Source organism: Macrobrachium rosenbergii, chromosome 5, assembly GCF_040412425.1.
Source record: "Macrobrachium rosenbergii isolate ZJJX-2024 chromosome 5, ASM4041242v1, whole genome shotgun sequence".
Classification (NCBI taxonomy): Eukaryota; Metazoa; Arthropoda; class Malacostraca; order Decapoda; family Palaemonidae; genus Macrobrachium; species Macrobrachium rosenbergii.
This window is the reverse complement of record NC_089745.1, coordinates 41,925,490-42,152,989: the sequence shown is the minus strand read 5'-3', so window position 1 is coordinate 42,152,989 and position 227,500 is coordinate 41,925,490. Positions and strand designations below refer to the sequence as shown.

At 38.0% G+C, this 227,500-nt stretch overlaps 7 protein-coding genes across 13 annotated transcripts in view; 3 read left to right on the top strand and 4 right to left on the bottom strand.

Moving 5' to 3' along the window:
- LOC136838718 (reticulophagy regulator 3) overlaps nt 1–33,076 on the top strand; it is a 119,626-nt gene extending 86,550 nt beyond the window's left edge. For 2 of the 3 annotated variants that reach the window (XM_067104143.1, XM_067104146.1), the window contains 3 exons: nt 26,434–26,629; nt 27,461–27,649; nt 28,059–30,974. In XM_067104143.1, the coding sequence (XP_066960244.1) occupies nt 26,434–26,629; nt 27,461–27,649; nt 28,059–28,600 (927 nt within the window). In that variant the 3' untranslated portion in view covers nt 28,601–30,974. Of the gene's footprint in view, nt 1–26,433; nt 26,630–27,460; nt 27,650–28,058 lie in introns of all 3 variants that reach the window. The other variant, XM_067104145.1, reaches the window with a different exon arrangement.
- Nucleotides 33,077–37,628: 4,552 nt separating this feature from the next.
- On the bottom strand, nt 37,629–74,119 carry LOC136838719 (probable E3 ubiquitin-protein ligase makorin-1). Of its 2 annotated transcripts, XM_067104147.1 has the most exons (9): nt 74,047–74,119; nt 65,499–65,627; nt 63,228–63,431; nt 61,503–61,678; nt 50,815–51,038; nt 47,566–47,780; nt 46,380–46,496; nt 43,433–43,595; nt 37,629–43,245 (listed from the first exon to the last, which is right to left on the bottom strand). In XM_067104147.1, the coding sequence occupies exons 1-9, from the start codon at nt 74,079–74,081 to the stop codon at nt 43,090–43,092; spliced, it is 1,419 nt and encodes a 472-aa protein (XP_066960248.1). In that variant the 5' UTR covers nt 74,082–74,119; the 3' UTR covers nt 37,629–43,089. The 2 variants fall into 2 exon arrangements, with proteins under 2 accessions (XP_066960248.1, XP_066960249.1); XM_067104148.1 differs by lacking the exon at nt 65,499–65,627.
- Nucleotides 74,120–83,517: 9,398 nt separating this feature from the next.
- On the top strand, nt 83,518–94,818 carry LOC136838715 (uncharacterized). 2 transcript variants are annotated; one of them, XM_067104140.1, is made up of 3 exons: nt 83,789–83,959; nt 88,795–88,913; nt 90,147–94,818. In XM_067104140.1, exon 3 carries the CDS (start codon nt 90,154–90,156, stop codon nt 92,113–92,115), a length of 1,962 nt encoding a protein of 653 aa, XP_066960241.1. In that variant the 5' UTR covers nt 83,789–83,959; nt 88,795–88,913; nt 90,147–90,153; the 3' UTR covers nt 92,116–94,818. The 2 variants fall into 2 exon arrangements, with proteins under 2 accessions (XP_066960240.1, XP_066960241.1); XM_067104139.1 differs by lacking the exon at nt 88,795–88,913 and having other exon boundaries at nt 83,518–83,959.
- Nucleotides 94,819–104,388: 9,570 nt separating this feature from the next.
- LOC136838716 (RNA-binding protein 41-like) lies at nt 104,389–105,737 on the bottom strand. The gene has a single exon (XM_067104141.1). The coding sequence runs from the start codon at nt 105,735–105,737 to the stop codon at nt 104,472–104,474; it is 1,266 nt and encodes a 421-aa protein (XP_066960242.1). The 3' UTR covers nt 104,389–104,471.
- On the bottom strand, nt 104,389–120,891 carry amrt (amaretto). The gene is made up of 4 exons (XM_067104142.1): nt 120,700–120,891; nt 117,551–117,638; nt 109,768–109,883; nt 104,389–106,089 (listed from the first exon to the last, which is right to left on the bottom strand). Exons 1-4 carry the CDS (start codon nt 120,849–120,851, stop codon nt 105,876–105,878), a joined length of 570 nt encoding a protein of 189 aa, XP_066960243.1. The 5' UTR covers nt 120,852–120,891; the 3' UTR covers nt 104,389–105,875.
- Nucleotides 120,892–121,075: 184 nt separating this feature from the next.
- Nucleotides 121,076–192,570, top strand: LOC136838714 (uncharacterized). The gene is made up of 15 exons (XM_067104138.1): nt 121,076–122,853; nt 136,436–136,597; nt 141,769–141,908; nt 161,649–161,836; nt 162,090–162,312; nt 162,502–162,674; nt 171,574–171,774; nt 172,147–172,268; nt 173,211–173,584; nt 176,295–176,375; nt 178,681–178,817; nt 180,319–180,615; nt 181,918–182,103; nt 188,297–188,768; nt 189,068–192,570. The coding sequence occupies exons 1-15, from the start codon at nt 121,241–121,243 to the stop codon at nt 191,263–191,265; spliced, it is 6,567 nt and encodes a 2,188-aa protein (XP_066960239.1). The 5' UTR covers nt 121,076–121,240; the 3' UTR covers nt 191,266–192,570.
- A 25,056-nt stretch (nt 192,571–217,626) lies between these two features.
- LOC136838713 (uncharacterized) overlaps nt 217,627–227,500 on the bottom strand; it is a 90,841-nt gene continuing 80,967 nt past the window's right edge. For all 3 annotated transcript variants that reach the window (XM_067104134.1, XM_067104136.1, XM_067104137.1), the window contains exons 4-5: nt 220,683–220,835; nt 217,627–219,284 (exon numbers count right to left, since the gene is read on the bottom strand). In XM_067104134.1, coding sequence (XP_066960235.1) covers nt 219,160–219,284; nt 220,683–220,835 — 278 coding nt within the window. In that variant the 3' untranslated portion in view covers nt 217,627–219,159. The remainder of the gene's footprint in view (nt 219,285–220,682; nt 220,836–227,500) is intronic.

Sequence of the window (227,500 nt, the reverse complement as noted above, 5' to 3'; positions counted from 1 at the left end):
CAGAGAAAAAGCAAGCTATGCGAACTGTGTAATAAGTGCCTTATGAACAAATTTTAAAAGCGTTCTGATAATTAAATAGAATTAAATATTAACAGCTGAAGTTAATTGCATGGTTTTAGGGACGTGGAGCACCTTACGAAAAATTATTATTGTTATTATTTACTCAGAAGATGAACCCTATTCATATGGAACAAGCCCACCACAGGGTCCATTGACTTGAAATTCCAGCTTCCAAAGAATGTGGTGCTCATTAGGAAGTAAGAGAAGGTGAAGGGAAATACAGAAAGAAGAAATCTCACTTATTAAAAAAAATTAATTGGTAAATAGATAACAATGTATTAACATGCAAGGATAATAGCATAAGGGTAATAATGCATTGCACCTTCGCTTGAACTTTTGAAGTTCCAATTGCACGACATCCTCAGGGAGACTGTTCCACAGTCCAACGGTGTAAGGAATAAAGGACCTATGGAACTGAGAAGTTCTACAGAGAGGCACATTTACTGCATATTGGTACTGCTGCGTACTCTCAGCGGGAAAAGAGGATTAGGGATCAATAGTGAATGTGAAAGATCTCTATTAAAATACGATTTAGGGGAAAGTGACAAATAAGAGACCATCCGTCAGTGGTCTAAGGCATAACTGCTAGTATTAGGAAACAAAAACAAAAGTATTATCATGATTAAATAGATCTGAATATTAACAGCCGAAGTGAACTGCATGGTGTAAGGGACGTGGAGTCCAGATCTAATTATAGAAATACCGCAGACCGAATGTCACGGTGAGTCTTATATAAGCAAGGGAGAGCCAATATATTAATAGCGTTCTTGGCCAAAGAGAACTATACAGACCATTTCGCAGGTCATTGGGCGCTCATTTATCACCCAATTAGTGGTGGCACGTGTTATTCACAGTAATAATTGACTTTACGGAAGAAAAGATTTACTGGGGATTATGAAGTCAACTTAGGAGTATTATTCTGATTCAGTTGGGTTATAATCATAATTGTAGTCTGTAAATCAGGTGATAAGTACGATGCTGAATTGCTCCGTGTGTTTAGATTATATGTGAATTTATAGGGGCTTAACCATTTATAAGAATTGCTTCTCATGAGTGTACATAATCGGAAACCATATGCCCATACCATATGTGCAATTTTGGGAGGGGTCACGTGCGAGGAAGTGTTCTAAAATGCTTTCTACGCTGCATATGAAAATGGACATTGAGTAAAATTCGTGTATTTATAGTATCTATTTGCTGCTTGTGAAGATTCTCATTTTTACAAGTTTGAGAGATACTTGTGTCGTTAATCGTTAAATTATTTTTATATACTTAAATGTTCTTATGTTTCTTCATTCATATGCAGTATATTGATCTGCTTCTTAACTGCTGTGATTGAAGCTCTAAAAATCTTCAATTTTGATACCAGAAAGTGAAATGACTTCAGAAATCAAACTAAATAAGATATAGGATAAAATTATCTCTCTCTCTCTCTCTCTCTCTCTCTCTCTCTCTCTCTCTCTCTCTCTCTCTCTCTCTCTCTCTCTCTCTCTATATATATATATATATATATATATATATATATATATACTATAAGGACCTCATTCAAACTGGATGGTATCTGATGGAGTATTGATTCAGAAAAAGTTACAAGCTTTCTTGGACAAAGTCCACATTATCAAGTATTAGTAATTCTACTAATGCACAGAACAATTGTGTATGTGATAAAGTTAATATAGATATATATATATATATATATATATATATATATATATATATATATATATATATATATATATATATATATATGTATACTGTATATATATATGTATGTATGTATGTATATATATGTTTGTGTATGTACATAATGTATCAGAAGAAGAAGCAGTCTTCGACATCGGGTGAAAAGATAACCGATATTAGATTGACCTGAGGAAGAAGAGTTTTGCTGCTACTGCTGCAGCCTCCCTTCGTTTCTCTGGGCTGTGTCGTGGTTTATTTATTCTCCGCTGGGGGTAGTGACGTCAGTGCACCTCACGCTGTGCACTGTGGGTATTACTTAAGGTTCTTTGCAGCGCCCCTTCCATGGGCCTAACTCCAACCCGTATCATTCCTTTTACTGAACCTCCATTCATATTATCTTTCTTCCATCTTGCTATCCACTGTCTCCTAACAAATGTTTCATAGTGCAACTGCGAGGTTTTCCTCCTGTTATACCTTTCAAACCTTTCTACTCTCATTTTCCCTTTCAGCGTTGAATGACCTCATATGTCCCAGCGCTTGGCCTGAATTCTATATTCCATTCCATTCCATGTTTTTTTCTTTTTTTCTTTTTCTTTTGAGAGAGAGAGAGAGAGAGAGAGAGAGAGAGAGAGAGAGAGAGAGAGAGAGAGAGAGAGAGAGGGGGCTCAAGTTGAACGGGCTCTTTATGGTTATCTCTGTACTGGTACGTTAATGTACACATCTCTCTGTCCTTGACTGAACGCACGAATCACTTGGCGAAACGGACCGCAAGATGATGTATTGATGTTGCTCGTGGGTTGCGTCTCTTTCAGCGTGGATGCTGCTGCCGATGTTGTTTCTCTCGTGTGTGTGTGTGTGTGTGTTGCAGGGCATCCCATTGGTTCGTTGCAGTTTTATTTTTGTATTGGTTTAATATCGTTCAGGTTATTTTTGGCTGTACAGTAAGTTATGCTTTCTAGGGCTTGATTGTGGTGTTATTTTATGCCTCTCTCTCTCTCTCTCTCTCTCTCTCTCTCTCTCTCTCTCTCTCTCTCTCTCTCTCTCTCTCTCTCTCTCTCTCTCTCAGACACACACACAGACACACACACGCACTTGAAAGATCAACGAAGCTCATGCTTTGCTACAGGTGGGATATTCATGTGAAAAGGTGTCAATGAACTTACAATAAATTGTACTACAGTGCCAGGTCCTCAGGCCCAACTTTCATAAATTCATTCATTAATAATCAATTTATTTTTCCCCGTTTTATGTGCACATTGCTGTGCAAGTTTTACGAAGCGCAGATATATGAAGGTTAAAATATTGAAATGACTAATTTACGCTGCTCCGAAAAATACTTTATAATACGGACTATCACAGACAAATGTTTCTTTTTTTTTTTTTGTTAAGTGGTAAAATAATTGTAACATGATCAGCAAATTCATGAAATTTTGTAATATGCTAAAGTCGGTATTCATCACTTGCAAATGAAATAAATGCCACACTCGCCTCTATCATTTCCCGTTCACCGATTTTCAGTACCGAGAAAAATATGGGATAATTTTATGCTTACGGGCGCTGCAGTTCGTCTCTGAATTACATGAAGATGAGCTTCATTGATGAAAATATTTCTGTCCTTAAAGACAAAATAGATATTTAGTAAAAACGAATACATTTTATCGCCATATGTCGCAAAGACTGGATTATCTAGGCTTTGGAGGATTTAGGAAAGGCAGTGGCTACTGCCGTGATGCAGTAAACACTCCTGCTCATGGTGTTCAACAAACTTATGCATTCTAACACGCCCTTTAACCTTGCACCATTACCACACCTCTTCACCAACACCTCAGTCCTCTGGGGCGACCCCCCCCCTCAACCCACCCCTTCTTCCAGAGACCTCTGTCCTGGGCACACACACTCTGCCTCTTGCCATTTCTTTCGCACTGAGGCGAGAGTACTGACGAATGACGTTCTTTGGAAGATGGATAGTGTTGCTCTTAGAATCAACAGTGTTGTTACACTGCGTGTCATAGGGCGTGTCTGTGCGGATTATCGATTCCTAGGTCTTTCCCACCCGCCCCCCAATAATGAATAAGCGATGGACTGTGACTATTGGAGAAAGACAAACGCGGAAGAGTGTGACCCAAGTCCTCGCTGATTTGTGCGTGGGAGAGGTTTTTGCACCTCTGAGAGAAAGAAAGGGATGATCCTCGTTTCGTTATCTGTTCTGATTTTGTTCAGTGCTGATTACTGGGTTTCGCTATTTTCTCATATGATTCCTTCCTGTGTTATCACGTACAAATCGCTGTCATATTGTTTAAGTTTTTCAGACTGCTGATTAGCATTCAGGTTTATCTTTTGTAGTGTGATGAGTGTAAGCGACTGTCTGTGTATCTGTGTAGTTGTCTCGTCTGTATAAAGTTCCGTTCGCGTCTCTAAAGCTTCCATCACGCGCACTAAAAAATATGGAAGTATTTTGCCAAACCTTCCCTCTCATGCTGCACTTTCAAGGAGATGGATTGCTCCTGCAACGTTATTTTTCCCGGTCGTCAGTCCTCATTCACAAGTCATTTCATTATTATCTTTTATATTTTTTCCAGAGGGTTTTGCAGCGGAGGTGAGCTCGCCCTGAGTTAGCGGTGAGCATAGCTCATAATGTTGTGTCTGCTGCTGCTAGGAGGAGAGTAGCAGTGCAGCTTTACTGCTTGTGCTTGCTTTTGCGTTTGTATGCAGGAGTGCGCATGCGCCGGAAGGTAGCATAAGCCTGATGATGTTTTATCTGTTTTATTCTATTATTTATTTTTGCTATTGAGAAACTTTCATTCGGAGGATGAGTGTAACTCATCTGATAGCTTACTAGAAGATGTCAGATTTCTTTCCCCTCCTCGAAAAGGAGGCGAGGAAGGTGTTTCCTTAAGGTATTTCCTTCCTGAAAGCTAAATGAGGTAGGAAGGTTTTCCTGCCAGGAGAAATGGGGGTAGGAGTTTTTCCTCTGTAATAAAAAATGAAATTGTTAATCTCAGTTTTTCCACGCCATCGTTTTGGTGCCATTTTCGTGTGAAGATCGATCGATATCGTCTTCAGTTTTTACATGAAAGAATCACTTTTTTAGTGCCATTTTATTGTTAAGATCGATCGATATTGTCTTCAGTTTTTACGTGAAAGAAGTATTCTTTTGTACACACGAAGGCATTCTTTTACCTTCTACTTCGTACTCGTGAGGATATTGCTATTGAATCTCCTTTGCACAGTTGGAGGAAACACGTCCCCATGTACAGTACATGTTAGGGAAATTACTCCAATATGGAATACATGTCAGCTTTGGTGATGTTCGTTAATAAATGGGAAAGTGTGAAGGGGAAGATAGATCTCCCCTTACAGGGGTTGATGCTATTTTTTAAAACTATTCACTTATTGCAGTTCTCTCTCTCTCTCTCTCTCTCTCTCTCTCTCTCTCTCTCTCTCTCTCTCTCTCTCTCTCTCTCTCTCTCTCTCTCACACACACACACACACACACACACACACACACACACACACACACACACACACACACACACACACACACACATGCCTTTAGTCGCGACCATAGCGAGCGAGAGAGCATTTCATTCATTAAGAAATTCTTAGCATTGCAGTCTTGTTCCCCTTCTAGCAGACGGCCACGTGATGTTTGCAGAGCAGCACGTCGGCAACTAAGATAACATTATTGGTTTTCATAGCCCCAAATCCTCTTCAGATTAGACAGACAGACAGACACAGACACACGTGTGTATATATACAGTATGTGTGTGTGTTTGTGTGTACATGTTTGTGTGTGTGTATATATACACGTGTGTCTGTCTATATATATATATATATATATATATATATATATATATATATATATATATATATATATATATATATATATATATATATATAAATAATCAACACACAATCACGTGTGGAACAGAAATAAATTTCTGACTCACGTCGGGATCGAACCCAGGTCTTTCAGTTGAAAGGCAAGGGCGCTGCCCACTAGGCCCATACAAGTCTCAGAAATTATATATATATATATATATATATATATATATATATATATATATATATATATATATATATATATATATATATATATATAAAAACATAACATAGTACTGGAAAGGAAGAGATGGACCCACTTCCTAAAAGATATTGAGAACAGGAGAAATCTGGAGGAGGGAGAGAGTTCCAAAGCTCATCCCGAGGGGTAAAGAACATTCACCGAAAAAAAAACTGTTGCTGATTTCTAGTGTCACCTTGAAAAAGGTGTTTTCTACCCGGTATTATTCGATGGAGAGTGTTTCTCATAAAGCAGTGTGTGTGTGCCTTTCCCTTCATAGCAGGGACTTCATTTATGTAACAACACACCCTCCTTGCAAGCTTTGGCATCCTCTGTTGAGGTTGCATTTTGCATGCATAAAGCAAGGTGACCCTGTTACACACAGATATATCCAGTTTCTTCCTCCAAGTCATGCAGTCATTTGGTATTTGTCTATTGCAGAATAGTTATCTACTCGTATCATATGCCTTATCAGTTGCTTGAAGTACAAGGTCATCAGTAATGTCATTTCTCGCAATTGCAAGGAATGGTTGATCAACGTGCATGACCACTCCGTACGATTACAGTTTTGGGTGGTTATGCCCGTCTCGGTGAGTTCACCATGCAATACATATGCTCTTGAGTCGTGTCTTAATTTTTTCTTACGACTACTGGGTAAGGGATTACGCAGTTAATGTTTCGTTTAAGCATTTCCATAAGGCTAGTGTTTGCAGTTCGTATATTTCTTCGAGTCCCAAACTCATTTTTATCAGTGTTAACACTTCGAAAATGTTGCCATATAAAATAAAGTGTTTAAACGAGGAAAGCAGTCAAGAAATTAAACGGTATACGTGAATTGGTGAAAATGACGAGATTATACAACGCACCGTAGATGTGCGTTTGTATCTGTCTCTGTATTCTTTGTTACGTAAATCTTTTCCCTTAAGCGCTACGGACATTAGTCAGTGGTTTTAAAGTTCTCTTCTAGTAAACAGGTGTATCACGGTTTTGGCCAGGTGTGGCGAGGATTGGGCGACGCAAACAGGTGCGGGACTGTAATCTCTTAAACCAGAACGTTGATGGTTGTCCAGGGGAATGTTATTTTGTTAACAGGGAATTTTGGATTTTGGTAAATAAGTTGGAAGATCTTTATGGTTACTGTATTAAAACAGAGATCAGATTTTTGTGCGTGCAGACATGCATATACATTCATATATACACGTGCGCATGTATGCGCAAGTACATGCATACGGAGAGAGATGAAAGTTTAAAGTTCGTAAGCGTTTTTTTTAGCAAGTACTCAAGGATAGATCGTAGTCCACATTGGGCGTAAACCGGCACTCATCCCGTTGGTCGCTGTATTTCGGAACTATTCGTCCAGTTATTAACTCGGTATTTATAGAATAATTTCACTTACGATCCCTTGTATTTCGTTTATATTCACCAATATAGTATACAGAGGAAGTTGGCTTTATAAATGTTGTAAATAGATCAAAATGAAATTGCGCGAATAAATATGAAACTAAGTTACTACACTGAGTAAAAACCATTGAACGTAACCTAAACTCCATAACTTTGATAACTTCAGCGACTGAATGAATTACTTAAAATCTCATTTATTTTCTAATATCCCTTGATCACCACGGAAAATAACGTGGTCATCATTAGTGAGAGAGAAAAAAAAATCGTGGGGAGGTTGATGTAGTTGCATGATATTCGCTCCGTGGACCCCCGTTTTAGGGAGAGGTGGCTAGTTAAAAAAAAAAAAAAGTCGGTAACTCGTTTTGATTGGTAAGAGACTATTTTTTTATTGTTTCTTCCTCTTGTACAAACTAGAAGTGAACAGGCGTTTTAGGAGGAGCAGGCGAATAGTTCATATGTAAAAGACTGCAGAATTACAGTTCTAAAACAAAAGAAAATTTCAACAAAATGGACAAGGTTGTGTGTGTGTGGGCGCGCTCGCGGACTGCCGGTATACAGCTGAAGACTAGTCCCTGAGGTTGCTGAACTCCCTGGATGTTAGATACTGGAGGAAAAAGACGTTTATTTTTGTTCGTCGTAGGTCATTTTGTGGTGGAGTTTACTGGTATGTGCCACGGCTGCAGGTCTTATTGAGTATTTAATTATGTTAATGAAGAAATATAAAAAGCACACGCATATTATTTAATAGCCGGAAGACTCAACTCTCTCTCTCTCTCTCTCTCTCTCTGTAAATGTCTATAATACATCTCTCTCTCTCTCTCTCTCTTGGTAGATTGCATAATACATGGATTCTCTCTCTCTTGGTCTCTCTGCATCTCTCTCTCTCTCTCTCTCTCTCTCTCTCTCTCTCTAGTGGTCTGGTAAAACTAAGCTATACTTACTTTCTCTCTCTCTCTCTCCATGCTTCATTGGTAGATTGCAAAAAAAGATTACTGGCAGCTCTTACGTTTTCTTACGAGGGTGGTTATTTACAAAGGTCTGCGTGTCTACTCCTCCTCCTCCTGTACTTAATCCGTGGCACTGTGCCTACTAGCACAGTGTGGCACCGTGCTAATTGTGTGTACACTGTGGTCTTTCTTTTCTTTGGGAAATTAAGTGCAATGCCTAAATTAATATCAATTTTCGTTATCACAAGCTTTTTTCCATATTCAGTGTAGTATTATTACTGATAATTTTCTCGGGCATATCTTCCTGTAGACTTGACCTTGAATATCGTATAGAATATTAAAGGTCATGTGCCCAAATTAGGAGGGAAGGACCATGATAGGGGGGAAAGGTGGAAAGCGCTACCCATGTTACTTATGTGCTCTATACACCAAAAACATGTACACCAAATCTAGATTCTGAGTCGGTGTAGAGTATTCCTACTGAGTATTTCGTCGAAAAAATTCACTGAATCTCTCTCTCTCTCTCTCTCTCTCTCTCTCTCTCTCTCTCTCTCTCTCTCTCTCTCTCTCTCTCTCTCATTAAAAAATTGTTGTATTTTAAGTTTTTTCATATTTTTTTATTATCAGTGTTGAATGTATTTTTATCTGTGAAGTTTTTTCGCTTTCTGTTTACAACAACTCTGCGATCATTTGAATGAAAGGGTTTGTTAGAGGACGGTTTTATAGAAACGACTGTAAACATACAGGTGTGTTCCTGTGACGCAGTTAAAAGGTATGAGGTGGCAACTTTTACACGAAGGAATTACAGGGCTTATGCCCATGAAACCATAAAGTAGATGCGAACAGGAATACCTCAATGAGGGTAAACGAAAGCGAGGAAGATGCGCGTTTAATGGGCAGTGGTTCCTTCATAACGGTATCCCTTCGGCCTCTAGCTGCAACCCCTTTCATTCCTTTTACTGTACCTGCATTCATATTATCATTCTAACATCTTGCTATCCACCCTCTCCTAACAATTATTTCCTAGTGCAACTGCGAGGTTTTCCTCCTGTTACACCTTTCAGACCTACCTACTCTATTTTCTTTCCAGCTCTGAATGACCTCATAGGTCCCAGTGCTCGGCCTTTGGCCTAAACCCTATATTCCATTCCATTCCTTCATAAAGGTGTTTCGGAACAGATGTAACAAGCTATGGTAGACTGAGGGAAGTAGTGAGATTCGGAATAAGTGAAGTAAGAAGCATGATGCAATCTACAAATGTGCGGAAGGGAATACCGTCTAATGAAGCAGCGGTGGGAGTGGTTTATGGAGGTTTTTGAGTCAACACTATTACACAGTGGAACTGTGAATTTTGAACGGAAATAAGAGGAAAGGGAGAAGCTCTTGGAGGAACTTTGCACAGAGTATGTGAAGTCAAAATTACCGAGAGAGTGAGAAGAGTGAAGGTAAAAGGATGCTGTAGAAAGTTTAGCATTAGTGAAAAGGTTTATCAGAGGGCGAAGTATTGCTTTAAGAAAGCTTAATATAAAAAATACATGAGATAAAGGCTATTTGATTTGTATGCGTAGGAGTAGTCAGTGCATTGCTGATAGGGTTTGTGTGTACTGTATGTGCACGAAACAGCTGAAGTTTTCCATACTAGATTTAAGGTATATTTAGCAGTTAAAGAATAAAATAGCAGTGACTGTTGTCATTGGCTTTCTGTGAAATCACCATCTCCTCTTAGAGGAAAGAGTGATTATATAGATAAAGCAGCCATTGTTAAAGTGAGTCACTAAGTATATGTGTTGCACCATTGTGAGATAACGCGCGATCTCCACTGGGTCTTTTCATTATTCGGCTTTCCATAACCTGCGTGAGCTAGGAACGCCACTGTTGACATTCATACCTAATTTCAAGGTCATAGCGACCTTGCACTTGGGATGACTAGGCAAAGAGACCCGTAGTCAGCAGGAAGGAATGCCTTCCCAGCGTAATTTGGGGTTTTTCTTGGAAAATATGATAACGAAGGGGCGACGAGGCGTGGCCGAATGACGGTAAGGTCCGGGAAGGAAAGTGGATGTCGTGCGACACAACGCTCAAGAAATCAGTGCTAAACGGTGGGACGATTTTGGTTGTATGGTTGGTGCGTATGTATTACTTGACTGTTAGGGTCTCTCTCTCTCTCTCTCTCTCTCTCTCTCTCTCTCTCTCTCTCTCTCTCTCTCTCTGTATATAAATATATAATTTATATATAAATAGAATATTGTATGTTGTCAGTGGCTGTGACACCAGTATATAATGTGGTAGTTCATCAGTATCTTATAAGTAAAATAATTAATGCCGTAATCATTTAAGTATTAGTAGGTCCTAAAATATTTATATTTGCGTGCCTTGTGCATTTCCCAAATTCCTCTTCGTGATTTTGAAAGTCATTCAGGACAAACAGTAGGTCATATATATATATAAATATATATATATTTAAATTGACTCACGTCGGGATCGAACCCAGGTCTCTCAGGTGGAAAGCAAGGGCGTTACCACTGGGCCATACAAGTCTAAAGAAGTCGGAACCTGATGCAGTCCTTCCTTTTTTCCTTCCCGAGACCAGACCTTCTTTCCTCCTATGTAACAGAATAAATTTCTGACTTCGCTGGAAGACCACGTGATCACACTAGGGGAAGGGTGTTTGGGCAAGCTGCTTGCATACCAGCGTTTCTCTTCTCTCAACTCTCATTCTCTCTCTCTCAACACACAATCTCTGGAACTCTCTCTCTCTCTCTCTCTCTCTCTCTCTCTCTCTCGTTAATAAGACAAAATTGGGTCATTCGGGAAGTCGGGGAATATATATATATATATATATATATATATATATATATATATATATATATATATTTCTGTTCCACACGTGATTGTGTGTTGATGATGAAGGGATGTGTGTGTCCATGTCGGGGGAAAACTCGCTGGTATGCAAGCAGTTAGCTTGTGTGTGTGTGTGTATGTGTATGCATGTTCCATGCATTTTGAAAATCTTATTCACTCCCATTGGGTCATTGTGTCTTCTCAAACATCCGATTTCTTGTTCCGACTTCTTTAGACTTGTATGGCCCAGTGGGTAACGCCCTCACCTGGGTATGCAAGCAGTTAGCTTGCCCGAGTAATCCTTGCATGCGCCGACCTGGGTTCGATCCCGACGTGAGTCAGAAATTTATTTCTGTTCCACACGTGATTGTGTTGATGATTTCAAACTATATATATAATGCTACCATTGTAATATATATATATATATATGTGTTATGTGTATGCATGTATGCATGCATGTATGCATTTTGAAAACCCGCAGTGTCTTCTCAAACATCCGATTTCTTGGCACCTTTTGCATGTTGTCAAACTGAAGATGGGATTCCCCCCAAATTGACTATGTCACGAAGATGGCCAATGCAAGACTAGCGTGATATCTTGTCCGCAGTGTTTGATCACCTTCACGGTGTGTATTTCGAAAAATGTGTTTGACAATAGACACTAGACAATTAATGCGGCGTGAGACCCATTTGTGTGTGTGTGTGTGTGTGTGTAAAGCATTTTCCTTCAAGCAGCATCACGCAACCATTATGTGAAGTGGAGAAGGCAAAAATAACGTCGTCCTCTCTCTCTCTCTCTCTCTCTCTCTCTCTCTCTCTCTCTCTCTCTCATTTGTTTTTCTTGGTGTGCAGCGTGCTAATGTTACCGGTTGTCAGTATTTGGAAGTTTTCAGTGAACGCTTTGAGGCATTTTATAATTCCACAGTTTCTCCTTGGTGTATATATTAAATTTTAACCTTTCAGTACCTATTACTTTGATATTCCACCGTTATCAAGTGCCCCTCTCCTTTTTCCGGTTGTAATATCCTCCTATTCCATCTCTAGTTTATTTGTTAGTCCATCAATTTTCATTTATTTTCTTTTTGGATTCAGTTATTGGATTGCTAAGAGTATCTGGAAAGCCTGAGTAAATCTTGGAGCTAAGAGGTAATTGTGGTTGATAGACATATCTCAGAGTACTACTGTAGTCGCTTGTATATGCAATCATATAATATGTATTCTGTTAGCCAAAGCTTATTGAGGTGTTGCTGTTGCAAGTTCATCGAACTCTAATATCATTTCCTTCTGGCACTCTCCGCAAGCCTCTTATGTCATCATTCCCGTGATGAAGTCCACACTTCTGGGGAGACACCCCCTCCCCCATCCCCCGCCCCAGACACACACCCTCCCACCCTTGGCCCGTGCCAAAAAGGGTATACATTCTGACCTAACTTACGGGGTATTGCGGATTCATACATAGCGCGCAAATTCCGACCGGACTGTTTTGTAAAGAGAAAACCATTATTATGATTTGACGTTGCCCACCTCTCCACTTCTTGCCTCAGTCAAGATGAGTCACAGTTTTAGACCTCCCTTTCATTCTAATGTGCAAATCTCTTCCGACTTTGTGGGTACGCAGCTTCAATGAATTACTATTTTCTGAGAATGAAGGTCCATGTTTTTATTTGAGGATTCCTTCGTGATGATTACGCACTGTTGCTCGTAGCTATAATAAGTAATAGTTTTCAATTTGATGTTTGTATTTTCCCCGTTCGTGGCTTTTAATGAGTGAGTTCTCTTCTTTCTGTATTTCTCTTTACCTCCTCTTACTTCTTCCTGATGAACACTATAATATTCTTTGGAAGCTTGAATTTCAAGTCAGTGGCCCCTGTGGGCTTGTTCCATATCAGTCAGTAGGTTTCATCTGAATATTAATATTATAATAATAAGATTGAGTCGGCCAGTCCCTCTTGGTAGTTACCAAGTTGCCAAGCTATATTATCGTCAGTCCATATTTTCTCACTGTCCGAGGGGCGCCTCTATCCAATTTTATAGTTGCCATCAGGTAGTTGTTCCATAGGTCACGGAGACACCCTCTCATGCCTGAGGCGCCCACGTGACAACCTGGAGTCCATCTTATCTCACATTAAGTGTTTCTTGGCAAGCAGTCCGTAAACTAATCAGCTTGGTTACTGTCTCTTAAGTTGTGTTTGTTAAATGTGGTTTTGTGTATTTTCCCTGGATCTTATGACTTAACTTGCTTTCGGGTGCGATTCTCAGCTTCCTTTTGGGTGTTATAATCTTTCTCCTTTATTCCCTGTTCCCTTGTCAAGTCTTCTTGTGAGGTAGGCGGGCATTGAGATCTGTTAAAAAAACTAGAGAGAGAGAGAGAGAGATGAGGCACGTCTTCGAAGTCATATGGTACAGGTAAGGTCATCAGGTGTACGCAACCCTTAAAATCGAGGGAACGAGGTCATGTGCACATACACATAGCTGATGAGAATAATGTCATCGCACGGCCGAGAATGCAGAGATACGAAATCCTTGCCAGAATCGAATGACGGGGGAATAAACCCCCTCCCTCCCTACGCCTGTAACCCTCATCAGAGGGATTATCTTGAATCTGGCAGATACGTCTCTCTCTCTCTCTCTCTCTCTCTCTCTCTCTCTCTCTCTCTCTCTCTCTCTCTCTCTCTCTCTCTCGTTGCTTTCTTACTTTTTTTGGGGGGGCCAAATTATCCCGAATGTGTAATCTTCAGAGATTCAGGTGTGTGCGGTTTCCGAGAATTGGAACTAGGCAGAAATAACGTGCCCTCTCTCTCTCTCTCTCTCTCTCTCTCTCTCTCTCTCTCTCTCTCTCTCTCTCTCTCTCTCTCTCTCTCTCCATTTGTTTTTTCTCTGTGCCAGTACAGTAATATTAATAGCACATGCATGCTACTTAATAGCCGAACAACTGTACATGTTTTTGATTTTTTGATGTTTCCTAAGTTACCTCTCTCTCTCTCTCTCTCTCATATGGTTTTCTCTGTGTTAATACAATAATATTAACAGCATGAGCATACAGCACACACACACACACACACACACACACACACACACACACACACACACACACACATTACTTACTAACCGAAAGACTGTACATGTTTTTGATGTTTCAGAGGTTGCCCAAATTACCTCTCTCTCTCTCTCTCTCTCTCTCTCTCTCTCTCTCTCTCTGTGTGTGTGTGTGTGTGTGTGTGTGTGTTTTTGTGTGTGTGTGTGTGTGCACCGTGCTAGTATTACCGATGGTCTGTATTCTGAAGTCTTCAGTCTACACTTATTGGCACTTTATAATTCCACACTTTCAGTACCTACCCTGATATTCCATAGTTGTTGTCGTTACCATGTCCTCCCCCTGTTCCAGTTGTAATATCCTCCCGTTCCGTCTCTTTGTTTTCATTCGCTCATTTTCAGTGACGGTTTTTGCCCGCCGTGGATGCTGCGTCTGACGGGGATTCCCCCTGATTCTCATTGGTGGCTTCAGCTCTTGAGTCATTCGTTCGTCATTCCTCCACGTTTACCGTGGAATTTGTTGAGTAGTTGTGAAGGGATTAAACACTGTCTGTAAAGTCAAGTCTTTTCCTCCTTATCAGATTTTTTGTGTCGTAGAATGAATTACAGTCGGTTTCTTAGTTTTTTCTCCATTGTCGTAGAGACAGTCATTGGTTTTAAAATCGTAGATACTCAAATATGTCACGAAGCTGTAATGTGTTTACCTGAATGTCCCACAAACGTTGATATCTGTTTGTATATTTTTAGCAACATGAGACTCGTCATATTTTGAAGTGAGAGGGCCGCGACCTATTCTGTAATGCCACTCGGCCTGACCTACATAGCACTGATCTACATTGGTGCAACAAAAACACGTCACGCCGCGCGTGACAGAATTCTAGATCAGTTTTTTTATATCCTTCTATGGTATGAATGGAATATTAAACTACCATCGCGGCTTTACTCGATTCCTGCCCAGTTACTATCCAGAACCAGTTTCTGTTTTATATGGCATCAATTTCTTCTGCCTTGTAGTTGTCGAGATAAGAGTAATTATTTTTATCGAAGATGACTTCATTGCCTTCAGTTTGATAGCATAATTATTATCCACTGCTGATGGATAGGGTTTGATTATGAACTTGCTAGTCTCAGTCACAGTTGTTGGGTGTGAGAATTTACTCTTCACGGTTGTTGTGGGAATTTACTCTTCATGGTTGTTGGACGTGAGAATTTCCTATGATTCACAGTTGTTGGATGTGAGAATTTACATTTCACGGTTGTTAGACGAGAATTTCCTCTGATTCACAGTTGTTGGGTGCTAGACACGGTTGTTAGACGAGCATTTCGTCTGATTCACAGTTGTTGGGTGTTAGACTTATGTCTTCACGGTTTTTGGACGTAAGAATTTCCTATGATTCACAGTTGTTGGCTGTGAGAATTTAATCTTCGGGGTTGTTAGCCATGAGAATGTCCTCCGATTCACAAATTTTGGACGTGAAAATTTTCTTTGACTCACAGTTGTTGGATGTGAGAATTTATTCTGATTCACAGTTTTTGAAGGTGAGAATTTACTCTGATTCACAGTTGTTGGACATGAGAATTGACTCCGATTCGCATTTGTTGGACGTGAGAATTTGTTCTGATTCACAGTTGTTGGACGCGAGAATTTACTCTTATTCAAAGTTATTGGACGTGAGAATATGCTACTAAAAGGTTATAGAGAATAAGACAAAATGTAGGAAGTGACACCTGGATTCAGTATTCCGATTTCAGTTTCCATTAGAGCCAGTATTGCTGTTTCCATTTGGAACTGTAATCACACATGACTCCAGAGATTAATTATTCCAAGTAGCATCGAGATCTAATATCTCCCAGTGACATTAGGAGCCGATATCCTGTGTGCCTTTTGGTGTTAAAACTCCAGTTGATACCATAAGAGAGATAAAAACCGACTATGTAGAAATAATAATTTGGTAAGGAGCATCAGATGCAGTGCATTACTACCCAAATACAATTCTCGTTGTGTTTTAATAATTTATATTTTAATAATTTACTGACTTTTTTTATCTTAATATATTAATTTTTTTTTCTTTTTTTTACGTATTCAGAAAGGTGTGTAAATTACGTTGATGTTTCTTTTCGCATCACGTAACCACTGAGCACAACACAGCACATTACTTGATGAAGTGTCATTACTTCAATTTTGCAAGTCGTTTTCCTAAACATCCTAGTTTTTTTTTTTTTTTTTTTTTTGTGTGTTGCGGTAATTGGTGTTCGGCAAGCCTAGCAGTAAGGATTCCCTTTTCCATTTGACTGTGAATGTCGGCTTTCCTATCAGCACCATTCAACTCTTCAATCGCGAGAAATTGCTGAACAATATCGTAATAACGAACTGAGGGCGCTGTTTGGAATACGCGCTAAAGTTATAAAGACCATGCCGGACTCGATTTCCGGGTTATGCTCTCCATAATGATGATAAAGAAATATTGCGATTAAAAAAAAACGAATGGTAAATAAAATTTAATTCGTGCATCGTGGAAAAAATTGAAATACGATGGTTAATCAAATTTAATTCGTGTATCGTGGAAATCTTGAAAAACGCCAGAACAGGAGACGGAAGAAAAGCTGGAGAGCGTAAGGAAAGTGAAAAGTAGAATTCATGACCAAACCATTGCATCTCAGGCTAAGCCCGCAGCCACAGGCATCAGGTCGTGTACCGATATTTTTTTTTCTTTTTTTGAAGTAACAATTAGGGCCTTTTGGGTTATTAAGTCACTAATTGGATACTGTATTGGTAGTGGAATTAGATTTTACTATTCGTACATTTTGAGTTAAGTATTCTGTTTATATTTGACGAATGAAGAGAAAAAGACTTGTGTATCTTGAACGCATAGGCTGTACTGCTTGAAACACTTGATTAGGAAAGTTTAGGAAGTAAAGTTATTGTTAGACAAGCACTAGGTTATGTCGCTGCAAATTTTTATCAGTCCTTGTTGTGGCGAGTAGAGTTTTGTTTGAAAATGTTTGTAGACTGCAAGTTATGTTTTTTAACATGATTTGAAATGCTTTACCAGCGCTGGCGAAGTCATTAATTCTTTTACTGCATATAGCTAAAGTTTTGTTTATTGGAATTTAGTATGAAATGGTTATATAGTAGTTTTATGCGAAAAGATTATATGTTAATTTTTTTGTAAAATGATTATATTTTGATGTTATGTGAAATGAATATGTATTAAAAACAGGTTATAATACGTTTAACGTTTTTCAGGTGAAAGGTTTCAGATTTTATTGTTATTGAAAATAGATACATGTAATGACTTATTTATCTGCAGGTGAAATGAGTAAAAATATATCTCGGATTTAGAATCACGTATTGAATGATACTGATAAAAATATCCATGTGAAATTTGTTATACAGAATATGAGCAGTATATAACTGTCGGTTCATGAGCGAATTCTTTGCATGAAGGAAGAACACCTGGTAATTCCTGGTTCGCCTACGCGCGCTCACACGGGCCTCCACATACGACGTATCAGCAGGGCGTCGAACCCCCCATACACATTTGCGCCATCATTCTATGTATATGGTAAATGGCGTAGTATATGTAGGGGGTCGTTGTCTATGTCTTCTAAATTCTTTATTTAAAGATATGCGCAGTTGAAAGCGATGCGGACTTGTGCTCTTTATCCCGTCAAGAGAATGAGAACAGTTTTAACCTTTTGCCTCCATAGAAAAAGATAACGTCACCTTTAGGAGGCCCTTGTGACTAACTTGGCACTCGTGACACCACCGTCACGTGGGTGGGTGCCCTACGCATTTATTTTGATTTTGATATGTGGTTTGTTCAAGTCGATAGTTGCCAGGAAAAAGTGTGAAAATGACACCTACACGCGGATTTCCGGTTGCCTCACCAGACGTTCTTTGTCTTATTTTCTGTGCGACTTCTTCCTGGTAAATTTAGAATTAATTTAGAATTCCTATAATGAGATGTTTTTGTGCCTCAACCGAGGGGTTGTTCTTGGCTGTACAGGTTGTTGTCAGTCTATGAGGGTGGTGAGTTCTTGCAAGTGTATTTTGATCGAATTTGCATTCGGGCCATAATCTTCGGCTTGTCGTTCGGGTGTCTTGATAGCCGTAATTAATCGTCCTGTGAGACTTGAATATGTCTCATCTTAACGGTACCGGCCAGAGGCGTTTAGTTCACGGTCTGAGAAAGATGAAGTTGGGATATTCGAAATTTATTAACGTATTTTTCTTTTATATGAACGCGAGTTTTAGGGGACGTAAGTTTTCAAAATGATTTCGTGGAAGTTTCTCTGCTTAAGTATCTTCCGCTTATTTTCATCAATATTGCTTGACGCATGCTTGCATGGTTAGGTTAGAGAGCTGCTGTTGTCAATATTATTTAACCAATGATAATTAAGCTAAAGCTTTTTTCCGTTTATTGTGGTCCACGTCCATTCTAAAAATGTATAAACGTTTTGCGAATTGGTGTAGATAATTGCTTATAGTAGAATGTAAAAGACTAGCATCATCCATGTGTGTAGGTGCTCATATTTATCAATCGGTGTGCATGTGTCTACTGCTCCAACTTTGAAACGAGAAATGGTAAACGATGGTGCGTTTCCCTTTATGCTTGTTGCATAGCAACATGCTGATAATTCGCGTTATTTATTTTTCAGTGATCAGTATAAAGTATTGATTATTTGCCGGCTGGGATTTAGGGACGCCTGGAATTGAAAGTTTCAGTAAATTCTGAGGTTCAAGTTACTCTACTTGTTGATGGCCTTGTCAAATTATTCAGGTTTTTCGGTTTGGAATTAAACATTGGTTGTATTATTTTTTGTTTTTGGCATCATTTTTGCAAGATAGTTAAAAAAACTATGTGGCCCCTGATGTTCACCTTTCGGACATTTTTACCTAAGCGTACAAGTGTACAGTAGGTGTACTTTGATAAATCGGTATTATTACGTAAAATACTGGTGATTCATACATAACCCTCCCTTACAGGGAACTTACTTTTACCAGTAATAGATCTGCAGAAGTTTTTATTTTTTTAGGGGGGTGTCTTTATTTAGGCAAGATATTATTGGTGTCGTTTTATTTTACTAGATTTCATTTACAGTATATGTTTACTTTTATTCAGTTGTTAATCCATCTATCATTTAACGAGTTACGTCAAATGGCTATGTTGTTCGATTGTATCGTCTCTCTCTCTCTCTCTCTCTCTCTCTGTTACTTAATATTATCTTATTTATTACAGACAGTCCCCCCCCCCTCTCTCTTTCTCTCTCAAAGTAAATGCGTTCAGGGTTGAGGCTCTTCAGCAGATTTTGTTTATCGTAAAAGATTTGCGCAGGAACGGTGGAGTGAATGCAAGCGCCTGCGCATCACAGACAGGAATGAAAGACCTTGTGAAACACATGAATGAGAAGCGAAGCAACTGGATCTGCGCAGTGATGAACGCAACTCATGATACCTGTGGAGTACCTTGATTTGTCTTAGTTTATCAACTGAGGTTTAAAACACATGTGTAAGCGTCGGATTACTTTTTTGTTTTATTCTTGCGTAAAGTGGAATATGAATATACTAATGTATCTATATCTATATCTATATCTATATCTATATCTATATCTGTATCTATATATATGTGTGTGTGTGTGTGTGTGTGAGAGAGAGAGAGAGAGAGAATTAATTTTATTTCATACTTAAATAACATATGAAAATATTGGGAGTAAAAGTCACATTTTGTTGTAAGTGAAAATAATGTAAAAATGTAGAAATGATTTAAATTAGAATTCCTGAAACCGAATGAACCGACCTGCAAAGAACGCAAAAACCCCTTTTGTCTGAGAGAGAGAGAGAGAGAGAGAGAGAGAGAGAGAGAGAGAGAGAGAGAGAGAGAGAGAGAGAGCGCCATCCGTAGCCTTTATCATTATCATTATTTTTAGACAAATGGGAGACGCTGTTGTTGGCAGTGGTTTCAGGAACGCAGATGGTAATGATGGATGGAAACAAGTGTTTGTGTGAATGCGAGCACGCGCATGCGCACTACCCTATGTGCGTCGGAACGGTCGGACTTTTATTTGCGAGTAGAAGCTTCTTCGTTGACACATCGAACCATGCTGGGTGTATTTACATCTCGTGAGATGATTATTTCCGTAGGGTGTTAGTGCCGCCAGTACTCCTCACGTGGTGCACTGTAGGCATTATACTTCAGGATTTTGCAGCGTCCCTGCGGCCCCTAGCTGCAACCTCTTTCATTTTACTGTACCTTCGTTCATATTCTTTCTTCCATCTGACTTTCCTTAACCCTCTCCTAACAATTGTTTCTTAGCGCAACTGCGAGGTTTTCTTCCTGTTATACCTTTCAAACCTTCTTACTGTCACTTTCCCTTTCAACGTTGAGTGACCTCATAGGTGCCAGCGCTTGGCCTTTGGCCTAAATTGTATACTCTGTATTTTATTTGGGAGCTCAAACTCTCTCGTGTCGTGGCGTACACACTCCTTGACACATCAGACCATGCTGGGTGTATTTACATCTGAGGAAAGGATTATATCTGTGTACCATACCCGTCGTTTCAACATTTCTCTTGTGTACCCCGTACCCTATGTATGTATAGTAAATCCAGCAATGTCCCTCATGAGATCGTGCCAACGACGAAGTTCATGGCGGCATGTGCCCGGTACCCATTCACCCTCACCACTTAAGCAGCAAAAGAGAGAGAAGAGAGAGAGAGAGAGAGAGAGAGAGAGAGAGAGAGAGAGAGAGAGAGAGAGAGAGAGAGAGAGAGAGAGAGGTCTATAAGTTGAAGGGTACTTAGTATAAAGATTTCGAAAGCTCCCAAGGACCAACGTTTTATGGCTTCTTCGTGTTATTATTATTATTATTATTATTATTATTATTATTATTATTATTATTATTATTATTTATTATACCTCAGATTCTATATTATTATTATTATTATTATTATTATTATTATTATTATTATTATTATTATACCTCAGATTCTATAGCAGTAAGGTATCATGGCGCATTTTATCACTGTATGTAATGTACGTAGTATGTACAGTAAAGCGCAGTCACACATCCTCTATATGTTACTGATGGAGGATGCTATTTATGGCCCCTTAATGAAATAATCTAATTAAGGGAGCTTTCATCACCATCTCAGCCCAGTCACTTTGCAGTATAGAAAGTGTTCTGTTTTGCTAACATTTTGATATGGTTTAGTTATTTACAAATATATCGTAAGTCTTCGATTAGAATCAGAGACAGATATGGACCAATTCTTCCGTCATTGCAACTATTCTGTAATTCCATTTGCAAAGTCTGGCATAACTCTAAACAAAATCTCCCAATATTGCAACTAAGTTGCAGACTCTTAATTGAGATCGAGAGTAATATACTGTATATCAGTATTGAAACTCATTATTGCACCTGATCCGTACATGCTTTCAAGTCACAGTCTGGGCCAGCGTGGACGAAATATCTCGTCATTGCAACAATTCCATAATTAAAATCTTATCATTGAGAAACGACGTTACCTCATTAAGGTAAATATGGAGTGACACTCTAATTAAACTCTGCGACAGCTTGAACGAGATGCCTCCTTATAACAACTAATCCGTATATATTGAATTGTGGATCAATAGTGACAGAATATTTCATTGTTTTGCAAGCTTATTTGTTTACTCATTCTTAGTGCGTTCACGAAAAGCTACCGGTATTTAGTGTATAATCTATATTGTAGTTATATTTAGTCTATAATCTATATTGTAGAATATCGGTACCTTTAAGAAGTAGTTTAGTCAGCCACACAAGAAGTATTAAATGATGACTTTGATTGTAACGTCAAGGGCTTTTTAAACACCTTTAACATTTTTTATGATAAATTTTATTATTTTTTTTATATTACTAGATAACTGGTTATTGATTTATCAGTTTATCTTCTTAACATTTTTCGTTACGGCTGGTACTAGAATTAGGTTGTCATATATTATAGGTATTTTGCATTATTCTTCAGGATGCTTCATCATAAAATAAGACAGCGTTTTATTTTCTAACATTCGAATTAACTGTAGGTTTATAAATTACCATTATTATTTCTTTGTTTCCAGCATAGTTCATTATCACGGATGCTGAATAATTTTCTTTCAAGCTTGAGGTAATGGGTTTTATATGAAGTATTTGCTTCCTCCACTGGATATTGTTGCTGTGTTATTATAAAATGTGTTATTAAGAAACACTTTCACACTGATTATGGACAACTGTGTAAAAGTTTTTCTGGGCTTTTAACATTTTGACTTTTTTTTTTTTTTTTTCTCAACCTTTCAATTTTTTTTTTTTTTTTTTTTTTTGCATGATAATGTTGAACATTTATGAAGAAAATTGACATTGAAGTATCAGAAAGGTGAATTTGACGTCATTTTCTAAGAACATCGTAAAGACTTATCTTGTACATAACTTTCTGTTGCAAACGTATCCTTTTAGTAACCTACAATATATATACGTGTGTGTGTGTGTGTGTATGTTTGTGTGCATATATATATATATATATATATATATATATATATATATATATATATATATATATATATATATATATATATATATATATATGTTACATGTGGGCTTTGGCTAATGAGTTTTTAATTAATTACTGTAATTTATGTAGCCCTGCTCTGCCGAAGACACATGTAAACTGTCGTTTTACGTGTTACCACCAAAGTTACCCCCAAAGGACAGACAATTACTAAATTGGATTAGGTCGCCAGTCGGAACTATGTATTGAATAATTGGATTATTTCTGTAACAAATGAAATACATCAAACCCCTTCATTACCCACCTAGTCCCAACAAAGAGAGAATGTGCTGTGATAGCGAGGGAAGTTACATGAACCACTTTGTCAACTTTGGACATAGTCAATTTTCCCTGCTTCAGTTAAAGTATAACACAACGGTGTTCGTACACACGCAGCTACCGTATGAAGTTAATATTGGTAAAGGCTATTTCTCTTCCAAAAAGTGGTGATAGGGATCCAAGGCTTGCCTGAATTTTTACTTACACTTGACCTTCCCTCATTCCTACTTACTGCACGGGAATAGCTTATGCAGTTTCACTAGGCAGTGTTCATTATTTATAAATAAACTAGACTTCATAAAAGAAATACGGTTATACCAGGTTCTCTCGTAAATGGTGGCGAAAGGGGAAAAAATGGAAAATAAGTACAGAGGAAGAGTTACCAGCAATCAGCAATACTTGTCAATTCCAGACTTACCATTTACGTGGGTTGCTTGCACAATGCAACTGACAATCGGAATTCTTGAACAACGTGTATCGTCTATTCACTTAGGCAAAACAGACAGAAGAAAAAACAAAGGACAGGGTTAGTCGGAGCACGAACACGTGTGCTTCGTCCAACGGTGGGTAGCTCTCTCCGGCGCCAGGTCAGGTCAGGACTGCTGTTGTTTCCGTCACCAATGCTGGTATGTAGCCTCCGGCAGTCTGAAAATCTGACAAAACATTGCCGAATGCATAGAACAGGAAAAAAGGAAGCTTAAGACCACCTTCACTAGAGGTGGCTTGGTGAAAACCCTCCCTGTGGGTTAGGTCTATAATGCTAACCTATCCCCTACTAAGGGTGTTACTTTTTTTAAAACACAGTCTACCGCTCTGCCTGCATACTCTTAGCTTCGACAGAGACGCTGTCCTGTCTTTGTTAGAATGATATCCCTACTAAAATAATGCAGAGGGGGTGAACAGCAGAATATTTATAAAATATATGTATATATATATATTATATAGATAGATAGATATAGATATGGATATATGTATATATATATATATATATATATATATATATTATACATATATATATATATATATATGTGTATATATATATATATATATATATTACATACACACACACACACACACACACACACACATATATATATATATATATATATATATATATATATATATATATATATATATATATATATATATATATATATATATGACATTACATTATGGAAATACTCTGTGTCTAATGTTTGTTTTGATGCTTTTACGGACCATTCCTCCTCTCGCCGTGACTGACATGCCTTCTTCCTCTGCCAGATGTGATATAAGCGTCTGGTGCGTTGGCATGATGTGCCGGAAATGTAGCCTCGTGGTGTGTGTTTTGTGTGTGTGTGTGTGTGTGTGTAAGAGAGAGAGAGAGAGTTTGCAGTGACGGAGTTGTGGTAAAACTTGGAATGGGGAAGAGTGTTTGCAGTGACGGAATTCTGGTAAATAGCACTTTGAAGGGGGAGAGAGAGAGATAGGGTTGGGGGGGATGTGATCATTATTGTAGCCTGTTATCGCGAGAGAGAGAGAGATGAATCACTATTGTAGTTGTTATCGCACCTACTCAGTGATGCGCGGTCACGCAACAAGCACGTAACTTTGTTAAATTCCAAGCCTTGACTTTCTTGTTTTGTCTTTTCTTTTCCTCTCGTTGCTTTCTTAGCAGTAATTATGTCTACGGATATTTTTCGAGGGGATGGTTTTTAGTTTTTTTTTTTATTTTAATAGCAATGGTTGGATACGGTATTTTCCAAATTGAAAGGAGGCAGAAGAAGAGTCTCAATTCGAAATAGAGTTGATTAAAGCTCTCTCTCTCTCTCTCAGATTTGATGGGTCGTGATTCTGATTTTTTAATGGCGAGCCCGATCCGTCACGAAAAGTTTACTTACTTTATACTTCGTCCCACAAATCTAATGATTCAAGAAAAGTTGAAGGTGGCAAAGAATTCCACCTTCTGGAATCGAAGCGTGAAAGATTGATAAAACTGAGCTACAGTAGTAACCTACTGTATCTATGGGATTGTGAAACCACTTGTACGTTTTATATTAGCATTTTTTTCTTATTGTTGGGTGAATTTTGCAAATCTAGATTCGGATACCTTCGTCTGTGGTTTCATTCATATGGTTTTATTCTGCATATGAACGAAATCGCGAAAAGGACATCCAGGAAGTTGAATAGTAAGTGCTTGGTTTTGAAGGGGAAAGAGATTGCCATATTATTTGTAATCAGGAGATTCTTACTGGTAATCAGAGTTTGTATAATATCTATTATTATTTACCCAGTGGGAACTTGGGTATCGACAAAAAAACGAGTGAGTTGAGAAGCACGTGTTCAAATGTGGAAGTAATAGTGAACTGGATAATTGACAAATCTTAAACATTCATATGTGGATGGCTTCAGCATTTAATGAGGAAGGGAAAAGCCAGGTCTAGAGAATATTCTCTAGACCTTGGGGAAAAGGACCTGCAATCGGAAAGTACTGTACTACAGTGGAAAACAAAGTAGTTGGACAATAACCATTGGGAAAGCATAGGAGATCATAGGGAAAGTGCATAAGTGATGACACGGATGAGTGGTAATTCAGGCGATAAATGCACGTGAGAACTTGTAAAATTTGTTAAAGGAAATATGTAACATAAAGCATATCTTCTTAAGGGAAAAATCCGACTTAAAATGAGCATTGGTGATGATTTCATTCTGTATAAAACTGCTAACTGTCGTATGTGATCTATTAATGCCACCGTATTCTAAATATTTCTTAGTAATGGTTTATAGCTCTCTCTGTTGTTGTATCTATTCTGTTCAAGTTCTTTTTGTTCTTCAGGGCACTCGTTTCATCAGCATTGTTATCAGTGTGGTTATTGCTGTTATGAGAGAGAGAGCGAGAGAGCTTGTGATGCCTCATCTTAGTTTTTAAGTTGAAAACTAGTGTAGAGTACTGACGGTGATATAGTCAGTATTGATCAGTTTGTAGAGTTCTAAGTACAGTAGTTGTAGTGGTGGCAGGTGCCACTGGTTTTATTTGTTGACAGAAAATAGAGATAAAATATGCATCATTGCAGTATTTATTATTTTAATGAGATGAATGGTGTGGCTGTTTCCTAGTGAGGTGAATGAATTTTCCAGTTGGCTAATAATTTTGGCACTCGGTGAAATGTGGGAAGGGCCTGGTTGGACTGGTGTTAGCTATTATTAGAATTGGAACACCTTCTCACATCCACACTCAATTGGTATAATAATATCCTTAATTGGATATTTTATTATTTTGACTCTCTCTGTCTTTGTAAGAATATCACTCCTCTTTTCTTATGCTATTGTGTTGTAGATTATAACTTGCAGTGAAGTATTTTGCAAGGCCAAAGATGTGTTTACAGTATCTTGTTTTTTATGGCATTTTCACTTCACCCTGTTATATTGTGTTGAATAAAAAAGTAGAAGTCCCATGGACTAGTGATGATTATGCTGTAATGCAATTTATGTCTTAGTTGTCATGCTTTGCCAGGCAGTTCATTTATGTAGCACTTAGCATTTTAGCTTCTGTTATCTAACATTTTTTTTTCTTGATTTTCAGTTCTGCGCCATTGTGTCGACAGTGCTGAGCGTCTTTGCTGTCATGGGTCACCTGGTGCCTGGAGTCGTGCTTCTGTATGTCTTACTTATGTTATTCATGACAGGACCAGGAATAGTTTTACATGTCCTGCCCGACAGTTTCTTCCAGAAGATTGCTAGAATCAGGGCTGCCCTGAGAGGGGAGGACTCTCAGATGGGTTGGTATATTTTTAGTTTCGCCAGTATCCTATTGTCTTGTAAAGGCATCATATTTACCAATGGTGCAGTACTTTCTTTTTTCAAGTGGACTTCATGACCAGCTGATCAGTTAAATCAAAATGTATGTCAAGTATAGGTAATAATTCTTGCAATATAATATTATTTTGATAGTTGTATATTGTATTGTTAAAATTCTAAACATGGTTACCCTCTTTAGTGCTGACATGTGTGAAAAAGGCTGAAAATTAGTAAACAGTAACAATATAATGAAAGAAGCTTACTAGTAAACAACAATGTAAAGAAAGCGAAAATGACAAGGATAAGGCAAGACAAAAGGGAGAGAATAGTGCCACTTACATAAACTTGCAACCAGAAGTGATTCAAGAAACCAACCCCAACACTGACTCACAGTACAAAATTAAAAAAATAGATAAATAAAAAAATCATATGAAAAGATGGAAAGGAGGTGATATGAAGTTTTAGTGAATAAGTGCTTCTGCTAGCAAGACAATCCTAGGAACCAGTGAGATGACTGTGAAGTCTCTTGAAAGAGTGAAGATGGCATAAGTAGGCAGAATAGAGTGGGAATCTTCTGGGTCTTGACAAATACTAGTCTGGTGTTGTGATTTCTGCATCAGGGAAATGAGGCATATATGATTAATAGGGTTTTGTGAAACAAAACTAAGTACTCTGAAGAAGAATTGAAAGTTGTAGAAATGTATGAAAATTTCTTATTTGAAATTTACCTGCTATAAATAGGAGTCCTTCCAAAATACTAAGAATGACACTTTTACGTGGCTTACTGATGACAATGTTGCATTATGTTCCAGATGCTTCTAATATATCCATGGATAGTGACATCAATGAATTTCTACCTGAACTAAGATCACCTGAAGCACAGGCTGCCTTGGATGTTCCTCTAATGAGCCAGGACCCTCCAGAGGTTGAGCAGATGGTGGAGGAAGCCTATCTTCAGGAGGATGAGATGAGCAGTACCACCAGGAAGAGACGTAGGGGAGGTAAGAATGGCAAAGGTGAATCCTTAGCAGACCAAGGTCTGTCTCTTCTACTTCATAGTGCAGGTCTGTTGCTTGAATATTCTTCTTCCTCATCTTTGATATCTCCTTTTGTTGTCAAAGTTAGTAACAAGTGTCATATACACGTAACTTATATATTTTACACCAAATACAGATTATGTCAAGTAATGGTATCATGTATTTAGTGTCATTATCATTAGAAAATGCATAATGCTCTAAATTTATATACCGTTCAAGCTTTTGACTAATGGAGATGGAACATAGTTACCATTAGTATATGGGCAACGAATGTTAGTATAATATGTTTGGATGTTATACAAAAGTATATCGTAATTAATATTGAAACGTTTTATTGACAGTATATAGCTAACAATAAATTTATGCATTACAGATGGGACTACTTATTTCGCAAGTGGTCTTCCTGAAGATTTTCCATCTTATGATAATGACAGTGTAGAAGATCTGGATGGACCTGATATTGATTTACCAGAGGTCTCCCAGATTGTCCCAGAAGCTTCTCACAGCAGACAGGGAAGTGATCATTATCAAATGAAATTTGTGTCTTCTCATTTTGGTGACAGCAGTGAGGAAGATGATGATTTCACAGAAGGCCTTACTTTTGAGGCAAGGAGTGAAGTAAGACCAGAAATCCAACATCCACAGACTTCCATTCCTGAGGAAGTCAATCCCTTAGGGCAGTTAATGAGTAGTATGATTGCTCAAAATGCAGGCAATGTATTGTCAGCTCTTGGACAGAACCTTGTGACATCTGTGATAGGACAAAGTGTTCAGTCTGAATCTCTAAGCATTCAGCAACAGCCCAGACAACAGCTTTCCTCTTCAGCTAGAATGACAAGGTCATATGACCAACAACAATCTGTCACAGATTTGGAAGAAGATTTTGAACTCATTTCTGATGAAGAGTTTCAGTGATAATGCACATAAAAGGCCTTTTGGAGGCATCTTCTGCTACAGTGGTGAAAAATATTATTAGTGTTCAGTAACATTTACTTATTAGATCAAGTACTGTAATTGTGATGTTTGTTTAGAAAACGTTTGTAAGGAAACTAAATCGTGATAGCTACTTATACATTTTTTTATGTGAAAGCTTTAAATGCCTTAAAAATAATGAAGCACCATGATATTTGGTTGATGGTGTACAAAAGAGTGGCGAGTAATGTGCACTGCATACTTCCTGTTTTCCTTCTGTCCATTATGATGGTTTTGCTTCTTAAGAGAGAAAACCTGGCTTTCCTCAGTTGTGGGTGCAAGTATAATACCATTTCAGTTTTTTTCTTTTTTTTTTGCATCCAATAGTCTACCTATTTATTTATTTATTTATTTTTATTCTACTATTATGTTATTTTAAAAACATAATTGGTAATTCATTAATCAATATTTTGCATTGTATGTCTGAGTGGATGTGCTTGAGATGAATTTTATTGTGGATGATAGTCACAACCAAGTTTAAGCAGAATCTTTGTAAACAGGAAAAAGACTTTGTGTACTTTGCAAGCATTCCTTTGATTATTTCACTGTAATTCATTTTGCATTGGTGTAAACATTTTTCTGTTACAGTTCATTTCAGCCCTAATAGCTCAATGGTAACATGGTACATGGAAGACAGATAATGAATAATAGGAAATGTAGGGCTAAAAATATCAGTTATTTTCAGTTTTGTGGTACATATTTAAAAATATTTATTACTAATGTCCATGGAACATGAAGGAGAAGGATTAAGGACACAATAGCACTAAATAATCAGGCATAGAACTTACTATTTCATATGAATTATTCGAGTACTCTGTTCTTTTGGAAACGGTTATCAGAATCCATAATCACAATTATTGGCTTCATGTTCTCCTTTAATTGGGCTATATGTTTATGAATTCTGCCCTCCCTCAAAGCTAGTGCCCATACTGGCTGAATTTCAGTTCGTCCAGGTCTTCATTTAAGTTGTTCTCTGTAATTTTCTTCCTTGCTATTTATTTTAATCGGTATTCCCATACATTCTACTTCTACTTCTCCAACTGCTCCTCTTCCCCTCTTGCATCAGTTATGAAGGTTACCACAAAAAATCATGAGTTGTTTGTAAGCAAGCAGTCTATATTCATTCACCTGATATTTAATAACAGTTTGTTTTCTGGTAATATCCATTTTGTCATATTAGCAATGCTTAAGAGGTAATAGTGGTGAGTGATTGCACTGAATGAAAGATTAAAATCTTGTTACTTCAGGTTTTTTGTAGTTTATGTGCAATCTATAAAAATGCTATTAAGTAATACCATAATTATTTGGTAGGCAGAAAGACCAAACTCTAATCCTTATTTCAGACTGGAAGAGCAGCTGTTAATTGTCAAGTGAGATCGCTCACTACAAGAAGCCAGCCTGCCTTACTGGCTGTATTTTTACTAAAGTGATGGTCTCAATACAGGCAGGTTTTTCATTTTTACTCCACTCTGATGAAGCTTTCAGGATCATAACCCTTAAGAGATGATGAGAACTCTTTCATGGATGATTGATATTTTCAAATAAGATCATGCCATGACAGCCAGACTCTGTTTGGAAACTTACAGATGCACTAACAGACAGTAAAATGTTCATTTGGACTTTACAATAGCATCAGTTGTGTGGTAATATATAAAAGAGAAGGATTTTTTTTATTATTTTGAGGAATGACAACAAAGTTTGAGTGTTACAGCTTTATCTTGAGTTTATTGCCCAAGTCATGAGATCCCAGATAAAACAGAGCTAAGGGTTACTGGATCTTGCAGCAAGCCATAGTGGTTCTAAGCAAGCAGAAATACGAGTATGTAATGCAAAACATTTTGGTACTTATGCTCTGGAATATTCAGATACGTTTTTTGCTCATACTGCTAAAGCTGAATATTGGTGTTATTGGCAGCGTATTGTTTGACTTATAATTATAAACTTCTAAAATACCCTTTTATTAGGTGGTGGTAGGAGTTAGGTAGTTCACTAGTTGCTGTTGTCCACAGAGGTCAAGGTGAGCAATGAGTATCTAGCATATTGTCAGTTGTAGATACTATTGTACTGCACCTTGAATTGTGGGTGCCAAGTCAGTAGCTTCAGTGTCATTACTAATTTGGTGGGTTTTTTCCTTCTGAAGGCAGGATTAATACCCTCCTAAACAGCAGCCTACTGTTCATAAAGTAATAGGTTTGTTTTCTTTCTGAACTCGTCAAAACTCTGTTTGTTTCCTAGGTCAGACAAGTTATTTCAGAGCCCTCCTCCCACGCAAATGTGATTTTTCTGTGATTTCTCTAGTAGAAGCAAAAAAAATAAAGACCTGTAATGATGCATGTTGTATCTGCCAACTAACAACTGCTTCTCTTAGGAGTGAGATGTAGAGTTTTGTCTTTATACCATACCAGGCATATGACACTGGTGAGGTTTTTGTACATACACCTTATGTATAGGAAGGAACACTTACTTTGAAAGTTAATTTTTATTGTGGTAGTTAGATTACCCTCTACATGAATAAAAATATTTTGTAGAAATTTCAGAGATGTACTGTAGTACTTATTGTAGGAATAAACTGAAGGAAATTTCATTCATCAAAAAATTCTGGTACAGTATTTGAATCCCAGTACAGTACTGTATTTACTTTACAGAACAGTATATTTTTATTAGGATATTTTGATAGCTTGGTAGAACGCTTGTAAAACACGCATTGAATGTAAAAGGAATAAAAAAGAAAGTAGCCTGACAGTGTCAGGTCACTTTAATAAGAATGTGTATGTACTGTTATGGTTTTTAAGACAGTATTATTGCATTGGTGATAAATATCATAGCCTTAGTATCTTACTCTCCTAAACAAGAGCTTGTTTTTGATAAAAACAATAACTTTGGGAGTTCTGAATTATACTATCAATGCTAACTGCATCTAAATTTTGAAAATTAGCTCCATTCATCATTACATATTCCACTTTGGCTAGTGTCACAAATCCAAATAATTAAAATATAAAAGAATAAAATGTAAAATTATATTTAGATGATGATAATCCTTTTGATCAGATTTCTCATCATATTTGTTCAGGAAAAATGTTTTTCTGTTAGGTCTTGAATGTCTGTTGGTGTACAATTTAAGGTACTGTATGTTTTATTTTATGTATTATGTAGTTTGTACCTGAGTGATGTGAATGGTAGGCTAGATATGTAAAATGTTTGATTAAATTTGGCTTCCCCAGTCAGGATGTTGTGAATGACATCTGTAGAGATATAAATTTTTTTTTTTTTGCTAATCAAAATTTTCTATTGCATATACATTTTGCAAATTGTGGTGAACTACTGCTGTATTTTTCTGTGTACAAATTAATCAGTTGGGTGTCCCCTGTTAGAATTCAAAATTGGAATCAAGTGATCTATTCAGATTATAAAGGTGACCCTTCCTACTAAATCACTTTTGCCATTTGTTTGTTAGTCACATTCAATTGACCCACTTGATATATATTTGAAAAGTAGACAACTTGACTCTGACCGTGGATATATCTGTAGTGCAACTTCTTTACTGAACTTGTGCGAGTTTTCTTGATTTTAGCCAAGAGCAAATTACAAAAATTACACAAGTTTTAAATATTCCCAGGATGCAACTTTTCCAGTTTTCAATTAGGTTTTCATTGGAGGTTACTAATGTAGAGTAATGTAAGTAACAGACTTGCATTAAATAATGTTGTTTAAGAGCATTTCAAAGTCTCATTGTCAGCCTACTCCAATTTTGATTAGAGTTTATGAAGTAAGTACTGTGTAATCTGGAATTTTGGGGGTAGGCATTTATGATTAGTGGGTTGAAAAGTATGTCAGTTGATCTTCATGACAGGTACATGTTTTTCTTACTTTACATGTTTAGGCTTTGATGTTACATGTAGTAATGTCCAGGTATATTGTACCATGAAATCTAGTCACCTTCTATGTATTTATGAAATTTGAAATGGCCTAAACATGTCATTATAGTAAAATTATAGTGTATCACATATGCTAATATTTAAGAACATATTTTTTATTGTAAAAGGAAAACTCATTATTTGGTATTAGTATTAGCTAGTGGCAGTTATTTCAGACTGTAAATCAAGCATCTTTAAACTGACTTCTGAAGAATTAATTTTTAAAATACTTAGATCTGATAAACTCTCAATCAGTCAGCATGTTTTGGAAAGAAAAGAATGTACACAGTATCATTACACTGAGTGGTATCCAGCAATGATTAATGTCTTTTCTATACTTTTAGTTCTGCAGATATATTCTTGTGTGGTAAGTGAATCTGTATGCATCAGTGCAATTACAGAGACCTTGAAGGGAGGCATTAAGATTTATACTTTTTTATACGTGTCTGTAGTATAGCCATAAAAAAATGAAAGTAGTACTTGAACATTGTTTTAATACTTTACATGGCTGCAGTGTATTTTGTGATTGCAATTAATTAGGATGTAATTCTTTTGGTCCACACTGACATATTGTTTTTGGAAATATACCAATCAATTTGTGGAAGCAAATTTTCAATGTAACTCTACTGTATTATTTTGTATTCTTGAAGGTGCTTGGTAGCATGTCACAATCAAAATAGGTTTTAATACTTTGTAAAAATGTGCTTTTGTATGCATCAGAAATGTTACTATGATGTTGGCTGCGTAAATTTTTTAAAGTACCATGTTTTAAGCCAATATGCTTTGAAGTTTTAATATAACATCTGGCTGTAATATGACAAATTTTTAATCAATTTTTTTTTCATAGCTAACAAACCTGCTGTCTTAACATAAGGATAAATTCTTCTAGCACCAACAAGAAACCGGTAAAAAACATCTAAAATTGTAGTGCAAGGAATTGGTGGCAACAGGGTTCGGCCAATGGGATGAGAGAGGAGGCATCAGCCGACCTTCTTTCACCCGAGATGCCATGACACATCCAGTTTCTTCCAGCTCAGGAAAAGAATGAAGGGAGGCAAGATGTGGGCAGTATACGTTAAGACCGTAGGTTTGTTAGCTATGAAAATTGCAAATTAATTAAAAATTTGTCATTTGTTCACACACAGAACAAACCTGGTTCTTATCGTAAGGATAGGCTCACTTGTGGTGGTAGAAAAGAAAGTCTTGAACCGATTGGAGGTTCAGCACACCTGGTCTCATTTCCTGTATAAGAATGCAAAGGAAGGAGATGTAAGCCTCTGATCTAGTAGGTAAATAGTTATCAAACAGTCAGACTACTGGGCTAATATACAATGTAAAGAGTCACCGCATAGGTGGAAATTAAAGAGCTTCGTGTATATCCCTTCAGATAACAAAACCCTGTTAGCCATCAACCTTGCTTGTTATCATTCCTCTCTCCCCTTGCTAGAGAGGAAGGACTAGCTTCTGACAGGTTAATATTCGTGTATGAATGCAATATACTCAAACAGAATGACCACTCAATCACCTGTATCTAACCAGTTCCAGCGTATGATGGATCAGTCGTCTCACTGCCTGCCGGTAGAGAAGAAAGGGGAAAGGGAAAAGGAAAAAGACCGGCCTTCTCAATCATTCTCACTTTCATACCATCATCTTTGATAAGATACAAACTGTCCTGCTAGGGGCACTGGGTGAGCTACGCAACTTGTTGAGCAGCCACCACTGGACCGAAGGAAAAAGTGTCCAAGGACCTTTTGGCAATGCCCCTTAGGTAGAAGGATGTGAAGGTGGTTTGATGAAGCCAGTACCAGCCTTCAGAATCCTTTGAACAGACAAGTTCTTTTTGAATGCCAAAGCAGGGCCTAATCATCTAACATGTGCTCTTGCATGCACTGTTGGCATTAGAGGTTGAAGGAGAACTTTAAGCATGTCTAATCACTTCACATAGCCCAAAGGAGATGGTATTCTTGGACACTTCTTTCTTGTTCCGGCCTGTGCTAACAAAAAGTCTTCGACACCCGTCTGAGTCTTTTATAGGCAACTACGCAATGTCCTGACAGGACAAAGTAACAATTCATCCAGGTCGTTTACAAAATCCCCAAGGGAAGGGATAAAAGGACTCTAATCTGTTATCATGAACTGAGGGATTTTGAGTCTTAGCTACGAATTCTGGGACAAATTCGAAGGCTACTGACCACAGCCCCTTGTATGTTTAACATTAAACAAGAGACCATGGGGTTCACCCACTCTTTGATGAAGTTAAGGCCAGTAAGAAGACTGTCTTGAGGGTCAAGTTTCTGTCTGAAGATTGACGTAAAGGTTCATATAGAGTACAAGTGAGACTATTTAGTAACAGAGTCAGGTCCCAACCAGGAGGTTAAGCTCTCTAGGAGAACAAGACTGCTCAAAACTTTTGAGCAGCATGGAGATTTCCCAAGAGGAGGACAGGTCCACATCTTTCAAATGTAGAACCAGGTCCCAACCAGGAGGTTTAAACTCTCTAGGAGAACATGACTGCTCAAAACTTTTGAGCAGCATGGAGATTTCCCAAGAGGAGGACAGGTCCACACCTTTCAAATGTAGAACCACACCTAAAGCAGCTCTGTAGCCTTTGATGGCAGACACAGAAAGACGTTTTTCCATACAGAGAAAAACTAGGAAATCGTCTATCTGTTGAACAGAAGTTCCGACTAGAGAGAAACCCTGTCGACAGCATCACAGTAGACGGCCCAGTTTCCCTGGTACATGGCTGAGGAAATCTCCCGAGATAGCCAGACACCTTTGCCGCTGTTCTGCAAGAAAAGCCTCTTGTTCGTAGGATACCGGATAGTCTCCAGCTGTGAAGAGATAGGGACCCTACTGATTGATATCTCTCAACTTCAGGCTGGCAGGGTAGGTTGTGCCATGGGGAATTTCCCTTGGAACCACAGACAGTAGAGCTAGCAGATCGGGGAACCATTCTTCATGAGGCCATATGGGAGCTACTAGGGTCATCCTGGGATTCTGGGAAATCATTACTCTGTTCCAGACCTGACGGAGCAGGCAAACAGGAGAAAAGGCATAAACTTCCAGATTGTCGCAGGGCGGCCTCTGCAGTGGTGAAGGTGAAGGAATCTGGAACTGCTGAACAGTAGACCTCCAATTCTCTGTTGAATCAACTTGCGAACAGGTCTATCATTGGCCTTCCCCACAGATGGAAGAACCTGTCCACTATCTCCTGATGCAGAGACCACTCCGTCCCTAGGACCTGGCACTGACGACTTAGCTTGTTGGCCACTACATTCCTCTTGCCTGGAATATACATGGCTGAGAGGTCTACTGAGTGATCGATCACCTGCTGGTACAAAAGTACCATGAGTGAAGTTTGCATGACACTAGGCCCCGTTTCGTTACGTAAGCCACCACTGTAGCATTGTCCAACATTAGCACTACAGAGTGTATTTAATCATTTAAAATAATGTAAGGTTAAACTGGTAATTACTTTGCTACAGGCCTTTATTGACATGTAGCAGTTGGCATTGTCATGAGCCAGAAATATAATGTGCTGTTTTGTATATTAAATACAACCAATACGAGTTAAATTATCATTATTTTAATGCTGTTTCGTAACTGTTGCTAATATTGTACTTTATGATGTGTTAACCCATTCACTGCATAACCAAGAAATGTACACTGGGACCATTTGGTCAATTTCCTTTATTATTAATTTCAATGAAGAAATTTTGTTCTTGAAATGATATGAGCTTATATGTATGAAAAACTCTAATATCATGTTCCAGTGTTAATTGAACATTTTGGTGGTCTGGTTAAACAACTCTCTACTGTATTGTTGCACTTTAGGTCTGCAAAAATATATTTAAGCAAAATTAACATATTCATTATGGCCAGTAAAATCTTTGTGAACATTATTTTGTCAGGTTATGTTTCTAATGAAGGGGAATCATTTCTGTAGCATTGAATACACTTAGTATTTTAAAGTTTGCCAGAATACACATTTTTCTTCCTTTCTGTCTTCCATATGTGAATATATTGCAGCATTTTTAGATAATTAATTGCAAGCTTCTATCATACTTGGTTGTGACTTGTAGAAATTCATTGCTATGTTGTTTACGAATGACAGAATTCAGAAGTGGTGGCATGTCCATTCCCCAGCCGCAAAACTAGTTCACCTTTAATATAACTGTTTCTTTTCAATGGGAGCTGTAGATATATAGACAGTTTATACTGCATATTGTGATATGTAATAAGTTTTGTATAGGTCTTTATGTATTATATTGTAATACCACATGGGTTTTGATATTGTAGATTTGTCTTTATGTTAAATAGTGTAATTCAGGCAAATCATATTTTATTTTAATTATTGCACCCTATATATAAATATATACAAAATACTTGTAACTTTGTGAAATAACAATACACAAATGAAATTTTTTCCCTAACCTCCTTGCTCATCATTTCAGTGTCTATTTAAATTTACACATCATATTTTCATGAAATGCTCATTAAATTGTTTGCCATCCAAGAAGTTGCATATAGCACTATCCAGGTTTGATTATACACATAACGAGAAAAAGGCAGATGGGTTTTTCATCAAACCTCTTGTTAACTAGTGTTATAGCAGCTATCTGTATCCTGGCATTCTTTACTGTAGTAAAATTTTTCTGTTATTTACATTGTATCACCCATCTTATCATGTTTCCATTACACACAGTAAGAGATGAGATGGGAAGAGTTTTATAAAGATAAAAACAATATTCAAACATGGAAGGCATTTTTCAGTAAAAACCACTAAATTGTATTGGCACTGGGAGAGAAAGAAAAAAAAAAAAGTTACCCAATGCCTCTCACTCAGCTAAGAGGTGACATCCAGGAAAACCCTGAGCTTGAAAACTCAACTTTACATAAGGCTGGTAAAGATGAGAAGATGAGCGTTCATAACTGAAGCAAGAGAATTGTAATAATTTACCTGATTAAAAAATAGGCATTACATCTAGAGATGGCAGCTGGCAGAACAAATTAATATGAAATTCAAACAATATAAAAGGATAATGATAAAAATATAATTATAAATAATGTTATTAGGAGGGTTATCTAGTTATGTACAGCTAATAGTGAACTCCTTTTTTTTATGTACAATAATTATGCAAGTTACCATTTTGACAAACTAGAGGCAAGTTTACCACTACAATACCCAAAATTGTTCAAAAGCATTTTTTTTTATTTATGAAATTTTCACTAGTTTTTCACACATTTTTTTGGTAAGTGGAAGGTAAAGTTTTTTTCATTTTTAAGTCACTGTACTATTTTAACACCAGCTCAAGACAAGCTACAAGACTGTGTAAACTATTCAGTTAAATGTATCCACTAAACTATGCATTAGTCCGTAATTGCTATTCTTTCCTTACTTAACTGTTTAAAGTTATCTCAAAGGAATTTGCTCCATTATAGGCAGTCCAGGTGCAGGGTAACATGCCATACAGTACAATAAATGATTTGGGTCAAGCAGTTGCACTTCATGTTTGCTGAGATAACACTGTCCCCCACCATAATATTTCTTGAGCAACTGAAGGTAGAGTATGTAATATAATTTGTTTCAATGATCAACTGTACAGAAAAGGGTTACTTGCATTTTGATAAAATTTCTAAAACCACTATTTCACCAATAGTACTTTCAATATGAATTATACAATAAATCCTAATTAATAACAATGAAGATGATACAATAATACAATTTTATACATAAAATGCATATTTAATAGAGAAAGCCTAAACTCAAAATTTACCACTTGTAATACTGAAAATGTATTCTAAAAAGAAAGGAATGAAATATGAGCACCAATTTAGTTGAGGGAAAAAAAGGCAATGACAAGACATTAAAAATAATGACTGGAAATAGAAAGGAGAAACTTGTATGACATAAATGAAATATACATGGATTTGTAGTCAGTGATCTGAACAAGTAAAATTATCTTAACCAAAAGAGGATAATTTGGCAAGACAGAATTTAACCAAAAACATTGTACTAACGAGGAAATTTCATTTCAAAACTAGTGAATATTACTCTCTTAAAGTGAATGAATATTTATGACTATTAAAGTAAACTCAATACTGCACTGCATTGCAGCTGAATACACTTCATTTTCAACACCAAATATTATATGGCTACAGATGTTTGTAACACCTCAACACAGACACTGTATATGAACATAATCTGATATTCCATGGGTATGTTACTAAGAAAGAAATTATGGATAATTGGCCACTGATAAATGCTTCAAATCCTTCAGGGTCCAGATGTGAAGTAAAGCAGAGACTTGAAAATGTAACACAAATTTTTTAGCCCTGTTTTGTAATTAATTGTACTAAACACTAGATATGGAATGGTTACAAATAAATACATCTTGGGAACACACTGACTACAGATAAAAACAATCACTAAATACCAGAAAAGTAATGTAAGGAAATTACCAGTGTAAACTGTCACAACAATACATCAGTACACATACCAGTAAAATAATAGTGCAGTACCAGAAACCAATGCTAAACCATCCTAAGAAGCTACTAAATCCCAAAATAATCCAATTATTTCAAGTTTACGGTTAGGAACTGACATACCAACAGGGGAGAAATTACAGATAAAGTTATAAGAAACAAGAAACATCAATCTACAGACTTTCATAACTTTGTACTGTAGATTACCCAAATATTTTTCAACAGATTTTTTGACATGCAACTAAACTACAATGTTCCAGTTGAATGTTTTGATCATTTGCATGCATAATTAGCACTCGAACCAGTCACCCGTGGATAATTTCTGTGTATGCTCATTATCATAAGCATTATTAATGGGCTGATGATGCATGAACCTACAAAAATTGAGAAATCGATACATATAGTTCCTCTTCCCAAAAGCTGTAGTAATACTATAATTAAATTTGCAACACACTTAGAGCCATCTAGATGGATGAAGTGGCACCAATATCCTTTCATATATATCAAGCAATGGTCACATAATCTATGTAAAAAAATCATTTAAAACATGGACATGTTTGGAAAGGCACTTCTTTTATGCCAAACTTCCACAACATTTCACTATCCAAGGTCCCAAGAAAAATAAATCCTGAACTGATATCAAGTGTCAATTTTGGGAACAGCCAAACAATCATTTCATATATGAATGACCAAAGCACTACTGAGCTGAATTATCAGATTTTCTTAAAACACCCAAAGAGCTATGGTCACACCGAATTGAGTAACGAAAAGGGGTACATCATGTTAAAAAATGTGCTAACATGCATGAGAGTGAACCTGGCAGTTTAAAAGGCAATGTCTATATCACTTGTGAATCTGACAAATTCTTTGTTCACTGTCAATACAGTTAAATTTATGACCATAAAGGGATGTTGCAGTTTTGGCTCATCACAGCATTCTGCACCTTCAGTGATGTTGTTTCTCAAGAAAACAAGTGAAATGTTAACATCAAGGGGTTTCCCAAACGAAAAGCCCAGCATTAGGGTTATGTAAAAGGATACTGGCCACTCACAAATTTACAAAGCAACTATACACTGAAACCTTGTGCTACGCTCCCTCCACAGAACTCTCAAAAGTTTTTCTCATGGAAAGGAGCAAACTGTGACAGCAATGTTTTATTGAAACAGGCAGAAACTATTGAAGATTCTTACACTGGTAAGAATCCAGAGGATGGTAATCTGATATTTAAATTTCAACAAAAATATCACAAAAAAAAAAATTAGTTCCAAACAAAGCATGGTAATCAAGCATGTAAACAAAGGATGGTAATCAATTGTGTAAAATCCTAAAAAGACTTCAGTAATCCCTGAACTACTCAAAATGTACTTAAGCAATAATCTTACCACTAGTTTCAGCCCAGTACCAAGATGTCAATGAATCTAGCTGTATACCTGCCTAATACAGTATGCCAACTTGAAATAGTTGTCCTGCACTTATCACCAGTAGAAATAACCATTGCTCTTTGCTTTGGCAAATTGTCTTCTATTTAAGTTTGTTTTTTATACATTATCACTTAGTGATTTTTAAACATTCTCAATTAGAGTATGTACTCTTTTAAATTACAATAACAGCAGTTAGAGAACATCAATTTAATACTAAAAAACACTTCAATAATTTCAATCTTGAAATCATAAATGTATTACAGATGGCTCTGTATATGTTCATTAAAGCTTATAAAACTACAATAATTACAAGTGTGTGCCTACCATTCTATACGACTAGAAGTGTGTATTGCTGTCCCTTGAAAACATGAAAAAGCCTTTAATTTCATAAGTTTAACTGAAGAAATGTGTCAAATGATGACTGCTAACTCAAATTTAAAGGTGAGCACCAAATAATGAAAGCATGTACAATTTCCAAAATAATCAGTACTAGATTAATCCAGCCAATTAATAATAGCACAACTAAACCACCCACATACAACACGACATTTTGGAGAAACTGCAATGTGCATAATGTGTTTTATTCAAGTAGCACTAACTGCAAAAGTCCTGAAATATCATGGAAACCCATTTATAACCAAGTGATCTAAAGACTTAACAGGAGAATATAAATGTATACTAGTAAGTCAAATAAATCAAAATCATACAGTAAATTTCAGTAAAATTACTATTAATATCAAAATGAAGGATCCTGAATTAGAGAAGCCATAAAGTGTTATCACCAAATTCAAGGTTGGACCCTAAAACATAGAGATACTATAAGTAACAACTTTGAAGGTACAACCAGACTACATCATCCCAGAAAGAAAAAACTGTTTGCTAGGTATATCTATGGTCACATGCATAAGTGTTTTTTGTTATTAGCATACCTGCTACTTGCCAAATTTTATGAATATTCAAGGAATGAAACAGACCATAGGCATACATTGGCTGAATTATCACAGCATGTTTTTAACTTCAGTGTGATTACCTAAAGAAGCTGAATGCTCAACCTTCATTACCAATACTGAACCCACTGCAATAAAAAAATTTTCTAGTTCTTTTAACCATCACGCTACTGACATCTTACATTCACTGAACTCTACATATGAAAAGGCAGATAAGTGGTGCTTCATGTCAATAAAACAAAAAGATGGGATATAACATCCTTTTTCCCTTTACATACCCATATGTTAACTCAATTCACATAAATTAATCAAATACATCCACAATGAACCTTGCAAATACCCTATCTTATCCTATGCACAAGCAAACATTGCTATTATGGAGAATCAAGCTATTGCATGAATTTCAAAAATTACCAGTAAGACACTAAAAATCACAACATTTCCTCAATCTCACACTCTTTTATATGTAAATGTTGAAGCAAAAAAAAAAAAGATAAAGAAAAAAAAAAAGGTCAATCCAGATTCAGGAAACTTTTTCACCATATAAAAGAACATTTGACACAAGGGATTCAACAACAAATTTAATCTTTTTAAACTTGGTTTCATCACGTAGGAAACTTTTCAAAGCTCTGACACTCATTTTTTTTTTTCATTCAAAAATCCCATTACTGTGCTCTCAGAAAAACCACCAATAAGAATGATGCCCGCCCTTAATGCATCCTATCACTATCCATGTTTTTTTTATTTGGGTGCAACTGACTGAGTAAATTATTCCTCACATTCATGAGATACATTTATACATTAACTGCCAAAAAATACATCCATAAAGAAAAAGAAATGTACATGTACACACAATCAGCACAACTATGTCACAGTGTAATTATCAGCGGATACCAGGAAGTTGTAGGTTTATGTTCACACTACAGGAGTAATTGCAAATACAATATGCACTATAAATACAAACCTATGACATGCCGACGAGAGGAAATGGTACATTATTCAGTGCTACCATACATGGAGTTGTTGTATCATCCAGTACTTCCAATAATGGTTTGGTAAAGCATCTGGTACTACCACAAATGGAAAAGTACATTCCCTGGCATTGTCATACATGATGATGGTACATCATCCAGTATCATACACAGAAAAGGTACATTATCCGGTACTACCACACACAAGTTGGGGCATAAAACCCTTCTTGAGAACCTATCACATATTGCAACAAACTTCACATCTACAACACATTTTAAAAGAATTAAAAATAAGTTATGAAGTACTGAACTTGTTCTAGGTTTTTTGTAGATATGTGCACACACAATTTTTGTAAGTACAGCATATTACTGTGAAAAGTAGGTAGGCCTTCCTGAGGATAAGCAGATTTGGCATTCCAAAATCACCAGTATCACTGTAAACCTGAATGACTTACTACAAATAACCTAAAACAAAAATGACAGTGTAACCTAAAACCAATTAAACAAATCCTCCTTTGATTAAAAAAAAATTTGTCACTTTCAAAATGTTAACTTACTTGCTTAACATTACTTTCAACGCAGGTGTAGGTTATTGGTAATAGTAACACGCAATAAGCCTAAGTTCCATCAATTAGAAGTATTACATGTATATATAAAGTATTTCATTCTAAAGTCATCTACTTCTAGAATCTATAGGTCTGATGCTTCTGACACAGAGTCATCTGCAAAATAAAAGTCATCAGCCAAATCTTCTAACTGTAATTCCAGCAGCAGAGTTTGAATGGAGCCACGCAGCAATTCGAGCCGGTGTTCACGTTCTTCAATGAAATCCCAAAGCACCATGTTCTATTTAAAATAAATAAATAAATGAATATAATTGCTGAAGTGTCATGAGTTGAAGTAATCTATACAGTAACAAATTTGCAATGGAACATTTATACGTTATATAACTATGAAAACTGAGCTCACTTTCTAAAGATATGAACTGTTCATCCATGAGAAAGTACTGTAACTTGATGAGAAAAATACTTACTTCAAGATACGACTGCAATTCTCCATCAGCAGTAAAACGCCGCCTTCGCCTTGGTGGGCCAACGTCTTTCTTGGTGCCATCAGGAAGGGCATGAAGGTAGAAACATTTGTTCCCAAAAGGACATTGCCCTTGCCCTTCTTTGAAGTATTTGCATGGTTTTGCACTGCAAGAGACAAATAAGTCATCAGTATGAAAACACGATCTTTTAAGTATACAGTAAAAACACAATTTGATGTTACCATCAGCAGGGAGTGGTACACATGAAATACATAATCCCAAGTTATAACTGTAATTTACTACCGATTCACTTCAAAAACTTACAATTTATTCATCAGTACATTCAGGTTGTCTCTACCTTCTGGTACAGTATATCAATCAAATAATCCCTTTCATATCTCTTGTCAAGACCTCACAAAATTACCACCTCACATACTAGCTACTCTCTTTTGCAGAATTTGGAATAAGAAAACAAAGAGTGATGATTCAGAAGAGTTAGCATGGAATAACAGTAAAAGAAAGGCTACTTGGCTGATGTAAATATCATTTACTTTTCTAGAAAAAAACTTATAAAATGCTTAGAGATAAAAAATCTGATTTTAGGAAAGGCAGTTTAGATCAAATATTTATATCACTGAAATCCATGAACAAAGCAGATTATTATTAATATTACAAGCCAAGCCACAACCCTAGCTGAAAAAGCTGAATGCTACAAGCTAAAGTGTCCCAATAGGGAAAGCAGCCATACACTAAACAGAAAAAGAAACTGTCAAAGAATAAATTACGAAAGAGAACTAATAACTGTGGCTGGAGTCTTGTCAGGAGAATTTACAGTAAATAGTGGGGTACCAATGTAAAACATCATGTCAACTTTGCTTCTTTTTCAAAAATCAAAAGTGTTAGTTTTTAACTTTCAAACAGCAGCATCAGCCTACTGTTCATAAATTGCATATACAGCCTGTGAGTGCTACTGGTTTATAGCTCTCATCAAGATCTGGATTCTTCCACGATTTAAGTCCTGGACTTACAACACAAATGTTCCAGGACAAGGGATATGTACAAATATTTCCAGAAACCACTGAGTAGAATGGACTGGAATATAAAATTTAGGACAATGGCCAAGGTGTACCAAGAAGAAAGAGTGGAAAGTAAAATGGAATAAAGAGAATACGAACGGAGGTACAGCAAAAGGGAATGAAAGGAGTTACAGCTAAGGGCTGAGGTGATGCTGCAAAGAACCTCAAGTAATGCCTACAGTGCACTGTGTGAGGTGCACTGTGTATCCCATTAGAACATTCTGCTACTCTCCAAAATATAAGAGACATTTTCATAACTCATTTCTTCATCAGGCAATGTAGCTGATGGGTTTGATGAAGGGTGGTGGGGTACTCACTCTAATACTTCAAATTTGCTAAAATTCAGGGGAATACAGAAATACATCCAATATACTCCCAAAATGTTGACCTATTGCTGCTGCTATTTGTTCTGAATTGGAAATATTAGTATCCCCTCACTAAAATTGGAAATACAGATGGAGTAAATTTGCCCTAATTTTTTTTTTATTTTGTTCCAAATCTTGTTGAATATTACCAATGACTTGTATTTCCTCATAATATGCTTTTCAATTTTTTTTTTTTTGCAGAAACTGCCATAAGCTATCTTATTTTCCTCCCTTGGTGATCTTGAGTACCTGCAAACACATGTCTGGTTATGTTACTTTCCTGTATGAACTCCTGCTTCGTAGTCCAGTGTGTTGCCAAGTAACGGAAATACTATACCTCATCTAATACCTGCCCATCTGTCACATCAGGATTCTAAACTCCCCTCTCTCCCTTATTTGTTCTTGTAAAGCATTTTTGGCATTGAAAATATCTTACTCTATGCATATTTAGTAATCCTCTCCACCTCCTGTCACACCATCCGTTACTTTCAGTACACAGCACAGAGGTCACTTCCACAACACTCCAATAAAAACCAGCTAGTCATTTTTGTCCATTGTTTCCTTACCATAAGCCCAGTTGTACTTATGTGATTTTCAGTCCCCCTTTCAATTCCAATCTGACATCTCTTAAAAATTTCCATCACCCCTTCCACAAATTCTGCAGTTAGCAAAAGGTTATCTGCATAAAGCAGCTACTTGGAACCAACTTTTCTCCACACTTTTATAGCTTCCCCATTACTATGGTAAAAAGCAATGGGCTCAGTGCTGATCCTTCATACATATCAATATTTATAATAAATTCTTCTGATAAACTTGTCACTGTCATCAACCTAGATCTGGTGCTATGGTACAGTAATATCACTAGCTTGATAACTCTTTCCAATATATCCTCTTCCTTTGTAATGCCCCCTTACTTATTTGTCGAACGCTTTTTCAAAATTCACAAATCCTTGCATGGTACTTCTCCCGTAGCTGACGCCTTATAAAGACTACTTCTGTTGTTGGTCTCTGGTTTTAAGCCAAACTGACAATTATAAATGTTAACAGTTTCTCTCAGCCTTTCCTCCGGCAACTTTCTCCAATATTTACAAAGCATGCTTAAAAAGTGCAAATGTGCAGAATTTTATTCACAAAATACAATATTTTCTTATATGAAATCCTGTTTTATAATACACTCTCAAAATTCCATAGATGAAATCCCACTGTACCAACCTGCTATAACTGGAAAAAGCAGCTCCCATGCCTTAAAGTCATCTGTGTTTATGTGACCTAGTATTAAATGCAGAACTTACCAAGAGATTTTCACCTCACTTGAACATGTTAGTTCCATGAATTCTACAAGTGAAGAAATCGACCCCAACTTTTCCCTTTTATATCCTATGAGTGATGAAAATCATATTAAATATGGCAGAGAAAGGGAGCAGAAGTCAAGAAACCTAGCTAGCCTTTGGGATTTAACCCATGCCTAATCAAAATTAAAGTTAAAACAAATTAAAAACTATAAATTACCTTAAAGCTCGTCGATAACTGACAAGAAGTTTTTCTTTTTCTTCCTTATCTTTGTCATCTACCCAGTATCGAGAAGGAATGACATAATCACTTTGTGTTCGACACTCTGGACAAGACCTATAAAATAGGAATAAAAGAATAGTTACAGGCATTATTAAACAATTTTCCCGACTGGTTATTAAAATATATACTGTATATCATAATGCTTCCAGAACATTGAGCTACTTCACAATAACTTTTGCTATTCCCAAAAATTGAATATGACAACACACATAAACTTCAATTCGTTACTTTAAATTTTAAGTTTTCATGAATATTATGACAACCCCAGATAAGTGATAAGAGAACTTGTACTCATAAAAATGGTACTATATATTTTAAAAAATTAAAAATACTGCAACACTAACATGTTAAAATTATTTTAAAAGCTTATTAGTAAGACTGCATTAAAATTTTCATCGTCCTTTAATGCCTGTTCATTTTCAAAAGACAGGGGTAGGGTTCAGAGCCGTTGAAGGTCATGGAAATGAAATGCTGACCAGCAGTGTGTTACCCTTTCTTCCATCCTCATTTGTACAACTCCAAGTGGGTAGGTGACTACAAAAGAAGCTGGATACAGCTTAGAGATGTAAACTCCAGGCCTCTGCGGAAAGATAAGTAAGACAGAGGCTCAACATCAAAAGACGACATAAACCTGGGGCACTCCTACTAACACTCCTGGACATCTATGTTGACCACTCTTAGGAGCAGTAGAATCATCAGGCATATCATTCTTGCCAAGACCAGCTGACATGTCAACCAATGACTGAGGTTTCTTTATCGCTAAAGAAACTATCGCATGTCGGGAAACTAAAACTGATACCTGAAGAAGCGTCATCAACAAGTCTACAAACAAGCTAACGTCAGCAAGCAACCAAGAAAATATGAGTAGCTTCAAAAACATCCAAGATAACTCAAGAGTGAAGCCCAGATTTGTAAAAAGCAAAATGGCTGAAGAATTTGCTGACAGTTGAGTGAGTGGGTGGGGGTCACCATCCCCTCACTCACCTGCAGCTACGTAACTACCTCGTTGCCAAGCTTCAACGACCAGACCAACTTTTGCCAAAGATGATTTAAAAAAAAAAAAGCTGAAGGTTTGTATTCTCATAGGAACCAATGTTAGTTAACACCAAAGAGTAACACCTACCTTACAATTTTATTTTCAAATTGTTTGGACTGCCTCCACTTCCTAATACAGTTCAGGCAAAAACAATGCTGGCAATTTGGTAGAATACCAAACCTTCGTTGGGATGCCAAAGGACGTTCCATGACTGTGTCCATGCATATGCCACAAACTTTATCTCGAGACCTAGCTACAGCAAAAGAATGTTCCATTTCTGCTTCCATTAATCTTGTGCATTCCTGTAAATATGAAAGGAATACATAAAGAACTTCATTCAAATCATTCATATGATACTTAAGAGTAATATAAATATCATGCATCTATAGTTACTTGGATGTTTTTATTCCTAATGTGATAAAGCCATGTCTTTGTCTAATAAATATTACCTTACATCTTCCTTTTTTCTATAGCATGTTTATGTATATATATATATATTCCTCTACCATCACCTAACATAAACCTGATTAACATGATGCACAAGTGTCATGACAACAGATGTAAAACATACCCAGTACCTTGGATACTGGATATGTAAGTGACTGTAATTATGCACCCACATGTAAGAGAACAGGAACTGTTTATCTGATTAAATATGTAGGTCATACTGATTCTCCTTTAAACTAAAGAATCTGTTGTCACAGGAACTTATGTAAAAGTACCGGTTTTAATAAGGATAGTTGTGCCAACAAATATGAGTATGAGCATTTTACAATACATCTCATATAAACACAAAAATATTAATATTCTTGATACTGTTAATGATGGTCACAGTACGAGAGGTAGAAAATTCTTATATTGTAACATTAAAAATTCCTTATCCTTAAGGATTTAATGACACGATAAATAAGAGTTTAGTAATATCAAGCATCAATAAAACTTGTACTTATAATGAAATTCTGGATAATGTTATTAACAGAGGTTTAGGGGTAACAAGTTGTAGCACAAATAATAAACTTGCTGATTTTAATGAACTCTTACATGGAATTATTCATTCTGCCCTAAATATTCTCACATGATTTAGTTTAATCAAAACTGGAATTCAGAAGTAGAAAATACTGTAATTATAGAGTTGATAACTATGATGATAATTTTTACCATAAATTCACTGATACTCCAAACATCCCTAAATAAACTCATAGTCCAGAGTTAATATAGATTTTCCCATAAAAACACATACCCTAAAACACCATTCTAATGCTGAAACATTAGGTAACTGAATTTAAGCATACAAAAAGTGCTGATGTCTTAAATATTAGATATTCAGATGATATGCCTTGTTCATTAAAGATAATAGATATCAAAATGATTTTCATGAACATGTAATAACAGGCTATTTAGATATTGCTAATGATGATATCTCTTCTTATTATCTTTAAACTAGGTTCTAAATTTAGACCTATACCAAATAAAAGTACCGTAACAGAATTGATGAATATCTATTCAGTAAATATATACATAAAAACTTAATATAAGTATTTGACAGTTTATTGAATGGAAAATGAAACTGATTAACACTATTATAAATAAGACTAATAACACTCCAAATAACTTTCCAGGTACCAACAATTTGAATGCAAAAATATATGGACATGCCTCCCTCTCCCGCCTAAGCAGAGGAAGCGAGCATGGGGGCAAAAAGGAGGGCAAAGAGAATCTTGTAGATGACAACAGACTATGAAGAAGGCAGCGAAGGGAAAAACATTTCTTAGTTTTTCCAAGGAACACCTTGTTTATTTTCCACACTGAAGGGCTGGATTGGAATGGGAGACATCAAAAATATGCTGGAGGGTCAGCTACTGGAAGAGCTACCGCAACTGGAGGACCTACTGTCTTGAAGTAGACAGGGAAGTTATAGGGCTGCAGAAATTGCAGCTGTGTCAAAAGGTTTGGCCTTATTCTTCACCTGGTCATCAAAGCAAGCAGACATAGACTGACTGACCTGGAATATTAAGAGTAGACCAGATCTTTTGCAGATACCCATAAGATAACATAATTCCTCATACCCTGACAAGCTGATATGAAAGGGTTTCTTACACCTGGGTAGGATGAAAAGTGCTGACAGGGTCTGGTGGCATCAGAAGCTAGGAACACCTCCCACCCTCCTTCCTCCTCTTAACAAACTCATAACATCTCATTAGTGAGAGGACCAGGTTGCACATGTCTCAGACGAAAGATTGAGTATAATATTTGTCCCTACAAAATTAGTAATACTTAAGTGCCTACAAATAAGGGAGACATGAGGCAACTATACGGTTTCAAAGTCCTTCCTACCAGCATTGGTCACAATTCTTCTCCTGAAAGAGAAAAACAAGACCAAAGTGACACAAAAGAACACAGCACATAAAAAGTCCAAAGTAAATGCAAATGCAAAGAAACAAAGATGACAAGCTACTTATCCTGTCCAACAAGCACAACGGGAGAGAGCAGGGAGGCATGTCCTCACTCATTGGCTGCTGAAGAAAAAGTAGCTACAGTTGTGTGTCAATAGGTGAGAGAGGGGTATTCCTCCACTTGATCCCATTTACCACTCATTAAATATCTCATTACCAAGTTCAACAACTGTACCAGCTCATGTTGAAGTGTATTCCTATTATAAGGGGGATGTTAGGAACAAATAAAGGTTCTTTGCCCACTTTGCAACAAAGCATTTATTCCATAAAGCCACATGGGCACAAAAGAATGAAAAATGATGTGGAGTAGGAATATGGAGGCATCCCTCTCTTAGGAATATGGGTTGGTGCAACCACATATTTCACACATGGAACAAGGGGTCTTACAATTAATGGACTTTTATTGAAAAAATGTGCTATTGTTCAAAATAACTTTGAAATACATTTACCATTATTAACTTTACTTTAAGATAACCATGGTAAAACAGTATGTCTTAGAACTAAATCATAATTTAGCAGTCATCAGGCTTGCCACTTATGAATAAAATTTGAAAACATAATAGGTAAAACTAGCTAAATGACATGTAAAATAGTTGTCTTAATAAACTGCTTTGAATTTTAAGTAAAACATCTGTGTCTGAAGAAAATGTGGTACGAGAAGCAAAAAATCTAATTTATATTTTTTTTTTTACCAATTTTTCAACTATTACAACATTTCTCTTTTGCTATGTGCTTCCTCATAAACTACATACAAATTTAGCTTTAAAAGGTAATTCCTCAATAACATGAATATTCCCACTTAGTATAGGTAAAACTAAGATTTGTACGTAAGAAAATGTTTCATTGCCTAACTTGCACTTAACACCAAAGAGCTTACTCTTACCTCTTTGTGTATTCTTCTTTGTTCCTTATCATACGGATGTAAACAAGCTAACTGACAAACCTCACACATGGACCCATGTATGTATGTACAATATTCACCCAGCTGACAAACACCTGACATTAGGAACATCGGACAGAGTTCACTGTCTGATGAATTTAAGTTGCTGGAGCTCTCTGAAGTTTTGTCTCCAGCGCCAGCAACTTGTGCGTATGAAACTTCATATTCTGTTAAAAAGACAGAGAGCTCATTAAATAATAAAATCACTACAGAAAAATATCCTAAAAATTATGATGCTTCCCACTGTACAATGTTACTCCATGACTTAAATCCCATTAGAAGTACCACTTGCAGCATGCCTTTTTTTCTATTTTTTCTCGATTGTTTTTTTCTAATTCCCCCCCCCCCTTTTTTATTATTTATTTATTTAGTTAACTACTTAATTTTTTTATGTACTCTTTCCCCCTTTCTTTTCCCAGCCCGAGAAGAACCCTAAAAGAGTTCAGAGGTCTGGTTAAACAAATCATTTATAACTAACTTGTGTGTTGTTGTTATAATATTATGAAAATGAACCCGACCACTGTGTAAAAAATCTAATTCTTGTTGGGCTGGCCTGCAATGTTAACTTCTGACTCTGGAATTTAGCTTTGCTTTTAATAAATTGCAATTAATGTACTTCAAATTCTAATACTCCTAAAGTTTAACAAAGGAAAAACTAAACACTACTGTACAATAGTAAATATACTAGGAATGCTGAATAATAATACAGTGTAATGCAGTTACACTTTTTAAAAACATCATATGAACCTGAGATCTTAAATTGAATAAAATAAAAATAAAATCACGATTAAAATCTACACATTGTTTTACAATATGAAAAGAGTTTTTAATCTTCAAAACCTGAAAATGTTCAGCACATCGTTACCATTAAGTTTTGTGTGGTACCACATGAATATGAAATAAATATGTTTGATTAAGCATTGCTGTAGTAATATTTTCAGGTCAACCTTTTTACCATACTGTAATTTTAATTTTGTCATCTAATGATGTTCCCTTAAGTCAGGATTATTTTAGGAGTGCAAAATACTGGTAACACTGATATACATTTGATTTACAATGCCATTGACTCATCTCCTTCATTCTGCAATGGGAGTGAATCTTGGTGAATATATCTATTTTTTAAATTATATTTTTGGTTATTTATGTTAACTGTGCATAATTTATACATTTCATTAAGAGATCACATACAGGAGTTCTATCACTGTCTAGCAAATTTAACTTTCCTCTCAGGTAAGGAAATACTTATAGTAACCAAACCTTTGGCCTCTAGGACACAGTAAATTTCAGAGTCTTATTTCTGGAATAAATAGTGTCTTCATCACTGGGAAGTACAGTGATTTAAACCAAGCAAAATGCTGGATTCTCTTACTGCCTGGCATCAGTGAAAGTATCATAAACTGTTAGTCTGGAAACGGATCAAAATTCAATGCCTAATAACTAACTGTGAATAACTTTTCAATCACTTTAAAGTAGAATGATTACAAGGTAAACTCTCTAAAATCGAGGAATATTCTTACATGTAAATTTCAACATCCAGCTCAAAACTTGAGATTTAAAGAGCTTGTTATAATATATAAATCTATGAATATTGATGCAGTATATGCAAATACAATAATCTGTACTTTTCAGAAGTGAAATGAAAATGGAGAGTTAAATTACCTTGGGTATGAGATCCTTGAATATTAAGCATCAACTCAGTCAGAAACAAGGGTAAAATTATAATTTTCATGATAAAATTAATTATTTGGATATCTACCTACTCTTAAAGTTAGCTTATATCTTCGTGCCATTAGGTGCGATCGCCATACAAAATAAAAAAAAATAACGCCTGGCTAACCAGCTTGGATTAGTCTCTGTAATTACCTGTTTCCCACCTGGGAGGATGGGTGGGTTTCCACTTTAACAGCATGTAATTATCCAAATATTTAATTCTATCAAGAAAATTATCATTATTTGGAATGACTCTGACCTACCTGTTAAAGTTAGCTGACTACCACATTGAATGAGGATGGTTGGTTAGTGTGGCCAGAGAAACAATGTTCAGTCAAGCAAACTAAAAGCTTTTTAAAGAGGGGAGAAATGCTTCTCAACATTCCTGCTTGTTGTGTGATCCTTACTAGCAAGTACTGTTGGCAAATATTGGAACCACAACAGGGTGTAAGGCCCTCGTAGCATGACTTGTCAGAGGATCCTTACAAGAGGAAAAAGGACTCTATCTCGTAGAGTACTAGTGATTCCTGTGACCAAGTTGCAAACCCATAACTAACAGTCCAAAACTAAAGAAAACTACCACCTTTATATATGAAGGTTTGCTTCTATACATCAATGTGTACCTTCATGCTCCCAAAATTCAGTAGCACGATTTCCTAACAACTAATGATACGATAGGACTAAGGGGTTTACACCTAATGCTACATTTGAACATTTTGCAAATAATGAGTCAACAACAGTTATTTCTCCCCTGAGCTATATGACAACCTTCTCTAGCTAAAGGTTTTAAAGGAAATAAAGATGTGCTTATGGTATGGAAGCCATGAGGATTATTTTCAAAAATGGCAAAAGTTCAGGAATCAATTCCGTGCGCACTGACTTAAGGGGAGCGCACTCTTCGATTTTTGATGAATATTTTTGAAATTAAAAAAAAAAAATGGTTAAATGGCCGTAAGACATGAGCAGCACCTTCGTTATCATGTGACCAAAGCATTTTTTTGAAATATTAAAATTGATGGGGTTTTGGGCCTCCGCCCCCCACACGGTGAGGTAGGGCTGACGTTTGGCTCCTAATGACTATTGTAATTTTTTCCTTTATTCGCCTAATTTATTAATTATTTTGATTTTTATATCACCTTATATCATACGTCTGGCAACAACAATGGCTTGTTCCTTGGTGAATGCGTAGTCTAAGTGACAGGGTAAGTGGGTGGTGGACAACTTTTTACTCTGAGCAATTTTTTTGCTATTTGTGGTGTTTTTGCCATTTTGCTTTTTACATCCAGTAACTCTAAATACAATCTATACTCTTTCACCTTCAAAAATATGCTCACAGTTGATGAAATGAATAAAGGATGATGAAAAGGGAGTATATGATCACAAGTTCATTATATCTAGATCTCAGTTAGGTAAAATAGTGTCAGTATTAGATGCAAGGTAGGAAATTGCAGGGGTAAGGTTCAGGTCGAAGTCTCTGCCAATAGATGGGATACTGATATTTCAATGAAGTGCCAATTGTCTAGGTTTACAGTTAGTGCCCCAGCAAAGCGAATTAGCGAATGGAAAATCTCAGCACCATCAACTGAGTGAGATAAATATTGAGGAAATTGAACACAACTTCAGCTATGAGAAACTCAACTTACTAACACATCTGTTTGGCACAAGTGAAAGTATAGAAGAAGTTCTTCATTCGAGAGACAAAAAGGCTTGAAAATCAAACTCCAGACCAAACAAGTGAAAAAAATGACTGAAAATGAGTCAAGAGTATCAGCCTGGTAGCTACTAAACTTTTAGTTTCTTAGTTTCAAACCAGGCAATAATGAGTCAGGTGGTACTTAATGATACCCTCGCCTCGAGCGAATAATACCCCTTTTTATAGGGGGGGGGGGTGACCTGGAGCCAGAAATCAACCAAAATAATGCTCTAAGATAAGTTTTTTCCACGAGTGCCCAAAAAAAAAAACCACTTGTTGACCTTTACGGTCATTTTTCTCAGTTTTCACTTTTTTGCACTTCAAACGTGAACTACTTTTTTATTTTTAGGCCAATTTTAAAGTTAAATATACCATTGGAAAGAGGAAAGAAAGACGGATATTTGTTTGGGGCTAGGTTTTTTCTCAGGTTGACGAGGAACCCGTGATAATCAAATTGTACAAATTTTGGGGGAAAATCCCCCCTCGCCCCCATCCAAAAAAAAAAAGGAAAAGTAGAAAAACTCTTCCCATTATTTTTTTCATACTATGATATACTTTCTGTGTATGAAGCCCATTGCAATAGCTCCAAAAATAAAGGAGGTGAATCATTTTTTATTTTTTAATTTTTTTATAAAATCCAAAATAATCATCCGATCACTCTCAAAGTTTTTCTGGAACATCACCATATATATATATATAACATATAAAAATTTCATAAAAATCAGGGCTTATTTCTATGTAAGCGTGTGCTCCCCCTTAAGCATTCTTGGACATTGGAGTGTTTGTTCTCCTAACACCACAGATAAATATTTCAGCTCCTCCTCTTAAGGTTTTTTATGTCTGTCCAGGTAAACACTTAAGAGTTCTAACTGGACAGAAGACAGCTATTTCTTCCTTGCCTACCAAAGCAGTTAAATTAAGAACTGTCACAAATCTGGGAAGGGCTTTCACTTCTAATCTTTTCTCGAAGCACTGAAAGAAAAAAAAAAAGAGGTTGCCACTAGAACAAAGCCCACATACCAGAAAGGGCTTGAAGCTCACTAATATAAACCCTCAAGAGTTCTAGCTGGACTTGCCAGCCACTTCAGCAATGCCTACCAAAGCAGTTAAGTTAGGCACTGTCACAAATCTGAGAAGGGCTTTCACTTCTATATCTTTTCTTTACGCAATGAAAGACAAGAGAGGTTGCCACTAGAACAAAGTCCACATACAAGAAAGGACTTGAAGCTCACTAACAAACTTTGCCGCAGCAAGAGCTAAAAGAAAGTGGTCTTCAAAGTTCTTAAGTGATGCCTTATCAAAAGGCTCAAACTGAGATTCTGTTAAAATCGGAGGGCTACGTCTAAATTTCTTCGTAAACCAGGACAGGAAGATTGAAATTCCCAGCACAAAAGATAGAAACCCTCTTCAAACTTTAAACTGTTAGCGATATTCCAGTCAGCATGATGCAGAATTGAATGCATTGTAAAGAGGTATCCTTTGATTGCTGGGACAGAAAACTACTTTGCATACCGAAGATACTGGCAAGACTTAAATTAGGCTATCTAGAACGGATGCTGGATATCGCTCTGGACAAGAATCACGATCAATAAACTGACCACTGTTATTGATACATAAGTTCAACGGTGGCAGGCCTTCTAGACTAAGGATTGCTAATGCTAGAAATGCCCTTAGCTCATAATGGACAATGACAATCCCAACGGGGTTTGATGAAGCATGTGGAGGTTTGATGGAATCTTCTCAAATAAGACTATCTGAAAAAGGTCTTTCCTGAATGGAAGATGCTGGGGAACATCTACCACCAGGAAAGGAAGTTTGGGAACCATTCCCTTTGGGGCCACCAATGAGCTATCAAAATCACCCTTGTGTTCTGCAAAGCTCATAACTTGTTGAGTATTTCCTCAAAACAGCAAACAGAGGAAAAGCATAAAGGTCTAGATTCGACCATTCCATTCTGAAGGAAGGGATCAACTGACCATGCCTGTGGATCCTGGCATGCAGGGTTAGTAAAATAGGAGAGTAGTGTTTTTGGCAGTCATGAACAGATTGGTGTTTGATTCTCCCCAGAGGGTCCACAACTTCTGGCAAACCTGAGGCTCAGGAGACAATCCGACTGAAGACCTCGCCCTCTCAACTGAGTTGATCTTCACTAACAATTGTTTACAATAACAATGTTTTTCCCTAGGTTCTCTTGATCTGTGTCTTCTTGTCATCTTATGTAAGAATCGAGATGTTGAATTTTCAGAAAAGACTGTGATCATATTGTCTCTGACTAGATGTTCTGCTGGCGTAAGACCATTCCCAACTGCGAAAAGCTGTAGGTTGTTTACCTTACAACTGCCAAAAATTGTAGGTTGTTTACCTTACAACTCCTTGACAACAAATGTTTCTCAAGAATAATTGTCACAAGGTGACGAACACGAGGCGATAAGAGGGGAAAACTGAGTAAGACAGGGGAGGGTTATTGTCCGCTTGGAGGACGATACCAGGTGAACAAATGATAATAAGAGAACTGATGCACATCTGTATCCCTAAGTAACTCTGCCAGTTAACACACATCACTATCACTCTCGCCAAAACAGACGACGCGTGAGCCAGCGAACATGAGTACCAAACTACTAAAAAACTCATCCGGAGAACATGCCGAACCTGAACCGGAGACGGCTGAGAGAGGTGGCGAAGGGAACAGACCTTGGTCCCAAGACATGTCATGGTTCCCTATCCATGGAGAAAATCAACGGACCCAGGCCAGTCCAGAGGGCGGACTACAGACAGACGCCACGGCTCCAACACCTCTCTCTCACAGGGGAAACCAAAAAAGGTCAATCACTAATGGGGGAGGGGGGGGGGGGGAATCTTTGCCCTAATATATACAGTCAAATTTCTAATGAAAGAATATTTCTCAATTACTGTACCTAATATTTTCCTCCTGAACCAAATGGGGAGCAGAAGGCAGAGCAGGAGTGAGAGAGGAATTTACCTAGGCTAATGGAAGAGTAGAAGAACACCGGAAGACAAAAGGAAAATGACAATTTTATAATAAAATAAAGTTTTATATATACTTACCCAGTAATTACTTAGCTAAGAGTTTCTCTTGCCTCAGCAGCTCAAATTAAAAAATTCACAGGTTAGCACTTCAGTTTAGTATAGGTGACTGGTCTCGCCCACTAACGAGAGTATCAAGAACTACTCAGTAAATACTCGTCATTACATTTATGCTTTATGTCCATACGAGGGAAGGAGGGAGGGCTCTGTCCGTAATCACTGGGTAAGTATATATAAAACTTTATTTTATTATAAAAATGTCATTTTTATATATGTAACTTACCCAGTAATTACTTAGCTTAGTCCATATTGACAGATGGTGGGGATTAATGGAAAATTCTGTTCACAATCATTAATTCATGTAATGATCTGAGATACTATAGAAGTTGCCAGCATTGGATACAATGCTTGTAGTTCCTTGTTAGTTAAGAGAGCCTGCAGTACAGAACTGCCTCTGGTTAAGGGGGCATTCCTAGACATTTTGGGGCTCTGGGGGGCACAGTCCCATTTGGGGCCCCTCTTACAGTGTGGGAGGCAAGACAAAGCAGCAGGATTTTGGGGGGGTAACCACCCTACCCCCCAAAAAATTTTTAGAATATGAGCAATTGTAGGATCATTTTAAAGGCACTTGTAAATGCAAATTTCAGAAACTTTATTTCTTAAAACTAGGTGTACACTGAATAACTGAAGATCCACTTAATCCAGTTAACCCTTAAACGTCGAGCCTCTATTTACAAAAGTGTCTGTCGTATGCCAGCGGCGTTCGGGAGCTAACGCCGAAGCGGAAAGTAAGTTTTTTTCAAAAAATCACAGCACGCTTAGTTTTTAAGACTAAGAGTTCATTTTTGGCTCTTTTTTTTGTCATTGCCTGAAGTTTAGTATGCAACTATCAGAAATGAAAAAAATATCATTATCATATACAAATATTGAAATATATAACAGCGCAAAAAAAAATTTCATATATAATTGTATACAAATCGTGCTGTGAGCAAAATGGTTAAAGCTAAAGAGTTATTTTTTTTTTGTATTGTGCACTAAATTGTGATGCTTTTGGTATATAACAATTTGTAAAATGATCAAAGCAACACAGAGAAAATATTATCACAAAATGATGCATGAATTCGTAACGCACGGACGTAAAAAAATTTTTTTCAAAAATTCACCATAAATTGAAATATTGTGCTAGAGACTTCCCGTTTGTGCAAAATCAAGGTAATTGATTGAATATTACTAGAATGTAAGTGTTTTAGCTTACAATTGCAGTTTTCAACCATTTCAGTCGAGTTAAAGTTGAACGAAGGTAGAATTTTTTCTATTTATTGTGATTTATATGAAAATATTTCAAAACTGATAAAAGCTACAACCATGAGTTATTTTTTGTTGTATTCTACATGAAATTGTGCACATTTTCATATATAAAACTTTGTGTAACGACTAATATAAAATGGTGCAAACATTACGACAAAGTGACGAAAGAATTTCTGAGATGTTCGACAGAGTTAACGCGCGGCCGTAAGGAAAAAGTATTTTTCAAAAATTCACCATAAATCGAAATATTGTGCTAGAGACTTCCAATTTGTTGCAAAATGAAGGTAAATGATTGAATGTTACTATAATGTAGGAGTTTTAGCTTACAATTGAGTTTTTCGACCATTTCGGTCGAGTTAAAGTTAACCGAAGGTTGAAATTTTGGCACTTATCGTGATTTATATGAAAATATTTCAAAACTGATAAAAGCTACAACCATGAGTTATTTTTTGTTGTATTCTACATGAAATTGTGCACATTTTCATATATAAAACTTTATGTAACGACTAATATAAAACAGTGCAAACATTACGACAAAGTGACGAAAGAATTTCTGAGATGTTCGGCCGAGTTACCGCGCACAGACGTAAGGAAAAAGTTTTTTTTTTGCAAAAATTCACCATAAATCGAAATATTGTGCTAGAGACTTCCAATTTGTTGCAAAATAAAGGTAATTGATTGAATATTACTAGAATGTAAGAGTTTTAGCTTACAATTGAGTTTTTCGACCATTTCGGTCGAGTTAAAGTTGACCGAAGGTTGAAATTTTGGCACTTATCGTGATTTATATGAAAATATTTCAAAACTGATAAAAGCTACAACCTTGAGTTATTCTCTGTTGTATTCTACATGAAACTGCACACATTTTCATATATAAAACTTTATGTAACGACTAATATAAAACGGTGTAAACATTACGACAAAGTGACAAAAGAATTTCTGAGGTGTTTGGCTGAGTTACCGCGCGCTAACGTAAGGGAAAAGTTTTTTCAAAAATTCACCATAAATCGAAATATTGTGCTAGACACTTCCAATTTGTTGCAAAATGAAGGTACATGATTGAATATTACTAGAATGTAAGAGTTTTAGCTTACAATTGCATTTTTCGACCATTTTGGTTGAGTCAAAGTTGACCGAAGGTTGAAATTTTGGCACGTGATTTATATGAAAATATTTCAAACCTGATAAAAGCTACAACCATGCGTTGTTTTCTGTTGTATTTTACATGAAATTGCACACATTTTCATATATAAAACTTTATGTAATGGCTAATATACAACGGTGCAAAAATTACGACAAAATGACGAAAGAATTTCTGAAATTTTCGGCCGAGTTACCGCGCGGACGTAAGGAAAAAGTTTTTTTTTAAATTCACCATAAATCGAAATACTGTGCTAGATACTTCCAATTTGTTGCAAAATGAAGGTAAATGAGTGAATATTACTGGAATGTAAGAGTTTGTGTTTTTCAATCATTTCGGTCGAGTCAAAGTTGACCGAAGGTTGAAATGTTTTGTAGTCGACGTACGGTACGTCCACTCGTCACCCGACAGACAATTTTAGTCGACTTACGATACGTCCAGTCAGCGTTTAAGGGTTAACGAAAATATTGGCTAGGTAGATAACGGAATATTAAAATTTTTTTACGCTAATCAAAAAAAAATCAAGGTAGTGAACGCAAAACTTTAAGTTTCTTACACTACTTAGAAAGGAAAGTCAGTCAGGTAGCAAACACATTATTATTACGCTATTCGGAAAAGGAAATTAACCTTTACCAACCAAGATGAAGTACACACAGTATCATCATACATGCAAGTCTCAAATTTTAATTAAGACTGAGACTTGCAGATAAGCGTACAAAACTCATGATTACTGGTTCAGCAACGAACGCAATGTTTGCATTCACTGGTAAAGGCGATATCATCAGTTAAATTACGCTACTGGTAGTTAACAACTGATTATGAATTCGCCACTGTTGTGAAAGATGACAACTTAAACAAAATCAAAAGCTGTCCTGAATGCTGTAAGCTTGAAGTCTACCCGAAATCTGCGATAAAAATCACCAAAATATGGTCTCTGACTGACAAATTCAAGAACAAAGCTAACAAAGACGCTCTGTGTTGACTTGAGCGTCAGCAGAAACTTAATGACGAGTACTTGCAGAGCGGTTCCTGATAACCTCATTAGTGGGTGAGACCAGTCACCTGCACTAAACTGAAGTGCTAACCCACGAATTTTTTAATTTGTGCTGCCGAGGCAAGAGAAACTCTTAGCTAAGTAATAACTGGGTAACTTACATATATAAAAGGACTGAGTAGGCTTATGGTGTGCCCTGACAAATTGTCTACATAATCTATTGGCCTCAAGCATCTTCTGCTACTTCATAAAATTTCATCCTCTCATCAGATCACTCTTTATTATCTTCACATCAAGAAAACCACGCTCGTGCCTCAAAAGCTAGGCTAACATATATGCTACAAGGCCATGCACAACCAAAATATTTGGTTTCCACAAACTCTTTCCAATACAATCTTATGCTTTCATCTCTGCTTATTGTAAATGACATAATGCAAAAACAGAAAACAAGTACAATACAGTACAGGGGAAAATTAGTCAGAAATCATCAAAATTTTTACTAACACCGAATCACACCATCTGCATAAGGACATGGCATGAAGAATTCTGACAAGAACGTAAAAATTCCAGCACCACCTGGTGCGAAACAGGTGACTACAGAACCAGTCCTAGCTGGTTAGCCAAATGTTTTGTTTTATTTTGTATGCCGATCGCACCTAATGGCGCAAAGATATAAGCTAACTTTAACAGTAGGTAAGATTTATCAAAAATAATATGAAATACTAACTAGCAATACTTACGCTTTGCACTGCTATCTTTGGCAACTCTAGGTACAAATTCAGGTGCATTGACCCAGGAAGACGAAAGTGAACTCCCTGCAAGAGGTGTACTTAACGTCTTCTGTCTACTGGATTCACTTGTGTTGTTACTCATGTTTCTTGACTCACTACTGCAGGGCACTCCAGAGGTACTGACACTGAAAAAAGGCAAAAAATTCTTTTGCTTACAAAGCTAAAAAATAAAAAATCATGAAGTATACACATTACCATAATCTTTCAATGCAAACTGTATACTCAACACACTTACACAATAGTTGAATAAAATATTTTCATAACTAGCCAAATCAGATTAAAATAACTTGAATGCCTAAAAACTGACAATGAATAACTTCCACGTGTACCAACTTAACTCCTATAAAAACCAATTTAGCCCCTAGAGACCACAGCCAACTTTCTGAGGGGAGATGTAACCCTCTAAGAAATGCCAATACTTAGGCAAAGATATTGATTTATCTACGGGATTTGTCTACCACACCCAACATAATAATGATTAGAGATGGATGTGCTGGTCCAAGTATTTTAGATAATAAGCATCAAGTCAAGCTTCAGAAAATTTTCATACAAAGAAAATTTGCGTTACAAATTTGAGAGGCCCTACTATGCAAGGCCATACCTAGACCTACATGTACATATGCTGCTTACATTACTCTCACTTGATGAACCAAGAGATCAAATGCCATAGTCTAGGGAATGGAAGAAGGCACTCACTTTATGATTAGTGGGCTTAATGAATAAACATGTTTTTGTAACAAAAAAATATTGTTTCATACCAGCCCTACTACCCTATAACATACCTGCAGTCATAACACTCTCAGGGCTGACATTTGCATGGCTGCAAATGGCATAATCACATCTTATAAGCTTGAAGTACCAAAATGCCCTACAAAATGCACATATTAGTGATTCACTGTTTTTAAGTCACAGCATAAGAACAACTGTGGAGACACCTGTGTAAATATTTCACCTGAACATACATCTAAAGCTGAAAATAAAAATTATCCTGAATGCACCTTAAAACTATAAAAATTATCCTGAATGCTCCTTAAAACTATGTCACAAAAATATAATACACTAGAGGAAACTTGGTTATATTTGGATGACTAGAGCTATACTTACACACTCCATTTGCAGTAGTAGTCCACACCAAAATGTGAATTTATCTTACCTTCTTTACAGCCTGCTTTATACCTATGATTTCACAACCCATTACCCTCAGAAATAGAACAGAAAATTAGATCCCAATGATGAGTCAGTCATACACAAGAGACAGCCAAGAAATGGCATTCCTTTTGACTGAATATAATCAATGGATTACTGTTGACAGCCCTCCACAGGATTCCATTTAGAGATTAAAAACATTTGTTATAACTGAATTCTAAAAAAAAAAAAAATTATTATACTTTATACAGAATTATGCACCAGACAAAAATAAACATTTTATGAGCTCTTGATCTTCTTTAAGGTCCTTTATTATGACAATATAGTTTTCCCATTGAAGATTTAATCCAAGACCAGACTGTGAGAGCTGTGTTAGATGAGTGAATGACTGAACTAACTTACAACAATCAACTAATGATCTACAATTAAGTTCAATTTGGCACTCAAACTTTAATCATAAAAAAGATCCTCAATGAGTTTTTCAAACTAAATAATTGGAAAAGAACCACACCTTTGGAGATATCTTACCTTAAACCTACTTTGCTTTGTTGACTAGACTGAGATTTTGTTTTATCACCAAATCTACTTCTTCCTTCAATATTCTCTACACTGGCAGAGTCGGAGGAAGGTGTCGCAGCGACCACAGGAGATGATGTTGGCTCCTGCCGATTTCGTTCTGTGTGGCTGTGATTACGACTTGAATGGCCATGGTCTACTCGACTGTGATCATACCTGGAAGTGAGACTGATTTTCAAATAACAGTAAAAATACGCGTAGGTACTGAAGTCCTTCAAGAACTTCAGCGACTATAAAGCAGAGCGTTTTATCCTTAACAGCCAAAGAAAGCACCAAACTTAATACAGTATAGTATTTCAAAATTTCATCCCCAAGTATTAGCATAAATAAATGAATTACTTTACATACAAGCTATAATTAATAATCTACAAAGTAAAACATGAAGCACTTCACTGTGGTAATTACACAGGAATGTAGCTAAAGCATCCTGTAAAAACACTGGAAATGATGCCAGAGAAATACCAGAGGAAAATGCTAATACCAACTACTTTCAGTTTGGCTTAAAATAAAAATCCCATCAGTCTTTATGACACAATTATAGGCAAAGTACTATGCAAAAAGGAAAATAATACAACAGGTATTTATCTTCAGAAGTCACCAAACAGAATACCAGGACAAGCAATTAGACAGACATCAGGAAGGCAGAGGATACCAGATACAGTACAAAATTGAATGATATACAGTACCTATAATTGTACAAAAGATCTAGGTTGAAGACCATGAGAGGTGTATTAGATGAATCTGAGATAATACTTAGTATCCTCTGATGTTTACTGCAGTAACTGAGAAAGCTACAAAGGAGTTCAGCTGGGATCCCTGGGAATTGTTAAGAGCAGATGATCTGGCATTAACAGAAAAATCTAAGGAAGCAATTGCAGAAATGTTTAAAAGATTGAAAAATGGAAAGCAAAGTTAATCGTAACTTAAACAGGGAGACTAGGTGTCCATAGCAAAGAGATGGCAAGTGCATAGGATTTAAACTTAGTACTGAACGCTAAATTCAACAGATGGTATAACAAAAGATGCTCAAGATACCTAAATAAAGTGTACAAGGAGCAGGGATTCTCAAGAGAATGAGGTGAAGCACATGTAGAAGAGCAAGTCTGCCCAGAGGCATATTTCTGTTACCTGGGAACACACTGGATTGCAGTGCACAATGAAAGGAGTGCTAATTTACTGGTGAATGAAATATCCAACTAAATTAAAAAATCTTGTGATACATTCAAAATGTCAGGCATGCACACTGAAAAGAAAATGGGGAAATTTCTGAAAAAGTGTGATGACGGAATGCTATGCTTTGCAGCCAGTATGGGGGAATGTAATATAACAAATTAGGAAGTTACAGAGAACTGTGCTGTCCCAAGGCCAGAAGACTGACAACTCAAATACAGACATGGTTGGGGAATGTGATTACAAGGGATACGGAGCAATTAGTCAGAGTACTAAAAATGAAAGTACCAACATGAAAAGCTCAGGAATGCTAAATGCCACAGTTGAATATCTACACCAGATGACTTTCATGTTCACAAAACAGAATAGAGTGAAGGGAACCCATTTCACATCTAATCCCGAAAAAGGAAACGCCAACACTGCTGAGCAGGCTGTCAAAACATCTCACACCATAGTTTACTTGTTATATACTTTGTTATCTATGTTATTTGTTATTCTTTTTATTTTTCTTTTAAAGTTCTTTCATTGTTTCTAAATTTCTTCTGAATTAGGCAGTTTTCCTTAGCCTAGAAGAAGAAGAAGAAGAAGAAGAAGAAGAAGAAGAAGAAGAAGAAGAAGAAGAAGAAGAAGAAGAAGAAGAAGAAGAAGAAGAAGAAGAATTCCTCTTGCTTAAGGACACTTCAACGAATACTACATATAAAGTATGTTTATAAACAACTCATTATGCTGTGCATAAGCTTCATACAAAATCTGGGAAGCATTAGATTAAATACCTCTGTAATTACAGACATTTTCAAGAAGTGATACTATTGTAAACACATGTCATAGTGAGAATTTTTGTCAAATATACAGAAAAACTATGCATACTGTTACAATGACTTAAAACAAAATGTTTAAATGACTCAATTGTAGTGGTATGCAAAATTTAAAACTCACAATACATTACTGCATTTCAAAATGTCTAAAACATTCCAGTCCAATGTCTTACAAATAAGCCATGAAACCATCTACATAAAAGTTTTATTTTTTGATCTGGTAAAATTTAAAGTCTACCTGCAATTTTGCCCATAGGCACACGTTCCCCTCACGTAATATCTACATAGTAATGACGGTCGAGCTGAATCAACATTATGAGAAAAACGGCAGCGGTCCCCCTCACGACAAGCACCATTTATGAAGTATCTGTCAAAAAAGGTAAAGTATAAGAAATACTTTCCAATTTTAACTAAATGCTCTACTCAAATATAATGACTTACATTTTCAGGGCAATCTAGCTAAAGTAAGGGGAAATAAAAAACAGACTGAATATATGCAATTTTGATAATTGTGTCAATCCAAGACTTTTACACAAAAGGGAACCAGTTTAATAGCTTTTATCTTTCTTAACAACATTCCCTAATTACTAGCATTCTTTAAATAACTTCATGTCATGGATATGCACTCAGAGTACAGAGTGCTATTCAACTGTCAAATGTTTAGCTGTCTTACTGAAACAGTGTGCATCAATAATTTATCTAAAAATCACTATAAGGGCAACAGTCCAAAAATGTTTCAATTTTTTCAATTGCAAAACTACTGTTTTACATATGGGATCTCTTGTCAAGTGGAGTAGTTGACAGATGAGACTACCTGAACTTGACCTTATCTGCTGACCATCTTAATCTGATTCAGAGTCATGTCTTCCTCTATAGGGCTGAGTGTACAAATCATAAAATGTCACTGTTAAACCAGCAGTGATACCCATGATACCATAGGTCATGGTTTTCTACAGTAACATTTTCAGTACAGTGTAAATGATGAGCATATGACAAAGCTATAATCAAAGGTTGTTGAAAAAGTAAAAGAAACAGTCAAAAATACATAAATTGGTAATGTGTATATAACAGAATCAAAGTATTTGCTTAAAGTTGACAGATTTTACATTTTTGAGAGGGAGGGCTTCTAACTAAGAACGTACTGCACAGTACCATCAAACAGATTCTTGCAACTTCAATTAATGAATTCTACTATAACTCAAAAGCATAATAATCAATCTTATTTTGCATCAAAATGACATATAGTAAAAACACTTTCTCATTAAGGATACTATACAAACTTTCTGTCTACATATGGTAACAGACTTGAAAAAGTGTAATTTTGATGTTTCACAAAATTGTCTTGCAAGACACTATACAGTACATGATAAAACCCAGTGAAACACTTATAAAATCCTTCCAGTTAACATCACAAGATTACATAAAAAGCCATCCCACTGAAAGAATTAAGATAAACTTACTTTACTTATTACTACTGAATCAAGGTCCTGAATTTTAAACTATCTGCATTATTCAGTATCTATAAAAACACTACCAAATATATAATATAAAAATGCAATTTTGGAAAACACAAATGGCCTACTCATGAAACTGAAAAGTGGACGATAGTTCTAAAAAAGGTCCCAACAATGAACGTTCCTACATGTTGTCGTAAAAAGGTAAAGTCAGTTTATCAGATAACAATAAAGGTAGACTGCCTCCTTTCTTTTCACATACTAGCTATTCATATGTCACAAAACAACAAGGATACCAAAGAAACAAAGCAGGCTGACCTGTCACACACACACCTGCAAACAATATACAGTCCCTTAGAAGTAAACACAAAAGAATTAAAAGGACAATTTCATGATACATTATTTTTTTATTGGTATAACAGTGTGTACAGAAAAAGAGAGGGAGAGATAGAAAAAATGTATTCTCATAGTACTATGATGTATATAAATATATAGGAGTGAAACATATAAATGAAACACTTAAGTACCATACATTACACAGAAGGAAAGCTTTCTAATGTAATGAAATTTCAATTAAAGCAAGTTATATCAAACAAAACAATGTACACAGCTACATGAAATTCAGTTTACATCAGTGGCAAATGTGTTCAATAACTCATTAAATTAACAATGCAAACTTTGAAGATAATTCATTTTCCTAACTATATAAACTAGCAGTCTTCTGTATTGTTGTGTTGTACCTTTGGCAAAAGCTGGTCAGGCTGTAAAAACATTTCCAAGACATCTCCATCTCTCTTTCATCTTTACCTCACCTACATATTCTACACATAGGATTCCATTATTTTCAATACGCTAACAACAACAATTATTCAGCCATGGGGTTCTGATTCAAACAATTTTATTCTCAAATCAATAAAATACTTTGTATACAGTTTCACTGTCATTCCACGACTACAGACCATATGAGACTACTATATATTCTTACTTTCCTATGTAATTTTGTTTCAAAATCTTACTCAGCCTGGCCTTTGTTCTATTTGCCTTCCCAAGTCCCACTAAATTCCAACTCGAGAAAATCAGCACTGGCTATCACTGTTCCTAAATGTCTTTACAATTCAACCTCATTTATCATTTCTCCATTTAATTTTATTTTGCTCCTTTGTGCATACTCTTATCATGTTATCTTCTGTTTGTTGTTCTTTAAATCATTTGAGTCTCATCTCTCTAAATATGATACACTCGATTAAGCAAACTGTGAATCTTGAGACATTTGGTTGCTTAGTAGCATCATCTTCATATTACAAGTCTTGAAAGAATTTGAGAGAACATGCACAAAAAAGGGAAGGAATAAAAAATTTGGATCAGTAAACTGTAGAGAAATATGCTACCATCATGCCTGTTGAAAAAAGTATATTCCTGTTACCAAAGCAGGCTGATGTAATGATGAATGTTTTCACAACTGTATTCATTTATCAGGTCAAGCAAATGTTCTTCAAACATGAATGCAATGTTATACCTGAGCAACACTAAAATCAGAACATTACAAGTTTGTTAAAAGCCTACACAAACACACTTCAATGTGAAGTCAGCCAGCCTCCCTCAAATCAGTCATAAAAACAAAACTTCATGACCAAAAAGAATTCTGTGATAGATTCTAAAAGCATAAAAGTTCTTTAGTGTTTGATCAGTCCTGTGCTGGAACACGCATTGAAGCAGCCCCCTAACTGTTGGGGTATTAGACACTCTGCTCAATCTGCAGCAAAAATAATTATATGAAGATGAGAGAAGCTTCAACTTGTGAGTGTGTCACTGTGCAGCAGGACATTTTAATTCGATCATCGGTAAAGATTGCCATCACCAAATCAACCACATTATTACCTAGCATTAGTGACCATTTCCAGCTGGTGGTGATGAATACACCTAGGCCTACATAAGAGAAGATGGTTCATACTTCCAAAGGAACAAATTTATAGCAAGCAATAAAAGAAAATTGCCTTTGGTCAAAATTGGTAAGCTAAAACAGTTTGTATTTTATCACAGACAGGTTTTGGAACTCCTAAAATCCCAAAAGGTTAAGCCTATAATGAGATACCATCCAGCATAAACCATAATGATTAAGGATTACCCACATTACTTAGGACTGCTGTTCATGCACTATTAAGTCTGCTATGCTGAACTCTTTCATTCTTAATAATGACAAATACTGGCAACCAATGAGGAATCCTTTTTTAAACTTCTATCATGTCTAAACCAATGCCATAATGTTCATGTCTTGTCTGTTAGTGGTGTTAGGTTTGCAAAAAAATAAAATAAAAATAAATAAATAAATGAAAAAATAAGTACAGTACTTTGTCTTCATTATATTTATGTGAATAAGCTATTGTTGGTATTATTTCACTAAAAATATGGATATTAACGTGTGCAGTCGTTTGAGCGAGATCAAGTTAAGCGAAGTCAAATTGAGCTAAGTCATTTTGAGCATACAGTATAATGAATTATGGCATTTTAACAATTCCTACTGAGCAATGTCAGTTTTAGCAAACCTCTAACGCAGTGGTTCTCAAACTGGGGGTCATTACCCCGTGGGGGTAATGAAGCCATTTCTGGGGGTAACAAGGCACTTTCTAAAAGTAACAGTTCTTTGGAGTAAAATTCAGTAAATTTATAATTTAAATAAAGGTAATTAATATATAAATTAATTAATAAATAATATAGTAGATTAATTTTTATCATAATTATGCAAGTTATATTTCCAACATTTGTTTTCTTCATTCCCGAAAGGAAATAAGAATGCCATTAAGAGTCTTTGTGATACAAGAATGCCATTAAGAGTCTTTGTGATACAAAAGAGTAAAACATCAGAAGGAGATCATTTTGTGGAGTGCTGCGTACTCTCCACTGTCTCCAGTGAGTGCTCTGCAGTTGACGAGGCAATTTTGCTTCTTGATTGCAGTAGTAAGGTGTAAGATAGGCATGTGCTGGTTAGTGCTGGAGGAAAATCGAGGAATGGTAAACGTACACGCAGTAGGGTAGAGGGAGGTCAAGGACTTTAGTTTTACTTGCACGCCTATAACTTTGACGGCCGACACCTCAGCTTTATATTTTTTTGCACTTTTTAAAATTTTTCTCGGTTATTTATGAGCCGATTTTAAAAATTATTATACCACTGGGAAGCGAAGAAAAATTATATTTTAATGATAAAATAAAGTTTGTTCATACTTACCTGGCAGATATATATACAGTATAGCTGACTTCGGAGAATACAGCTACATATATATCTGACAGGTAAGTCTCATGAACAAAATGACATTTTTGCCCCAAGCAGATTTTTTGTGGTATAATGTATAACTGTAGAATACAACAAAAAATAACTCATGGTTGTAGCTTTTATCAGTTTCGAAATATTTTCATATAAATCACGATAAATAGAAAAAATTCGACCTTTGGTCAACTTTAATGCGACCAAAATGGTCGAAAACTGCAATTGTAAGCTAAAACACTTACAGTCTTGTAATATCCAATCAATTACCTTCATTTTGCAACAAACGGGAAGTCTCTAGCACAATATTTCGATTTATGGTGAATTTTAGAAAAAAACTTGTTTTTACGTCCGCGCGTTACAAATTCATGCATCATTTTGTGATAATATTTTCTCTGTATTGCTTTGATCGTTTTACAATTTGTTATATACCAAAATAATTGCAATTTAGTGTACAATACAACGAAAAAAAAAATAACTCATTAGCTTTAACTGTTTTGCTCACAGCGCGATTTGTATACAACTATATATAAAATTTTTTTTTCGCGCTGTCATATATTCCAATATTTATATATGATAATGATATTTTTTTTTCATTTCTGATGGTTGCATACTAAACTTCAGGCAATGACAAAAAAAGGAGCCAAAATGAACTCTTAATCTTAAAAACTGAGCGTGCTGTGATTTTTTGAAAAAACTTTTTTTCCGCTTTGGCACTAACTCCCGAACGCCGCCGGCATACGACGGACACTTTTGTAAATAGAGGCTCGGCGTTTGAGAGTCAATAAACAATATCTGCGTGTCGGGCTCTTCTCTAGAATTACTGCCTATTCTTCCTAGGCTACTCAACTACTAAGAAAGAGAGGTAGCAGTATGGTATGAGATGGCATACATTAGACTAGCCTGTGGTTCAGATCAAGGTGAAGGTTACAAAATACACAAAGGGTTGCTACATTGTTTAGAAAATATAGCATATAAGTCAGGCTACTGCAAAAAGAAATCGATTTTTAATGTAATTTTTTTGGTTAAAACAGAAAATGTTGTATATAATGCGGTACAGGTGAGATAACCTGAGAAATGTACCAAGATAATGAGAAACTGACCATCTTTTGTTCATGCTCTTATGTTCATCCCCGAAGGACTGGTACTAAATATGGCAGAAGCCCCAGGGGGCACCGTGTTTGGTACCAGTAACTTTCCCAAATTATGTCACTTAAGTTGCATTATATACACCCTTTTCTATATTGTTTAGTCAAAAGTTTATATTAAGAAACGATGATCTCACCTATACTGAATGACATACATCCATTCTTATATGCTTAGCCAAAAAATTATACTAATAAAGGATTAGGGCACAACGATGGGGCATGAGACACATGGGTGGCAGAATTTTCACTTTTCACTCGATATTTAATTGGGGAATTAACACAAAAATTAAACCTTTAAGGAAACCTTTCAAAAGATTGAAGCTTCATTAATAAAATGAACTATTGGCAACTGCCTTATGAACTAAAATAAGTATGTGAGATCTTCGTAAAATAGGTGTTGAAGGCAATTTTGAATCCAATATGGCGTCCCCCCAAAATACTGTGACAAAATGAATGGCAATTGGACACTTCCTTCCCAGCGCTCATTTAATACTGTGCTGAATACTAATTGCGTATATATGTAATGTTTATAGATATTACTCAAGAATTTAGTTGTAATCATCATGATAAAACAACATTTTGTTGCCTATACTTTACTAGTGAAAATATGACACATGGAATTCCTGTATGTCATGTGGTTGAACTAAAATGAATTTTTACCTTTAATCCATGGTTTTATCTTTACTGACAAACAACTGAAGCTCCACTGTGCTTATTTGATTGTAATTATGCACATTTTATTCTTAATTCACTCAAAATACCACTTAAAATACATGAGAATGTTTGTTTACAGTACTTTACTCCATCAAAGTAGTGAAACTGTGGCAGGAACAATTTTCCAACCTTACTGTACATCTGGCTGCCAAAAACATCCGAGAGCGGACGACGCATGAGTGAATTGTTTACGATCGAAATGTAGTATTCTGTTGTTAGGACTTTTCATTTACTTAAGTCCATGTTAATACGTATACTTCTGAGACATGTAATGTGTACATATGAATGTTACCACTTTGGCAAAAATGCAAGAAAGTTGATTATAACAATTTATCTACAATTGGTATGAGAGTTAAGATGCCATGACGTCAAAATACAGGACTGAAATAGAGGTTTTAAATCCAAAATTATTACTAAAACACCATCATATTTGACAAAACCTACACTGTGTATGGTATGTGATATACATATACAGTATATGTAATATTAATAAATAAAAAAAAAGATAGGAAAACACAAAAAATAGCTACATCTTAATGTTCACTGCAAAAGTGTTGAAATTTGTCTCAAGAATCTGGTTTTCCAAGAACGAATATTTTCAAATGAATTATAATGAACACATAATACATTTACTCAATTTATAACCTTATTCTGGTGTTTAGTTACATAATTATTTAAATATAATATTACCTAGCGCTCTGGTGTCTCAAACATTCGGTAGAGTTACCCTTCCAATCCCCAAAGGTGCCAGCGTTTACCACTGATGTCAAGGAAACAGTGTCAGCGTCTATGGGTACAAATATCTTGCAGATTTAGTGCAAGAAATGGGCAGATTGTTTACACAAGTGACTTGGCAAGTATCGAGATGGCGTCACTCGTCCACTTTCAAAGCGTTTTAAGTAAAAGTTTCGAGAGTGTCACGGTCGGTAAGTTAGCACCCCACATGGTTAAACCTTAACGAACCTCTGTTTAATCAGAAATATGCTATTATTTTGTAATTTAGGAGAAAAATGTTACTTTGATAGGAACGTAGAGGTCTCGGCGTGTTGTGTCGAGAGGGCACAAGTCTCTCTGATGCTGATGGGGGTGCGTTCAAATGAATTTTCTGGAAGTGTCCAAACATCGGAGGAATGACGCAGTGTTCCAGGGCCCGAGCGTTTACCCTATCTCACCTGTACTGGGTTATATACACCTTATTCTACATTCTTTAGCAAAAAATTATAGTATTATTTTATAAGTTGCCAATACATATGAAACTGTAACCTACATTTTTGAAAACAGCTCTTCATTCTCGTTATTTTGAACCCCATAAACACTATGCGCAAATGATAAATAAAAAATTTATCAAATTATGACTTATAAGGAAAAACAATACCGGCCTCCCCGCCCCTCCATAGCTAATACGGCTAAACTGTAACCAGTAATCATCCCTATGTTATAGGTTGGTATTTTTTGGCTCTTTTAGTGCCCTATTATTTCCTAACCATTTTTGCACGAAAAACCCAAAATGGTTTTTCGTGAAAAAGTGGCCGGCTGGAGTCTTATTGGCAACTTATAAAATTTTACCAAAATTATATTAATAAAGGATATCTTTGAGCAGCAATCTCTTTTACATTTACCCAACTATTAACACGCCAATTTGCCCTAACAGGGCGTGGCGATATTTCACATGCCACTCAATCACACTAGCTTATCGAAGATCTGGAACTCAGTCTCGAGAAACTTCAAACTAATGTCAAAGTATTACTCGTTTAAACAGCCTATTCCTCAGTAGCCAAGGATCCAAATCTTACATAGCCTAGCCATCAAATGACCTGGCTTAGGCCCAAGGGGAATCGGTGATTCACAACAGCCTTGGCTACCCCAGGGGAAGTTAGGCTTAGGCCTGACCTAGCCTAGAATTCTGGTAATCTGGAATCCCTTGCTAAAACAAGATACAATAGCCTGTTTACTTAACACCACGGCACGACCTGAAGGAAATTTGCCATTTTACATATGTAAAACAAAAATGTCTCGTAGCCTACGTCATAGACACTAAGCCTATCACTGTTGACCAAGTTACCGTAGGGATTAACCTCTGCATAGATTTCTCTGTATGTCAAGTTCTCCGTTAAATTTCAACATATTTAACTAGACGAAGCTTCACAAACGGCTTTCGTACCTATTCCATGTCCAAAACAGTATTCTAAAACGTGTAAGATTAACACTTACCGACACAAAACATTACGAGTGCCACCTTCAGCCATTTTTCACATCCTACATGAAAACAGTTCCAACAACAAATAGTTCGTACCTAATGTTGATACATTTTAATCTTCTTCTGTTTACAAAAACATTAATTTTTCAATAAAAATAAAATTTTTATTCGATATAAATTATCTTAAACTCATTTTAATTATTTTAAATTTTATATTATACATATATAATACATTTAAAACACTATAATACTATAGCAAACGTTAGTAAGCCAGCGCGAATCTTAAATATATTTGCTGACCTTCATGAATATAAATATAAATACAAATTATAAATAATCTTTTCGTCAGTTTTCAATTATTTTGTTTCGTAGAAAGATAATTATCAGATTGAACTGAGGGAGATTTGGTTAAAGCCACCGCTTCGGCTTCAGAGTGAACAGTGAAAAAATCATTAAGTATTACTTCCGCCTTCAATTTCAGTGTGATTGCTATGACGTCATCCAGAAGCTGCACGTGAAATCATTAAGTAAATAACAGGAAGAAAATGATAAACCCGAGGCTAAAACATTTGTTTTCCTACTCTGAGCCAATAGGGAATGTACAGTTTGCAGATTATGTGGCTAATTTTAGAATCATTTTGAAAGCTTGAGTCATGGTTTTTATTCCCTTGTCCTTGCCTGACGATTAGCCTTCCGCTTCTCACAGCAAGTCCTTCGGGATGAGGTTGATGCCCCCATGCCCTTTTCCATCCTAGTCGTGATTCCCTACAGTTATCTAAGCGCCAAGTACCTAATGCACTGCCTAGATTAACGCAGGCACAACTTATTCTTAATGGAACGCGTTCGGTAGATTTGACCAGGATTCTTGGTAATTAGAATGCTAATCATCACAATAACACAGACACATATATATATATACACATACATGCATACATACATACATACATACATAATTACATATATATATATATATATATATATATATAATATATATATATATATATATATATATATATATATATACTCGACACCCCACCTTTTTTGAAGATTATGATTTCGGTAGAATAGTCCTTCTAATAAAGGAATGTAAAGGTCAGAAAATGATTGCGGTAAGATGTCCTTTACAGTTTTTTTTTTTCTTAAGTCTTTGAACTCTCCCCTGACTGTCCCTCACAACTTTATACTTCCTGACCACGTACTTAAATTATATATATATATATATATATATATATATATATATATATATATATATATATATATATATATATATATATATATATATATATATATATATACATATATATATATATATATATATATATATATATATATATATATATATATATATTTAACAAAGACTTTTTTCACTTCTATTCTAGAGACGGTGCAGTTTTATCAGTAAAGCTTATGAACCATTTACTATAAGTGACGACGTCGGTTAGACCGTTGCTCCCTTATCATTAGCATAACTGAGAAACAAAGGAATCATTAATATTCGTCACCTTAGACGAATGGATGTAACAATAAAGGATTACACCGAACTTGTTCAGAAATGGTAGATGGAAAGAGCATTTTTTAAAATATGTCTACAAGGAAGAAACAAGTGATAAAGAAACTTGCAACTCGGTATAAGAGTCTTGTGCAAGCAGGTTTCGAAATCAGTCAGGAGGAAGTATAAATCGTAACATCAAAGAACTGTATCACGCTGAGACAAAGATCTTGCAAATCAAATATATCTATCCGAACTCTGCGCAGTGGGGATTATCCATTTTCGTTAGCACGAGAATATGTATCTGTAACGAGACATAAACACACGCCACTTGTATGGTTTGCATGTGTATGGTAAAGTTTATTTTATGCACATAATACATGAATCAGATGTCCTCTCGTGTTCGTATTCATATTCATATATGTATAACCTTTTCCCATTTAATACACCGTTTAGAAATTAAATAAAAAGGACAGCGGTAACATTGCATGTATCGGTTTAAGAAATAGCAGAAGTTGCATTTATGCAGATATGTGCACGTTGGAATTAATTTTCAAGTTATTATGTAATCAATAGCTACAACTAGTATAATGAACCTTAAGTAAAAATGTAAATAATGCAATTAAAAATATAAACAGTGATACGAATACTTTGATATGTGGCCTTCATATAGAAACGTTGAACTTTATATTCAATTTTTTTTTCATTTACACATGCATATAAAAGGTTAATATACTCTGCTACGAAACTAAGTTATTTTCCTAAATGGAAAAAAATTATATCTATTTTAAAAGAATACTAGTAAGAGGAGAAAGTGAAGCGAACACTCGACTCATTCTCACTGGAAATGACAGAGGTCGTCATCCTGTTCACGTTGGGCGACTGAGTATATTCACCTGTCAGTGTCGGTGTTCGGGAAAAACGTTTTCACAGGTGTTAAAGGTAAGATTAATGAGTGGGATTTTGCTTATGGAGAGAGAGATTTTATATCAGCTGCTCACTTTGTGTCATTGTCCTTCGGTGTTTAATATGTAGTGCTGGTCCAGGCCCGATAAAAATGTGAAAAATAAAAGGGGAAAAAATGTTAGATAGTGGAGCTTAATCCCAGTGACGGCTTCCTGTGTGGTAATCACGAGATTATGACTGACGCGTACCTTATCGATAGTTTATTATTATTATTATTAGAAGTAGTAGCAATGGACAAACAGTGGCATTAACCGATGTACAAAATAGGTAAATTCTCGCATTTAGCAAGAGCTATCTTGACTTCGCTTGTGTTCGACATGTTCTCTCAAGATTAAAGTGAGAAGACTTTATCGTTAGCGTTTGTAAACCCTATACGGGCAGAGGAGCTTGAAGTTGATAGGTCATTTAAACAGTTGGTAAAAACATCGTGTTTGTTGATGTTAGTTGCCAACATTCAATTATTGCACTTTTTACTCAACCATGTACCTTGAGTTACATCGTAGAACGTCACTTTTCCCATACTGATTTTTTTTCTTTGGTACTTTGTTATCTGTTTTATTTCCAACTTTGTAATGTTCTAAATTAACATTTTTCCCTGTATCGAAGATAATACGCTACAGATGAGATTTCAGTATGCCCAGCATTAACTTTGCAAGTGTGCTGTTGGGAGTCATTGGCCTAGGTGGTGTGGGGCAACCGAAGCACCTGTTGTCCTGAAAAATACTTGTCTTTGCTTCGTTTTTCGTCCAGTCTCTTGATCTGTTGAACAGCATCTTTGGTCTTCAGGTCTATCTCTAAAGAAGTGCTCCGATTTCACGAGCACATACAAAATATTGTAATCGGTGATACGTGGCGAAATAGCCGTCATCCACAAGTCTGAAAAGGGTAGATTTTTAGGCCCAAGCTATCCCCCAATTACACTGACATCTTGCTTAAATATGATTACAGAGATTATCATTGCAAGACTCGCTTGGTAATGAGAAAAGATGCATTTTATCTCCTACTTAGTGTGACTTGTAAATATGCACTCATTAAACGATGTTTTAAACCGACTTGAATCTCTTATTTGGAAAAAAAAATTGCCATCCAAATAGCATCATGGGACTGGATTCTTTGATATAGGAAGGCAGATGACGCTTCTTAGAGACACGGTATTCTAAAACCCAGTCATGTGAACCAAGAATGAAGTTATATCATTCGTTAAGGAATTTTTGACAAGACGTTTTCTTCCGGTCATAGTTGTCAATCTCTGTTCGAAAGAAAATGTCAAGAATAAGGCGTTCCCTGTGGCCCAGTGCTGAGTGTAACATTGTTTGGGCTAGCTAAGTGACAATGGAATGTATTCGTTCCCATATAATTTTCTGCACACCATCTTTCCAGATGGCCTTTTCATTTCATTTGCAGAAGCAAGAATGACTGGTGGTGAAAGGAAACGACAACTCTGCTTAGAATGGCTTCAGTTTCCTGACGAGCAAGACAGAAATCGTCCATTTTCCCATGCGCGTATAATGCACACACTCAGGTGTCTACAGTAAAGGCCAATAGACCTTGTGTTACAGACGCATTATTCCTGGATTCGACAAATTGAGCATAAAATCGTTTTGGTAGCTCAACCGGAAATGTTGAAAGCCAAATGTCTGTACGTATTAAAGAGTACTTTGAAGGTGCTGGTACATACATAATTGTGTACAGATGGTCAGGCACTTCTGAAAATATGTAGAGTGCTTGTGTTAGCAAAATCATCGTAAGTGTGCGATATATATATTTATCAGCAACCCCAAAGAGTTGAATAACACCCTTTTAAAGAATTAACTCCTGCTTGGAAACTGTCAAAAGCCTGATTTTACACTTTTCAGGATATATGCTAAAAACATACAGATACTTATTTCATATTTACAGAGAGTTCTAAATCAAGTAATGGAGTTGGTTTTAGAGCTTCTAAGGGGGGGGGGCTGTTTGCTAATGTGCCCTTTCCCTTGCAATTTCTACTTTTACCTCAGAATTAAGCGGAATTTTAACTACTGAAAAAAATAGCTACCTTCAAAGAAGGAACTCTTACTATATTTTGTGATGCGGATATATGTTTTGCAGAAAATTAAAGCTTTGTGCTCAACCAGTCGACTGGTTTTCAAAATATCATTGTGGCTGTATCTTTGTAAAATGCTGACAACTGCAAATCAAACTTTGTTAGGTTTCAACTAATGTGATGTTGCTTGGGATAAAGATGTTAATCTGCTTCTTCATTTCCAAGCAAAGGAGAGGGCAGCTGAATGACTTTCCTTCCGAGGAGATGGTCTCCTATGTAGAAGCTCTCTTACCTTGATATCAGGAGGTCGTTTGTAACGTACATGAGGAATGCTAGGACTCTGTATAAAACCCAAATAAAATGAAGGAGGTAACGAGTTTTATGATATCTTCCCGAAAGTACAGCAACATACCCATAAAATGGGAAACACACTATGCCAACTATGATTAGGGCATTTTCGCTTTACACACATATTGAATAGTTTGTAGCGATTGTTTGGTCCCCTTTATTGGAAGGTTTCTGCTGGTTGAATGCCCCAGTCTTGCGGGTCTTAGAAATCGATACCTATCCCAGTCCCGTGAAGGGGATGGCAGGTATATCCTAGCTATGAGTTTTGGAGAGGATGTGTATAGTTCCAGGTATGTCTTCTAGATTTAATTCAGGAGCTAGTCTTCTGCAAAAGATTCAGTTTAATACCTTAACAACTTTTCTGTTACTTTTTATGGCCTTGAATCGATCCAGTTTTAATAGCTGATTTCTAACAAATGATGCTGACATCAATGAACTTTGACGTGACGTTGCTAGATTTTTAGGCCTATCATCAGTTACTCATTCCAGCTCAGGCAAAAAAAAATTTGTTTCTATCAAATTTTACATGGGTGGGTTCAAACTTGTACGGTGTACAGACCATCAACATTAATTTTGTTCTGGTTTTTATTATCTTAGTATATCAAATTACGTCTTTATTAAGAAAATTTTGATTTTTTTGTCAGTTTACGCTAACACAGGGTGGATAAATTTTTTAACAGGTGCATTCTGATGCTTTATCCCAGTTTTCCGAGTCTCTCTCGGTGCCTCTTGCTATTGTTATTCTACATCTGGAACAATATACGTTATGAAATTCCATCTACTCTAATTCATACCCAATATCAGATTTATGTGTAACGTTTTACGGCTATAAGGCTTCTGTGTAGCATTTACCGGGCTTGGGGAATCCCTAACATACTGCATATAGTGAAAGGCTAAATTAATTCAATTTTTATCTTTTAAACTGTGATTTAATTCAGTCTTCTGTGTTTTATATTCAACGGTGCTTAGTCTGAGACTACTTCACTGCGTAGTTTCAACAGAACTGCTTCGCTATTCCAGGCGCGAGCTCTTTGTACTTACAATGAGTCATGCTGGAGGTCCCCTCCATTTGTTGTTGTTCAATTGTTTCGGTTCGTACATTGATCGGTTTATGGAAATATTGAGGCACCTCTGACAGGGTCTCTTATCTATCTTTCTTGTAGCGTTTCCTTTTATTGGTGGTGGTGTATCTGTTACTAAACCTATTTCTCACATATTAATAGGTGGCTACTGATTGTATTTTTTGTTTTTTTAAACCAAAGATTTCTATAAGTGAGGTTACATAGGCTATATCTTTATCATTATAAAGCTTCCTGTTAATAACAAGTAAGAAAAGAAAAATTCATTTGCATCAAAACTCGTTTATTCACTAAATATAATTCGATGCAAGGAAGAAGTAGCTTTTATTTCGTATAGGCCTATAAATTCATATTTTTACTAAATATATTTTAGCTATCTAGGACATTCAAACATCATCACTTTACTTATTATGCCAGACTTTGCATGCTCAGCTTATTCAAGAAATCCGCAATTTTAGTAATTACGCCTAAGAGCATTCCGAGCAGAATGCTGCTTTGTGTGTGTGTGTGTGTGTGTGTGTGTGTGTGCGTGTGTGTGTTTTCTTTAGTGCATTCTCCAGAAACGCTCTTTGCAGTTCGTTTAATGTCATCTTTTTATTTGGATGAGATTACAGTTCTCAAGCGATCACGAAGTTTTATCAAAGTTTGTCCTATCCCCCCCAAAACCGGAAAAAGAAAATCCGAGCCCTACTGTTTTTTTTTCTTTAAGTATAATAGGGACGGCAACAGGGAGATTTTTTTCACTTCAATAGGGAATTTCAACTAAAGTTCTAGAGCTTGCAGCATCAGAGTTAGCGCAGAACAGTCGATTTGTCCAGCATTAGCACATGTTTCTGCTGAAGTAATACCGTGTCATTTTGTCTAACTTTTTTGTGGTTTATTAGCAGAATCTGTTTGGCGCCGAAAATGGAAAACGTCTAGCAGCGAATAATTATACCGTGATAAAAATGTTCATTTTAAAAGCCCAGGACAATCTTGGTGTCTACAGTCCCTTGCTTCATAAGTGCAGGGACAGAAGTAATTAACATTCTGAAATAATCAAAAAGCATTTCGGGTTGGCCTCTACTCGTCATACATTGTAAGGAATTGCATCCTTATCAAGCGTTGGCTTAGCGATCGGTGCACCCAGTACCATTTTTGTGCCTTTTTTTCGCAAGCACCAGGGAAATGAGCGATGCTCGTTGTCTGAACAAAATCCAGTTTGAGTTGATCTAGTACCCCGCCGTATCTCAGGTATTCTACATGATGCTGCTACATATTATCACTTATGTGAACAACCATGCGACAGTCAGTCGCCAGACTTTACTCTCAGCTCTTTTTTTTTCTTGTGCGCGCATGAAAAAGTCAGTCTAGCAGTACCCTGTAAGGCAGCGGAACTATCCCTTGACGATCGCACCTCTACGAGAGGCTTCAGTGCTAATTTTTGTCTAGCCTTTGTAGTTCCAATTATTGCTTTTAATGACTCCTATTTATTTTCAACTGTTTTTATTATGCTTTTCTTCTTCTGACTTTGACCTTTTCTGCTATTTGGAAACTTTTTTTATGTCGTTCTATAACTGTGTGCACGTTGTGAACAAACAGCACTAATGCTATTATTTTTAATAATGATGATAGTAATCATCATCATCATTATTATATCGATGATAGTCAGCAGGCTGCAATTACCCTAATTTATGATCACGGTTGCTAAAGCTAATTTCTGTCGGAGACTTTTCTAAACAAATCCACAGAGATCTGTCCCATTCTTTTCTTTGCACCCGCACACCATTTCCTCTCTTTTTCTTCACAAAACCGTGATCAGAGTTCCAGGAATCAACTTACTGAGACTATCTTTTCCTGCTTTTTGTCCCGGTTAGCCAACATATTGCAGTTGCATTTTTCTTTCAGGGTCTTACAATCTGCGAGTAACCTACCATTTCCTGGCTGGCAGACTCACTGGATAGGTTACGGGTCAATAACCAACGTACTATTCTTATGTTATCTATTGATTCGATTGCCTTGCCGATGATTTATTAAGATCCCATAATTCATACTGAATATTAACTATCTCATCGGACCAGCATGAATAAGTGCCAAAGGTCACTGTTCATTGAAACCGAAGGTCACAGTTTCACAGCGTCTGAGACTGAGCCAAGAGCGCCAAAACATTGGAATTTTGAAATATGCTCCAGTTTCAGGCTGAAGCTTACTTCGGTACCATAGCAGTTTTCGTAGTGATAAAGTATATCTATCTCTTCAGCTCGCTTTCAACAGCAATTTTCAGCTATATTTTACGTCACTGGCTGGAGTGACGTTACGCCCTAAACCCTTGGATGTATCATAGCCTTCTGCATCTTGACTTCCACATTGTGTAAGGCTTGAAATCCCTACACGTTTCCTTTTTTGCTTATTATTTAGCATATATATCTACATACCATTTTATTCATTTACTTGCTTGTAACAGTAATTGCAAAATAATTTAGTCATCACAATCTCAGTTCTATTTTACATTACTCAATTTTTCACAAGAATACTTGCTGTTCTATGGATACTTGATAAGCAAGTTGGCAGTCTTTTATCATTACTGAATAAAAAAAAAATTACTTAGCTGCGTGGTTAACGAGACTTGACTGCTGTATTGTAATTCCAATGCGATTTTATCACATCTTGTAAAATATAATCGTAGTTTTCAATGATATTTGTTTTATCAACGTTAGGTCTACAGGATCCTTTTCCTAAAATGGAATAAGTCCTACTATACTCTTAATCTGAAGGCGGAGTCTGGATCAATTACACAGCAGATCTAGTCTTTTGTAGTAGGTGAGAGAGTTACATCGACCAGGTGTGATTTTAGAGGAACGATCCTTTTCAATGAGCAAATTTACCAACCCCCCAAAAAAATCACTGCCAAGTAGGAAAAATTAATCAATGAAACTAGAATGTAACGGGTTACAATTCATCTAATCACTGACCTGAGATTAAATTATTACAGTTCTATATATAACTAACCGTGACACAAAGATTCTGGAAGACAGAATTTACACCACAAGGCCCAGTAGATTATTCAAGTCGTCCCTAAAACAAAAATGAGAATTTAAATCTTAGATTTCAGGAAGATTAAACACAGGCTTATCTAATCAAAAGCAATATTACAAAGAACTAGTTTTCAAGAGAAAAGAACTAGTTTTCAAGAAATTGTTCTTTGCAATATTGCTTTTGATTAGATAAACCTGTGTTTAATCTTCCTGAAATCTAAGATTTAAATTCTCATTTTTGTTTTAGGGACGACTTGAATAATCTACTGGGCCTTGTGGTGTAAATTCTGTCTTCCAGAATCTTTGCGTCATGGTTAGTTATAAATAGAACTGTAATAATTTAATCTCAGGTCAGTGATTAGATGAATCGTAACCCGTTACATTCTAGCTTTATTGATTAACTTTTCCTACTCAGCAGTGATTTTTTGGGGGTGTTGGTAAATTTGCTCATTGAAAAGGATCGTTCCCCTAAAGTCACACCTGGTCAATGTAACTCTCTCACCTACTACAAAAAACTAGATCTGCTGTGTAATTGATCCAGACTCCGCCTTCAGGTTAAGAGTATAGTAGGACTTATTCCATTTTAGGAAAAGGAGCCTGTTGACCTAACGTTGATAAAACAAATATCATTGTAAACTACTATTATATTTTACAAGATGTAATAAAATCGCATTGGAATTACAATTACGACAGTCAAGTATCGTTAACCACTTAGCTTAGTAACCTGCTTTTTATTCTGTAATGATAAATATTGATGTATATATCACCGCCTTTTACAAAAGATTTTGGTACAAATGGAGTGGTTAGCAAAATGGTCATAAGCAACGAAAAGATAGTCCACAAAAAAAAAAAAATGGCGCACGAAAAGATATTTCTCAAACAATGTCTAGTTTGTAAAACAGATCAATGATCGTATCAAACAACTAAGTGCCGAAGGAGAGTATCTCCTTTCTTTCGGTCGTAAAAATAATGTTCTTTCTATTGTGTAACCTAATTAACAGTCAGGTAGGTTCCCTCATATTTGATTTTTAAAATTAATGTGCATCGGATTTCGACCTTAGAAATATTAAAGCCTAGAACATAACACGGCGGGGCATTACACTATAGTTAATCTCCCTAGTCTGCCAAATTGACATCTTGGCTGTTCTTACTCGGCCAAATTGACATCTTAGCTATTCTCCTTACTCGGCCAAATTGACATCTTGGCCATTCTCCTTACTCGGCCAAATTGACATCTTGGCCATTCTCCTTACTCGGCCAAATTGACATCTTGGCCATTCTCCTTAGTCGGCCAAATTGACATCTTAATCTCTTTAATCGGCCAAATTGATATCGTAGTTATTCTTAGTCGGTCGAATTGACATCCTAGCTATTCTCCCTAGCCTAATCAGCCAAATTTACACCTTAGTTCTGGTCCCTAGTCGGCCAAATTGACATCTTAGCTATTCTCCCAAGTTGGCCAAATTGACATCTTAGCTATTCTCCCTAGTCGGCCAAATTGACAACTTAATCTCTTTAGTCGGCCAAATTGACATCTTAGATATTCTCCCTAGTCTGCCAAATTGACATCTTAGCTATTCTCCCTAGTCGGCCAAATTGACAACTTAATTTCTTTAGTCTGCCAAATTGACATCTTAGCTATTCTCCCTGGTCGGCCTAATTGACAACTTAATCTCTTTGGTCTGCCAAATTGACATCTTAGCTATTCTCCCTAGTCTGCCAAATTGACAACTTAATTTCTTTAGTCTGTCAAATTGACATCTTAGCTATTCTCCCTAGTCGGCCTAATTGACAACTTAATCTGGTTAGTCTGCCAAATTGACATCGTAGCTATTCTCCCTAGTCGGCCAAATTGGCTTCTTAATCTCTTTAGTCTGCCAAATTGACATCTTAGCTATTCTCCCTAGTTGGCCAAATTGACAACTTAATCTGGTTAGTCTGCCAAATTGACATCGTAGCTATTCTCCCTAGTCGGCCAAATTGGCATCTTAATCTCTTTAGTCAGCCAAATTAATATCGTAGTTATTCTTCTTAGTCAGCCAAATTGACATCCTAGCTATTCTCCCTAGCCTAGTTGGCCAAATTTACAACTTAGTTATGGTCCTTAGTAGGCCAAATTTACACCTTTGTTATTCTTCCTAGTTGGCAAAATTAACATCTTAGGTATGGGACCTAGGCAGCCAAATTGACATCTTTTTTATTCTCCCTAGATGGCCAAATTAGCATCCAAGTTGTTTGGTAGAACTATAGGCTAGGCCTAATATAACTCCGCACGGCTCATTAGTATGGTAATTGAGTTTTTCCTGTAGTATTTTGGTTGCTTATCAAGAATTTACTGTTATATTTTGGCGGTCGACTGTAATTAACCTGTAATTAACCTCGGAACTGATACGTTGTTGTATGCTGGTCATCCTAGAATGCTATCGTGCATGCGCAGTGTTATGGGGAACTTTTGGTAAAAAGTGGAGCTTCCTTCACCCCGGGCTAAGTAGTACAGCCTGCTAGGTTAGGTTAGGTTAGTATAGTTCCTTTTATAACAGGTTTCCTTAGCCAATCCATTCTTGAACATATGGCTCCCATTTGCCTTGTGTAGGCAAAGAACCATTCCAGGATAGGTCATCATAACAATAACATGTCTGTTCTCTCGCCTTGTGTTTTACCCCACCCAAAACTCCCTCGTTCCCAAAGGGCCCCTTATATGGATGTAAGCAGGGTTGCCATTTCTGATTTTGAAAACACACTGCAGGAGCTTCCAAAACGTACCAGAAATGCGCTAAATCCTTTCTTAGGAGCACTATAAAAGGTGCTAGGATATTTTGAAATGCCCAAAAAATTACAAACTTAAATTTATACTTTTCAATTAAGATTCAGGTAAAAATTTTCTTAAACACTGGTTTTTATTTAATCATATCTCTATATCTAGTGGATAAGAAATTGTTCATCGATAGAGAGCATAGTATGGGAAAAAGAGTGAAAGAGCGGTTTCCTAGAATATAACAATGATAATGTGGAAATTGCTTCAATACAGTAGGGCAAAAGACTCTGAAAGGCAATCAGTTTAACATATTTTATGTTATCAGCTGGAAAAGCACTATATTTGTCTAAAAGACATCAAATAGTGCGGCTGCGCCAGATAGGAAAAAAATGCGCGGGACTGTCCAGAAACGCGCTAGATCTAGCACAAAATGCACTGAAATGGCAACTCTGGATGTAAGGTTAATAATAATTCACCACCAATAGCCCTAAACAACACCACATCCTTCATCAGCAACACTAAAAGTATAGGAAACTCAATTTCCCCTTCCTAGTCGGCCAAGTTGACATCTTGATTATGGCCCTAGTTAGCCCAATTGACATCTTAATTATGGTCCCTAGTTGGTCAAATTGACATTTTAGCGAATCTCCCCAGTCAGCCAAGTTAACATCTTAGTTATTCTCCCTAGTCAGCCAAATTGACATCTTAGTTATTCTCCCCAGTCAGCCAAATTGACATCTTAGTTATTCTCCCCAGTCAGCCAAATTGACATCTTAGTTATTCTCCCCAGTCAGCCAAACTGACACCTTAGTTATTCTCCCCAGTCAGCCAAATTGACATCTTAGGTATGCTCCCTGGTTGGCCAAAGTTGTTGAAATGAAAGGTTGGGTATAATAGTGAAACATGGCTAGGTACATAGATGTTGGCAGTCTTTTTTTGTTTTGTTTGCATACTGCGTCTGAAATTTATTTTCCTTGGGGTAGTGGAGGACATGTCCAAGATATCTCCATCTCCTTTTCATCATTATCCCATCTAGACTATGTATTATGGCACTAATGTAGCCTAATTAACCTCAAAGTGTCATTTCCAACTCTGTCCTGTCATCCGATTCTTATTGGGCTATTTGTCATAGAGCCTTATTCTCAAGGCAGTGCAATATTTTAGATGTACTGTAGTTTCATTGTGATACTGTGGGTAAATTATTACTTTAAACCATAATTACATTCTGGCATTGAAAATATGATTTTACTGTGTTATAGGGTTTTTAGTGGGAAAACACCAAACGAAAGAAATACCTGTGTAAGGATGTATTGAGTGTAGTCTAACCTAGGCACCAGGTCCTTAAATGGCTAACCCCATGTAACTTTAGTTACAGCTCAGTAAATTAGAATGGTAAATCTAAGCAACAGCTCTGCACGGACTATTACCTTGGAAATTGATTTTTCCTATACTTTTATTGTTACTGATGAAGGTGGTGTTGTTTATTGTCGGTTGATTATTATTAACCACATATCTCTATCCAACATGGTTGGGGACCCTTTAGGAATGTGGTGTTTTGGGTGGGGTAAAGAAACAGTGGGAGAAAAACTGGATTTAATGTTATGGAATGGTTCCACACATGCGCAAGTCACTAGGGAACCATACATTCAAGAAGGGATTGGCTAAGGAAACCTATTATAAAAGGAACTATTCTAACCTAACATACCCTAACCTAACCTAACCTAGCAGGCCGTGTTACTTAGTTGGGGGGCAGAACCCCCCAGAACCCTGGTGAAGGAAATTGCAGTTTTTACCAAAAGCTCCCCCATAACACTGCACATGCACGATAGCATTTCAGGGTGCCCAGCATACAACTTCTGAGGTTAATTACAGTCGACCGCCAAAAAATAATGGTAAGTTCTTGATAAGCAACCAAAATACTATGGGAAAAATCAATTTCCAAAGTAATACCCCATGCTGAGCTATTGCTTACTTCTACCTTTAGAATTAATAGGGTTGTGTCTAACCTAACTGCCCTTATTGTAACAGGTAAAACTGGCGATGACTACTGCGCCCTGATATTTGCCAGTCACCAACCTGAATATTTACTCCCTTTTATGTTTTTGTTAATTTTTATGGCTTTTGTTTTAATTTATAATACTTCCATCTCTTGCCTATGATTTTACATTCATCCCCAACGGCATCCATCATGCGAGTAAACTGGTAGCTACTAAAACCAGAGGGGCGCAGTAATAGTCTTCAGTTTTATCATGTAACCTGACCTAGGATGCTGAGTCCCTACTTAACTAGTGTGTTGTGTCACTTTGAAAATGTTCAGTAAATCGTACCCTATTCAAAATCAGAGCTTGTAGAAGTAGGCTGTCATGCGGATTCCAGAATACATCTGTGTACTGCACTTCACTTTTTTGTAATTTCTCCAACCCAAAAACCCCAGTTTCCCAATGTGGTCTCCATAGTTGTAAGACAGTAGGTTTCAGTGTATCATGAAACTACTGCACTAATTTGTTACTGAAATGAACATCAGAAACATTCAAAACATGCATAAAAAAAATTAGACCAGCTGTATTAAATTATCCAGTAAACAAGAGTTACAGATACATGTTGACACCAAAGGAACCTTAGCTAAGAACTGAGGCTAGTTTTTCCAAACAGTGCCAGATTTCCAAAATCCTATTTAATTGTTGAAATTTAGAACAAAAGGACCAGTCAGCTTTCAGCATTGTTCATATACCCACATTCCCAGGCTAAAATAACAAAAGACTTTTCCAGTATGTTACCTGTCCTTACCCACAATGCATTGGGACAAAATTAAATCCATTTGGGACCTCCACTTGCATGAATGTCAAAACATAAACAAAGAACTTCGAAAAAGTCCAGTGGTTGACAAAATTCAAAGGTAAATATCTTGGTAACAGTAAATTTGCAACAGATTTTAGTATGATTTTCGTATGAAGCATATTAAGAAGGCCAAAGAGAGAAAAAAAAAAATCAAGACTTGATAGTAAAGTAAAATAAAGGCAACTGACGTTTATATAGAAATACAACTTTCATGAGATGTATGTATAACCTTACATTGTTCCTACAGTGATACATCACCCTTTATATAGGAGTTGGCACGTTTCCTTCTGCTACCGTCAGATGTAGACATCTTGCAGCCCTCTTTGACTTACTGTGAATCAGTAATTCTTGGAGTGTACTTTACGGGTCAGTGACTTTCTTTCCTTTCCCTTTTTAGCTTTGGAATCCTCTTCCTCCTCCTGTTTTTCCTAAAATACTTTTTATAAGAGTTAGTTTTCTCTAAGTGATTTTTGTCACTTCCTTTGTGCTAAGCCATTTTTGTCACTTCCTTTGGACTTAGACTGGAAATGGGCATTAGACGACATTTCTGTCTGCCATTATGCTTTAAAAGTGAAAAGTGTATACAGTACTCTAGGAGAACTTGTTGCATTGGAGTGTGCTCACTGCGGTAGTTTGGGGATGATGCAGCACATATCTGTGGCAATGCAGTTACTGTATTTTCTTGGTAAATCTGTCTTGATATTTTGGGTAATTTAAATCTGATGACATCATCTTGTTTGTAGAGATAATTAGTTTTTTTAACGAAATTCACAATTATCAGCTGTCATGTAACTTGTTCATTTTTAGTTTATTTTTAAAATTGCTTTTTGTGTTTTATGCTCTCACTAGAATTTTTAACTGTCTCATTTCATCTAATCTATCTCAGTCTCTATAACTTCTTACTGTGGAGTGTTTGTTTTTATGGCACTGGATAGTATTTTTGGCCTCACTGTCTGAGCCCACCCATTCACAAAACTTTTAGGCTTTGGTAGAAAGTGGTTTGTAAGTTGTGAAATACTATACATAAATTTTGTAGAATTATGATATTGAACTACAATTTTCTCCTGAAAAGTTGTATCTTCATTGATGTGTAGACTATAGAGCATGTTTATTATTAGGCCTTAACTTCATGCATAAAGAATTAGAGAAAAATTATGACATATTTACTTGACATGAATGTCATTTTATCATGATACAGTATTACTAACCCATGTTTACATTGGATCAGTTGTACTGCAGTGGTCATAGGGAAGGAACATTTGTTTTTCTGGGGGCAAAGCATCTGTGATAGTGGCTACCACTCACCCCTTAGTGCATACAGAACCTTTGTGGTGATCGATCCAGGGGTAGTAACCCTGGCATTATGGATAGCTTTTTTCTCTGGTATATTTAGCAATATTTATACCTAGAAATGTGTGCTATTGGAACCATTTCACTGGGTGACACAGGTCTTCCCCCAGAAATAGATTTTTCCGTTGTCAAAATCCCTTTATTCATTCAAAAGTTATTGAAACATTACTTAAAAATTTTAGTATTTTAAGGTATCCTTGGTTCTTTTGATATGGAGTAATTCTTAGCCTTGAATGTTTTATTTTTCAGATTTAAAATGGAAAGTACAAGTATCAGTCTTTGCTACATATGTAGTGATAAACGTAGAAGTGCAGAAACTGATGCAGCTCAGACTAGGGTCAACAGTAAACCATATGAAGATACTTTTAAGGAAACCTTATTGAAAGCAATTGCAAGTGGAATTAGAGATGAAGACATCGGTGAGAATGGTGAGAGTGAAATGGAAATGAAACCCAGTACTGCAGGGAATCTCACATTCAGTTCACAAAGGGAATTTACTACAGAATACCTTTACAAAAAAGTTGAAAGTAGCTCTACGATATTTATATGCAGGAGGTGTGAAGGTCTTCTCAGGGACTTTGATTACCATGAAAGACAGGTGTTCTTGATTGGGGAAACCATAAGAATGTTCTTAATGAAGCAAGACAGTCCTAAAACCAATGACAGTTCATGTGATGGTAGTAGTAGTAGCATAGTAACAGTTTGTAAAGAGAAAAAACGGCTGGATGAAAAGCGAGGCATACTTGCTGCCTTTCGTGCCATGAGGAAATCAAACCCTATCATAAGGAGTAGAGGAAGAAAGAGAAAAGAGATGAAGATGTCTGAGGAGAACAGTGAAACCAGTGAAAGTGAACATACAAAAGATACTGATGTTGGAATAGACAGCAGTGAACTTGATGTAGACAATTCCTTGGGTGTTAGAACAAGTAAAAGGATTCAGAGAAGGAGGGAAGAAGGGCTAGTCATTCGATGGGGGGATGTCCATGGAGAAACTAATGCACTTGAAGCAGAGAAAGAAAGCCAAGGATCTGTAGACAGGTCATTTCATCCAGGAGATATTAAACCCAGGAGAAGGGGCAGGAAACCAAATTCTGCTAAACTGATGAAGAGTAGTGGGGAAGTTGATAAAATACCGGGACTACAAAGTGAGACTAGTTTAAAATATGAGTGCCCATTTTGTTACCGCTACTACATACCGTCCCTCTCTCGTATCCATGGGTGTATTTCGTATAAAAACCAGTTGAGATGTATGGTGTGTAATATCTTTTTTACCTCTTACATCAGACTTGAGAAACATTTAGAAGTGATACACTTAAAACAAAAAGATCTGAAGTGTCATGAACCAGCTTGTAGCTTTACATGTATATCACAGCCAGCACTCACACTGCATGAACATTTTCATCGTCTGAATGATGCAGCTGGTTCTAATGTGGAGTCTTCTGTTTGTAGTCTAACTTCGGGACCCAATCATGTTGTTGTTACTGCTGATTTAAATGCTGAAAGAGATGGGGTTACAATAGTGAATGATGATCATGGAAGTGTCTGCTCACCGGACACTGTAGATGAAGTATCATTTCAGTTCAATGAAAAAACTTTAGTGTCAGTTGATGCAACAGTAAATTTGATCAAGATTAAAAGTGCCATGAGAGTACCTTTGTTATCAGGGGTGGAAACTTGTAAAGTTGTATTAAAGTGTGATTGTTGCAATTTGGAGTTCAGATCAAAAAAACTTCATGATGACCACTTGAAGGACGGTTACTGTGCCCTTCAGAAGGATGGCGGTGCAATGACAGCTGAGAAGAATGTAAATTATGCCTTTCTAGACATGGGGTCAAGAAGTGTACCAGAAATATTTGTAAAACAAGAAGGGTTAAAAGAGACATTAACTTCAGTACCTTTGAAAGATAACAGCGAGATCAATCCTACTAAAAGTAAATTCACTTGTCCTAGTTGTAGTAAGCCTTTCACTTTACTGAAGTCGCTTGATGAGCATGTCAGGAATTGCCATACTAATAGTAGTTCAAAGATCATCAATACCTCAGAGGTTAATATTAATTGTTCAGAAAGCAACAGTGAGGGACAGGTGGAATTACCCATGAAGTGCAGTTTTCTTAGCATGAATTCAAAAGAAGCACCAGAAGTTGGAGTAAAAAAAAACTTCAGCATATCACAGACCCCTGTGTGGATGGTAGGGAAAACAAAAGATCCCAACAGATAGTAGGAGGTCAGTTGGATGTCAGCAATGAATTGGATGGTGTGGAGAATGATGGATGTAATGAAAAATTGAATGTAGCCATTGTTGATTCTCAGGGAGATAGTGATACTGTAAGTAAAAGCAAAAAGGTCATTCGATTTCACAAATGCCAAATATGCTTTAAGGTGTTTCCTCATAAAGCTCATTTGAGAGAGCATGAAGTTAAACATTCAAACAAGCAGCCTTTCAGTTGTCCAAATTGCAACAAAAGATTCAAAAGAAAGAATGCATTAAAGAGACACATACTTTTATTCCATGAAGAAAGGACAGATGCAAAGGTTTGTTCATGTGGAAAGGCATTTAATTCGGAGGATTGTGTGTTGCAACACCAAGACTGCAGTGGTAATGCATTCGTTTGCCATGAGTGTGGGATTTACTACAAGACCCAGGCAAGCTTAGACAATCACATGCTGCTTCATTCAAAAGATTATGCAAATTGTAGTGTAGATAGGTGGCCTTTTACTTGTCATATGTGCAATGAGAAGCTTAGTAGCAAAGTTGCACTCAATAACCACATAAGTCAGACTCACAGCACAAAAAATTTTGTTTGTCCTCTGTGTGGCAAGACATTTAAAACTAAACAGTTTCTTTTAGGACATTCATTGAGAAAACATAAGATAGGTGATCAAAAGTTTCCTTGTCCAGTTTGCAGCAAAGTCTTCCTAATACCTAAAGACTTGCGTCGTCACATGCAGTCACATAATCCAGAAGGGACTCACACATGTCTTCTGTGTCACAAAAAGTTCAAAGCCTATGCCAATTTACAGTCGCATATGAAGATTCATTCTAAAAACAAACCATATGATTGTATGATATGTCTTTTTCCAAGTGCTTCTTTGGATGAACTGAGGAGTCATTTTTTGTTAGAACATGATATTCAAGTTGGAGAATCTTTTGTTGAACATTGGAATCGCAAGTGCCTTGTATGTGGTCAAATGTTTTTCAGGCGTAGTACATTGGCTACTCACATGAGAATGCATTTCAACCAAGGAAATTTAGACACCGCACCAGTTGAAACTTCTGAATCTACAAGTGATAATTCAGGGTTAGGCAGATTAACTGGGGACAGCTTAGAAAATATGGGAAATATTGAAAAAGGTAAAGATGGTTTTATTAAGGGAGAGAGGGCAGTTTTACAAGTGTCAATGAATAAAACATGTAATCAGGCACTGCGTGAACCCAGTTTTAGAAAGAAAGTTGAGGTTGCATCTTCTGTTTCTGACAGTATAACAGATGCATTAGGTACTGAAAATTCACAAATTGTACAAGCTTTTGATACTGACCAGACATTGCTTTCCTCACATGCTGTTGCAAAATCATCCACATCTAATGATGATGAAACAAAATATATTTGTGGTCAATGCTCATCAGTGTTTACTGATGTAGAGGACCTTAAAACTCACTTGGTGACATGTTACCGAGAGGAGACCAGTGATGATTATGTTGTTGTCTTTGAAGTTGAAGAGAATAATTAAAACATTCATTTGTATGACCATATTTGACTGCTGGCACTGCATCTACCAGCCCTTGGGGAAGATGTACATTGTAAAGCTTTTCCTAAGGAAGTCTACCATAAGATGAGAGTCCTAGCAACAATGAAGAACACCACAATGTTTTGGGCAAAGTGTGCAGGCTGGTACAGTACAGTGTAAAGTAATAAGATACAATTACATGGGATCCAACAAGAGAGTGAAACAGCACATGTACTGTCAAATGTGCTGGTGCTATTGAACAAGCCAAAAGACCATTAATTTAACAAACAAGCCTCCACAGAATAGTGCTTATACATGAAAAAGGTTGGAGTCCTGAAGAGATAAGATGCATTTAAGACTTGGAACTTTGACAAAAGCCTAATCTAAAAGTTAGCATTATGGTGAAAGTAAGCATCCCCTGCAAGGACATTTATATTGAAAATCTTGCAGGATTTCTCTCTATCGTTTTGGTTGCTCTTTCATTTAACCTATTTGCAAATGTTTGGAATTAGTCCTTTCCACTGGAATGCTTTTCTCAGTTGTAAATATAATTATTGCCAATTTCAGACTTGGTTATTTTTTGATAAATGTTATTTGAGAGAGAGAGAGAGAAAAAAAAAAAATAATGAAAATAACTAAAACTTTATCAAAGCAAAATGGTATAGTCACTCCAGTTCCCAAGTGAACCTTTAGAGATAGCAAGTTCTCAACAGTATTTGATATTTTGCCATGAGAGATACAACTCTTGCTAAGTCCTTTCCATGGATAGCTTAATGAGAATTGAAACCAATTTATCAAGCAAGTGTAAAACCAAAGCCATTACAATCAAACAACTATTTAGAATCCCAGCTTTCATTTCCAGTACCTGCCCTTTTGCTCTGCTTGGGCCTAGGGTAACCTTCTGTCTGAAATCCAATCCATTTTGTTTTTCAGCGGTATGAAGGTAAACGTTAATGCAATGGTTTTTCTAGGTGCTAGTCAGTCATTGTTCTGAAAAATCTGTATTGAATATTAGTTATGAAATGACTTGCATTTGTAATTTTACTGTGTTGTATGTGGTTGTTAAAATGAGTACAGTTTTACTTGTGCTGGTGCTACTTAGAGTAAGCAAATGGTATTTAAAATCTTATGAACAATTCATACTTTGTATTAGAACTTTTTTATGAAAAGAAAAATAATAAAATGTATATCATCATCTTCATTTTCATTGGGATCCAGTTTACCCATGTACAGTAAGACTTACCATAAGTATTGTACAGTGCAGCACAAATATGTACAGAGTACATCACATAACTTTTGAATATTTTGTGTATATTAATCACTTTTGAGTTCAAGTATTTTATTTAAGTTGGATAACTACTTTTATGCATATTTTACATCTTGTCAAAACTTCGTTTGGAGAACAAGAGAATGTATCATTAGAATTGGTGCTCACATGTAAAGAGAATGGTAAGTATTAGAATTGAGATAAAGAGAATGGTAAGTATTAGAATTAAGATAAAGAGAATGGCAAGCATTAGAATTAAGATAATGTTATGGTTAGTCATAACAGCATCTTTATAAATTAGAGTACTGTGGAAAATTAGTTTATGAATTACACCTGGCTGTTTAGCAGTAAAGCACTGTTCAAATTTGAAATAATGAGCCGAGTGGTAGTGATATTCAGTTTCTACACTGACGTGAGACGCTCCATTGGGTGGACAACCAATGGCTCACTCACTGCTAACAAGTAATTCTTAGCTGTTCTTTTCACCAAGCAGACATACTTTTTTTGTTACCATTGCCTGTACAGTAATCATAGGTGAATGTTGTTTTGTAATGTATCTTTGTAGTTTCATTTATTGTGAGAGAGAGCTATATAAAATTAATTTTATTCTCTTAAGTACAAAATATTTACAAGTAACTCAGGATTCTCTCTTCTTGTTATTTAGGCTGTTGTCTGTGGACACCACATCATAGCAACTTCCTCATTTGTAATATGAAGTACTTACCACACCACACCCTAGCCATATATCTTAGCATTCTGTAGCCTTAACTATTTCAAAATCTCCCTTTTCTTAGTGCACTTACTTCAACATTCACTTAATAGTGGAAGCCTTGTACACAAATTCTTCCTGCACACTCTATAGTATACACTAGTAGTCTAGCACTGTCTTCACTTGGTTCCAGTTGTTGCTACTCTTATCTTACAGCCATCTCAATACCTAGTTCACAGTCATGTGCATCAAGGTAACAGAAATGATCTACAGTATCTTGTTAAAGACCTGTCCTTCAGCCACAACATGGTCCTCCTCCTCTCTGTTTCTCATTCCACTTAGTTTGGCAACTCTGAGCAACTTGTTACACCATGTAACACTGGATGTAAAGTACATGGTTCGCCTGTACACATATCATGGAACATTTATTCGACTACTTTTGTGAGTGTACATCTTTCTTTGCCTTCTTTCTTGTTACCATAAACTTTGTATTTTTCAGTCCTTTCATCTCCACCGTACCCCTTCATCTGTCAAATATTTCAGCAACCCATTTTTCAGATCTGTTAACAGTAGGTCATATGCATATAGGAGGGCCTAGGGTACTCTGCCGTTTTATAAATTCATCCAGTACAGTACTGTAATGAACAAGTCTATGCTAATCCTTGATGGAAACCAGTAATTATCTCATAATTTTATATACATGCTCTGATTTCACTTAAGAGACTTTGTTGAATTACTTTTTGGTTAATAATTTCAATTTAAGTGATTGTGTTGGTAACCATTTAAATGTTTTATCATCGACAAATATAAAGTACATGATCATCTTTTCCCATGGTACTTACCTGTAGGTGCCTAATTATTAAGGCTACCTCAGGTTTTAATTTCTCTTTTATGAAGACAAAGTGATAACTGTTAATTATAAATTTCTTTGACTTTTCTCTGGTAAGATTTTTAATAATTTCATAACATGCATCTGTAATTGTACTCCTGTATATTATTAGTCACTTTTTTTGGTAATTTTTCTGGTCTCATTTCTTACTTTATTATTGGCTGCTTTTAGCACATCTTTTGTTATTCCTTAGATTCTTGTAGTTTCTCCATTTTTCATGCAACCAAAGGGTTTCTTTCCTTCTGGCTTTGTCAGAAAGTCATGTAGATAAATGGGTTGCCTGGCAAGGAGACAACCCTCTAGTCTGGGTGAACACTAACATCTGGCAGTCTCTTAATAAGGAATTCCAGGATGAAAGCATGAACAGTACCAAGTCCCTACAGGTACAGCAGGGTAGCACATTAGGAGACGTCGAGAAGCAGGATCCAGCGGTCTGCAACAGAAGAGACGTAGGGCCGCCTCTGCTGAGCCTGATTCCCCTCTGCAGCTAGCATCACGGAAGAAACCTTGTTTAACTGATTTGTCCTCTGGGAAGAAGACTCTACAGAAGAAAGTTCACCACTCCTTTGTTGAAATGGATCCCAGATGGAACAAGCAACCGAAGATTTGTCAATCTCTATACCCTTCTAGGGATACTTCCTGCACACATTCTAGAAACGTAATGAGGCACGGTGCCTCCTAGGGTATGAGAGGAATGGAGACAGAGCCTTCCTTCTCCACAATGGTCCATGCACCGCTCTGTCACTCCTTGTCTTCTTACCCTTCCTGTCACACCACCTGCTTACTTTCCAGAAGCGTGATGCGCCACGGTGATGCTGTGAAGCTTGAACGACATGCAGAGAAGAGCCGTTCCTCTTGTTGACGTTTCGAGGATACCTCCCACTCATGTTCTAGAGGCGTAATTCAGCATGGTGCTCCTTTGGAGTTTGAGCGTCACGGAGGGAAGAAGTGCACTACTCTACATTCCAGACAGTGCTTAATGCACCGCTCCCCGAGTTGGGACTTTGTTAGAGAACTAAAAGTTCTTGCTCTCTCAGATGAGAGAATCAGAGAACGGAGGTGAGACACCTGGTCGCATCTACAGAGCGGAGAACGGAAGAGACCCAGTCATTTGAGCCTATTAGACCCTTCAGAACTGGAAAAGAAATTGGACCGAGCCCTCCAAAATCTTCTTGAAAAAGAATTGAGCTTTGCAGACTTTATCGTAAAGATAAGAGAGAATTTAAGTCTTCCTGAACCTGAGAGAGAAACCCTGGAAACACCACCAACACCTCTTTTATGGAACAAATGGTGGAGGCCATTCCAGAGACCAAACACTCCAACTGTCTTCCTTGGTCTCCAATGGTGAAGTCTGCCTTAAAGGAGTTAAACAACTTTATATCAGGGGAGGAAGGTTCCCTAGGCTCTGCAAGGTCTCTCAAGTTACTGCCCCCTCCCGACATGCCAGGCCAACTTCTACGTCACTGAGAATCCAACCTCCCTTCCCAGGACTTTGAATTCAACGTTTTCTTGATTAACTAGCAATGCCTCCTTAGAGACCTTGAGACATATATAAGCTCTAAATTCATCAGTGCTGAAATGGTTAATTTTGAAGTAGTTTTGGGAAGGACTTTGAGGGCTGTTTCATGACAGGGGCTGTGCTCAGACAGATTAAGGAAGTAGTCCCCGAGTCTTGGTTGGTAATTAAAGATTTCATTGCTCCAACTGGTAAGGCTTTAAGATACGTCACTCAACATGTTTCCAATATGTGGGAGAATATTCTAAAAAGAAGGGACTCATTCCTGTCTTAGCCCAAAGACAAATCTCCTTGGATACTTTGCTGAATTTGAGAAATAGCTCTTTGTCAAATATTTCAACTTTCACCTGGAACACCTGAACCAAGCAGTTGTGGACAGAAGAGAAGAGAAGAGGCTAAGGACATGCTCTCCTCTACCCCTGTTTAGTCCCCTGCAGTACCTACCCTCAAGGAAGACAGGCTAGGGCTAGCAGACAACCTTTTCAACAGAAATTTTGCCAGGGCTCCCAGTCCTTCAGAGGAAGAAGGAAGGCAACCATACCGTTCCTCTTTTCCCCTCCAATCAGGCAGATGTTCTGGAGCAGGAAAGACAGGAGGTACTAGATGAGATGGAGAGGCTTCCCCATCCACAACGTCAGACCAGGGTGGGGGGCTGTCTTGAGAACAAGTGGGTAGAGTGGCAAAACGAAGGAGCAGAGGATTGGACTGTTCAAACTTTGGTCAAAAGCCACTCTTAACTTCTATTCCACTCAAGTTCCTCTCCTACAGGAAAGACTCCGCCAAACGGAGAGTCCTTCAGCAAGAAGTGAGAGGCATGCTAGACAAAGGGGCTGTGGAAATAGTTAAAGACAACTTACCAGGTTTCTACAGACGTCTTTTCCTGGTAGAGAGAGCATCGGGAGGTCGGAGACCCATCATAGATCTGTCAACCTGAAACACATACCTGAACCTGACTCCATTGAAAATGGAAACTCCCCAATCTACTCTGGCGGCGATCAGGGAAGGGGACTTCATGGTCTCCCTAGATCTTCAAGACGCATATATCTCCACATCCCGATACATCCTTCCTCCAGGAAGTTCCTCAGGTTTGTCCCAGAGAAATCACCTACCAGTTCAGGGCTCTCTGCTTCGGCCTAGCGACAACTCCCCAAGTCTTTACCAGAATCTTTCAACTAGTCTCAGAATGAATGTGCCCACAGAAGGGTTTGATTGATTGATTTATAGATTTTAGGCATACATGCCAAGCACTTGGGCAACTAAGGCCATTCGGCACTGAAACGGAAATTGACAGTAAAAGTTTGAAAGGTGTAACAGGAGGAAAACCTCACAGTTGCACTATGAATCAATTGTTAGGAGAGGGTGAACAGTAAGATGGAAGAAAGAGAATATGAACGGAGGTACAGTAAAAGGAATGAAAGCAGTTGCAGCTAGGGGGCCGAAGGGACGCTGCAAAGACCCTTAAGTAATGTCTACAGTACATTACACTGAATGAGGTGCACTGACGACACTACACCCCTACGGGGTCCACAGAAGATGGGTTTGTCTATAAGATACTTAGGCGATTGCCTCATTCTAGCTCAGACAGCAGAACAAGCCCTCAAGGACAGAGACTTAATTTTAAACTGATGCAAAACTGGGAATTCTAGTCAACCTCAACAAGATGGACTTCATTCCGACTCAAGATATACCTGGAAATGATAATCAACACAAAGAAGGCTATGGCCTACCTGTCACAGGAGAGAATAGCCAAGTTCCTAGACATCTCCAGCCAGTTCCTCTCCAAGCCTCTACAACAAAAGAAGAAATGGCAAATTTTAATAGGACATTTTGTATCCTTGGAGAAACTTTGTATCCTTGGAGAAACTGGTTCCAAGGGGCAGAGCACACATTTGTTCCTTGCAATGGAAGTTAAAAGAGAAGAGCAAGGGTCAAACAAGGCCAAGGAAAGACTGAATACCAGTGACAGAGAAGAACATAGACCTACAACTGAGCTAACCAGCTCCGGAGATGCTTCTTTTCAGAGATGCATCCTGAAGGGGTTGGGGTGCCCACCTAAATGGAAAGGCCGTCTCAGGCAAGTGGTTTGGAAAGGAATGTCAGGAACACATCAGTGTCTTGGAGATGAAAGCAGCCTGGTTAGCTCTACAATCATTCCAGGAATGTCTCCAAGGCAAGACCACAGCAGTAATGAACGACAACACTTCATTTGTCGCATACCTGAACAATGTCATGGGAATCACCTGAACAATGTCATGGGAATCATCTGACTTGGTGAAACATTTTGAGAAAAGTTGCTCTCCTAGTGTTTTGAAACCTCCGGAGTGGAGTGTCACCAAAGTCCTATCTTCATTGACAAAGTCTCCATATGAACCTATCAAGACTGCTTCGGACCGAGACTTGACGTTGAAGACTGTGTTCCTATTGGCATTAGCTTTGGCAAAGAGAATTGGAGAGATATATGCCATTTTGCATGAGGTTACTCATACCCGTGATTGGACGGAACTGGGCTTCACCTTTCTTCCAGAGTTTGTAGCAGAAACCCAGAACCCCTCCTCATACGACCCAAGGTTCGGTGGCTTTTCCATTCCCTCTCACAAGGACTGTAAGAAATGATCAAATTGAAATGTTACTACGTCCTGTTAGGGTTCTTAAGGTCTACTGTACCTGATACAGACAGCCTCCTATAGACCTGTAAAACAGAGGTTATTCATTAGTACAGGTCGAATGAAGGAGCTATCCAAGAACATTCTCCTTCTGGCTGAGAAAGGTGAGAAGAAGAGTTTACAGTCCGGGAGGTAGTGCTAGTTCTGTTCCCACCAGAGTCAAGGCACATATTAGAAGTATGGGTCCTTCTATAGCCTTCAAGAAAAACTACACAGTGGGACATATCCTACGAGCAGGAGTTTGGAAGCAACCAACGACCTTTATCCCTTTCTGCCTAAAGTAAGTAGCACATAAATCCTTGGACACTTTCACCTTTGGTCCAGTTGTGGCAGCACAAGAAGTCGTGTAAGGCATAGCACAGCTCCTAAGCTCTGTTATAGAAGTAGAGCAGGACCGCGCTCTGCTACTCCAAGGATGTCCCCATGCAGCTCTGGAAGTCTAGGAGTGAGTACTGCTCTCAGATTTTTCAGCTTACTTTACTTTTAAGATTTTCTCAACTCTTACTTTTTGAGAGACCTACCTCCCTACTGGATGTGTCTACTATATATGAAGGTGTAGAGAGTATTTATATTGGAACAAATAAAAATAAAATGTATTTTTCTTAACATGAGAACCTACGCCTTCATATAGTTACATTTATCATCCTCGTTCCACCCCTCCGAGCCCAATCTCTCTCTCTCTCTCTCTCTCTGAGAAGGTATCACAGTCTTATGCATGGGCTGGCTCAACAATTGGGGAAGCTTGGGTAGGTTCGGACCAGGCGAGATGAGGGCACATTAAGCTAGTGGTTTTCAGTAAAACGAATCTATGGTCAGTCGTGTCACGCAAAGTGCATAGGAATCTTCTATATATGAAGGTGTAGGTTCATGTTACGAAAAATACAACTTTTATTTTGAATGTTATATTACTGACACTTTTCTTCTTTATATTTATGGAATGTTGCCCACAAGTCCTTGGTCACCTTAGGATCTTGGGAATTAATTACTTATAAGCAGACTTCATGTTTAACTCTGTTTCCCATGTAAGTAGGTTTGTTTAAGAGAATTATCCTGAGACCAAATCATAATATATAATCATAAAAATTCTTTTTAATAGCTGACATAATTAGCAATAATATATAATACTGTATTAGCTGAAAAAGAAATTTATCATACTGTTTCATGATGCAAAAAGAATATATAAATCTCAATGGTTTTTACTTAGTTACAAAGAGTAAAATTTCTGTTCTCAGCTACTTAACCCTTAAACGCCGAGCCTCTATTTACAAAAACGTCTCCCGTATGCCAGCGGCGTTCGGTGAGTTAGCGCCGAAGCGAAAAAAACGTTTTTTTCAAAAAATCACAGCACGCTTAGTTTTTAAGATTAAGAGTTCATTTTTGGCTCCTTTTTTTGTTATTGCCTGAAGTTTAGTATGCAACCATCAGAAATGAAAAAAAATATCATATATAAATATTGGAATATATGACAGCAAAAAAAAAAACATAATTGTATACAAATCGCGCTGTAAGCACAACGGTTAAGCTAATGAGTTAATTTTTTTTAGTTGTATTGTACACTAAATTGCGATGATTTTGGTATATAACAAATTGTAAAACGATCAAAGCAACACAGAAAAAATATTATCACAAAATGATGCATGAATTAAGTAACGCGTGGGCGTAAAAAATGTTTTTTTTCAAAAATTCACCATAAATCGAAATATTGTGCTAGAGACTTCCCGTTTGTTGAAAAATGAAGCTAATTGATTGAATATTACTAGACTGTAAGTGTTTTAGCTTACAATTGCAGTTTTCGACCATTTCGGTCGAGTTAAAGTTGACCAAAAGTCGAATTTTTTCTATTTATCGTGATTTATATGAAAATATTTCAAAACTGATAAAAGCTACAACCATGAGTTATTTTCTGTTGTATTGTACATGAAATTGCACACATTTTCATATATAAAACTTTATGTAACGACTAATATAAAATGGTGCAAATATTACGACAACGAGACGAAAGAATTTCTGAGATGTAATGAAAAAGTTTTTTTCAAAAATTCACCATAAATCGAAATATTGTGCTAGAGACTTCCAATTTATTGCAAAATGAAGGTAAATGATTGAATATTAGTAGAATGTAAGAGTTTTAGCTTACAATTGCGTTTTTTTACCATTTCGGTCGAGTTAAAGTTGACCGAAGGTTGAAATTTTGGCAGTTATCGTAATTTATGTGAAAATATTTCAAAACTGATAAAAGCTACAACCATGAGCTATCTTCTGTTGTATTTTACATGAAATTGCACACATTTTCATATATAAAAGTTTACGTAACGACTAATGTAAAACGATGCAAACATTACGACAACATGATGAAAGAATTTCTGAGATGTTCGGCAGAGTTACCGCGCGCAGACGTAAGGAAAAAAGTTTTTTTTTTCAGAAATTCACCATAAATCGAAATATTGTGCTAGAGACTTCCAGTTCGTTGCAAAATGAAGGTACATGATTGAATATTACTAGAATGTAAGAGTTTTAGCTTATAATTGCGTTTTTTTACCATTTCGGTCGAGTTAAAGTTGACCGAAGCTTGAAATTTTGGCAGTTATCATGATTTATATGAAAATATTTCAAAACTGATAAAAGCTACAACCATGAGTTATTTTCTGTTGTATTCTACATGAAATTGCGCACATTTCCATATATAAAACTTTATGTAACGACTAATATAAAACAGTGCAAACATTACGACAACGTGATGAAAAGAATTTCTGGCGCGGACGTAAGGAAAAAGTTTTTTCAAAATTCACCATAAATCGAAATATTGTGCTAGAGACTTCCAAGTGGTTGCAAAATGAAAGTAAATGATTGAATATTACTAGAATGTACGAGTTTTAGCTTACAATTGCGTTTTTTTACCATTTCGGTCGAGTCAAAGTTGACCGAAGGTTGAAATTTTGGCAGTTATCGTGATTTATATGAAAATATTTCAAAACTGATAAAAGCTACAATCATGAGTTATTTTCTGTTGTATTGTACATGAAATTGCGCACATTTTCATATATAAAACTTTATGTAATGGCTAATATAGAACAGTGCAAAAATTACGACAAAATGACGAAAGAATTTCTGAAATTTTTGGCCAAGTTACCGTGCGGGCTTAAGAAAAAATTTTTTCAAAAATTCACCATAAATCGAAATATTGTGCTAGAGACTTCCAATTTGTTGCAAAATGAAGGTACATGATTGAATATTACTAGAATGTAAGAGTTTTAGCTTACAATTGCGCTTTTCGACCATTTCGGTCGAGTCAAAGTTGACCGAAGGTTGAAATTTTTGTAGTCGACGTGACGATGCGTCCCACTTGGCACCCAACAGACAATTTTAGTCGACGTATGATACGTCCAGTAGGCGTTTAAGGGTTAAAAACTTGGATTAAATAATTTTAACGATTTACACTTTCAAAGATATACTGTAAGAATTAAAGTACAATTACTTGGCTTCAAAACAGCACCAGAACCATCATTTAATCCTGAAAAAAATTTAATGAATGCAATATACTAAAATGATCTTTAAGCTTCTAGAATGGAGGGTGTTCTGCTGTCTTATGAGTTGTGACACCTCCCCCTCTCATTGGTTGACAGTATTTCTGTAATGACTGCATTTTGTGTAAGGACAGTTATAAATAATAATTAGATTTGGGAGGAGAGTTGCACAAAAAATACTACAAAAAAGGCATTCAGTATGAAAAATCTTTAAATTTTTATTCAACCAACACAAACAAAAACAATATAAATTGTATTTTATATATTATTTGTAATAACATCACTGTCTACCATACTCTATTACAACAGGTTTGTCATGTAAAATATACCCATTACATGTTTTCAAAGCAAGCTCTGCTGTACTTTTATCATGGAATGTTACAAAAGCTTGCCCTCTCATACGCCCATTCAATATCCTATAAAGAATTTTTGGTCCTGCTTTATACTCAAAATGGCCCATGAGGGAAGCAAGATCATGTGGAGTAGTTTTGTGCGATAAGTTTTTAATATACAAAACACATGATGGCTCTCCTTCCTTGTAATTTTTGAACTTCTCCATTCCTCTCAACTCATCCGAAGTCTTTTTATGTGACTTGATCAACTCTAATGGAATCAGCTCCTTGTCTTCAAGTGTGAGTACAAATGGCTTTGTTGCATCAAGCTTTGTAACCTTCTCCTTCTTTCTTACAAAAAGTTTATTTGCTGCACCACTGCTGTCAATGGAGACTTTTCTGTCTCTTTGTATGTCGCAGCAATCAATAATTTTTGGTATTTCTTTCAAGTCCCAAAATGACTTTGGTTTTTCCTTTAAGTAAATATGCTTGACCTCAAATTTTCCAGATTTACTTTGACTTTCTTCAGTGGATATCCAGTTACAATTTCTTTTGTCTGTCTTGTTTTTTCTAGTATCAATTTTGGTGGGAAAAAGCTCCTCTGCAATTTCCTGAATGTGATTAATAGGATGATCAGCTGGGATACTATCATCCAAATGTGGCTGCAGACGAACAAGACATGCAGTCAGCTTATCTGCTTTTTCATTTCTGGGAACAGAATTTATTTCTTCCTCAAAATCATGACGATTTAATGGAACAGCGCCACTAAACTGTTCAGATTTTGCTGAGGAAGTACTTAGCTGCTGTTGTCTACTTTCAAGTTTCTCTTTAATGGCTTTTAATCTTTCTTCTCTAGCTACTGGTGCTTCACACTTTGAGTCTTCCACTTCATTTTGCAATAATTTAATATCACCTTCAGAGAGTCCACAAGACCTTAACACCTGTTTAACATCCAAAGAATCCTGAAGTTCTTTGAAATCATTGTAAGATGTCAATCCTTCGGTATCTGCTGTGATGGATTGTTCCACCGAAGCATGGCAAAAGCGACTCTGGTTTCTCCTGCAATCTTCTAATGACTCATTAGTTCTCAGCTGCTTCTGCAAGTAACCTTTGAGAATCTTGTCTCTCAAAGTTTCTTCGTTGGGTTTTTCTGGTTCTTCCTCCTGCCCTAAATACCTATACTTTACAGCATTTGAATCAGTTAGTGACGCCATGGCTTTTATTTTGGTAAGTTCACACCAAAAATGTCACTGCGTCATAAAATGCATACAAGTGAGAATCTCATCCATATAAGAACAATAAAAATAATTTCAAAATTGAAAGTACAATATCACTATTAACAAAAAATGGAATCATACATATGGATTCCAATTACTGCCATCTTCGGGTGTTAAAGAACCTGTTATTAATAAAACTATGTCAACAATCCACCAAATACCAACACCACCCAAGGTTAAAAGTTTTCCAACAGCCGTTCCTGTCTGTCCCAAACAGAATCGATCCATACCCAGGAATCCTAAAAGTACACTATAGATGAGGGTTGTTACAAAGTAGTGTCCGCTGTACCTGTAAAAATAGATGAGTGACATTACTATATAATATCTGCTATACTTGTATTCATAGATAAGTGTCAATTTGAAATGTCCCCTATACCTGTGAAACTAGTTTACACTAGCAATCTGTATCTCTTGCTTGATTCAGAAAAAGGCCATAACTGGATACAAGTCTTAATTATTCAATAATTTTACAAGAAATAATAATTTTGTTCATTACAATAAATGTTATACAAAAAATGCATTTGTACGACGAGCCTTTTCTAGTAATGTTTGTTTACATTAAGAGCAAGTATAATTGACTAATAAACTGTTCTTTTCTTATCTTGTTTAACTAGTTAACAAACAGAAAGTTGATACCAATATATTATTTATTAAATGCTTTATTACACTTCAGATACTTATAAGTGCACACAAGAAATATTATCACCATGAAACTTTCAAGACATTCATAATGCTCCAAACACCTGAATGCAGTCACATGGTCATACTTATTCATTGAAAAAAAGCACAGTGTATCTGCTCAGAATAACAGAAGAATCACAACAAATTTAATTATCCAAAGAATCACAACAAATTTAATTATCCAAAATTCTTAACGAATCGCCAGAGATGGTAGCATAAATGGTTCGTCATAATATCCAAAGAGCTTTGAGTGCTGCCTGGATATTTATTTACCGATTGTTCAAGTGTGCACAAGTGGTGTAAATGATGATACAGAAAAAAAATATACAGATGCCAAGAGATTCTATTCTTCAAGGGATTTCTGATACTTGATAAATGTTGCTGGTTGAAAGTTGAACAACTGCTGAAGACATGTTTAACTGTAATGGTCCTGCATTCTGAGATTAAGGCGTGGGTTATCAAATAATCACAAGTCAGGAGGTGATCAGTTCAAAGATGGGATAATATTTATTTTTGTAGTAAACAACACCAACCAGCAGTTGGTTTAATCTGCTGTAATTTGTTATTGCCAAATTAATTATTTTACGTTGCCTGCCATTTACTAAAGATGATGCATATCAAATATATTCTAATAAAAAAAATCAACAAAAGGAAAAGATACAATGAATCTAGTCACAGTCACCCCATCAGCATCCTCATTTTCCTCAACGCCCACATGTGCTGGGACCCAACATTTCTACCAGCTCCAAATAATTTATGGAACCAAAACTCAAAGTATTGTTACAGATAATGTCTTTGCATCTTATGATGAACTTTTATTTTCAGTTTATGCCAGGCTGCACTGCCAAAGCCTGGGAGTCTTAAACAAGCATCAATAGTTAAAATCAAGTTTGGTACATATGAGAACATGTTCGTGTTATTATGTTATTTTTCTTGTTATTTTACATTTCTGGTTCTAACTGGGAACCAAGGGGCATCTAGGTAAGCAAGAGGTTCTGGATATGGATTTCTCTGTGCTATCTGTAATTACATGTCAGGTGTTGATACACGCTAAAGTAGACAAGGAGATAGAGTATGTGCATCTGTTAAACCTGTTTACTGACTGCTGAAGTCACATCTCATTGGTGTTCCACCATTCACTAAATTGAAGTCACTATTGTATAAAATTCTTCAAAATATTTTCTCATCTACCTCTAGTATTGTTCTCCCTCTAGCCTTACATGGAGTTTATTTCTCCACCAATCACACTAATGAGAACTGACTCTCCATGTCCAATTCTTATCCTACCCTGAAGGGATGGTCCCAACATTTATACAGTGGCTCAAGTGTAAGCCAAACCCATTTGATTGGTGGACATACCAGAAAGAATGCTGATCATATCCCACAAAACTTACCCACCTCTGGAATCCATAGTCTAACTCTAAAAGACAGGCCCACCCTGGAGATATCAATTTCTCTAGTATATTGATACAAGTCCAAACATCAAGTGGTTGATGAGAACACTACAGCTCCCACTTATCAGCTTCAGAGATGAACTCCAATCTGAGCAATGGTACCTAGTGTCAATTACTGCATTGGTGAATGCAAGGAGTTAGAGAAGTTGGACAGAAAGATAAAAGATTGGCAGAGTAAATTAAACGGAGTAAAAGGCTTGATAGGTTGGACGGGAAAGCCCCAAAGTTGCATCATGAAATAATAAGAGATTGGGAAGCAAGACAGGAGAAAGTTGATAAGATAAAACAAGTTGAAGTAATAATAAGGAAAAAAAGATTCTCCCAGTTTGAGAGCCCTCTTGCCTGTTACACAACTTCAACATAAAGATAGAATGTAAGGTGAAGATTCTTAACTTTAACAATGCATTCTCTCATTGAGAAGGATTCTACAAGACAGTCCACTGTTGAGAGGGATGCCATGCAGGGCATCAACAACCAACCTTTACTAAGAAAAGTGGGCTTAACTGGTTAATTGGTGTGAGGCACTCAAGTGCTTCTACTCTTGTAATTTCAGATTTTTTCTTTGTACTCTGTTTTCAGGGTGGCTCTTTCTTAGGTCTTCATTTGTCATGGTCTGGATTTGGATGCTGAGCTAGACATTTCTAATATGCCAAGTCATTCTGGACATTCTGTCCAGGGATGACCTTGGTTTTGAGATTTCCAATTAAGCCTCTGAATGAACCCTTATTTGAATGTGAGTTGCTTGACTTGCTCTTTATATAGCTTTCCTTTTAACTCAAGCTTCCTTGAAGTATGTCAGCAAGTTTCACACTCTGTTTGGCAATGTAACCCACTTGAAGAACTGGTCTTTTATGATTTTCATTTGGCCCCGATCTTGTTTCTAAGAGCTGTTCCTATTTATGACAACAGCTGCTAGTGATATGATGTTTGCCCTGTCACAGTGGTTAATATTTACCTACTCCCCTTCTTTTTCAACTTTCCCTCCAACAGGTTACAGTGCAAAACAGGGCTTCAAGAAGTCTTCATTGGCTCTACCAGATGACCACCATGTTAACTCTGTACTGTATCTCATGTTGATTTGCTACAAATCAAGATGAAGGTTCATATGAGATGCAAACTCTTTTGTCATCTATGATTTAATCACAACATACAGCTTCCTGGTAATCTTTAAGCAAAGGCTTGAGGTGCCATTCTATATTTAAGTATTTCTAATTGAGAGATACTACTTGTACAAATATGAATGAAGTATGTGAGGACAGATTATCCTGGTGGAGCATGGTTTTAACGGGGGAAAGTAATGTAAATCTTCATCTTAATCCACCTCATCATAAACTGTTTTTATTTTATCTCTGGCACTCTGGTGAGGTAAGGCTTTCTGGGATAACTATTTTTATGCCTAATGGTGCTAGTGAGTACTTCACTGAGTGAATGCCCTCCTCCCATCACTACATTCTGACTTTCTATCGTCTGTAACTTTCTGAGATAGGAGTGGGCATGTTATGCTGGACTATGCACATGCACTGAGGGCCTTTTCAATCTTGACTGATACGAGAAGGTCCAAAGAAAAAAGGCCACATATAATTAGTGGGTTTGTATGAAAAGTAGTGTTTTCAAGAAACAGCATGCATTATTATGCTACAGATAAACACAAATAGGATACAAAGGCTGGATTTCCAAACTGCACTGTAATCTCATTTCCCATAAAATGGCTACCAGGCCACTCGACTGCAAAATTTTATGATATGCAAGGTTTTAATTAGGGCTGTGACTTACAGGCCACTCAACTACAAAATTTTATGATATGCAAGGTTTTAATTAGGGCTGTGACTTACTTGATGCATGGAACACCATCTCGTAAAAATCTTTTCTCACCACAGCAGTCAATGCCGTCCAACACTTGACACCAAACTTTGGTTATTTCTACATCTTCATAGCGTTGTCCTCCAAACTGTAAGAAGATAAATAAAAGTAAAAAGCAATTTACTTACTTATTCACTCAAGAGGCAATAAAACACTGGGTTCTAAATCTCTCAAATAAAAGGCTAATCCTACTAAAATATTTGAGGGAAAACTGAGCTTTCTTATGCATGTTTGCAATCATATCTCATAAATCATAAAAATGACATTTTTATAATAAAATAGTTTTATATATACAGTACTTACCCAGTAATTACATAGCTATTAGTTTCTTTTACCGGCAGCCCAAAATTTTGAAATTGTGGGTCCGCTAGTTTGTTACGGTTATGGTGACGCGCCCCGCCCACTTTCAGGTATAAGTAAGTAAGTATACAACATAGCAAAGAGCTTCAATTTGTGTATGCCCTTATGTTTAAGTGAGGGGAGGCAGGTGGGCTCCGATTATGTAATTACTGGGTAAGTATATATAAAACTTTATTTTGGGGAGGCAGGTGGGCTCCGATTATGTAATTACTGGGTAAGTATATATAAAACTTTATTTTATTATAAAATGTCATTTTTATATAAGTAACTTACCCAGTAATTACAGAGCTGATTCCCACATTGAATGGAGGTGGGAATGTTGGACATATCTATCCCAAAACATTATTAGTAGTAATGAGTTTGAGAATAGAAATTTGCTAACATTGAGTCAATGTTGCTGAACCTTACCTGATAAGAGAGCTGCTACAGGAAGATACTGCCTCTGGTTGGCGCTCATCTTATCCAGTAGAGGCGAGGCAGTAAAGCCTTGAGGGCCTACTACTATAGTGGGTGCTTTGTAGCAATGGACTAAATTCCGAGGGCTAGCAAAGTACAACAAGATGCCCCTGCCCAGGGTGCAGTACCACACAAAATAACCAGAGTAAATAGTCACCATAACCACCAAGAATCAAATTAAAAACACCAATACCCAACCATAAAACCAAAAGCCTGGAGGCTACTCCAAGTACATAGTACTCCCAGGCTCCCCAAAACTCAACACCCTAAGCAAGGCGAAGAGATTAAAGAAAGAACATTGCTTTCTAAGTTTCCTTCCCCAACACCACAGCGACTTAAAACGGACCCAAGGTACTGCATTGATCGTAAGTCGTCTCTATATCCCTTAAATAATGCGATGCAAACACTGACTTGCACTTCCAAAACGTCGCTTGTACAATTGATGTAAGGGATAGTGCGCTTAAGCGCCAAAGACGTAACGACTACTTTTATCTCGTGGGGTTTTACCTTTAAAGATGAGTCTTCATTCACCATAAAATGTGCTTCGGAAATCAGATTCCTCAAAAAAAATGCTAGGGCATTCTTAGACAGGGGTCTACAGGAATATTTCACAGAACACCAAAGGTTTCTTGAAGTACCACGAATGTTCTTCGTTCTGTGAAGATAAAAACTTAAGGGCCTTTACTGGACAGAGAGTTCTTTCTTCTTCAGTCTATCTCGGATAAGTTCTTGATCGTAAAAGAATGGGGCCATGGAGTCGATGGCGATTCGTTCTTCGCCAGAAAATCTAGGGAAAAGGAGCAAACTGCATTCCCCTGAGAAAACCTATGTTTCTGTCTAAAGCATGGATTTTGCTGGACCTCTTAGCGGTGGCCAAGGCGACCAGAAAAAGAGTTTTCCTGGTTAGATCCCTTAAAGAGATAGATTGCATGGGCTCAAAACGTGAACTGGAAAGCCACTTAAGGACCACATCCAAGTTCCAGGGCAGCAAAGGTTTTTCTTTAGGCTTTGCGGTGTCAAAGGATTTAAAAAGGTCAGACAAATCCTGGTTCAATGATAAGTCTACTCCTTTATGGCAGAAAACTGAGCTAAGCATAGCTCTGTATCCTTTAATGGTAGAGGTGGAAAGTCCTTTAGCGGAGCGTAGGAACATAAGAAAGTCTGCTATTTCTGCTACAGAGGTCTTAGAAGAGGACATGTCATTTTGTCTGCACCAGGACCTGAAGATGGACCATTTTGCCTGGTAGACATTATCTGAAGACTGTCTTCTACAATTCACAACTGCGTCTGCAGCCGCTCTTGAAAAACCCTTCTTTTGGAGCAGTCGCCTAACAGTTTGAACCCTGTTAGGGCCAGAGAAGACAGGTTTTGGTAGAACTGACGGAAGTGAGGTTGCCTGAGAAGTTGTTGCTTCTGTGGCAGCAGTCTCGGGAACTCTGCAAGAAGTTCTAGTAAATCTGGGAACCACTCTTTTGTTGGCTAGAAGGGAGCTATCAAGATCATGGACAGGTTTTGATGAGACTGGAATTTGTTGATGACTTGCCTCACTAAACCAAATGGGGGAAAGGCATACAGATCTTTGTTGGACCAATCCCGCAACATTGCATCGGTTGCCCATGCCAAAGGATCTGGAACTGGTGAGCAGAAGAGAGGAAGTTGGTGATTTCTGGAGGGCACGAACAAATCTGTCATTGGTTTCCCCCAGAGCTTCAACAGATCCAGACAAACCAATGGGTCTAATGTCCATTCTGTGGAAAGGATCCGTCTTTGACAACTCAATTCATCTGTGAGAACGTTGAGTCTCCCCTGAATAAAATGCGTTGTCACTTGAGTTTTGTTCTGGTGCAACCAAAGAAGGTCCCTTGCCGCTTCGTACAGGGAGAAAGAGTGGGTTCCTCCTTGTTTCTTGATGTATGCCAATCTTGTCTTGTTGTCTGAATGCACTGCTACTATCCTCCCCCGTATTTCTGAAGCGAAGCACTATAGGCCCAGAAATATCAGCTGTAATTCCTTTACTTTCATGTGCCAGTTCCGCTGTTCCTGGGACCAGGTTCCTGACACTTCTTTTAATCCCAAAAGAGCTCCCCAACCTAGGTTTGACGCATCTGAAAAGAACTCTAGGCTGGGGTTCGGAGGATGAAGAGATTTCCCTTCTGATAGTCTTCCTTGAATTCCACCGACGAAGATCCTCCTTGATTTCCGTTGTTACTGGGAACACGAACGAGTCCGGATACTTTTTCCTGTTCCAGCTGGCTCCGAGGAAGAACTGGAGAGGTCTCAGGTGAACTCTTCCCAGAGTGACGAATTGTTCCATGGATGAGAGGGTACCTAGAAGACTCATCCACTGATTGGCCGAGCAACAGTTTAGATTTAGAAATTCTTCCACTGTCTGGGGACACCTTTCCATTCTCTTCGGGACTGGAAAAACCCGAAAATCCCGAGAATTGATTGTCATCCCTAAATAAGGAATCTCCTATGAAGGTGTCGGGAAGGACTTGTCTTGCCTGATGAGAAGGCCCAATTCTTGAGTCAAGAGAAGTGTCGTGTGAATGTCCTCTGTACATTGCGCTTCCTCCGTACATTGCGCTTTCAAGCGGGAACGTAGTAGCCAATCGTCTAGATACAGGGAGACCTTTGTCCCTATCAAATGAAGCCATTTTGCTAAGGGAGCCAATACTCTGGTGAACACTTGCAGCGCTGTTGAGAGGCCGAAGCAGAAAGCCCGAAATTGGAACACCTTGCCCTGAAACATAAACCTGAGGTACTTTCTCGAAGTCGGGTGTACTGGTATGTGAAAGTAAGCGTCCTGCATGTCGATGGACGCCATCCATTCTCCCTGGCGAATGGATGCAAGGACCGCATGGTTTGTTTCCATCTTGAATGATGTCTTTTTGACAAAGACATTTAGAGCACTTATGTCCAAAACGGGTCTCCAGAACCCCGATGACTTGGGCACCACAAAGAGACAGTTGTAGAATCCCAGAGAATGAATGTCCTCTCCTATCTCTACAGCCTCTTTCTGAACAAGGGACTCCACCTCTAGCAAGAGAGCAGCAAATCTCTCTGAGCCTGGAGAGTAAGCTGTCAATTCCCAAAAGTGAAGGAGCCGCGCTCCTATCTGAGTACGGAGGACTATGTTTTTATTTCTTGGAGTAAGACTTTGAAGAGGACTTCTTGATGGAACGCTGTGGGAAATGGGTATAAGTTCTTGTCCTAGTCTGGGATCTAGAACGGGAGCTCCGAAAGGGAGTAGGTTGCAGCAGAGATGAAGATCTGGAAGGAAGAGCCGAAGAATCCTTGGGGCATCTTGTAGATTGGGTGAGCAGGTCCTGAGTGTTCTTTTTCTGCAGGTCAGAGGCGATGTTCAGTACTGTAGCCTGTGGAAAAAGATACGTCTTGTCCAAGGGGGAGAATAGGAGGGTCGATCTCTGAGATAGAGTGACGCCTTTTCGAAGGAAAGGAGCACCATAGCTCCCTCTTCTTGAGAATACCCATGGCATACAGACTGGCTAACTCCTGCGTACTATCGTGAATGCCTCTGTCAATACAGGAAAGTACTCCCAAGAGATCCGACGAGATCTCTTGAGGTAACAAAGAGTACTCTCTAAGTTTGTGCGCCAGAGCGCCCACCGCCCAGTCAAGGAAGCTCATGAGAGGAGGCAGAGACTCCCAGGGAAGGAGCTTCTCCAGTCGCATAAAACCTGTAGCTTGACCTGGACAAATTGGAAGGAGGGAAACAAAAAACTGCTTTGCCTTGTTCCCTCTTCTCAGAAAACCACCCTTCTACTTCATCCAGTGCCTTCTTTGCTGAAGAGGAAAGAACCAAATTCGGTAATTTTGAAGAACCGACTGGGGGGGCTTCCATAAAGAAAGTCAAAGCAGGAATGGAGGGAGTAGCTGGCGAAAAGAAGCTTGGAAAAGTCACTAGCAGGAACCTTAACAGTACAGAGTACGCCGGCGAAGGAGCATCTTGCTCTGGAACAACCTCTTCCTCAGAAGAGACAGGAGAAAGTGATAAGTCTGCTGTCATCTGAGCTGTAGGAGGAGCCTTCTGAAGCAAACTGAGAATATTATCCAGTTTGCTCTGAATCGGGTCAACTGGAGGAGGAACAATGTCCGAGACGACACTACTAAGAAGCAGTGAGGAGCAGGTGCCAATGGGCGCTCAGGGGGCGCTGTGGAGATGGGAGCCAGTAGCGAAACTTGTTGGCGAACGGGCGCCAGTGGGCGCTCAACCGTAAACAGGAGTTTGGGCGCTTCGACGCTAGTTGCTGGTGCCGATTGTAGAGATGAAGGTGCTGGGTGCACAACTCCTGATGCAATAGCTCCTTTATTCGACGATGAACGTCCCCGTGCCACAAGGCGCTTAGGCGCCAATTTACGACAGTCGTCAGAAGAAGCAGAAGAGAATTGTTCCGGGGTATCCCAGTGACTAAATGATGGGCACACTGAATCCTTGCTCTTCTTACAAGGAACAGGGGGAGAAATCTCAAACTCCACTGCACGCCGCTTTAGCAGGCGTGACTTGTCCACATAGCGCCGTGCGCGCCTCGGACTAAGATCTTCGGAGCTGGAGGACATACAGTGAGCACTCACTTGACAGCCTTTCCAATGGCCTTTGGTTGCAGTCTGGGATTCATCAACAGACTGAACCCAGGGGGCGACTGCTAGTGGGCAGACCCCACCGACCTCCCTTAGGCTGCCAGTTTGACTCCTCCCAGGTGCTGGGGAGTATGTCAGGGATCTTGGCCTAGGAGAATCGGCGGGCCAAACAGCCACCTCCTCCACTACCACTGAACTTGCACTGGGCACCACGAGGTGCTCTGACTCACTTTTATCCATAAGCACTTTCGCCGATGATGCTAATTTAGCGATTGATTGCACAATCAATTCAAAGCGAGTGTCGATTTTCGATTCCAGACTGCCGAAGGTGTTGGGGTCAGAAACTTAAGAGCCAGGTAAAGGAGAGGGTTGCAAAAGTGGAGGAGATGGAATGGGATCAGAAGAAACTACAGGTGCAACTGCATCCAACTTAGTGGATGAATCCTGACTAGATAAAGCTTTACTAGATTCCCTAGCAATAGCTTTCCTCTTCCTATCTCTAGCTAGTTCTTGAGATGTGCATCTAACATCTTCCACTTCTTAATATCCCAGTCATTACACTCCTCACAACGTAAATCTACTGAACAAGTTTGTCCCCTCTATGGAATAAAAACAGTGTGTGTGAGTCGTAAGATTCTTTAGTTAGTCTAGTATTGCAGCCTTTGCTGCAATATCTAATGCTAGCACTACTAGTGCCAGACATCCTAGAAAAGTCTAATAAAAGTAAAATAAATGGGCAAAGAGTCGTTAATCAATGATCAAAATTCACCTAACACTATCTTAATTATGCCGAAAGGCTACGAAATTAAATACTTCCCCAATTGAAGATAAGTCAAACAACCAGCAAAGTATAAATTCCAAAATTCGAGTTGCTGCCAACCACAGTCCTTCAACCACAGCCAGCAGAAACAAATTGAAGCTCTTTAATATGTTGTACCTACTCTTGCACCCGAAAGTGGGCGGGGCACGTCGCCATAACCATAACAAACTAGCGGACCCACAATTTCAAAATTTTGAGCTGCTGGTTGAAAGAAACTAATAGCTATGTAATTACTGGGTAAGTTACTTATATAAAAAATACATTCAGTAATCAAATTCACTCATCATCCAGCGTTCAAAAGTTCTGCATTTCTCAATGTCCAGGACAGCAGAGGAGGTTATATTCTCACTTCTTCCTTTCAGCAATCAACAAAATAAACAGCATAGAATGGGGGTAGGAAAGGTCTAGATTAAGAATCCTTAGTTATGTTGTTAGCTATTATATATCAAGCCACTCATTGTTTGCTTTGAATAAAATGTCAGCCAAGCTTGCTTGAAACAATTGGTACCAAAAGGGAGAACCCTTGATGCCTTGCCTATTGTTTTATCAAGGTGGTTGAGTTAACAGCATCATGAATTCAGTACAATGGCTATCTGTCATTTGTTACAATTCACTAAATTAGGCAAAACTCAAAGTTAGAAGAACTGCAGGGTACTGGGTTACTGTGCACATATACATTAACTTCTAAAAATATAAAGCTGAATACTCAAACATCTAAAACAAAAACCTTAATCACTATGTAATGAAAAACTCCACAATAACAAGAACTATAAAAGTGTGTCACAAATCTATAAGACAACCAAGACCAAAGAGGAAACTTGAAAACTGAATTTGAAGTACCAAAATCAAAAAGGATCAGAAATGTTATGAAATGCTCACAGCAAGCAAATGAGAAATGAAGAGAACATCATATGTTGGCTCCAAACAATGCACTTACAAAAATTAAGCAAACTCACTTCAATAGTAAATCCATTAAAAAAATCAGCAATAGTGATTACAGAAAATGAACATGAATGAAATAATTATAGCACTGTGGAAAAACTTGATAAAGGCATTCCTAGTACAGTATAAGCAATAAGCTGAAAATCAAAGGGGTGAGAATGAAATGGGTGTCATATGTAGGGGTGTGCATGCAGAGTAGAGGCCTCTTAATCTTGACCAATTCAAGGTTGGTCTGACTGGGAGATTTCTAGTCTGCAGAAATGAGGCAATGTATGATTAACTGTGGTGTAAAGAAAAAAATGTTTACTGTGAAAATAATTACCTTCTCTGATGCAAGAGACAAGAAAGTTCAATGGTAAAGCACTCCACTGGTGACTGTAATCACAACAATGGTACCATATAACAGCTAATTCAGACTGGACTGTCTACTCAAATGTGTATCCACAATTTAACACTTATATGAAAAGTGTGCTTTTATTTATGCCTACCTACAACTTCAACCCAAATGTCAAATTCCAAGCTTTACAGGGGGCAGTTTTAAACTATAAACATACTGTACAGTATATTATACTTACAAATACACAGCCATGGCCTTCCTCGTCTCTGGCAGACTGATTGCCAAAATGATCCAAAGGCTTATCGCACAATAAGAATTCTAACGGTCTGCCAAATGTAGATGAAATTAGTTCTCATAATAATAATAATAACAATAATAATAATAATAATAATAATAATAATAATAATAATAATAAATTTGAAAACATCACTCTCATCATAAAATTAAAGAAATGTGTATTGCTAAGAATTAGAAGTGACTAAAGATTATGATGACAGTGAGGCCTGTAGTATATATAGAGAGAAGATTGATTCTGAGTACAAGTAGGTACAGAAAATGGTTGTTTTATCTCTACGGCTCCTTAACAATTTGAAAATGAAGTGATAAAAGAAGACAATTTAAGAACATAGGTGAAAGTTCGTGGGATGAGTGAAGCGGCTGTCAATGGAAAATGGAATGGTGATTGGTTAACAAAAAGACAAGTCTGAGCCTGAAACTGTTTAGAAGACAAAGTTCAATATGAGTTCTAGGAAGAGTACTATAGCCAGAAAAATAGAGTGGTGAATGCAGTAAGAATGGTAAATGAATGACTGTAAAATGACATAAATTGGAAAGAAATTGTTTTACTACTTATATGTTTTACTACTTAAATTATATGTGTGAGTATACCATTAGTAAAGAGAGAGTTGGAAAGCATGTTTAAGACGTGCTTCTCCTCGGTGGAAACTTGGAACTTACAAAGTAAATTGAGGTGATTCTAAAGGGGTGTAACTAGAAAAGGCTACGCCTTTACTATAAAAAGTTTTTTAAACAGACCCAATTAGGCTATCATAAAATTGCCTTTAACTTTGAAAGGTGCATCCACTGCACAAAAAAAAAAAGGTTCCAAAAAACCAGTTTCAACATTCATGCTTAACCAGTTCAATACCACTTGAGGGAGGATGAAGAAATAAGTCAGAGAAGGAAAACGTCACTACTAGAACTATCAGAATAAAAGATGGGGAGCTGGCAAGTATGGGCCCAATATCCTCATGAAAATTCCCAATACTGTAATCTCATCAAAATTCTTCTCTGACTTGGCCTACAAGATCCTCTCACAGACCCAGAATTATCCTCCCCTAAAGGAGAGGTAACAGATGCACCAGCCTGCCCCAGTGACCACTATGGGGATATAGCCAAGAATGATTAAACCCGCTACTATTAATCATAAAGCCATGCCAGAACCACAGATTTCCTACAACTGATCATAACCCAACTAGTAGGTCTGGGTGAGTGGCTATGAGAGCTATCATGCAAGCACACACAAATGTATGTTTGATATCTGGGGGGGGTCCAGGGTGGGCAAAACCCCTGGCCAGGTCAGGACATGGTGCCCTAGGTTAGGTTAAGATGAGGAAAACTTGAAATGTTTCTTTGGTCTACTTTTTAGCTGGCTGCAACTTGCAAAATTAGCAAGTACAACTCTTCTACACTTTTACAAGTGTCTCTCCAGCACAAAACAAACTTTGGCTGTCATTACTAAGATGGGAATAGGACAAAAGGAATGTGTGCCTTCTAGCTGTGCACCTCCCAGGATCAAAGAATATGCTCTAAACACTGATACCAAGAAAGGGAGTTATTATTTTTGAAGTTGCCTATACAGTACACAATATGAAATTGTAACCTACATCTTTGAAAAGAGCTCTTCATCTTCGTAATTTTGAACCCCATAAACACTATGTGCAAATGATAAATAAAAAATTAATCAAACTACAACTCATAAGGTAAGACAATACCAGCCCTCCCTTCCCCTCCGAAGCTAATACGGCAAAATTGTAACCAGTAAACACCCCTAGGTTACGTTGGGTTGATATTTTTAGGTTCTTTTAGTGCCCTATCATTTCCCAGCCAATTTTGCATGAAAAACCCAAAATGGTTTTTCAAGAAAAAAATGGCTGGCTTGAATCTTACTGGCAACTTATAAAATTTTACTGAAACAGGAATCTACCATCACCAGTTACAACCAACTGCACAAGGATAGCCTTGGTTGAGATGAATTTCTGTATTTCACTCTTAAGATTTATGGTTCTCAAGGCCACATTAGGATGGGAGTTTACCCACCAACCAGGCAGGGACCAAGTCCCCTAGGTTAGGTTAGGGAAGAGTGCATTTGGATAAACTCTGACTTTGATGGGGTTCTAGATCAAGTTAATCTACTGTAAGTGGAGGCAAAACTTGGGTAAATCTAAGTAACAGCTCTGCAAGGACTACTATCCCGGAAATTGATTTTTCCTATACTTTTAGTGTTGCTGATGAAGGAGGTGGGGGTGCTTATTGTTGGTCAATTATTATTAACCTCATACTTACCCAACATGGTTGGGGACCCTTTGGGAATGCAGGGTTTTAGCTGGGGGAAAACGTTGGGGGGAAAGACCAGACTGCCATGTTGTTATGGAATGGTTCTATGCATGTGCAAGTCATTAGGAAGCCATATGTTTAAGAAGGGATTGGCTAAGGAAAGCTATTACAAAATGAACTATACTAACCTAACCTAACCTAGCAAGCTGTGTTACTTAGCCAGGGGGCAGAGCCCTGGATCCCCCCGTGAGGGAAACTCCACTTTTTACCAAACACTCCCCTATAACACCGCACATGTGGATTTGCATTGCAGGGTGGCCAGTATACAACTTCTGAGGTTAATCACAGGTTAATTACAGTTGACCGACAAAAAAATAACGGTAAATTCTTGATAAGCAACCAAAATACTAGGCCATATGAAAAATCAATTTCCAAAGTAATACCCTATGCAGAGCTGTTGCTTAGTGCTACCAAAACTTGTATTAAGGAAAGCCACTAGGATAGGAAAGGACCTAGTGCCCTATAAATGTTGGATATAAGGGGGGGGGGAATGCACAAACACGATTGATTCGCACCTACGTTAACAGTCAAGAGCATAAAAAAACTGGTAACCATTTGGGGAATTATATGGTTGGCAAGTGAAGTACGACAGTAAAACCTGTCTCTCTCCTAATACAGATCTACCAAGAATACCAAAACAGTAGTAAATCAGTGTAATAAACAGAAATTAATTACAATTTCCAAATGGGTTCAGGCGAACTCTTGACTACTATGACTTTTCTCTCGCCCTACCCTGACTTGTCACTTCAAAACAAAAGCAGATGAACTTACAAATACGAACAATTGACTTTCGGTGAATGTGGGATACATATATCAGACGTAGGATTACTGTCGCCTGAAGAAACAGTTTCACCCAGAACTAATCCGCGAAGAGAAATCACAATCAATAAAAGAATCGGCGAATAATACAAATTCTCCTTCATGATTGTAAACACTGGAGTACAGACGTACCAACACCCACAACTAACGATAAGTTGAATGATGGAAATGCAAAATTTTGGAGCACAATATGCAGTCAAAAATTACTTTTAAAAGTGTAAATTTATTATAATTTAATACCTTAATGGGGTGATGTTTAAGAATATGTAGTATTTAACAAAAAATACTATGTTGATGAACAGGAAGGGTTTGCTGTCATGTTAAAAGTGCTGCCATCTTTCGACCCTATCAATAACCATTCTTCTCAGTGTGCACTTACGATCGGGAAAGAACACGCTGACGAAGTTGTATAGTTTTAGTTCATATTTGATCAAGTTTAACCCATTAGAAGAAGGTGGTCTTCGTAGAAGGCCTCAACACACCCACCTCAGTCATGGACGTGTGCAAGGAGGCGAGCATAGCCTCTAGAAGTGAAGTGGAAGTGGGCGGTGGAACTACGGAGGAGACGCTTGCCAAGCAGCCACAGGCAGAAGAGTCACACGAAAATCAGGAATGTGATCTCCTCCCTAAGCCCACTTTATCCGAGTCCTCCTTATCGAGTGTTAGCTTTAGTTCGGCAAAATCTAGAATGAGCATGGAGGACGCCCACGAAGGCCAGGAGAACGGCGAGGTCTTCATGAACGGGATAAGTCAGGCGCAAGAAGGTAGCCCCACAATAACATCCACGACCTCTAATTCAATTTGTAATTCTTTCGACTTGGATAAGTTTCACGGCGATCATAATGACGAAAGGAGTGACGACGAGGCTAATTTCGAGGTGTCAGAGCTCATCAATGAAATCCTACATCAGTCGTCCTATTTGGACGACGGGGGCCTCAATGGCTTAGAGTTTGTAGACTCCTTACCAGATGCTTTGGAAGGTGGGGGGGATGACATAGATGTTACAACCTCGGAACAGGTGTTACCCATTTACACTAATATGAAGGATGAGAGAGTCTCGTCTCCTGATTCTGATTCTAACATGACCACGGCCAGTGAGGGTTCCTCCTCATCGACAAGTCAGCTGTCAGCAGCTTCCACTCATGCATCAGATTTACTAAGTTATATAGGGCCTGAGAAAAGAAAATTATTTAAACAGCTCATTAGTTCCTCGGAAATGTCAGAGGTTGAGTTTAAGACACAAATTGATGGTGTTACAGATCAGTCTCGAGCATTTGATGTAGATAATTTAGAGGTGCTAAGTCTGACAGTTCCAAGCAGCACAATTGAGAAATTGAGAGCATTAGATCCTGTCAATGGATTGGGTATATTAGAAATACCAGCAGATTCAGGTATCCTAGAGGTGGGGTCACTGGAGGAATTGACATCTCAGAATGGTGACGAAAGCAAACCAAACGTAATGACGGAACCCGCATCCAGTATAATGACTGGCAGTATCTTGTCAGAAGAAACCAAAGAACAGTTGGTCCAGGCAGAAGACCCCGTTGTCAAAACGGCCTCCCAGGATGAGAGAGAAAGTCCGACTTATACCCAGCCAGTAGCAGGCCTGACGTCTGTGTGCGAGTCAAAGTTAGGAAACTGTGAAGGTGTTTTGCCATCAGAAAATCCAGAAGAGAGGGCTGTGACAATGTGTGAATCAGGAGACATGATTGAAAGCTTAGAGGACATTAATTTACCAAACTCCTTGGTGAAGGAGGGCCCCAAATTCATTAGTGATATTGGTGAAACTCTGGCTGCACTAGAGACCCTATCCTTGGATGGGAAAGTTATGGATGGAAGTGCAGAAATGCAAGTTAGTCAGGTGCTTTGCAGCTCAGAAGTAACAGAAGCAGTAGAATGTGAAGGTGGTGACACTGTAAAAGACGATAATTCAATTAAGAGTGAAGTGGCAGGTGAGAAGTTAGTCTCTTCGGTGGATGAAACATTACCCGTACCATCAGAAGTTGAAAAGTTACAATTGCCATCGGATGTGGAAAGGTTACAGATACCAGCCGAGGAGAAAGCAGAGAATAATGCACCACAAAATTATGATTGTGCTTGCAAAAGGTAGGATGTCTCCATGCCCTTATGCATGAATACTATTGTAGTGTCATTAACCTAGGGTAAGAGTACACAGTGTTTGGCGAACCTCCGATTCAGTTTTAGCAGCCCAAGCCGGCAATGTCCATTATAATCATAACGGCGGCAGTAAAGCCACATTTTAAATCTAAAATCTGCATCCTCAAAAGGTACCCAGAAAGCTTTATGGTTAACTTCTAACCTTCTTTAAGGTGGTTTCCATTTACTGGTTCTTTTTGCTCACTCCATGAAAGAAGTTTGCGAGCATACTTGCCGATTTTGATACAGATAGGTGCAAAGCTTGTTTGTTTACAGTTTTTTACCTTGTGTTAACTAAACTGTAATTTACTGATCAACTTTAAGCACTGTACTGCATAAGTCCTATCTTGTTTCCAGCCATGTTAAACTTTAAACTGTTGTTGTATGAAGTCTCCTTTCATTTTCATGGCCTTTGTGATGTATACTTTCAGTTTTCTGCTCAAATTTCTTTGCATTACAAATATTTCAACATTGTGTACATTTAATTTCTTCACTATAATGTATGCAAATAAATACTCTTTATTGTTGTCTTTCTTTTTCTTTATCTCTGTTGCCATCTCCATCCTAAAAGGTCAGTTGCCTTGATGAGTCTTCTGCAACTGTTCCTATCAAAATCATCTTCCTCCCCCTAATCCCCCCTTTGCCAAATCCTCCTGTTCTGTATCACTCACTTTTACACCCTAAAAGGTTCCATCCAAACCCTCTTCAGTCCTTCCTCCTTACTCATTCTTACCACATGTCCATACCATCTCAGTCTAGACTCTTATCATATCAGTATCTTCAGTACCCCAGCAATTTGGATTTCTTTATTTACCAGCCTCTCACACAGCAGGATCCTCAAAATCCACCTTGACATCCTGATTTCTGGTCCTCTATTCTTAATGCTCATGTTTCTGGCCATACGTCATGACTGGTCTGATTACAGTGCAGATGTATATTTTTAATTTATTTGGTGTTCTTTTGTCACTTTTTTTTCACACTACTCATACTACCTCCCCCATTTCCCCCAGGCTGCTTTTATCCTACTTTCAGCCTCAGCTTTGAACCCTTCCTGCTGGCTTAAAGTAGGTCCTAAGTATTTGAAATTCTCGATAGGTTTTAAATATATGTCCCTTCTGTTTTGTACAAATGTTTCCCCTCCCCTTCGTGGAGGACACCATAACCTCAATTTTATCCACATGTACTGTACCTTCTTGTCACCCTATTCAAGAGATTACTACCACTCTCTTACCCTTGTTTGCAGTGCTTCAGTCTCTGTCACAGTGACTGTATTATCTGCATACTGTATAATAATTCCCATAGATTTTTGTTCCTAATCCCTTCACTCAGTACATCCATAGGCCTAATCATTGCAAAAAGAAATGGGCTGAATGCCAATTCTTGATGTAAACTTACTCTGACTTCAGACGTTTTTATTTTCCCATAGGCTGTTAATACTGTTCTCTCAGTTTTGTCACCTTTACAGATAGACAGACTATTTTTCTGTGTATTTTTGAAATTTTTTTTTATGTAATGTTGGGGCCCCTGGAGATGGGTTATTGGTATATGTTTTGCTAAAAAATAATAATCAAGTTGTTGTATCATATTCAGTCACTGAAGTCATAAATTCCAGTAGGGGATGCTTGCTTGAAGGAATTCTTGATTTTTGGCAGTAGGCACATTCAGCCAGTTCTACCCACAGAACATACTGACCTATCTAGATATTGCTTTTATTTTAAACATAGTACCAACCCCACATTTGTCCCTGTTGGAAGGAAAAATTGATACTCTGGACAGAGTGAGTGGGTGGGTTCCCCACTCCCTCACACGCCTTTAGTTAGGCTAGTCAACTATTTTGGTGAAGGTATCGATAAAAAAGATTTCAGATGTTTTGTATGGGGACACAACTGACTTCAGTTGTTCGTATGGGGACACAAACCTTGCTTTTCATATATGGAGTCATCCTACTGTATGTGCATGGATGGATGTTGTCTGAATGAGAAAACCAAAGAGCAATTAAGGATTTGTGTCCTTTATGACGGATATATTAACATTTGTTGATATTCCGCCACAGGTATGCATTTTCAGTGGTGTGTTGGATGGTATATATCACAATGATTATCTTTAGAGCATCCCTGTGTGCAGCCATGATACCAAATCTCATTAATTTTGGGCACAGAGCTGGGTGGTATGTAGGACGTTTCACCAATTTTTGCTTTGATGATTCATACCAGAAATATTCTCTATAGAGTAACCTATATATATAGGCTATATATATAATGACTATAATAATGATGATTATATCATTATTATTGAAACCACAAGAAAGACTGATCTAGCCTCTCTTGTTTCCTAACTATGGCCAGATGGGAGAAATGGAAGTGGGATTAGGTAAGGGGGTTGAGGGTGGGGTTATTAAATTTGGGTTGTGTCAGCAGATGGGTGTACAGTGGGTTGAGAGCTAATGTTTGAGGTAGGACATTGGTGGTGAGAGAAGAGAAGCTTTTTTTGATTCAGGGGGAGGAAGGGAGAGTGAGGGAGTTTTGGAGGATGTTGTGGTGGTAGATGCTGTGTGGATGGAAATATGGGTAATGGCTTCATTGAAGGATTGCTTGCGAGAATGGATGACAAAAGTGTCAGTTGTTAATTGAAGTGCCTCTTTCTGATTCTTCTGTTCTGGGAACTTCTCTAACGTAGGGGTTAGTGCTCTTGTCTCATTTATGGGAATTTTGGGGGGTTGTCATTCCCAATCCTGTTGACCTTGAGAATTTTGTATATTGGGGAAATTTCCGTGGTACATGTTCTGCATAACAGTTGGGCTCATTGGCCAAAAGAGTGATGCTTTTGAGAACTCATGTTGTGCAATTCTGCATGACCGGCATTTGGTCTGCATCTTATATGCATATTGGAATACATATATAGCTGAAAGTATAGGTTGCATTTATTTTGATGGAAAGATTGTAAACAGTTGCATTTGAAGTGATAGAAATATCAGTCAATAATACTAGCAGTTTACCAGTAATACGTGTATTATGGGAAAGTAGATGCAAATGGTTAAAGATAATTTAAGATTAAACAGCAGTAAGAGTAGATTTGTACATGTTGATAGAGTGTAATTATATACAGTAGTGGTAAGAAATTTGTGTTTTAAATACAAGTAATGAAAATGACAGGAGATTTGGATTCTTTGGCACTGGTTGGCGATCTACAGAGGTTTTCAGACTTGGAACTCCTATTTTTTTTTTATTAATTTTCAGCTTGGCTTTCATCTTACTTCTTGTTTGTGAGTTGGAAGTGCATTTGTTGTTGATAGATTTCTCAAGAACTGGTCAGATAGTTTTTTTGGTAATTTTTCTGGTTCAATATTTCTTCATAGAAGGCAAATTTAAGAAAAATAAATACTCTTTACAAATAACAGTGAATAAATCACTTTTATTGATCACTTGATCTAATCAATTCTTGAACAGGTAGGTAGTGGTACAGTACTTTTCTTATCATCACCAGGTAGTTTGTTATATGTGAAGAAGTTCCCATAGTTACCAGTGTTAAATATTTTTCAATGCAGTTTCCATCCATTGGATCTAGTTTGATTTCTGGTTAGGGTCAATAGATTCCTGTAGTAATGTGTTATTTAAACCTTTGAATATCTTGAATGCTGTTTCTTTTATTGACTTCTTAATCAGTGTTTTTCTATAGAGAAAACATTCTAGCTGCATCTGATATCCAAGGTGTCAGGTTGATAGTATTAGTTAGATTGCTTTTGCCTGTTCCACTTCTAATTTTCTATGTCCTTCCTCTGGAATAATGTCTTTGGACAGCATACTAAAAGTGAGGTCTAATGAGTTCATTGTATATGGTTGTTCCTTATTGTAAATTGATTTTTGATGTTTGTCAGTATTTTTTAGGCATTCTTTTCAATATATGTATAGAAAATTGCAAGCTACTAGTGATATTAATTCCTAGAGTCCTCTTATGATTAAAAGCTCTCTCATGCCAAATAGGTAATACTTAGGCATTCTTGTTTTATAAATTATGCACATTACCTTGCATTTATCAAATTTTAATGACAGTTTTATTGTTTACCTGGTCTTCTTGCAACTTTTATTATTAGCACTTGTGTCCATTTTTGTGTCATGCAAACTTACTCATTTTGCTTGTCAGCCCAAAGTCTCTTGTTTCTGTAGATAATGAAGAGCAAAGGACTAAGCACTGAATCCAAAGGCACACCACATGTGATATTTTGCTGAGAAAACTGTGATCCTTTGATAACAAAAGCATAGGTTCATATGTTAGGAAAAATACAAATTTCTTTTTAATTAGGTATTTCTTTTACTGTTAATCTTTGATCTGATACCTTGTCAAATTCCTTCTGGAAATCCAGATAAAGTGTAGTTGTTGCTCTACAGTTTTTAATCTCAGGAGGAAAAAGTTTTCTCACATAATGAGGTTAGTAAATGTGTGTGCTTGCAACTTAGAGGACATGAGTTCAAATCCTGCTTGAGGGCAGAATTTCATGTAATTACAGTTGTAGAAGTCATATATGTCAAGAACATGATTAAAGTTCATAAATTTTGAGTGCTTTCTACATAAGTACAGTATATTTGAGGCAAACAGCAGGTAGGCATGTAAGTGTTACTGACTTGCATACACAATAGAAAGAGTACAAATCCTGCTTGAAAGGTGATTTAGCATAACATTTATATACATCATGTGAAAAAAGTGATTCAAATATCATGGATACCAACATACAAGAGAGCCTTCTATGGTTTGAGGCAGATAGAAAGTAGGCACATGAAGTGGTGATGACATGTCAACAATGCAAAGAAGCTCAGGTTACAACTTGGGAGACACAAGTTCTGATCCTGCTTGAGATATGAAGTTCAAGTCTCATTTGAATGTCATTGCTTTACTTGCATTATATGTACTAAACATGTCATAGAAGAAATTCAAAATATAGGTTAAACATGATCTCATAATACAATCTTCATGGTACTTAAATGGCCTGTAGTTTTCTGTTCATCTCTAGAAGCCATCTTGACTGTTGGTGTAATATTTTGCAGCTTTCAGTCATTCATTATATTTCTTGGCTCCAAGAATATTTTGTAAATGTTCTAAGAGGTAAGGAGCAGCTGTTTCTGCTGCGTTGATCACCCTAGGTTAGAATCCATGTGGACCTTGGGACTTGCTTGGGTTTAGATTTCGTATGTTCACTTTTACCATTTCCTTTGTTGTACATTTTCTGTAACGGGTTTTTTTTTATATAAGAAACTTACCAAATAATTACATAGTGATAGTTTCTACTTTATGTGGCAGCTCAAAATTTGAAATTCGCAGTAGCGCTCTTTTATTTTGGGTGTAGGTATGCTGCCCCGCCCACTATCGGGGAAGAATAGGTACAGTGTAGCTAAAGAGCTCAATTCATTTCTGCCGGTTAATGGCTGAACACCAGTTATTAGCATCTCTTGATTCTTTTTTGCTGGATGGTCAGAGATCATCTTTGGTGAAGTACTCTTTACTTTTGGTAGCACAGCTATTTAGCTTAGCCAGAATTTGGATTTATATCTTCAGTTGTGACTTGTTTTGACCATTATGTCTGACTCTAGTTTATCCAGCATTAGGTATTGCAGCAAAGGCTGCAAAACTAGACACTTTTGCAAAATGTGACTCACCATTTGTAGTACTTGTAGGGAACAAATTTGTTCTCCAGATTTGAATTGTGATGAATGTAAGGACTGGGATAGGGGGAAATGGAAGACTTTACAAACACACTTGGACAAACTGCAGCGCGACCGAATTAGAAAAGCTACAGCTAGGGCCGAAGCTAAGGCGTCCACTAGTACAGGGGTTGTTATTAATGTTATGCCTATCCCTTTGACACCTGGGACAGTTCTCTCCCATTTCCAGTCCTCCAGCTTTTCCTGTCACTCCATTACCTAGCTTTCATTTTGCTGAACCCAATGCCATTGCCAGCTTAGGAACGGGTAGATAAAAAATTTAATTTACTTGTTAATAATGTTTCCCAGATTGGGAATTTTGTGAAGGTCCTAATGGACAAGTTTAATAGTGTAGTGTCGAGTGAAGTGTCAGTGGAGGTGGCAGCTGTTTGTCCCACCAATGCTCCTAGACCAAGGTCCCTGCTAAACTCCCCTTGCTCACCTGTGAGGAAGCAAACTGGCAGTCCAGGGGAGGTCTGTGGGGTTTGCCCATGAGCAGTCGTCGCCTTATCCGAGCCTGTTGTTTGATCCCAGGCTGCGGATGAACGCCATTGGAAAGGTGTTCGTATGGATGTGCATGCCCTATCCTCAAGTGAATCAGATTCTCCCACATCAAAGAAGCGCAAGGGACGTTTCACAAAAGTATTGAGGCCCCTGGACGAGATTAGTCTGTTCCCGCAGGACACCCTGAAGCGGGTGTCAGTAGAGCTACAGAAGAAGTCGACTCAGGACCTCCTCACTCAATCCACCAGAAGGACTTAATTTCCCCACACGAGCCACTACTTCCAACACTTCTACCAGAATGTCATCACCCTTGCAAGCAACAGCCCCAACCTCCTAACTTCCAGACCAGCCAAGAAGCCCATTAACAAGCCAGCACCTCGAAAATGAGTCTTCCTCCGTGTTCCAGTGGGAGCAAGACTCCCATTTCTGGACAGAATGGAATAAGAAAAATGTGGAGCCGTGGGTGCTGAAAGTATTGAAAGAAGACTATGCTATCCCTTTCAGGGTGAAACCTCCCTTAGTAACCTCTCCCATCAGCTTAACAGCCTACTCGGTAGACTCAGAGGTTTTCGGTCCTATCTCGGGAAGTATCAGCCCTTCTAGAAAAGAAAACCGTGGAATTAGTTAAGGATGTGAACAAGGGGGAGTTTTACAACCGCCTCTTCGTGGTTCCCAGGTCACCGGGAGGATGGAGACCTGTCCTGGACGTCAGTGCCCTGAACCTCTTCGTTCAAACAACGAAGTTCAAAATAGAGATGAGTCATTTGGTATTGTCGGCCATCCATCAGGGAGACTGGAGGTTACGATCGACATGCAAGATGCTTACTTCCATGTTCCAGTTCACCCGGACTCCAGGTACCTGAGATTCATGTTCCAGGACAGAGTCTTCCAGTTTCGGGCTCTGTGCTTCGGACTCCGCAGCGTCTCAATGTCTTACGCGGTACTCACTCCCCTAGCAAAATGGCTACATCTTTTGGGGATAAACATCTCTCTGTACTTGGGTGACTGGCTCCTACGCTCTCCCTCGTGATCTCAGTGCACGGAGGACCTACAGAAAACTTTGTCTCGCTCAAGAATTAGGCCTTCTAATAAACTTAAAGAAGTCACAGCTAGTCCTGACTCAGTCTATTCTATATTTGGGGATAGTGATAGACTCTCTGAGTTTTCGGGCTTTTCCATCCCAACAAAGGATCCTAAATTGTCGCAGAAAAGTCCAGGACTTCGTAACTCACCCCTCCTGCTCAGCCAACGAGTGGATGAGTCTTCTGGGAACCCTTTCTTCTGTAGAGAAGTTTGTCCCATTAGGCAGGCTACATGCAAGAGTACTGCAATTTTACCTAAAGGCAAATTGGAGAGGGAAGTTGTTCCCGGACTCGTTCATTTTCAACATCACTCCCCAGATAAAAGAGGACCTTCAGTGGTGGCTAACGGAGAACAGATTTGCAACAGGAAGGTCTCTGGCTCCAGCGAACCCCAACCTAACGTTATACTCAGACGCTTCAGATCTGGGTTGTGGAGCCCTTCTCAACGATTTTGAGGTTTCAGGAACATGGTCGCCTGCAGAAAGAAACCTCCACATCAACGGAAAGGAATTAAAAGCGATTCATCTAGCACTGCAACACTTTGCAACACAAAGCTTCAACAAGACAGTGGCGGTCCATTCGGACAGCATGACCGCCCTGGCTTGTATCAAGAATCAAGGAGGGACTCATTCTTTTACACTCTATGAAGCGATAAAGATTTTCTTCTATGGGCAAGGAGCAACGAGACCCAATTAGTGACCTGCTTCATTCAGGGCAGGATGAATGTCCTTGCAGACAAATTGAGTCGTGGCAAACAGGTCCTACCGACGGAATGGACAATCAATCCACAGTGTGCACCAACCTGTGGAAGCTGTGGGGAAAGCCGTCGATAGACCTGTTTGCAACATCAAGGGACCATCGTCTTCCTCTGTATTGTTCGCTGGCTCCAGATCCGCAAGCATGGGCGACAGATGCAATGCTGCAAGACTGGTCAAACCTCAACCTCTACGCCTTCCCTCCCTTCAGCATGGTGAGGGAAGTATTAAAGAAGTTCAGCGCACACAACAACGTGTCAATGACCTTAGTAGCTCCCTTTTGGCCACACAAAGAGTGGTTCCCCGATCTGCTGAGCCTTTTGACAGACTTCCTAAGGCTACTTCCTTAGAAGAGAAATCTTCTCAAACAGCCGCACTTCCTCCGATTCCATCAAGGCTTATCCACTCTCGCTCTGACAGGCTCCAGACTGTCAGGGAGCTTGTCAGAGCAAAAGGATTTTCAAGAAAGGCTGCAGAAGCTATTGCTAAGTGCAGGCGACAATCTTCTTCTGCAGTCTACCAAGCCAAGTGGGCAATTTTTTGGAAGTGGTGCTGGGAGCGAAATATCTCCTCTTCTCAGACATCTGAAGCCCAAATCAGAGGTTTTCTTTTACATCTGAGAACATTGAAAGGATTTACAACATCTACCATCAAGGGTTACAGAGCGATGTTGAGTTCAGTTTTTAAACATACAGGCAGTCCCCGGTTAACGGGGGGCTCGGTTAACAGCGATTCGGTTTTATGGGGCTTGTCTAGTGATGAAAATCGGCATTTTTTGGCACCGAAAATCGCTGATTTCCGCTTATCGGCGCCGATACATACCTAACAGAGGCGCCGATAACCGAAAATCGGCGCTTTTCAGTGCCGATAACCCCTGAAAATCGCCGATTTTCAGTTAGCGCCGATTTTCGGTTATCATCACACCCTCAGAAACGGAACCCTGCCGATAACCGGGGACTGCCTGTAGAGGAATAGACCTGTCTTCAAACCAAGACATCAGCGACTTCATTAAACATCTGAATACTAGTAAGCAGGCAAAACCCTCAGGAGTAGCTTGGAATTTGGACGTGGCCCTCAAATGGCTGTCAGGACCACCATTTAAACCTTTGGAGTCATTGTCACTTCGGAATCTGATGAAGAAGACCTTATTCTTGATGTTACTGGCTACAGCCAAGAGAGCCAGCGAGCTTCATGCCATCGATAAAAGGATAGGTTTCTCATAAGGCAATGCTGTTTACTCACTAATTTTGGAATTTTTGGCCAAGAATGAGGATCCGGCTAACCCTTTGCCTTGCTCCTTTTCAATCAAAAGCCTGTCAGAAATACTAGACCCATCCGATCAAGAGAAAGTCCTCTGCCCAGTAAGAGCCTTGAGAATATACCTTGAAAAAACCAAAAACCTTAGAGGTTCGGCCCCTAATCTTTGGTGCTCTATTAAGTACCCCAACCGTCATTTGTCCAAAGATGTATTATCTTCTTTTTAAGATCTGTCATTTCGGAAGCACATTTGGGAGTTCAAGATGATTTACTGCCCTTGTGTAAAGTAAAGGCTCATGAAATAAGAACTGTGGCGACATCTTGGGCTTTCAGACGTAACTTGTCTCTCTTCAGTTTTGCAAGCAACAGTGTTTGCCATGTTTTACTTACGGGATATTGAAACAACGCATGAAAAATGCAGTATTTTAGGTCCGTTCTTCACAGCTGGCATGTTATTGGGGGATGAAGGATAGAAGGAACACCTTCTTTTTCCTCTATTCACTCTCCTTGAATAAGGATAGTTGCACTTCTTGGGTGTAGTTAATTTTATCTGGTTCTTTGTTGTTCTATGGTATTGCACCCAGGGCAAGGGCATATCCACATATTGATTATGTGGCCATGTTTGGATTATAAGCTTTGGCAACCTGCGATTTACCTCCTACATTGCAAAGCACCCACTCAAGTAAAGGTGTCCCTTGGTTCTACCGCCACGCCGCTACAGGTCGAGAGGAGCTACGACCAGAGGCAGTACCCGTCTGCCGTTGCTCCCTCACCATATAAGGTTACAACAAGCATTTCAAGATGCTAGTTAATTTGCTATTCCAAATTATCCTCCATATCGAGTAGGTTTTTGGTAGTATATGTCCATTCATCCCACCTCCACTCAGTGTGGGATTCAGCTATGTAATTATTTGGTAAGTTACTTATATAAATTGACATTTTTATAATAAAATAAAGTTTTAGATATTCTTACCAAATAATTACATGATCGGAGCCCGCCCTCCCCACCCCCCTTTCATGGACATAGAGCATAAACGAATTGAGCTCTTTAGCTATGTTGTACCTATTCTTCCCCGATAGTGGGCAGGGCAGCATACCTACACCCAAAACAAAAGAGCACTACCGCGAATTTCGAAATTTGAGCTGCCGTGTAAAGTAGAAACTATAGCTATGTAATTATTTGGTAAGTATATAAAACTTTATTTTATTATAAAAATGTCATTTTCTTTTGTATGTAATAGAAATACAGCATTAAGAATTTTTGAGGTGTCTTCCTCAATGTGCAAACAGGAAATTATTCTTTTAATTGGCCAACCATGTTGGCATCACTACCAGTAATGTTGCCATCTGTATTTTTAAAGTCCTGGTTGTACTCTTTAGTTGGTTTTCTACTGTTTGTCTGTAAAAACAAAAACTTCTTTTCTCAAGGTACAGTCCTATTTTTGGCTTCAAATTTTGCCTTCCAAATTAATCAGTGTACCATTAGTCTAAGCACTTTATGTACTGTTTCCATCTCCTGCATTGCTGTAAAGTTTCCAGTTTGCTTTCTGTATGCCCCTGATTGCCTAGCAGTATTCCTACTAAACCTTGTATGAGAGAGAGATATTATTTATATTAATGTCTTAGAAGAGTGAATACCAGGCTTTCTTAATTTTTTTTTATTATTGCACAGTCTTGAGAGAAAGAAAAGTTTATATTTTATCCATTCATAAATAGTCTTTCCTGTATTTAGTTCTCTCTTTCAGGTCATTAGTACTGTATACAGTATAATTGAAAGCACTTTGTAAGTGTTAAAAAGTTGTTCAGTTGTTGCATATGCAGTTAGGGTTGCAGTAGCTGCTTCAGTAGTGAAGATGTGTGTAATTTGTTATTAGTGTTCATAAATTAATGTTTAGTTTTTAGATGATCAGTTTACTGTTATGATGGTTGTGTCTGTACTGAATGTGTACATAAATTTTTTTTGCCATTCTTTAATCTGAGCAGTACTCTATAACAAAAATTATATTTGCGTAGCATATTCGTTATTGAAGGTATTATGGATGCTCTACTAAAAAGAGATTGAGAGAATTTACTGTATTCCTACCATATATGCCAGCATTTAAGTTGATGTGAGTAATAAAAATCCACAATTATATAGTAAATATATTACTATGTAAAATGAACCAGACTTTCAAACACCTGAACGGTGTTCCTCATCAGTGTTAACGTTAAAATGCAAAGTGAGGGTAGTTTTCTTACGAAATAGTTTTTAAAAATGGGGGCGGGGCGAGAAGATAACAGCCCATCACAGAAGTGCTGGTTCGGGTGTTATGTTATACCAAATTCAATCAAGGAGATTGGCGCAACTGCTTGTTGAATTTGGTATAACATAACACCAGTTGAACCAGCACTTCCGTGATGGGCTGATATCTTCTCGGCCTGCCCCATTTTTAAAAAAACTATTTCATAAGAAAACTACCCTCACTTTGCATTTTAACGTTAACACTGATGAGAACACCGCTCAGGTGTTCCTAAATACTTTGGTTAATTTTACATAGTAATATATTTACTATATAATCGTGGATTTTTATTACTCAGATTGTTTTTCAAGAAATTGTGAATCTATTAGCATTTAAGTTGATCTTGTGTATAAGTTGACCCCTAAAATTTGTTGGTGTAATACGTGTTTAGGCCCATCTTTGCCTGATATGACAACCCCCAAAACTAAGGTAGCCCCACTTCCCCTGCAAATGCAGAGCAAACAAGATATTTGTGATTTTTCGTTGGAATAACCAAGGGTTAGCCCACGGTTAGCCCATTAAACTAATGTACCTTACCTGTTGGTATCAATCATTGGCCACCCCAGTGAAGATGTATTACACAGCAGAAAAATAAGCCCAGACCACTTCCATTATACTACCATGTTCTCAAAGACCTTGTAATTTTTACTGAAACATCACATGTTTTATTCATTGTTACTCTTGAATAGATAACACCAAAAATATTGGTAATATAGCATGGCAATATCTGATGCCAACTCTGCTGAAACAAACTTGCATGAACCTATCAGCTGTGCCATACAGTAGTATAAACAAACACAAACCAAGATGCACTTGCCATTTGTTATTTGCATAAATAAAAAGTGGAAATTATACTAAATTGTTGTGAAATAGAAACACACTCAATAGGTATACCAGACGTGAATTTCAGTAGGAAATAATTGTGGCAGGCTGTAAGTGGTATGGTAAATGGTATACATGAATGTTAGTCAGACACTTTCACTTGTTTACACCTTAATGGTAAGGGTTCATATTTTATATTCACCATACAAGTTGATGCTTGGTTTTGGAGAAATATTTGTAGCCTTTAAATGTTGACTTATACACGGGCATTTATGATAATTATGCAAGTGCCTTGTAGTACAGCATAATACATTTATAAAAGAATCAGCATTTATAAAAGGATCGGCATGATTTTTGACTTTGGAACAAGTCCCCCAACCGAAACACTGCAGAAACCAAGGACAAATTGTATTTAAAAAGTAGCATCCTGCTTGAAATGTTCAGTAGGTTTTGTATTTATTACTAGATGAATGTTACTCAACACTTAGTTGGTGTAAAGAGTGGACAAATTCTTGCCTACAGCAGCTAGACCACTATGCATTGAAGGTATGTCCAGTTGATCATAATCAACAAATATTTCAATAAGTATATATAAAAAATAAAATTAATTAAAATAAACAGAAATATATAAAATAAAAAAAATAACCAGTAAATAGGAAAATATACATTAAAATATAAAATAGAAATAAAAATAAAATAAAATTAATATTGAGTAAACATATAAAATAAAAAATAAAAATATAGTGACTCATATTTTATGCCCAGTGCTAGAGTATGGATATATATGTCATTTAGCTAGAATTGATGAATGTTGTAACTTTTAACCCTCTGTGATTTTCATCTGTTTACACTGGTGTCCAGAATTTGTGAGAAATGTAAGAAAGGAAAAAGATTTGTCAATGAAATGGGAAAGAAAATACATAACTATTTTGTATAAAAATGTAATTACACTGTATTAGAACACAAAGAAATAAGATTAAATACTTTTAACTTTTTATAAACCAAGCATTAGGCTACTGTAACTTCATAGGTTTATTTATTATACAGAATTTGTTCTTTATCTGTTGAGTGAGAATAATTTTTTTTTTTAATGCCAGCAGCCTAAATACTGTAATTAAAACTATATTTTTTTATTACAGGTCTGAGGCTTCAGAGGATGGTGGTAGTGTTATTGTTGGTGTTTGGGCAGAACTAAGATCATCTCTGCGTCAGCTTCACCGCTCAATGATACCACAGTCAACCCAAGGGTCAGCACATCGTTCCAGGCCTTCCATTAATAGAATTAAAGCTTTAGCTAATATGTAAGTAGATAATTTTCCTTTTATTGATTGTTATTACTAAAGCATTTTTAGAGAAAAACCAGAGTAAGTCTCTATGTAAATTAGATATTTTTGACATATATTTGAAAGTACTCTTCACAACTATAAAATTTATATAACTAACTAACCCAGTAATTACTTAGCTAAGGGTTTCTACTCGCACAGCAGCGTAAATTTTGAAATTCGTGGTAGCGATACTTTTGTTTATGTAGGTGACTAGCCCCTGCCCACTCTCGGGATAAGAGAGGAACAACTCAGCCAAGCACTTCAATTTGTTTCTGCCGTTTTAAGAACACACACAGTTCTAAGATTGCAGCTTTTTTTTTTTTAATTTGGTTGAGATCTTCCCTTACGGTGAAGTAGATTGCCTGCAGTAGCCTTCGGCTTATGTATTTAGTTAGGTTTTCACTGAAACCTTTAATTGGATAATTAGTCTCTTAGTTAGTTTACCGATTTTGACTTTTTCTAGCGTTAGTTGACAAAGTCTGACACTAGCACTTCTAGTTTGCGGTATTGCAGCAAGGGCTGCAATACTTGGTTGACGAAAGCATGCTACGATTCTCGCACCCTTTGCACTACCTGTAGAGGACAAGTATGTTTTATTGACCTGTGAAAAGTGTAGGGAATGGGATGAGAAAAAATGGAAGACTATATCTTCTTACTTTAGTAAGTTAGTGAGAGACCATAAGAGAAAAGCGGCTTCAAGAGCCGAGGTTAAATCATCAGCTAGCCAGGGTATGACTCTAAAGTCTGGCAATGTAGAAGTACCTGTTATCACTCCTCCTGCTAATCTTGTCTCTCCTGTTTCCTGCCCACCTCCAATACCACCTACTCGTCTTCCTGGCCTCCCAGCTTCCGAACCTGATCGCTTCGCCAGCCTCGAGACCAAGTTTGACCGAAAGATTGATCTCATTGCCAATACAGTGGTCCAGTTAGGGACATCAGTGTTCCCTTATGGCTAAGATGAGTGATAAAAGTATCAGTGAAGTGATAGTGGAGGAGGTGGCTGCCTGTCCCACTGACTTTCCTAGGCAGAGGTCGCTGCCATACTCCCCTAAACCTGGGAGGCATACTGGAGGCCCAAGGGAGGTTGGTGGGGTCTGCCCACGGGTTGCCACCCCCTCAGTTGCGCCTGTTATGTCCCAGGTTGCGACAAAAGACGGCTATTGGAAAGGCGTCTCAGACATGCATTGCCTCTCGTTGAGTTCTGGAGATTCCAGCCCTAGTAAGGGGCGCTAATGGCGCTTCTTGGATGAGTCCCAGCCCCTGAAGAGGATTGCGGTGTACAGGGACCAGTCTTCCCCTCTACCCAGCAAAAGATTCAGGGAACCTTCCTGTAGCCCTCGACCATCTTGTAGCACTTGGGACGGTCCCGAGCGTTTTTCTTCGTCTGAGTGCCAGTATTTGGCTCCTAGGACCTTATCCTTGTCTGTTAAGCGCTCTGTATCGTCTTCCAAGTGCCCTTCCTCTTGCGAGCGCCCACAGACCTCTTCAGAGCACCCAGTAGCAGCCGAGCACCCAGCAGTGCCCGAGTGCCCATTAGCACCTGAGCCAGGAAGTATCTGAGCGCTCTCTGGTGCCCAAGTGCCCATCTTCGGTTGAGCGCCCGATTTCATCTGACGCACCATGTCAGCTCCTGTTAGTCTGGCATCTTGTTCCTAGCACCCGCGCCAGCTCCAACTCTTGTGACTCCTACCAGTGGGTCTCCCTATACGAACCTTCCTACCTTGGCAGAGCTGGACCCTTCCCTAGTGCCTGTCCAGTGACAGTTAGATAGTATTTTGAGTTTTCTTCAGGAATCTTCTGCATCAGTCAAAGCCCCTACATACCCCTCTTGTCTCTGGTTTCTTTGGATGAAGAGAATCTAGGCCAGGACTCTGTCCCCTCAGCCCATGCATTCTTACTTGAGTATTTATTGGTGAACTTTCCTGATTTCTTCACCCCAGCGGCTCCTACTTCACCGGCTTCAGCCTTCATGATGTCTAATCAGCCAGCTGATTCAGCCAGACTCCTGAAAGTGTTTCTATCGTCATCTTCGAAGAAGGAGGTAAGTGAAGTGGAAAATTGGCTTTCTGACAAGATGCAGCAGGGCAAGCCCTCTTTTAGTATTCTGCCTTCTCGGCTTTCATGTAGAAGGTATTGGTCTTATGCCATGGGAGAAGCTCCTTCCTTGGGAATGGCTGCCTCCTCCCAAGGGGACTTTTCCGGGCTCATCGATTTGGTGCATAGGCCCACTTTCTCCTCTGCTAAGGTGATGTTTTTTCCCCCCTGGAGATGGATCATTTGCTCAAGAAAATTTTTAAGTTATTTGAAGTCCTGAGCTTCCTAGGTTGGGCTGTGGGAGCTTTAGCGAGGAAGATTCAGGATACTTCCTCACTATCAGATGATTGTTCTGCTGACTGGCTCAGCGTACTCTCCTGTGCCGATAAGGCCATTAGCGATGGTTCCCAGGAGTTGGCCTCCCTCTATGCCATGGATATTGTCAAGAAGAGGGAACTCTGGGTTTCCTTTACCCCTAAGGGCGTGACCACGTCACACAAGTCAGCCCTTCTCTTCTCTCCTCTCGTTAAATGCCACCTGTTTCCACAGGATACTGTTAATGAAATTGCGTTGCACCTGCACAAGAAGTCAACGCAGGACCTACTAACTCAGTGTATAAGACATCCCAGAGAGTGGGCCACTTTCAGCACCAAGACAAGCTCATCTCTTCAGCTGCAGCCCTTTTAAGGCAACAGACAGGTCGCAATCAAGACCGTGAGCGACAGTTTGCTTCAACTCGTGAGCCATCAAGAAATCCTCTTTGAAGCCCGCTGCTTGTAAGTGAAAAATCTGTCCTCCATGCTCTAGTGGGTGCCAGACTCCATCTCTTTGTGGAGAAGTGGAGTGCGAGAGGAGTGGAACAGTGGGTAGTGAGAGTTCTTAAGGAGGGATACTTTATTCCCCTCAAAGAGAGACCTCCATTAATGAGCATTCCCGTCGCATTGCGGCCTACTCCGAGGATCGGATAGCAATTCAGCCCTCTCAGAGGACATCTCATCCCTCCTCAACGTGAGTGCTTTGAATTTCTCCATAGTAAAGACAAAATTCCATAAGGAAACAGCCCAATCTGCCCTGGCATCATCTGTCAGGGAGGCTGGATGGTGTCTCTCAACATCCAGGATGCTTACTTCCACATCCCCATTCATCGAGATTCAAGGAAGTACCTCAGGTTTGTTTTCGAGAACCAGGTGTTTCAGTTTCAAACTCTCTGCTTTGTCCTGTCGATAGCCCCACAAGTGTTTACAACAGTTCTTGCTCCCCTGGCAAAATGGCTTTATTTAGTGGGCATCAATTTATCGCTATATCTAGATGACAGGCTGCTTTGTTCATCCACAAAGGAACGGTGCATGAAGGACCTTCGGAAACTATTACTGACACAAGACCTGGGTTTATTGTTGAACCTGCAGAAATCCCAGCTGATTTCTTCTCAGAGAATTCTCTATTTGGGGATGATGATAGATGCTTAGAATTTTTGGGCTTTTCCATCCCCTAAAAGAGTGGAGGACTGCCTGAGGAAAGTCAGTCTTTTTCTTTCTCTCTGTTCGTGCTCAGCCACCCAATGGATGGTACTATGTACCAGGAGTGCCCACCAGTTTTTTTGTGTTGGGTGGTGGTTATATTGTTTTTGATGTGATGTAGGTGACAGCATTGTCTGGTTATTCTTGTTTGTGGTATTGCGCCGTGGGCAGGGGCAAATATCGTTGCTTTGTTGGCCTTTGAGAAACTCCCTTGCTGCAAAGCTCCTACTGATACTTTGTCAGCGTTTGGATTACTCCTCCGCTGCGAAGTTCCCCTTTAAGTAGAGGCGATCCTGGCTGTACCGCCACGCCGCTACAAGGTTGAGATGAGTGCCAACCAGAGGCAGTATCCACCTGCAGCAGCTCTCTCACCAGGTAAGGAAACAACAAGCATTGTATCAATGCTTACCTGTTTTCTGTTCTCAAATTCATTAACCTTTTAATGTTTTGGGGTACAAGATGTCCATGAATCCCCACCACCTGTCAGTGTATTCAACTAAGTAATTACTGGGTAAGTTACTTATAAAAAAAATGATACTTTTGTAATAAAATAAAATGGCATTTTTTTTATAAGTACTTACCCAGTAATTATGGACGGAGCCCGCCCTCCTCCCCTCGCATGGACATTTAAGCATAGACAAATTGAAGCTCTTGGCTGAGTTGTTCATCCACGAAGGAACGGTGCATGGAGGACCTTCGGAAAAGTGGGTGGGCCAAGTCACCTCCATAAACAAAAGTATCGCTACCGTGAATTTCAAAATTTAAGCTACCATGCGAGTAGAAACTCTCAGCTAAGTAATTACTCTGTAAGTATATATAAAACTTTTATTTAATTATAAAAATGTCATGTTTATAGTTATTACAGTTTGTAGAGGCTGAACTTTGTTGTCCATTAAGTGGAGAATATATTTGAAGTCCAAAAGATTGTGTGGGTAATCAAAGAGAATGGGCATGGATGAAGATCAGGACCAGGTGGGAATGTAGATGGAAGGCACACAAGAAAGAAGAGAAGAAAGAACTCTATCTATCTGACTCCGGGAAAACCTGACTCGTTAAAATGAATTTCCTTAAGCCATTGTGGATGAATGGAGTGTATATTAGCTTATTTGTTTTTGAACCAATACAAGGAATTGTAGATAGATCGAGCATCTGTTAAGGGAGAAGCTGGCTACCACAATTGCTGTAGGTTACTGTCACTTCAACAACATTTTGAGAAATTGGGTTTGTTAGTGTCTTCTGGACAGTTATCCAGTAGTGGTGTTTGATGTCTTGAAGGATTTCCATTGGTTCCTCTCTCCTGGGGACATTGTTTATGGATAAGTCGAGTCATGATTGGGGAGCCCACCTACTGAAATAATAAGGAGCATGAATGTGGATGTTGTATGACAGGAGGCAGCGCAGAGTTTTCCTTGAGTTAAAGGTTTTCATCTTAGGCCTGAAATGGAAATTACGATGGGACAAGATGCCAGTTGGTGGTAGATGTCATTTTATATAATAAATATAGATGTGGGTTTAAGGAATTAATTGTGCCCACTGTTTTAGCTTGTATAAAATAGGTAAGTAGATGTTGGAAATTATTTTGCATAAATATTACAGGTTGATGTCTCATGATGCTCATCAATTATACCTTCGAATTAGCCATCTTGCCCATGAACTGTGCATAGAACTAAAGGTTCGTCTTTTGGCTACAATTCATGATAATCCTACTGCTGAAGATGCAGCATCATTTATTCAAGGTACAGTAACAGTCAATATTGCTCTGTCATAGTTTAAGATTATATTGCATTGTAAAGTATTTCCTACTCACCAGAAATTGTAATGTAACTTTGAGTTTGACTGGTATCACAAATGATGAATTTTTGAACGGATATCTGAGGTGAGGCCCACATTTTTTGTATTTTTTGAAGATGTGGTGTGCCTCCCTGTGACGTTCATTTTGTGCTGATGAATTTTGTGTTAATAGTACTGGTGATTAAGATTATTTTATGAAAGTTTCCTGTTTATATGGCTTTACTGCATGATATGTTTCTTTGTTGATTGCAACCCATTAATCATAAGGTGCCTTATTCCATGTAGAATTGATCCCAGCTTAACCACTATCCTGAACTTTTTGTGATCATAGCTTTATTGCCTTTCCGCTCTTACATTAAGTTTTGTCTCACGTTTGCTCTTTATTTTTATCCTTAGTCAGTAGCTGTTTGGTTCGTATGTATGTATTGTAGAGGATTCCTGTTTGTGTATGCGTGGGCAACATTTCAAATGAACCAGATTCAGTCTGTCTCTCTTTGCAAGTTTAGAATAGCATCCAATCTCTGTTTTCTAGAAGGGTTTCATTTGCCAATAATTCTTTTTCTATTTTACGTTATTAATACGGTGGGCCCTTGCTTATTTGTGGTTCAGAATTTGCAGGTTTTTCTGTGGAAAATTCTGTAATTTGTGGATTTTTCCTTCGAGAAATATTTACTAATTAATGTAGTTTCATGTTACTTTCATGACAAAGTAAATTTTTTATGATAAAAGAATGATTTACTAATTTTCCAATATTAATATTAATGTAAGCACAGCAAAATGCGTACAGTACCTGCTTGGCCAATGAATGGATGAGTCTGCTGGGTGCACACTTGTCCATCGAGAAGTTCGTACCTTTAGGAAGACTCCACACAAAGGTACTTCAATTCTTCCTAAAGAATAGTTGGCACAGGGAAACTCTTCCAGACTCGTTTGTTTTCCCCATCACACCTGAAGTCAAGGAGGACCTTTGGTGGTGGCTTTCAAAAGAAAGTTTTTTAGTAGGGAAATCACTTCTTCCCTAAACCAAAAGGTTTTTAGTATGGAAATCGCTTCTTCCTATAAACCCCAGCCTAACCTTATACCCAGACGCAGCAGATTTGGGTTGGGGAGCTCTTCTAGGCAACATGGAAGTTTCTGGGAGAGAACTTCACATCAGTGTGAAAGAACTGAAGGCAATACATTTGGGCCTACAGTCATTTGCAGCAGTGACCTTAAACAGGACAGTAGCGGTCCATTCGGACAACACGACTGCTCTTGTCTTACATCAGAAACCAGGGAGGTACTTACTCCTCCTCCCTTTATGAGGCAGCCAAGGACTTCTCTAGGCACAGGGAAATTGCACCAGAATTGTTACTTGATTCATCCAGGGCAAGGTGAATGTCCTAGCAGACGAGCTAAGTCACTGCGGACAGGTTCTACCCGCGGAGTGGACGCTGAATCCGCAGGTGTGCGCCGACCTGTGGAAACCATGGGGAAAGCAGTCGATAGACCTGTTTGCAGCGTCAAGGAACCATCTCCTCCTCTTGTATTGTTCTTCAGCCATGGACCCTCTGGCATGGGCAACGGATGCCATGCTCCAGGACTGGTCAAACCTGGACGTATATGCCTTCCCGCTATTCAGCATGGTCAGGGAAGTTGTAAACAAGTTTCTTTCTCACAGCAATACATCAGTGACCCCTGTAGCTCCATTCTGGCTGCAAGAGTGGTTCCTGGACCTGCTCAGGCTGCTGGTGGACTTCCCAAGACTTCTGCCTCAGAGTCTAAGTCTACTCAAACAGCCACATTTCCACTGATTCCACCAAGGCTTATCTGCTCAAACTCTGACAGGCTTCAGACTGTCAGGAAACTTGTCAGAGTGAAGGGCTTTTCAAGACCAGCTGCAGAGATTGCAAAGTGTAGACACCTGTCTTTGTCTAGGCTCTACCAGGCCAAGTGGGCAGTCTTCCGCAGCTGGTGTCAAAAACATAATGTTGCTTCTACTGAAACCACTCTAACACGGAGCGAAGACTTTCTGCTCTTCCTGAAGTCTTCTCGAGACTTAGCTATGTCAACCATTAGAGCAGGGGTTCTCAACCTTTTTCCCATTAAGTACCTCCCGAGTTAGAAGACCATCAACCCGAGCCCCCAATAAGCTGACACCAAATAAAATGGTAATATATTGACTAACTCAATATACAATGGCACTGCAAATGACATTATTAAATGATTTTAAAGTTTAATGACTTTATTAAGCAGAAACATGAATATTACAAGCACCTTTCAGTGATACACATACAGGAGTGAAACAGTATTTACTTCATTACCAAGCAGTATATACTGAATGTTAGTCAAGTTTAGTGTGAAGGCTGTGCCTGTTTGTTGCAAACAAGTTCTCAATTTAAGGAGCGGTATTAGACAAGCACACACGTAAGTCATGCTCCACATTAAGCCGTGGTCGATGTTTAGTTTTCATGTTCAACAGCATTGAAAATCCTTGCTCACATAGGTAAGTACTAGGGAACATCAGCAAAGAGTTCAGAACAACATCAGATACAACAGGGTAAGTCTCACTCATTTTCGGCCAAAACTTGGTCAGGGTAAGTGTTTCAAATGCATCTTTTGCAACACCCAAAACTTGGTCAGGGTAAGTGTTTCAAATGCATCTTTTGCAACAGTCATTCATCAACTCTAAGAATGCTTCTTGCATGTTATCTGGAAGAAGGTGCACATGCATAATGAATGGGTTTCTAATCAATTTTGATTCCAGTTCACTCAGTTTGGGGAAGTAAGACTGCAACTCCATTCGCAGAGAAGCTAGGTGTGCTTGCACAAGCTGCACCGCATCTAGATATCCAGTGTTTTTGTTTTTATCAAGTGCCTCATCAAGGTTTTCAAACATGCTCAGATTTCCATCTTTGACCTTCCTTTCCCAAAGCTCCAGCTTCATGGTGAATGACCTTAATTTGTCCATGAAGTCAATCACTGTGGCAAAATGGCCTTGGAGAGACAAGTTCAATGAGTTGAGCCGCAAGAATATGTCGGTAAGGTAGGCCAGCCTCTGAAGCCACTGGCTGTCTGACAGTTTCTGAATGAACTTAAGTGACTGTGTTGTTATCACATTTGAAGAATTCAGTGAGCTCCTTTAGTGATTCTACTCTTGTTACCACATTTCCCCACGACAGCCAGCGGACCTCATTGTGAAAGAGTAACACCTCATGATTACTTCCTAATTTGTTCATGAGACTTACCTGTCAGATATATATATAGCTGTATTCTCTGTTAGTCCGACAGAATTTCAAAACTTACGACACACGCAGTGGGAGATCAGGTGGTTAGTACCCATTCCCGCCGCTGGGAGGCGGGTATCAGGAACCATTCCCATTTTCTATTCAGATTTTCTCTGTCGCCGGTACTGTCAACACTTGTTTTCAGTACCTCCGTCTTGGATTTCGGATAAAACTTGGTTGTCACTTGAGTATTTGTTTGATTTTTGGTTTTTTGACTTGGACTTGTGGCTAGGCATACGCTATTGTGGATTGTTTTGGATTTGGCTTTGTTTTTTCCTGGGATTAAGATGTCTGAATCTAGTTCTTCTAGTTATCGAGTTTGCCGTGTGCAAGACTGTAAGGTGAGGCTACCGAAAATTTCGGTAGATCCTCACACTGTATGCTCGGGTTGTAGAGGGCATGTTTGTTTGTTGAATGACCGATGCAAGGAGTGTGAATCTTTGTCTGATGCTAGTTGGAGGACTTATGATTCGTATGTGAGAAAGCTAGAGCGAGATAGGATCAGGAGGTCTTCCTCCAGAAGTGGTAGGAGTCAGGGTAGTGTGTTTTCACCTGTTAACCCTCCTGTAGACGTAGCTATTCCTAACCCTGTGGTGTTGCCCCCTAACCCTGGGGTTGTGTCTGCGGATGGTGATGCCCTGGCGATTATTATGTCTTCCATTCGTACCTTGGAAGCTAATATGCTCGCTCTTCAAAGTGCTGTGAAGTGCAGTGATAGTGTCTGTCCCCTTGTGTTGTGGAGGGGGCGTCAGATCGGGCCGTATAACACCTCTAGGTCTAGACCTCTGTCGGACTCCCAGGACTCAGGGAGTGGGCAAGTCGAAAGCCGCAAGAGGGTTACGGACCCCCACCGATCTGGCGTCCCTTCGGCATGTCCTGATGACGCTTCCCAGGCTGCCAAGGATCGTGCTCGGGCACGAATCCTTAAGATTGCTTCTCTTCCCCGATTCCTCCTCCCGCGTCGGGAATGGAAATCTCGGGATTCTCGCCCTTTGAAGAGAAGCTTCAAAGAAGGGGCGCTTCACGTCCCTTTCTCGTGACGCTCTTCGCTCTTCTCCGGAGGATTTTGACGCCATCCACCGCAGAAGAGGACCAGGGCGTCATCAGGCGATGACGCTTTTGAGCGCTCCGTTAGCTCCAGAAAGAAGGCTGTTGCTTCCCCTGTGAGAAGGAAGAAGGCATCCCCTCCCCTCTTCTTCTCATAGGATCAGTCCTTCTCCTGAGGAGGAATCTTCTCCTACTCGTAAGCTGCTCCTAGGCATGCAGAAGCAATTGGCTTCGTTAATGGCCCAGAAGGAGACTGATGCGTGTCGTCGTCGGAAGGATTCCCGGCTGCCGATCAAGAGGTCCAAACCTTCCCCTTCTCCTTCTCCACGTTCGTCGTCGTCTCATGTCACCGCCCGCTAGAAGTCCTGTTGCTCAGCGCTTTACTGGTCTCGGCAGGGATCGCAATTTCCGCTTTCTGATGCGCTTCATGCTGCCAGGCTTGACGCCCCTCGTTACGACGACCCTCTTGTTTCTCGTCATGACGCTTCTCATGCTGCTAAGCATGACGCTTCTCATGCTGCTCGGCAAGACGCCTCCCTTGCTGCTCGACATGACGCCTCCCTTGCTGCTCATCATGACGCCTCCCTGGCTGCTCGACAGGGCGCCCCCTTGCAGTTCGTCAAGACGCCTCCTTGCTGCTCGCACGACGCCTCTCTTGCTGCGAGGCATGACGCCTCCCTCGCTGCTCGCTCTCACCAGGACTCTCGTCGGATCGTTCGTCAAGAAGCTCGTCGGGATTCTCGTCAGGACACTCGTCGGGACTCTCATTTTGACTCTTCTGCCCGAGACTTTCGCGACCCCTCTCGGACTTCTTCCAAGCAGAAGTCCCTTTTGCATGTTGGTCTGCAAGGACTTCGTCCTCCTGGTTCTTCTCCTGCCCCTTCGGTTGCTCCTGTGGAAGAAGGAGAGCTTTCTTGCGCTTCGGATCCTGCAGTTGAGGATCAGTCCTCTTCTTCTTCAGCTTCTGCAGACTACCAAGTCTTAACTAGGCTGCTGAAAGACTTGTTTGGGGACAAGTTTCAACCCTCTGCTCCTCGCCCTCCCCCCTCGCAGCTAACCTCGTCTAAATCACAAAAGTCTTCTGGTTTTGTGAAGATGGCGACGTCTCTCTCTACGAAGAGGGCCTTTAACAAGGTTCAGGAGTGGATGGACTCCAGGAAGGCCCAGTGCAAGACTTCTTTCGCCCTGCCTCCATCAAGATTGAGTGGAAAAGCAGGAATTTGGTACGAGACAGGAGAGGAGGTTGGTTGGAGAGTTCCTTCCTCTTCTCAAGGGGATTTTGCCAGCCTTGTGGACGCTCCCAGAAGGTCTCTCCTTTCATCAGCGAAGGTGTCCTGGTCTTTATCTGAGACCGATCACCATCTGAAAGGCCTATTCAGGTCTTTAGAAGTCTTTAACTTTTTGGACTGGTGCCTGGGAGTCCTGGACTTACAGGCTCGTAGCCCTGACTCCATTAGCCTGGGAGATTTGTTTAGCGTCCTATCCTGTATGGACAAGGCGGTTAGGGATGGCTCCGAAGAACTGGCTGCCCATTTCTGTACGGGGCTTTTAAAGAAGAGAGCCATTTACTGCAACTTCACGGCGAAGTCGGTCTCTCCTACTCAGAAGGCAGAATTGTTGTTCGCTCCGCTTTCTAGCCATCTTTTTCCCCAACCCTTAGTCAAGGATATGGCCTCCACCTTGCAAGAGAAGGCTACTCAGGACCTCCTGGCCCAGTCTTCTAGACGTCCTGCAGCCCCTTCGACTTCTTCCCTTGGGCAGGCTTCCAAGATTCAGAAGCCCTTTCGTGGAGGACCCTCCTCTAGATCGTCCTTTCGAGGAAGAGGTCCCTCAAGAGGTAGAGCCCCTTCTAAGACCAGGGGCAAGAAATGACTCCGTGGACCTTCAGACACCGGTAGGAGCCAGGCTCCTTTCTTTTGCAAGAGCCTGGAGAGAGAGAGGGACGGACAACTGGTCCCTCCAAGTCATCGAAAAGGGATACAAGATCCCATTCCTCGTATTGCCTCCGTTAAAATCAATCCCATAGATCTGTCGCCATCCTATCAACAGGAGAAACAGCAGATTCTCTTCGACCTGCTCGAGCAAATGCTCGAGAAGAGAGCTGTGGAGCAGGTCTCGGATTTACAATCCCCGGGCTTTTACAACAGGCTGTTTCTGGTACCGAAGCAGTCAGGGGATGGAGACCAGTTCTGGGCGTCAGCAAGTTGAACCATTTCGTTCTGAAGGAAAAGTTCAGTAATGGAGACGTCCCAGTCGGTCATGGGAGCCCTAAGACCAGGCGACTGGATGGTTTCTCTCGATCTCCAGGACGCCTATTTTCACGTCCCTATACATCCTCTATCGAGGAAATACCTGAGATTTGTCCTGCGGGGGACAGGTATTCCAGTTCAGGGCCCTTTGCTTCGGGCTCAGCACAGCTCCTATGGTCTTCACGATCTTAATGAGGAATGTTGCGAGATGGCTTCATCCTTGGAGGAATAAGAGTCTCTCTTTATTTGGACGATTGGCTCATTCGAGCCTCGTCAATGACAAGGTGTCTGGAGGATCTCCACACGACTTTGACCTTGACGAAATCCCTAGGACTTCTGGTGAATTTGAAAAGTCCCTGACCCGACTCAGTCCATCGTTTATCTGGGGATTCAGATGGATTCAGTGGCTTTTCGAGCATTTCCGTCTCAAGAAAGACAACTTCAGTGTTTAGAAAAAGTTTCAGCCTTCCTGAGGAAAGAAACATGCTCGGTGAGAGAATGGATGAGTCTGCTGGGGACCATTTCATCACTGGAGAAGTTTGTTTCCCTGGGGAGACTGCATCTCAGACCGCTTCAATTCTTCCTTGCAGAGAACTGGCACGACAAGGAGAATCTGGAAGCTTCTCTGAGTATTTCGCCAAAGGTAAAGAATCACCTTCGGTGGTGGCTCGATCCATCGAAGTTGGCAGAAGGCCTTTCTCTCAAACTTCAGAACCCCGACCTAGTGTTGTTTTCCGACGCGTCCATCTCGGGGTGGGGAGCAACACTGGGGAGGGAAGAAGTGTCGGGCACCTGGAGAGGGGAACAGGTGTCCTGGCACATAAACCTCAAAGAATTGGGGGCGATTCAGTTGGCCCTTCTTTTTCTTCGAGGGGCGAGTCACGAACCCGAGTTGTCCAGATCAACTCGGACAACACCACGGCCCTTTCATATCCTCAAGAAACAGGGAGGAACTCACTCTCGGTCCCTGTTCGCCTTAGCAAAGGACATCCTTCTGTGGGCTCAGGCCCGAAATATTCACGATCCTCACGAGGTTTGTTGCAGGCGTGAGAACGTCCGTGCGGATCTTCTAAGTCGGCAGCGACAACTGCTTCCGACCGAATGGATCCTACACCAAGAGGTGTGTCAAGGACTGTGGAAGCTTTGGGGACGTCCTTGGTAGATCTCTTCGCAACCTCCAAGACGAAGAGACTTCCTCTTTACTGCTCCCCTGTTCTCGACCCAGGAGCTCTCTCAGTGGACGCTCTTCTTTGGGATTGGTCGGGGATGGACGTGTATGCCTTTCCCCCGTACAAAATCATCGGAGAAGTCATCAGGAAGTTTGCATCGTCGGAAGGGACGAGGATGACGTTAATCGCCCCGTTTTGGCCTTCGAGGGAATGGTTCACAGAGGTCATGTCCTTCCTAGTAGACTTTCCGAGATCTCTGCCCATGAGAGTCGATCTACTCAGACAACCCCACTTCGAGAGGTACCACAAAAACCTCCCCGCTCTGTGTCTGACTGCATTCAGACTATCGAGAAGCTGGCCAGAGCGAGAGGTTTTTCTAGACCAGTGGCGAAAGCTATTGCCAGAGCGAGAAGACTCTCTTCCAGTAATTTGTACCAATCAAAGTGGACCGTCTTTAGGAGATGGTGTAGAAAGAAGGGCATTTCCTCTACCACGACCTCTGTGAGCCAGATAGCAGACTTCCTCTTATTTCTGAGGAGTGATGTTAAACTTGCAGTCCCGACTATCAAGGGAAATAGAAGTATGCTATCATCTGTTTTTAGGCATAGGGACTTGGATCTGTCTAACAACAAAGACCTTCACGATCTATTCAGATCCTTGAAACCTCGAAGGTGCCTCAAACTAAGGACTCCTTCTTGGAATTTGGATGTTGTGTTCACGGTTCCTGATGTCCAGTTCGTTCGAACCTCTTAGTTCTGCGTCATTGAGGAACATTACTAGAAAGACTATTTTTCTAACCGCTCTAGCAACTGCAAAGAGGGTTAGTGAACTGCAAGCCTTTAGTAGACATATAGGCTTTAAAGGACATAACGCAGTTTGTTCTTTAAGCCCTTCCTTTTAGCGAAAAACTGAAAACCCGTCTAACCCTTGGCCCAAGAGCTTTCAAATCAAGGGTATGGCTGAAATCCTAATTCAAGAGCCAGAGAGAGTCCTTTGCCCTGTTAGGGCTCTCAAAGTCTACTTAGACAAGACGAAGGAAAGTCGAGGTCCCTCAGATAGTTTATGGTGTTCCGTAAAGAGACCGGACTTACCTATGTCGAAGAATGCTCTGGCTTTCTTTCTGAGGATACGATTAAAGAAGCCCATTCATGCTGTCATGACACTGATTTTAAACTTCTGAAAGTCAATGCTCACGAGGTGAGGGCGGTTGCGACTTCAGTGGCTTTTCAGAAGAATATGTCACTCAGTAACATTCTGGGTGCCACATTTTGGCGTAGCAACTCTGTGTTCGCCTCACACTACCTGAGAGATGTGAAGACGACATATGAGAACTGCTTCTCGCTAGGACCATACGTTTCATGAGATACTTTCCTTGGGGCAGGGGATGACACTCATCCTATCCTATAGAAAATGGTTGGATAGTGTTTTTTATGGTTGTTAGGTCGACTGCCTGTGGCGGACTTCCCAATCGTTAGCTTTAGTTGCGTTATCCTAACTTAGTTAGGCTTGGTCAGGTGGTTGGTTTTTACTGCTTTGCCCTCATTGTATGGTCAATATGGTCTAGTCACATTGTGGTCACGCCCGTTGACAGATCATCTAGAACTCACCAGCTATACAGGTCACACCCTTGCTGGAGACTCTAGTTAAGCAGAAGCGGACTTGGGTGACAGTAATCACGAAGTCAGCTATGCTAACAGGTAAGGAACCAAAGTATCTTTCACCTACATGTAGTGTGTTTTCCAAAATCCTATTCTGTCTGTACCCACCTCCAATGGTGGTATTCAGCTATATATATATCTGACAGGTAAGTCTCATGAACAAAATGATATTTTAATGATAAAATAAAGTTTGTTCATACTTACCTGGCAGATATATATATTCATAGTGCCCGCCCACCTCCCCTCAGGAGACAGTGGCACTAGAAAATCTGAATAGAAAATGGGAATGGTTCTGATACCACGCCTCCCAGCGGCGGGAATGGGTACTAACCACCTGATCTCCCACTGCGTGTGTCGTAAGTTTTGAAATTCTGTCGGACTAACAGAGAATACAGCTATATATATATCTGCCAGGTAAGTATGAACAAACTTTATTTTATCATTAAAATATCATTTCTTGGCACAGCAGGGAAAGTAGTCGTGTATTTAGGGCACTTGATTTGATGGTATTTACCATGTGCACAACATCATCAAGTACTAATCGTAACCCAGGTGGTAGAGTTTTAGATGCTATAGCATATCTTTGAAGCATACAATGAAGATGCCTTGTTTTAGGATTCGCCTCGGTCACTTTTCCTTGAAACCCTGATCGATGGCCAAGCATTGCTGGTGCTCCGTCAGTTGTGCATGCACATACGTTATTCCAGGACAGTCCTTCTCTCTCAAAAAAATTTGAGACCTCGTTGAAAATGTCATCACCTCTTGTTGTCGAATCTAAGGTATGACAGAACAAGAAATTCTCCTTGAAATCTTCACCACTGACGCATCGTACAAACACCAGGAGTTGGGCACAAGCAGCCACAGACTCATCAAGTTGGATTGCAAATTTTCCTAAAGATGTCCACTTTAATTCAGCTATCACTTGTTGTTTGACATCATCAGACATACCTACTATTCGTCGATGAACAGTATCATTTGAGAGGGGTACTGATCTGACCTTCTGCTCAGCATCACATCCAATAACACAGCGTATTATATCTTTACAGCAAGGGACGGTTAATTTCTGTGCAATGTTGTGAGGTTTCTTTTCTTGTGCAGTTCTCAGTGATACCATGTAGGATGCATGCAACCCAGCTTCATTTTGTTGACTGATATGTCCCGAACGATCAAGGCGTGCTCGCTTCAATCCCTCTTCTTTTTGCTTGAAGAAAGCAGTACTCTTACTTTTAACATTTGGATGACAACTGTTTAGATGGCGCTTGAGAAAGCTAGGCTTCATGCACTCCACTGATAAAACCTTGTGGCATGACACACTGGAAATTCACACCCATTTTTGTTGATGGCAGTGAATCCATACTGAATGTAGCTTTCATCGTACTGTTGTTTCTTCGCTGATGAGGCCATAATGATATCTGAAATTGTAAAAAAGAACATTTTTTTTTAACCAAAGCCATATGTATGATATGACATACAGGTGTATTATCGATTATTATGCCGTTATAAGAATATTCATTAGATTACACAATAAAACCATCATGAATATACCTCATTTAAGTAAATAAAGTGCTGGAGACGGGCAACAACTACAATGTGCATCAGTGCCTGGCGGCTAGCAGACTGACTGTCCTCGCAAGTCGCAACCGTCCCCATGGCTCCACCCTCAACCGGAACTGCAATTTAAAATACTTTTTCGTCAACCATCCAAGTACCCCTGGAAACCTTCCTGTGAACCCCTGGGGGTTTGCAAACCCCAGGTTGAGAACCCTTGCATTAGAGGTTACAGAGCCATGCTAAGTTCTGTCTTTAGGCATAGAGGCTTGAATCTGTCAGCAAGTCAAGACATTAGTGACCTAAGTCCTTTGATAAATGTCAAGGCAAGAGAAGACAGTTTCGGCCGCTTGGAATTGATCCCCCCTCCTCTAAATGTTGTTAATCGGGTGAATTCAGGTGTTCAGGGAGTGTATTGCAATATGAAGTTTTCAAAATAAAACTAATATTGTAATACTTCCCTGAACACCTGAATGATTCCCACCCTCCTTTCCCCACTTCAATTTTGACCTTGAATAAAGCAGTTGATGACCTTGAATAAAGCACTTGATGAAAATGGGGCATGTCGGTGCACACCTGTGTCAGCATTGCCAACTGTTTGTTATGGTAGCTCAAGTGACAAGATTTTACCTGCAGCATTGGTAACGCTAGCTGTTAAAATTCCCACTAGTGGGATGGGTAATTGAGAGTTGTTCGGGCTAGTGGGATTAAGGGCGAATTCAGGTGTTCAGGTAAATATTACAATATTAGTTTTATTATGAAAACTTCATTTTTATATATACTTACCAAGTAATCACATGATTGGAGCCCTCCTTCCTCCCCTCTCATGGACATAGGGCACAAATGAATTGAGCTGTCCAGTGTGTTGTACCTATTCTTCCCCGAAAGTGGGCAGGGCTGGGTATCTACACCAAAACAATAGAAACGCTACTGCAAAGTTCAAAATTTTAACCCTTAACCTCTTAAAGGACCTATTTTTTAACATAATGTTTCAAAAAAGATTCCAGTTGTTTTATTTAATTAATTGAAAATATAATTTGTTTAGACACTATACTTCTTAATTTCAACATAAAATTATGATTATTTTATGTAAAATAGTGATTTTTGGAAACTCAATTTGAGACCTTTTTATGGTCATTAACGAGTTATCTCATACAAATTATACTTATTTTGGTCTGTTGTGAGATATCTCGTATGCTTAATTTTAGTAATTTTGAAAATAGACGTTTCAAGATCAGTAAATGATCCTTCATTATCACTGTCGTTATGGTAACTTGCCATAATTGGGCTAAAATAATAAATAAATAAAGTCAAGAGATTGACGAATTACACGGCATCAACGTAATAAATCAATAATATATCATATAAACAGTCTAAAATGACAAATAAAACAACCAAACTTGCCTAAAAACAGTTGAAAAGAAGAAACAAAACAAACAGATTCTGAAAGTCACCACCGGAGAGCAAGTAATAGTGCGTACTCGGCGTAAAAGAAAAAAAATTTTACTTGACATACCACAAAATGGTCAAGAGACTAATAAAAGACATGACATCAACGTAATAAATCAATAATATAACATATACAATGTCTAAGATGTCAAATAAAACAACCAAACTTACCTAAAAACTGGCAAAAAGAACCAAAAAACAAACAAACAAACGACCAGGATGGCCAAGGAAGTGCTACTAATGACGTGTAGTCAGCGAGAAAAAACAAAAAGTCATTCTTGATAACTCACGACTTCCAGCAGCAAGTACCACTGCCAAACGTATGATATAGCACAAGATATCTCAAAGAAGCCTTAAAACAACACTGTGGATCACGAGACATCTCATATTAGTCCCATATTAGCATTTAACTGTTTTACAAGATGTCTTGTGGTAAGTCCAAAATTTTTAGAACACTGATCACAAGATATCTCAGGTTAGTCTGGTAAGGGGTTAAGGGATGGGCTAAATATACAGGGTGTTTCGAAATTAGAGCCCCCCCTCTACAGCATAAACTAAAATTAATAAGGACAAAAACAAAAGTAATTCAGAACAGGTATTTATTTAAGTTTCTCACTGAGTATTTAATATTTTGTGTGGCCTCCATCTGCCTGTACTACAGCCTGCATTCTTGAGGGGTATGATTCCAGCAAATCGCAAAAAAGCTGAGACTCAAACTCCATTTCCCTGAGCACTTCGGTCACCTCTCTTCGCAGGTCGTCGAGGCTTGGTATACCATCATAGTTCACTGTGCGCGCTTCAACACGATCCTTTAAGATACTACCAATGTTTTCACACACATTAAGGTCAGGGGAGCTACCTGGAAATTAACTTGACGAGAAGAAATCGATACCACTGTTTCGAAGCAGCTCCTGTGTCTGAAGAGCCTTGAAACATGGTGCCTTATCATACAAAAATGTGACTTCTTCAACAGATAACACATTTTCAGGATCTTTGAGGAAACGAAATACTCCACCAGTAAGCACAGTTTCTCTGAAGTATTCGCCATTCCATGACTCCTTTTTCTTTGATGATCCACATTAGCCATTTGGCTGTGAAACAGAGAAAAATTCCCAGACATTCAGGAAATTTCACAACTTGGCGATAGCGCTCGTCATCGCTGATATCATCCAACTTTGCTGCCCAAATGATGTCATTTTTATGGTTTGGCTTCCTGACTGTGTAAATGAATAATTCATCTGATGCTGCGGTATGGAGTAAGTCAGTTTCATCCCAATCTTTAAGAAAAATGAACCACAAAACCATGCACGGTCTTCTCTCTGTTGCTGAGTGATGTTGGGCTTGCTGATAACATGAAATGGCTTGATACCAGATTTTTTCAACTCATGAGATACAGCAGTATAACTTCTCTTCTTTCCTCTTTGTGTTTCTAGTTCAAGCGCCAATTTACGTAAAGACTTTCTTGGTCTACCCACTGCCTCAGCTATGATGTCTTTTGACTCTTGAGAAAGGACTTCAGGCCTTCCAAGATTCTCATTCTTTTCGCGATGACAGTCATATGGATTTTTGTTCCAGTTTCTTTTAACGAAGGATTCATCTCTTTTAATGTACTTAGCTATCCAGGAACATGAAATAAAGGATGCGCCTCTCTGAAGGTTATGTCCGGATTCTGTCAATCCATCTGATTTCCTCCAAGTTGTTAGCCATGGCTGTATCTAACTCTGTCACTCAGTCTGAAAATACAAGAAATGTCAGATGAAAAATAGCTTAATAGGAACTTAAAATAATGTACTTGGAGATAGGCTATAGCAGAAAACTTCATAACTCTCCATTTGCTCTGTGGAGGGGGGGCTCTAATTTTGAAACACCTGGTATATCAAGCAAACCCCGAGACCGGGCAAACTTTAAGGATGGCCAATTAAAGAAAAAACACGTCAATGGAAAGAGGAAGATATGCAAATGCACATGGTGTAAGAAAAAAATTCTAAACATTTCCTACCATCTATGGTAAGTTAAAAGTGACTATTTATAACCCCGTGTGGGGCCTGTTTTACACAACACTCGTAAAAATATGTTAATTTTACCAAGTTATGCATGTAAAATTATAATTACAGCTTACACAATATCATAACAGATAAGAACTAAAATCAGTAACAAATTCTGAGTATATTTTTTGTAAAATATTTAAGAGATTTACAGGCAGTCCCCAGTTATCGGCGGGGGTTCCGTTCCAACAGCAATGACGATAAGCGAAACTGGCTGATAAATGGAAATCCTGCGCTTATCGGCGCCGATAGCTGGAAATCGGTACCTCTGTTAGGTGCCGATTTTCGTTGCTAGACAAGCCCTGTAAAACTGGATCACTGATAACTGAGCCCACTGATAATTGGGGACTGCCTGTACTGAGATAGGGAGATGGAGTAACTTTTTGTGAGGTATACATGTCTTTTCTAATATTTCTCTGCACTTTTATTTGCAGAATTACAGTTATAGCTGATATACTATCATAAAAGATAAGAACTAAAACCATCAGCAATCTCAAGTTATATTTATGAGCAAATAAATAAAAAGATGTCCTGGAGCAGCAGAGAGGCAGCACATCCCCTCTGAAATCTCAAGGCATACTGATTGATGTCTCTCCCGAGCAGAGCTAAATAGTTGCCATAAGTCATTTATTGCCCATTGAAGTGCTATGAACATTTTTCCCGCTAAATTCACCCAAACCGAATGGCGTGTAATATTAATACTCATATGAGGATTCCCGTCCATCACCCAAAACTTGTTATAGATACTTGTATGAGGATTCCCATCCATTAAGGGTTAAGCTGCTGCGATAATTAAAAACTATAGCAATATAATTACTTGGTAAGTAAAGTAATACCCCGAACTTTTGCGATTCGAGTTGCGCGAATCCACAGATGCAAACTTTTCATTGGAACCTAACTAATCGTCATACACGAGTTTTTCACAGAGGCGCTATTATTTGCGAATACAGCACTGAGAAACCCTGCAAAAGTGTTTGTTTAATTTTTTATGCAATTTATAAGTTTTCAAGCTTTTGTGTGTAAATTAAATAACATTAAATAATAAAAGTAATAATTCTCTCTCTTTTACTGAGATGAAAGAATTTTTATGGTACATATATATGTTTATTTGTTTTGTATGATAAATAAATTTTTTACCTAATAATAAGTACTAATTTTCAAATAATAATAATAATAATAATAATAATAATAATAATAATAATAATAATAATATAACTGTAATTACAAAATTCATATGTGATATGTATTTTAAACAAACAAATATCTTTCCCTCATCTTTTGAGAAGCTTGGAGGCAAAGCTGTCAGACATGTCACTTTAACATGACAAGAAGGGTGAGTGTTGCTAATTAGCGGGTCAAAGGTTTTTTTTTCTCTCTCTCTCTCTCTCTCTCTCTCTCTCTCTCTCTCTCTCTCTCTCTCTCTCTCTCTCTCTCTCTCTCTCATGCGTAGTTAGCCAACCTATGTATTACTGTTTCTCTGTATGTCTTTACCTGTACAGTACATAACTTTAAATTGATCTAATTTTACCTGGACCGTCTACAAACTGTAAATGCGTCATTCTAAAACATAGAGACACAGAGGATTTCAGAACAAAGAGAAAGAGACAGAATAAAGAAGTTTTTAAAAATGAGGTTGAGAAGACTTCTAAAAATAGATCGGTGGAATGGGGGGGAGAGAGAAATAGTATACTAATCTTCACATTCTCCTATATTCTTATGTCAACCAATTATTTCTTTTTTTAAGGGTAATATATTAAGCTAACTTGTAAATGAAATTACAGTAACTTTAATTTCATTTCAAAGTTAGTTTAATACTAAATTTCTGTCTTGGTATCTAACGTAAGAATAATCTCTCTCTCTCTCTCTCTCTCTCTATAATAATTCATAAATAATTTCACTCTCTTAAGTAAGGACAACCTCTCTCTCTCTCTCTCTCTCTCTCTCTCTCTCTCTCTCTCTCTCTCTCTCTCTCTCTCTTATAGTTAGTGCTCACACATTTTTACAACTTATTTCTCTGTATGTCTTTAAGTGTACAGTAGATAGTTTAAATTGATCTAATTTTACCTGTATGGTGTATGTAGTGTAAATGCGCTAGTGAGGCAGATATGTTCTAAAACATAGAGACATAATAACTAAGAGTTGTATTAGTCCAAATAAAAAACACTTCATTCATGAAAAAGCATTTCAGAACAAAGAGAAAGAGACGTAGAATAAAGAAGTTATTAAAAAGAGGTTAAGAAGATTTCTAAAAATAGATCAGTCGGAAGGGGAGAGAGACAGAAATTCTCTTCCAACGCTCTAATTTTATGTCAACCATTTATTTCTTTTTTAAGGGTAATGGATTGAGCTGACTTTTAAATGAAATTGCAGTAATTTTAATTTTATTTAAAAGTTAGCTTAATAATTTGGGAACATGATTAGGGTCATATTTAGTGTTTAAATTTTAGAAAGCATTTATTAGCATTTTTGAGACCGTGCCAAACTTACGCGAAAATTCGCCTTGCGCGAGGGGTTCTGGAACTTGACCTCGTATAAGTTCGGGGTATGACTGTATATAAAACTTTATTTTATTATAAAAATGCCATTTTTCACACGTGGCTGTAAGCCATGTTTTTAAGGGTAATGTTGTAAGATGACTTTGAAATATTAAAGTATTCTAGGATGATAGTTTAAGGTATATTTGGTGTTTTAACAATTAAAATAGGCAGTTATAAGCATTTTTAGTGGGGGTCTTTGGGGTTTCAACTATTAAAATACACAGTTTTAAGCATTTTTAATGCATCGCAGGTTTTCAGTATTTGCGGGTGGTTGTGGCACCTAACCCTCATGAATATGGGGGGTTGACTGTGCATACTCCATTCATTTTAGCTTTCAATTATCCAGGATAAGTAATGGTGTTTGGGTGCTATTTTTGTTTTCCTCCCTTCCCTGGAAAGTGTCAAGTGTTATTTGGAAAAAATGTTCATCTGAATTTTATCTTTATTTTGACCTAGTGAATTTGGTTCAGACTAATCTTTGCGTCAGTGTAACGATTGTAATTGGGAAATTGTGTAATATTTTGTGATGAATTATTCTTTTGACTAATTTAAGGTTTTTCATAGTATTTCTATGAAGATCTGTGTCACATTCTTTCTCTTGGCTAGAACTGGATAGTGATATTTTGTCTGCATTGAGTACTGATTATGGTTTGGTAAAGACATTGTTGTAGCTGTTATTGTTTTACATGAACATATCAAGGGCTTTTAGGTTGGGTATGCAGCTCTTTTTATGTCCTCCCTGGACTTACCTATACTTGTCTGAAAAAACAGTGTTTGTTACAGGAAACTTGTTCAGTATGCTTGAATTGAGACATAAACCAGTGTTTCACATTGTGCAAAAGAGAGTATACAAGCAGCATTCTGCTAATGGTCCCACCAATATGTCTTCAGATTTTTCAGCCAGCAACAGCTTACCTCAGTCCCATTTATTCTCACTTGTGATAAAGGAGTGGATGTTGTCGGTCAGCAAATGCAGATACTGCACACTATGTTGCTGCTTCCAGTGAAGAGGTCAAGCAGTAAGCTGGATAAGGAACTGACTGATGTGGTCTCACTGGTTTAACCACCTGTTCTTGCTTTGCCTCCTAAAAACAAAAAAAAAAAACAGAGACAAGCTGGCATGTCCCTGTTACCCTGGGCCTGCAATGTTCTGTGGACCCCATGCTTAATCCACAATGGACAGCAGGGCTGTTTGATCCCCAAAAAATGCCAGAAAAAACATTTATACCTCACTAAAAGGTACCACATCTCCACATCCCAAAGTAGTACATCTCGTAAATATTTTACCATAAATATACGCAGGGATTGTTACTGGTTTTAGTTCTTATCTGTTATGATATTGTGTGAGCTGTCATTGTAATGTTACAAAATAAATTTTAAAAAATTAGAAAGAACATTTATATAACAAGCCAAAATTAGCATATTTTTAGGAGTGTCTTGGAAAAGACAGCTGGAAACATTCCCTTTCAACTTGGGAAGGTATAGGAATTTAAAAAAAAATTATTCTTTACCATGCATTCTCTTTCCATTGAATTGAATATATATATATATATATATATATATATATATATATATATATATATATATATATATATATATATTTATATATATATATATATATATATATATATATATATATATATATATATATATATGTATATATATATATATATATATATGTATATGTATATATATGTATGTATATATATATATATATATATATATATATATATATATATATAATATATATATATATATAATATATATATATATATATATATATATATATATATATATATATATATATATATATATATATATATATATATATATATGTATATATATATATAAAATATATATATATAATATAAAATATATATATATATATATATATATATATATATATATATATATATATATATATATATATATATATATATATATATATATATATATATATATATATATATATATATATATATATATATATATATATTTTATATATATATATATATATATATATATATATATATATATATATATATATATATATATATATATATATATATATATATATATATATATATATATATATATATATATATAAACTGGGCAAACTTTTTAACACTGACCAATTTAAAATATATATATATATATATATATATATATATATATATATATATATATATATATATATATATATATATATATATAATTTTAAATTGGTCAGTGTTAAAGTTTGCCCAGTTTATAGGTTTTCTTAATGTAAATTTTTGCCTGGCCTGTAAGGGTAAACTGAGCTCCAGCATTTGAGTTGCTAACCTTGATGCTTCCTCCCTGACATACAGTACAAGGGATTAATGTCAAGGTGAGTATTTAAATAGTTTAATAGATAGGGCTGCACTGTTTTTTCCACTTGGCCACACTTTATGGATCATGGACATTCAGTGGACTTTAGTTAAGATAGAGTGAGTGTGGGTAAGCAGTTATGCTCTTAAATACTTAGTGACTTTATTTTATAGTATATTAGAGACTTATTTTTGGAATAATAAATTGTTACTTTTTATTTGATAGTTCTGAGACAAAGTACTGATGGAGGAGGAGAATAAGCATTAACATAGTTGTTTGCAGTCATGTTAGTTTAGTTTTTCATTATATTTTACAAGCAATTTTTGGCTATTTATGGTATCTGATAACGTAAAAACTTTTTGTTTTAGGTGTGTGTGACTCGTATCAGTGGGTGATGAGTGTATGTGAAGCTCTTCATCCAGCATTGGAACGCCTTGATTCAGAACATCTCAGCAGATTTAAGCTTAATTGGGTCACACTCAACATGCATATCTTTCATGCTACAATCCTCACTGAACCGGATGTTCAGGATTACACCAATATTTGTAAACAAAAGGTAAGATATCCTACTTGGTTTGTATATAAAGCACAGTTACAGCCTGAGACTTAAACGTTCTTCCTTCTTGCTTGATGGTTCTGTGTCTTGTCATAGGCCTTTTGTTCCCTGGTTTTTGTATGATATATAAAATTTTGTGTAGGGTTACATTGCTAATAAATGGAGAATTACTTTGGTATTTGTGCACTTTAGTATTGAAAATTATTTGTGCACTTTATTATTAAAAACTTTTTAATTTAAACTTTTTCTTTAGCTGAGTGGTGCTCCAGGAGGTGAAGATGTTATTGGATGCCTTGCTTCCCTTCACCGCACGTTGTCACTAGCTGAAGCTGTATGGTTGCGTGCTGATGCGCTTCTCCAAGACTATGCTGTTGAGCGAGCAGCCCTAAGTGCCCGTCGAAGACAGCTTTTAGCTGATTGGGAACAATTTAAAGCACAGCAACGAAATCACCAGAAGGAGCAAGCTACGAAGAATGGTACTCTGATTAATTCCATCTTATAGAATGTTTTGATTTTGCTGGGGTGTTGATATTGTCAAAATGTTGTAAAAGTAAAAGAAGCATTTACTTAATATTCCATATGGTGATGTTTAATGTTTGTTTGTATTAGCCGACTTCTTTATAGTATTACAAATAAACCTTTTTTTTAATCATGTCTCTTAATAGGAGAAGAAGGAGTTAGTCAGTGTCCTTGTAGTGATTGTGCTGGAAATCGGGGAGTGACGGCTAATTCACAGCCAGATTCAACAACTTCCAAGCTCTCTCTTTCATCCATGTCAGATATTCGACCTCCATCAAGTTGTGAATGTCACTTCTGTAATTCATCAATTGGACCTCCGGTAAGTTCTGTAAGGCTGTATACTTCTGTATTGTGCAGTTTGGAAACTTGTGTACAAAGTATTCTTGTTCATATGCTGAACAACCCTGGGTCTTAACATAAGGATAAATCTTCTAGTACCAGCTGAAAACCTGTAAAAACCCATTAAAATTGTGATGCAGGGAATTGGTGGCATCAGGGATTAGTCATCGAGATGAACGAGGAAGCAACTCCCAACCTCTTCTAACCCCATGATGCATTGAGTTTTCTTTACTGTAGTGTTTTTCTTTGTGTTTTTGTGTGTGTTTTGGCTTTTGACTATGCAAACCCAAAGCACATCTAAGCCTTCTCCTAAGCTTCAGAGGAAATGTCCTAGAGTAGCTAACTACTCTTGCTCTCATTTTCTTGCCTCTTTGAGACTGATCCTCATTCTTCTTGCAGTAGATGCAAGTCTAACACTTGTAATGTAACTAATTCTTGCCCTGAGTGTCGTTCTTGGTCTCCTTAGCAATGGAGGATCTTTGCCAAGAAGAGGCAGTATAGGAGGAAGTTGGAGGCACCATCTTGGGAAGGGTTCTCTCCTCCTTCAATGGATGCTTCTCAAGCTCCCCTTTGTTCTGCCTCTTCCTTGTCAAAATTTCCTCCAGTTCCTTCTTCTTCTTTAGAGGATTTTACTCCTGCCCGTTCTTCCATGGCCTCGCCCTTGGAAGTTTCAGTATAGGGGTCAGGAGATTTATCCCTTTTGCTGCCCCTGCTCTCTTTTGGGGGTAGGGGGGAGAATGTCCCCCCCCCCCAGGAGGGTGGAGGCAGCTACATCTTGTTTTACTGTCTCAGGATTGGATGCGCAGAAGACATCGAGCATTTGGGCCTCGTGAGGCCTATCAGGGGTACCAATCTTAGGTTTGCCTGTTATCCCACTTCATGTCTTCTCGCTTTCCCATGTTGGCCGCCATGACAGTTACCAATCCTCCTGCCCATTGCTCTTCTGGGTCGAGCGTTGCTGTTCCTTGTCCACCGTGTCTGCCATCAGACTTCCCTGCGCATCATCATGTGTCGACTTTGCGCGTCATCTTGCGTGTCGACTTTGCTAAAGCGACGTCTTCTACTGGTCCCAGATCATCCCCCTTGACAGTTTCCAGTCCAGCGGCTCTCCCTGCTCTGGCTCCAGGCTTTTGTTCAGGCTGTGGTGGACAGAGTTGACATCGTTTTCCATGAGAGGTACAGACGTGTTTTGAAGAGGATACTGCGTATGCTGCGCAGACCTCCCTCTTTGTCCTCAGCATCGTCTTTGCATGTCCGGTCCCCCCGTCAGACGTGGGAGGATTAGGGACTTTGTTGCTGCTCCTCGCCGGAGGAATTATAGGACCATTTCTGTTTCTCTGTCATCTTCCAAACATGTATGTGTGTCTTCTGCTTGCAGATGTGTTCATGGTGCTGATGTGTCGTGTCCGTTCATCTTTCAACCCTTTAGCGGTCTTCCCAAGAAAAAGACTACGGTGGTTTTGTCTTCCCCTGATCGTCCTGTGCAGGTTTGAAGGAAATGTGACATGGCTCCTATCAAGAAATCTTGGGTAGAGGATTCATCTACGGTTCTGCCCCTTCCATCTGGGTCCTGCAGTCCCCTCTCTTACATCCAGAATTTGACATGTCCTTGTAAGTCCATTCAACGATGGCCCTTGTCTCCTCATTGATCTCCCATTCAACGATGGCCCTTGTCTCTTCATTCATCTCCTTGTCCTCGTTCACCTGCGAGGGATGTGGCTTCGCGCTGGAGTTCTCACACTGAACATAAATATACAAGTGCCTTTAATGGTAAAATCACCTCCTCCCTGGACAGTGAATAAAATGAGAATTTGCACACACCTCAAGCTTTATCAAAAAGTAACTCTTATACACCAGAACACCATAGACAAGATACAATAGAGCATATAAGCCGAAAAGGTCCACAGTACGCAATATATACAGATTGATCTAAATCAGAACATGGAGTGGGATATGCTGTAGTGTCCCAAGACAAAACTTATCAGTTCTCTCTTCCTAATAATGCGTTAGTATTTACAGCAGAATTGTGTGGAATTGCATCAGCTATAAAAATAATTAAACATCATTCAATAATTTTGTGATTTTTAGTGACTCGAGAAGCGCTATAGAAGCTATTCAGAGTTATAAATAAAAAAATAATATAGTACAACAAATTAAATTATATAGGGATCAAAGGAAATGGAGATGCAGACAAAGCAGCCAAAGAAGCAACTCACATGACAAGATCAAATGTGAATATCCCTATTACTGATTATGTAACAAACAAAAAAATGGGTATCATAAATAAATGGCAATATACAGTGTATGGGATGAAGAACCTGAAAGTAATAAATTGAAACAAATAAAAGCTAATGTTAAAAAATGGAGTTCATCATATCAGAGAGAGAGACATGCACAGGTAATTCTAACACGTCTCAGAATAGGCCATACTTGTCTGACACATGGGCACTTAATGAGCAGCCCACGTGGCCTGGCTCCCGAGTGCTCAGTGTGTGGTGATGATAATGGTCAGACATGTTGTGTGAGTGTCCAAAGTATGACCAACAGCGACTGTCAGCTTTTGGAAATAAATCAATAAATGAAATTTTGTCAGAATCTTTGACATTTTCAGTCATTCCGGTTTTGTTGTTCATGAGGAACTGTGGTTTGATAGATAAAATATAAAAATAAGTAAATAATAAAAGCACGAATTTAAATTAAATTTTTTTTTAAATATTACTTAACATAGGAATTTTAATGTACCTTTTTAGTGTGGAAGCATGAGTAAATGTATTTATTATGCGTCAGTTACAGTATGAGCATGTGATCCTATGTGGTATTTTATCCTAATCCTTTGGGCCAGCCCTATAAGAGCTGAAAGTCAGCTCAGTGGTCTGGTTAAACTACTTTAATACTACTACTCTCACGTCCATTCTGTAAGACTACGTTGTTCCAGAAGTCCTGTCAATTCTCATCCCAATAAATGTCTGTCTTACCATCGCTCTTGTTCATGCTCTCCCAGGAGGTTCCATGATCATGGCTCCAATTCACAAGGACGTGTTGATAGACACATCCGTGAAGACAGAAACGTCTGTGTAATTACGCCAAATAGGTCGGTCTTGCAGACTCGCCTGTCAATGTCTCCTGTTATTCTCTATCGCAATCTCCTAGGAGAGACCGTGATCACCGTTCGGATTCGATCGGCCGTGGATGTGACGTTAGCCTTTCTGGGCCGCGGAATGATACATCCATCATATGAGAATGGGAAATCTGCATCTTGCCCCTATGAGCAAGACACATCTCAGTGCAGTTAGTCCCTGGTTATTGGCAGCCTCGGTTATTGGCGATCTGGTTTTATGGCACTCGTTTAGTGATGACGATAACCCGATTTTTGACACCGATCTCCAGTTATCGGCGCCAATCCCTGGTCATCGGCGCTGATCCCCAGTTATCAGTGCTGATCCCCACTTATTGGCACTGCTGATCCCCATTTATCGGCTCTGGTTCCTGGTTATTGGTGCTATTATCGCCGATTTTCGGTTATCGGTGATTTTTGGTTATTGTCATGCTGTTGGGAATGGAACCCCCGCCGATAACTGAGGACTGCCTGTATAGGCTTCCCTCGTCATCAAAAGGCATTCTAGCCTCCAAAAGAGTGTTAGGGCTGGATAGGGCGTTGCTCTAGTTTTAAACCTTTCAGATCCAATAGATAGAACAGATAGGGATCCCTGTGGCCAGGAGGCAGAAGATTTGTAGAATCAGGAATTTATCACTACTTATGCTGAGATTATTGAACTCATTCGTGAGCTCAATAATCTGTCTGATGAAGCTGTGACAACTACTTTGATTGCCCCCTACAGGTATAGAGGCCTTGCTTGGACCTGAAAAGGACTCTTAAGACATCTATTGAATTACCATGTTTGAGCCATGCGGATTCCGTCCTGATTCATATGAATTCCCTGATCTTGGGTCGGGATAATTCTCTTCGATACAGCAGAACATTCAAACTTCTTCCTCTTCTATTTCCTCTCCATAAAAGGTTCTATGCAACCCTTAATGTAGCTCTTCAATCTATGCAACCCCTAATGTAGCTCTTCAATCTAGACAAGTCAGTCCAGATCCGGTTCGTTAAGGACCAGGGCTGACTTTGGATCAGATTAAGGCAGAAAGTCCTTCTCTCACCCCTCAGGAAGCAGCCACCTTGGAGTGGACTGCCTCTTCTGCTTTCCAGACTGTCTCTTGGCTCGATTTGTGGTCAACAGCAGTGGCAAAAATTTCTTCCACGGTATTAGGAGATATGGAAGATAGTGCCCATTGTATCAGGCTGGTACAATCTGGTGCGAAGGCCATCTCGTATCTTACTCAGCTAAATTCCAACCTTCGGGCCAATCTGTTACTGAAGAGAAGAGATGCAGCCCTCGCCAAGGTTTCTTGATTTGTCAATACTGGCCTTTTGTTAGCTTTGAGGAATGGGGATATTTTGAACTCCCGATCACTCTTCCCCAAGGATCAGCTTGACATTGTTGTTGATAAAAGTGGGGCAGATAATAATTACCGGCTCGTTCAGCAGTCAGTTTCAAAATCTGCCGGACCCTCTCACCCCAGCACCTCAAGACCTAGACCGCAACCTTCTCCCAAGAAGACCTCTAATGCAAATTCTACAAACAGGCCCACTGAACCTGCTCTGTCAACACCAAAGAAAGCTCCCTAGTATCAGCCCTTTCAGCCTCGCTCTTCCAAAATCGGGAAGAGGAGGTAGAGGCAGAGCAAGAGGAAGTAGGCGATAGAGCAGGCGCCCCTCTCAACTCACTGCCACCAGTGTGGGGGGATGCCTGGCAAGCCATTGGGCTACGTGGCAAAGTTTCAGAGCAGAGCCGTGGGTAGTAGATGTTCTTCAGGTAGGATATCTACTACCTTTCGACTTTGCTCCTCCTCTCTCTGATCTGTTCTCAGACGCCTCATACGAGGGTTGGGGAGCTCATTTAGATCTCCCGACTTCGGGAGTGTGGAGTCTTCAGGACAAGCAACTACATATGAGCGTGCTGGAACTGAAGGCAGCTTTCCTAGCACTTCAGGAGTTTTGGGAAAGAGTGGTGGGTCACTCCGTAGTTCTGATTTCGTACAACACTACAGTGGTGGCTTATGTCAACAAAAGGGGGCTAGTGTCATGACAACGTCACTCACTGATGGTACTTTTGCACCAGTGGGGGATCGATCACTCAGTAGACCTCTCAGCCAGGTATATTCCAGGCAAGAGGAATGTAGTGGCCAACAAACGTAAGTTACCAGGTTCTGGTTGTAGGGACGGAGTAGTCTCTGTATCAGGAGATAGCGGACATGCGCTTCCATCTGGGGGGGAGACCAGTGATAGACCTGTTTGCAACAAGATTCAACAGGAAGCTAGAGGTCTATTGTTTGATAGTTCCAGATTCCTTTGCAGTGGCAGAGGACCCCCTGCAACATCCATGGGACAATCTGGAAGTCTACGCCTTCCCTCCCTTTTGCCTGATCCGTCATGTCTTGAACAGAGTTATGATTTCTCAGAATCACAGGATGACCCTAGTAGCTCCCTGGTGGCCTCATGCAGAATGGATCCCAGATCTGCTAACTCTGCTGTCAGCAGTTCTGAGAGAAATTCCTGCATGTCACAGTCTCCTCTGCCAACCTCATGTAGAGAGATATCATCAATCAGTAGAGTCCCTGTCTCTTCATGGCTGGAGACTATCCAGTATCTCCTGCGAGCGAGAGGTTTTTCTCACAGAACGGCAGCAGAGATGTCTGGCTTTCTCAGAAGGTCCTCCTCAGCCGTGTACCAGGGAAAATGGGCTGTCTGCTGTGATTGGTGTTGTCAACGGGGCTCTCTCCAGTCGGAACTTCAGTTCAACAGATAGCTGATTTCCTTGTTTTTCTATGGACAGAAAAAATCTTTCTGTTTTTGCCATTAAAGGCTACAGGGTAGCCTTGGGTCTTATTCTACATTTAAAAATGTGGACCTCTCCTCCTCTTGGGAAATCTCCATGCTCTCAAAAGCTTTGAACAGTCTTGTTTTCCTAGTGAACTTAAACCTCCTAACTGGGACCTGACTATGGTACTAAGTAGTCTCACTCTTGCCCCATATGAACCTTTGTGACGGTCTTTGGACATTGACTGGACCCTCAACACAGTCTTCTTACAGGCCTTAGCTTCTTCAGAGAGAGTGGGGAAACTCCATAGTCTGCCTTTTGATGTCAAACATTCGAGGGTTTGGGGGTCAGTAACCTTCAAATTTGTCCTGGAATTCATGGCTAAGACTCAGAATCCCTCGGTTCATGATGACAGATTTGAATCCTTTTCTATATCTTCCCTTGGGGATTTTGTTGACAACGATCCGGATGAATTACTACTTTTTTCCGTTAGGGCACTGCATAGTTATCTAAAAAGGACTCGTCACCTCAGACCAGGGTGTCGAAGACTTTTTGTGAGCACAGGCTGGAACAAAAAAGAAATGTCCAAAAATACCATCTTTTGGCTACGTGAAGTAATAAGGCATGCCTACAGTTCTTTGTTAGCCTCTAATGCCGACACAGTGCATGTAAGAGCACATGTTGTAGGGGGATTAGGCCCCTCCTTGGCATTCAAAAAGAACTTGTCAGTTCAGAGGGTTTTGAAGGCTGGTACTTGGCTTTGTCAAACCACCTTCACATCCTTCTATCTAAGGGATGTTGCCCACAAGTCCTTGGACTCTTTTTCCCTGGGTCCAGCAGTGGCTACTCAACAAGTTGCGTAGCTCATCCAGTGCCCCTAGCAAGACAATGGGTGTGAAAGTGAGAATGATTGAAATTACTAGTCTTTTTTTCTTTACCCTTTCCCTTTGTTCTCTACCGGTGGGCAGTGAGAAGATTCATCTGTCATACGCTGGAACTGGTTAGATACAGGTGAGTGAGGAGCCTTGCTGTTTGATTATACCGTACATTTCCGTGTACTGTATAAGATGAGCTTTAGATAAGATGAACTAAAAAATTATGGCAAATTTCCATGAATTTATCTCATATCTGTAGTATAAGACAACTGCTAAATTACAGAACCACCTGTCTATAGGCTAGCTTTTGGTTATGTAAAGATGTTATTACAAATGCTGTTTTACTTACTGTATCCTTAGAAATTCAAAATAAACAGAGTAACACAGCCAATTCTATATGTTTTTCCTACACACGCCACCTAAAAGGGAAACCATTGTTTTGTTTACGTTTCATCGCCAATCACAAACGACCCATAACAACAAGACGATAATGTACGTTAATTATCATACATAATTGCCGTTCTTATGACTGAATTGTTCTAAACAGTTGTAGTATGAAATCCAAAATTGTGTTATTCACCACCAAAATGATCATGAATTTTCAATGAAAAATGAATATTATGTTAAATGTTATTACTGCCGTAATTACTCTACCATTAAAATTTCTGAAAGGTTACTGAAAGGTAAAGGTTGCTGTGAACACAACCATAACTCGATGTTTACATTTTCTCAGATGGGCTTGCATAGATAAAAGTTTATTTCATTGATATGGAATTATTCCTAGAATATGCCAATATTATATAAGGAAAAAATTGTTCTATTACCTTTATTATCAGTTTATTTCATAATGTGAATCTTTTCATGTATATGTTGGTGGTCATCCCACTGAGGCCAAGGCTAGCCTACCGATAAACATCACTTAGAATTCAAGGTTTGATTTTTAAAATGGTAGTATAAGACGACCCCCAATTTTTAGGGGTGAATTTTAGGATTAAAAGGTTGTCTTATACAGGCGGTCCCTGGTTTACGACGGGGGTTCCGTTCTTGCACCGCGTCGTAACCCGAAAATCGTCGTAAGCTGGAAAATCGTCGAAAATCGTCAAAAATCATAAGAAAACCTTACTTTTGATGCTCTGGGTGCATTGAAAATGATGTAAACTGCATTATTATTGAGTTTTACATCAAAAAAACCTTCAAATTATGATTATTCTGCCGTTTTGGGGCCATATTTCTTCCGTCGGATCAGCGTACGACGCGTCGTAACCCCGGAACATGGGTCGTAAACCGGGAAATAATTTCTGATGAATATATTTGAAAAGCGTCGTAACCTCGGAACGTCGTAAGCCGGAACCGTCGTAAACCGGGGACTGCCTGTATGCAGAAATATACGGTGTTGAATTCTACATGAATATCAACCATTCAGTAGCAAGTCCTTTCTCTCTCTAGCAAGGGGAGAGAGGATTGATAACAAACAAGTCTGGTGGCTATCATGGTTTGTTATCTGAACAGATATAGATCTTTAACTTCCACCTATGAAGTGAAATTTCAAATTGTATATTAGCCTAGTGGTTTGACTGTTTGATCATTTACCTAAGTCAGAGGCTTATGTCTCCTTTCTTTGCTTTCACTTCTCCAGGAAGTGAGACTTGGTGTGCTGAACCTCCAGTCAATTCAAGACTCTCTTTCCTCCCACCAAAAGTGAGTCTGTCCTTAGATTAAGACTCAGGTTTGTTTCATATATGAACAAAATGACAAATTTTTAATTAATTTGTATTTTTCATAGGTAATAAACCTGAGGTCTTAACATATACTGCCCACCTCTAGCCACCCCTCTTTGTGATTCCTGGGCTGAAAGAAACTGGATGCGTTATGGGGTTAGAAGAGGTCGGTGGTTGCCTCCTCGTTCATCCCGATGACTAATCCCTGATGCCACCAATTCCTTGCATCGCAATTTTAATTGTATTTTACCAGTTTCCAGCTGGCACTAGAAGCTTTATCCTTACATTAGGACCGCAGGTACTTTAGGTATGAAAAACACAAGTTAATTAAAGATTTGTCATTTTCAAGTGTTATTTTGCCATTGACTTAAGTTGGTGCCAACCAGTGTGCATTCTCTTTTCAGTCGACAGAAGAACCTGTTCTACCAACCTCATCTGGAAACTCCCTGCCACCTCTTGCTCAACCACAGCTTTCTCTCTATCCGCATATTCACAGCACTCCTCCTGGGAGTGATATAGTTGGAGCAGGGCAGTCCAGGGAAGAAATGGGACCAGTACCTCCACCCCCAACTACAAAACCTCCTATTACAACAAATCCATATCTTGTTAGTATTCTCATGGGATTTTTGTATTGAGGAATTATATATGGAGGGTGGTTGAAAGTTAAAATAAGTTTATGAATTAATAAGAATTTGTTGAAAGTTTGAAATAAAATTATGTAACTCCCATGTATCCAAATACTTTGATATTTATTATTATTATTATTATTATTATATTATTATTATTATTATTATTATTATTATTATTCAAAAGATGAACCCTGTTCATATGGAACAAGCCCACAGGGGCCAATGACTTGAAATTAAACTTCCAAAGAATATGGTGTTCATTCGAATGAAGGTAGTATGAAATATAGAAAGCAGAGATTTGAAACTGAATTAAATGTGGAAAGTTGAATTTTAACTTTTATATTGCAGGGAAGTGACTTACTGACGGAGCAGTTAATGCGAGAATGGGAACTAGTGTATGGTGATGCCCTTACTCCCCCAGGGTCGCATCCGATACTACCTCCGCCAGATGCTGTTCTTCCGCATTATCAGTATGTTAGATATAATTTATTTACTCCTTTATTATTTTTGTTTTTCATCTGCTTCAATTGTCTGATTTGTTATCTAGTTAATTAGATTGTCGTAGCAATTATGGTTTCATGTTAGAAGTTTTTGGGGATCAGTGTTTGTATTTACAAATAAAGTTGGTAAGTAGATGTAGCGGTCAGTAGCTGGAAAACCATCTCAATCATATTTAGATTGTTTGGACAAGATGAGAAAGGATTAGAAAACAGTCAGTCAGAAAATGAGTAAGTGAATATGCCTTGGAAAACGTGAGAGAGCAGATGCGAAGTACACAGGAGATATGGGAGTGGAGAAAACCCATTTCATGTATAGCTGTATAAATGAAAAGGCCAAAATAACATTTATGATGATGATGATAATTATTAATAGGTTGGACAGTTCATACAAGTTATTTTGTAAAAGTGTAACCTGCATTACACACATGGTACTATGAAGCTTGAGCACAGTATTGTAGAATTTTCCAAAAATGTGATATTAAGATATGTGTATTGAGCAATGCATCCGGAAAAAGGAGGTCCTACTCATTGTTATTTTTGTATATCCCCATTATGAGTGATGTTACTGTAATAATAATGATAGTGATGATGATAATGATATGAAGGAAAGACTGGTAAAATTACAGTATTGTGGATTTTACCTAGGTACAAGTATTGTACTGGTAGTCCATGTATCTGGGTAAACATGTCTTCCAGATAGCTCAGCTTGCATATAAGACCCTGGTGTGTACTTTTTTGGGGAAAAAAAGTCTTGCATGCTCTCAGATACAATACTCATAATTTTTGTTTTCATTTTGAGTATTAGGGGGGGAAAAATTGGCAGTTCGTTGATTAGTGACCTTCGGTTCTAAGTTAGTAGACATGACATCAGCCTGTTTTGTATGATTCTCTTTACGATTTACTCTTTTTCAGGGGTGACCCAGCAAGCCTAGTGAGTGGTGTGGAGACCTTGCATATAAGCTCTACGCGACCTTCGTATACTCGAACCATGGTTGATCCTTCTTTGCCATATGTGCCTGATTCCCATGCAACCGCACGTGCGCACACTACTATACTTCCTAGCTCACAACCCACCACATTTCCTATGAATCATTCTGTATCCACAAGTGGTCATAAAGTTCCTTCAAGTAGCAGCAGGAGCACTACTCCTGTTGGTGACTCATGTTGCTCATTGTCTTCGGAAGTGCCATCGTCAGCTGTCAAATGTTGTTCTGCAACTAACACTACGAGCGTAATTACACACACTCGCGCTCATCACACACATACAACAGCAGCAGTCCAAAAGAGTAAGTTTGATTTGCCGTTGGGGTTATAATTTCCTTGTAATTCCATCAAATTTTAACTAAGCCTAGGCTATTGTATGATTGCTTTGATAGTAAATCTCTTTAATTAATACTGAATATGGCTTTCTAAATGTATTTAAATGTAAATTTTTCTTATATTAAGAATTTGGTGTAAATGTTAGATGGGGAAGCAGATTGAATTACAGTAATAGCCCAAGTTAACAATAATTCCACCTTAGTCCATTCTTTAATGGAATAATCCTGTGACTTGGGCATTTTTGGGTAGCATTTACTTTTAGATAACCAAACTATCCCCAAACCACTTATGGTCTGTATGTTTTCAAGTTAAACATGCTTGCGTATAAAAATAGTATTTAATTTGGTTTTTACTGAAAATGAAGCAAAGCATAGTGTATTCACCTCAAGAATTGGATGATCTACTCATAAAACAATAGCAGGTCCTCTCCCAAACCTTTGCCAGGGTTGTTTACATCTAATTGTGCTTAGAGCCACTTGTCAAGAGTGTATAAAATACCTCACATGTTAGTACCTCTAATGACTTCTTGAGAGCACTGTTTCTTCATGGTTATTCCATTTGTCACACTCCTAGGGGTTTCCATGTTTTGAATATTTAATTATTAGAAAAGAATTATTTTTCTTGTGACAAATTAGGTTTTGGCATAAAGGCAGTAAGGATTCATAAGAAACAAGAATAATACCACTGGTTAACACACTTTTAACAAAATGTATTAGTAAAAAAATTTACACTAAATGGTAATGGTAAAGCTCAAATAAACTATGCACAGAATTAATAAAATCTTGAAGAATACAGATAAATGAGTAATTAAATGGAATAAAATAAAATAAAGACAGTAGAAACCAAAGTAAAATACATTAACACACAAGATGATAATCTCACAGTAATGCCTCAAAACAGTGAAAATCAGTGTAACTAATCACTCAGTAATGCTTTGAAGCAGTAAAATACTACTTCAGTTATACAATTTTTTTAGCAACTGTGGGATAATTTGACCTGAAAAAAATGTCTTTTTTGGTTTCTCTCCAAGTAATGAGGAAATAATTTATGTTGAGTTGATTATAATTTAATTTCCCTCCTTTCATTATTCGTGATTTTTTTTTACTTCTTTCTCTACTGAAAGAGCTCACTCTCCACACACTTGATTGGATCTATTTCTCAAATCTTTACTTATCTTTGACTGTGTACTTTACCGCTTCTATTGTCCTTGTCTCGGCTGTGGCATTTTGATGTTGGTACCTGCACAGAAAAAACTTGATTTTGTTGGAAGGAGTGCTGCCTCAGGCCTTCATGTTGTAATGTGAATTGACTCCTGGACTTAGCTGCAGGTTACTTGAGAAGCACAGACTTGATATGACATTGCTGATCTCTCCAGGATGCTTACACCTGAAGGGAAGTCTTTTTGGCATTGCTCTTCAGCCAGCTAATAAAAATCACATTGAGTGTATGCTTCCTAGACCTATGCAGCCAGCTCTGAAGGAACGCCTAAGGAAATCGGGGGGGCCATTAGTTATCTTCAGAAAGGATGGGGGTAGGCCTATGTCAGAGCAGAGTGCTTGACAGGACATCTCTTGCAGGTGGAATGTACCCGTTGGTTGGGTCATGCCTCGTGGTATTAGAGATTGTTGACGCAGGCAATTCGACTGGGTTCCTTTTGGTTTAGTTGGCTCTTGACTATTCATCATTCTTAAATATGTTAAGATTATTATTGCCATGGTGGGCAGACTTCCATTGTTGCTTATCCTGAGGTTAATCTATTAAAGAGAATGTTGACAAACAGTGGTGGTCTTTCTTAAGGAGATAACGAAGGTACGGAGTTGACATTGTAGGAATAAGAGAAGATGCCCGTGTGGTTAACAATTGGAGGAAGGGATAATCTACAGGATCATGGTTGCTCTCATACTGACAGCCACGTCTCCAAAATGTTGACCACAAGTTTAATATTCATAACAAAGGAGTTAAAATTTCAATTATGGCTTGACAAAATGTATGGACTCATTACAATATAGCTTTACTCTAATTGTAATTTATATACAAGTATATGCTATTCAACATTATTAATAAGAGTGCATGACCAGCACTACAAATAAAGATTTTCTAAGTGAGTTGAATAACATTTGTCATAACATCTTTTATTTTAAAACTAAAGGTTTTTGACTGCTACTATGCTATTGAATTTAACCTTAGGCTACTCCCTGAATTCTTAAGGTTACAGACCATACATCATATAATGTTGGGCTCCGTAATTATGGGTTTAAAAGCAGGTCTCCAAAAGTCGAATATTTTGATAGTAAACATGGTAATTCATATATATCCTGGAAGGTGAGTAGTAAGCTTCAGCTACTGATTTTAGATGTCAGAATCATAGATTGCATTTTGTACCAAAATACCCATTTTATGCCAACAGTCAGTGACTGGATTTTTTTGTGGTAGTGAACCTAGTATCTGTGGTCTCAGTTAATTTATGACACTCAAGGAATGGATTGAAACTCTAGTGCAGGTATCTGCTGACTCTCCCAGTAAATATCTTAGCTTGTCTAAAAAATAAATGCATTATTAAATGGTAAAAGTGTAACATGTTTTAAAGCAGTATGAAGAGGAAGAATTGCTGCACTAATAAATATATGCAGTTGAATTACTATGGTAGAGATGAGAATAATAGTTTATATCTTACAGGTACTAGTAAATGTGTGAATGGTATAGACGACTCCAAAAAGCGTCACATGGAACGTGTTGATCAGTCAACAAGTAGGGAAAGTGAGTTTGTTGAAAGTACTTTTTTTTGTCAAGAGGGAGTCCTGAAAATTCTGCATTGTACAGTAGTTGTAAAATACTATTTTTCAATTATCAGTCCATTAATCAAAAGATGCCTTAATCCTGTGATGGACATCCCATTATCACCAAGCTGTCTGATTAGGAAAAAAGCTCCCGCTGCGCATGGATTGACTCATCTAAGGCATCCTACCATTCCTTGTTCTGTTGTTCAACTTTATAAACATTCACGGTATCTCTGTGTTGTTTTCCCAGTTTGCCAATGTTACTTGTTACTAGCCTATGTGCTTTTTCTTTTTAATTTTTTTATTATTATTCTTCAACTATTAATGCTTCCATTTTGGGCTCCCTCTTCAGGTTTTTTTTAGTATTGTAAGTATTTTTTGTCAAAGTTTTGTGATTAACATTTGTGTGTGGTTATATTCTTTTACGTGATCTTGAAATTTATTTGTTTAACTATGAACCTAGAAATAAAGATTAGTCATTCAGTGTAGTTAATCTTCAAAAATTTAATACTTTGTGTTAGATTTTGAACTTAAATATAGAATATAGAATATTGTAGTAGTGGCAGTCTTGGGAGAAGGCTAGAGGAGAATCGTGGGTAGTGGATGTTTGCTCCACATGCATTGCATTCCTTTTTTGGAGGCTAGCCTTACTGTATGAAATTAGCCAGTGTTCCTCAGTTCTTACTTTTAGAATTCAGAGAAGTTTCAGACCTTGAATAAAGAGGTGTAGGCCATACTTTGGAGGTGAGAGATTAAGGAAGGGGGTTTTGGTGACCAAGTGATTCTTCATGTAGCTATTTCTTGTCCCAAAGGCCTCAGGAGGATGGAGATTAGTGATATATTTGAGTAATTTTATGTTTGTGTGGTTCACTCCCTTCAGAATGGAAACAGTGTAGTCAATGAGGATGTTGCCAAATCTTCAAGATGCATATTTTCACATTTGTAGGGAAAAGTGTGCATCAATTAGGGATTTACTCGAGATGTGACCATGATGATTAGTTGGTAATGGCTGCAACCAAATGGGAATTTTATTTTTACATTTCTGGGGTTCTTCAGCCTTGCCAGTCTCTTAAGACAGTCAGCAGAAAATATTCAGGTTGATATTGGCATATATAAGTATTAGACAAGTTGCTTTTTTGAAGAAGTCATTTGTGGGTTCGTTTTTGAATCGGGAATTTTATGAAAATGAAACAGGCATGACCTTGGGATTTTATGTTCTTTATTTTACCCTCCTGGCTCTACCACTCTCAAGAAGATGTACTTTTGTGTCTTGTGCGAGTAAAGGACTGTTATCTTAAAAAAACAAAAGCCTTATATGCTGGATCTTCAAGACTTTTTCTGGACACAGGAGTGTAAAGGGGTCCTATTATTATGAAAGCGTATGACAATGCCTCAAAGCCCCGTCTGTTTCAGTCAAAGATTAAATCATCGTGAGTTTTAACCATTTCCACTTCAGTGGCATCCAGGCATAACCTGGGGACCTCTGCCATCCATCAAATAGCAGTTTGGAGGTGCCAGTCATCATTCTCATGTTTTTATCTTATTGATGTCAGTCAGCAAATGGATATATTTTGGTTGGTTACGATAGTCACAGCTGGTCATATTTTACCAAGTGGGAGGGTTGGAGAGAACTCCCATATTCACAAATAAGGGTTACCTGTCTCTATTGTTCCAGTCATTATTTGTCAGCTAAAGCACCATCTATGTGAAAAGGACTGACTGGTCTTTTTTTCGTCATCACTCTGTACGCTAGGCTGTTATGGGAGGGTCTTGTTGTCATCCTGTAACCTAAATTACAATTAAGCATCTTATGATTCATGGGGTAATGAATAAACAGTGTTTCTATAGTACAAATAATATTTTCTCGTAAGAAAAATACCCTCCTCCTCTGTGTTCATTTTGTTATGAAAAATATACAGTATTTTGTGCTCCTCTGTATTAATTTTGTTATGAAAAATATACAGTATTTTGTTTTATAAAACATATTTTTTTTATAACTAACAAATGCATATAAAGCCCATAGTAGATAGAAGAGATCTTGAACTAGTAAAAAGAAACAAAAATTATTGCTTTTGATATATTGTTTCTTTGACTACAACTGTACTGAAGGCCTTCTTCACTGTGCCATGTACAGCTAAGCTTGCTACATTATATTGTGTGTGGTTTTCTGGTAGAAAGATATGGGATGTAATTATTTACCACTAGTATGCATGTTATTTTATTTACTTTATCCATAATTTTGCACGTTGAAATAATGGTTAAATTTTATTTTTATCATTTTAAAGGTATAGGTGAAAGTGAAACAAGTGGAGGAGATGAGTGGAGTAGTGGAGATGAAAGTGATTCTTCAGCCACAGTATCATCTACTCATCAAGATCCACATTGTGACTGCTGCTACTGTCACATGTTACATCATAAACAGGTAACAATAACATTTTATTGAAAATTTCCAGTTCTGGAAATTCACTGGCGACATAAGTTAAATCATTTTTGTCACTGCTGAAATGGACATAAATATGAAAAAGCATCTTCCTTGGGTAATTGTATTCCATCATTATCCATGAGTTTAATTGCTCATACCATATTATTTTATGTATACTAATGCAGGTGCGATACATAATCAATACATTGGGAGGGAAGGTTTATTGCTTGTAAAGCTTCTAACCCATTACCTTGTCTTCAGTCCAGGTCTACATGTATTCATGCTTTACTTATCCACTTTTGTTTTTTCATGGTGGTTATACTTTTTGTAGATTATTTAATAAAAAATATTTGAGTAATTACACAGTAGTTACCTTTAGTATTACATGAAAAAGTATCCAAATTTTGCAGTATAAAGTAAAAGATTGTGTTTATTTTGCAACAGTTTCCATATTGTGTCAGGACCCTTCTCTCAGGGCTATTGTACATATACCAGACTATGCAGAAAAACCATTAATTTCAATACGTGTTCTCCAAAGTTTAAAGTCACAAAAGGTGAGATAACAGTCAGTGTGCAAATATTATCAGAGAGGGATACAAATACCAAAGGTAAAAATATAATATATTTACAAACACAATAAAGATAGAAATAATTGCCAGAACCACTACAAATATATCAATATATGAATAACATTCACACAGTAACTACGAATACAATAATAATTTGAGCAAAAACATCCTCAAAAATAAGGGGTCCCGAAAGAAAGGAGAAAATAACGGCCAGAATGAAGCCTAACAATTAACAAAACTAAGATGCCCTAACAAATATAAAGTGGCCACTAAGTTTTAATCTCCACGAAAATCCTTATATGAGGAACTGCCTGTTGATGCAATGGGACGTAACGGAGTAAGGCAAGGCGGGATGGGGTCCCCCAGAACACTCCAAAGGCAGAACGTGAGTCAAAGAAGCAGGAAGGTATTCCCCACTATACTTTAAAGCCTGCAGACTAAAGGCCCGACCTCCACATGAAAGGTCCACCAAAATTAAGTAGTAGACTTATACCTGCTCATAGTGAGGTCCCCCCAGGCAGATACTGGCCCAGGGCTACAGCAAGATGAGGCAGCAGCGTTGCAACAGGATATAACTGTGAGGGGAAAAGTGAATATTTGCAGAATATATGAGTGAACTTGCTGTAAACCAAAATGTGTCAACATGAAGGCCAGAACTAGACTGCTCTACTAGGGCACAGGGACTTCGATTTCACCTCAGAAGTCCAGGGAAACCAAAAACAGGACTCTGAGAAAAACAGGCCAAGGATCAAAAACAGGAATAGTAACTCAAAATAACGTGGAGGAAGAAAACTTAAAACCCTGATGGGGATACTAAAATAAATAACAAAATAGGGTAAACTAAATGGGGAAAAAAAAAAAAAAAGTTCTAACAATTGTGTCCGAAGTTGGTGCAAAATAGGACTAATATAATTATTTATATTTATATACAGGATGGAGGCCGCCAAAAGTATAGTGACAGGCGAGATAGACTATTACAGATCTTGTCTCGGAAGAAAAAGGCACGTAATTCTCTGATATCAGGTACTTCTACTGCCACAGCCCACACTACTGCAGCTGTTTCTGGAGTTCCTAGTAATGGTTCTAGTGTTCCTACTTCTAAAGGTGGAAGCACACCATTAGGGGGCCAGAACATCAATAAAATATTAGATTTTATTGAGGGGAATCAAATTGACGAAGCTAAACATGCCAAGAAAGCAGCTAAGAAAGCCCGACAGAAGCAGAAGAAGGTGAGTTTACACTGATATTTGTTACTTAGTCAATTATTATTAATGTCACTTTAGTAATTTCCTTACTGGTGATATGGCTGTTGGTCAAGAAATAAGTCAGTTAGGTATGCATATGGTGCTATCACTTTCTTTCAGTGTGACTTGGTAACCATACCAAGTACAGTAAAGGAAAGTGTCTCATCAATTAGAGAGCTTTTCAACCAAGAAGGTATTTTTGTAAACACAATCATCCACCATTGTTCCCAGTCAGAACATTTTTATGAACAGTTAGCCACCACCATTCCCAATCTAAATATAATCAAAACACTTCTTTCAGGACTATAGATTCCCCTTCCCCCACATCAGAATACATGTGAAGTATGTTTGTACTTTTAAACATTCTGCAAGTTATGTGAAGTCTACATAAATGTTAAAATATGTTGGGTCCTTAATAAGTAGGCCAATAAAATAGTCAAAACTGCTTGTTATTGCCTCATACTATCATTTTTAGTAAATGGCAAAGATCATGGAATGATGACTCTTACAATAACAAATTAAAATGGATACAACCAGTGGTTGGTGTGCCTTTTTTTTTTTTTCACTCTAAAACACAAAATATTTAGGTAGTAATATCCCACCTTGGAATTAAGTCACACTCATCTGACTGTTGGGTTTTTGATGACTAACCCAAATTACCCAATCCCTGAATGCAGAGATGAAGAACACCACTTGTAATCAAACACATCTGTTGGAACAAGTCTCTGAAAGATATTTTGTCAGTCTTCAGTTTATGCAATTGAATTTTTAAGGAGCTGAAATATATTAAAAGTCTAGTAATATTTTGTTCTGAAATATTTTGGTAAGAATCTTCAATACTTTCAGTGTATCCAATTAAATTTTTAAGGAGTGCTGGTATATTTAATCCAATAATATATTAAGAATAAACCTTTATAAAGCTCAGCCCTGTGAAAGTTAAAAATGTTAACTTAGTGGCCTGGTTAAACTATTTATTAATAATAATTGCTCAAATTCAGAAAGGTTCTGTGAAGTATATTTCAGTACAAGACTATAATTCTTGTCATATTATACTAGACATAGATTAGTACTGTGACAGAATGGCAGAATTCAATTAGAAGATAATTAGATCTTGTACCCTGAATAAAAAGATTTAATAATTGATAACTTGCCTCTGGTACCCTGAATAAAAAGACTTAATAATTGATAACTTGCCTCTGTAAGATGTAACCCCCCCAAAAAATTGGTACAGTTGTATATAAGAAAATTTACAACAGTGGATGTTTAATTTTTTTTTTCTCTTTGTAGATGGCTATTAGACGGGAAGAGGAGGAAGAAGAGGAGTATGAAGATGATGAATTTGAAGAAAAGAACTGTGATGGTGATGATGTTGAAGATGGACCTTTAGCAGAGTTGAGGAGGAGAGCACCAGATGTGACAATCACTGTGGTTCGACCTGGTCAGCAAACACCTCGCACACCAGCTTCGCCACAGGTTAGACAGATTTGTTGAATATAATTTTAATTGTTACATAATAATCATTGTTTTCATAGGTTACAAGGTATGGTTAATTTTTCTTTCTTTTGTAAAAATAAGCCCTCTTATTAGCATGAGACTAATCTGGTAGACGGGGAGATCATCTGAAATTCAGGTTCTGTAATGATTTTGGGATACTGGCTATTCACCCACTCCTCTAATCTTTATGACTTAAAAAGATAACTAATGTTACTCTACAAACTTAATTGTCATTCACTTCAAATTATAAGCAGTGATTTGAGAGTTCATCAAAGATTTGGTCTGTGGGAAAATTGAAAGATTTGAAATGAAAATTAGTAGCAAGACCAGGGTGATGAAGATAATAAAGAGGAGAAGCTTCACTGAATGTAGGTTTGATAATTTATCTATGGAAGGGAAGGGTTTCTTCAGGTACCTTGAAAGTGTAATGAAAAGGTTTGGGGACTCCTGTAAGGAAAGAAGTGTAATGAAAAGGTTTGGGGACTCCTGTAAGGAAACAAGAATTAGAATTGTTTAGAGAAATAGAGGATTTGTACAAGTAAAGTAATTTGGATCCTAACCGTTGACACATAAGAGTACATATAAGATACACTGCTGGCACCTCAACTTAATGACTATCGTTACTTAGATGTAAAGTCTATACTAGACTTTACTATTTTCATTATACGAATGAATATAGTAAAGTCTAGTATAATGAAAATAATATAAGCCTGCTATACATAGAGAATGCTGAAATGAATGCGACCTCACCTGTTAAGGCAGCTTGCTTGTTTCCAGGATTAGCCGAGCCATTATGCTATACCTGTATTTTTCTCCCATAAAAAGACTGCATTTCATATAAATTAAAAGACCCTTTAATTTCAAAATGTCTGTTATGTCTGCCATAATTTGTTGCAGAGCTAGCCCAAGTTTGTTTTTGCTGAACTATGTTGTAGAGCTAGCCCAAGTTTGTTATTGCTGAACTATTTTATTGGGATTGGTTTTCTTGTGCAGAATTTTCTATCATAAGTAAATCTAATCAAACTATTGCCAAGTTTTTGTTTAATAATGATTATCATGCTCTTTTATATTATAGGAAGATTAATTCTTTTATTTGTAGGCTTATAAAGGGAGTTAATTTAAGAATGGATTGTGTTCAGGGCAAATTCACTGACTACTCATGAACACAAAGACACTTTCTTCAAGAATGAATTTTTACTGTATATTACTGTAATTTTTAGTTAACAGTGTTAGAGTAACACGTGCATACAGAGCCATGAAGTTTAACCATAAAGTGCTAGTGTACTTCTATTAAGGGGATCGGCCGCCTAAAAAAACCCAATAATCTTTAAAAAATTCGATTTGCTGAAAAAAATACTATGGCTTCAGATAGGGTTCAAGAATGTGTCCACGAAATATTATGCTAAAATTTGCCGTATTTCTCTAGTTATGGCCTAAAATGTAACAATAACTATATACCCATAAAACACCAGTAGCGCAAATGATTTAGTCTGGTATAGTTTTTGCGATATATATTACTAAAACTTCCTTTGAAATGAAATGTATAATGTCAATAATATCCTACTCGGCACCTTTTTAGTTATTCCTAGCCATGACAACGCACACGTCATACCATGACGCCGACTGTGGCCGAGAGTTGCCTATAAACTTCAAGCTAGAAGGACACATTTTCATGCTCGCTAGCCTTGACTGAACTCTGTATTTTCTGCGGTGTTTTTGTTTTTTCGCCGTGCCTAAAAGGTCCAAGAGTTCACTTCATGCTTCTAGAATGCGGAAAAGCCAAGTGGAAAAGTCCAGGCGAGAAGTAGAAGAAAGAGTTCAAGAAATTAGTGCCATAGAGGGGAATGGAGCGACGGAGAGAGAGAGAGCTGTCGCCCATCAAACGGCGCAGGCAGCGATCTCTGCTGACCAGAGACCAACCACATCCACCCCTAAACGCCTCTTTATTTGTTCATCACTACCAAAGGGCAAAGATATTTTAGAAAAAGAAAGCAGTAGCTCGGAGGCTGATATTATAGACGATCCTGAAAATAAAATGATCATAATAAGTGAAGCAAGACTTGATGAATTACTTGAATCACGAATCCCTAATTGTGAATGAAAAGTAATTCCCAGGATCCATTTGGCAAGGGATGGATTCGAGACACTAATAAAAAAGTGTAGGCAACTATGATACCCTAGAGTAATACCTTGCAGCAAGATCAGACAGGGGGGGGACCAGGAACCTAAAATTTATAAGAATGTGTCTTAGGCACATAAATAATCAATTAATATTCTTATTTATAATCATTTTGCATTAATTAATACCCAAAAAATAAAAATTAAAACCATAGAATTAATTGTAACACAGTCTTTGAAGTCCCTTTTACTTTTTTTATGTAATTAAAACTTTGAAGGCCCGTTTCTCAAAACATAAGTTTTTCACCTTCAAAATGTATCTCCTCCCTTAGTATTGGACCAATCTAAATGAAATTTCATATATAATATGAGGAAACATGGTGGATTAATTAAAAGCCGGGGATTTTTAATATTTTGAGTTTCTGATTTTTGGCAATTTTATTTCTGTAATTTTTCTGGGAAAATTTCATTAAAAAAAAAAAAATTCATATCTCGAAAAATAATTGAAAAATCAAAATCCCCGCTTTGTATCGAAGGTCCATATGTGTTTTATACGTGGTTCAAATCTCATCCCTTAAAACCAAAAAGCAAAGGAGGAGATGCATTTTGAAAATGGCCATTTTTGGCCGAAAAATGCTCTGGCGTCACAAAACCTAAGGTCACTGAACAAAAAATTTTTCCCCAGAAGTTCCACACAATATCCTTTAACAAACCCCCTATATATCAACAACCTGTCGTTAAAAAAGTCGGAAACCGGCCGATCCCCTTAAAGGAAAGCTTTCACAAATACAAACAACTTATACGTAAAGTTCAATGCAGAAGTGAGTGTAAAAACTACACCCTTCTTATCATATGATTACTGACTGACTCTGAAAAGATGTTAAGTAAACGAGAGTTTGTGTACAAAAATCATAGATTGTTACAATAATACATGTTAACAAAATTGTATATAAGTTTTAAATGGCATTTTATTGATGTTTTTAAACGGCAATAATTGGCTAATAACCTCCGCTTTTGCTACTGCTAGACCTTTGTTTTATCGTACTGTACACAGTATTTTCATCATACATTTTTAATGGCTTTCATAAATGAGGACTTTTTCTATTAACCTCTTCCCGCTCAACCCCGTGTATTCTCGGGTTTAAGATGACCGTCATATTTCAGTAAGCCCGAGTATACTCGAAATTCTGTTATCTCTTTCCTAGCAACTCCCAGTAAACTCGGCTGTTGTTTATATTAGTCTCCACTATAGAAAGCCGTTTTCTATGCATATAAGTGCCTTTTTTTTTTTAGAAAATTGTAGCTACCTTGGCGCCAGTTGGCCATTGGAGACGCGTCCTTTCATCAGGCAGGATTTCCATTGTTTTTCCGGGATTTTCTTTTTATTATTATTGATATAACTATCATGAGTAGTGAGAGTGACAGTGATACAGAGTATTATGATGGAATGGACGATTCAGGAGCGAAAGTGATGGTGATATGACGCCAGAATACTCTGATACTTCAGATGAAGATGATGACGATAATGTTCCTGATAACCAAGGCTGGCAAAGAATAACAATTTCGGATGATAAACCACCCTCTCCTCCACAGCCTGCATTTCCCTTTATTGGTGATAATATAATTCATCATGTATATAATACTGAAGATGATGAAGAAAATACATATATTCAGTATTTTGAGTCATTTCTTGATGACAATATTTTAGACATTATTGTCACAGAGACGAACAGGAATGCTGAACAAAAGTTGAGTGGAAAATCAGAAACAGAGAAAAAGAAATGGCACCCAACATATCGGGAAGAAATGAGGATTTTCCTTAGTGTTATTATGCTACAGGGGATTGTAAAGAAACCTGAAGAAAGCCAATACTGGTCTAAGATGCCTTTGTTACATACACCAATTTTTGCTAAAATTATGCCATATCGCAGATTTTGCAAAATAAAACAGTATTTGCATTTGTCAAATAACGAGGATTTTGACCCTGCCACTCATCCTTGCCCAAAGCTCAACAAAATCTGGAAGTTTTATAATAGCATTGTTAGCAAATTCAAAAGTATGTACACGCCTAAACAAAATGTAGCTATAGACGAAAGTCTTTTACTTTATAAAGGACGTCTTGGTTGGGTACAATATTTGCCACTAAAAAGAGCTAGATTTGGGATAAAATATTTCATGTTGTGTGAATCAGAATCAGGATATGTTTGGAATTTTGTCATTTATACAGGTCAAGGAACAATGTTTGATAATGATTATGAAGACCTTCCAGTGTCTTCAAAAATTGTTATGACGCTGATGAAGCCATTACTGAAAAAAAGGCTATTGCCTTACAATGGATAATTATTATAACTCTCCCCAATTAGCAGATTTACTGACAGAAAATGAAACAGATGTATATGGCACTGTCCGTGTTAGTAGAAAGGAAATGCCCTCTGGATTGAAACAAGAAAAACTGCAGAAAGGCAGTATGGTGGCTTACAAAAGAAGAAAAGTAACAGCAATAAAATGGAAGGATAAGAAAGATGTTGTATTACTTTCCACAGTCCATAACACAGAAATGGTAGAAACAGAAAAAAGAGGAAAATTGGTGAAGAAGCCTAAACTAGTTATGGATTACAATAACACAATGGGAGGGGTTGACAAAGTAGATCAACGTCTCCAGGATTATCCTCTTACAAGAAAAAAGGAGAAAGAGGTATTACAAGAAAATATTCTTTCATATTGTCGACTTCGCATTGTGGAATTCCTATCTTTTGTATCTAAAATCAGGAGGAGAAGCAACAGCTCTAAAGTACCGTCTTCAAGTGATCGACGAGACAATAAAAAAGTACCATACACCTATGATGTCATCAAAAGTAGGACGACCAAGTAGTGTACCTCACCCTCTTCGTCTTACAGAAAGGCACTTCCCAGATGTCGTGCCACCTACAGAAAAGAAAAGTAACCCCACAAGACAATGTGTAGTTTGTAGCAGAAAGCGAGATGCAAGTGGAAAAAGGCTAAGGAAGGAAAGCAGATACTGCTGTTTAGTGTGTGATGTAGCACTGTGTATAACTCCTTGCTTTAGGATATATCACACGAAGGATAACTTTTAGGAAAAGATGAAAGAATTTATTTTATTTTATGTTCTGTACAGGAGTAAATACATTTATTTTCAAAATATAAAGCTGAAATAGGTAATACGGAAAGAAAACTATTATTCATTATGATGAAGGTAAAACCTTTCATTTCAATTTGTCCTTTTCTATTACTTTTTCATAAAGGCAAGAATCTTTTTCTTCTTTTGATAATGAAACCTTTTACATTTTCTATTGAAAGTATCATATTTTTGGCATCATATTTTTTTCTTCTATGTTAGTCACCAGGCTTTACTTTTTCATATTGCATTTTTTCATAAATGCAAGATTTTTTTTTTGTAATAAAAATTTGCTCCTTTTATTTTCTTTTGAAGATCAGTTATGTTATAAAGTTTTACATTTATCATGTGTAATTATTTTGTTGTTATATTGAAGAATTATGAAAGAATAAAAATATAGAAGAAAATGCAATAAATATATTCTTTATTTGTTATTTTCCTTGTTTTTTATAATTTCCGAGAAAACTCGGCCTTGAGAAGTTATGTAATAGTTGAAGACTATCCTGACAAAAAAATATATTTTTTTTTTAAGAAATATTCGAGGTGATTTATCACTTTAGCATATACTTTAGAAATAAACAATAAAAAAATATGCTTCATAAAGACTGGAAGTTGGGATAAAAAATGTGAGAGGGAAGGGGTTAAAATTATTTTCCAAGCATATAGAATTGAGCATCCTATTTTATTAAAGGTTTGTAGCTATGTGTAATTAAGTTTTGTTGTGTAAATTTAGCCATGAGTATTGCAGTATTTCATTATTTTTATTTCAAAATGGTCATATGTAATGGGAGAGCACATATTAAAATCAATTTTCAGAAAGGTTGCAACTTGTTAAATATGTATTCATGGTATAATATTTTGGGAATACATAAATCATGGATTTATCCGAGTACAGTTTTCCATCTTTTTTCTTTGCAGATGGGTCTTGGAAAACCTAGAGACTCGTCCCCTCCATCAGGAGAAGCGTATAAAACTCAAGCAAAACTGGTACCCTCTCTTGTGCAGAATTCGAAAGAACCAAGCCCTCCAACATCAAGAACCATATTGCAGCCTTCTAGACCTTCTAATCACCAAAGCCAGCAGAGTAATCAAAGAGGGAGAAATGTAGCAGTTGCTCCAACTCCTGTGATACCTGGCAAATCCAGTAATCTTGTGGCTTCCAGTGGTCAAGAAGTTTCAGAGTCTCCTCCAACTTCTGCTGGCTATACAGGACTGAGTAACATTCTCAAGGGAATGGAAACCTTGGGAAAAGAGAAGGAAAAAGGGTCACAAATGGTTACTATAAGAAGAGTAATGGATCCTAATAATGCAGAGCCTACTGTTACTATTACACTTAAAGGAGAAAAACCAGAAAAAGATAAGGTGCTGTTTAAACTGGTAAATGGGCAAGGTAAGTCTGTCATTCTTATGATGTACATAATACACAAACCCTTACATACCTTGAGAGTTTGTGGATGTAGATTTGCTCATTCTTGTGCTTAAAGCAGTCATTCATTTAAATTTATCATTTTGAAAGAACTTGTATCTAATGATATAGTGTGCACAAGTATGTGAACAGAAAATTTTCACACTGTTTTACAGCATATGCTTCTTTGCTTCAGAAATAAACAATGTTATAGTTATGTTTACATAACAAAGGCTCTTGTTTTGTTTAAAAAACTGGTTTTTAATGTTTTCTATTCTTTACAGCTGTTTCAGGCAATGGGTCACAATCAGGTCAGATAGGGAAAAAAGGTGGTGGGGGAGTAACAGGTGGTGGTCGTACACAACGAATAGAATCAAATACTTTACCTGATGAACCTCCAATACCTGAAGGATTAAGTCCAGAAGAGATTAAAAAATACAAGAAAAAACAGAAAAAAGAGAGGCAGCGGCAAAAGAAAATACAAGAACAGATTGAAGAACAACAGAAAGGCCGAATGCAACAGCTTGAACTTCAAAAACAACAGGAACTGTTGCGACAACAGCAAGAACAGATCCGTCAAAAGCAATTGGCTCTACAACGTCAGGAGGAGGAGTTGATAAAACAACAACAAAATAAGAATAATAGTAAAAAGGGAAAGAAAAAGAATGGCAAAGTAGCAAATAGTACCATTAATAGTAATAATAATAGTAAAAACAGTAAATTGGTAAGCAAGGGTGCTGACAGGGTCTCTGCTGTGGTATATGATGGGGATGATATGGCTCAGTCTTTCAATTTACCACCAGGTGTTACAATTAATAAAGTGGCAGGGCAGCCTGGCATGGTAACTATTTCTAACAACATGGGAGGTGCCTTTTCACAGCCATTTTTACCGAATCCGAATGTATATCCAAGTCCAGTTTTGCAGGGTTATCCTGTTCTGTCAGCAGCACAAGGTTCACTACCAAAACCATGTTCCAGGGGCCAGAACCCTGGTCTAAGCTGGAATAGTGCTGTGGAGACAAATTACCCAGATAAGGATAATGTCATTGTTGTTGATACTAACAATGGTTTTCTTGGAACAACACCCATTTCCTGTAGCTCTCCCAAACGAGAAATTACTTCAGATGAAAAGGTAGTGATGGCTGTCAAGGGAATCATAGACCCATCTACTCTTAATATGACTCAAAAGAAAAAATTCAAGAAAATGAAGAAAGCACTTCAAGAAGAAAAGGAGAGAGCAGAGCAAAAGCAAAGGGAAGAAGATGATTTGATGGACCAAATGTATAATATTGTGAATGGGAAATCAGCCAAGAATGGTGGGAAAATGGTGCAAGGGCAGTTGGGACAGGGAAAATCCCAAGCAAAGAAAAATCAAAAAGTGAAAGAGAACATCAAGCCTCCATCAGCTCAGGCTGTCAATAATTGTAAACAGGTATTACAGCAAGTATCAACAAAAGTAAGCAAGCAGCAACAGTCACAGAAAGTTTCTGAAAATCAAAAGCAAAAGCAGCCTCAAGAATTGGTTTTAAGTGTGAATAACAAAAATAACACAAAGCAAGGTAAAGAAGTTAGTCAGCCTCACATTATTAGTCAGACTAGGAAAAACTCAACTTCATCTCAACAGGGTAAACTTAAACAGCAGCAGCCAGCTCAGCAGTCGCAGTTGAAGCAGCCTGTACAACAGAAGCAGCCACTAAAACAGCAGAAGACTCCATCACAGCAGAAGCAAAAGCAGCATCAGAAAGGGCTATCTCAAGTACAGCAGCAGCAACAACCACAGCAGCAGCAGCAACAGTCACATCAAGCACTGCCTCAAAAGCAGAGCCAGCAGCAACAAAAGTCAAGTCAACAGCAAGTGCAGAAACAAAAGCAGCAGCACTTGAAGCAAAATCAAGAACAAAAACAGCAAGTTCAGCCCAAACAGGCTCAGCAAAGGCAGTCTTTAGTAGAAAACCAGAGTACTCCGCAACAGAAGAAACACACAAATCACCAAGGAAAGATGCCTCTGGCCACCCATGAAAAGCACACATTAAACACCAATCATAACACTAATACAAATAATATTGGAAACTACTCCAATAGCATTGCCTTTCCACCTCCGGATATTGCTCATGAAGCGCGTTATGCTCAGTATCTTGCTGCTAATGCTAGCACTTTAGCTAAAATGAGTTACACTTGCAACTTAATTGTACCCAATGAATGTACTGCTGACCACTGTGCGGGCGAAAAGGATAAAAAATCTGGTAAAACCAAAAAATACAAGAAAAAGAAGGGACATTTAGAAGACATGACAACTATTGATAGTGTATTTACTCCAAAAGATATAGTTGAAGGGGAACTTGACGAAACGGAAAGAGATGTCGAGGCCTTCAAGCGATTTTGTTTTAATAATGTTCCTCGTCATGCAGGAGAGAAACCCAAAGTTAATTTCAATGTTAAAGATATAATGATCAAGAAGAGGCCTTGCAATGTTAATCTATGAAATGTTAATTCATGATATCATTTTTCACAGTTTTTATTCTGTAGCTGAATCAAAGATATATTTTGTCATTTTAGTCATGAGGTATGGAAAGTGTTTGTATGCTAATCTCAATTTTATTGCTGCTAGGGTGTCGAGTGAGATATTTTGGTTAAACCATAGAATGTATTGAATGATTTGTTTTGTACCTCAATTTATGTTGTTAGTATGTAAACTGCAGTAGCACATTTCAGATATTTTCTTAAAAGTGTGGTAGTCAAGGGCAGTTTCTTGTTGAGGACCTAAGTGAATTATGGGATTCAGCATTGTTATAGTGAAGGGCTTTTGAACATTCAGCTGTAAACATTCACAAAAATTTACCAAATGGACCAAATTGCTGTCAATTTTTCATCAAGAGTTGTGTGTGCTACACAGCATCAAAGTGCGAGGATCATATTTTGTTCAGGTGCAGTACTATTTCTTTATTGCAAGTGTTGATGTACTATTTTTCAGTGCCTGAATATTTACGGTTGATCATAAGACTTAGGTCTTGTTGTTTATATGATTTACAGTAGGAGTAATATTACTCCCCTTTTTTTCAAATTTATTTCATTTAATTATTTTTCTGACAATTTTTATGTCTTGAAACAGTACATTAGTTAAGATTTATGTGAATATTTTGAATAATTTCTTCCCTTTGCATTTCATACGTGAGTGGGGTTGCACTTGATACGCCTTTTGATTTTTTATTGCATGAACCAGTGCTTTTCATAATACAGGGTCATTCATTGAGGTTTTGCACAACTTGCAAGTATTTGATGAGCTACAAAGGACATTGGATTTTTTAATTACAAACTCCAGTATTATTTAGAGTTTGTGGAGTGATAAGGGTGTGTGTAAAGATGTAATTTTTATGTATTAGAATATTTTACTGGGAACGTATCCATTACATCATTAAGGTGGTGCCATCAAATGCAATTTAGTTTGATTTCATGAACGTTAAAAGGATGTATGAAAGGTATGTTTTTTATGTAAACATTGATATGTGATATAACTATTATTACCTGATAGTAGCTCCTTTACTGGTAGGACGAAGCGGAATAAGTGTATTAAAAGGATGAAAAAAAAAAATCATACAGTGGAAAATAGAATAGGTTACTGCTGTGTGTGATACTAGAAAGAATCTTGCCATTTAATTTGGCTCTGTATTGTCATGATGGAGCATTATTGTTGATATTGCATAGTATGAACATAGATGCCTGTTTTTGTAGATATCATTTATCCTTCTCAAGAGGTTGAGACCTCTTAAATAAATCTGAGTGATCAGTATTTTTACAGATTTTCCATATCCAATTTAGGCATTTGAATTTGAATACTTGTAATTTTGATGTAGGATGGTCATGATTCATAGGTCTCATATGATTTTGAATTTTTTTTTTTTTTTTTTTTTTTACCCCATCACTCATATATATCAAAGTTTAGGGTCATGATGGCCCATATGCTGCTCTTATTTTGCAGACAGAGAAATGATGGTAGCTCAAAACACTGCTAGTGCTGGCCCATATGCTGCTCTTATTTTGCAGACAGAGAAATGATGGTAGCTCAAAACACTGCTAGTGCTGGCAAGCACAAGAAAGAGGTATCCAGGAGTACCCTTTCTTTCTGGCTTTGTGCTGTAATCAAACAAATTTAAGACTTCAGCAAAATAGCACATTGTAGTTAAAGCAAGAGCTTGTGAAATCATGGGCACAAGACCATCCCTTGCATTTTGTAGTAATTTCAGTAGCCAAAAAGGAGGTGGTCAGGTGTTTGGAGACATCAGACCATCTGCAATAATTACTACCCTAAAACAAATCTCTAAGTACAAACATTTTTATCTCCCTCCTTTTGTTCCTGTACTGGAGGATGAGATGTCCCAAAAGCTTTACTGAGGAAGTTTTCATCGCCACCTTCGCTGTCGTCTTCGCAGTATGCTGTATCACAGGTTGGCTGGAAGAATACACAGTGACTGTAAGGAAGACGACTCACCATCAGAGCGACAGCCAACGAGCCGCATTGGAATTGTAGAAGTTGGTCCTTCGCCTTTTGCTGTAGGCCATGACCATGTCTTCCATGGGCTTTCCTCCCCGACCGTGCATCTGCCGTCAGTGCAGCTACTGCCCAGATTGTTGTCTTCCCCTTCCTTCTGTTGTCCTGGGCACGGCCAAGCATATCTTCCGTGCCAGAGTGAGAGTTCCTAGCGTTTTCCTGCAAGTTTCCTTCGAGAACAGTTCCTGGTTGGTGTTTTCAGCGATGCCACCACATTTTCCGGACGTCTAAGCTGAATATATATGCTCTCCAAGGAAGGAAGTATATGCTGCCATACAATGTTGCACGCCTATGTTTTTGCTTCATGACGTATGACCGAGGAGGAAAGAGAGAGACCTTGGGTAGGCAGTAGCAGCTTTGCCTTTGCTACATTGTTGCACGGATGGGACATTTTGACTTCTGCTGCAGTTTGCTAAACTTCTTCAGCCGAAGATTCGCTCTCCAAGGAAGAAAGAGCACAGCTGCACAGATGTTGTACAACCATGTCTCTTCTACAGATGTAGCACAACTGAGATACAACTCTCTTTGGTTGTTTTCGCTGATGTCATCTCTTTGTGGACATAGACTTGGATACTTCTTTTTAGCCTAAGTGAGTGTCAAGTATGTGGATGCTTCGTCACTGCACATCCCCACTCAGGAATGTTGCTGCAGCATGGCACATCCGGGTCGGGTTCTCCCAGTCACACTAATGGGAAGGTTTGGAGGAGACTGGGATGGCTCTTCAGAGCTTTTTTTTCCCCCCACGTTCATGTGAAGGTTTCGTAGTGGATGGATCGCTCATCAGAGAACGTTTCCCTCCACCATGTTTTTTTGTGGACAGTTGGCTGACATATCCGTGGGATGTCTATAACAACCCCCCATTCATGTTGTTAACAGTATCATTGACTTTACAGCACTGCTGGGCAACGCCTCCGCTCTAAGTTTCATGAAGAGTTCTCTGGCGAATGAGCGCTCTTCCGAGAGCACCTCTACCTTCATGGTTGAGTGAGGGGCATCAATGGCACTTCCGTGGACATCTGGGGTGCAGTGCCCACCCATGTTTGTGTGGAATCGGGGCCACGTCTATGCATCTCCCCTGGCTCATGTCCATTATTTGCAGCAATTTTCCTGGAGTGGCCAACGTCAGTTTTTGGCACGACTACATTCGAATGAATGGGATCGTTCTCCCAGACCCTTACGGCTGTTATTGCAGGAGTGACGACCTTTCACAGCTGTATTTATCAACAAAGACTTTGACATTTTACAGGTAGGATAGGAATATTTGTTCAGTTATTCCTGCTCAACTTTGGCACTCAATTCTCTTCTGGAGTCAGGTTAGTTCCAGTTTTGACAGCATAGGTTTCTTTGGATCCCTGTACATTTCCGACTGCAGTTTTAGTTTCTGTACACTTTATGGTTGGCCATGCCTCTGATAGGCCCCATAGTTGTGCGTCTTAGGGTGTGTTGTTGATATTCAACTTCTACAATAGGACCGCTTTCCTCGAGAAAGTGCAGTCGCAGTGTCTTATGCAGGTGCTCTTCATAGGATGTAGATCGAGGCCATGGCCGTGAAGACGATGGACTGGTGGCTCAAGGGAGATGACGTCACGTCTGAGGGGCAGTTTCGGCCGCCCTTGCATGATCGAGCCCATTCCCTTCGTATGAGGGATGAACCCCAGCTGCGTTCGCGTGGTCAGGACAGCTTCCCTTGTAGCAGCTATTTTCAAGGCCGTTTATACATGACCATTCTCCAGGATCTATACAAGTGTCGTCTCCTCTTCCAAAGATCGTCCATGGCCTTCATCTGCCGTCAAGTCTTCGGTCTTCGGATTGGCTCGAAGTATTCTAAGCCTCCCTCTCTGGTTCCCTCAACCTCTCCTGATGACTCATTTGTAATGTCGACTTGAGTAGGAAGTTTTTGTGTCAAGCATTCGAGACTCGTCAGTACCAATCCATTTATGGGGTACACAGGGAACCAACAGTGTGCCGTGTGCTAGGTAGAAATGTTAGAGCCACGACCAATCCTCCTCTCTTTCAAGTTTCCCTCAGAATGATACGTTCTGGGAGTGGTCTTAGCCACTGGCCATCGTACAAACAAGTTTTGCATTAGATTCGAGAGATGTCAATGAAATTCTTCGGTCCCTTTGGGACCACAGAAGCATTTGAGGGTCTCTCTTTCAACCCCCTCCCCTTCCCTGAAGAGGCAGTAAGGGTAAGAAGGAAAATTAAGATGCCTAGATGGCTTTCCTCCCCATGTGCGGCCTATGGTAGGGAGCGCCTGTAGCCTTAAGCATCATACAGCTGACCCCCGGTATTCGCAGAGGATAGGGACCACAACCCCCCCGCGAATACCTAAAATCCACGTGTACTTGACCCCCCCCCCTACAACTTTAATCATTCAAACACTAAAGATGCCCTCTAAAAATGCTTATAACTGCCTATTTTATTAGTTCAAACACCAAATATACCTTAAACTATCATCCTAAAAACACTTTAATATCATTTCAGTACGCAACATTTCTAAACATCGTATCAAGGTTTGCTATAAGGAGGTCCCTTGGGTGCTATGAAGGGGTCCCTCCTGAACCTATGGAGGGGAGAGAACTAATTTTTTACCAGTCAAAACTACAGTAGTTATTATTTAATATTAATATTGCAAAATCCTCGAGAAACCCTGCAGAAGTGGTTATGTTTAATTTTTTATGTAATTTATAAGTTTTCTTGCTTTTATTTGTAAAATTGGTATGAAAAATTTGTATTTTTATTTTTGTACATATCACAAAACTAATATCACAAAACAGCTGTTGTTGTAAACATCTCTCTATCATCGAGATGAGAGATTTTTTATGCATCTGTAACATATATGTTTATTTTGTTTTGCATACTGTAGTTTTATAGGTACATGTGATGTTACTCTGTTATTAATTTGTTCATATTTTTCATGTCATAATTACAATATTTATGCATTTCTCTAGTAAAATTTTGAAAGAATACATATTGATTCCCAGTCTTCTCCGAAGCTTCAGTGATGGGGGGATGTAACCTAACTGTCAATTAACTTGACATATTGACTGTGAAGGGTAGAAATGTTGCCCACTCCTTGGTCAAAAATGTTTCCCACTTGATGATCAAATAAGTACCACTACAAAGGATACAGAGAAATCTCTCTCTCTCCTTCATAAATCACAAATTTCCATCTTTTGATACAGAAAAATCGCTCTCCATGAATCACGAATTTCCATCTTTTGATACCTAACGTAAGAATAACTGCTCTCTCTTTCTTTCCAAAGTTATTCTCTCTTTTTCTGTCATAGGTCATGAATAATTCACTCTTGATATTTAATAAGAACAAACCCTGCCACCCACCCCCCCTCTCTCTCACACATTATTCTCTCTGTCTCCTTGATAATTCATGAATAGTTTCAAGAGATATTTAGCGTAAGGGCAACCTCTCTCTCTCTCGCCTTGCACAAGGGGTTCTGGAACCAAACATTACTGTACTTAGTGTTGCCTCTATCATTACAGGTACAGTATTATTATTATTATTATTATTATTATTATTATTATTATTATTTAATCTTATTAATCTTAATATTTAAAAATTAGTAAATCATCTTTATATCGTAAAAAAATGATTTAATCATGAAAATAACGAAATACACTAATTAGTGAATATTTCTCGACCAAAAAGTCCGCAAATTGCCAAATTTTTCGTAAATAATTTGGGCATAAGTTCCACAGAAAAATCCACAAATTGGTGAGTCAGCTGATTTGCTAGACCACGAAAAGCAGGGGTTGACTGTATTACGGTTGCTGGAACCTGGGTAGTAGATGTCCTATGGCAGGATATCACTCTCCCAAGCTTTCACTTGACCCTCCAGCTTGGCTTTGACTAGGGCACGTTTGTTCAGGGTATGTCTCCGGATGTATATCGACAATTGATTGGTCCTGGCGAGCTCTCATGCGCAGCATCTCAAGGCAGGACCCACTTTTCGGATTTGGTTGCAGCCTGAGAGTTGCATGACTTAAAAAGTCCAAACTCTCACCCAAGCAAGAATAAGTATCTGCAAGGCTAACATACAGCAGCATGGTTGTCCTCGTCTCGACGGGCAACCAGCTTAGCGGTTATAAGCTGTTCTTGGTCACCTGTCGTCACTGGGGAGGCCAGTTCTTCATGGGTGGTTTCTCCTTCTTTCCCCCTTCAATGCAGGTTGAAGGGGTCCTGGGCTTCGACAAAGGGTCTCCACATTCCTTCACTCCCTCTCTCAGAGAAGAGAGACAGGACTTAGCATAATGGTTAGATGACAGGCATTTCCTTTGAGGGTGCTATATAAGGGTTGTGGCATCTGATGCGTAGCAGCTGTTGTAGACAGGTGTGCTCAACTGACCTCCCCTCAAAGACATGTTGGGACTGGTCACCTGACCAGTGGTCATTATCTACAGGTGGTGGTCATATGTGATGAGATGGGCTAGTAGTGCTATTGCTGATGTGTCCACTTCTTCCCCTTCAGTTTTCAGGCCATAAGCAGAACCACCTCTTTGGTACTGGTCATGGAACAGCCATCCTATAGAAAATGTTGTGGTCAGCTGGCTGAGTGCAATTCAGCCTGCCACCCACTCATCAGCAAGTTTCCCAACAGCCCAGCTAATAACGTCCCTGTTGCTGTAAATTATATGTACTGCCTGAAGGAGTACCTGTTCTCTTTGCATTAAAACATGATGCAGTACCAAGACACTATTGATTTGATCACCACTACAATTCATGTCCAATCCATACTTTATTTATTGAATACCTGAGGAGTTGTCTTGTATAAAGCACAGGGCCTTCAACTGATAGATGGTGTCTTCATGGATAATATGTAGATACTTTTTAGAGCACTGAAGAATGGGCATCTGAAAATACACCTTTTTTTGGGTCCAAAAAACACGTCACCCTTTCTGATGGAAGCCAACATGGAATGCACAGTTTCCAGTTTGGACAGTGTCTAACAAACAAACCTGTTCAAGGAAGAGCAGTTGACAACAGGCCACCTGCTGACTTACTCACCAGGAAGTCAACTTTAGCATCCAAGAGACTGATCTCATATGGCCTCTAGCACATTCTTCTCCAGCACTGCCTTCACCTCTACTGACAGGACCAGAGTTGTGAGCTTGTGCCTTCCCATCCAGACCATGACACTATAGGAAAGAGCATTACTTATTAATGAATCTGACAACTGCTTTCAAACCCGCTGTGAACAAAACTTGCCAGTACACTCCTTACAAGGCAAATCCATACTGCCAATCAACCCCTACAAAAACAGAATTATGAGGACTTGAAATAAAACAACATAAAGCAACGAAACACTATTATGCCTAGCACATCTATGATGTTCAGTCACAGCTTAACTTTAAACTGAACAGCACCCATAACAGAAAGTCAATTGCAATCCAGGACTTGCCAACAATTATAAAAAAAAATATATTTAAAGACAAACAGTGAAAGTTAAGAAGTTTGCATAAAATATATCCCAAAGAAAAAATGAGGAGGCATAAACAAGTGACTGAGCAGCAACTTGACACTCGCCTGTCTACCACCAATTTTATTACCAAGTTTATCAACATTTACCAGCTTTGACCAGTAATACCCTGTAAAAGAGTTTTCATTCACATGCCAATAAAAAGATGAATCCCAAATGTACAGCTAAACGAATCAATTGCCTGTACTAAAATGCACCCGCAAACTAGAGAAACGAAAGACAGGAGTTAATCCCATTTGCCATTATAAAACATCACCAAAACCAATTATAATTAATTAATGGTAGAATATATGGAATAATGGACGACTAAAAAATTAAAACCAATCAAACCTCATTGTTGATGATGGAATCCATCATATCAAAAGAAACGAAATGCAGGTATTTTTGTAATTTTGACTCCTCTTGGACTGACCACTCTAGCTTGACCCATGTATATTTAATGGATAAGCCCACATGATCCTTTCACTATATTGATAAACATTTTCTGTGTGTAGGCTATGTCCTAAATATATCGACAATAATAAGTTTTGAAAAAAAATCAGTTAAAAAATTTAGTCCGATTTTCCAGTTTTCAGTTAGCCCAGTTATCAAATTTTAAAGATGTAATTTACCAGGTGAATCAAACCTCCAACTAAAAGACAATTCCCAATGGAAGCTAAATAAATTATTGACCCGGTTGCTACTCGGTAATGATGATGATAAATGTGTATTGTGGGATATTTTTTCCTTAGTATATAACTTGAAAGTATCAGCAAATGGAAGCATAAAACCAGCTTTCAGGATCAATGGCAAATTAAAACATAACTTCAGACAATAAAGCAATAAAATTTAATAATGTTATTCCTTAATTTCATCAATACCATCATAACAAAACTATTACTTGGCAGAGCTAATCCCTTTATTACCTGTAACCCTCTACTACATAATGAAGCAAATTCATTCATCTAGGAAGGTAAGTCTTTACTAACAGACTGACTTCAAAGCTTGATCCTTTCACACTTAAACATCTTTAAACTCGAAAGAAACAGGAAACCAACCTGGCTCATTCCAGTTAAAACAAAAATTGTAGAATTTTAAAGGGTGAATGCACCTACTAACTGAAAATTTTATTCAACACTTGAGGTTGCAACAAGTTGCCAATAAGGACTCTCGAGGGAAAATCATGCTACTGTTCCTAGAGTAACGTTTAATCCTTGATGAGGATCATATCTTAACCTTAAATAATTTTCAAGACAGTTACAAGTTGTCAACATCTAGCAAAACATATTTTTCACTTTATCAAAGTACAACTGAACACTATATGTTTTTTAGTGTCTTGTCATCCAAATACAGTAATTATGCTTTTGCACTCAAAACTGAAATTCATATTTAAAATAAAGACTACTGCATATGTTATCTGAACATCTAATTATGCTTTTGCATTTAAAACTGAAATTCATATTTAAAATAAAGACTACTGCATATGTTATCTGCACATTGTCAAAATATTATGCCATTTAACTGTTAAGTGTGTAGGTTAGATTTTACAGTATAGTTAATTTCAAGCTGATGCATGTGATAAACAGGTCAGTATTGTGGTCTGATTAAACTAATTAATAATAATTCTCTAAACACTTAGATACTATTTTATGAATTTACAAAGCCTTACAAAACCTGAAATGTTATTCCAGTCCTAAAATTTAACTACAGAATAGTAAATTTTAACTAAAAGTGTAAGAATCAGTCTGTGCAGTAACTTGTGTATATTACACTCTTTCCAACACTGCTTACATCTAAAAATTTGATAAATTTCTTGATTCTAAACCTTATATCAAAATAGTAAAATTCAACTATGTACAGTATTTAGTACAGTAAATCTGGCTATGTAAGGTCCATGTAAGGGAGATGCTTAACACAGATACTACCCGAGTTAAGGGTGCATTTTCCAATACAGAATATCTACTATGTCACAACTTTTCTTGTAAAAAATGTAAATGGTGGGCAATGAGTGCATATGGGAGAACTGTTATCAATTTAGCCTATTAAAACAGAAACATACAATTACAACAGCTTCAGAGCTTCATTTCAAATCGGTGTGTTCAGCATAAGCTTGCACTATGACCCAATACTGTATACTGTACTGGACCAAGCAAATACTTTAACCTAAAACACTGCTTAATATTGGCAGTATAATTACTGACACTCAAAGCAGGTTCCTCTAACTAGACTTGAATAGTGACAAATCCATAAGTTCAGAGATCATGACTGGTCACCATTAACTTCACTACACCATTTAGTTTTGCATATTACTGTATCAACTCCTGGTGTAAGACAAACTTAATAGCTCAAAAATGCAGCTATTATTCTATAATCTACGAATAAAACTTAAGAAAATAAGTACCCTATATAACCACTGCCCTTTTTCTCCCCACCCCTTCCTTCAGTCTAACCGCAGCTGCTAACACAATTTCAGTCTGAAGTCAAATGAATTAGTGGCTTAGAAATTCTTCCATTGTCCAAATTTCTGTACTGATAACTACCTTCTAAGATTTACTAGTCACAAATCTCTCTATTTTACTCAAGCTGCACTACTTTCAAAATCAGAGAAACAAGCAAAGAGCTTTGTTAACTGGACCAGCTCAAGACTTGCTTGCTCAGCAGCTGGACCTGATGCTGAGAACCCAAAAAAAGAGTACCTTGGCATCAGAAAAAAAAAAAAAACTTTCCTCTTACAATGTTTCATCATCTCAATGTAACTGATCCATTGTTCCTTGAGCCAAACCTTGCCGACAGGACAGGTGAGATCAAATGAGCACAGCTACCCCAGCCAGGAATTCACTTCATACAGGTCCATATCAACATTATCCATACATGTACAATGTAACTTGACAGGTAACTCAGGACACTTACACTGGCAATTTCGAACAAAAGTTTAGAAACTAAAGCAAAGTATTTAAATCTCACACAAGTATTCAAACTGTACAGATCAAATGAAAAATAACGAAAAATATAAATGGAGGAATACCAATGGGCAGACAAAAATAACTATCTCCTATTGGGGGATAGTGCCGTAGGTACCCCTCATGCTGCAAACACCGTCCCTTCAGCCCATAATGGCACCCTCTTTTTAGCATTTAGCCTTTTACTTTACCCTTCATACCTGCTACCTTTCTTCAGTCTTGCTGTCCAACCTCTAAGTATTGCTGCTTGGTACAACTAGGTATACATTTTCTCCCAGTTCCGCATTTAGATCCTTGTACTTCATTCCCTTTATTTTCTGGATGTCTGTCATCTTGCTGTCAAACTGCTCCAACTCTCTTTTCACTCTCTTAGGCGCTGAATGGCTGAAAGTGCCCCAGTGCTTAGCTTCACACCCTTAATTTCAAAAAAAAAAAAAAAAAAAAAAAACGAAAGTACCTATCATTAAGTTAGTTCATATCAAACTTGAAATGAATAGTAAGATGTTCAGTAAGAAAAATACAGAATGGCAACAAGTCAGTACAATCTCCAGAGTAACATAATCAAAACAATATAAGTTAACAATAAAATGACAATTGCTGAATCATTTAAGCAATTCAGAAAGAAGTAAGGGAAGAGCTTAGCTTATTTCTTAAATTTCCCTCACTTCCCAAAATACAGTACCCTAAATATGGCTAATCCTGACAATGCTAACTACTCTAAATCAGTTGAACTTAAAAAAATCTAAGTGTAGAAAAAAAAGTGTTCTTAACTTTAAATAAAAGAATACACCTTGGCATTACAACACAATGGGAAAGCTGAAACAAGTGACCATCTATTGTAACTGTGAATTACTGTACACTAAAAGTTAAAATATGGACATGCTTCTTGCACCTTCTCCATTTCCCTTCACTACCACTACAGCCTCTCTACCTGCCGCCTGAGAATTTGGTCTAAGGTACTTTCTTCCCAGTCATTTATTCTGCAATTTTCCACTTCAAATTTTTACTTTTCAAATTGAAATTGCCCATTGGGATTGAGGGACCTTGAATTCTCAACTTTAAGATATTTGTTTATAAAATATCTCAACTGGATAAATTGACATTGCCCGTTTTGTGAGACCCATTTACCAAAAGAAAAGGATCACACTATAATTGGGGATGATAGACTGGATGTTTACAGAAGGGGATTAATTTTGCAGTTAGGAATTCCAAAATTCCTTTCTGTGCTTTGCTAGTCATGCACTCAACTTAAGACTGATCTTTAAAAATCAGAACTACCATGAGCTTCTGGAATCTTTTCAGCATCTATGCGCTCTCTTGATTCGACATGGTGTAAAAGTAAAATTATGAAATTTAGCTTTTATCATGCAAGAATATCTAATTGTCCAAAAGAATTTCAGTTTTGAGGGTTGGCACTGATCTTGATCGTTGGCTATTATGCCTAGAAAGGAAGGTGCCATGCCAAGAGGTGGGGATGGGGCTTGGTAGAATGACTGGAGGATAGAGAATTCCCAAATCTGGATAACAGATAAACTACCTCCAGAAATCCTTGTGCAACCAAAAGGAGGGTGTGGAATTTGAGGTAAAACTGGGTGCCACAGAGTAGCTCTGTTCACTTCCTTGAGACCATTGTGCTCATGAACTAACCTAATGACCTTGTAAAAATGTCTCACTAACTCTGGTTCTGCAGGCATGGGACATCAGGTCTAGCAGAGTTCCTAAAAGAAGTTGGATTCTTTACCCAAGTAAAGGGAGATACAGTAGCCCAACCCTGTTCAAGGCATAAAAAGTCATCAAGATCAGCCTCACTAACCTTGTGCCTCGGAACTGAGGCCAAACCAGCCAGGTTGGTACCTCTATTATATTGATGCAAGCAGGAGCCACACTGCCTGTCCACTGAAGCAGCACTCAATGGTACACAAGCTAGGTTAACTCTGGGCTATGAACACACTAACACTGGCCTGGACTAAGAATGGTTCAGGCTGGTACTAAGGCACAGAAGTATGGTCATGCTAACTATGTTCAAGAGACCATGTGTGAGCATGTCCTGGATGTGCTGAAATAGTACCAGAGAATAAAATGGCCTGTAGTGTTGGCAAGTGGATTACTCCCTGCAAGCCGTCATAGAAGCACCAAAATAGGAAGAGTCAGGATCAGTTCTCTTCCATGAAGGATGCGCAGGAGACTGGGGTCTGCACACTCTAACACAGACTTGGGACGAGATCTGTCTGAAATGTTGCCACGCACATGAGCACAACCATGCTTTGTAATGGTCAAGAGACTTATCATGAGCACATCCTAGGATGGACTGAGATAGTTCTGGAGAGCTCAAATAGCCTATAGTGCAAGAAAGTGCAGAATCTTCACAAGAAGCACCAATACAGGAAAAGTCAGAGTGACTACTTGTCACTTGCAAGTGACCTGGCTAAGTACGAGTGGATTCAAGCACTGACTCACCCTCACTGTCCAAGATCATCTGCCATGTGTTATGTGTTAAGGTTCTAGCATCGCTGTCACTCTCAACAGAAGAGCAACGGGTAAAATTTGACTTTTTAGTCTGCATAGCACAGCATTTTGGGCCTCCTTTTAAGCTTCCACCAATCCCACAAAGGGGGAGAGGAGGAGGAAAGTGAGGAAATGAGGAGGAAGGTTAGGAGAACAAGGAAGGTGAAGAGATGGGGAAAGAGGAGGAAGACAATGACAAGGAAGAGGATGAATGCAAAGGATGGTCGCATTTCTTCAACTTCCCAGAGAGGGATCAATTCTTCAAATCCCAATGGTGAGGCTTTCAATTTATAAATGCCTACCACTCAGGGTAACCACGCAGCCATTACCCTATGACTGGTTTCCACCCCTATGGAGTAAGCAGAGAGCAGTTTCTGACCCTCAAGGAATACTTTTAGACTTAGGAATTAGACCATTCATTACCTTCCTCACCTGATTTTAATCCAGGGGCTTCCAGTGTTCCTGCTAAATATTACAAAGAGGTCTTTTGACATCTGGCTTGAGGTCTCCTTGGAAGTTACTTGTCTACAGCTTCTTTTGCTAATTTGTCAACCTCATTTCCAGGAACACCTAAAAAACTATTGGACTGATAGAATTAAAAGCTTGCAAAGCACTCTTTGCAACACAAAAATGGTGAAATGACCTCCTCTAATAATGGAAAATTGTCAGTAGTAGCCAGAATACCATACACTTCTGCTGTAAAGTCAGAAGATACAAGAGAGAGTGTAACCTTACAGTCAGTAGTGTTACCAAGCACTCCAATCCAATGCTGCCATTGGTAAATATAAAACTAGTACCCTAGTGTGTTGTGACTGTTCCATTCAAGCAGAGAAGACTCCCTATTCTGCCACGCTACTCTTAATACCAGTGGCAAAAAAGGGACATCCGGAAGCTTCCAGAAAGGAGTTACTGATATTTGTGTTACTTTCTAAAAATTCTCAGCCAGATGTTATTCACTTCCAAATCACATGTAATGTACTGACCACTGATTATCTAAATTAAAGGAGAATTTAGTATAAAATTTGCCAGCAATTTGATCCTTTGTCCAAATAGCAGAAGGTAGCATTCCTTTATTCACTGGGAAATCCAAGGAAGCAAGGAGAGGCGTAGTTTGTAAGTTGAGTTCATAGGAAGTGTGGTAGACAGTTGACTTAGCCATAGCTATTCCATCTACAAGCAGGTCTAACCCCAGCACTGGTATATCTTCTACAGCCAAGTACATCAAGAACTCGTGTCAACATCATCTTTTGAGACTTGGTAATTGATTCCTGGATCCCATACTCTGAGGCAAAGAATTGTCTCAAACTTGTTTTGCAACCAGATGGGACACTGAAGCTTCAACAGCTCAATGGTAATATAAAATGAAAACAGATTAGAATATGAAATAAAACCAGAGAGAATCAAAATAGATTTCGTTTCACTGAAATCTTCTGGGGTGGCAACAACTGATGAATGGTTCACAGTAAATGCAAGAATATAAAATACTTCTTACAGCCTTTAAAGCACTAAAATATGGTGAACCAACATACCTGAGAAACTGCTTAAGCTTTTTTAGACTTGAAATGAATGTTGTAATCAGACATGCAAGCAAAGCATATAGGCTACCTGAACCTAGAACAAATTGTAAGTCGAGCGAGACTATACAACAAAATACCGCCTGAAGTGAAGATCATACAAGAGGAGAGCAAATTTAAAAAAGAACTAAAAACTCTCGTATTTCTGCAGGAGCTACAATTCTGATGAGAAAACACTAAAAGATAATTGGAATGTCATTTCATAGTAAATCTTGCGTAGCCCAGATGGAGGCCAAGCGTCAGGCATGAATAAATGTAGCAGCATGCTAATAATTTTTGTTTATCCTTTAAAACTTTCCACCTTGAATGTTGCCAGAAAGCTGTTTAAATATATATATATATATATATATATATATATATATATATATATATATATATATATATATATATATATATACAGGCGGTCCCGGTTTACGACGGGGTTCCGTTCTTCTTGCGCCAGCGTCAGAACCGAAAATCGTCGTAAGTCGGAACATCGTCGAAAATCGTCAAAAATCATAAGAAAACCTTACTTTTAATGCTCTGGGTGCATTGAAAACGATGTAAACTGCATTATTATTGAGTTTTATATCAAAAACCCTTCAAATTATGATTATTCTGCCATTTTGGGGCCATATTTCTTCCGTCGGATTGGCGTGACGCCGTCGTAACCCCGAACATGCGTCGTAGTAAGCCAGGAAATAATTTCTGATGAATATATTTGAAAAGCGCCGTAACCTCGAACGTCGTAAGTCGGAACCGTCGTGAACCGGGGACTGCCTGTATATATATATATATATATATATATATATATATATATATATATATATATATATATATATATATATATATATATATATATATATATATATATATATATATATATAATATATATATATATATATATATATAATATATATATATATATATATATATATATATATATATATATATATATATATATATATATATATATATATATATATATATATATATATATATATATATATATATATATATATATATATATATATATATATATATATATATATATATATATATATATATATATATATATATATATATATATATATATATATATATATATATATATATATATATATATATATATATATATATATATATATATATATATATATATATATATATATATATATATATATATATATATATATATATATATATATATATATATATATATATATATATATATATATATATATATATATATATATATATATATATATATATATACATATACGTATATACAGTGAACCCCGTATTCGCGGGGGATGCGTCCCACACACACCCGCGAATAGGTCAAATCCGCGAATGCTTAAAACCCCTCTAAAAACACTGAGAACTGCCCATTTTGATAGCTTAAACCAAGAAAAACCCTGTAAAAATGCTTATACCTGAGTATTTTAAGTTTTATCACAAAAAGTGCATTTATTCATGAAAAATATATGAAAATACAGTAATTAGTGAATATTTCTCAGTGAAAAATACCGCGAATGGGCGAATTTTCCGCAAATGATGGCTAGATATGTTCCACAGAGAAACCCGCGAATGTGTGAGTCCGCGAACCATGAGAACACGACTACGGGGGGTTTACTGTACATACACACACACACAGTATTTATATAATTCTAATTAAGTCACAAGTCCCTGCAACACAAAGTTCACTTTACCTTGGGTACAACTTACACCAGAAATAATTACAAAATTATGATTTACATCTGCCCTGGCTATGGTTCAACTACAACAGTAGCTATTTGGCTTATCCACTGACCTTGATGGTACACATGTATATACACAAGTATGACAAATTAAAGAAAAATTTGTATTTTTCCTAACATAAAAACCCATAACATCATGTGATTAGGAGTATCCTTAGGCATGCATGAACAGACGGCTATGATAGACTTGCTTTGAAAAGTAGCACTAGCTATTTAAGGCATACCCAGGACCTCATACCCTCAATTTGTTCTTAGCCGCCACAGCTTATAGGCATGCTTTTTATACGCTCTGAGTACTTGCAGCTCGCTTTGTGAACTTTGATATTGCCTTTCCATTTTTCCTAAGTTTTGTGAAAAGTGTTGTGTTTTTCTCTCCGAATGTGTAATAGCTCTGCCGTGATTTCACAGTGTTTTCGAGTGTTGCTAGTGTGTTTTCCTCCCAGTCATGAAAGTCACAGTTAAACCAGTCTGGTAGATGTATAGGTACTACAGGAAAAGGGAAGGTATGTGGAAAATTTTTGTCGCCACTCGACGTTAACCTTCATTCCTTGTGTTCCAAGTGCAGAGGATAAGATTGTTCTCATACACTGACTTGTCGAGAGTGAGAATCTTGGACAACTTTGCAATGGGAAAATTTTGAGAAAAGGGGGAAGAAAAAGCCTACACTGTCTTCCACAGATAACCCTCTCCCATCCATTATGGGTATCCTTTCTCCTGCCATCTTTGCTTCCTCTTTGTTGCCCATTACTCCGGGAAGGAATCTCCTGTTGATTTCTTCCACTGATCAGAAGACTTTGATTCAGCAAGAGATGATGTCAGCTGTCTAAGTTTTTCAATAAAGGAAGTGAAACAGTTACTGATACGACTAATGTGGAAAGGAAAATGGAGAATAGCAAGAGCAGGAGTAAAGAACATATCAGTTTCCCGTCTAGCCCCAAACCGGGTTCCAGCAGATACCAGCAGAGCAAGGGAGGGGCAACCCCTGCAGTATCGGTCAGCCTGATACTGGGTCCCAGTGGTGACTGACAGAAGAGAAGCAGATCTCCCTTTTCCAACTCTCACTCCTCCTACAGTTTTCCACCTAGAATTTCAAAATGTTGCCACCTTCGTCCGAGAGTTTCCCCCAATCATGTTCCAGAAGCATGACTTGGCACGTCGCTTCTTCGAGACTGGAAAAACAAAGCAAGAAACGCCTGACCTCTTGTCATACACATCTTTCAGTCACTTCTAAAGGTACCTCCCGGTCACCATGATTCAGCATTCAGCATGGTAACTCTCGTAGTAAGAAGTGACATGGAGAGAGTAGTCAGCCGGTGCATTGCAAATCCAGGCACGGAGCGGACACCATCTCTCATGGTTTTCAGTCACCCCCTGTTCTCGCTCAGGAAGTGCAACGCAGCATGGTGAACCCCACAAGAGAGGACAGTATGAAGATGCAAGCCATCTGGTATCACAAAGATCCAGACATTGGGTTGGCTCCCCTCCTACCACTCAGTCGGATGTTCCTGTTAATGACCATTCTGGTAATCCAAATACAGAGGATGAACTCAGAATTAAGCCTCTCCAGATCAGCAGATGTTTCAAGGGAATGGTATCAGTCATGGTCACGGTTTTCTTCCAGAAAAACCATGATGTAACTCAGTATCACTCTCCCTCTTACCGTTCGACGAGAGCTCCAATCAGTAATTAAAGAAAATAGTTTATCCTGAGTCCCCTGCATCTCCCCAGCCAAGATGTGAGACCTGGCACTCTGATTCACCAGTCTGTAAACACAACTGAGAATGAACTGGAATGTCTAGACCTTTGACTTCTCCAGGCTTGGAAACCAGTTTTGGTCAGCTGGCACAGGATTTTCTGGATGAAGGTATAAAATTTGCTGATCTCATCCATATGATAAAAAAATTTTAATATCCAGAACACGAGAGAGAGGAAACTGAGGATTACGCCGACTCCTCTTTGATGGAACAAGAAGCCGATTCTGCTCTGGAAATCAAGCATTCCATCTGCCTCCCATTAACAAAAATGGTGAAGTCAGCAATAAAAGAAGTACAGTACTAGATGTTTTAATAGCAGAAGAGGGTTCCTTAGCTTCCTCTAGGTCTCAAAAACTGTTGCCTCCATTTTTGCCCAGACAGGCAAAATTTTATATTCTGGAGAAACCAACCTCACTTCCCAGGATTGTTAATGGAACTCTGTCAAGGTTGTCTAATAACACTTCTTTGGATTTTTTAAGACGAATAGGATCAAACTTCACCAGTGCTGAAACGGTAATTTTTGAGCTAACTTTGGGAAGAACTTTAAGAGCTGCCTCTTGGCTCAACAACTGTCAAGGGGCACTGTTAAAGCTTATTGAAAGAACTGTCTCTAGTAATTCTTGGTTAGTGATAAAAGACTTCTTCCCTCTGTAGGGTAAAGCCCTGAAGTATATGCTGCAGAATATAGTGAATTTGTGGGCTAATATTCTTTTGAAAAGAAGAGAATCTCTCCCTTCAGTAGCACAAAAGCAGATTTCTTCAGACAGCTGGTCTATTCTGAGGAACAGTCCTTTATTGGATATGTCTGGTTACTTTCTCCAAGATCTTCTAGATCAGGCAATTTCAGACAGGAGGGAGGATACCAAATACATTTCACAGTCATCCTCCATTGGGTCATCACCAAGAAGACAACCGTTAAGTTCTAACAACTGTGGTAGACAGACTAGATCTTTGGGACAACTTTTTCAGCAGAGATTTTGTCAAGGATCCCAAGTCCAGAGGCAGAAAATGAGAGGAAGGAAGACAACAATACCAGTCCACTGGTCCCCCCCGGCTGGCAAACGCAAGGCTATGGGCACAAGGGGATCCAGTAAATGAGAAAAAAATTTTCCCCCCATCTGCTTCATCAGACCAGAGTCAGGGGCTGTCTGGGGAACAAGTGGGAAGAGTGGCAGAAAGCCAGTGCAGAGACATGGACAGTACAGACCATCAAGAAAGGGTACATCCTTCCCTTCCAGTGGAAACCACTCTTGTCACCAATACCCCTCAAATTCCCCCTCCTACCAAAAAGACTCCCCCAAGCAGAGGGCTCTTTAGCAAGAAGTTTGGAACATGCTGGACAGCTGCCTTTTTCTGGTAGAGAGGGCTTCAGGGGGTTGGAGACCAGTAATAGAAGTATCATCCCTGAACAAATAACTTCGAGTAACTCGTTCAAGATGGAGACACCAAGATCAGTTTTTGCTGTGATCAGCGGAGGAGATTTCATGATCTCCCTACATCTACAGGATGCATACAGTACTGTATCTCCAAATCCCCATTCATCCTTCACCCAGAAGATTCCTAAGTTTTGTCTCCTGAAACATAACTTACCAATTCAGGGCACTCTGCTTCGGCCAGTGACAACCCCCCAAGTATTCACCGGAGTTTTTCAACTAATTTCAGAATGGGCCCACAAGGGGAATTCATCTACAAAGATACTTACATGATTGGCTCATTCTTGCACTGACAGCAGAACAGGCCATGAGAGACGGGACTTGATCTTGAAAATATGTAAGACCCTGGGAATTCTCATCAACTACAAGAAATTGTACTTAATCTCAACTCAGAACATCAGGTACTTGGGTAAGTCAACTCAGAACATCAGGTACTTGGGTAAGACGATAAACACTCAAAAGTCACAGGAGAGAATAGACAAGTTTCTGAAGATTTCGAGCAAGTTTCTCTTCAATCAATTCCAAACAATAAAGAACTGGCAAATCCTTACAGGAAATCTAGTCTCCTTGGAGAAACTGGCACTGCAGGGCAGAGCCCGAATATGTTCCTTGCAATGGAATCTACAAGAAAAGGAGAAAGATCAGAGAGGTTCAAGAGACCAGAGAAACAAATGGGATTTGCAGTGGTGGAGAGATCCACAAAATCATTTGCAGGGAATGCTCGTGTTCTCAGACGCATCCCGGAAAGGGTGGGGTGCCCACCTAAACGAAAAGTGTGTTTCAGGGAAGTCGAGCAGAAAGGAATATCAGGAACACATCAATGTCCTGGAAATGTAGGCAGCCCAGTTGGTTCTGCAGTACTTCCAAGAGTACCTTCAAGGCAAGACAGCAATCATTATGAGCGACAACACCTCAGTTTTCACATACTTGAACACACAGTGGGGGGACGATTTCCCATGTCCTAAATCAACTAGCAGTTCAGATGCATGAATAATCAGAAGTCAAGGGACTGACATTGACTGCCAGGTACATTCCAGGGAAGGGACTGAATGGTCCTTGGAGCAATCATTAGCAGACAGGCTGTTCAGTTGTGGGTAGGCCCCACACTAAATCTGTTTGCAACATCAAGGAATCACAAGCCACCCCTGTACTGCTCTCCAGTCCCAGACAAAAAAAGCCATAATGCAAGACGCGTTCCAACATCAGTGGGACAACTTAAGACGTGTGTGTCCCCCTTTCAGCCAAATCCAAAGAGTTATCAACAGACGCTTCATTTCCCAAGGTCTGAGGATGATGTCAGTAGCCCCAAATCAGCCCCAGGCGGAATGGTACACGGACCTTCAACATCTTCTGGTGACATTCCAAGACGGCTGCCCATAACAGTAGCTTTTGTGCAGGTAGGACATGTCTGTGAAGTGCTCTGTGAAAAGTGCTTGACTTGAGCAATGTTCAAAGTGAATACGAAGAGGAAGGAAAAAGAGAAAATAAATACTGTAGAAATTAAATCAAGTAAAGGGGAGATCAAACTATCATACGAACATTATCTCATAATTATCAAAGCAGCATGTAAAGATGGAACACTAAATAAAACACTGGAGAAGGATGAGTCAGCCTAAAGAGTCAGCAACCTGTGGACATCGCTCTGGGGAAGCTGATGAAGAAGGAACTTGCTGTGAAATGTGTGACGTATGGCTCCATTATGAATGTTCAAGTATCGGGGTCAGCTACACGCCCATACTTTGTAGTGATAACATATTGTACATCTGTAATAACTGCAAGAGACCTGAGCGATGAACACAAAAACTCATTGATGATGAACTTGAAGAAATAAAAAAACACAGATATTAACAAAGTTGATTCAGGATTCGGCTCGGAAAACTAGTGACATATGATCAACACAGATGAAATCCAAAACAAAATTGATAACGTTGATAAAGACGTAAAGACCATGGCAAACATGGACAAAACTTTGGCTGAATCACTAAAGACGAAAAAGTGCTTCTGATCAAATCTACAAACAGAGCACAGCAGCTAATGAAAAGAGACAAATTTTGAGTAAAATAACGGCGCCAGCTGAACAGGTTAAAACAACATGAGATGGACACTTATTTGTAAGATTTCCAGACAAGAAAAACTTAGGAATGGCAAAATGGCGATTCAGAAAATCAACAATATATCAGTAAATGAGAAGGGTAAACTTAAACCGAAAACAAAAGTAGTCTATGTCCCGAAGGATGAAGATGATATTGTCGATAACATTGTAAAGAGAAATCCATGGATAAGTAGCTTAATTTCTGAAAATGACGACCTGAAAATTGTAAAGGAAATGATAGCCAAAGATGACAAATATAAACACTATATCATCAAGCTATCTATGACAGGTGACAAATTGTGTATACTGCATAGCTCTTGCAAAGTACCGTATACGATTGTTACATGCCCTATCAGTGCTATAAATGTCAGGAATTTGGTCACAGTGCAACAAATTGTAGAAATGACCAAGCTTGCCCAAGATATGGTGAAAATCACAAATCAAATGAACGTGCTATCAACATCTTCAAGTGTAAAAATTGTGTAAAGAAAGGTCATAGTGATACTAAACATAAAACATATGATGACAGTAAGTGCACAGTATATAAAGAATGTGTGTCAAAGGTGAAAAATGATACGGATCATGGCTTTGACTAATAATCTTCTATGCAATTTAATACAAGAAGAAAGCAAATTTACAAAAGAACTAAAGACTCTCCTATTCTGCAGGAGCTATGATACTGACGAGAAAACACTGAAAGATAATTATAAAATATATGAAGCACCATATTTTGTAAACGTACAAGGGGCCGCCAGAGACGGAATTATCCCTGTGGAGGGCTGTACATAAAACCAAACAAAGTGAAACACCGAATCTGCTAAAACAAGAACACAGCGGCCGAGTACATCGATCAGTAGAAGCCCTCCAACTTCACGGCTGGAGACTATCGAGCAACTCCTCAGAGAGAAAGTTTTTTTTCTAGAAAAGTGGCGAAAGTCAAACAATCCTCCCTCAAACTCTACCAAGGGAAGTGAACAATCTTCCTGGATTTGTGCAGTGAAAGGAATTTTCATCCCTTCAAAACAACTATAAAGGAAGTAACTGATTTCCTTCTTTTTTCGAGCCATGAGAAAAACCTCTCCGTATCGGTTGTGAAAGGCTAGAGCCACCCTCACCAAAGTGTTTAATGCAACGGGCATAGAACTGCCAACGTCTTGAGAAATTTCAGATATAACGAAAAATTTAAAGAAAATTTGTTCTCATCCTTCTAGCTTTGGCATCAGCAAAGAGAGTAGGAGAGTGTCTTGCCCCTTCATATGATGTCACTTACACTGTGGCTGGTCAGAACTGGCTTTTAAATTTCTTGCGACTTCATTGTGAAGACATAACCCATTAGCACATGACCCAAGGTTTGATGGCTTCTCCATTCCCTCTCTTAGGGATTTTGTGGGCAACGAACGGGAGAAAATGTTGCTTTGGCCTGTACTACCCGTAAGAACCTACCTGATGCGTACGGCCTCTCTCAGACCAGTACAACGTAGACTGTTCATTAGTACGGGCCGGACTAGGGAGGAGATTTCTAAGAACACGATCTCCTTCTAGCTGAGAGAGGTGATAAGCAAAGCCTACAGTTAGGAGCGAAATGTATCTCCTGTTCCGACAAGTATCAAATATCAAGGCACATGACATCAGAAGTATTGGCCCTACAGTTCCTTTTAAGAACTTCGTGCCGGGGTTGCTTTATCTACTCTATACCGAGGAATAAGAGGACGACTGGCGCTCGAATGAACCTTTTGTGGATGTGTATGAAGAGGCTAATGTAATGGAAGTTTTTTACACGTAATCCATACATGATTTCGAAGTTACATTGTGGGATACTATGATTTCGAAGTTACATTGTGGGATACTATTTCTTTTCTGGAGCTACCTTTTGCTGTATACAATAAAATTATATATATATATATATATATATATATATATATATATATATATATATATATATATATATATATATATATATATAATTACACTATAACCATGCCTTGTCCCCCTTAGAGATTTGATTCATTGATTTATAGATTTTTGGCATACATGCCAAGCACTGGGGCAACTAAGGCCATTCAGAGCTGAAACGGTTACTGACAGTGAAAGTCTGAAAGGTGTAACCGGAGGAAAACCTCGCAGTCGCACCGAGTGAAAACCTCGCAGTTGCACCGAGTCAATTGTTAGGAGAGGGTGGACAGTAAAATGGAAGAAAGAGAATATGAACGGAGGTACAGTAAAAGGAATGAAAGCAGTTACGGCTAGGGGCCAAAGGAACGCTGCAAAGACCCTTGTTAATTCCTACATTGCACTGCATGAGGTGCAATGACGGCACTACCCAACTACGGGACCCCCCTTTGAGAAGCAGCTCCATTTTTGTTTTTTTTAGGCTGACAGTCTTTCTATACTCTAGCTGCAACCCCCAAGTCAACTAACCACCTGATGCACATGTTAAATGTTAACTGTGACAACGGATTCTTTACTTTGGACGGGGGGGGGGGGGGGAGTGTTGAACGAGCCAAAAGGAATTTCCCCAATGGAACACAACTTGGGTCTCGCATTGACAAGAAACGCTCGTTGACCAATGATTTATACAGAAAATAAGCAAAAATTATATACACACGATTGTAGACTATAACGAAAAGTCTGGCACTGAAATCTGGGCAATGCTATATATTAGCTCGGCGCCTGTTTTTACCTTTTCAACTGTTTTTTTCTACACTTTTAGGGGTTCTGATACTGGTGGTGCATCTGTTTGTTGTCGGCCAAATGAAATGTCCCTTCGCCGTGTTTAGTACTGGCCCGGGGGGTGTTGGGTACCCGTACGTTAACAAGTTATTGCACTTGCCGGACGGGATATGAACCGTTCGGAAGACGTACCCGTGCTCTGTCTTGTGAAGATCGCGAATGGAAACCCCTTGTTGGATGGACTTCTGGGGTTAAGTACAGGTTTCTGGGGTTAAGTACAGGTTAATTCCACTCGAGCGCCAAAAATTAAAGGTAAATTCATAATTAGCAACCAAAAAACTATGGAAAAAGTCAAGTTATAGTGTCGTCGCGGAGCTACTATATAGTTCTACCAAAGATTGAGACGCAATTGCTTTTTTTTTCTTCTTATCACGCAAGCGCACTCTAGTCTGTGGGAGCTTCGTTATCTAGATCATGTCTTTCATGTTCTGCTATTAAATTATAAATTATAAATAAGAAAATAATCTTGACCATTCATTCGGGTTTAGAAAAACGACTAGAGTAATTACCTCTTACTACCAGTCTAAATGTAAATTACGCATTAAATTACCTATTCCCTCTTTATAGTCGGATGTGGGGAAATACACTGGAAGAAATTGGGACCGAGTCTGCGTCCGTTTCTTGCCGAGTGGTTAATTCTACGTACTGTATTGATATATGAAAGAGGCTCAAAATGCACTTAATATTAAGAACAATTTCCGACAACAATAATTACCTTTTACAAGGAAACCATCATAGCCACAGCTAGGGTACAAATGAAAATACACTTACCATATCTCCGTTAATGATTCGTACATTTCACCTCAAACGTTCGAAGAACAGACGACTAAAAGCCAGGCACGTGAACAATACCGTGAAACCACACCACAGCAGAGCATTATCAACCGTGACAATTGCCCTTAAGGTATACCTGGTAACTGATCTTTTCTCCCGTCTTATGACAAGGACGCCAAAGTAAGCGAACAGCAGGGGAAATGGGTGCATGAAATTTGTTCTTTTCTTGAAAATCTAACCCCATACACAATTTCTGGCGCAAGTTTAGGTAAACTAGCTGACTGCGTATTTTCTGAAAATATCTGAAACAATATGACCAATAAAAATACAGTTTCGTTAGTGGAGGTTGCGTTTCTTCGTCACTGTTCAACAAACCTTTGGGTATTCACTCTCAGCTAGGCTTGCCAACCCTCCCGGATTCGCCGAGATTCTCCCGTCTCCCGAAATGGCTTCAAAACCTCCAGGAATTTTAGAAAAAAATATACATTTTAAGTAAAATGGAATTTCCATTTTTTAAAGAAATTGTTAGCAGTCGGCCAAAGAAAAGTAATATATATATATATATATATATATATATATATATATATATATATATATATATATATATATATATATATATATATATATATATATATATATGTATACACACACACACACACACACACACATATATATATATATATATATATATATATATATATATATATATATATATATATATATATATATATATATATATATATATATATATATATATATATATATATATATATATTAGTTTCATTCTTCTCTCTGTATTGTTTCTAAGTTGAAACGATTTTGTTTTATTTATTGATGAAATACTCGGCACCTTACTTTCGAATGGATTACAGCTTTTGCAAATACTGTACAGCATTCAGATAAATGAAATATATATATATATATATATATATATATATATATATATATATATATATATATATATGTGTGTGTGTGTGTGTGTGTGTGTGTGTATACATACTAGTCCCGCCTGAATTAATCAATGGGTGATCACGTGATTTAAGTCAAAGTACACTAACTAGAAACCAAGAAACAAGAGACATAAAAACGCATTTTGTGGTGTGTGTGTGCGCGCGCGCTTGATCTACCGGATTTCTAGATCAGGTAGTTGGCACGCCTAAATTGAAACTTCGCATTGATTGTTTGCACGTCCCGAAATATCTCGGCAACATCCGGATACGAGACATGGTGACAAAGGAAGGGAAATTAAAGAGAAAGGCTCTTGATGTGATGTATTCATTCACTTACCCTATTTTCTTATTGTCACTTTAGAAGATCAGATCAAAAGTCTGTTTATTCCTAAAGGAGTCAGGAAACTGTTCTACAAGTGATGGATACATGTAGGCTACTCTAACAAATCATAGAACGTAAGCAATGGACGAGATTACCTTGCAGCAACCTTCCCTTACAAGGCTTCGTTTGAACTCTTTTGTCTTGTTTGGATGCTGGGGGTTAGGCTGATGAATTCTGGTAAGAATGCCGAGGATTAGGTCTCTGCAGAATTTTCCTTGACAGTTGGTTTTCTTAATACAACTGCAGACTATACTGTACATCGTTAACACTACTTGCAGTTCTCGGTGCATTTAAAGAAGCTGTTTTTTGTGTCTTTCTTTAAGAATTAATGGATTCTAACATCTTGGGGATACTCCAGTGCTGCAGTAGCAATTTTAAAATCTTAGCAATTACAATGACTGGTATTTAACAAAATGATAACTAGAGGATTTTCTACAAAATATAACTTGGTACAAAAAATAATTAATATTTCACAATTTGGAACCCAAGCTTATAACCTATTGCTATTTTTTGGTATAGTAATCAAATATCCAGATTTGTCTCAAAATAAGGATTTAATAATTACAATCCGCTGGTCCTCTCCACATTCACACCGAAAAATGTCAAGTTTTACCCCAAGAACCCTTGGCCTTCATTAAGAATTTGTCCTCCACACTCGTGTCAGTATATCGTGCTCAAAAAAGTATTGTAATGATGGAGTATTGCCGTAATAATTTTATAAGACATCTTTGACCTGAAAGCTATCAGGTTGTCCTCTAAATCTGAGATCAATTGTTTCGATAGAAAAGAGATTCAGGTAAATAAAATTCTGAAGAATTATTCAGTGATATTCACATAACTCCATCCGAGTATTTACCTTTAAATTTCCCTAAGTATTTCGTTTTAGGATGGCCGAATAGTTACAGTTAAGACCCACAGGGCAAGTGCCACTGTCTGCGTCTAGTTTACAAGAAGGAAATTAATTCAAATTGTACACCAATTTCAGGTTCTGCTTTGAAATCCTGAAGCTCAAGAGAGTGTATATTGTACGCGAAGAATATTCTTAAACAAATGCACATATACTGTATATGTATAAATATATAATTTGCATACATTATACGTATTGTTTCAGGAAATAAGAATATCAGGAGGGTGTCTAAACAGTTTTGTACAAAGATGAAATTACGTTTCATTTACTGTTAAATGTTCGGACGTTTCAGTGTTAGAATGCAGATTCCAAATTCCTTGTTCACTTTCGTCGTTCCTGATTATTTCCAATTTCAATTACCTTCAGACATTATGTATAGGATTTACAAAGAGCCACAAATGACGTAAATGTGTTTTTCATATTATTTAAGGTAAATGACCCTAAAGCTTTTATTAAATATCTTGAGTGACACTGTTTCCCCCTCGACTTCTCCTAATATGCGTCAGAGTGCAAAAGAGGTCTTCTGAGACTGGAGGCCAACTCAGAGCTGAGTCTATTTCCCCAGACCGGAGTGGATGTAGGGTTGGTCGTCGTGGTTGTAACCGAACATCAGGCGTCGTATATGGGTGGGATTTCGCGGCAAACCAGATTCGGCGCTTGTCGTCTCGCTGCTTCGGGCTGGAAGCAGAAAGATATGCCGGTTTTTAGACACATAGTACCATATAAGGTTCTGCTGATCCAGAGACCATTTAGTACATCTACTTTTCAATTTACATGCGAAATGGTTTGGTTAAAATCACTTTAATAACGAGTTTATAAACTGAAAATGTCTTTACGAGACATAAGTAAACAAGACTCCTCACAAATTTTTGCGTTAAGTTTAGCAGTCCAAAGTGTAGTTCAAAGAAATGATGTTCTCTCGGAAGTACCGTTTGATCTCGGTCCTTGCAACGTTGAAGTGGAAAAAAAATTTACTGCCATCATAGCTTTAAGTTCGTCTTTGAGCTTTGAATTTATTCAGTCAGTATATATATATATATATATAGTATATATATAATGGGCATATATATATATATATATATATATATATATATATATATATATATATATATATATATATATATATATATATATATATATATATATATATATATATATATATATATATATATATATATATATATATATATATATATATATATATATATATATATATATATATATATATATATATATATATATATAAAATCACTGGTAAAAGACTACTTTCTTTAGAATTCCAACAGAACTTACACTTTAAATTCGGTGACGCAGAAGACATACATCCTGTAATTTTATTTAACTACCCTTCTATTAGAACGTAAGTTTTCCCTAAGATTCACAGCATGAAGGAACTCCCGCCATTAAAATGAAATTGAAGAAGGGGGAGAATTTCCATCAAACAAGTTTATGCATTTTTTTTGGCAATAAGGTAAGATAAGGAAAGGTGTATGAAAGTCGAGACATATCAACAAAACTGTAAAATTGATCATACAGCCTTATTTTTAGTTTGATTTATCTTAAGGAGTTGAGCTACGGTTGCCTGGATGACTGTTATTAAGAAAATTGAAGTCCAGAGGATTGAGACTATTTTTCTTTATACTATTTAATCAAATATTCAATCTGATCTATGGCATGCCGAAAGTCAGACCACTTCATCAGGCCTTGGACAGTCTTGTAAACATATACAGTACCTGCTAGTCTCAACAAAATCTCTTTCGATATATATATATATATATATATATATATATATATATATATATATATATATATATATATATATATATATATATATTCAGTTTCAAGCCAAACCGACGTAAACATCCGGTTGTGGTTTCTAACACTGACCAAGTTGCGCGTTGCTGAAATGAGAATCACTTTCATTAACATGTGATTACTCCAGAAATTAAGTCTGTTTCTTTTTGTAAGTTTAGTGTAACGGGAAAGCCCTGGGTCTTTTGTTTTCTCTCTCAGCCATACCACGAACGCCGCGTCAAACGAAATGGTTCCACGCTAAATACTCTACTTATTACTCACCTCCATGCTTCGAGAGGAAGGTCAGGAAGTCTGATGGGTCTATGGCACCATTTTTGAAAGCGCCCTGCTCTTGGCTCATCCCCGCTGCCTCCTCAACGCTGTCCAGATTGACGCGAAGGTCGTTGAAGAATTTGCGCATGTCTGACAGTACTCCTGAAAGAGATTACGGTCACGTAAGGTTGTTTTCAGAGGATTGTGAAAGACTGAAAAGTACTCCAGCGTGACAATAGTGGACGAAAGGAGTGTTAAAATAATTATATTTTTTTATAATTACCTGATCAAGAGTAAATTTCGTGTTGTTTTTTCTTTGCCAGCACTTAGAAAATGGGCTATTCCGTGAAAAAATAAGAAATATCAAAGGGGTCAGGTAAGTTTATTTTCAGAGGATACTGAAAGATTGGGGTACTTTTCAGTGCAGCGTGACAATGGCAGACGAAAGGCATTTAAATTTTTTTTCTTTAGTTACCTGCTCAAGAGTAAATTTCGTTTTTTTTTTTTTATCTGCCCTTAACAATGGGGTAACTGGACGAAAACAATCAAGGTATTTCAAGTTGTTTTTCCTAGGGTGCGCCACGATACAGTAAAACGTGTCATTAACATACATTGGCCACTCATTGCATGCATATCACAAACTGTTGAAAACAAGTCAACGACCCTAAGTGGAGAACGAAATCTTTGGCAAAGGCTGGATAATCGTATGAAGCACTTTTTATGACTACCAATAAGTTGTTGACTTGTTTTCAACCTGTGTTGGACGTCTATGAGATGTCATTGACCTATTTTCAACCTGTGTGGGATGTCTATGAGAAATTGTCGACTTGTTTTTTAACCTGCATTGGAAGTCGTGCAGTCTTTGGCTAATTTTCAAACCTGTGTTGGATGTCTATTTGATGTTGTTGACTTGTTTTCAACATGTGTTGGATGCCTTTGCAATGTTGTTGACTTGTTTTCAACCTGTGTTGATGTCTATGCAATGTTGTTGACTTGTTTTCAACCTGTGTTGATGTCTATGCAATGTTGTTGACTTGTTTTCGACCTGTGTTGAATGTCTATGCAATGTTGTTGATTTGTTTTCAACCTGTGTTGGATGTCTATTCCACGTTGTTGACTTGTTTGTAACTTGTGTTGGATGTCTATGTGATGTTGTTGACTTGTTTTCAACCTATTCTGTATGTCAATGAGATGTCACTGGCTTTCTTTCAATCTGTGTTGGATGTCTATGATATGTCATTGACTTGTTTTCAGTCTGTGTTGGATGTCTATGAGATACCACTGACTTGTTTTCTACCTGTGACAGTGCCTATAAGATGTCACTGACTTGTTTTCAACCTGTGTTGTATGTCTTATGTGATGTCTGGGATGTCTATGTGATAAGTTTCCAATGTGTGTTTATGACACCGTTCACTGTAGCGTGGACACACCCTAGTGCGTACTCCCTTGGGGTCGAAATCACAAAGCTGCAGACCAGGCGAGTGTAAAAGCAACACGAAAAAGTGTCACAGGGATTTCAACATAGGAGGTTTACGTGGGTCTCCGAGAAATGAAGGGCAGACGACGAGCAGCATAAAATTTATTCCAATTTCATTTACTGACAAACACGAATAGGTCTATTTCGTGATAACGGAGCTTATAAGGATTGGCGTTTAGCGACATTCTTCGGATACTATATTTTAGAGATTTATCCATATCATGATGAGGCAAAATGGATTTCTCTATACTTAAGACGTTTCGAGTGTTTCACGTTCCTAATAAGTGCAAGTAGTAGTCTGCTCCATTGAAAAATAAGACTAGTCACTGCCATGTTTATCCTACAGTTACCGCAAATCAGTTTGTGATGAGAATCTGTGTAGAAAACTTTTGCAGCATCAAGCACTTCATATGCACAGAAGGGTCATCAGCAGCACGTCATTCATATACATACACTGTCCCACTATCCTGCAGGCATTAACGATCGTCTTAAATTATATACGTGTATTATATATATATATATATATATATATATATATATATATATATATATATATATATATATATACACATATATATATATAACACACACACACACATATATATATATATATATATATATATATATATATATATATATATATATATATATATATATATATATATATATATATAAATATATACATATACACACACATTATCATATGGGTGAACAGAGCTTATGACAACAGCTCTGCTATAAGTAAAACCCTTTCTACGCCTTTCGTATATTTTAGAGTTGAGACGAATAATTAGAGTTGTTACGAAGATTGGAATATCAACAACTCACTCTGTGATGTTAATTTCCTAAAAACCAAACAGCGCGTCACAAAGTACAACGGCACAGAAATATAACGTACTCTAATGTAATGACGTCATCATCCCTTTCCTAATAGGTCGTTCGAGGTAATTGGTTGAAATTATGGTCTAACGTACACATACGTAACAGCAAATTCATTGGAATAATTACGTTAATTGCTGCTCTAGAATTCGGAAATGCATAACTATTCATTAGCCCGTAATAGGGGTGGTACCGTCAGTGCACCTCACGCGGTGTATGTATTCTGGCTGTTCAACCTCTCGAACTATTACTTCATAGGGCAACTGCGGGGTTTTATCCCAGTTCCACATTTAGGTCTTTGCACTTCAGTTTCATTTAGTTTATGGATCTCTTTGTGTCTTGCTGTCCAGCCACTCCAACTCCCTCTCTACAATATCTTAACATATGATTATTTTTTCATTTCCTATCGACAGGTAAGAAATACGAGGTCAGTTTCACACCTTCCGAGAAACCAGTTTTAGCAAATGGAGAAGTGGAAAGGGAGGGACAAAACGAGAGAGAATTGGCATCCACTTGACAGGTTATTGTCCAATAAAATAAAGCAAACTGGTATAATAGCTATTTCCATTCTCACTTACGAAACAAGGTTAAAAATATAAATTTTGAAACCACTCATGACCCAGTCGAACTTTCTCCAGTTCGGTGAAACCAAAGCGGCAAAAAGAAAAGAAAAAAAAGACCAAATCGTGATTCTATTTTCAGAAATCACTAGCGTTTCTTAGAATGGGATTCTACGTGAACTAAAAATAGACATTTACGTGGAACTGAAAACAAATTCTCAAAAAAAAGAGAGAAAAATTACAACCCTGACGCTACTCAGTTCTCCCCAATCACAACCCTTTCCAAAGATCATTCATTTCCAAGGACTTCCTTGCTAAAACGGGATAAAAAAAATATAAAAAAACTAGCATGGATTGAGCCATTTAAGCAGAGACAACGTCTTGGTTGCACTGTTGGTAGACCATCACGCAAGAGACGAGCAAATCAAATTGATCCTAAAGATAGTGAGATACAAGGTCGTACATCACGTGACAAGGCTATCACGACAGAAGATGATTCACTGAACGCTGGCACATTTTCCAGTATTCGAGCATTGCACAATTACACAATTACGAGGGGATTTTCATCGGTCGACCTAAATAAAATGCAAGCTTTCATGACCAGGGAGCTTATTTTAATCTATATGGTCAAGATTTGGACCGGAATATATTTGTCTTATTTCAAGAAAACTTCCACCTTTAATTAAATGAAGTTATCGAAAGAAAATTTTATTTTAGCTCCCGTGATTGTAAGTAATATATTCTGGTTTTAAGGGAAGAAAAAAAATAATCTACGATGTAATGTCTTCAATATCTTACCGCTTATATTTCAAAAGGGGTTTATTTTTAGGAAATGTCTCATACACGTGATATTGTGTTAGCTAACCATGAGCAATTATTGCCTATGGCGCCAAGCGTACTAAATGCAAATGAGGTAATTAAAACATTATACCATTACATGCTATGATTACAACGTCCAGACAGAAGAAAATGAAAACAAACCACTAAAGCGGGAAAATTAATATCTGTCAGTAACTCATACCCGATTCAGGCAATAAATTCAATGCTTTGAATCAATTTCGTTTCAGTAACAGTCTTAAACGGCCCGGAAGTTCAAGTAAAGACAATTAACATTTAGTGCCTCGCCTAAGAGATGTAACGTCAAGAACACTCTTCTACAAAGCAACAGAAACCAGATAACAACTTACTTAAGAGGGAGATTTTCACAAATGAACAATCCTGCAGTCGACGTTTTTGTGTCCTCCGTCCCAGAGAATCATGTAATGTATTTTCGATCGGAAAATGCAATATACATTTGGCTCTGGGTACTTGAGGGTCATTATGTTTCTGGATGTTGAGGCAGAAAAAATTAGTTGAATCTGGCTTTTGGATGTGGAAGATCAGCACACACTGGCTTGTCTTGCTGTCAAACAAAATAAACATTTGATACCTACACTGGAAAACAAGTAGGCTTCGGATATTAGGTAATGGAAAATGGGGGGGACTTCGGTGCCTTTTGGGTTTATGTGTACGTAGGTCCACTTACCTTGTGCCAAAAATAATTCTTGATTTGGGAGTGAATTTCCCAACAAAAACATTTTTTTGGTATTACAAAAAAAATAAAAAAAATAAAATATATATTTTTTTTTACTTTATTGAAGTAATTCAGACCAAGAATCTCTTGAACACGTCTCTCTTCTCCGGTTCGAAATTAAACTAAAATATATTTTTCTAAGATTCAGTTATTCCTTTCCTTTTTCTACGGACACGGAAGACAAAGATTTTCTGACCTGCGTTTCTCTTTAGCATACATATAATAAAAAATAAATTTCAGGAGTGTGTCGAATTCGTTTCCCCAGTTTAGTTACATTAACCAAACTGGGTCAGAAGTTTCAGAAATAGGTTCTCTAACTAAACTCTATCAAGATCTCCAGGAAATCTTTCCGCCTAAAATCACTACTACAATTCAAATGGATCGAGATTTTAATGTTTTGTACGTTGTGTTTCTTTTATAAAATCATTCAGAAGCATTATTCTTTTTGTCATATTGTTTTCAGTGCCCTGGTGTCTTCATCCCATTCAGTTTTATCAAATTTACGTGCCTAGGATAATGAAATATTATGGCAAAAGTCACCTCCTCTAGTCACCAAACAGGGGAAAAAATCTGTTTCAGGGGAAAAATAATGGTTTCAGAGTATTATCTCCAGAACTGGAAAACCGAAATAGTCTAGTTTTTGTTGAGAAATTTACCACCATCCCCAAAATCAGAACTGAATTTTGTTACAAGGCGAATAGACCTACTTATCCGTAAGCCCAAAAGACACCGAAGTCCCCCCCCCCTCTTTTTAAGTACCTAAGATCCGAAGTCTACTTGTTTTCCAGCACAGAAGATCAAATGTTTATTGAATTTCTCAGCAAGAAAGGTCAGTGTCTACTGATCTTCTACATCCAAAAGCTAAATTCAACTGATTTTTTTATGACTTAAGATCCACAGACCCACTAGTTTTCCAGTACCTGGTGCTGAATAAAACATCTATTAATTTTCCTACACCAAAGGACCTAATTCTCCAGATACGTAACTGGATACACTAAGAAATACATTAAATGATTTTCTTGGAACGAGGAAACAAAACTGACTTTACGGCATTCAATGCCAACAACACTTCACTTTGTATCACACTATGTCTAAGATTTCTGTTTCCCGAGTCCTAGCTGACCGAGTTTTCAGGAACAACGAAGAGAAGCCTACTGAATTTCCAGACCCCAGGCCTAAAACAAAGCTGAATTTTTTCTAGACATAAATTCCCAAAGCTGTTGATTTTCAGATCTCCGGTGCGGAAAGTCAGCTTTGGATTCGGTGACGTCAAGGTTTGTGAATAAACAGTATCTTTATTACTGTATACTTCTGATGTTATTCCTAATCAATAACAATAATTGATAAAAACTCCTGTAATGTTAATGAACAAATTGTTATAAATGAAAAAATATTTAGAGATGTAAAATATCTGATTTATCCAATTTGATTACTGGGAATGCGAAAAAAATATGAACAGAGATCAACCGATTTTCATACAGATACCACAAACCTCGTGTTTTAGTTACTACAAAAATAATTATACTTTGCTCATGGCTGTTCGAAGATCCCTTACCTGTGATACAATCAATTTCAACAGGACTTTTCAGTCACCATCCCAACTTTCACCAATTAGTTTCGAGCATTGCAAACGCCCTCCGCAACGATACAATAATGTAGCCTCCAAGTCGTATCGATCCGGACTGGAAACGAGCAGTAGCAAAAGCTCAATGAACAAACCTCCCTGGGGGTGGCGGCGGTCATTCCAGTGTTTTCGGGGGCTGCTTAAGCCGCAAGGCAAATTTATTACTCGGATTACCAAGTGGGAATGATCGAGAGGAGAGAATGACCTGTTGGACGCGCCATGCGGAGAATTCGTTCCGTGGAAACTGTTTCTTACACTGACTGAAGCTTCTTTTCAGAGTTCGTTCCAATGCAGGGTTTGGAGACGAGCTTCGTTTACCTCGTTTGTGCTAGGCGGTCGTGTTGACCATCTATTTGCATAGTTTTTTTTTTATTTCATCACTATATGCAAAGCGTAATGCAAGGTTCCTATGAAATCCCGCCACACGTATTTCACATGCTTTATCTTTCATAAATCTTAACGCATCTCCAGCCTCTTTTTTCACAGTTCTTCAGGTACCCACAAACGGCCACCTGGCACTAATCGCCTACCCCGGGTTAAAAACCACTGTACTAGACTAAGGTTACTGTTCATTCAACATGTCACAAGTATACGCCAATAACTTATCGCATCTATATCAAGAACATGTTGAAAACAATATATTTGATTTCCTTATATTACTCAACAATTGACTTTCAAATTACGAAGCTAACAAGACAAAGCGTAGCTGCTAGT

What these genes read in the sequence shown, in the direction of transcription:
- LOC136838715 (XM_067104139.1), top strand. Translation starts at nt 90,154, where the DNA reads ATGGAAAGTACAAGTATCAGTCTTTGCTACATATGTAGTGATAAACGT.
- LOC136838714 (XM_067104138.1), top strand. Translation starts at nt 121,241, where the DNA reads ATGGACGTGTGCAAGGAGGCGAGCATAGCCTCTAGAAGTGAAGTGGAA. An exon ending in ATTAAAGCTTTAGCTAATAT is followed by an intron (nt 136,598 to 141,768) that starts GTAAGTAGATAA and finishes TAAATATTACAG; the next exon opens with GTTGATGTCTCATGATGCTC. An exon ending in TCAGTCAACAAGTAGGGAAA is followed by an intron (nt 176,376 to 178,680) that starts GTGAGTTTGTTG and finishes ATCATTTTAAAG; the next exon opens with GTATAGGTGAAAGTGAAACA.
- LOC136838719 (XM_067104147.1), bottom strand. Translation starts at nt 74,081, where the DNA reads ATGGCTGAAGGTGGCACTCGTAATGTTTTGTGTCG. An exon ending in CAAAGATAGCAGTGCAAAGC is followed by an intron (nt 51,039 to 61,502) that starts GTAAGTATTGCT and finishes TCTTTTTAACAG; the next exon opens with AATATGAAGTTTCATACGCA. An exon ending in AAAGAAGAATACACAAAGAG is followed by an intron (nt 47,781 to 50,814) that starts GTAAGAGTAAGC and finishes TCATATTTACAG; the next exon opens with GAATGCACAAGATTAATGGA.
- LOC136838716 (XM_067104141.1), bottom strand. Translation starts at nt 105,737, where the DNA reads ATGGCGTCACTAACTGATTCAAATGCTGTAAAGTATAGGTATTTAGGG.
- amrt (XM_067104142.1), bottom strand. Translation starts at nt 120,851, where the DNA reads ATGAAGGAGAATTTGTATTATTCGCCGATTCTTTTATTGATTGTGATT. An exon ending in AAAGTCAATTGTTCGTATTT is followed by an intron (nt 117,639 to 120,699) that starts GTAAGTTCATCT and finishes TACATTTGGCAG; the next exon opens with ACCGTTAGAATTCTTATTGT. An exon ending in GATGGTGTTCCATGCATCAA is followed by an intron (nt 106,090 to 109,767) that starts GTAAGTCACAGC and finishes CTATTTTTACAG; the next exon opens with GTACAGCGGACACTACTTTG.